We start from the raw sequence: 288,358 nt of genomic DNA on the forward strand, positions 1-288,358 counted from the left end.
CCCAGTCATCACGAGGCAGAGAAAATCCCTGACCCCGCCGGGAATCGAACCCGGGAACCCGGGCGTGGGAAGCGAGAACGCTACCACAATTACTGATATAAAGACAGTGTAATACTATTGAGGTTAAATTTCATTTTGCCATAACAACGAAGTTTAGCATTGTGCATTTGTAATAGTACTTGCTTTTAACGCGTGTGATTGTAAGTGTATATGTTTATGTACTGTGTCTAAGCGTGTGCAGACTTGTTACAACAGCAAAATCAAGTTGTGGCAATGTGGGTTATATTATAGGTGCGAAATTAAACGCAGATTTTGTTCAGCATGATAACGTGCAGGGCATGAGTAGATTTGTTGATGATTGTACAGCCACTGCCCCTACAGGTGAGATGCTGGGGACAGCTGGCAATAGTTGTCAGGTGGAACACCTGAAACCAACAAATATGGTGGATGTAGAGGATGTCAGAACGTTAACAGAAAATGTTTTGACACCGAACAGGCCAGTGGACAGAAATTTTATATCACTTGTGTGCTCTCCACTGCCGGATCGATTTGCGGCTTTACTACGCAAATTGAAAGAACGTGATAGGGAACGTGGTCGGTTACAAGTGGAGAGAGATAGACAATTGTTGGAAAGAGATGAAAAGTTAAAACGAGAATTAGAAGAACGTGATCGATTACAAGCTGAAAGGGATAGGCAACTGTTATCACAGTTAGCTGAGCGATAACAAACTAATGAAAAATGCTATCAGTTTACCTAGAGAAAATTTCCTCAGAGGTAACTGAATTAAAGTATTCCTATCAGGGGCTTCCTGAGCTAGTCAACAACTTAGCTTTGGAGGTAAAGGCTATGCAGGCAGCACAAACGACTTTGAAGGAGGAGGTAGATTCAATCACGACTCGCATGGAGCAACTAGAAGTTTCACAGCGAGAGTGTACTGAAAATAATTTAGCCGATCAGGCTGACAAAATCGAGAAAGAATTCCAGGAATAGCTGTAATCGAAGGAACGAACAATAGTACAACAGGTAGACGAAAAAGTAAACACTGAGCTGCAGCGTGTGACTGGGGCGTTGACCTTGCTAACAATCGAGCAACGGAAACGCTGCAAACAGAAGTCGCATAGCTGAGCGATAAGTTGCGCGCAGAGCTGCCACACTAGCAGCGCGAAGTGACAGAACGTATTGCCAACTTAGAACGCGAGGCGCTCGGCTGTCAAAACATTAGAGAATGTATCACGCCTACTCGTAAAGTGTATGGTAACGCACCGAGTATGGTTACTAATTATGATCAGCCACATGATAATGGCCGGAACAGCCACAGTCCTAGTAGTGTACCGACAATGCTACCTAGCATTCCGGGGGCGGCGGTACTGGCACCGAACCTGATGGTAGAAGAAAGCCTACTTAAACATAGCCAATTCAAAATTTTTGACAACGAAAAAAAAATCGGTTCACCCAGTCGTTTTCATTAAAAGCCTTAGGAATATCTTGCCCAGTATGTTGACAGAAAGGCAAAAAGTTCACTTTATTGTTTGTCATATACAGGGAGATGCTGGACTATGGGCAAATGAGGCAATGGATAGGTGTCACAATACTGAGCAATTTGAGTTCTTGGGCAATTATTGGTCACCGAATATTCAGGAGATATTAATAAATGAAGTATATTTTCCAAAAATGTATAATCCCAGACACGGTAGTCTAAGGAAATATTTGAGAAATACATTAGTAAGACCATGTACTGGGATGAGCCAATGGATTGTAAAGATGTGATCCAGCTGCTAAAGTTGCGGCTGCCCGGACTTATCAAAGATAAGTTAATTAAGGTTGACGAGGAAGATTTCGACAAATACCTGTCAGTATTAGACAAGATTGATTTGACACTAGAGTAGACGAAGGCAGAAAAAAGTGATACGAATCACTCGTCTTCTCCTCAGAAAAACGGCAATAGAAATAACAAACAAGGCCACAATAATAACAATAGTAAAGGCTATGATCAGCCAACCAGTAATGGAAGGCAAGCGAATGGCGATGGTTATACGAAACTGAGCAGAAAGTGGGATGACAGACCCAAAAACGGATACTAAAGCAGTTCGAGTGGTGAAACAACAACAGTAACAACCGAAACCAGTGGCAGAGTAATTTCTCGCCACAGTGGAATCAAAACAGAGGTCCCCCACCGGGACCGAACTGTGAACGAAGAAATGAAGATCTCCGAGGAAACGTAAATCAGCCAGCACAGCAATCCAACGTTAGGATAGTGGAGGTGTCAGACGGCAACCGTCCAGGCCCCTTCCAGACATCGAACTAGTTCCGACGGCAGTAAGCTCCCTATAGTTGGTCGGCGGGCGAAGTGGGGGACAGCAAAACACACTTGAGAAACCTTTGATATGCTGCGATATAGTGATGATATCGCAATGCAGGATGAATTATTAAACAGATACAGGCTGTGATTAAAACGCGCTAGGAGATATTCCAGTCGACGCGTACATTGGTTCTGGCGCGACTAGTAGTGTTCTGAGTTTGGAAGTGTATAAGGCATTATGTAAGACAAATAAAATACCGACTTATCGAGTACAAAACTGTCTGGAGTCAGGAGCTATTGGGGCATAGGCACAAATAGTCAAACTCCAGGAGCAGGTTGACCTGAAATTTAGGGAAGGAGCGATCGAATGCACTTTCCTAGTAGTTAAAGGTTTATCAGTAGCTTGTATCCTGGGTTGTGATTTCCTGAGGAGCAGAAAGGCAAATATTGACCTTTCCGCCGGGGAAATTAGTTTAACGTATGACAGAAGGAGAATTATTCTGCACATGGTCAGAACGAAAGAAGTAGATGGCAAGTATTGCCAGAGTATTCAAACCAAATGCCGCAGTTTAAAGATTTTACAAGTTATCTGTGATTCAAAATGGAAGGAATACTATTATCGTGAAAAGTGAATAGAGAACACTACGGAAATACAGGAAATGGTTTACAGCAAGGTTAAGGGAGCGGATTATTTGAACAGTAGCCAGCACCATGAGCTTACTCGTTTGCTGTCAAACCATTTAAATGTTTTCTCGGAGAAACCTAGACTATTAATGGGTTACGAATACAACCTAGAGGTGTTGACCCATGAAACCTTCTGTCACGACAGATCATCAAACTGTACATAAAATGATTCTTAATGACCATGGAGATATAAGATTTTCTTTCAGTTTTTTATGTATTTTTCATATATATAGTAGTATAGAAATGATTTCCATGATATATTTTTCTGTATTTAGAACATAGAAAGTGTCATCCATGTGAGTGTACTTGACAAAAGAACAATATTACTTGCTTTTCAAAGATGCATAGGAAAGACATTAGTTACTGAGAAGTGTAACGAAGGAACACAAGTTCGTGAAATTGAAGTAGAATAATTAAGATAAAGTCAAAAATCCCCTTAGAAAAATTTATAAATGACAGTGCTGGAAAACCTCGTACATTATTCGATTTTCAAACAGCTGAGCAAAATTCAACGTACTCAAATAGTTTTCTCTTTACTTATTCTGATTATCACTAAACTGACACACAATATTTTTAGTGCAACGCAATCTGACTTTCAATAATCCCTGCAAAAGAATTGCCCTGACTAACAATAACCTGTACCTTTCATGAATCACTCACGTCACAAAAATCTTCGTTACTCGAGCTACTGCAATACAGCGAGCGCCAATACTGCCAGCTAAATAAAAGATTCTAACTACTGAAGGCACTAACTACGTACTGATAGGCATAGTTAGCAAATGAAAGATTTTGATAGAGAACAAACAACTTATTATATATATATATATATATCAATTCATGACATCCATCTTTACTAATTTCCTTTTTCTGACGGACACACATCCAGCTCGTCCGCTCTCAAAATTCTGCCATCTCTCCCCCCACATCCACCACTGCAGGCGGCTCACCTCCAACTGCACTACACAAGCGAATATTCCAACAATGAGTCCAACCAACCACAGACTGCACACAGCACAGTCAGTGATTTTCATACAGAGCGCTACGTGGCGTTACCAACATAAAACCCTAAACAGCCTACTTACAAAGGGGATATCTATTTTTGATGACAGCATTTAATTCCATACTGTAAGGTAAAGTTAGGACTATTATTTCATTGGAAGGTTCAGCTTGTGAAAGATTTAATAGATATGTAAGTTAAATTTTCTTAAATATACAGTACTCATTTATTTGGTAATATTTCAACTACTAGAGTAAGAAGAAAGATGACCATGAGTAAAACCCATGTTAAAGGGAAACACCATGGGTAATCAGCAAAGCAGATTTCGGTGAAACAATTTAAGAATCAATAGAGCAATAGATGCAATAGATGCAATTTTGCCACTTGACTTTGCTAGATTTTTGGATCCATAGCTAAACGAAGATTCGGCTTGAGAAACGCGCATTAGACACAGTGTAACACAGGAACATGCACGGCAGTCCTGAGGATATATAAAAATAGAGGCAATTTGTTGAGTATAATATGGTAAAGCCATTATTATTGTAAAGTCAGGCCAGAGTCTATGTACAAGTCCTGGTGTTCTATTGGTCAGCAAACGTGACATGGGGTGCAGGAACGTAAGCAATGAATTGTGTAATTCACAAATTGTAACACCTGCCTCTAAACAAAAGTCAGATAATGTGAGTGACAGAATCTGTGATTAACTTGTTCTGTGGAGAAAATTTGTGTAGTCACAGAGCCAATAAAAACCGTGACTTACATGGAATTGTGTAATTCGCAATCTGTAGTACGAGAAAGTGATAAGTGAACGACTGCCATACTTTGTACAGACTTTGACGGACGTCCGTAATGAAAAGATGTTGTTAAGTGCACACAGAGCGATGAGTATGGAAAAACCGTATAATTTCATCTCGCGTGAGCTGTGCGAACGATCTATTTGGAATAAACAGCGTTTCACGCGCGACATCACTCAACATTCCGACGCGAAGCGGACACTTGATTGGCGAGTGACGTGCCGTGCTCGGAGTGATGTTTTTAGTACTTGTCATAGGACAGTGAATAGTCATCATTCTGAGACACTGTGAAGTGTAGAGCGTGTGACGACTTTAGGACACTTATAAAGAGCGGAACATTAAGAATATCATAAAAAGTGAAAAAAGCAACCATGTTTCAAGAACTATGTGATGACTGGAATTACGCACCTGCAACGTCCCACGAACATCTGATGGCCGACGACGGCGCCTACCAGCTGGCGACACCGTCGATCAACGGCATCGTCATACAACTCTCAAATTATCTAATCGATCAAATGCAAACTTTGCAAAGCAAGTATGCAATACCTGAGAATATTTGAATTACTGATAACAGATAGAGATGAAGGACAGTCTCTTTCGCTCCGCCCAGGTTTCCCTTAGGGCTATCGTCCGAATGGAGAGCGATAATAAGTAAATAAGAACGCAAAATCCCCAAGATTGGCAAAGTTTTACAGAAGTTCGAAATATGGCACGTACTTCAATGCGAGATGCTTTTAATAATTTCCACAACGAAATTCTGTCTCGAAATATAGCAGAAAACCCAAAGAGATTCTGGTCATACATAAAGCACACCAGTGGCAAGACGCAATCAATACCTTCACTGCGCGATAACAACGGTGAAGTCACTGATGACAGTGCCACTAAAGCAGAGTTATTAAACACGGTTTTCTGAAACTCCTTCACCAAAGAAGACGAAGTAAATATTCCTGAATTCCAATCAAGAACAACTGCCAAGATGAGAAACATAGCAGTAGATATCCTCGGAGTAACGAATCAGCTTAAATCACTTAATAAAGGCAAGGCCTCCGGTCCAGATTGTATACCAGTCAGGTTCCTCTCAGAGTATGCTGATAAAATAGCTCCATATTTTGCAATTCTATACAACCACTCGCTCACAGAAAGATCAATACCTAGAAACTGGAAAATTGCTCAAGTCACACCAATACCAAAAAGGGAAGTAGGAGTAATCCGCTGAATTACAGGCCTATATCACTAATGTCGATTTGCAGTAGGGTTTTGGAACATATACTGTATTCGAACATTATGCAGTACCTCGAAGAAACTGATTTATTGACACATAGCACGGTTTCAGAAAATATCGTTCTTGTGAAACACAACTAGCTCCTTATACTCAAAAAAAGTAATAAGTGCTATCGATAGGGGATATCAAATTTATTCCATATTTTTAGATTTCCAGAAGGCTTTCGACACCGTTCCTCATAAGCGTCTTCTAATCAAACTGCGTGACTACGGAGTATCGCCTCAGTTGTGTGACTGCATTCGTGATTTCCTGTCAGAAAGGTAACAGTTCGTAGTAATAGACGGAAAGTCATCCAGTCAGACAGAAGTAATATCCGGCGTTACCCAAGGAAGTGTTACAGGCCCTCCATTGTTCCTGATCTATATTAACGACATAGGAGACAATCTGAGTGGCCGTCTTAGATTGTTTGCAGATGATGCTGTCATTTACCGTCTCGTAAACTCGTCAGATGATCAAAATGATTTAGATAAGATATCTGTATGGTGCGAAAAGTGGCAATTGACCCTGAATAAAGAAAAGTGTGAAGTTATTGACATGAGTACTAAAAGAAATCAACTAAATTTCGATTACGCGATAAGTCACACAAATCTGAAGGCTGTAAATTCAGCTAAATACTTAGGGATTACAATTACAAATAACCTAAATTGGAACGATCACATAGATAATGTTGTGGGTAGAGCAAACCAAAGACTGCGATTCATTGGCAGAACACTCAGAAGGTGCAACAGGTCTACTAAAAAGACTGCTTACACCACGCTTGTTCACCCTATTCTGGAGTATCGCTGTGCGGTGTGGGATCCGCATCAGGTGGGACTGACGGATGATATCGAAAAAGTGCAAAGAAGGGCAGCTCGTTTTCTATTATCGCGAAATAGGGGAGATAATTTCACAGACATGATACGTGAATTGGAGTGGCAATCCTTAAAACAAAGGCGTTTTTCCATGCGACGGGATCTTCTCATGAAATTTCAGTCACCAGTTTTCACCTCCGATTGCAAAAACATTCTATTGGAACCCACCTACATAGGGAGAAATAATCATCACGATAAAATAAGAGAAATCAGGGCTCTCACAGAAAAATTTAGAGCTCGTTTTTCCCGTGTGTCGTTCGAGAGTGGAACGGCAGAGAGACAGCTTGAAGGTGGTTCATTGAACCCTCTGCCAGGCACTTTATTGTGAATAGCAGAGTAATCACGTAGATGTAGATGTCCTCAGCTTCAGTTAATAATAGACTATCTCTGGTAAAATAAAATATATTGCTAAAATATATGTACCAATGATGTTGAAATTTTGTAACCCTGTTGAACGATGTAAAGTATACTGATGTGAACTCAAAGTATCAGACCATCATAGAAATCTATGACTGGAATTATGTTAAATATTGTAATGCGAAGTGAAAACTTAAGCGAAAGTGTTTCATGGGGCGTAACGTGGAATGCCATGCCCGGACATTAGAACATGTGACCATGGTATTCCAAGGGGCCTTATGAATCCCATGGCCTAGATTAGGTAAACTATAAATTATTAACTATTTTTCCACGATTACTAAGCAATTATATTTGCCATATGTAAAAGAAACTCTACTAAAAGTCAAGGAATAATGCGATTACAAAGAAAAACTATTATCTATAACAGTAGTATTATTATTATCTTTCTTCTTTTTGGTATCGGCATGAAACAACAAACGCCAGACTCTCTCTTGCTTGGTCTTGTTCGGATAGGACCCCATTGTGTGCAACCTACATAATATGTTGTGCACGTGTTTTATTATTTGAGCAGTGAGCACCAATATATGTCAAAGTATTGCTGTTGTTAATTTTAACTATAACCTGCACCACATATCCCGTTTGCTTGTCCCATCATTTTTAAAAGACGCCGCGCCGGCATCAAGCTGAACATCGCTGGACGACGACAATTGGTCACCATTAAGCGGCAATTTCAAATTATCAGAATTATTATCCCGTTCTTTACACGGGCGACGCTGGAGATCGGAGATATTATTTCTTGCATCCATAATCTGTAGGAAACTGACATTTTTAAAGTACTTAACTATATATTCAGACGATTTATGTTACGTGCAATAGGACACAGATTTGGCATGCCCTAAGACGTAATTAAATCACACGTAGGTCCTTCCGTATTGAAAATGGTGAAATACTTTTTTGTGTGTGTATATAGCCTATACTGATTAACTGTTTTTGAGCATGGATTTGTCTAAGTAATTTCAGTGATTATTCAGAATCCCACGCTACATTTTTGTGTCAGTAAAATCTAAGAACGATTCGTACCTTCCCATATCTTTGCAGTGAAACCAAAATCAAATTAAAAAATAAAGATAAAATATAAATTAAATTAAATTAAATAATAAAACATACACATTAATAGTATATATGTAGATTCACTGCATGGCAATATAATTTTTCCCTTAACATACTTTTTTTAAATATAGAAACGTAATCTACTCATCAAGCCGAGGAGTTTGATACCATACATGTCCTACTTCAAATGAAGTGATAGTAATTTTATAGTACAGAGAGCAATCATTCTTAAGTGGCCGACATGAACTGGCTACTAACAAACATTCCCTACTTTTCATGTTAATAGTCACGTAGTATTGCAATCACTTTGAACTGAAGTGGACGCAGGGAGTTCCCACCCGTCGAGAGAAGTAGAACATGGAACGCATTTCGAGAGGGGCCATAAAAAGCCGACCCCTTGCAGTGGGGAGGAAGGCACCATTAGCGCAGCCCGAAGCTGGTCGTTTATGACAGCGCACAGCTAACAATAGGCCCTTAAGCGAGCTTGTCTGACTCACACCTGTGTGGAATGGAAAGAAACATCTTATCATAGCAGGGGCCCGCATTGGCGCTCTTAGAGGACCAATACACGGAATTCAAATTTACGAAAAATTTTGAGTCGCACAAAATAAAGGTAACAGTGGCTCAGAGACAATTGGACAGAACACACGTAGAAAGACCACACCTGATGCCTCCGAAAGCTTCTAGGAAAGAAGTGTTTTCAGAATCACAAGGGAGGGGGGTCTTAGAAAAGCATGAAAAACATTGTCACTAGGTGGAAAGCACCGCTATTTTTGACAAATACGCACATATCACATGATCAAGGCGTGAAGAACACGAGGTTACACGTGGACAGCTCTTGTATGGGCGGAGTCAGAGAGGATAGGAGCGAAACATGAATGCTATAGGCTAGAAGGAAAATAGTTTCCACCCCAAAAATGCTTCTCAAGTCTCACTGGGCCAAGAAACAATGCAACTCGTACCACAATCACCATTGGCCGCTACGACTTGTGGTAGGGGATGAACACAAGGTACAATGGGGGAACCAAAAAGATATACAGGACGGCCTCGTCAGAGAGAAGAGAGGGAGGTCTCTTCAGACTGGAACCGTGGTTAGGAGGGAGAGAGGTCTCTTCAGGCCAGGACCGTGTGTAAACGGAACACTTACTGTTCCGGCGACCTTGAAGAGCCTTTTAGTGAAGACTTGCGACCACATGATTTAAAAATCTCGTAACATCTTCGGAGTTGAGTTATGGATTCCTACTCGCGTTAGTTAAGTTCTGCGGAACAATCAAAGAGGGCAGAGGTGTACACGTAGCTAAGCCAGAGTGAGTGGACGTTGCCAATAGTTTAGCTAGGGAAAAACACAATTTTTCGCCTCACGAAAACTCAGGGCAGTTTCCGACTGCTGATATAGGCCAGAACAGTATTGAAGTTTGCATTTCCGCACAGCGTCGATGTGCCGGTGTCATCATATGAAGCTGTCAACGACGGCAGCCTCCGATAAAGCGTGGTAAATATCGCGATTGCTCAGTAAGGGAGTCGCTAGCTTGAGTGTGCATTTCAGTTCTATTGGAGATTGGAGTTGTGTTACGTATTTTCTTCTCATTCCCTCGTGTCCATACTAGCCACGTATTGCGTCTGTGCTCATAGGGCTTAAAAGTCGAGAAAGGTGTCGGTAAATATACGTTATTGTCCAGCTAAAATAACATAGACAATAGACCATATTGAAGTGTTGTGAGTGTAATATTTTGGCTGGGTAAATTGTTTTGTGTTCATTGTATTGTAAGTTACGCAAGGGGTTCTCCTCTCACATACGAACACTTTTGAGAATATCTTATTTGTTCATGTTTATCACGATTAATTTCAGTTAACTTGTGAATTCAATGCCAGAATCTTCCTAATTATAGAGGGTTTTCCAGCGTCACCTAGTACACACTCGAACCCATTGTGAAAGGTAATTCTGTATAAAAAGATTTAGTACAGGTAACAGTTGTTTGTGGGTTCTAGAGTAGAGGTTACGCCTTCCTCACTGAAATATTTTAGGGCATGTGTGACGGTTGTTATTCTGATGTCTAATCGTGACTTCATCCGGGATCTCCGTACCTTGTATGACCTGGGTTCTCAGGTACTTTGTCAGATATCTCCGCGCATGCCGGGATAGTACGTTAGGGATAGTACGACTCCACAGGAGTAACGTTCAGATCCTCAATTCTACTTTACCGACTTGGTACAGTTGTAACTAATCCTGTGATTTCGTAGACTTTCCCGGCGTAATAACTGCTGATATTCTTCACGGGTTTGCAGCCGGATCATGTCGTCGTCCAGACACAATATTTCGGCGGATCAGCTGGCCGCCATCTTCAGGTGAGTTAATGCTCGTGCACTGCCTCGCCGGGACTGAATTCCAGCCACAACGACGGAAACCTTTATACACCACGGAGAGAGCTCGCGTGACATTTGAAAGAAGAGCTTGATCATTTGAAGATTGTTTTTAAACAGAATGGATATACGGAACAACAAATATGCCGTGCTCTTCAGTTTGGTCCGTCACGCGAGCCAATAGAGGATACTTTTGAAGCTGTTGATTATTTACCTTTGGCGGGAAGTATATCATCCAAAATTTCAAGAATTTTAAGAAAATATGATATTAAAAGTGTTTTTACGCCTGTGGCCAAGACTAGAGCCCTTCTTGGCTCAGTTAAAGATAATTTGTGCTTGAGGAAGCCCGGGGTTTATGAAATTCCGTGTCACTATGGAAAGAAGTATATTGGTAAAACTATTCGAACTATTCAGGACCGGTGTGTGGAACATCATCGGCACACTCGGTTGTTCCACCCTGAGAAGTCGGCAGTGGCGGAACACTGCCTTAAAGAAGGACACAGGATGATGTATGACAAGACACAACTGATCTCTCCTGCTTCTCGCTATTGGGAATGTGTTCTTAAAGAATCCATTGAAATTAGATTAGCAAATAATATTATTTACAGGGATAAAGGTTTTCCTCTAAGTAAGATATGAAATCCGATTTTGTCCGACATTAAACAACAACGGTCTTCTTTTCGATCATTGGATTCTTCTAACTAGTGCTGTTGCGATTTATCGTTTCCGCCGTCTTCTCCCACCGGCGCGCTGCGTGTCTACTTGCCGCCAGGAGGCACTGCCCATCATCTCACGCACGCGCGGTGCTCTGTCCGTGGTGTACAAAAGGTTTCCGTCGTTGTGGCTGGAATTCAGTTCCGGCGATGCAGTGCACAAGAATTAACTCACCTGAAGATGGCGGCCAGCTGGTCCGCCGATATATTGTGTTTGGACGACAGACAACATGATCCGGCTTCAAACCCGTGAAGAATATCATCTGTACCTAATCCTGTTATAACCACGTTTCAATCACCAAAAGCCATTAAGTTAAAAATAAGATACATTTTTTCAGGTAAACTACTACAGTTTGACTTCAGGATTAATTCGTTGAAGAACCAAGAACCGTGAATACATTTTGTATCAAACACCCAAAAAACAGTTTCTGGATGTGGCAGGAGATTTCTATGCACTGGTTTCATAACAGCTGTAAATTGATAGCGGAAGTTTTGCCAGCATGGAGCTTGAGCTTGCTAGCGTCCCAGATATGTTGGATCAAGTTCAGATCAGGTTAACTTGGTGGCCAAAGCAACCGCTCTAGCATGACTCTAGCCTGGTGAGGGAGACAGTTATTCCGCTGAAAGACGCCATCGCCGTCAGGGTAGATATCATGCATGAAGGAATATAGGTGATCTGCAGTACTGCTCACATAGTTCACAGTTGTCATGCTGCCTTCGATTACTACCAAAGATCAGATGGAAGCCCAGGTGGACGAATCCCATAACATAATGCTGCTTCCACCAGCCAAAGTCAGTGGCGCGGTATATATTTCGAGCAGCTGTTCTCGTGGGTATGGACATAACTAAAGTCCACCTGTAACATGCACAGTGATTCATATGAGCAGGTGACACGTTTTCACTGATCCACAATCCTGTCTTTAGAATACTGTGCCCTCTTGAATCGTAAATGATGATGTTGTGAACACGCAGAGGCCGAGTCCGCGCAGGATAAGACGGCTGATACGCACTGACCAATTTCCGTCCAAAGCGCTTGGCAAGTTCATTCGTTTGTGCGGAAGTGGAGGCCAATAGTGTCTGCCACCTTCCGGCCGGCTGGCGATGACAGAATAGAGGTGCACGTCTGCACTCTTTCTCAAGCGATTTTGCAGAAACTACTGTGTAAAAAAATTTCTACTTGTAACTCTATATGTCAGGCTCATGATCATGTGTCCATAATTTCGTTAATGGTTATACACTACTGGCCATTAAAATTGCTACACCAACAAGAAATGCAGATGATAAACGGGTATTCATTGGACAAATATATTTACTAGAACTGACATGTGATTACATTTTCACGCAATCTGGGTGCATAGATCCTGAGAAATCAGTACCCAGAACATACACCTCTGGCCGTAATAACGGCCTTGATAAGCCTGGGCATTGAGTCAAACAGAACTTGGATGGCGTGTACAGGTACAGCTGCCCATGCAGCTTCAACACGATACCACAGTTCATCAAGAGTAGTGACTGGCGTATTGTGACGAGCCAGTTGCTCGGCCACCATTGACCAGATGTTTTCAATTGGTGACAGATGTGGAGAATGTGCTGGCCAGGGCAGCAGTCGAACATTTTCTGTATCCAGAAAGGCCCGTACAGGACCTGCAACATGCGGTCGTGCATTATGCTGCTGAAACGTAGAGTTTCACAGGGATCGAATGAAGGGTAGAGCCACGGGTCGTAACACATTTGAAATATAACGTCCACAGTTCAAAGTGCCGTCAATGCGAACAAGAGGTGACCGAGACGTGTAACCAATGACACCCCATACCATCACGCCGGGTGATACGCCAGTATGGCGATGACGAATACACGCTTCCGATGTGCGTTCACCGCGATGTCGCCAAACACGGATGCAACCATCATGATGCCGTAAACAGAACCTGGATTCATCCGAAAAATGACGTTATGCCATTCGTGCACCCAGGTTCGTCGCTGAGTACACCATCGCAGGCACTCCTGTCTATGATTGAGCGCCACGGGTAACCGCAGTCATGGTCTCCAAGCTGATAGTCCATGCTGCTGCAAACGTCGTCAAACTGTTCGTGCAGATGGTTGTTGTCTTGCAAACGTCCCCATCTGTTGACTCCGGGATCGAGACGTGGCTGCACGATCCGTTACAGCCATGCGGATAAGATGCCTGTCATCTCGACTGCTAGCGATACGAGGCCGTTGGGATCCAGCACGGCGTTCCATATGACCCTCCTGGACCCACCGATTCCATGTTCTGCTACCTGTCATTGGATCTCGACCAGCGCGAGCAGCAATGTCGCGAGACGATAAACCGCAATCGCAATACGCTACAATCCGACCTTTATCAAAGTCGAAAACGTGATGGTATGCATTTCTCCTCCTTACACGAGGCATCACAAGAATGATTCACCAGGCAACGCCGGTCAATTGCTGTTTTTGTATGAGAAATCGGTTGGAAACTTTCCTCGTGTCAGCACGTTGTAGGTGTCGCCACCGGCGTCAAGCTTGTGTGACTGCTCTGAAAAGCTAATCATTTGCATGTCAGAACATCTTCTTCCTGTCGGTTAAATTTCGCGTCTGTAGCACGTCATCTTCGTTGTGTAGGTGTTTCAGTAGCCTGTAGTGTAGTTACCACGATATTTATGTTGAAGTCAGACTCTGTGTCAAATTCGATATAGTTTTCAATGGAAAGTAGGGTTCACTATATATTTCCATTTGGTGCATATTGTGTAATATGTTGGTGCGTATGAAATTTAGCTAACATATGGAGATTTCTTTAGATTTGAGTCTCTACCTGTCAGCAGTCTCGAGAAAATTGGGCTGACGAAGGACACATGTCAACGATCGCTCCGCGTCAGTGATAAAGCCACAGTGAAATGTCTGCAACATTCCTCATATTTCATAAACGGTTCGGGATGTCCGAATGAGATTTTGAAAAATGATAGCACACAAAGAGGTGAGTATTTAGCCATATGGTTATTATCCAGAGCTTCATTATCTACGGTGTTATTCCACTAACTACAGACTTTTTATGAAAGAATATAATTTTTAAAGGTCATCGATAGCCGGTGAAGCGAGAAATGCTATGGTTTTTGGAACACCATATGTGAATACATCACATATTTATTTTGTACCCAGGATGTGCTATTTCATAGGATGCTGACGTTACTTTCCCTCAGTTTCTCGCTTAATAAACTTTATAAACTGCTGTTCCAGAGTTCTCTCGCGATTGCATGTGCACAACTTGCTAGTGAAGAGAGACTGCGTAAACTCCGTTGTGTTTTGGCAGAAGAAGCAAATTTTAACTGGGTGAAAAGAGAAATGTGTAGGTTTTACTCGAAATTCACCACTCATGACACTTCTCAGAAAGTTACTTATGGTTAACAAGGCCGGCGTAAATAAATCACTGCATTTTCAAAAAAAAATGGTTCAAATGGCTCTGAGCACTATGGGACTTAACATCTGAGATCAACAGTCCCCTAGGTTGGTTGGTTGGTTTGGGGAAGGAGACCAGACAGCGTGGTCATTGGTCTCATCGGATGAGGGAAGGAAGTCGGCTGTGCCCTTTCAGAGGAACCATCCCGGCATTTGCCTGGAGTGATTTAGGGAAATCACAGAAAACCTAAATCAGGATGGCCGAACGTGGGATTGAACCGTCGTCCTCCCGAATGCGAGTCCAGTGTCTGACCACTGCGCCACCTCGCTCGGTAGTCCCCTAAACTTAGAACTACTTAAACCTAACTAACCTAAGGTCATCACACACATCCATGCCCGAGGAAGCATTCGAACCTGCGACAGTAGCAGCAGCTCGGTTCCGAAGTGAAGCACCTAGAACCGCTCGGCCACAGCAGCCGGCTTCACAGTACGGACCATGTGGCCTGTATATGCCTTGTCACATTGGCAGGGTACTAACAGAATTCGGATTTCCGTTGTCCGAAGTCGTCCTAGACATTACCAAGTAGGGCCGGTGTTTTAGACAGAGACCACCAACAGTTGAAGAGGGTCGTAATGAGTAATATGCAGACATCTATCCAGACCATCATACAGGAATTCCGAACTGCATCAGGATCCACTGCAAGTTGGTTCAAATGGCTCTGAGCACTATTAGACTTAACTTCTGATGTCATGAGTCCCCTATAGAACTACTTAAACCTAACTAACCTAAGGACATCACACACATCCATGCCCGAGGCAGGATTCGAACCTGCGACCGTAGCGGTCGCGCGGTTCCAGACTGAAGCGCCTAGAACTGCTCAGCGACACCGGCCGGCCACTGCATTTTCGATGAAATTCTTTTTAGATACTAACCAAAGCCGAGGTATCAGATCTTTTTCAATGGTTACCGTGCAAATGTTGGCACAGAGGGGCGCCACCTAATATTTACAAAAAAATGTGAATGCAGGCTTCAGTTTAGAGAGGCATTTCCCCTCCAGCGCTCTGTATTTCCCCTACAGCACCTTCCCAGCACCCCCACCACTATCGCTCTCCCCCCTCGTGCCCTGCCTCTTGCGCATCTACCAGCCGTGATCTGTGCGGAGCCCCAAACCTGTGCCTGCACCAGACTTATGCTCCGCCGTCAGACCTGCTAGAGGATGTTGCTTATTCTGATTTACAGAGATAGCATGCTCGCGACTTCCACGTTCCATGATGAGTCGTGGACGTCCAACATCTTCTACCCTCCTCGTGGTTTCATCGCCCTTCAACCACTTTCGATAGGCGCAACTAAACTCCCGGCCAGCTTCGCCATTTCCAAAATGCTCCTTCCCAGGCGCCATTCCTTAACATTGTCTCCTTTGTCAAAGTCGCTTATGTCAGTGGTTTTCTCCATTTGCGGCCCGTATCGCCGCTAGAATGATTAACCATACGTCTCTAGTCCGCTTACATACTTTCCTAACCGCGTGATGTCACCACGACGACACCAGACGGTATTCATTCTCGCGGTGGGCAATGGTAATTACGTTTTATCTCACCTGTGTATTCTTATCCTTGCTGATTTTACGACAACTTCTTCAGTATCCTGTTTCAGCACGTTCAAGAATTTCATATAGTCCGTGACTCACTGCCATACGACTTCGTGCTCCAGATGAACATTCTCGAAAGTTTCATTCTTAAATTAAACCATACGCCTGATACCAGGTGGTTATAACTAAAGTGCAGCTACTCAGGCCTAGTGTGGGCTGCAATTACCGCATGGCAGCGACGCTTACAAGGGAACCTCCCCATCGCACCCCCCTCAGATGTAGTTATAAGTTGGCACAGCTGATAGGCCTTGAAAAACTGAACACAGATCTATCGAGAAAACGGGAAGAAGTTGTGTGGAACTATGAAAAAAATAAGCAAAATATACGAACTGAGTAGTTCATGCACAACATAGGCAATTTTAAGGAGCAAGTGATCTCACGAGGGCCGTGGTCCCGTGGTTAGCATGAGCAGCTGCGGAATGAGAGGTCTTTGGTTCAAGTCTCCCTCGCGTGAAAATTCTAATTTTTTATTTTCAGACAGTTATTATCTATCCGTCCGATGCGAGGTAACTTCGCCGTAGTATGGGGACGCTACACGTAAACAAACTTCGAAACACACGACGTCAGTCGACTACAACGCACGGAAAAGAGAGTATTCCTCCTAACGAGGCTCCCTGGCTGGCAGTTGACTGTTCGCTACTTTGGATGAGAGTGCATTAAATACGTGAGATGTATTCCGTGGGCAATATGAATCCAGCAAATATAGCGGACGGACGGAGAGACAATAATTGTCAGAAAATAAAAAAATTAAAATTTTCATCCGAGGGAAGACTTGTACCACGGACCTCTTACTGCGCAGCTGCTCACGCTAAGCACGGGACCACGGCGCTCCTGAGCTTGTGTTATCATTGATGTTGCATATGTGCGCATGGACTACTCAGTTTGTATATTTTGCTTATTTTTTTCATAGTTCCACATAACTTCTTCCTGTTTTCTCGATTGATCTGTGTTCAGTTTTTCAAGGCCTATCCACTTTGACAACTTATAACTAAATCTGAGGGGGGTGCGATGGGGAGGTTCCCTTGTTAGTAGCTACGCTAATGTGTTAATGCGGAACCGATTTAGGCTGGAAAACTAATTAGTTCCAATTCTGGTCACTAGGTACAAATCTCGCTCTGTATGCTGCTTGCATGACTGAATGACATCCGTGCTGTCATCTAAGAAGTCAAAACCTCGGAGAACACTATGAATATCGAGAAGGGAGAATGTGCAGTGTTAGTAAAACTTTTTTATGCAAACGGCAATTACAGAGCTGCACTGAGAGAGTATCGCAGACTGAACGGTCTGACGAGAGGCCAATGTCATTAAATAGTTTAAAGAAGGTGATAAATTCTAAAATACGGATGAGCTTGTTGCACCAGGAGGACGAAGGCGTCCTATCCCAGAGGAAGTTACTGACGAGGTTGCTGTGCTGTACCTTACCAAGAAGCATGTGCCCCAGGTAGTGCTAGTTCTCGGGCAGTGTCACGAGAGCTGTCCATGCCATTGCCAACAAAAAGGAACGCTTTGTGGTCTATTTTACACCAGTGCCCATACAAAAGCATGACGATGCAGCAACTAAAACCTAATGATCGGCAACAACCTTCTGAAATTAGTCTTCCATTTCTGGCACGGATGGAATTTGCCATGTTGCTGGGCAGTGTTATAAGGAATGACGAGGACATTTTAAGCTACGGGTTGCAGTGAATACGCTGAACTCCCGAATTTGGGGTACTGTTAAACCGCGTGCTGTGCACGAAGAGCCATTTTACTCGCCGTATGTGACTGGCCTGAAATCACGAGCACCTTTACTCCCATTCCGCTCTCCTTTGGAGAGTCTGTCAGGCGTGCCGTGACGTCTGTACTAAATCGAGACCTCCTTGTACAGCATGCGATTCCTGCTTTTGAATAGCGCAACTGTGTGGGAACCACTGTTTTCATGCAAAATGGGACAACACATCAAGTAGTACGGTTATTGAAAGATCTGCTTAATGCAAACTTCCACGAACGTGTTATGTCCAGATGTTTTCGAGCGCCATAGCCTGCAAGATCACCTGACATAAATCCAGTGAATTTTGGTTCTGAGCAAATCTAAAAGATAGTGCTTACTTTGGACGCGTTCGTTCACTACCTGATGTGAAGACCAGTATACAGGAATACGTCGCCCATACACAACTGGCCATTGAAATTGCTGCACCAAGACGAAATGCAGATGATAAATGGGTATTCATTGGACAAATATGTTATACTAGAACTGATATGTGGTTACCTATTCACCCAATTTGTGTGCATAGATCCTGAGCAATCAGTACCCAGAACAACCACCTCTGGCCGTAATAACGGACTTGATACGCCTGGTCATTCAGTCAAACAGAGCTTGGATGGCGTGTACAGGTACAGCTGCTCATGCAGCTTCAACACGATACCACAGTTCATCTATGGTAGTGATTGGCGTATTGTAACGAGCCAGTTGCTCGGCCACCATTGACCAGATGTTTTCAATTGGTGGGAGATCTGGAGAATGTGCTGGCCAGGGCAGCAGTCGAACATTTTCTGTATCCAGAACCACAGTTCATCTAGAGTAGTGATTGGCGTATTGTAACGAGCCAGTTGCTCGGCCACCATTGACCAGATGTTTTCAATTGGTGGGAGATCTGGAGAATGTGCTGGCCAGGGCAGCAGTCGAACATTTTCTGTATCCAGAAAGGCCCGTACAGGACCTGCAACATGCGGTCGTGCATTATCCTGCTGAAATCTAGCGTTTCACAGGCATCGAATGAAGGGTAGAGCCATGGGTCGTAACACATCTTAAATGTAGTGTCCACTGTTCAAAGTGCCGTCAATGCGAACAAGAGGTGACCGAGACGTGTAACCAATGCCATCCCATACCATCACGCCGGGTGATACGCCAGTATGGCGATGACGAATACACGCTTCCAATGTGCGTTCACCACGATGTCACCAAACACGGATGCGACCATCATGATGCTGTAAACAGAACCTGGATTCATCCGAAAAAATGTCGTTTTGCCATTCGTGCAACCAGGTTCGTCGTTGAGTACACCATCGCATGCGCTCCTGTCTGTGATGCAGCGTCAAGGGTAGCCGCAGCCATGCTGCAAACGTCGTCGAACTGTTCGTACAGATGATTGTTGTCTTGCAAACGTCCCCATCTGTTGACTCAGGGATCGAGACGTGGCTGCACGATCCGTTACAGCCATGGGGATAGTAGGATGCCTGTCATCTCAACTGCTAGTGATACGAGGCCGTTGGGATCCAGCACGGCGTTCCATATTACTCTCCCGAACCCACCGATTCCGTATTCTGCTAGCAGTCATTCGATCTCGACCAACGCGAGCAGCAATGTCACGATACGATAAACCGCAATCGCGATAGGCTGCAATCCGAGCTTTATCAAAGTCGGAAACATGATGCCATGATGGTATGAATTTCTCCTCCTTACACGAGGCATCACAACAACGTTTCACCAGGCAACGCCGGTCAACTGCTGTTTGTGTATGAGAAATCGGTTGGAAACTTTCCTCATGTCAGCACGTTGTAGATGTCGCCACCGGCGCCAACCTTGTGTGAATGCTCTGAAAAGCTAATCATTTGCATATCACAGCATCTTCTTCCTGTCGGTTAAATTTCGCGTCTGTAGCACGTCATCTTCGTGGTGTAGCAATTTTAATGGCCAGTAATGTATTTCACCGGAACTGCTGCTAGCGACAGTTGATCCCGTCGTGTTAGCCGGCCGAAGTGGCCGTGCGGTTAAAGGCGCTGCAGTCTGGAACCGCAAGACTGCTACGGTCGCAGGTTCGAATCCTGCCTCGGGCATGGATGTTTGTGATGTCCTTAGGTTAGTTAGGTTTAACTAGTTCTAAGTTCTAGGGGACTAATGACCTCAGCAGTTGAGTCCCATAGTGCTCAGAGCCATTTGAACCATTTGAGCCGTCGTGTTACCAATGCAGCATCTCGTCACTGTCTCTAGTGCTCATATTAAACAGATGATGTAAGCAGCTGTTAACAATAAAATCAGAATTTTGCCTTTATTTCTTGCTGGATCCTTTCTGCTCACGTCATGTTCATAATACGGAAACAATTCTATACGTCTTTCTTGCATTTACATTGCACCTGGTGGCCAAAATTGGAACTAATTTTCTTCCACTGTTGATCGGTTCTGCATTAACGCATTAGAATATCTACCAAGTTTCACTGCCATGTGGTCATTATACCCCAAACTGGTCGTTACGCCAAGAAAGGAAGAACGGATTGATTGTTGGTGTTAATAACGATCATCCTCCTTTACCTCCTCTGCATTACTGCAGATGACGTGTCACTGAGCACATTTGTTCTGTGCATGCAGTACACGTGAGGCGCCTAGTTGTTTCCACTGCACTGTAAGGAATACGAAGGTTTGTTATAGCTCACTAACCTGCTGTCTTGAAGTTGATGTCCCCAGCGCAGAAAACAGCAAGCAGGTCGTAGGTTCTGTATCTTGAGGCTGAGGTTCTCTTCTAAAATAATGTATCATTTCTTTGGGATGACACTCGCGTAATTTAATGTAGCCACACGAGAAGACTACATGATCTTAATACACACCTTCTGATACAGCAAAGTCCATGATCAAACACTATGTTTACGAAAATGTATCTTTATACTATTTGCGTCACGTGTCGCCGGACGAGATGGCCGAGTGGTTCTAGGCGCTACAGTCTGGAACCGTGCAACCGCTACGATCGCAGGTTCGAATCCTGCCTCGGGCATGGATGTGTTTGATGTCCTTAGGTTAGTTAGGTTTAAGTAGTTCTAAGTTCTACAGGACTGATGACCTCAGATGTTAAGTCCCATAGTGCTCAGAGCCATTTGAACCATTTGTCACATGTCTGTGACTCATGACTACCGGAGTGAATCTTTTAATACTGAATACTGGAAAACACATCCTGCCACAGACAACATGACTGTACATCTCGACTGCCTAATCCAGAGTGACGAACAGGAACTTAAATAAAAATTGGAAACACATCCTACGACAGACAACATGTCTGTTCTTCTCGACTGCCTAATCCAGAGTGACATACAGCCCGAAACACTTTGGGCGCCATACCAGAAAAGGCGTGACCCGAACGCTTCCGAAGCGCTTCGTCTGCAATTTCGTCACTCTTTTGCTTTTGATTTAAATTGTTTTTAATAATTCTAAAATGACTGATTGATAGTCAGCTGTTGAGAGATATTTATATTAAAAAGTGAAGTCATTCCAATGAGTAGTTTAACTAATAATAATAACTATAATTTAATGTTTTGGCGCCCTTGCTCCGAACACAGCAGCCAATCACAGAGCAGTAGCATTATGCAGGTGGTCTTTCTCACAGGAATGGTACCGAACCTAACATCTGTCACAGGTACCTCACACCACATTTCGTCATCTATATACTTCCTGCATCTCCACTGCTCTGAGAACAGCTTGTTGGAGCCTAATATCATGGCTGACTAAGCCAGAAATATTACAACCTCTGTGAGTAGCTTCACTTCAGCAACAACCACCAGAGACTAACAGACTCCTTCTAGAGAAAAACTCTCTCGTTGGATGTGATATTCACTATGCTCTAAAAAAGGAATGAATCTAGCTGATTACATTAATCTACATCTCTGCAGATAACGTCCGTGAAAAGTGCAAGGGCTGTGAACCGTAGTTGCGAAGCGGCTACGACTCACGTCTTCTACATCACAGGCAGGAGTTAACTGGGGAGAAAGGGGACCACTTAAATGACGGAGGTGCTACACGGAAGTGTGACGCCACGGGCGCGCTGTTGTTACAGACGGTCGGCGTGCGCGAGTGTTTGACATGAGAATTCCGCAGCGGCTGCCCTGCCCGGCAGTGGAGTGTTTGCCGACGAGATGCATATGCATGCGGCCCCGGCAGCGCCAGAGACGGGCCGAGCCGGGCCAGCTGTTGGTACAGCAGCAGCCGGAGCGCCGGAGAGTGCAGACGCTGTTTGGTCGCGCAGCCCCGCCGCGCCGCCCGCGACCACCCACCACGGCGGGCGGCGTCACTGTGACACAGTGGAGCTGCGGGGACCACCACTAGCCAGGGCGGGGGTGGCAGCTCAGCGATACAGCTCTGTAGGGCAAGTCTTCGTTCCGTGTACTGCATCTACATTTACATCTACACCTACACAGATACTCCGCAAGCCACCGTACGGTGCATAGCGGAGGGTACCCTATCATTTCCTTCCCTGTTCCACTCGCAAATAGAGATAGGAAAAAACGAATCTCTCTATGTCTCCGTATGAGCCCTAATTTCTCGCTTCTTATCTTTATGGTCCATACGGGCAATGTACACTACTGCCCATTAAAATTGCTACACCACGAAGATGACGTGCTACAGGCACGAAATTTAACCGACAGGAAGAAATTACTGTCATATGCAAATGATTAGCTTTTCAGAGTATTCACACAAGATTGGCGCCGGTGGCGACACCTACAATGTGCTGACATGAGGAAAGTTTACAACCGATTTCTCATGCACAAACAGCAGTTGCTCGACGTTGTCTGGGGAAACGTTGTTGTGATGCCTAGTGTAAGGAGGAGAAATGCGTACCATTACGTTTTGGACTTTGATAAAGGTCGGATTGTAGCCTATCGCGATTGCGGTTTATCGTATCGCGACATTGCTGCTCGCGTTGGTCGAGATACAACGACTGTTAGCAGAATATGGAATCGGTGGGTTAAGGAGGGTAATACGGAACGCCGTGCTGGATCCCAACGGCCTCGTATCACTAGCAGTCGAGATGACAGGCATCTTATCCGCATGGCTGTAACGGATCGTGCAGCAACGTGTCGACCCCTGAGTCAACATATGCGGACGTTTGCAAGACAACAACCATCAGCACGAACAGTTCGACGACGTTTGCAGCAGCATGGACTATCAGCTCGGAGACCATGGCTGCGGTTACCCTTGACGCTGCATCACAGACAGGAGCGCCTGCGATAGTGTACTCAACGACGAACCTGGGTGCACGAATGGCAAAACGTCATTTTATCGGATGAATCCAAGTTCTGTTTACAGCATCCGTGTTTGGCGACATCGCGGTGAACGGACATTGGAAGCGCGTATCCGTCATCGCCATACTGGCGTATCACCCGGGGTGATGGTATGGGGTGGCATTGGTTACACGTCTCGGTCACCTCTTCTTCGCACTGACGGCACTTTGAACAGTGGACGTTACATTTCAGATGTATTACGACCTGTGGATCTACCCTTCATTCGATCCCTGAGAAACTCTACATTTCAGCAGGATAATGCACGACCGCATGTTGTAGGTCCTGTAAGGGCCTTTCCGGATACAGAAAATGTTCGACTGCTGCCCTGGCCAGCACATTCTCCAGATCTCTTATCTATTGACAACGTCTGGTCAATGGTGGCCGAGCAACTGGCTCGTCACAATTCGCCTGTCACTACTCTTGATGAACTGTGGTATCGTGTCGAAGCTGGATGGGCAGCTGTACCTGTACATGCCATCGAAGCTCTGTTTGACTCAATTCCCAGGCGTATCAAGGCCGTTATTACGGCCAGAGGTAGTTATTCTGGGTACTTATTTCTCAGGATCTATGCACCCAAACTGCGTGAAAATGTTATCACATGTCAGTTCTAGTATAATATATTTGTGCAATGTATGCCCGTTTATCATCTGCATTTCTTCCTGGTGTAGCAATTTCAATGGCAAGTAGTATATGTTGGCGGCAGTAGAATCGTTCGACAGTCAGGTTCAAATATCGGTTCTCTAAATGTTTACAATAGTGTTCCTCGAAAAGAACTTCGCCTTCCTTCCAGGGACTCCATTTTGATTTCCCGAAGCGTCTCCCTGCACTTACGTATTGTTCGAACCTACTGGTAACAAATTGAATTGCTCCGATATCTTCCTTCATTCCGACCTGGTACGGATTCCAAGCACGCGAGCGGTAATCAGTACACCAACGTCCTATATGTGGTCTCCTTAACGGATCAACCACTCTTTCCTAAAATTCTCCCAATAAACCGAAGTCGACCATTCGCCTTCACTGTCACACTTCTCACATGCTCGCTCCACTTCATATCGCTTTGCAACGTTATGTCCCGATATTTAAACGACTTGACTGTTTCAAGCAGAACATTAGTAATATTCCTACTCATCCTCATTAACTTACGTTTTTCCACATTTGGGGCTAGTCGCCATTCATTGTACCAATTGGAAATTCTGTCTAAGTGGTTCAAATGGTTCACATGGCTCTGAGCACTACGGGACTTAACATCGGATGTCGTAAGTCCCCTAGAACTTAGAACTACTTAAATCTAACTAATCTAAGGACATCACACACATCCATGATCGAGGCAGGATTCGAACCTGCGACCGTAGCAGTCGCGCGATTCCAGAATGAAGTGAATAGAACCGCTCGGCCACATCGGCCGGCTTCTGTCTAAGTCATCTTGCATCTTCCTGCAATCACTCGACAATGACTGTTAGCAGAATATGGAATAGGTGGGTTAAGGAGGGTAATACGGAACGCCGTGCTGGATCCCAACGGCCTCGTTAATTCATGACATAGATTTTACAACCTGATGATGAGAGCATTGTCTCTTGAAACGCGTTGTTAAAATATGTATAAGAATCGCGGTTGAATGCTAGCAGTGATAATCAGTATAACGACAACTGCTACCTCGACTCCATAATGGATTATATAAAAAAAAAAATCGACACCTTACCGTACACCACGGCATCATCAGCAAACAACCGCCGAATGGTGCCCAGCCTGTCCGCCAAATCATTGATGTACTTGCATATAGAGAACAAAAGTATGTTCAGAGCTCGGACGCTATGCAACAAAACTGGGTGACATACGCGCACAAATACATGGTGAGGCCATAGTCTCTAAGCTGAATAGCCGCCGTCTCCTTCACAGTCACCGTACAGATGGATCGAGAGTGACTCAGCAGTTCAGCAGTAAGTCGTGAAAGGTATCTGCGAACTGCCACCTGCATGAAGCGGGTGAAGGAGATTGTTGGACGTACATTACATTCAGTAAATTAGGGAGCTGTGACAAAAAGAGCCAGTTCTCTTCGGCATCTTACCTTTCTGTTGTGAAGACTGCGTCTCTAAGCTTCTCGCCACTCCGGAACGAACTGCCAACCTCTTTCTTCTTGCTGCTTACTCGCTGCCTCTACAATTTCCGCACTCATCATTCGCAATCCACAAACGGGCCGCCCACGCCAGCCTAACACCAACTGTCCACGCGCCCCACACCCTCCAGTATAGCGACACACTTTTATTCTTTTTCTCTTTTGGTAGATCGTCTCACAAGCATCAGTAAAAACGAGCTCCTACTGGTCAGTCGACTCCCTCCTAAATCGAGGCCACGGTGGGTCCTCCCAGATAAATTTCCCGAAACACTCGTTGACCAGAAGCCACAAAGGAGTTCCTTGTCTTGCGACGAGGCAGGCGCCCTGTTCACTGTAACGTCGCTCCAGTGTGTCACAAACGTACGAGTTTCGTTCCTTGTGATATACTGGCCCTCCACCGTACCACCATGACTTACAAATCCATTGGATGGCACCTGATGACACTAGTCGTGCAATGAAAGATACACTAGCTACAACTGAAGCAGATTTTTAATTATGTTGCGGATTTCGTGAACCTCTGTCAGTCACTTAACTGTGAACTGATGAGAAGTCACGTAGATGTAGGTGTAGAAATGAACACAACACCGGTTTTCGATAGTGTATAACCATCGGTAGACGTCGAAGACACTTGAGCTATCGAGAACGGATTTCAAATTGATCCCGTGTTTCTAGATTTCCAGAAGGCTTTTGGCACCGTACCACACAAGCGGCTTGTAATGAAATTGCGTGCTTATGAAATATCGTCTCAGTTATGCTACTGGATTCGAGATTTTCTGCCAGAGAAAGTCACAGTTCCTAGTAACTGACGGAAAATCATCGAGTAAAGCACAAGTGATTTCTGAAATCCATAAGACAGTGTTATAGGCGCTCTGCTGTTTTTATCTACCTAAACCATTTGGGAGACAATCTGAGCAGCTTTCCTAGGTTGTTTGAAGATGATGCTGTCGTTTATCGCCTAGTGAAGTCATCAGAATATCAAAACCAACTGCAATACCGTTTAAGTAAGGTATCTGCATGGTAAGAAAATTCGCAAAACTTGACCGTAAACAACAAAAAGTGTGAGGTCATCCATAAGCGTGCTAAAGAAATCCGTTAAACTTCGGATACACGATAAATCAGTAAAATCTAGAGGCACTAAATTCAACTAAATACCTAGGAATTACAGCTCCGAATAACATAAATTGGAAAGAAAACGTAGAAAATGTTGCGGGGGAGGCGAACCAAAGACCGCTCTTTACTGCCAGGATACTTAGAAGATGCAACGTATCTGTTAAAGAGACTACCTACACTACGCTTGTCCGTTCTCTTTTGGAGTCCTGATCTGCTGTGTGGTGTGCTTACCACATAGTATTAACGGAATGCACCGAGGAAGTTCAAAGAAGGGAAGGAAGTTTTTTTGGTATCGAGAAACAGGGGGGGGGGGGGGGGGGGGGAGAGTGTCACGGACATGTTACAGAATTTGAGGTGGACGTTATTAAAACAAAGGCGTTTCTTGTTGCGACGGGGTCTTGTCACGAAACTTCAATCACCAATTTTCTCCTCCATATGCGAAAAAAATTTGTGTAGCTTCGACCAACATAGGTAGAAACGATCATCATAATAAAATAACGGAAATCAATGCTTGAAAGGAAGGATAAATGTGTACTTTTTTCAACGCGCCGTTCGAGAATGGAATAATAGAGAATTAGTGCGACGCTTGTTCGATGAACTCTCTGCCAACTACGTATTTAAGTGTGATTTACAGAGTAACCATGTAGATGTGTATGTAGATGTAGACAAGAAACATTCCAGAAGAGGGCTCGAAACATCGAGACACTTAACCTGATAACTGTCGTTTACAGATTTGGAAGGAGATAAAAAGACGGCCTTTGCGGCCGAGCGGTTCTAGGCGCTACAGTCTGGAACCGCGCGACCGCTACGGTCGCAGCTTCGAATCCTGCCTCGGGCATGGATGTGTGTGATGTCCTTTGGTTAGTTAGGTTTAAGTAGTTCTAAGTTCTATTGGACTCAGATGTTAAGTCCCATGGTGTTCAGAGCCATTTGAACCATTTGGGATCTTCTTGAGAATCTTCCGGTGTCCACTATTGCTAGAACACTGTCAGAGACTAGTGTCGCGTTCTCTTCTAAAGGGAAGTTTTCCCACATTTATGCTGGAGAAGTGCGAGTGTACGAGGTGTGGCTAGAAAAAAACCGGACTAGTACTAGTGAAACAATAAAACGAATGCAGTAAGGCTGAAAGTCGTGTGGCCTGTCACGTGGCTCTCGCTCCGCCTACTGCTCGAGTTTCATCTGCCTCCTGCACTCAGTCTGCCCGTGGCGTCTGTTTTAAGTAGTTGACGTTTTGTCTGTGCGTCGGAAAATGTTGAGTGTACAGAAAGAACAGCGTGTTAACATCAAATTTTGTTTCAAACTAGGAAAATCTGCAAGTGAAACGTTTGTAATATTACAACAAGTGTACGGCGATGATTGTTTATCGCGAACACAAGTGTTTGAGTGGTTTAAACGATTTAAAGATGGCCGCGAAGACACCAGTGATGACACTCGCACTGGCAGACCATTTTCAGCAAAAACTGATGCAAACATTGAAAAAATCGGTAAAATTGTTCGACACTTTCCTTGTCAACTCCTGTTAACTCAGACACTGCTCTGATTGTTAAACGGCGATCTTGTCGAACAAGTTTACCGATTTTTTCAATGTTTGCATCAGTTTTTGCTGACAATGGTCTGCCAGTGCGACTGTCATCACTGGTGTCTTCGCGGCCATCTTTAAATCGTTTAAACCACTCAAGCACTTGTGTTCGCGATAAACAATCATCGCCGTACACTTGTTGTAACATTACAAACGTTTCACTTGCAGATTTTCCTAGTTTGAAACAAAATTTGATGTTAACACGCTGTTCTTTCTGTACACTCAACATTTTCCGACGCACAGACAAAACGTCAACTACTTAAAACAGACGCCACGGGCAGACTGAGTGCAGGAGGCAGATGAAACTCGAGCAGTAGGCGGAGCGAGAGTTACGTGACAGGCCATGCGACTTTCAGCCTTATTGCATTCGTTTTATTGTTTCACCAGTACTAGTCCGGTTTTTTTCTAGCCACACCTCGTATGTTGGAGAAGTGGAAGCATTAGTTAAAATTCTTGTGGCAACCATTGGTTGGCCATCGTCATAGGCTAATATTCTTGCACTTATGCAGAAGGGGCGTTATTGGCTACACTCTTGTGGATACTACTGGTGGCCCATCGACAGTGTTCTGGCAGTAGTGGACACCGGAAGATCCTGAAGAAGATCCCAGCAGAGGGGTCGAAACGTCGATTATTTTAGAGGAAATATGACGCTGCCTAACAACCCAGAAGATTTTAACTTCAGTAACAACGGCCACGAAAACCAGCAGACTTACATAAAATCAAAAGTAATACTAAACCTGGTGCCACAGTTCTATTCCTTATATTTTTGTCTTTGAGAAATCATCTTTGTCCCTACATCGAACGTTCCCTGTAACCGCTGTGCTAGGTGGAAAGACCCCTTGCAGCCGTAACACTCGTCATCGGCGGGTATTCCCGAAGCCCTCCTACTGGACTTGTAACAGAATAATTTGGGCTAAGTCATCTTCAATATAATTTATGTCAGCATACATGGGATAAATGAAAAAACATTAAGTTCTAACTAAATGGTGACGAGTTGAAACAAATGACTTTTCTTCGTCCACAAAACCGAGACAGGAGTGTGCGACGAAAATAGACTTTTGAAGATATCGCGAAACGGCTACTTACGTTAATATAAAATTCAATTTAGAATGCTGGAATGAAATTCTGATCAAAATCGTATGCACCGTTCTCAGGTTATGTTTCCTGTCAAACTGGAAAAAATGGTTTCGAGAGAAACTCGTGTAAAGTTTTGGCTTACATTTAATATAGTTGAACATACCTCTAGTCAGCGATCCCTGGACCATTTACCAATCCTTCCAGATCCAAAATGAGGTCCCCTAATCTTTTTCGTGGCCATGGTAATCCTGAGGTACTTTTTCGCAGCTTCTGTCTTCCAGTGTTCTGTTCGCTCGATACGCTTTTCGTCCGCTTTTGTGCAGAAGTTGTAACAGGCTAATCCGATCTCAAGTTCGAGCACTTTCATAATGTTCGTAAGGCCTGTTAGGCCGTCGTTGAAATTACATGCAGCCAAGAATATTTACGCTTTATGAATGATTTTCGGAGATACTTTCCCACAAATTGTCCTGCAACTCGATAACTTTCAGATGAACACTGCAGTAGAGTAGACATCGCAGAGGACATTCTACGCAAAAAATCGACTTTTTTGAAATTTTCAAAGTGTACTACCCTTTACCGCTGGTGTTCATGTTTCTTTTCGTAGATCCTACGTGCGACTCATCACATGTGTAAATCGATTTATGTAGTACTGTCATTGCAAGCGGTGGACATAGGTCTTTCGCACTCTTCAAATATTCGTCCGCCTTCTTGACTTAAACACTGAGTAAATATCGTGTCTTGTGATTACTCTGCTGATTCCCTCTATTACTGTGTTCTGGTTTAGATACTAGGGGTTTTAAGTTTGGGAAATTGGATTCAAGTTTGACAGGAGATATAGAACATACGAAGCTGTTTCAGGTGTTCGGGATTGTGTGAAATGTTTATTAATGGTACAGGAGGTAGACGAATGTGTAAATCCTAGAGAAGTGCTTGCCGTCCAAAGATTTTATGGAGGAGGGAGTTTTGGAAAGAGCAGTAGTCCATTCAACATTTACTGTGGGATGGGACGGATGTGGGTCTTGTGAGGGTGGATGATGGTCGTGCCGTGTTCAGCCAGTCAGCAATTCAGTTAGCAATGTTAGAAACTGTACTCTGCTGTGGGCTTACTTGCTGACATTAGGAGTGAATTCGAAGTTAGAGGTGGGTGGGTTGGTTGTGGACAGGTAGGTAGAAGCCAGAGGGGTGGAAAGCTATTACGGTTTTTCCTATAATTACTGTCTGTGTTTTTGGAAGATATGTGGAGAAATGCTGCTGGTTACACCAATCTCTGAAGCTATTCATGGGAGCTGAAGAGATCGTCGGGAGAATGGAATGGGTGGGTAGGGATATGGTTACCTCACTATGCTGGAGAGGCTTATTTCTACGTCCATACACAACATATTCCGCAAGTCTTTGTACAGCGTAAGGCGAAGGTTCTTTGCACCATAATTTCCCATTTTCTGTACTATTTCATTCACGAAAGGGAAGCAGCAAGGAAGATTAGGGCTTAAGTCCCGTCGACAACAAAATCATTAGAGATGGGGAACAAGCTCGATTTAAGCAAAAATGGACAAAAAGTCTGCTGTTTCCGTTTCAAATAACATGTTTGGCTGTTTGCCTTAAGTGATTCAGGGAAACAGCGGAAAAATGTGAGGGTCACCGGAGGGGTATTTGAACAGCCTCCTCCCGAGTGCGAACGCAGTGTCTGGCCACTGGATGGCCATCTCGTACTGGTAACTACTGCAGTACAATTTAGTGTACTTTTGGTACTCGATGTTGCCACATAGTGTGTGGTAGGAACTGGGCTGTGAGCGATGAATTCTCACCTGACATCCAACAGTGTAGCGAAACATATAACTGGAGGGATACAGTGCAAAGATGGATTCAGTGAAGAGAGTGGTTTTGTTAGAGATGGTAAGTTGCTATCCCGGTGTCGACTAAAACAAGGGAGGCATGTGTTGTACAAACCATAAGCACCAGGGTGTGAGGGAACACAGGCGTTGGTAGGAACTGCTGTTCGCAGAGGGCGCCTTGAGAGGTGGAGGTACATCCAGAACGTCCTCCAGCATTTTCTACTCTCATTCGACTGTCGGGGTATATGTTCTTCCAGCATGTGTACGCACTATTAAGCCTATCCGTTAGGGATATAGTAGGACAACTTGACTGTGTGTTAACTGCATACAGATACAGAAAACTGACAACATTTCTTTATGTTCATTAACTAGATTTCTAGCACTGTCAGGCTTATCTTCAAACGAGGAATTTAGAAGTTGACATATTCATGTTTCCAGCTTGAATCTGTTTCCTGCGGCGGTGAGGGCGAGTTTGATATCAGCGTCCAAATGGCAACCTCCACTAGCAATGCCGAAGAGTTATGCTCTATTCAGTATTCGTTGCTATTACTTTGTAAACACTGAGGGTAAACAGGAACCCGCGAGCATCCACCGTGAATTGTCCAACTGACTTATAATATGGTATAGTGTCTCTTCTTTTAGTAAGGTGGTCATTTTTCTCTGTGTAGGCGGGAGTCAATTATTTTGGCACTCTGTGGAGAACTCGTAATTGAAATTTCATAAAAAGGTCCCACCGCGATTAAAAAAAAAACATTGTTTTAACGACTTTCACCCCAACTCGTTTACCAAACGTGTGACACTGTCCCCTACTTACCGATGATACAAAAATAAATCTAATTTTTCGAATTTTTTCCACGTCCTTCGTCAGTCACATCTGGTAAGGATCCAGAAGAGGATGTACAAGCGTAGTGGCGTAGTGTAGGCATTCTCTCTAGCACATCTGTAGCATGCAGTCTTTAGTTGACCTGCCTCATAATACTTTTTATGTTATAATTCTAGTTTACGTTTGCAAGTAGGCTGTTTAGGTTTTTATGTTGGTAACGCCACGTAGCGCTCTGTATGAAAATCACTGATTGTACTGTGTGGAGTCTGTGGCTGGTTGGACTCATTGTTGGGATATTCGCTATTGTAGTGTTGGGCAGTTGGATGTGAACAGCACGTAGCGTTGCGCAGTTGGAGGTGAGCCGCCAGCAGTGGTGGATGTGGAGAGAGAGATGGCAGAGTTTTGAGAGGTTGCTATAAGCGGACGATTTGGACGTGTGTCCGCCAGAAAAAGGAAATTTATAAAGATGGATGTCATGAATTGATATATATATATACACTCCTGGAAATGGAAAAAAGAACACATTGACACCGGTGTGTCAGACCCACCATACTTGCTCCGGACACTGCGAGAGGGCTGTACAAGCAATGATCACACGCACGGCACAGCGGACACACCAGGAACCGCGGTGTTGGCCGTCGAATGGCGCTAGCTGCGCAGCATTTGTGCACCGCCGCCGTCAGTGTCAGCCAGTTTGCCGTGGCATACGGAGCTCCATCGCAGTCTTTAACACTGGTAGCATGCCGCGACAGCGTGGACGTGAACCGTATGTGCAGTTGACGGACTTTGAGCGAGGGCGTATAGTGGGCATGCGGGAGGCCGGGTGGACGTACCGCCGAATTGCTCAACACGTGGGGCGTGAGGTCTCCACAGTACATCGATGTTGTCGCCAGTGGTCGGCGGAAGGTGCACGTGCCCGTCGACCTGGGACCGGACCGCAGCGACGCACGGATGCACGCCAAGACCGTAGGATCCTACGCAGTGCCGTAGGGGACCGCACCGCCACTTCCCAGCAAATTAGGGACACTGTTGCTCCTGGGGTATCGGCGAGGACCATTCGCAACCGTCTCCATGAAGCTGGGCTACGGTCCCGCACACCGTTAGGCCGTCTTCCGCTCACGCCCCAACATCGTGCAGCCCACCTCCAGTGGTGTCGCGACAGGCGTGAATGGAGGGACGAATGGAGACGTGTCGTCTTCAGCGATGAGAGTCGCTTCTGCCTTGGTGCCAATGATGGTCGTATGCGTGTTTGGCGCCGTGCAGGTGAGCGCCACAATCAGGACTGCATACGACCGAGGCACACAGGGCCAACACCCGGCATCATGGTGTGGGGAGCGATCTCCTACACTGGCCGTACACCACTGGTGATCGTCGAGGGGACACTGAATAGTGCACGGTACATCCAAACCGTCATCGAACCCATCGTTCTACCATTCCTAGACCGGCAAGGGAACTTGCTGTTCCAACAGGACAATGCACGTCCGCATGTATCCCGTGCCACCCAACGTGCTCTAGAAGGTGTAAGTCAACTACCCTGGCCAGCAAGATCTCCGGATCTGTCCCCCATTGAGCATGTTTGGGACTGGATGAAGCGTCGTCTAGCGCGGTCTGCACGTCCAGCACGAACGCTGGTCCAAATGAGGCGCCAGGTGGAAATGGCATGGCAAGCCGTTCCACAGGACTACATCCAGCATCTCTACGATCGTCTCCATGGGAGAATAGCAGCCTGCATTGCTGCGAAAGGTGGATATACACTGTACTAGTGCCGACATTGTGCATGCTCTGTTGCCTGTGTCTATGTGCCTGTGGTTCTGTCAGTGTGATCATGTGATGTATCTGACCCCAGGAATGTGTCAATAAAGTTTCCCCTTCCTGGGACAATGAATTCACGGTGTTCTTATTTCAATTTCCAGGAGTGTATATACATATATATATATATATATATATATATATATATATATATATATATATATATATATATATATACTCCTGGAAATGGAAAAAAGAACACATTGACACCGGTGTGTCAGACCCACCATACTTGCTCCGGATACTGCGAGAGGGCTGTACAAGCAATGATCACACGCACGGCACGGCGGACACACCAGGAACCGCGGTGTTGGCCGTCGAATGGCGCTAGCTGCGCAGCATTTGTGCACCGCCGCCGTCAGTGTCAGCCAGTTTGCCGTGGCATACGGAGCTCCATCCCAGGCTTTAACACTGGTAGCATGCCGCGACAGCGTGGACGTGAACCGTATGTGCAGTTGACGGACTTTGAGCGAGGGCGTATAGTGGGCATGCGGGAGGCCGGGTGGACGTACCGCCGAATTGCTCAACACGTGGGGCGTGAGGTCTCCACAGTACATCGATGTTGTCGCCAGTGGTCGGCGGAAGGTGCACGTGCCCGTCGACCTGGGACCGGACCGCAGCGACGCACGGATGCACGCCAAGACCGTAGGATCCTACGCAGTGCCGTAGGGGACCGCACCGCCACTTCCCAGCAAATTAGGGACACAGTTGCACCTGGGGTATCGGCGAGGACCATTCGCAACCGTCTCCATGAAGCTGGGCTACGGTCCCGCACACCGTTAGGCCGTCTTCCGCTCACGCCCCAACATCGTGCAGCCCGCCTCCAGTGGTGTCGCGACAGGCGTGAATGGAGGGACGAATGGAGACGTGTCGTCTTCAGCGATGAGAGTCGCTTCTGCCTTGGTGCCAATGATGGTCGTATGCGTGTTTGGCGCCGTGCAGGTGAGCGCCACAATCAGGACTGCATACGACCGAGGCACACAGGGCCAACACCCGGCATCATGGTGTGGGGAGCGATCTCCTACACTGGCCGTACACCACTGGTGATCGTCGAGGGGACACTGAATAGTGCACGGTACATCCAAACCGTCATCGAACCCATCGTTCTACCATTCCTAGACCGGCAAGGGAACTTGCTGTTCCAACAGGACAATGCACGTCCGCATGTATCCCGTGCCACCCAACGTGCTCTAGAAGGTGTAAGTCAACTACCCTGGCCAGCAAGATCTCCGGATCTGTCCCCCATTGAGCATGTTTGGGACTGTATGAAGCGTCGTCTCACGCGGTCTGCACGTCCAGCACGAACGCTGGTCCAACTGAGGCGCCAGGTGGAAATGGCATGGCAAGCCGTTCCACAGGACTACATCCAGCATCTCTACGATCGTCTCCATGGGAGAATAGCAGCCTGCATTGCTGCGAAAGGTGGATATACACTGTACTAGTGCCGAAATTGTGCATGCTCTGTTGCCTGTGTCTATGTGCCTGTGGTTCTGTCAGCGTGATCGTGTGATGTATCTGACCCCAGGAATGTGTCAATAAAGTTTCCCCTTCCTGGGACAATGAATTCACGGTGTTCTTATTTCAATTTCCAGGAGTATATATATATATATATATATATATATATATATATATATATATATATATATATATATATAATGACTTTTCAACATTATTAAGGTAAATAAATTGTTTGTTCTCTATCAAAATCTTTCATTTGCTAACTATGCCTATCAGCAGTCAGTGCCTTTAGTTAGAATCTTTTATTTAGCTGGCAGTATTGGCGCTTGCCGTATTGCAGTAGTTCAAGTAACGAAAATTTTTGTGAGGTAAGTGATTCATGAACGGTATAGGTTATTGTTAGTCAGGGCCATTCTTTTGTGGGGATTATTGAAAGTCAGACTACGTTGCGCTAAAAATACTGTGTGTCAGTTTAGTGATGATCAAAATAAGTAGAGAGAACTGTCTGAGTACGTTCAGTTTTACTCAGCTGTCTTTGTATCAAATAACGTAGAAGTTTACTAGCACAATCATTCATAATTTTTCAAAGGTGACGCTACAAGTTGTTCTTAATTGTAATCCCTAGCGATTTAGTTGACTGTACAATCTTTAAATTCGTTTGACTCATCGTGTAACGGAAATACACTCCTGGAAATGGAAAAAAGAACACATTGACACCGGTGTGTCAGACCCACCATACTTGCTCCAGACACTGCGAGAGGGCTGTACAAGCAATGATCACACGCACGGCACAGCGGACACACCAGGAACCGCGGTGTTGGCCGTCGAATGGCGCTAGCTGCGCAGCATTTGTGCACCGCCGCCGTCAGTGTCAGCCAGTTTGCCGTGGCATACGGAGCTCCAACGCAGTCTTTAACACTGGTAGCATGCCGCGACAGCGTGGACGTGAACCGCATGTGCAGTTGACGGACTTTGAGCGAGGGCATATAGTGGGCATGCGGGAGGCCGGGTGGATGTACCGCCGAATTGCTCAACACGTGGGGCGTGAGGTCTCCACAGTACATCGATGTTGTCGCCAGTGGTCGGCGGAAGGTGCACGTGCCCGTCGACCTGGGACCGGACCGCAGCGACGCACGGATGCACGCCAAGACCGTAGGATCCTACGCAGTGCCGTACGGGACCGCACCGCCACTTCCCAGCAAATTAGGGACACTGTTGCTCCTGGGGTATCGGCAAGGACCATTCGCAACCGTCTCCATGAAGCTGGGCTACGGTCCCGCACACCGTTAGGCCGTCTTCCGCTCACGCCCCAACATCGTGCAGCCCGCCTCCAGTGGTGTCGCGACAGGAGTGAATGGAGGGACGAATGGAGACGTGTCGTCTTCAGCGATGAGAGTCGCTTCTGCCTTGGTGCCAATGATGGTCGTATGCGTGTTTGGCGCCGTGCAGGTGAGCGCCAGAATCAGGACTGCATACGACCGAGGCACACAGGGCCAACACCCGGCATCATGGTGTGGGGAGCGATCTCCTACACTGGCCGTACACCACTGGTGATCGTCGAGGGGACACTGAATAGTGCACGGTACATCCAAACCGTCATCGAACCCATCGTTCTACCATTCCTAGACCGGCAAGGGAACGTGCTGTTCCAACAGGACAATGCACGTCCGCATGTATCCCGTGCCACCCAACGTGCTCTAGAAGGTGTAAGTCAACTACCCTGGCCAGCAAGAGCTCCGGATCTGTCCCCCATTGAGCATGTTTGGGACTGGATGAAGCATCGTCTCACGCGGTCTGCACGTCCAGCACGAACGCTGGTCCAACTGAGGCGCCAGGTGGAAATGGCATGGCAAGCCGTTCCACAGGACTACATCCAGCATCTCTACGATCGTCTCCATGGGAGAATAGCAGCCTGCATTGCTGCGAAAGGTGGATATACACTGTACTAGTGCCGACATTGTGCATGCTCTGTTGCCTGTGTCTATGTGCCTGCGGTTCTGTCAGTGTGATCATGTGATGTAATTGACCCCAAGAATGTGTCAATAAAGTTTCCCCTTCCTGGGACAATGAATTCACGGTGTTCTTATTTCAATTTCCAGGAGTGTATAATGGTATTTGTTCAGTACTGATGTGGAGGCCGTCACACATTCTGTCATCAACCGTCACTTTTCGCACCATACAGATAACTGTCTTCCTAAGCGGCTAAAACGGTCCCAAACTCATTTGCAGGTTGCTTATCTAACGACTTGCAGGGGCACGAAAAATTTGATTTTCAGTATCTTACATAATTATTGACTGAATTAAAAAACTTTAAAATGTTGTCATAATCTACTCTTTAACAGGACTAATCTTTGTTAAGCAATTGTGTGCATGTATTGAGACAGTTTCCCTCACTACGTGCAGATCACTCGGACTCTATTAGTAGAGTATTAGAGAATTAGGCCATTTAGCAACAAATTTTACATATAATATCGAACTTTTTCGAAACTTTTCCTCACTGATACCCCCACAAAGTAACGAAAGGAAATACGTTTACCACTGCAGTAAAATTTCAGCATCAGGCAAGGCTTTCTGATGTAGTACTACCATCTCTATTCTCTACACATTTTGTAGTAATACCCAAATATACCACTGAATGTACCCGCAAAATTATACCACTGTACGACATATACCTCAGAAGATATGACGTCATAAACAGTGAAACACTGAGATGCAAGAGAACTAGCTTTTCTTAAAACGGAGTGCAATTTACCCAAATTATACCCTTTCGGTGTTCTATAATGAGAGCAGTTAGCGACTTCAAACATTTTCCACAGTTTTCTCTTTTACAACCCCACAAAATAATGACAGGGAAACTATGCGAAAGCCTAAAATAAACAATCTGACACTATGAATTGTTAGCCAAAAAGTTCTCACATGAGCCAGTTTTGGTGCTGATTGTTGTATTAGTCTGTGGGTGAGTAATCCGAAAGTAATGAAAACCAACATTATTAGGGTTTTGTTTCGTCAGCCACAAAGGTATTACATGTTTAACGTTAACAAACATTAACTCGTCTATAAAGTAATAAAAGTATTAAGGGGTTTCATGCATGGGGGTTCGATTCCCTCCAGAAAAGGGCTTGGGGGAGGTGAGGGAGGGGGTGGGTGGGTGGAATGGAGGGTTACTTGCCTAGTGTAAATGATCTGGCAGTCGGCTTTGATCCTCTGTAGACTTTAACAGACAGTAGACGAGGACATTATCATGCAGATAATCGAAGAGGGCTGCTCAGATTGTCACCTAAATCCTTTGTATAGGTTAGCAACAACAGAGGGCCTATAACAATCCCTTGAGGAGCATCGAGGCTGATTTATTAGTGTAGCAATTGCGAGTGGGGATCCGTCAATAAACGTTTCCGAGTCAAGTGTACTGTGCAAATCGTTGCGTAATTTATGACGCGCTGTGTGCGTGGACTAGCACGCTACCACGGAAGCTAGGACCAAGAAACGGTAGCACCGTTACTCAATATCACTTTTTTTTCCTGATACGACGTTCATTTAAATCCGAATAGCGTTTCTTTCAGAATCACCATGATTATCAAGATTAATGGTAATACAGTCACCTGTGACATTTACTGCAGGCCAACTACTTCGAACCTAGTAATTCGTTGCTCCTCTAGCTACCCGCTGCAGTACACGAAGATGTCTTCAGTACATTGCTCCGCAGACTACGCAGTATCCCTTCGTTACGCGAAGCTCATGACACGAAATTTACGATAATCCAGTTTATAGCGTATTCTAACGGATAGGAGGTTGAAATTTACCGTTCACTAAAAAAGTTACACAAAATTACTCTTAATTCCCAGACCGAAGTGCACCACAAAAGTCTGCTATCCAGTTTTGATTGTCTATGTAGACAATATTTAGCCTACCCATACACGTAACAGCTGCATCCCCACAGGACACAGTTATTCTTTGTTGAGGTTCTCCTTTTCGCAAGACGTGGTTTTATTTAGTTTTATTCTTAGTCTGTGTAACAGGACATTAAAAAGAATACTTGTTTACGTGCTTTACAATACTACGGATACATCATACGTATGCTGGTTCTAAAAACAGAGTAATATAGCATTCAAAATATTTTATTAGCTAGGCTTCTCAGAGCTACAGGGTGTTTCAAAAATGACCGGTATATTTGAAACGGCAATACAAACTAAACGAGCAGCGATAGAAATACACCGTTTGTTGCAATATGCTTGGGACAACAGTACATTTTCAGGCAGACAAACTTTCGAAATTACAGTAGTTACAATTGTCAACAACAGATGGCGCTGCGGTCTGGGAAACTCTATAGTACGATATTTTCCACATATCCACCATGCGTAGCAATAATATGGCGTAGTCTCTGAATGAAATTACCCGAAACCTTTGACAACGTGTCTGGCGGAATGGCTTCACATGCAGATGAGATGTACTGCTTCAGCTGTTCAATTGTTTCTGGATTCTGGCGGTACACCTGGTCTTTCAAGTGTCCCCCAGAAAGAAGTCACAGGGGTTCATGTCTGGCGAATAGGGAGGCCAATCCACGCCGCCTCCTGTATGTTTCGGATAGCCCAAAGCAATCACACGATCATCGAAATATTCATTCAGGAAATTAAAGACGTCGGCCGTGCGATGTGGCCGGGCACCATCTTGCATAAACCACGAGGTGTTCGCAGTGTTGTCTAAGGCAGTTTGTACCGCCACAAATTCACGAAGAATGTCCAGATAGCGTGATGCAGTAATCGTTTCGGATCTGAAAAATGGGCCAAGGATTCCTTTGGAAGAAATGGCGGCCCAGACCAGTACTTTTTGAGGATGCAGGGACGATGGGACTGCAACATGGGGCTTTTCGCTTCCCCATATGCGCCAGTTCTGTTTATTGACGAAGCCGTCCAGGTAAAAATAAGCTTCGTCAGTAAACCAAATGCTGCCCACATGCATATCGCCGTCATCAATCCTGTGCACTATATCGTTAGCGAATGTCTCTCGTGCAGCAATGGTAGCGGCGCTGAGGGGTTGCCGCGTTTGAATTTTGTATGGATAGAGGTGTAAACTCTGGCGCATGAGACGATACGTGGACGTTGGCGTCATTTGGACCGCAGCTGCAACACGGCGAACGGAAACCCGAGGCCGCTGTTGGATCACCTGCTGCACTAGCTGCGCGTTGCCCTCTGTGGTTGCCGTACGCGATCGCCCTACCTTTCCAGCACGTTCATCCGTCACGTTCCCAGTCCGTTGAAATTTTTCAAACAGATCCTTTATTGTATCGCTTTTCGGTCCTTTGGTTACATTAAACCTCCGTTGAAAACTTCGTCTTGTTGCAACAACACTGTGTTCTAGGCGGTGGAATTCCAACACCAGAAAAATCCTCTGTTCTAAGGAATAAACCATGTTGTCCACAGCACACTTGCACGTTGTGAACAGCACACGCTTACAGCAGAAAGACGACGTACAGAATGGCGCACCCACAGACTGCGTTGTCTTCTATATCTTTCACATCACTTGCAGCGCCATCTGTTGTTGAAAATTGTAACTACTGTAATTTCGAAAGTTAGTCCGCCTGAAAATGTACTGTTGTCCCAAGCATATTGCAACAACGGTGTATTTCTATCGCTGCTCGTTTAGTTTTTATTGCCGTTTCAAATATACCTGTCATTTTTGAAACACCCTGTATATTATATTTTGAAGTTTTAATCGTTTTTAACTACGAATGATTTTAGAAAATAAAAATATCATAATGACGATATAACACGTAATAGTACGTAAACTACACGCACTGTGAAACCAACCCCCACCCTCTAGTCATAGCATCAGTTTGGTCTGAGACTCGCGCTAACGCACCTCACACACGTTGCTCCTAATACCGACCCATCAGTACTGTTTACTCTGGCGCCGTACATACTTCTGTGCTGTCTATGGCGTGCTAAGACATTCAAGCTCTGTTATCCGTATCGTCGAAGTTAAGAATTGTTAATGTGGTGTTTTAGGTACTTCGCATAATTCTACACAGAGAGTTCCGGAAACTGTACAGAAAATTGGAATAGAGATCAGCATAAACATAATTTCGACCCTTTTTATTGCTCATGGAAACCATACATTGCGTGTTGTACCACCATACAGCGAGACTTTCAGTGGTGGTGGTCGAGATTGCTGTACACACCGGTACCTTTAATACCCAGTAGCACGTCCTCTTGCATTGATGCATGTCTGTATTCGTCGTGGCATACTACCCACAAGTTCATCAAGGCACTGTTGGTCCAGATTGTCCCACTCCTCAAAGGCAATTCAACGTAGATCCCTCAGAGTAGTTGGTGGGTCACGTCGTCCATAAACAGCCCTTTTCAATCTATCCCAGGAATGTTCGATAGGGTTCGTGTCTGGAGAAAATGCTGGGCACTCTAGTCTAGCGATGTCGACATCTTGAAGGCAGTCATTCACAAGATGTGCAGGAACTGTCATCCATGAAGACGAATGCCTCGCCAATATGCTGCCGACATGGCTGCACTATCGCTCGGAGGATGGCATTCACGTATCGTACAGGCGTTCGGGAGCCTTCCATGACCAGCAGCGGCGTAAGTCGGCCCCACATAATGCCACCTCAAAACATCAGGGAACATCCACCTTACTGCAAAGCTGGACAGTGTGTTTAAGGCGTTCAGCCTGACTGGGCTGCCTCCAGACACATCTTCGACGATTGTCTGGTTGAAGGCATATGCGACACTCATCGGTGAAGAGAACGTGATGCCAATTCTGTGCGGTCCATTCGACATGTTGTTGGGCCCATCTGTATCGCGCTGCAGGCTGTCGCGTTTGCAACGATGGACCTCACCATGGACGTCGGGAGTGAAATTGTGCATCATGCACAGTATTAGTCGTAACACGACCTCCTGTTGCTGCACGAAAAGCATTATTCAACATGGCGACGTTGCTGTCAGGGTTCCTCCGAGCCATAATCCGTAGGTGGCGGTCATCCACTGCAGTAGTAGAAGCCCTTGGGCGGCCTGAGCGAGGCATGTCATCGACAGTTCCTGTCTCTCTGTATCTCCTCCATGTCTGAACAACATCGCTTTGTTTCACTCCGAGACGCCTGGACACTTCCCTTGTTGAGAGCCCTTCCTGGCACAAAGTAACAATGCGGACGCAATCGAACCGCGGTATCGAGCGTCTAGACATGGTTGAAGTACAGATAACACGAGCCGTGTACCTCCTTCCTGGTGGAATGGCTGGGACTGATCAGCTGTTGGACCCCCTCCGTTTAATAGGCGCTGCTCATGCTTCGTTGTTTACATCTTTGGGCGGGTTTAGTGACATATCTGAACAGTTAAAGGAACTGCGTCAGTGATACAATATCCACAGTCAACGTCTATCTTCACGAGTTCTGGGAACCGGGACGATGAAAAACTTTTTTTGATGTGTGTATGGGAATCAGAAATTTGAAAAGATTTATCCGGTTTCCTATCACTTACAGGTGCTGTGTTTTACCAATCATTTAAAACGTGGGCTGTCGCGTTTTGCGTGCTGTCTGCTTTTATCTTGAAGATAAACGATGGGACTTGGTTCGAAGTAAACGTTTCGTCGCTGCGTGACTGTTTAAAGAACCTGTGAGTCTCATTGATGTATGGCGGCTTTTGGTAGTACACATGTATTTTGAAGCCACTGTAATTCTGTAGTGTTCTTAATGTAATTTCTTGTACAGATCACGTGAAGATGCATCTCTACTGATGCCAGACCGGTAGTGACTGTTTAACAAAAGTGTTTTAACAGCTAGTACGGAAGATTTTATTTGCCAAAGGAATACTAGAATATTGAAGAGTACGTCCGGTGTATCAATTACGTAGACGAAAAAGCACAGGATAGAAAAACTGACGACTTAGAAAACTGCTTGAGTTCACAATGTCTGTCTTAAAGAGAAGGTGAGCAACTAGCAACCGTGGGTTGGAGGGCCTGGAGAGGGGGGACTGCAGAAGTTGCAGCCGTTTGCAGCCACCGCCGACTCATTAAGCGAGGCCTCCAGTGCGGCGCCGCATTCCGGACGCCCTCTGCCGTACCCAAGCGTCTAAGAACCGCCAGAGGCCGCTCCCATAACAGGCGAACCAATAAAAATACTTCGGTCGGCGCTGAGGAATCCCGATCTTCCGCGAATAGGCCCGCACTCCGGCAAATTTTTTTTGCCCTCTGATTAAATACTCCGAGAATTCTGCGCTGACCGACAAGTTTTCCCATCACGTGACACTGTCATAACCGTGTCTAGACAGGTTGGGCACACTAAATACACCAAAACCGAATGCTGCAATGTATAAGAAATTGAACCAAGTCGAATATAAGAGGTGCGTTCATTACGTAATGCGACACAATTTTTTCTCGGCCAATATCGGTTGAACAAATGTGGAATTTGTTGTCGGTCATTGTGGAATATTCCCAGTTTAGCCTCTACAGTTTCGTGAAGTTCCGATAGGTGTCGGCGCTATACGGAGTCTTCAAAGTGGCGTCTGTGACGGAGATTCGTTTCAAGCAGAAAGCTGTCATTGAGTCACTCTTTTGCCGCAAAATTAGAGCGTCGCACATATTTAGGCGCTTACAGAATGTCTAGGGAGACGTGGCAGTGAATAAAAGCACGGTGACTCGTTGGCCGAGGCGTCTGTCATCATTGCAAGAAGGTCGTGCAATCCTGTCCGACCTCCTGTGTGTCACCCGGCCACACACAGCGGTGACTTCTGAAATGTTGGAACGTGCGTACACTCTCACTCGAAGTGATCAGCGGATCACAACCAACGACCTCCCTGCTCAGCTGGACGTCTCTGCTGGTAGTACTGACTCACTGGTCCACCAGTTGGGGTACTCAGACGGGTGTTCCCGCTGGGTTCCTCATCGCCTAACAGAAGACCATAAAGATCATTGAAGATTCATATGGTTCAAATGACTCTGAGCACTATGGGACTTAACATCTGTGGTCATCAATCCCCTAGAACTTAGACTACTTAAACCTAACTAACGTAAGGACATAACACACATCCATGCCCGAGGCAAGATTCGAACCTGCGACCGTAGCGGTCACGCGGTTCCAGACTGAAGCGCCTAGAACCGCAAAGCCACACCGGCCGGTAGCAATGAAGGACGAGTGTGAAGAATATCTTACGTGTTACGAGGCTGATCGTGACAATTTTGTGTAGAAAATTGTCAGAGGCGATGAAACATGAGTTCATCACTTAGAACTGGAAACAAAAACGCAGTCCACGGAGTGACGCCACACTACCTCTCGTCTGAGGAAACAGTTCAAAGTCGGGGACTCTGAGAGGTTATTCCCTCTCATGATGAAAAGATCAACTCTGAAGTCTATTGCGTTACCCTCAGCGTGTTCGTCACCACGACAATACAGTCAAACTTCTCGTTCTCCATTACAACGTAAGGCCTCATAAAAGTCTGCTCACACTAGAGAAGCTCACAAAACTTCATTGGACTGTTCTTTCTCATCCAGCCTAGAGCCCGGATCTCGCATTCCATCTGTTTCTCCAAATTAAGGATGCAATCAGCGGGAAACAGTACGTAGATGATGGGAAGGTTATTGTTGTAGCAAGACTTTGACTCCGATATCAACCATCAGAGTGGACATACAGGCCCTCCCAATAAGATGGCATGAGGACGGCGTACTGAGTGGAGGTTGTGGTGATAAATATGGGTTTGCAGCCAAAACATTGGTGGAAAATGTGGTGTATTGGAATCCTCAATAAAAGCAACCCTCTTTAACAAAAAAAGGATGTGTTGCATTACTTACCGAATGGTCCTAATAGTATGATTACAAAACATTGAAGTACACTACTGGCCATTAAAATTGCTACACTAAGAAGAAATGCAGATGATAAACGGGTATTCATTGGAAAAATATATTATATTAGAACTGACATGTGATTACCTTTTCACGCAATTTGGGTGCATAGATTCTGAGAAATCAGCACCCAGAACAACCACCTCTCGCCGTAATACCGCCATTGATACGCCTGGGCATTGAGTCAAACAGAGCTTGCATGACGTGTACAGGTACAGCTGCCCATGCAGCTTCAACACAATATCACAGTTCATCAAGAGTAGTGACTGGCGTATTGTGACGAGCCAGTTGCTCGGCCACCATTGACCAGACGTTTTCAGTTGGTGACAGATATGGAAAATGTGCTGGCCGGGGCAGCAGTCGATCATTTTCTGTATCCAGAAAGGCTCGTACAGGAACTGCAACAAACGGTCGTGCATTATCCTGCTGAAATGTGGGGTTTCGCAGGGATCGAATGAAGGGTAGAGTCAAGGGTCGTAACACATCTGAAAGGTAAAGTCCACTGTTCAAAGTGCCGTCAATGCGAACAAGAGGTGACCGAGACGTGTAACCAATGGCACCCTATACCATCATGGCGGGTGATACGCCAGTATGGCGATGACGAATACGCGCTTCCAATGTGCGTTCATCACGATGTCGCCAAACACGGATGCGACCATCATGATGCTGTAAACAGAACCTGGATTCATCCGAAAAAATGACGTTTTGCCATTCGTGCACCCAGGTTCGTCGTTGTGTACACCATCGCAGGCGCTCCTGTCTGTGATGCAGCGTCAAGGGTAACCGCAGCCGTGGTCTCCGAGCTGAAAGTCCATGCTGCTGCAAACGTCGACGAACTGTTCGTGCAGATGGCTGCTGTCTTGGAAACGTCCGCATCTGTTGACTCAGGGATCGAGACGTGGCTGCACGATCCATTACAGCCATGCGGATAAGATGCCTGTCATCTCGACTGCTAGTGATTCGAGGCCGTTGGGATCCAGCACAGCGTTCCGTATTACCCTCCTGAACCCACCGATTCCATATTCTGCTAACAGTCATTGTATCTCGACCAACGCGAGCAGCAATGTCGCGATACGATAAACCGCAATCGCGATAGGCTACAACCCGACCTTTATCAAAGTCGGAAACGTGATGGTTCTCATTTCTCCTGCTTACACGAGGCATCACAACAACGTTTGACCAGGCAACGCCGTCAACTGCTGTTTGTGTGAGAGAAATCGGTTGGGAACTTTCCTCATGTCAGCACGTTGTAGGTGTCGCCACCGGCGCCAACCTTGTGTGAATGCTCTGAAAAGGTAATCATTTGCATACCACAGCATCTTCTCCCTGTCGGTTAAATTTCGCGTCTGTAGCACGTCATCTTCGTGGTGTAAATATTTTAATGGCCAGAAGTATATAATACAGTGAGCAAAACTTTACCTAGATCTTGTACTGAACTAAAACTACAATTACAAGAATCGAAGATCAAATGGTAGGAAGTATTTGAGAAGGAATGAGTCAGTATTCTAGTCTGTCCCTATGTTATTCAATCTGTACTTAGAACAACCAGTAAAGGAAACCAAAGAGAAAAAAAAAGCTTTGAGGTTGACCGCTGGGATTGTAGTTTACCAGATACGATATAAGGCTTGGAAAACTAGTTTAACGAAATAAATAGTGTGTTGAGAAGATATTGCAAGATGGGTATCGACAAAATTGAAACAATGGTAATGGATTGTAATAGAATTGCTGAAGAAATTAGATTAGGAAATGAAACACTGAAAATTGTACACGTATTTTGGTATTTAGGCAGTAAACTAACTGACGTTGGCAGAAGTGAAGGGAACATAAAATGCAAGCTGGATCTAGTAAAGAAAGCTTTGTTGAAAAACGAGCGAAATGTCAACATATAATATAAATTTAAGTCTGAGGAAGTCTTTTCGGAAAGTAGCTTAATATGGGAGAGATACATGGACGTTAAGTAGTACAGACCAGAGTAGTACTGAAGCTTTCGAAATCTTCTGTTAAAGACGAATGCTGAAGATCTGACGGATTTATTGAAGAACTAATGATAAAGTACTCCGTTAAAAATGAAAGAAAGAAAACTTTGACACAATTTGATTAAAATAGATGATAGGTTGATAGGAGTCATCCTGAGACATCAAGTGACAATTAATTTGGTAATGGACAACAACCACCTCATCACCTTGTGCCCTCGTTCCTCCTAATTGACAATGAGTTGTAACATAAACTATTGCTCCAACACAGACAGACATGTACGTCGAGTAACTATTATCTAAGCGAATAGAAACGGCACAAAAGTCGCACATGACAGCTAAAAAGGTGTTCTCTACTGGGATCTGTGCCTTTAGCCGACAATAGCTATCCAGTTAGTGTACATGTTCCGCAATAATTAATTTTTCCAGTTTTTCACACTTCTGACATCACTCAGATCGTGGTCACATATTGAATGTGTAAACAAAAGTTCAGATTACAGCTCTCCAGTGAAAGAGCTCTTCAGTGATATCGGTAATATTCCTCTCGTGAGAGCACGAATTCGCATTCGCAGCCTGCAGTAATTTACCAGTAAAGTTTCTCCTTTACCTCTCTCTAACAAATGTTGTTATTAGCACACTACTATCACACCTTATCTCTACGATTCTACTCCCTTTCTCATGTCACTGAAATTTACTTTGTCCTGACAAAGGGGCTCATGTCATACTAAAAATGAAATGAAATGATCGTCTGGCGTTCTTGGGTAGGAGACACCGTCCGGGGTCATGCATGTCCTTCTGTTTCACGTCGCTTCAACTACTTGTGCGTATATGTGATGGAGATGATGTGAAGTAATTGCGAGAAAACACACAAACATCCAGTCCTCAATGGAAGTGAAGGAAAACTCCAACCAAGCCAGAAATCGAACATGGGACCACATGATTCAGACGCAGAGACGCTAACTACTACAGATTCCTCTACTTCTCCTGATTCAGTGTAAGTCACCAAATGGTATTTGGTCCAGTTGCCTTTTCTTTTGATAGAAACACATGGGCATACGGTGACAGTAACTCCCACAATTGTCATACTTTGCAGCGCGGGACTAGCCGAGCGGTCAGGGGCGCTGCGGTCATGGACTGTGCGGCTGGTCCCGGCGGAGGTTCGAGTCCTCCCTCGGGCATGAGTGTGTGTGCTTGTCCTTATGATAATTTAGGTTAAGTAGTGTGTAAGCTTAGGGACTGATGACCTTAGCAGGTAAGTCCCATAAGATTTCACACACATTTGAACATTTTTTTGTCATACTTTATATATATATTGGAAAGTGGTCCGAGCCCACAGTGTCTGGCAGGATCTCCCGTATGTCAGAAGACATTAGCTGAGGGGAAGTTAGAACCACATCCACCGACGACTGGGCTTTGCCTGGTCTCAATAGTATAGTGACAGAACTGTCATTGAGGATCACTAACATTTCTTTGTGCATTGTATCAAGCACACGTGTACACACCAGATCTGTTCAACTGCTGCTCTCTGCTGGACAATGCCCATTAAAATCACCCATGATAATAGCTGGGTATGTAATCTTACCCAACAAACAATGGAAGGCAGTATACTCTTACCAGTGTGTTGGAGTCTGTGTTCTACCACAGTAGACTTTTCAATATGTTTTAATCCTGTGTTTATAACACATACCTCGAAAGAATCATTGCCAGCGTCGATTGTTATTGGATGAAAGACTACCACATTTTTAATGAGAGTAGCAAATATCCCTAATCCGTCGTCGCTGTCTCTGTGTATCACATTATATTCTAACATACAGGTGTTCCCTTCTGTCTGTCCACAGCCACGTTTCGGCCAGGCACGTAATATGAATATTATATTCCTTGACGAAATAACAAACTTTCCCTGTTGGAGTGTGCTGACCGAATGTTCCAACATCATTGTGTATGAATGGTTGTGAGAGATTAACGGAATGGGCCTCAAGCAGTTTTGCAATTTGTGATTTCAAGTCCTATGGAAATGCCGCGGACTGAGTCATACTGATTGACATACATAGCCGGCCGGTGTGGCCGTGCGGTTCTAGGCGCTTCAGTCTGGAACCGCATGACCGCTACGGTCACAGGTTCGAATCCTGCCTCGGGCATGGATGTGTGTGACGTCCTTAGGTTTGTTAGGTTTAATTAGTTCTAAGTTCTAGGGGACTGATGACCTCAGAAGTTAAGTCCCATAGTGCTCAGAGCCATTTGAACCATACTTTCAATGTAGATAAGAAATGGACCAGTCATCTAATCTATATTGGGTAAGAGCCGTGTCGATGTCAATAACCTGTCCCACTTTCCTTTTCCACGCTGCTGATATGTTGTCAACTCATGAACACCACTGGGGTGGGGGCACTATCATTTACACTGATTTCAACAGTTTTTTTTCGAGATTAACTGTAAGGCGGCAGTATTTAGCTGCTTTATATGATCAGTTGATGTAAATAATTTAATCGAGTACATTAACATATTTATATCATTTGGGATCGAATATTAGGTAGGGCTATTAATTTATTAATCGCACTGGTTGATAACGGACAGCTTCACACTAACAAGTACATTACTGCATGCTTTACAAAAGTAATTTTTTGCGCTGGCTAGGATAACAAGACAAGCTGAGGGAGCCGTGGACTGCGGTCAGGTCGGGGGCGAGCTGAGAGTCTTTTGCTGAGCGGCCGAAGGGCAGAATTTTTACAGCCCGCTGCAAAACCATCCTGTGGAGTTGCCAAACGAGTGCTGCGTCCTGTTGTCAGGAGCACAGGAGGAAGTTGAAAGGCGGCAATAGAGAGCTGTCTAACAAGAATTGCCTGCAGTTTTTTTTCCTCCGCCCTGTCAGAATGAATCTCCCGTCGCCATACAGGGGCCTGGGAGACAACGGTTAAAAATTCTTCCTACACAGAACGAGTAGCACTTTTCTGCCGCCGATTCCAGGAGGCCCTGTGATTGGGTAAGCACTATATGCGCACGTTGCTTTAAATTGTTTGAGAAGTTTCTAGAACACTTTTGTACAAGCTGCTTGGGTTGGCCAGTGGTTTCACTTCTTGAAAGAGTGGGAGGAAATCAGGCTGTAACGAAAGCCATAATTGGCTGAGTCAAGAGCCCACATTAGTGGACCGAGGTGCAGAAAGTTTTGATGTCCCTCCCTGATGGTTGTCCAGCTGACACACATCACTACAGAGCGTATCATTTGTTTGAGACTTTGCTGGCAAAGTATCCTGTGATCACTCTCAAACTTACTTTGAGAAATTACCGATTGTGCCACTTGAACCAGACTCATTTTGTTTCTCTGCAAACAGAGTTAAAAATCTGTGCTTTTCCGTGGGCTCTAGGCGTTCTAAAGTGCTCGCTTATGACCGCACATTTGAGTCATATGTCTGCTCCTGCAAGTGTGCAAGCAGATTGTCTTGACTCGTGAACGGATTCTCTAGCTGAGTAACATCAAACGTAGGAGTTTGCGGATGCAACTACACGTCCTCTGTAATGTTAAATTCACGTCTGCCCATCATACTCCATACCGACCGCAGCTTTCCGAAAATGGCTGACATGCTCTCCACTCGACTATTTGCGGTAATATCTGCTCCACAGCTTGAGAAACGGAGAACAGTAATAATAAATGTGTTCAGTTCCACCAGATTTTTCTGTGAGATCTCTGTTGCCAGCACCACTGAGGGTGGAGGTTTTTACTAACAAAGGCGCTAGACGATATCAATCATTTAAGTATTTCTGTCCTGAAAATGGGGCAACGCGATTTTTGCATAAAAGATGGGTGTTGCGCCAATCTTAAATTTAGTCTAACCATTAGGATTATTTGAATGTTGTAATTGTACAGATCCTATTCTGCAGTTTTGAAACGGTACAGTAGTTTCCGCTCTTTAAGCAGCACGTTTCGCTGCTCGCTCGCACCGGGAAATAGAAACAGAGGCGGCTCCGCAGCCAATTTTATTACACGACGCGGCCGGCCGCGGGTGCAACAGAACCCATTTGGACGAGTGGAAAGAAATGTGTCAGGCTTCATAATACGTATTTATATGTGTCGTGTATTATGCCTTTCTTGTACGTGAATGTGAATCTGCACATGAACTTTCCTAATGCTCCTCACACCTTTCCGTAAAGCGTGGCCAAATATTTGTTGGGAAGTAGTTCTGTAGTATAGTAGTGCCAACCTTTCTCCTGGGTAGGGGAGCAGAGAGACAGCACAGGCAGGTAAAAGTCTAAGACTTTCCAGTGTCACAAGATATGGGGTGGAGAGGTTGGTCACGGCCAAGTGGTTCGACCACCCCCTCCACCGGGGCCCAGGAAGACCTCCGGGTGCCCGCCATATTCTAGGTAGTAGGAGTGTTACAGAAGACGGGTAAGTGAGCAGACGTGCCCTCAGTGCGTCTGTCTCAATGTTCAAGCATGGCAGAGAGGTGTTTGAATATTTGTACTACTTCTTTTACTTATAGCTTCGGATTGTGTAAGGAAATGAAGGTTCTCGTTTAATTTCGGAAATTTTACCCCCTGTGTTAATGTATCTGGTCCCCAGTTTGCCTGCTATCCTCCTCACGTAGTGGATGTCCTATGTAAAATATTGGGAGGCTTTGGTGGTATACATTTGGCCATCGCAATTCCGTCTTTCCTGTAGAAAAGTGCGTGCCGACTGGTATATAATATACTCGAGCTATAAGTTGTAAAATTGTAATATCTGTAAACTGGAACAATTGCTGCAATCGCTGTAAAGTCGAGTGATAATGTTTAAAATAAATAGGTAATCAACTGTCATCAATCTTTAACATACCTTAAAAAATCACAAAGAAGACAAGTTAAAGGAATTTATTTAAAATAAAAGCTATAGAATGCAGGGACCCACACATCAGCGTGTGAACCCTCCAGCCCCTTACCTAGTATCGCACAGAAAGGGCACGCTCTCTAGGTAGCGCTCTCAAGCTCCCCTCCCCAGTCACCGTTGCGCAGCTTTCATTCAGGGCTTTGCGACATCAACTTTCATCTGACGTCCCTAGGCAAGGAGGTTAGACGGTAAACTTTCAGTTTACTTGGTTTATTGTAATAAACATCCTGATAGCATCCTACTAGTATTCTTGAACTAGTGTTTGCCTGAATGATCCTGAATAGATTATTTAAGAACATCAATCAGTTAGGATCAGTTACACAATTTTTATGTATCGTGTGCTGTGGATCAACCATAGCAGGGCTAGTGAGATGCCAATACTAAGATAACAAAAATCGCGACACACCCAGTGTTACACAAGTAAATTGCTTGAGTATCCCTCATATGTTTATACACATAATTTTGCATACCGTATTATTGTTGATGAATAACCGTTTCCCTATCTTGATTGTTTCTAGTGTTGTTTTTGTAAGTAGGCTGTTTATGTTTTCTTATTGGCAACGTTACGTAGCGCTCTGTATGAAAATCACTGGCTGTTCTGTGTGCAGTCTGTGGCTAGTTCGCATTGTTGTCTGCCATTGTAGTGTTGGGCAGCTGGATGTGAACAGCGCGTAGCGTTGCGCAGTTGGAGGTGAGCCACCAGCAGTGGTGGATGTGGGGTGAGAGATGGCGGAGATTTGAAATTTGTAACACTGGATATCATGAACTGCTATATACATTATGACTTTTGAACACTGTTGAGGTAAATACATGGTTTGTTCTCAATCAAAATCTTTCATTTGCTAACTATGCCTATCAGTTCAAATGGTTCAAATGGCTCTGAGCACTATGGGACTTAACATCTATTGTATCAGTCCCCTAGAACTTAGAACTACTTAAACCTAACTAACCTAAGGACATCACGCAACACCCAGCCATCACGAGGCAGAGAAAATCCCTGACCCCGCCGGGAATCGAACCCGGGAACCCGGGCGTGGGAAGCGAGAACGCTACCGCACGACCACGAGATGCGGGCATGCTTATCAGTAGTTAGTGCCTTCCGTAGTTTGAATCTTTTATTTAGCTGGCAGTAGTGGCGCTCGCTGTATTGCAGTAGTTCAAGTAACGAAGATTTTTGTGAGGTAAGTGATTTGTGAAAGGTATAGGTTAATGTTAGTCAGGGCCATTCTTTTGTAGGGATTATTGAAAGTCAGATTGCGTTACGCTAAAAATATTGTGTGTCAGTTTAAGCACAGTCTTGTATAATTGTTCAAAAGGGGACGTTTCATATGTCGACCCTTAGCCTAGGATACCTCACTGGAATCTTCTGATTTTTTTCTTGTAGTTTGTGTAATTAGTGTAGCTATTGTTCATTGCTAGCGCATAATTATAGAGAGAATTTCCTTTGTAGTTGCAGTCTTTCATTGTTGTACAGTAAAACAGGTGTGGCACGCATGTAGATTTGCACCAAGTATTTCGCAGCTGCAATTAACTAGATATTATTTTCAGTGCTATGTTAATGTGTTCTCTTATTTTTGCTCTTCAAATTGTGCTTTTCTGTGTCGTCGTGTGAAATATTGTGACAATAATGGCGTGTGAAAAACGTAATACTAGGCTCCAAAGTAAACTGAGAAATGACAGTGAAGACGAAAGCAGTGTGTTAGCGCCACCATGTAATGAATTAACTAATATTCAAAGTAGTAATTTGGTAACTGTGCATAGGGAAATGGAGCCGGCGTCAAATAATGGTGTAGACAGTGAAACAGGTAGTGAACAGGGAAGCATTATCGATCGATCGGTCGGCAACAGCTCGCCTCAGGAATCGGGAATGACAGAAAACAATATTGCAAATACTGTAGACTCAGGTTTTGGGTTCTCACCGTTTTCTCAAATGAGTCAAGACACATTTTCCGCTTGTCAAAATGTGAATGTTGCCGGTGCAAATTCACTGCCGAAAAGCACTGAGGAACATGCTTCAGACACCAGTGCATTGTTATTAGAATTAATGCAACAAATGGGACAAAAGCTTCAAAAGTTAGACACAAAGGAACAACACCAGAGACAAACACAGCAACAGTTAGACACAATGGAACAAAATCTTCAAAACTTAGACACAATGGAACAAAATCTTCAAAAGTTAGACACAATGGAACAACACCAGAGACAAACACAGCAACAGTTAGACGCAATGGAACAAAATCTTCAAAAGTTAGACACCACGCTTGAACAAACACGTGAAGATTTAACTACTGAGTTACATAACATTGAATCGAAATGTCAAAAAGTCTGTAATGACGTAAAAACACAAATTTGTGAGCATTTTCAACCTATTTTTTCGCGGCATGAAAATGCATTACAGAATCACGAAGCAGCCATAAAAGAACTGCAAACTATTGTTCATGAAAATCATGAGATTTTGCAAGCTAAAATTGACTCAGCTGCATCTACCGATTCGGTTACGCAACTTGCAAAAACTCAGGTAAACTTAAAGGACACAGTAGATACTCTGAAAATTGGTTCAGAAAGACACAAGGAGGAAATTAGTTCATTATCAGAGAAAGTAGTTGAACTTTCAGATCAGTTCACTAACTTATCTACAAAGGTAGATGATAATCTGAATGACACAAAACCGGTAGTCTTTAATGACACAGAAGAGTGCGAACAAATTAGAAAATTCAAACAAAATCAAAATCAAATCAATACACAGTACAAAAGAGAAATCCAGGAAGTACAAGATCAGCTGACACAGATAATACAAGAATTACGTATTTCAGAGGACACTCGCGCCCCAATACGGGAAGAGGGACATAGAAATACGGAACAGCCACAAAATAATAACACAGGGCATTTCGGAAGTTATGAAAGAAATTGGCAATGTGCACCGAATTTTGAGATGGAACCGCCGACACGACGTAACAATGACCGACATGCGACTCGCCGACATGATGATTTTGACTATAAGCTGTTCATTACTACACGTAAATTCAAAACGTTTAAGAATTCTGGCAACGACATTCATCCACAAGCGTGGCTCCATCAATTCTCTCATTGTTCTCCTCCCAACTGGTCATTAGAGCACAGATTAGAATTTATGTGTGGCTATTTAGAGAATGAACCAGCTGTAAGAATGCGATCGGTCATTCACGATTGTCACAGTGAAGGAGAATTTTATCATTCCTTCCTCTCAGCATATTGGTCTCAAGCTACACAAGACCGAGTAAAACATAGCATCATAATGATGAAACATTTCGAACAATCTGAATTTTCCAGTCTTGTGAAATATTTAGAAGACATGTTGCACAAGAATCAGTACCTGTCAAACCCATACAGCCCTTCAGAACTCATCCGCATTTGCTTAATGAAATTGCCTGAACATTTAAGAAATATTATTTTGGCAGGACGTTGCAAAGACGACAGTGAAGCTTTTCAGGGACTGTTACAAGAACTGGAAATTGACACTGACAATCGCGGAACGCGAAAACAGGAGCACAACAATTACAGATCACATCCGACACAATTCCGCCATGAAAGAAATAATAACTGGACACGACAAGGCTATTCTTACAACGCAAATCGTGAACAAAACAGACACCACCCATATGACAACCACCGGCAGAGTAATAGTTACAGAGAAAGATCGCATTTCCGTAGTAATGAATATGACAGAGACAATCATAGAAACAGACAATTTGGCAACCAGAACTATTATTATCACGGGAGACAGAATAACTTTAGACGCAACGGTCCAGCGTGCAGTTACGATTCATGGAGAAATTCTGCACCTCGTGACCGACAAGAAAGAAACTATGGAATCTACCGACATGACAACAGACGATATGATCGTAACGACAGACCTGAAGTGCATCAGAACTGGCGGGATTCAAACAGAGCAGGGCCCTCTCGACAAGGTGAATTTGTAGAAGTTAGGTCTCCAAATCCCAATAACGACGCACGCCAACAAAGAAACAGACAATGACTTGCACCGCAGGCATCCACCTGCGCCGGCTGGCTCAGGGAAAAATAGCATACACGCTAACCTTGAGAAAAATTCCAGTATTCTTTACCGACGTATACCACATGATAATTGCGTTAAAGTTGAAACTCTGTGTACTAGGAAGAGTAAAGGATTGCACTACACTTCACATGTAAAACCGCTCATTGAGAGATAATCTGCTATTTAACTTTGTCTTTGCCATGAAACTTTTCACTTCACATTTCTAGTTTGCTTTGTCAGACTTAAGAAACTGTTAACATGCAATAATGTTTGAGGTTAAATATCCAGTCAAGAACCAAGAGAACTTGTTTCAACAGAAATTACGAATGCATTGTTATAGTGAACAGACGTCACAGTATTATTGTGTGTGTACATTCTTGCATGTTAGTTGCACGATTACGTAACGACTATAAGGCTTACATACTTAGAACATTTACCAGTACTGCTAATGAGATTTTAATGCAACATTTTGGTTTACTTGAAAATACATTCTGGATTTAAAGTACTTTCTGTGAGATACCAGATGACACAGTGGTTAGTTTATGTGACAGTTACACGATTTTATCACGACGCTACTAATGAGTGACCATTTACAATGATGCTTTTGCGGTGTTTCATTTACAATGTTGCTTTTGCGGTGTTTCTGTTTTATATCTGCACAGTTGTTCTGAATTCTTCTGGAAAGTAAAACATGTTTTAGTAGTAACTTTTGTGGTATAGCTACAATGAGACAGCGTTTTTCGTATCACAACAATACGTTACATTCTAGTACCTTCTTGATCATGGTAAGGTACGTAATAACTACGATATCTATATGCAAAGCATTTCACTTTCGTTTATGATGAGGTAAGTACATTGACTTCAGCAGAACTTTGCTTACAGAGGACGGTAACTACGACACTTCCACAGAATTATCTTACAGCAAGACGCACATTTAGCGCTACAGGACACGCATTTGAGTGATTGATTTTGTACTTAAACAATTTATTTTTCAAGATTTTTGAATTACAAAGAAAGTTTTCCATGATACATTTCATTCCATTGCTGTAACCTGTAACACCTGAGGGTATAATTACATTAATCCTCAGGGGGGTACACGCCTACTTTGTGTACCATGTGTTTGGCAAGCACAAGGAGCCCTAGCTAATATGGTATTACGCTGTTGCGGTATGTTTATGATCAATAATCTGATGCTATATGAGGAATTTGATTATGCTACGTATTTATTATGATGAAATATTGAAGAAGTGTCTACGAATATGTATATGTGTAATAAAGCAAGGAATAATGAGTAGTGGTTAGGGACTCTGGTTTGTGAAAAAGGATGTTGGAAACCGAGAATCGTACTTTAAGAATTACGAGATCTGTGTACATGCGTGAATGTATTACAATGCTGTTGAAAAAATTTTTGGACATTGTTATATTTATAGGATTTTATTTTCTACACATTTGTAACGCAAATTCTCAACCTGTGAAAATATTTTTATATGAGACTGTCACTGCTATCGTAAATATTTCGGTAAGAAAGGTAGGTCACTGTAAGCACCCTGCTGCGCGACAGTCGCCTGGGAAAAAAAGCCATTAGTGTGTGCCTTTTAGAGGCACAGGTGAAAAAAAAGAGGCCATTATCCTCGCTATTGACATTTCTTTGTAGAAAGCATCGCAAATACGACATGCTCAAACTTGAAAACATATGATTATACCGTGGAGCTTTTAATTTATGATATTTACTAAAATGCCTAATGAAATGATGAGAAACATTTTACATCTATTGTCTTTCTAGTTGAGAGTTTGCTCATTTTGTTTAATATCAAGTTTCTAGCTGCAGCAGCATTGGTTAAAATAAAATTTAATAGATGTACTAATATAAATATTTTATGCCTACAGATCCAGTAAACAAGTTTATGATCTATTCAAAAAAATGAAGGAGCACAAAAAGACATTTACCTTCACAGGAACTGCATTCATAATTTTCTTTTCAAGTATTTGGTAGTTTATTTTGTAGAATAAGTTGTGGTGCACCACTTTAATGACATAGATATTAAGATGTGAATAGACATTTCCCTTATTTGCATTGTTGTCTTTACTGTAATATTTTTCTGCTTGAGCTTTGTCATGTTTAGATATAATTTATTGCATTTGCTGCTGCTGTTTGCCAGTCATAGTGCTACTAAATTTCACTTTACATTACTCTGTTAAGCCAGTTTTACTACTGATTTATTTTTCTTGTTTGCTGCTCATTGCGTTATATTAGTTGTAATATTGCTGCTTGCTTGTTCAATTTGAATATTTTGTCATTGCTGTTTGTATTAATTGTTTTATGCTGCTGCATTGCCTCGTCCCTTAGTTTAGCATCTGAGCTCAGTAGATTTAAGTTAGCTTAAGAGGGGGTAGAGTACATAAGAGAATGAGTTGCGATGAATTGGAAGAAATGCATTGAGAAGTTATACAAAAAAAGTAGAGAAAGCAGGTATAGATAGGACTTTTTCGGAATAATGATGAACGAAGGGAGATCTCCAAGAAAAAAAAGGTTTTGTTTGCAAAATACTGCAGTACCAAAAGTTACACTGAAAACAAACCCTGTCCTTTCCCCCTGTGTTATTCTGCTATGTGTTTGTGTACTCTTGCATTTTTGTGTTTTTCCTGTCTTTATGTGTTTGGTTAATAAGATTTATGTTGTAGAATTTTTCTAGTACTAAGCTACTTTACTATGATGAGGAATACTGTTATCCTCAAATATAATTTGCATTAATAATATGTTATTTACTTTGTAAAGATGTTAGACATTATTAATTCTGTTCTGTTTTAATGCTCATGTGTGAAGTTGATGTTTCAATAATTATTCTGATATTTTATGTACTTACTCATGTCATAATTCCTGTAACACTGATGTATATGTTATTTCGATTCTTTTGTAAAGCCTGTACAACAAATGTTATCTGTATTGTTATGTTCTTTAATGATGTATTTTGTACCTTTGTAATTGTATTCTTATGTTATAAAATTGTAATTGACACCAGTTCATCAACTTTTGTAAGTTCCATTTCACTGCACACGTTTCTGTTGGTCATAGTATATGGACAATATGTGAGAAGTAGGGACTGATAGTGTTTGCACGTGTGTGAAAAATTCAGCAAGTGACTGGATAATAGCATTGCTGGTTCTAAGGACAATTCCAAAAACTTTGTGAGTGCACAAGTGGTGGTTATGGACTTGCTATATTGTCTGCAAGACTCTTCGAGGGTGACTGTGCGCCTGCATAGACGCAGCAGATGGCTTCTGGCCATCTCTACAAGGACTACAGTGGGTCTACACCTTTGCTGACTCACCAGTACCATTATTTCTACAAGGACTGCAGTGGTTCTGCACCTCTGGTGACCCACCAATACCACAATCTGTACCAGGACTACAGTGGGTCTGCACCTCTGGTAGCCCACCAATACCATAATCTCTACCAGGACTACAGTGGGTCTGCTCTGTGATGACCTACCTACCAATACTCTTCAAAATTTCGACTGACTCTGCTGTGGGTTTGCTCTGTTGTGGACCAATACATGTCTGCATGTCAAGAGTCAGCACTGTCTTTCCGTTGTAAGGACAACACTACTTCTTCAAGATTGCATGGAAATCCACTACTTCGGTGTGCATTTTCTTTTACTGCTCAGCCTTTGAGAAAAACACTGCAATTTTACTGTGATAAATGATCAGGACTGTCTCTATGGACTGTGAGAAAATTTTAGCTGCTGACCAACATTGTATCAATAAGTGTGTGCATTTGATATTTTTGTTATTGTAATTATGAAAAATTTTATCAAATTATTATTGGCCACTGCCCAAAACAATTTGTAAAATTTTTTTGTGGGGAGCATGGGGGCTATGTAAGTAGGCTGTTTTGTTTTCTTATTGGCAACGTTACGTAGCGCTCTGTATGAAAATCACTGGCTGTGCTGTGTGCAGTCTGTGGCTAGTTCGCATTGTTGTCTGCCATTGTAGTGTTGGGCAGCTGGATTTGAACAGCGCGTAGCGTTGCGCAGTTGGAGGTGAGTCGCCAGCAGTGGTGGATGTGGGGAGAGAGATGGCGGAGTTTTGAAATTTGTAACACTGGATATCATGAACTGCTATATACATTATGACTTTTGAACACTGTTGAGGTAAATACGTGGTTTCTTCTCAATCAAAATCTTTCATTTGCTAACTATGCCTATCAGTAGTTAGTGCCTTCCATGGTTTGAATCTTTTATTTAGCTGGCAGTAGTGGCGCTCGCTGTATTGCAGTAGTTCAAGTAACGAAGATTTTTGTGAGGTAAGTGATTTGTGAAAGGTATAGGTTATTGTTAGCCAGGGCCATTCTTTTGTAGGGATTATTGAAAGTCAGATTGCGTTACGCTAAAAATATTGTGTGTCAGTTTAAGCACAGTCTTGTATAATTGTTCAAAAGGGGACGTTTCATTTTGACGTCAGTATGTGTACACAATGTGTACACAACTTTCTTGGGTCCACTTTCAAGACTACATGTTTCTTCAAAACTGTACATAAACGGTTCACTTCCAATTTTCGGCACCGATATCTTCCAATCCTGTATTCTCCTGCTTAAAATAGCACACATTCGTAGAGTTCCAGATAATGTCACCCATTGTTGGCGACACATTGTCCCATGCAAGTACATTTAGTAACTGTCCTCTGCCGTTAGCTTCCACAAAGAGGGTAGCCGTGAGGGCTAAAACCCCACCCCAGTATCAAAGAGTTCTCCAGTTGCAGAAACGAGGGTTATTCGATACCTACACGCCACAAACACAAACACTTGTAAACAGTCAGAGCGGTGTCTCAGCTACGATGTTGCTGCCATGGCGTTTAAGCACAGACTCTATAGTGACGTAGAAGGAGCTAATTTTCAGGAGGGCAGCGACGGTTGCTGCTCCAAACACACGCCAGCATGTACGTTCACATGGCGAGGATCATACTGAGCAGCATGGCAAGCGGTGACGGTGCAGGTTAAATGCTCCAGTAAGACTCAACTTGTTTGTTTCACCATCACGGGACCCTGCCGGGAGGGGGGGCACGAACACCGAGCATATCGCTCCTCGCTGCTCGCCGTAAATCTCGTTACATTTACGTTGCAACCTTGCTGCTGGCACATTGCTGCTCACTGGTCACACAGAGTTCACTGTTCACGTTTCCGGTCGGAACGTTTACGTCACGGCTGTTTATCGTACATAGCAGATAGAGTGGACTGCTTGCAGTATGCGACGTAAGAACGATATTCTCTGCATCGTCTGATGACAATAACAGTGCTTTGTTCACACCCAAAATTTGGGTATTGACAAGCAGAAAGAAGAAGTTAGAGGGAAGTATCCACTGAATGTAGACCATTCTGACTGGAAATAATTTTACCAGTACTAATAACAGCTCAAAAATTGTCCAGAACACTTTTCAGATAGATACGAATGTCAACATACAGGATGGCGCACATAAAACCGGCCCCTGCTCTGAAAGGAATATGAATGCAGGAAGTCAACGTACATCACCGCTTTCTTACATTTTTATTGTACCGTTTCAGTATTAACCATGTAATTAACAATTTAAGTAACAGATTTACTTTTATTAGTTTAATAAGCATATTTTAGAAAGGTATTTAAAGTCTCTGATCAAAATGTTCTCCGCCAACATCCAAGTAAAGCTGTGCACGTCGAAGCATGTTAAGGAAAACACTTTTCAGTACTCTTTGAGGAACGTTCGAAATTTCTTCACATATGTTGTTTTTTAATGTGTCAAGTGTTCTGGGATTGTTGCGGTAAACTCTCCGACGTATGAGAAGTGGCCCTATCTTGCTGGAAATATGCACAACATTTTTCGTTTGGAGTTGCAAGTAAACATGTGTGTTGACAGTTTCGTTGAAGAAATTCTGTTAGCAGATACAGCACACCACACACAAATATTTAAATCGTGTAACGGGTTTTTCAGTATGCCGTGGGGATTCTCTGTAATCGAGTGTCTTGTGTTTTGTGAATTAATGTAACCCGACAGATGAAACCAAATTTCATCCGTCGAAAAAAGAAGGAGCGGATCAAGAAGTTCCCCAGCGACATTTTCCACCAACCAGTTACAGTAATGTGTACGCTTACCCTTATCCGCTTCTTTTATTTGCTGAACAACACTTACGCGGTATGGTTTCATCGGCAAAGAAATTGACGAGCTATTAATGTTACTCACGCGCGTTCGCATTCCGGTTCGGGCTGGTTTTATGTGCGCCACTCTGTACTTTCCACTTTATTTCCAATATTTTTCGACCAAAAATAGTTAAAGATATGAAAATTATTATTAGTGTAATTTCTGAGGAAATGTGATTTATAGGCCAACTTCCTCTGAGGGAATATAATGGGCAATTAAAAAGTTTCTATGTGGGGCGTTGCTGTAACATACATGGAATGTAGTGCACCTCCAATGCGGATATACAAGCACCGACACATAGGCAAGGGATTAGTGTGGTGTTTATGTCTTTCTGACATGCATGTGGAAAATGCGCAAACGTGATCTATGGCGACGTTAATACTCAATGCTTCCAAACAGGACCAAAGAAATGATATTCTTTCTTGTCTGCCAAAGAACAACCAATAGACATCCACTGGAGAATGAAGAATGCATGGAGCAGTATGTGTGTCGAAAACCTCTGTTGTCGAATGGTGTGCCAAGGGCTGCTGCTTCTTGATGATAACGCAGATCCACATATCTTATGTTGGGATGGGACACTACGAATGTAGTGTGTGGACATACAAGGTGAGAATGTGGGTCTCGCGGGAGGCGTGCGCGAGATAGTCCCTGCAGTCCCACTGTCCTCGGTGCCCTCGGTGGCTCAGATGGATAGAGCGTCTGCCATGTAAGCAGGAGATCCCGGGTTCGAGTCCCAGTCGGGGCACACAATTTCACCTGTCCCCGTTGATATATATCTACGCCCGTCAGAGGCTGCAGGTATTAAATTAATTCTAATTTCGTTCTAGACGGCTGCAGGTTATCACATCCATATCCATACCCATATAAGTAAATATCGTAAAGGTCGTAATGCAGATGTTGCGCCAACTCAAGTGGGAGCCACTTCAGCACCCGCCCTATAGTCCTGAAGTGTCCACATGCGATTATTACGCCTTAGAGTCCTTAAAAAAGGCCTTGACTGGTAGACGATTCCTGCCGAACGAAGATGTGCAGCAGGCAGTTACAGACTTCTCCAGATGAGTAGTTTCAACCTGGTGCGTCGGTGGCATGATTGCCTCAATGGTCACGGCGATTTTGACTAATTTGCTTACCGGTTCTTACCTGTACAGCCTTTGAAGGGAAATGTTTTGATGGCCCCTTATATTTCATCAGCTTATATCCACATCTAGTTCGTGTACTACGTCTGCTAGTTGTAGATTTTCGTGCCGATATTGTACTGGAGCAATAAAAACGACGAATTACTAGAAATAGAGGAACTAATTTGCAGAAATGAAGTGGCTCTGAGTCTCTGAATCTGTTTACCTCTGGTGTCAGAGAGATTTGCGTCAAAAAACGGCTGGAACAGATTGGTTCAAATGGCTCTTAGCACTATGGGACTTCACATCTGAGGTCATCAGTCCCCTAGAAGTTAGAACTACTTAAACCTAAGTAACCTAAGGACATCACACACATCGATGCCCGAGGCAGGATTCGAACCTGCGACCGTAGCTGTCGCGCGGTTCCAGACTAAAGCGCCTACAACCGCTCGGCCACCTCGGACGGCGCTGAAAACAGGTTCCGCTTGGAAATCGTCATTTTTAGTTTTCACTCTTTAAATTATCTCATAAGCTCACAATAAAGGTTATTCTCTGTGTACAGTGGTTTGATTGGTAGAATACTGGAAAAACGCACTCAGTCTACGAAGGGAATTGCTTACACAACACACATGTGATCCATCCTAGATAATTACTCAAGTGTTTGGGTTCCTTACCTAATAGGAGCATCAGCAGATACTGAATCTATAAAAAGATGGGCAGCACCAATATTCACATGTTTGTTTGATACATAGAAGTACATCTCGAAAATACACAAAAACCTGAGCTGGTAAACGGTTTCTCTCAAAAGTTTACCTACAAGGTTTCAAGTATCACTATTGGTGAATCTAGGGACGTACTCGGGCTCTCCTCCTCCCCCCCCCCCCCCCCACCACCCCCGCTCTCCTAACATATTGCTGGTCCAAACAGTGACCGTGAAGAAAATATTAATCAAATTTCCACACAGGTATTTAAGAAGTCGTTTTTCCTGCGCTCCACACTTGGACAGAATCAGAAGAAGCTTTAATATGTGGTATAATCGGAAGTACTCTGCGGTATACCTCACAGTTATTTGCGGAGTATGGATCCAGATTGTGATTTCGAAGTATACAGGTTGGTCCAGTGATAGATACCGGGCCAAATATCTCAAGAAATAAGCGTCAAACGAAAAAACTACAAAGAACGAAACTCGTCTAGCTTGAAGGAGGAAACCAGATGGCGCTATGGTTGGCCTGCTAGATGGCTCTGCCATAGGTCAAACGGATATCAACTGGGTGTTTTAAAAATAGGAACCCTCATTTTTATTACAGATTCATGCAGTACGTAAAGAAATATTAATGTTTTAGTTGGACCACTTTTTTCGCTTTGTGATAGATGGCGCTGTAATAGTCACAAACGTATAAGTACATGGTATCACGCAACATTCCGCCAGTGTGGACGGTATTTGCTTCGTGATACATTACCCGTGTTAAAATGGACCGTTTACCAATTTCTGAAAGGGTCGATATCGTGTTGATGTATGGCTATTGTGATCAAAATGCCCAACGGGCGTGTGTTATGTATGCTGCTCGGTATCCTGGACGACATCATCCAAGTGTCCGGACCGTTCAACGGATAGTTACGTTATTTAAGGAAACATGAAGTGTTCAGCCACATGTGAAACGTCAACCACGACCTGCAACAAATGATGATGCCCCAGTGGGTACTTTAGCTGCTCTCGCGGCTAATCCGCACATCAGTAGCAGACAAATTGCGCGGGAATCCGGAATCTCAAAAACGTCGGTGTTGAGAATGCTACATCAACTTCGCTTGCACCCGTACCATATTTCTATGCACCAGGAATTGCATGGAGACGACTTTCAACGTCGTGTACAGTTCTGCCACTGGGAACAAGAGAAATTACGGGACGATGACAGATTGCTTGCACGCGATCTATTTAGCGGCGAAGCGTCATTCACCAACAGCGGTAACGTAAACCGGCATAATATGCACTATTCGGCAACGGAAAATCCACGATCGCTGCGACGAGTGGAACAACAGCGACCTTGGCTGGTTAATGTATGGTGCGGCATTATGGGAGGAAGGATAATTGGCCCCCATTTTATCGATGGCAGTCTAAATGGTGCAATGTATGCTGATTTCCTACGTAATGTTCTACCGATGTTACTACAAGATATTTCACTGCATGACAGAATGGCGATGTACTTCCAACATGATGGATGTCCGGCACATAGCTCGGATGTGGTTGAAGCGGTATTGAATAGCATATTTCATGACAGGTGGATTGGTCGTCGAAGCACAATACCATGGCCCGCACGTTCACCGGATCTGACGTCCCCGGATTTCTTTCTGTGGGGAAGGTTGAAGGATATTTGCTATCGTGATCCACCGACAACGCCTGACAATATGCGTCAGCGCATTGTCAATGCATGTGCGAACTTTACGGAAGGCGTACTACTCGCTGTTGAGAGGAATGTCGTTACACGTATTGCCAAATGCATTGAGGCTGACGGACATCATTTTGAGCATTTGTTGCATTAATGTGGTATTTACAGGTAATTATTCTGTAACAGCATGCGCTCTCAGAAATGATAAGTTCACAAAGGTACACTCTTTGACATAAAACTCGATCGGCGGCCGGCCGCTTCAGAGGCTAAGTCCGCACCGATCGCGACATGGGACAAAACAACTGGCCAACTCGCTAATTCTCCAAGTCCGGTTATCTGCACCATCTGGCAACACTGTAGACTGCGGTACTGCCTGGAGGAAAACTTGTCCCATGATAGAGAAACCCTAGGCTGCTGACGCCTGTGGTCTAGCGGCTAGCCGGCACGGTAGCTCAGCGTGTTCAGTCAGAGGGATAGCACCCCTCTGTAATAAAAAAACTGAGCTAATCGATCAACAACGAACTTAAACGGATGTCTTACGACGTCCGCCCCGAGCAGATGCAACGAATAAAAAAGCAAACAAAATGAGATTAAAAAAAAGCGGTAGCGTGCGTTGCTTCTGTTCATAATGTCAGTGGATCGAGAGCAGCTGGCATAAAATATTTTTATAGCCTCTTCTGTCTGAATGCTGAAGACGTGAATGTAATGGTAGCGCAGATTCAATCTATTTCGCTTTCTGACTCACAGATATCAAAATTTTATCCAGTAACTATTTTGCGGCAGATTTCCTGCAGACTGTCCTCCTCTGGACGCCGTATGCGGCAAAGCTCCGGGATCCACTGGCTGGCTACCGGCAGTGGCCGTGGCGACAGCAGCGCCGCTGCACTCCCCCGTTCTTTATCGAAAGCGCCTGCTACCGCTCATCGCTTTTGATGATTTAAAACGCTTTATTATTAAATGTTGCTCCACAGAAAATTTCTACAATTTCCATTCACGCTCAAAAGCAACGGAGACAGACGCCCTGATTAGTAGGCGGGTATTATATTACATTAATCGGCAAGAGCTGAGTATGGCCCGAAATTAATTTTATAGACTGGGACGAAATTAAACCACCTCGCTACATTCGATGAATTTATAAATGCTTCATACCTCGTTTCTTCTCCTTTCAAACTCAATTATTTGTGCAACTTTTGGTCAATGTTCGGATGTTTTCGTCAAGCCAGAGTGAGCGTCTGTGGTGTAAAGTGTATTACAGTTCTTGTTTCATTCCTTATGGTAAGTCTATGCGATAAACTGTGTGAATACCTTGCAATGCATGCTCTGTAGCAGTGCAGGAACACTGCACATTTGGAGTTCCATGTATGGGTTCATGAAGTATTTAATGTTGATCGGAAGTGATAGTTAAGGTCATCAGATTTAAACCAGAAAAAATTGTCGTTTTGGAGGTTTCAGAGAACGGAAAGGAATTGCTAACGCCGGTGTTAGAAAACGTCTACAGTTAAATTCTGTTGCAAAAATTTAGAAGAGGGGAACTATATTAATCAACATGTGCACTTCATAAACAACCTCCTGACATGTAACCCTTATGACGAACAAAGCTCGAATTTATATCGTTGACAATCGGTTTGAATCTTTTCAGGATCTGTTTTACAGTGAAGCACCTTGGCATTTGCAAAGCAGACATCCATGATATTAACTTAATTTACTAAGTCGAAAACGGACGAAGATTGATGTTTAAAGGCATTCTTCAGATTTCGTATAAGGAATTTTTACTAGCAGTTTGCAACTCCATTAATTAAAATGGAAAATAAAAGGGTGTAGTCAGCGGCTTCCACCGAGATTGCAACTGCTATGTCATACAGTACGAGCACCGCAACGCACAAGGGAACCTCTTTTTTTCCAATTTTGCTTTTTTTCTTTTACTTTTTTTTTTACGATTACCCCTTTACCAGGGGAAATATGGGAATTCAAGGTTAGGGCTATCCTTACAAACAAAACAAAATCTTCCTTTTCCTGAATTTTATTTTTATTTTCATTTTTTTGTTTATTTTTGTTGTGTAATTGATCAGACGCCTTCTGATCAATGGTAATATGTTGAGTCACGTCTTCTCGAAATTGATATGTTCCGTTCAATAGTTCACAAATGTTCATTGGTTCAAACAGGAAACCTTCTTCACTCTTGGCTTAACACATTCCAGCTGCAAGGCGGGTCGTGGAAAGCACTCCCAAGGAAGTTTGAGAAAAATTGTCTGTATTTTGGGTGACGGACAACGACATAATGACGGTCGTTGAGGTATGTCCAAAAATCGAGTACAGAGCCTACAGTTTGTCCAAATAGGTAGTGAATAGCATGTCCGCGAATCCAATTCACAGCACTGGTCTCTAACCGAGGAAAATCGTCACGTCCCTGAACTAATAATGAAAGGGGAGTATTCCGATTCAGAATGTCCCGCGTTAGTACGACGAATAACCTCTGAGCTAACGACACACTGGCGACAACAGACCGACTATAGCCACTGCCATTTTGCCTGAGCCTCAAAACGCAACCTTAAAACACACAAGCAGGTGTTACTTATGTGAAGAACGCCGTTCTTGGAGTCCAGAAATTAAATGTACTTTCTAAGTGTCTCATCTTACAGTGGATTATATCGTACGAGTCTTCGATGTGGAAAAGGAATGTCAAGTGAATTTAGCGAGGTAATGCCGGCCTACACCCGGAAATAAATGCACTATCAAGAGTGTTGACAAATACTTGTTACGACGCTGCCATTTCTCGGCTCTCTTACGAGGCAGCTCTTCAGCGAAATGCTTGCCGTGATTCTCCGATACGGTTCTTCAGAGTGGAGACGCGCGCACGTTTGGTTTTTATGCGGCGTTCTCCCCTGATGGTTTCTGACGTCGCCTTGTGGGCTATGTATACATTTGAGACATTCAATTATCATTAATCCAGAATGATACAAGTTTCAGCTTCCGGCGTGGAAGAAGGCTGTTGACGCCGACATTTTATCATTTCAATGTATGGAAAGCAAAACGGGTCATTCAATGTTTCTCATTCAACATAAAGCATGTGAGATAATTTTCCGTAACGTTCATAATCATCTAAAAATACAAACGAAGTAAAAATACATCGGAAGCTTATTCGAATTGAAAATAATGTAAGATACCAAACGCTTTGCACCTCGATGTCGAATTTGTCCACGTGAAATCTTTTGCAGCATACACATAGAATGCCATGTTTACCACGAGAATGAAGAAATATGTTGGTAAGGATGGAAGCAAGAAGAGATGCAGTCAACAAATATTCGATTCCTCATGGCACGAAAACGCATGTGAATGAGTTTCTTAGTTCCGAGAACACTTGCGAAAGAAATATAAAAACAACAATGAGAGTTACTGATTTATGATGCTTAGTTTGCAATCAGTTCTGAGTATTATTAGTAACTACGCTCGAGTCCCTAAACCTAGTTACAGAAAGCGAATCAGACGCATTACGTATTCCAGGCCGTAGCAGCCGCGACTTGGAGACACCAGCTATGGTCACTTCTCAGCCCACTGTAGGATCACATCGGTTCGTCTTCTTCCTGCTGGTACTGTAACTGAGATTTGGCAACAAGGCAACGTATGTTTGGCAACTCTGTGATCGACGAGTTAATTCCTGGTGTGCACGGAATTAAGCCTCAAAGTGCACTTGATTTTACCTGTCATTTCCATTGAATAATCTGAGTTATTATCGCTTGAAGTGTAACAAAAGATTGTAAATTTACGGTTTTCAGCCCAGGAAAGTCGTTGCAGGTGGAAATCTCGACCTTTAAATAGCGGTTTACGGGTTCTAGGCACTATTGCCCTCGTAAGAGGAAGCTGAGGCCCATACCTCTTCGCCAGCTCTGTGGTAACGTGCTGACCTGTGAAAAAGCGTCTATTATGGTTCGCAGTTCCAGTCTCACTGATTGCAACTTCTTAATCCCTTCTGTGAAAGAGCTACAAACAGTGGGATCAAACATCAGTAAGGAAATCGCAAGGAAATACTTTCAGCTCATAGTGCAATGTTGAAAAACTTACAATGCTGCACAACTGGTAACACCTCTTTCCGCTGCTGACAAGCGAATTTTGGGTTTCTAGGAATACGTAACTATATTTATGAAGTGCCACATTTGCATACCTCTTGTGTATGACACAGCATACCAATTACACACAGACCCAATCAAAATCTAACTGAGTAGTATTTTACTAATTCGTGTCGATAGAGGCACGCTTGTGCCCAGATGCTCGGTTTTATTAAAACAGACTTTCGTCGTAAGGTTATCGTGGTTAGTTTTATTTCATTTCTTATAATACAGTGCACAATTTTCGTAAGGTTTCCTTTAGTGTTGTTAAAGCAATAGTAAACATGAGAGAGAAATTAATCATCAACGATGTATGCGAATTCTCTGATTTTACCTATGACAGTCTGACAATGCACATGCAGTTTATTGATTACATGCATGTAGAAAACTTGTTCTGAGTTACAGCTGTCAAACAAAGTTTGAAGAAGAATAGCCGGCCGAAGTGGCCGTGCGGTTAAAGGCGCTGCAGTCTGGAACCGCAAGACCGCTACGGTCGCAGGTTCGACTCCTGCCTCGGGCATGGATGTTTGTGATGTCCTTAGGTTAGTTAGGTTTAACTAGTTCTAAGTTCTAGGGGACTAATGACCTCAGCAGTTGAGTCCCATAGTGCTCAGAGCCATTTTTTTGAAGAAGAATAAAATCTCACTACCACACGACAGCTAATGTAGAAAATACTTTTCTGACATATTATGGCATGATGCGCTCTCCCTACATATCTTCGAGATGCATCTGCTGCCTGCTGTCTATTAAACCTGAATAGAACAAAATGTCACAGTAGTTAGCCCTTTTTCCACATGCGACTGCGTTGGGTTGAGAAGTGAAGGGAATTATGTTCAAAGTTCCATTAGATTGATAACTTCAGCAGACAGCAGAATTGCGTTTTAAAAAATGTAGCACTGAATGTATTCGAACTCGCGACATCTTATCTACGCTACTAGCTGACACGTAGCTACAACAGCTCCAGAGCTCGACAACTATTCCTCCTGATCTTTTGGATTCCACAGCACTGTGAGATTATGCATATGGCCAGGTCTTGACTTCTGGGAGACAAACAGCTACAGCTTTTCTTTTGGACTAAACGACGTTTTCTACAAACAGATAGCGCAATAGAATAGCTCAAATGGAAAGGAACACTTCCTATTTAAACTTCTGCATCCTACACTGTTGGCAGTTTTGTGTAGGTGGCAGTTACGTGATTTATTTCGGTGATTACGAAATAGAGTCGAATGTATGCACTGGGTAGCCGAGGCAGCTAGTTCATGGTGATTCAGTCAACCAAGTAAATGAATTTACTGAACATGCTGCAAATTACTACAGGGAGCCCATGTGTCAGAATTCTCATCCAGTGTGGCGCAACGGCGTTACGATAGAAAAATGAGTCGCAGAGAAGAGGATTTCGTGGTCTGTTGGACGGATGGTAGGTTCTTATACCTATGGTCTGGGTTCGATTCGCACTTCTGTCAATGATTTTAGATAGGGAGAGACAGATTCCATTCTCTCCTGGCTACACCAAGTGAAGAAGATATAATGGCAGTGTGGTCTGAAAATTCACATTAAAGATGATATTCCTTCTCTACCAAGTAGACGGTAGGTTGAACCACAATAAAGTCTGGAGTGGCGACATGTAGAAACTCTATCACCAGTAACCTTTCTTATACTACTTATTTATTTCCAGTGACGAAACAAACGCTATGTATGGTCACAGGACACTTATTCCATCTTTTATTTGAGCTTCTGTATGTCGATAAAATTGGTTCTGAACTGGGAATGCAACTCAGACGACCTTACCGCGGAATTTGATCCCTTCGTGACAATACAGCTCGGCTACAATTTGTTGTTTGTTCAAGACTGCAGATTCCTCAACATCTCCACAATGGGATCGAATCCTGGCCCGGCTCTAAAGATTTAATTATGTATTATCAAGCTCTAGCATGAGAACACCTAACTGCTGGTGGATAATACTTTTGATTTTTAATGTATTTTCATTCGTTGTCAACACTAACGATATCTGACGTTTTAACTCCCACGGGCCGTGCGGTTAAAGGCGCTGCAGTCTGGAACCGCAAGACCGCTACGGTCGCAGGTTCGAATCCTGCCTCGGGCATGGATGTTTGTGATGTCCTTAGGTTAGTTAGGTTTAACTAGTTCTAAGTTCTAGGGGACTAATGACCTCAGAAGTTGAGTCCCATAGTGCTCAGAGCCATTTGAACCATTTTTGAACTCCCAGTGAGACACAGAACTATTTTCGAGATGACTGTAAGTTCAAGATGTTATTCTGAGCAGCTGGTGAAGAAACATTCGGTAGCTGACGTCTCTTTGTGTGTAGTCAACAACGATATGTGTGGGGCTCTATTCCCAGTGAGCGCTGAACTCTTCGTCATATTTTTTCTAGTTCAAACATGCTCACATGTCACTGCAGGTGCAACAAACCCATATTTAACGTTAGTTTTCTCTAGAATATAACAGCGATAGGTGCCGGGTTGGTGACTGGGAAGGAAAAGATTAATGTTTCGTCTCGTCATTTCAGTTAAAACATCTAGCAACTGCCGCGAAAATACGATATGTCACATTTGACTGTGCTTCGATAGCAATCCGATTAGGTTCTGGGTTCGAATCCGTGTCCAACACAAAGCTTTACCTCACGGCATTTCAAGTAAGTTACTTGTGAAGAAGCAATATTTAACATCTCTCGTAGTTCGTTAACAGGGACAATAGATGCTGGGTAGGAATTCGCGTCTGTTAAAAATGTTTGCGTTATGCAATTTAAAGTTGATATTTGCTAACTGATACTGTCTAAAATCGAGGTATATCACTCTCTGTATGCCTAATCGGGAATGACTTAGTTTCCGTCAGTCACGAAATCTTTGCTTAGTCTGCATGAGCTGGGTTTGAATCCATATGCGGAGCATGACGGTTCGTCGTGTCATTTGAAGTTCATACATATTCTCAAGTAGCTGCTAGTGAATAACTACAATTTTTAATGTCATTTTGTGTTAAATAATAAGTATGGTATGTTACTTTGAAGAGGAAATCATGAATACGACGAACTTACTACGTGCATTACCAATCTGACGTAATAATGAGAGTGGTAACATTTCAGGTATGTCATTTATTGTAATAAATGTGAGGTTACAAGCCTTAAGGACAGTCTTATCTGTGATAACGTGTTCCCTGATATTTGTAGTATCGTGGTATTACTTTACATCTTGAGTTATTGCGATACAGAGTGGTGTTAAAAATTCGAACCCAGAGTGGTGACTTGTTGGAACCATTTTCCATAGTCAAACGACTGTACCAAGGAGCGATTAGAGGACCTGTTAGACATCTGCGTTATGCCGGTTGCATGCGAATCAGGCGAAATGCAATTGAGGTCGTTCGGATACTTTTGAGCACGACTGTACATCTCGAGGTGAAAACGTACGAAAATGCACAACTGCACTTTTGCGAACTTCTGTTTTATTGTCGTATCAATACTGTTGTGAACCCACCATCTGGTATCAATGCATTACATTATCATCCATTATATATAATCATTTTGATAGTACACTTGATATTATAGATGAGTAGGACACAAGACAGGACATAGATAATGTCCGTTTGACGTCAACAGTGTGTAACATTTTACTTTTTTTGAATAGGACAATGTTCCTCTCCAATTATTTTTAGATTAGTTACAATAACCTTACGCTGCAAGAGAATTCGCTTGTATTTTTCAATATGTGGTCTGTTGTCGGTTTGAAGGCCTTCCATTACATCGGCAACGTAGTGCAACTCCACCGTGGGCTGTCTGGAGTAGGGTGGGGATAGCAATGTGAAAGTTGCGAGCTGTCGAAGACGATCTTCATATTCCTAATGCGATTAGGACATCGTATACTGTTTACGACGTTTAGCACCTGTGTGGTCAGTCACCCAATTTCAGAATTCATGTTTAGTAATCCTGCTAAATTCCCATAATATTGTCTTTTTATATTGATGAGTAATATGGATACTCGTCACGTTCATGTGCCGTCTACAACGCAAATTTAATGTTACTATCCTAGAAACTAACCTGCAATACGTTTTGTATTTCATAATCGGAACTATCTGCATTAACCGTCATCAGAGAAATGTCAGGGAACAGAATGCAGCAGTGCCTTGGTACCTACTTGGGGACCTGCTTGAGTCGCGTTCTAAGGAAAGGGTAGTTGCTGGTTCACATTACATTACACTAGCGAGAAGTACCGACATTTCCTTTTCTCTGCAAACATCCAGAACTAAATTCAGTAACTACAGGGTGTTTCAAAAATGACCGGTACATTTGAAACGGCAATAAAAACTAAACGAGCAGCGATAGAAATACACCGTTTGTTGCAATATGCTTGGGACAACAGTACATTTTCAGGCGGACAAACTTTCGAAATTACAGTAGTTACAATTTTCAACAACAGATCGCGCTGCAAGTGATGTGAAAGACATAGAAGACAACGCCGTCTGTGGGTGCGCCATTCTGTACGTCGTCTTTCTGCTGTAAGCGTGTGCTGTTCACAACGTGCAAGTGTGATGTAGACAACATGGTTTATTCCTTAGAACAGAGGATTTTTCTGGTGTTGGAATTCCACCGCCTAGAACACAGTGTTGTTGCAACAAGACGAAGTTTTCAACGGAGGTTTAATGTAACCAAAGGACCGAAAAGCGATACAATAAAGGATCTGTTTGAAAAATTTCAACGGACTGGGAACGTGACGGATGAACGTGCTGGAAAGGTAGGGCGACCGCGTACGGCAACCACAGAGGGCAACGCGCAGCTAGTGCAGCAGGTGATCCAACAGCGGCCTCGGGTTTCCGTTCGCCGTGTTGCAGCTGCGGTCCAAATGACGCCAACGTCCACGTATCGTCTCATGCGCCACAGTTTACACCTCTATCCATACAAAATTCAAACGCGGCAACCCCTCAGCGCCGCTACCATTGCTGCACGAGAGACATTCGCTAACGATGTAGTGCACAGGATTGATGACGGCGATATGCATGTGGGCAGCATTTGGTTTACTGATGAAGCTTATTTTTACCTGGACGGCTTCGTCAATAAACAGAACTGGCGCATATGGGGAACCGAAAAGCCCCATGTTGCAGTCCCATCGTCCCTGCATCCTCAAAAAGTACTGGTCTGGGCCGCCATTTCTTCCAAAGGAATCATTGAGCCATTTTTCAGATCCGAAACGATTACTGCATCACGCTATCTGGTCATTCTTCGTGAATTTGTGGCGGTACAAACTGCCTTAGACGACACTGCGAACACCTCGTGGTTTATGCAAGATGGTGCCCGGCCACATCGCACGGCCGACGTCTTTAATTTCCTGAATGAATATTTCGATGATCGTGTGATTGCTTTGGGCTATCCGAAACATACAGGAGGCGGCGTGGATTGGCCTCCCTATTCGCCAGACATGAACCCCTGTGACTTCTTTCTGTGGGGACACTTGAAAGACCAGGTGTACCGCCAGAATCCAGAAACAATTGAACAGCTGAAGCAATACATCTCATCTGCATGTGAAGCCATTCCGCCAGACACGTTGTCAAAGGATTCGGGTAATTTCATTCAGAGACTACGCCATATTATTGCTACGCATGGTGGATATGTGGAAAATATCGTACTATAGAGTTTCCCAGACCGCAGCGCCATCTGTTGTTGAAAATTGTAACTACTGTAATTTCGAAAGTTTGTCTGCCTGAAAATGTACTGTTGTCCCAAGCATATTGCAACAAACGGTGCATTTCTATCGCTGCTCGTTTAGTTTTTATCGCCGTTTCAAATATACCGGTCATTTTTGAAACACCCTGTAAATGCTAAGAATATATTTGCATTGTGCCAACTCAAAGATCAATAGATATGGATATAGATATAGATATAGATTTTTATATTTAAAGCCATTCTCGTTCTGCGTTGGAATAAACATCATTCATTATTTGCTTGTTCTTGTTACGATTGTTATTGTCATTCCCTCACTCGTAAGAGTTTTCACATTCCTATTTGGTATCAATGCACATGAAGAGTGGCTATGAAAGAAGGGAATACTGAATGTTACGTCATGCAGAATACACTCATTTACTTCGGCTCCTCGTGATCAACACTACAGGAGAAGTGAGATACATAAAGTTGACAGTGTGAGGACAGACATGCTGGCACAACTCTGCAACTACACAGTGTTACCAGATAAAATGTTGCTGCGGAATCGAAAGTGTAGTACGGATTTTGCCACAGTAGCAGACAGCTGCTAATTTCGGACCATGACCGTGGATTACACATCGATCAGTGCTGGTTAGTGTGTTGCAACTGTAAATGGAAGGCTTTGTTTGATAGTCTTGTGCTGATGCCGTCTGAATAAATTATGCCATTGGATAAAAAGCGGTTTAGTTTTGAGACCTAACCCGCGAGGGGGGGAAGACACAGTGGTCTGCTTCAGGAATTCCAAGCAATAAAACACAAAAAACAACCCAGGAAGGGTTCGAACAGCTACTTTCATGCAGAGACATGCATTTGGAATCTGTTCATCGTTACGGGGTCAAACAAGACGGTAACATTACTGAAACAATGATCAGGCTACTTAGTATATAATAGAGCATACATATTTCAAGGAGGAAACGTATGAAGACGCAGACTTCCTCGTTATCAATATGTGCGGCATGTCTTTCGTGTTAACGAAAGTAATATCCCGCTTTACCTCTTCTTACGTCTCTAATGAAATGAATGCCATGAGGAATCGAATATTTGTTGACTGCATCTCTTCTTGCTTCCATCCTTACCAACATATTTCTTCATTCTCGTGGTAAACATGGCATTCTATGTGTATGCTGCAAAAAGATTGCACGTGGACAAATTCGACATCGAGGTGCAAAGCGTTTGGTATCTTACATTATTTTCAATTCGAATAAGCTTCCGATGTATTTTTACTTCGTTTGTATTTTTAGATGATTATGAACGTTACGGAAAATTATCTCACATGCTTTATGTTGAATGAGAAACATTGAATGACCCGTTTTGCTTTCCATACATTGAAATGATAAAATGTCGGCGTCAACAGCCTTCTTCCACGCCGGAAGCTGAAACTTGTATCATTCTGGATTAATGATAATTGAATGTCTCAAATGTATACATAGCCCACAAGGCGACGTCAGAAACCATCAGGGGAGAACGCCGCATAAAAACCAAACGTGCGCGCGTCTCCACTCTGAAGAACCGTATCGGAGAATCACGGCAAGCATTTCGCTGAAGAGCTGCCTCGTAAGAGAGCCGAGAAATGGCAGCGTCGTAGCAAGTATTTGTCAACACTCTTGATAGAGCATTTACTTGCGGGTGTAGGCCGGCATTACCTCGCTAAATTCACTTGACATTCCTTTTCCACATCGAAGACTCGTACGATATAATCCACTGTAAGATGAGACACTTAGAAAGTACATTTAATTTCTGGACTCCAAGAACGGCGTCCTTCACATAAGTAACACCTGTTTGTGTGTTTTAAGGTTGCGTTTTGAGCCTCAGGCAAAATGGCAGTGACTATAGTCCGTCTGTTGTCGCCAGTGTGTCGTTAGCTCAGGGGTTATTCGTCGTATTGTGGCTTTTCTAACGCGGGACATTCTGAATCGGAATACTCCCCTATCATTATTAGTTCCGGGACGTGACTATTTTCCTCGGTTAGAGACCAGTGCTGTGAATTGGATTCGCGGACATGCCATTCACTACCTATTTGGACAAACTGTAGACTCTGTACTCGCTTTTTGGACATACCTCAACGACCGTCACCATGTCGTTGTCCGTCACCCAAAATACAGACAATTTTTCTCAAACTTCCTTGGGAGTGCCGGCCGAAGTGGCCGTGCGGTTAAAGGTGCTGCAGTCTGGAACCGCAAGACCGCTACGGTCGCAGGTTCGAATCCTGCCTCGGGCATGGATGTTTGTGATGTCCTTAGGTTAGTTAGGTTTAACTAGTTCTAAGTTCTAGGGGACTAATGACCTCAGCAGTTGAGTCCCATAGTGCTCAGAGCCATTTGAACCATTTTTCCTTGGGAGTGCTTTCCACGACCCGCCTTGCAGCTGGAATGTGTTAAGCCAACGCCCGCATCTCGTGGTCGTGCGGTAGCGTTCTCGCTTCCCACGCCCGGGTTCCCGGGTTCGATTCCCGGCGGGGTCAGGGATTTTCTCTGCCTCGTGATGGCTGGGTGTTGTGTGTGATGTCCTTAGGTTAGTTAGGTTTAAGTAGTTCTAAGTTCTAGGGGACTGATGACCATATATGTTAAGTCCCATAGTGCTCAGAGCCATTTGAACCATTTGTTAAGCCAAGAGTGAAGAAGGTTTCCTGTTTGAACCAATGAACATTTGTGAACTATTGAACGGAACACATCAATTTCGAGAAGACGTGACTCAACATATTACCATTGATCAGAAGGCGTCTGATCAATTACACAACAAAAATAAACAAAAAAAATGAAAATAAAAATAAAATTCAGGAAAAGGAAGATTTTGTTTTGTTTGTAAGGATAGCCCTAACCTTGAATTCCCATATTTCCCCTGGTAAAGGGGTAATCGTCAAAAAAAAAAGTAAAAGAAAAAAAAGCAAAATTGAAAAAAAAGAGGTTCCCTTGTGCGTTGCGGTGCTCGTACTGTATGACATAGCAGTTGCAATCTCGGTGGAAGCCGCTGACTACACCCTTTTATTTTCCATTTTAATTAATGGAGTTGCAAACTGCTAGTAAAAATTCCTTATACGAAATCTGAAGAATGCCTTTAAACATCAATCTTCGTCCGTTTTCGACTTAGTAAGTTAAGTTAATATCATGGATGTCTGCTTTGCAAATGCCAAGGTGCTTCACTGTAAAACAGATCCTGAAAAGATTCAAACCGATTGTCAACGATATAAATTTGAGCTTTGTTCGTCATATAGGTCTACATGTCAAGAGGTTGTTTATGAAGTGCACATGTTGATTAATATAGTTCCCTTCTTCAAAATTTTTGCAATAGCATTTAACTGTAGACGTTTTCTAACACCGGCGTTAGCAATTCCTTTCCGTTCTCTGAAACCTCCAAAACGACAATTTTTTCTGGTTTAAATCTGATGACCTTAACTATCACTTCCGATCAACATTAAATACTTCATGAACCCATACATGGAACTCCAAATGTGCAGTGTTCCTGCACTGCTACAGAGCATGCATTGCAAGGTATTCACACAGTTTATCGCATAGACTTACCATAAGGAATGAAACAAGAACTGTAATACACTTTACACCACAGACGCTCACTCTGGCTTGACGAAAACATCCGAACATTGACCAAAAGTTGCACAAATAATTGAGTTTGAAAGGAGAAGAAACGAGGTATGAAGCATTTATAAATTCATCGAATGTAGCGAGGTGGTTTAATTTCGTCCCAGTCTATAAAATTAATTTCGGGCCATACTCAGCTCTTGCCGATTAATGTAATATAATACCCGCCTACTAATCAGGGCGTCTGTCTCCGTTGCTTTTGAGCGTGAATGGAAATTGTAGAAATTTTCTGTGGAGCAACATTTAATAATAAAGCGTTTTAAATCATCAAAAGCGATGAGCGGTAGCAGGCGCTTTCGATAAAGAACGGGGGAGTGCAGCGGCGCTGCTGTCGCCACGGCCACTGCCGGTAGCCAGCCAGTGGATCCCGGAGCTTTGCCGCATACGGCGTCCAGAGCAGGACAGTCTGCAGGAAATCTGCCGCAAAATAGTTACTGGATAAAATTTTGATATCTGTGAGTCAGAAAGCGAAATAGATTGAATCTGCGCTACCATTGCATTCACGTCTTCAGCATTCAGACAGAAGAGGCTATAAAAATATTTTATGCCAGCTGCTCTCGATCCACTGATATTATGAACAGAAACAACGCACGCTACCGCTAGACCACAGGCGTCAGCAGCCTAGGGTTTCTCTATCATGGGACAAGTTTTCCTCCAGGAAGAGCCGCAGTCTACAGTGTTGCCAGATTGTGCAGATAACCGGACTTAGAGAATTAGCGAGTTGGCCAGTTTTTTTGTCCCATGTCGCGATCGGGGCGGACTTAGCCTCTGAAGCGGCCGGCCGCCGGTCGAGTTTTATGTCAAAGAGTGTACATGTATCATATTGGAACAACAGAAATAAAATGTTGAAACGTACCTACGTTCTGTATTTTAATTTAAAAAGCTACCTGTTACCAACTGTTCGTCTAAAATTGTGAGCCATATGTTTGTGACTATTACAACGCCATCTATCACAAAGCGAAAAAAGTGGTCCAACTAAAACATTAATATTTCCTTACGTACTACATGAATATGTAATAAAAATGGGGGTTCCTATTTTTAAAAAACGCAGTTGATATACGTCTGACCTATGGCAGCGCCATATAGCGGGCCAACCATAGCACCTTCTGGTTTTCCCCTTCAAGCTAGACAAGTTTCGTTCTTTGTAGTTTTTTCGTTTGACGCTTATTTCGTGAGATATTTGGCCCGGTCACGATCAATGGACCATTCTGTATATAGGGTGTGTGAGAACCTGTGTTCTTGATGTGCAGTTCTCTAAATAACAGTGCCTTTGAAGTAGCCAGTCACAATTCAATTTCAAGACTGGAGGCGATGTTAGCAGCTTCTTACACGTACCAGCTTCATACCCTCGTGAGGACCATAGCGAACAGCGCGGATAGCAACGATGTTGCCAGTAAGGATGCGTTTATGCTGCTCGTCGCCCGCCAGCATGGCCCGGTGATGGCGAAACAAACCCAATGCGTCTTACTGGCCCACTTTACGTGCACCACCGCTGTTCGTAGTTCTCGCTACGGTTCTGGTCAGGCGATGGTATCAGACAAGATTGTGTTTATATACTGTCCCCGTTGACGTGTGTCAACGCCTGTCAGCAGCTAAGGGTTTTCATTTCATTGTAGGATTGTTTCACGTTCCAACCATCGCTGCACATCTTGGAACTTCTGTACTTCTGTGACGCTGTCTAGTGGCTCAAACATACAAGCGAATATTGCTGCTGCCCTTCTTTTTAAATGTTTAGTATCACCTGATATTTCTGTTTCGTATGAACGCCACATGCTTGATTAGTATTTTAAAATGGCGTTATGTAAGAAATGTGCTTTGTAGACTGACTACATTTTCAAGTTTTTCTACATTCAAAAGGTGGATTCATATCTCCATTCTCCTTTTAATACCGACAATTTTGGTGTAACGAGCCGCTATTACTGTCGTCAGACTATACTGATAATATCGTTTCGATTCACAGATTGGAAATAATCCGCTCAACAAGTAATGTGAACAGATGCCTGCATGACCAGTGAGCAGCGATGTGCCAGCAGAGACGCTGCAGCATAAATAGAACGAGGTTCCTAGCAGGCAGCAAGATTCCAGCAGCATGGCTGCAACATAAATGCAACGTAAGGCAGTGGATTCGGCTTATCAGCTTCTGGCCATGCTGGCGTGCAACGAGGCTGCAGCATAAATACTTCCTAAAAAGTGAATTTCTTTGTTCAGTAATACAACGGGCCGTGTCCACCGGTTGTTGAATGTGGCAGACATTTGTCAAATCCCTTCACAGCACTTGGGTCTTTGTTGGGAAAGAGGATTGTAGCCCATTTAGGAATCGAATGATCGTTTTACACTGTTTTTACTATGTATTAAAAGCGCTTACCAAGTATGAGATACCTTTAAAACCACATCACGAATAAAAGGTTAATGGAAACACTAAAAATGCACATGAGCTGCACGTGCGGCAGGCAGAGGCAGTACGAGAGAGCCTCAGAAAAACTAAAGAACCCCAAGAAAATCCGTCCTCACATAGTCCCTGTGTACCATGTATTTTATACAAATCTAACATCATAGGATACAGTCAGCGAAGAACATGAGAGATAAGCTGCTGAAAATAAAGATGAGTAGACTATCAGGTCCAGTGCTGTGGTTTGATAAATTTTTGGATATGATGTCCATACGTTTGCTTCGAAAAATGTACTCATATAACGTGTCATGGTCCAGTTTCCGTCAAAATCCTACCTATTCTACAATAAGGCTCGGAACTTTTTCCTGTCAAAACAATCGCTGGGAGGTAGATTTCGTCCTAATAATCTAATGTTAATGATGAAAATGCAAACCTGTCATCAACCAAAAGTTAATCTGAACGCTGTAATACTTAAAGAAGCATGGCCCTGTTGGAGATGGTATGCCGTTGCCTCCCTCTGACGTCTGAACTCAGCCATTTAGTTATAGGAGGACCTACGGTTTGACATAGCTTCTGACCTCACCAACGAACATTTGCAGCGGGGGAAGACGTAAAAAGATTCAGATAAAAAACCTAGTACTGACTGGGGACCGAACCCGAAATCTTCCATTCCATAGTCCACTAATTTACCATTTCTTGCTTATACCCGAAATTTTATATCCCTTAAAATGCAATATTCTACTTATTTGGAAACTAGGAATTTTTTCAGAGTCTCCGAGCCAGGGAAGTGAAGAGTATTTTAAGAAATACAATAAAACGATGATCTCATGTACTCTAGATGATCTAAAGTATCTGGATAGTGGAATATAATGTGGGGTGTGTCCACCCTTCTCCTGTATGGCAGCATGGCAAGAACCTGATGAGTCGAACCCACTGTCCAACGGTACATTTATGTTCCAGCCATGCTGTTGGAATCTTGCTGCTCGCCAGGAATCTTGTTCTATTTATGATGCAGCTTCTCTGCTGATACATTGCTGTTCACATTATTTGGTGAGCGGATTACTTGCAGTCTGCGAATCGAAACGATATTATCAGTATAGTCTGACACTTTCAGCGAGGTGTCTGAGTGTCTGTGGAAAAATGGCGGCCCATGTTTCCTCGAGAGCCGATGCCAGAGAAGGTATGTTGGACACTGGGATCGGGAGCGAAGACGACGTTTTAACTCATTCCAAAGGTGTTCCATTGGTTTCAAGTCGGGTCTCTGAGCAGGCTAATCCATTCCACAAACCATTGCCTCAAAGATGCTGTTTAATGATACGTTGCACTGTCATATTATCTGAACATGATCGCACTACACAATGTTATAAAATTTGTTCATGTCTTTCCACATATAGCGTGTTTTCCTGAGCGCAATAAGGAGACCACACTTTAGCCACGAAATCCACTCCAATACTGTAACACCAAGTGGTCCGAGGTTCACTTTCGAAATCACACAGGATGGAAGGTAGCATCTTCCAGACATTCGCCAAACACAAATCATTTCAGAGGACTGCCGCACGGTGTAGCACCATTTATCACTGCAAATCATAGTCCAGAGACATCGTTCGTTTCCCAACCTCAAACGTCACTTGGCATTGACTACAGAAATGTGTGGGTTATGAGCAGCTGGTCGCCCATTGTACCCCATTATGTTTAACTCCCCACGAACAGTCAGTTTGCTAGCTCGACTGCTGGTAGTTCTTTGGAAGTCACGACTGATTCCTCCCACTGATTTCATGCGGTTTTACAACCATCCTCCCCAACTCTCAACAGCCCCTATCCATCAGTACACGAGATCTGACTGGTTTTAGCTGGTCTGTTGTTGTTCCTTCGTGTTTCCCCTTCACAGTCACATCACTAACAGTCGAAGGCAGCTTTATAAGGGTCGAAATGTCCCTAATGGATCTGCTGGTCGGGTAATGTCCAATGACTAGAGCAAGTCCGGAGTCACTATGCTCTGATGCTGCTGCTGCTTCTCTGCTGACAACACTGTAACGGAGCAGGTCTTTGAGAAGCGGTGGTGCTGGCTTGGGAGACGTGCACGCATTTTAAAAAAATAATCATTATTTTGCAAAAGGCCATCAAAACAAAACAGAATTCCTTTACGAATTCCCACTCACAATTACACACAATACATCCGCCCTCTTGTCCAGAGAGTAGCAATTCTATTAATAAGAAAATTTCAAGGCACAAACACAAGTCAGTCTTAGACAACCGCTGACCAAGCTCCAGCCTTAATTAGCATGAAGGTGCCCACCCAGAATTCTCACGTAAATCTCAATCATTAAAAAACAAGAACATTAGCAGATTTAATTCAAAGAAACACGATGCGCCAGCTCCACATGCAGTTTATTCCAAACCGCCACTGAAGGTGCCCACCCAAAACTTCTTACGTAACACTTTTATTTATTTCAAAAAATGAAACATTAGGTTTTATTCAGAACAACGACGGTCAAGCTCCAGCTAAAGATGCCTATCCGAAATTACCATGTAAAATTTCAGTTTTTTAAGAAAAGGACATCTGCAGATATAATTCAAAGCAGAATACTTGTCCACCCCCAGCTTCAATTATCTTCAAACCAGCACTCAAAATCGTTGACTTAAAGAGTCAGTTACCAAGGCAAGCACCAGTTTTTCGAAACACAACAACTTATCAAACTCGTGGATCGTAGGACATCTGTTAGGACATCAGGGAATAACTTCCGTACTACTAGAGAGAGTTGTAGAGGGTGCAATCTGAAGAGGAAAACAGAGGCTGGAATACACCTAGCAAATAACTGAGGGCGTAGTTGAGAGTGATACCCGGAGATGAAGAGGTTGGCCCCGGAGAGGAATTCGTGGTGGGCTGCATCAAACCAGTTACAAGACTGATGACTCAAAAAAAGAAAAGGTAATGATTATCGATGTACAAAATGTTGTCTTCAGATCTAGTCGGTCACCGATTGCTGGACTGCGTTGCGTAATTTGCATCTCTAATTGAGCTGCAAGAACTTTTTGGGTCGAACTGGCAACACTGCAGCGTATGTAGAAAAATAAATTAAGACATAAGAAGAAAATTGTCGCTTTTAAAAATCCTACGCCCCGTTTTGCATTTTTCTGTTTTTTGCAGTTCATTGTCTCGTCAGAAAGGTAGAACAGTTTTTTCGAGATCCGACCCAGCGAAATAACATATTACCTGGTAGTGAGGCAGATAGCGACCCAATTAGAAACTCAGAATTTACACGACAAGCTGCCAAATAAATATTATTTTGAACTGTTCATACTATAAGTAAATTGGGACGCAGACTACAACAATTTGGGCTTGGTTGCTGCGAATATTTTTTCTAAAATTCATTATTATATTTATGAAGCTACGTGAGTACCCGGCTTTGCCGGAAATATGTTTTCTCTAATGACAGTCAGTTAATTCAAGGCACCATGTCCATACCGGCACTGGTAGCGTAACTTCAGTTGCTATGAATCAATCCAAGTTTTTAATCTCAGTACAAAAATTTTTCGGGGTTCAGATCCAGTTACTGTTGCTACAAAGGAATGATTTGGGGCCAACGGCTGCCACACATAAACAGAACATACAGGGTGTTTCAAAAATGACCGGTATATTTGAAACGACAATAAAAACTAAACGAGCAGCGATAGAAATACACCGTTTGTTGCAATATGCTTGGGACAACAGTACATTTTCAGGCAGACAAACTTTCGAAATTACAGTAGTTACAATTTTCAACAACAGATGGCGCTGCGGTCTGGGAAACTCTATAGTACGATATTTTCCACATATCCACCATGCGTGGCAATAATATGGCGTAGTCTCTGAATGAAATTACCCGAAACCTTTGACAACGTGTCTGCAGATGAGATGTCATGCTTCAGCTGTTCAATTGTTTCTGGATTCTGGCGGTACACCTGGTCTTTCAAGTGTCCCCACAGAAAGAAGTCACAGGGGTTCATGTCTGGCGAATAGGGAGGCCAATCCACGCCGCCTCCTGTATGTTTCGGATAGCCCAAAGCAATCACACGAGCATCGAAATATTCATTCAGGAAATTAAAGACGTCGGCCGTGCGATGTGGCCGGGCACCATCTTGCATAAACCACGAGGTGTTCGCAGTGTCGTCTAAGGCAGTTTGTACCGCCACAAATTCACGAAGAATGTCCAGATAGCGGATCTGAAAAATGGGCCAATGATTCCTTTGGAAGAAATGGCGGCCCAGACCAGTACTTTTTGAGGATGCAGGGACGACGGGACTGCGACATGGGGCTTTCGGTTCCCCATATGCGCTAGTTCTGTTTACTGACGAAGCCGTCCAGGTAAAAATAAGCTTCGTCAGTAAACCAAATGCTGCCCACATGCATATCGCCGTCATCAATCCTGTGCACTATATCGTTAGCGAATGTCTCTCGTGCAGCAATGGTAGCGGCGCTGAGGGGTTGCCGCGTTTGAATTTTGTATGGATAGAGGTGTAAACTGTGGCGCATGAGACGATACGTGGACGTTGGCGTCATTTGGACCGCAGCTGCAACACGGCGAACGGAAACCCGAGGCCGCTGTTGGATCACCTGCTGCACTAGCTGCGCGTTGCCCTCTGTGGTTGCCGTACGCGGTCGCCCTACCTTTCCAGCACGTTCATCCGTCACGTTCCCAGTCCGTTGAAATTTTTCAAACAGATCCTTTATTGTATCGCTTTTCGGTCCTTTGGTTACATTAAACCTCCGTTGAAAACTTCGTCTTGTTGCAACAACACTGTGTTCTAGGCGGTGGAATTCCAACACCGGAAAAATCCTCTGTTCTAAGGAGTAAACCATGTTGTCTACAGCACACTTGCACGTTGTGAACAGCACACGCTTACAGCAGAAAGACGACGTACAGAATGGCGCACCCACAGACTGCGTTGTCTTCTATATCTTTCACATCACTTGCAGCGCGATCTGTTGTTGAAAATTGTAACTACTGTAATTTCGAAAGTTTGTCCGCCTGAAAAAGTACTGTTGTCCCAAGCATATTGCAACAAACGGTGTATTTCTATCGCTGCTCGTTTAGTTTTTATTGCCGTTTCAAATATACCGGTCATTTTTGAAACACCCTGTATATTGAGATACGACTACTCACAGCTTACACTGGCCCACTAGCTCAAGCGACCGCTGCACACCGATTTTACTCGACACTCGCTGACTTTCATCCCACAGCCTACGAGTCTTCGTCAGCCAGTCACTGCGTATCACAACAGCAATCTTACTGCTCCTTCTTACAATGGTACTGACCCAAGAGACAAATTCAGGCGGCCGCCAACGCAGCCAATGATACGCGCCTTGTCGCTGCTCCACCAGGTTGCTCTCCGAAGCGATGTTTTTAAGTCGCTGGCCGAACCAGACAACGCTGCTCCAGTCCGCACCACAGCGCCGCCATCACTTACGGCGGCCCAGGCGTTGGTTTCAGTCACCCGCTAGTCAGACACAGAGAGCAGCCAGGGGAATTTCCAACTTGCCGCGCGCCTGGTGACGGGTTGTATCGTCACAAATACACTACTGAACATTAAAATTGCTACACCAAGAAGAAATGCGGATGATAAACGGGTACTCATTGCACAAATATATGATACTAGAACTGACATGTGATTACATTTTCACACAATTTGGGTGCATAGATCTTGAGAAATCAGTACCCAGAACAACCACCACTGGCCGTAATAACGGTCTTGATACGCCTGGGCATAGAGTCGAACAGAGCTTGGATGGCGTGTACAGGTAAGGCTGCCCATGCAGCTTCAACACCATCCCACAGTTCGTCAAGAGTAGTGACTGGCGCATTGCGACGAGCCAGTTGCTCGACCACCATTGACCAGACGTTTTCAATTGGTGAGAGATCTGGAGAATGTGCTGGCCAGGGCAGCAGTCTTACATTTTCTGTGTCCAGAAAGGCCCGTACAGGACTTGCAACATGTGGTCGTGCATTATCCTGCTGAAATGTAGAGTTTCGCATGGATCGAATGAAGGGTAGAGCCACGGGTCGTAACACATCTGTCCAAAGTGCCGACAATGAGAACAAGAGGTGACCAAGAAGTGTAACCATTGGCACCCCATACCATCACGCCGGATGATACGCCAGTATGGCGATGACGAATACACGCTTCCAATGTGCGTTCACCGCGATGTCACCAAACACGGATGAGACCATCATGATACTGTAAACAGCCATTCGTGAACCCAGCCATTCGTGCACCCAGGTTCGTCGTTAAGTACACCATCTCAGGCGCTTCTGTCTGCGATGCAGCGTCAAGGGTAACCGCAGCGCCGCGCGGGATTAGCCGAGCGGTCTCAGGCGCTGCTCTCATGGACTGTGCGGCTGGTCCCGGCGGAGGTTCGAGTCCTCCCTCGGGCATGGGTGTATGTGTTTGTCCTTAGGATAATTTAGGTTAAGTAGTGTGTAAGCTTAGGTACTGATGATCTTAGCAGTTAAGTCCCATAAGATTTCACACACATTTGAACATTTCCACATTTGGTAACCGTAGCCATGGTCTCCGAGCTGATAGTCCATACTAATGCAAACGTCGTCGAACTGTTCGTGCAGATGGTTGTTCTCTTGCAGACGTCCCCATCTGTTGACTCAGGGATCGAGAGGTGGCTGCACAATCCGTTACAGCCATGCGGATAAGATGCCTGTCATCTCGACTGCCGAGGCCGTTGGGATCCAGCACGGCGTTCCGCATTACCCTCCTTAACCCATCGATTCCATATTCTGCTAACAGTCATTGGATCTCGACCAACGTGAGCAGCAATGTCCCGATACGATAAACCGCAATCGCGATAGGCTACAATCCGACCTTTATCAAAGTCGGAAACGTGATGGTACGCATTTCTCCTCCTTACACGAGGCACCACAACAACGTTTCACCAGGCAACGCCGGTCAACTGCTGTTTGTGTATGAGAAATCGGTTGTAAACTTTCCTCATGTCAGCACGTTGTAGGTGTCGCCACCGGCACCAACCTTGTGTGAATGCTCTGAAAAGCGAATCGTTTGCATATCACAGCATCTTCTTCCTGACGACTAAATTTCGTGTCTGTAGCACGTCATCTTCGTGGTGTAGCAATTTTAATGATAAGTAGTGCACAATACTCTACGCCTATTTTTATACCGTTGGGTTCATCTCGTGTGATATTTAGTGGACAATTACAGGTAACATATGGGTGTGTGATAACTTTTGCTTTTTGTGCAGGGTAGGCGAATTAAAACAGGCCCGGAAAATATTTCCTACGCCATAGGATAGGCAACCCAACTTACGAGGACTGTTCAATTTTTCCGAAACATTCGTAATTTCTCGCCAATGGTGTGTTGGAGTGAAATGTGGAAGTTTCACTGCTGTTTGTCGGTTAGTCGTTGTTCAGTACTGGATTGAGTAGAACGGTGTGTCGCTCAGTTTGCGAATTTCGAGATGGCGGAGTTAGAGAAGCAACGCTTGTGCATTAAATTTTGCGTGTAATTCAAATACACCGTTACAGAGACACATCCAATTATACAGGAAGTCTATGATGATCAGTGATTAAGCCGTAATCGGTGTTGTGAATGGTTCACACGGTTCAAAAATGGCCGTACGGAAGTTAAGGTGACCCTCGTTCAGGACGCCCTTCGACGTCTTTCGACGATGGTCGCGTCAAGAACGTCAACGAAATTGTGCGTGCCAATCGAAGACTGTCTGTCTGAGAGATTGCAGAAGAATGTAACACTCCAGCTGAATCATGTCATGAATTCCTGACAGTGCCTTGGAGTGCTTCATGTTACCGCCAAGTTCGTCCCCCGAGATGTTGCTTAAGAGTATCATAACTGATGATTAGACGTGGGTCTATGGTTATGGTGTTGAGTCCAAGGTTCCATCTTCACAGTGAGTCGGGAAAGGTTCTCCAAGACCAAAGAAAGCTCTTCAAGTCAGGTCAAATGTCAAAGCCATGCTGATAGTCTCCTTTGACTTTGAATGATTAGTTCATCATGAATTTCTTGCCACAATGACAAAATTTTAATCGATGGTACTTTCGGGACGTGTTGCGACGCCTGCGAGAAAATGTGAGAAGGAAACAGGCCGAAATGTGGCGAGGCAATTCATGGCTGTTGCATCACGTTAACGCACCCGCATATTCATCCCAGTTGGTGCGTGACTATTGCAGAGAAAAAAAAAATCAGTGTGCTGCCTCATGCTACGTACTCTTCAGATCTGAATCCGGCAGACTTTTATTTTTTTTTTTTTATTTCCAAGTCTGAAAACCCCGTTGAATGGACGAAGATTTGCAACGATAGACGAGATAAAATAAAATTCGTAGATGGCGCTTCGCACGATCCAGCAAGACACGAACCAAGACTGCTTCCGGATGTGGAAACGGCGTTGGGACGGTTGTATCAATTGTGGAGGAGAGTATTTCGAAGGAGACGATGCATGTAAAAGATAAGCACAAAAAATTTTTGGGCGAAATTCCGGAATTTTTTGAGCAGACCTCGTACATAATGCACTTCGGATGTGGATGATGAACGAGGCGCGTTTTTTTAAGTAAGTACCGTTTTGAAATTAAAAAAGACGTGCTAAGATATCTCAATTATTTTATTTTTACATGAAAGCCTGTACCTTAATCTACGCAGTAACGCTATTACAGTCTGATTCTTCCTTGTTTACGTTGTGTACTGAGTGTTTAAAATGCCTCCGATAATCTTGAGTCCCACCGATTGCGAAGTACGGGCTGTTGTAAGATTTCTTAGTGCTAAAGGTCTAAAAGCGATCGATATTCATCGTGAGATCTGTGCAGTTTACGGAGAAAACATTATGAGTGATGGAATGGTAAGAAAGTGGGTGAGAACATTTAAAGATGACCGCACAAATGTACATGTAGAACAACAGAGTGGGCGTCCTTCGGTCATTAATGAAAGTTTGGTGCAGGAACTGGACAATAACGTGAGAGAAAACTGACGCTTTACGATTTCCTCCTTGCGGGATGACTTTCCTAATGTTTCTCGTAGTATTTTGTATGGCATTGTGACCAAGCGCTTGAATTACCGAAAATTGTGCGCATGTGGCGAATCAGACCAAATATCTCATCACATCTTTTCGATGGAAAACTCTATATCATCCTCCGTACAGCTCCGATCTTGCGCCCAGTGACTACCATCTGTTCCTGAACTTGAGCCGCATTCGGGAGGACGACGATTCAATCCAACGTCCGGCCATCCTGATTTAGTGTTTCCGTGATTTCCCTAAATCGCTCCAGGCAAATGCCGGGTTGGTTCCTTTGAAAGGGCACGGCCGACTTCCTTCCCCAATCCGATGAGACCGATGACCTCGCTGCCTGGTCTCCTCCCTCAAAACAAGCAATCCTGCACTTGAAGAAACACCTGGGCGGTCAGCGTCTTCAAGATGATGACGAAGTCAAAACAGTGGTGATGCAGTGGTTAACAAGTCAGGCGGCAGACTTCTATGAGGAGAGTATTCAAAAACTGGTACAACGTTAGGACAAGTGCCTCAATATTGACGGAAATTATATAGATAAGTAAGGTACAGGCTTTTATGTAAAAATAAAATTATTGAGATATCTTAGCAGGTCTTTTTTTAATTTCAAAACGGTACTTACTTAAAAAACACGCCTCGTAAGTTGGGTTGCGTACCTTAAGGTGTATGAATAATTTTTCGGGCCTGTTTTACTTTGCCCACACCGTGCTATTATTTGCAATAAATAAATAAAAGTACACACGTGGGTATTTCTGAAAGTCAGAATACGGATATGGGCAATTTTTTTTAATCAAATGAGCAAATGAAGCTGAGATTCCAACAGTTTGCCTGTTACGCTAAAAATGTTACGATTTCGTCTTCCACGAACACAGCTATTACGAATGACTCTTCTCTGCAGTTGAGGTACACCACGCTTTTTGCGGAACTGGCGTTTCGGAACGACCCGACATGTTAGCAGTAAATCTGGCCGCGCTCGGCCTCTGTCCACTTAGAACAGGTAAGTCTCCGCTGCGCCGGGACAAAAGCGGCCGTGTAGCAGATGAGTAATGCCGCGGATTCATCACGGCGCCGCCTGGCCTCCTGAACGCTGATTTGTTAATACGGCGCTGCGGCCCGTATCACGGGCATTATTCTCGGGCCTTCCCCGATTGTAGGCTTTCCCTCCCTGCCCGCCGGCGCCGTAACTCAGGCGCGGGGCCCCGCCGCACTGAGATATTTGGCTAGCGGGCCCTCCTCTGAAATACGGCGGGAGGCACAGCCGGGTCAAAACGAAATAAAGAGCTGCGTGCGCCGAAGGGCCGGAATATTCATATGCGCCGCACAAAAGACACCTGGTTATCTCCGACGCGGCCGCTGTGTTCGCTGAATGTAGCCGCTATCACAGCGAGGCTAACGGCCGGGGGATGCGTTCTGAGGGAGAGGATGAGCTACTGCCGCCTCTTGACCCCAAACACGGCCCGGGAACGGCGGGCTAAGCTGCTGCAGCGCGGAGAGGAAACTATTAAAACCTCAGCGCGCGACGGCGCAACTCGCCCCGAGGCGCTAATGCGCTTCTTCCTCCAGTCCGAGCCTCCAGACTAACCGCACTCATGTCGAAACACAGCTTGTTCTCTGCCGTAAACTTATAATTTGGTTGGAGTAGCAGCTGACTGAGCAACTCCAGTCGTTTGACTCTACTGGTTGAGATCGTAGTTTGACATTCCATTACATACAATAGTTCAGGTCACTTAATCCACACACACTTTTATCAAATTCGTATCTTCATTCACATTTATGGCCAAAACTTCCTAAAAATCGTCATGGCAAATAGGATAGCTCCATTTCAGTTTCCATAAAATGTTGCTTTTTTTATTGATGGTCTTATTGTAACTAACTTCATTGCATTCTAAATTAACGTCTTTTGGGTTCATGTTGCGTGTCACACGTGGCTTTTGCATATAAGTTAGCGCATGTTCATTTTGTTCCATCACAGTACCAGGATTCTCAAAGTTTTCTGTCAGAAGAAAAGTTTGAGAACCCCTGGTCTAGGGAGAGGTTTTGAAGCCTTTAAATACAAGTAGTTCCCGTGTGTTTACCTACATGCCGCTGAGAATACTGGTTTTGAGAAATACTTTTTAGGTGCGTAGCCCTTTTGGGCTTAAGATGATCATACACTAAATAATTTGCAGTATTATTTGACACCAAGATAGCTTCACTGTTAGTCACATTCTCAGCTTCTGATGCGGATAAATGCCGTTTCATAAATGTACACTAACAAAAAAACACACACACACACACACACATACATAGATTTACGGCTTCTGCCACTTTCACAGAGAAACCAGATTTCTAATGCATGTGGAATACAAGAACGCAGTTTTTATACGAAAAGACAATGAATTGTAAATGTATAGAGAAGCTCATAAATCAATTTGGAAGGATAAGTACCGTGCCGATGTAGCAGCAATTACCAAAGCTAAGCCGGCCGTGATGGCCGAGTGGTTCTAGGTGCTTCAGTCTGGAACCGCGCTACCCCTTGGTCACACGTTAGAATCCTGCCTCGGGCATGGATGTGTGAGATGTCCTTAGGTTAGTTAGGTTTAAGTAGTTCTAAGTTCTAGGGGACTGATGACCTCAGATGCTGACCCATAGTGCTCAGAGCCATTTGAACCAACCAAAGCTAAAGTAGGTATAAATAACATCCTTTTGTAGAACACTTGTATTGGTGCTTAGCAACAGGGAGAGCAGCATATGTCCCTCAATTTCTCTCTCTCCTTATCTCGCTGTCTCTATTTCTTTTTCTCCATTTAGCTCTCTCCACAACCTGTCTCTCCTCCTATCCTCCCCCTTCCATCAGCCCATCCCACCCTCGAACTCTTATATATACAGGGTGAGTCACCTAACGTTACCGCTGGATATATTTCGTAAACCACATCAAATACTGACGAACCGATTCCACAGACCGAACGTGAGGAAAGGGGCTAGTGTAATTGTTTAATACAAACCATACAAAAATGCACGGACGTATGTTTTTTAACACAAACCTACGTTTTTTTAAATGGAACCACGTTAGTTTTGTTAGCACATCTGAACATATAAACAAATACGTAATCAGTGCCGTTTGTTGCATTGTAAAATGTTAATTACATCCGGAGATATTGTAACCTTAAGTTGACGCTTGAAACCTCCGACGTTCAGTTGCGTGTTGTAACAAACACGGGCCACGGTCGGCGAGCAGCATCTGCAGGAACATGTTTACGATGACGACCGTGTTTACGAGTGTGGCTGAAGTGCACTGTTATGGTTTGGTCTAGCTGTCGCAGTGTCCGCATGTAGCGCTTGCTGCTATTGTTGTTCTGCATTCGTCTCGGCACGCAGACCACCTGTAGTACACCGTGTTACCAGACGTCTGTGATAATGTAGTGTTGTAGGAACTGTGACCATGGTGTATGCGAACTCTGAAAAGGCGGAGGTGATACTCACATATGGCGAGTGTCGACGAAATGCAGCTGAAGCCTGCAGGGTGTATGCAGAACGGTACCCGGACAGAGAGCATTCAACGTGCCGCACATTGCAAAACATCTACCGCCAACTGTATGCAACAGGTATGGTCGTAGCACGCAAACGCGTCCGTAAGAGGCCCGTCAGAGGAGAAGCGGGTGCAGTTGGTGTGTTAGCTGCTGTTGCCATGAACCCACAAATGAGTACACGGGACTTGCGAGAGCCGGTGGACTGAGTCAAAGTAGTGTCATGCGCATACTGCATCGTCACCGCTTTCACCCGTTTCATGTGTCGCTACATCAGCAATTACATGGTGATGACTTTAATCATCGAGTGCAATTCTGTCAATGGGCATTAACAGAGAATGCGTTGCAGTTTTACCTGTTTACCGATGAAGCGGGTTTCACAAACCACGGGGCAGTGAATCTACGGAACATGCATTACTGGTCCGTGGACAATCCTCGCTGGCTTAGACAGGTAGAGCGACAGCGACCGTGGACTGTAAATGTATGGTGCGGAATCATTGACAGCCACCTCATTGGTCCTCACTTCATTCCAGGGGCCCAAACAGCTGCAACATACATCGCGTTTCTACAGAATGATCTGCCAACGTTGCTCGAAAATGTCCCACTGGAAACGCGTCGACGTATGTGGTATCAGCATGATGGTGCGCCTGAGTATTGTAACAGGGTCGGTACCATTCCAAAATACCGTTATCCATGATGGCGGCCATGACGTCACCCCCCCCCCCTCCCCCCGCCTACGTATACGCGCTAGAAATGAAATGTTGTCATTATGAAATGTTTTCATAACACCGTCACCATTCCAAAGCATCGTTAGTCGACAAGGACGCACGCAGTGTATCCGGCACGTGTTGACTCTCTAGTCTTTATTACCGTAGCGGGTTGTGACATAGAGAGAGAGAGTTAGCGCCATCTCTCTCTATGTCACAACCCCGCGCTTACATACACGCGCTAGGCAGGACCTATACAAATCAGTGCCCGGCCCACCTCACTCTCACACTGCTCGTATACTTCGTTCGTCCAGTATTTGTCACGTCTTCGTAATTAAACGTACAAAAAATGAAGCGTTCAAGTGTAACTGCACTCACTAAGGATACGATATTACTTATTGCCTAATCCACTTCCTCTTACGTCATCACGTACAATACATTACAATTATTTTACAGAAATACATTTCTTAAACAAAATTTTCAAAACAAAATTATAAAAACAATCATGATGATCTGTTCCTGTGGATAAAATAAACGTTGATTAATTTAGTCATCCCATCACCACATGGTCTCTAACTACTAATTTCCCTATTTCTACTTTCTACAGTTGACGTCAACATGCTACTACTACTACATGCCGTGACCTTTTATAGTAAACTCCTTTCCCTGGCGTCGCTCAGTTGCTGCTATTATCTGAGAACAATTAAAAACATTTGTTGCACGTTATTGTAGGTTACTGTAACTCCGAATTTCTCCGATACCCCTTTGATGTTACGCTTGTTTGACTGGTTATGGCATTGGTCTTCCGCTCCTAGTCTGCTTCTGTCTGTAACGGTAGGCTCAATTCAACGTCATGCTTATCTGTTGAACAAAACAAGAGTTAGTTTTGCACGTTACAGCAAGTAAAAATCAGTGATAGTGGTCAAGGTTCATGGCTGGACTTGAGAGCATCTATCTTTTGTGGTGACCTTCATTATCATCCTTTAAACGGACTGGCGTGTTGTTTTAGCGTCTCTGCTTAACTCAAATAGTTAAGCCCAGACTCGGCTAGCGTCTCTACAACACTCCTACGGCCCAAATCATCAATAAGCTCTGTCGATCACGCTATTGCGTGCGACCAACCACCTGATTTACGTCTTTCTATGAAGGCTCAAAACTCGCCTTTTCACACAACATCCTCATCGCACCCATTACGAATTATCCACGTTTGGTGCGTCCCTATCGCCTAATTTCGATTGACTGGCCACCGGATAGTCGTTTTGATCAACGTACTCACACTATCAACACAACTGAGATAACAGGTGCGTCTCGAACACTACTGCGTCGGACAGACCATCTCATAATTATCACCCGAAACACCCACAATCGCCATACGCCGATAACGCAACGGGTGGGTCCTGAACACTACCGCGTCGGACATCATACCCTGCACTCGTCTCAAGAAACGCAACACATTCGGTGGGACGCAATATCCACCTACCACATCACAACACGCTCAACACACCACAAATCCATCCACCACAGATCCAGATTTTATCCTGAAAGCTCTCCTGTCCAATAGCCTTGCCATAAAATTTTGTATAGGAAGTTATCTACATAAGATAACCCCTTCTATAATTAATCTAATACTTCTAAATATTGTTTGTGCCATAGCTGAAGCAAATTTTCTATACTAAGCGACCCAGTGGCCCCCATACAACAAAATTTAACATCAAACACATAATATACACACAATCCATACCAAAATAAGACAAGCACATGAAAATAGGAAAATAAATACACACAACATAAAACAAATAATCACAAAACAAAAATAAAACACTGCCTATACTAATACAAATAAACATCGCCAACAAATCACAAAAATCTAATCTAATTATACACTACTTTGTTCCCGGCCGCGTTCTTCCGCTGCCGAGTGTGCCGCCCTAGTCATTCTTGTCTGTTTTGCGCAGTTTGCGTACGGCAAGTGTTAGCCGGACGTATTTGGATTATTTGTGTAGGTTCTGGATTGAGGTCTTCACTCGCTCTCCAGTTCTGCACTGGTTGATCCCTTCCATTTTTATTGGCTAGTTTCCAGTTATTATTACCCTGGTTCCACCTACGTTCCTGTGGCGGATAATGTTTGTCCTCTATTATCGCGCCACTGTGGGTTGTTTCCCCTATTGTTACCGTTACCGGCATAGTTATTCCTCATCTGGTTTCTGTTTCTCTCTATATTCGCGTCTTGGCCTTCCTCATGCGGTCCCCTTTGCTTCTTCTTCTCACACACCTGCTGGTCGTTATAGGCAAACTCCAGTTCCCTAAGAATGCCCTTAAATGCTTCTACTTCATTTCCGCATCTGCCAGCTAGCGTCTGCTGATATGTAAGTGGCAACTTCATATAGCATACGCGTATAATCTCCCCAAGGCTGCACGGTTCGTCCAGATACTGATTCTTTTTCAGCATGTTCTATAAAAATTTCACAACACTTCGGAAACCTGAGCTCTCGAAGTCGCGTGTCATGAGAATTTCTTGTTTAATTCTGTTTTGGGTCTCCTTTGACCAATATCTGCTCATAAATGCGTCGCGGAACTCTTGGTATGTTCTGCAACCTTTAGCAACACTACGCATACTTTCCGCTGATGCACCTTCCAAGTGCGCACACACAAAGTCAATTTTGTACATTAACGGCCACTGTGGTGGTAACGTTAGATCAAACTGTCCAATGAACGTTTTTGGATGTAACGTATTATTATCATCCATATAGTGCTGGAACTTGTGTACCGACAGAAAGTGTTTATAATCAAACTGCCTAGTTTCATCTTTATGCTGTGGCGTTTCGATGTTTTCATAAACTACCTCCGTGTGCGCCTCCTGGATATCCTGTGGCTCTTGCAAGTGCGAGGTGGATCGCCTAAACGGGTAGCAATTGCTTGCGCCAGTTGTTCTGCTACTGAACTCCGCCTCCGGCAAATCACTTACTACACGCGGTACCTCCGTACGTGTGCCTCGCGGTTCATAGCTGCCATGACGTTCTAACGGTCTGGTTTCTAGCATGCATGCTTCATTATCACGTCGGTTCACAACTCCTGTGACAGATACTGTGTCCCGTTGACGTACTTCCGAGGTTACCTCTTCCGTGGATACTGTCTGAATATCGGCTCCAGTTTGTCCTGTATTTGTAGAAGTTCTGTCGACTGACAGTGCCTCTACCCTGCTCTCGATTTGTCGTTTAAATTCGGCAAATTCTGCCATCAGTGGTGCCTCTCCGGCTTCCTCCTTCCTGCTCGACACGGTTTCTTCAATCTTTTTCACTCGTGTCTGCAGCATATTTATAACAGTTTTGCCGACCTTGGTCTTGTTCTCTATGTCCTCCTTCGTTTCTATCGATATTCTCTTGGCTCCCCGCGCAATTAATTTCGCCTCATTGGCGGTTCTTTTCGCTTCGGCTATCTCTCGCTCTAACTTCATCCTTCACACCGCATGTTTCACGCTTTATGATGGCAAGCTGTGCCCGGGTTTCCTTTCTACACTCCTGTATGCTGCTGTGTGTTTCTTCTTTCCAGACTAGCTTGCCTCTCCTTTCTACATGTTTAAATTCTTTCCTGCATCACTTTCGTACTAGCGTCTATCTTCTGCACCATACGCTCCAAGAATCCAGCGATGCCTGAACCGTCTACCGCCAAGTCTCCCCTTTCCGCATGACAACTACTGTCATAACTTGCAGGTGATCCCCTGCTCATTCTTCCGTCTCCTGTCGAGTAAGGTCCAAACCCTGCTCGGTACGACAGTGTCGGACTGCAGTCTTCGACATCTCCACAGCAACAAAGTTTTCATTGAAGATGGTGGCACGCTTAAAATTTGGCCTGGCTATACATTTTCTCACGCCATAACGCCCTTCCCATGCGGTTCTAATAACAATATCACGTTCATTTCTTACATTTTGCATAGTTTTCCCGAAAATGGAATTATTCATTAATTTATAAAAGTCTTTTTCAAAATCATTACTCGCGACCGCGCTCTTTTCAGTATTTAGTTCGATATACTCCTTCAACCAGGGGGATTGCTTGAAGGAGATTGCCCGGGTGATTTTAATGAGCTCCATTCCTAATCTGAGGCACTGCTGGAAGTTACGATAGTGAATAATATACCTCTGCTTATCCCCAACAGTGGCCAGCAGTTTAGGGCTGGTGCTTCCTCGTGGAATTTGTTGCTCTGAACATAACGGCAAGTCGCTTGTCTCTCCATGCAAATTATTAGGGTACGCGATGTCTGCCTCAAGCACATACCCTACATCAGAATCGGCCGCAAGACCCATTATCTGTCCACCTAATCCCTTCAATTCGTCTTCAGGCACCCATTGGAATCCGGCAACCGGCAGCGGTTGCTTCATAGCAGGCCCATATAAATTGTTAACATCTAAGTACAAAATGTAACTAGAATCAAGGGATGCGTTGTACTCGACACCCATCCGCGGGTTATTTGCCTTGGCGTGCCTGTGAACACATTGACAAAGTCCGCCGCGGATCCCTCGCTCAAAAATAGAAGCATCGAAGCATCAGTCAAAAGTTCAATGTTGCAATCCGTTTTTTTGAGCATAGCGTCCCAGGACAACCCAGGTGCCGTGTAATAAAAGGCAGGGTCCAGAGAGTACGTGGTCATACATACACTCCGGAACTTTTCGAAAACATCTGCAAGCAAACGAACGTCCGTGTCCATGTATAACCTTGCATATTCTCCCAAATTGGGGATGTTGAATTCCTGCCAGACATTAACGGCATGCTCATAATCTGTGATAGTCATGGTATCGCCTGTGAGAGTATTGATAAAAGAAGTTATTTCGGGAAGCCTTGTTTCATTGAGTTTTGCCATACTATCAAGATACTCGTACGGGAAAACTCCTTTCCTCGTCGCAAGTTGAAACTTTTCCTCATCGGTAAATACAGATCGAGTGATATGCATATCATTCCGAGGTAAAGTCTCAACCAGTTTCTGGAGCGAAGTCTGCATAAATCGTAGAGAGTCAAGGAAGCGGAGCGTAATTTTCGGCGTCATTCGTTTTGAAAAAGAAATGTACTTTTCAACACTTTCAGGCAGGATACTGAGCTGATCATTCTTCATACCGAACTTAGCCAAGTGCTCAACGAGAAAATGAGCGTCATACCCGCTCAGATTATGAAAAAAGACGGGTATGTGTGTAGGTAACTGATACTTCAAGTTGCATGCTTTGTGGGCTGCACCGCGGAACTTACCCGTAAGATACAATGGTCTCTACGAGGAGTCTCCGCTTTTCTATCTAAGGCCAGCCCGCAAATATGACAATTAACAGCCTTTTCATACAAGTCATCATTTTCCTTTGATTTGGTCATGCGAATATTGATGCTGTAGAGCTTGTGAACTTGCCATGAAAGTTTTTCAAGCTCAGTGAGAAGCCAAACTGCCGGATCGTCCCCTACATAAGACTGATAGCTATTAAGTTTACAATCATACGCGCATACAACTTGGAACGCCGCCGCATAAGGTACGTGTTTTTGTGTGAAGGTTGTGTGTGAGGCTAAGGGGTTCCCTTCACAACGAGTAATAGGAGCCAGCAAGCATTCAAAATCGGCGTACACAACAAAAGGACAACACTGCTGGTGGTGAGCATTTTTAAATTTAATGAACTTATTTTCCTCAGCGGGCATAACAACACGTACCGGGTCCTTGCATGCACAATCTAATAGATGTGTCGCTAATAACTCTTGAGATGAAAAATAATTCAAACACCTTATACAAATATGTTGTTTATGTTCATTTTTACTTAACTGGGAGGAAATGAGTCGGGACATGTCTTTGATCCAGACGTAGTGATAATTATCACGTTCGGAGAAGAGCAGCATGTTGACATGCAACTCTCGCTCACCTGCAAATTTTGAGAAATGGAGGGGGCCTACTACTGTATGCTTGTTCTGCTCATCTGACTTGCTTTTCTTCTCCAGGCCATAAACGTGGACCGATATGGCGGTATTCTGAGCCTCAAACTTAGGTATGTCCTAGATTCTTAAAAGGAACTCTATTCCGTCAAAGTTATACTATCTCTTAATATCTTTGATTTTGTAACTGCTGGGACGCTCGGGATGCACTGTCAGTCGACAGAACTTCTACAAATACAGGACAAACTGGAGCCGATATTCAGACAGTATCCACGGAAGAGGTAACCTCGGAAGTACGTCAACGGGACACAGTATCTGTCACAGGAGTTGTGAACCGACGTGATAATGAAGCATGCATGCTAGAAACCAGACCGTTAGAACGTCATGGCAGCTATGAACCGCGAGGCACACGTACGGAGGTACCGCGTGTAGTAAGTGATTTGCCGGAGGCGGAGTTCAGTAGCAGAACAACTAGCGCAAGCAATTGCTACCCGTTTAGGCGATCCACCTCGCACTTGCAAGAGCCACAGGATATCCAGGAGGCGCACACGGAGGTAGTTTATGAAAACATCGAAACGCCACAGCATAAAGATGAAACTAGGCAGTTTGATTATAAACACTTTCTGTCGGTACACAAGTTCCAGCACTATATGGATGATAATAATACGTTACATCCAAAAACGTTCATTGGACAGTTTGATCTAACGTTACCACCACAGTGGCCGTTAATGTACAAAATTGACTTTGTGTGTGCGCACTTGGAAGGTGCATCAGCGGAAAGTATGCGTAGTGTTGCTAAAGGTTGCAGAACATACCAAGAGTTCCGCGACGCATTTATGAGCAGATATTGGTCAAAGGAGACCCAAAACAGAATTAAACAAGAAATTCTCATGACACGCGACTTCGAGAGCTCAGGTTTCCGAAGTGTTGTGAAATTTTTATAGAACATGCTGAAAAAGAATCAGTATCTGGACGAACCGTGCAGCCTTGGGGAGATCATACGCGTATGCTATATGAAGTTGCCACTTACATATCAGCAGACGCTAGCTGGCAGATGCGGAAATGAAGTAGAAGCATTTAAGGGCATTCTTAGGGAACTGGAGTTTGCCTATAACGACCAGCAGGTGTGTGAGAAGAAGAAGCAAAGGGGACCGCATGAGGAAGGCCAAGACGCGAATATAGAGAGAAACAGAAACCAGATGAGGAATAACTATGCCGGTAACGGTAACAATAGGGGAAACAACCCACAGTGGCGCGATAATAGAGGACAAACATTATCCGCCACAGGAACGTAGGTGGAACCAGGGTAATAATAACTGGAAACTAGCCAATAAAAATGGAAGGGATCAACCAGTGCAGAACTGGAGAGCGAGTGAAGACCTCAATCCAGAACCTACACAAATAATCCAAATACGTCCGGCTAACACTTGCCGTACGCAAACTGCGCAAAACAGACAAGAATGACTAGGGCGGCACACTCGGCAGCGGAAGAACGCGGCCGGGAACAAAGTAGTGTATAATTAGATTAGATTTTTGTGATTTGTTGGCGATGTTTATTTGTATTAGTATAGGCAGTGTTTTATTTTTGTTTTGTGATTATTTGTTTTATGTTGTGTGTATTTATTTTCCTATTTTCATGTGCTTGTCTTATTTTGGTATGGATTGTGTGTATATTATGTGTTTGATGTTAAATTTTGTTGTATGGGGGCCACTAGGTCGCTTAGTATAGAAAATTTGCTTCAGCTATGACACAAACAATATTTAGAAGTATTAGATTAATTATAGAAGGGGTTACTTATGTAGATAACTTCCTATACAAAATTTTATGGCAAGGCTATTGGACAGGAGAGCTTTCAGGATAAAATCTGGATCTGTGGTGGATGGATTTGTGGTGTGTTGAGCGTGTTGTGATGTGGTAGGTGGATATTGCGTCCCACCGAATGTGTTGCGTTTCTTGAGACGAGTGCAGGGTATGATGTCCGACGCGGTAGTGTTCAGGACCCACCCGTTGCGTTATCGGCGTATGGCGATTGTGGGTGTTTCGGGTGATAATTATGAGGTGGTCTGTCCGACGCAGTAGTGTTCGAGACGCACCTGTTATCTCAATTGTGTTGATAGTGTGAGTACGGTGATCAAAACGACTATCCGGTGGCCAGTCAATCGAAATTAGGCGATAGGGACGCACCAAACGTGGATAATTCGTAATGGGTGCGATGAGGATGTTGTGTGAAAAGGCGAGTTTTGAGCCTTCATAGAAAGACGTAAATCAGGTGGTTGGTCGCACGCAATAGCGTGATCGACAGAGCTTATTGATGATTTGGGCCGTAGGAGTGTTGTAGAGACGCTAGCCGAGTCTGGGCTTAACTATTTGAGTTAAGCAGAGACGCTAAAACAACACGCCAGTCCGTTTAAAGGATGATAATGAAGGTCACCACAAAAGATAGATGCTCTCAAGTCCAGCCATGAACCTTGACCACTATCACTGATTTTTACTTGCTGTAACGTGCAAAACTAACTCTTGTTTTGTTCAACAGATAAGCATGACGTTGAATTGAGCCTACCGTTACAGACAGAAGCAGACTAGGAGCGGAAGACCAATGCCATAACCAGTCAAACAAGCGTAACATCAAAGGGGTATCGGAGAAATTCGGAGTTACAGTAACCTACAATAATGTGCAACAAATGTTTTTAATTGTTCTCAGATAATAGCAGCAACTGAGCGACGCCAGGGAAAGGAGTTTACTATAAAAGGTCACGGCATGTAGTAGTAGTAGCATGTTGACGTCAACTGTAGAAAGTAGAAATAGAGAAATTAGTAGTTAGGGACCATGTGGTGATGGGATGACTAAATTAATAAACGTTTATTTTATCCACAGGAACAGATCATCATGATTGTTTTTATAATTTTGTTTTGAAAATTTTGTTTAAGAAATGTATTTCTGTAAAATAATTGTAATGTATTGTACGTGATGACGTAAGATGAAGTGGATTAGGCAATAAGTAATATCGTATCCTTAGTGAGTGCAGTTACACTTGAACGCTTTATTTTTTGCACGTTTAATTACGAAGACGTGACAAGTACTGGACGAACGAAGTATACGAGTAGTGTGAGAGTGAGGTGGGCCGGGCACTGATTTGTATAGGTCCTGCCTAGCGCGTGTATGTAAGCGCGGGGTTGTGACATAGAGAGAGATGGCGCTAACTCTCTCTCTCTATGTCACAACCCGCTACGGTAATAAAGACTAGAGAGTCAACACGTGCCGGATACACTGCGTGCGACCTTGTCGACTAACGATGCTTTGGAATGGTGACAGTGTTATGAAAACCTTTCATAATGACAACATTTCATGTCTAGCGCGTATACGTAGGCGGGGGGGGGGGGGGGGGGGGGGGTGACGTCATGGCCGCCATAATGGATAACGGTATTTTGGAATGGTACCGGTCCTGTTCCAATACTCACCTGCACATTCCGCAATTAACACTAGGCTGACCCTTGACAGGATGTTCGACGGGCGTTTCATAGGACGTGGAGGACGCATAAATTGGCCAGCCCGTTCTCCTGATCTTACACCTCTGGACTTCTTTCTGTGGGGTACGTTAAAGGAGAATGTGTACCGTGATGTGCCTACAACCCCAGAGGATATGAAACAACTTATTGTGGCAGCCTGCGGCGACATTACACCAGATGTATTGCGGCGTGTACGACATTCATTACGCCACAGATTGCAATTGTGTGCAGCAAATGATGGCCACCACATTGAACATCTATTGGCCTGACATGTCGGGACACACTCTATTCCACTCCGTAATTGAAAACGGAAACCACATGTGTACGTGTACCTCACCCCTCATGCTAATGTACATGTGCGTCAGTGGAAAAGACCAATAAAAAGGTGTTAGCATGTGGACGTAATGTGCTGTTCCAGTCTCTTCTGTACCTAAGGTCCATCACCGTTCCCTTTGGATCCCTACATAATTCGGTGCTCTCCGATACACACGATCGAACAGCGGACGAGTGGTACTCAAGCGTCAAATTTAGGTTACAATATCTCCGGATGTAATTAACATTTTACAATGCGACAAACAGCACTGATTACGTATTTGTTTATATGTTCAGATGTGCCAACAAAACTAACGGGGTTCCATTTAAAAAAACGTAGGTTTGTGTTAAAAAACATACTTCCGTGCATTTTTTTATGGTTTGTATTAACCAGTTACACTAGCCCCTCTCCTCAAGTTCGGTCTGTGGAATCGATTCGTCAGTATTTGATGTGGTTTACGAAATATATCCATCGGTAATGTTAGGTGCCTCACCCTATATATATATCTATATATATATATATATATATATATATATATATATATATATATATATATATGATTATAATAGAGGGAAACATTCCACATAGGAAAAATATATCTAAAAACAAAGATGATGTAACTTACCAAATGAAAGTGCTGGCAGGTCGACAGGCACACAAACAAACAAAAACATACACACAAAATTCAAGCTTTCGCAACAAACTGTTGCCTCATCAGGAAAGAGGGAAGGAGAGGGAAAGACGAAAGGATGTGGGTTTTAAGGGAGAGGGTAAGGAGTCATTCCAATCCTGGGAGCAGAAAGACTTACCTTAGGGGGAAAAAGGACGGGTATACACTCGCACACACACACATATCCATCCACACATATACAGACACAAGCAGACATATTTAAAGACAAAGAGTTTGGGCAGAGATGTCAGTCGAGGCGGAAGTGCAGAGGCAAAGATGTTGTTGAATGACAGGTGAGGTATGAGTGGCGGCAACTTGAAATTAGCGGAGATTGAGGCCTGGTGGGTAACGGGAAGAGAGGATATATTGAAGAGCAAGTTCCCATCTCCGGAGTTCGGATAGGTTGGTGTTGGTGGGAAGTATCCAGATAACCCGGACGGTGTAACACTGTGCCAAGATGTGCTGGCCGTGCACCAAGGCATGTTTAGCCACAGGGTGATCCTCATTACCAACGAACACTGTCTGCCTGTGTCCATTCATGCGAATGGACAGTTTGTTGCTGGTCATTCCCACATAGAATGCATCACAGTGTAGGCAGGTCAGTTGGTAAATCACGTGGGTGCTTTCACACGTGACTCTGCCTTTGATCGTGTACACCTTCCAGGTTACAGGACTGGAGTAGGTGGTGGTGGGAGGGTGCATGGGACAGGTTTTACACCAGGGGCGGTTACAAGGATAGGAGCCAGAGGGTAGGGAAGGTGGTTTGGGGATTTCATAGGGATGAACTAACAGGTTACGAAGGTTAGGTGGACGGCGGAAAGACACCCTTGGTGGAGTGGGGAGGATTTCATGAAGGATGGATCTCATTTCAGGGCAGGATTTGGGGAAGTCGTATCCCTGCTGGAGAGCCACATTCAGAGTCTGGTCCAGTCCCGGAAAGTATCCTGTCACAAGTGGGGCACTTTTGTGGTTCTTCTGTGGGAGGTTCTGGGTTTGAGGGGATGAGGAAGTGGCTCTGGTTGTTTGCTTCTGTACCAGGTCGGGAGGGTAGTTACGGGATGCAAAATCTGTTGTCAGGTTGTTGGTGTAATGGTTCAGAGATTCCGGACTGGAGCAGATTTGTTTGCCATGAAGACCTAGGCTGTAGGGAAGGGACCGTTTGATTTGGAATGGGTGGCAGCTGTCATAATGCAGGTACTGTTGCTTGTTGGTGGGTTTGATGTGGACGGACGTGTGAAGCTGGCCATTGGACAGATGGAGGTCAACGTCAAGGAAAGTGGCGTGGGATTTGGAGTAGGACCAGGTGAATCTGATGGAACCAAAGGAGTTGAGGTTGGAGAGGAAATTGAGTTTTTCTTCACTGTGAGTCCAGACCATGAAGATTTCATCAATAAATCTGTACCAAACTTTGGGTTGGCAGGCCTGGGTAACCTAGAAGGCTTCCTCTAGGCGACGCATGAATAGGTTGGTGTACGAGGGGGCCATTCTGGTACCCATGGCTGTTCCCTTTAATTGTTGGTATGTCTGGCCTTCAAAAGTGAAGAAGTTGTGGGTCAGGATGAAGCTTGCTAAGGTAATGAGGAAAGAGGTTTTAGGTAGGGTGGTAGGTGATCGGCGTGAAAGGAAGTGCTCCATCGCAGCGAGGCCCTTGACGTGCGGAATATTTGTGTATAAGGAAGTGGCATCAATGGTTTCCATGGTTTGCCATGAAGAAAAATGATCCTAATCCTACTCCTAATGATCCAACTCCCCAAGACACTATCCAAATTGAACTCTGCCTGGAACAGTTCCGTCCTCTGTCACAGCGGGACATACCTCCCTCAAAATCACCCTCTCCAAACCTTCCAGGAATTTCTGACTTCCAGCCTTGCCTCTCAATCCTTCTTAAAAAAACCTTAATCCTACTTCCAACATCACCACTGCTGAAGCCCAAGCTATCCGTGATCTGAAGGCTAACCGATCCATCGTCAGTCTTCCGGCGGACAAGGGTTCCACGACCGTGGTACTTGATCGTCGGGAGTATGTGGCTGAGGGACTGCGTCAGCTTTCAGACAACACCACATACAAAGTTTACCAAGGTAATCCCATTCCTGATGTCCAGGCGGAGCTTCAAGGAATCCTCAGAACCTTAGGCCCCCTACAAAACCTTTCACCTGACTCCATCAACCTCCTGACCCCACAGACACCCCGCACCCCTACCTTCTACCTTCTTCCCAAAATTCATAAACCCAACCATCCCGACCGCCCAATTGCAGCTGGTTACCAAGCCCCCACAGAGCGTATCTCTGCCTACATAGATCAACACCTTCAACCCATTACATGCAGTCTCCAATCCTTCATCAAACACACCAACCACTTTCTCGAACGCCTGGAATCCTTACCCAATCTGTTACCCCCGGAAACCATCCTTGTAACCATTGATGCCACTTCCTTATACACAAATCCACACGTCCAGGGTCTCGCTGCGATGGAGCACTTCCTTTCACGCCGATCACCTGCCACCCTACCGAAAACCTCTTTCCTCATTACCTTAGCCAGATTCATTCTGACCCACAACTTCTTCACTTTTGAAGGCCAGACATACCAACAATTAAAGGGAACAGCCATGGGTACCAGGATGGCCCCCCCCCTCGTACGCCAACCTATTCGTGGGTCGCCTAGAGGAAGCCTTCTTGGTTACCCAGGCCTGCCAACCCAAAGTTTGGTACAGATTTATTGATGAAATCTTCATGATCTGGACTCACAGTGAAGAAAAACTCCAGAATTTCCTCTCCAACCTCAACTCCTTTGGTTCCATCAGATTCACCTGGTCCTACTCCAAATCCCACGCCACTTTCCTTGACGTTGACCTCCATCTGTCCAATGGCCAGCTTCACACGTCCGTCCACATCAAACCCACCAACAAGCAACAGTACCTGCATTATGACAGCTGCCACCCATTCCAAATCAAACGGTCCCTTCCCTACAGCCTAGGTCTTCGTGGCAAACGAATTTGCTCCAGTCCGGAATCCCTGAACCATTACACCAACAACCTGAAAACAGATTTTGCATCCCGTAACTACCCTCCCGACCTGGTACAGAAGCAAACAACCAGAGCCACTTCCTCATCCCCTCAAACCCAGAACCTCCCACAGAAGAACCACAAAAGTGCCCCACTTGTGACAGGATACTTTCCGGGACTGGACCAGACTCTGAATGTGGCTCTCCAGCAGGGATACGACTTCCTCAAATCCTGCCCTGAAATGAGATCCATCCTTCATGAAATCCTCCCCACTCCACCAAGGGTGTCTTTCCGCCGTCCACCTAACCTTCGTAACCTGTTAGTTCATCCCTATGAAATCCCCAAACCACCTTCCCTACCCTCTGGCTCCTATCCTTGTAACCGCCCCTGGTGTAAAACCTGTCCCATGCACCCTCCCACCACCACCTGCTCCAGTCCTGTAACCTGGAAGGTGTACACGATCAAAGGCAGAGTCACGTGTGAAAGCACCCACGTGATTTACCAACTGACCTGCCTACACTGTGATGCATTCTAAGTGGGAATGACCAGCAACAAACTGTCCATTCGCATGAATGGACACAGGCAGACAGTGTTTGTTGGTAATGAGGATCACCCTGTGGCTAAACATGCCTTGGTGCACGGCCAGCACATCTTGGCACAGTGTTACACCGTCCGGGTTATCTGGATACTTCCCACCAACACCAACCTATCCGAACTCCGGAGATGGGAACTTGCTCTTCAATATATCCTCTCTTCCCGTTACCCACCAGGCCTCAATCTCCGCTAATTTCAAGTTGCCGCCACTCATACCTCACCTGTCATTCAACAACATCTTTGCCTCTGCACTTCCGCCTCGACTGACATCTCTGCCCAAACTCTTTGTCTTTAAATATGTCTGCTTGTGTCTGTATATGTGTGGATGGATATGTGTGTGTGTGCGAGTGTATACCCGTCCTTTTTCCCCCTAAGGTAAGTCTTTCTGCTCCCAGGATTGGAATGACTCCTTACCCTCTCCCTTAAAACCCACATCCTTTCGTCTTTCCCTCTCCTTCCCTCTTTCCTGATGAGGCAACAGTTTGTTGCGAAAGCTTGAATTTTGTGTGTACGTTTGTGTTTGTTTGTGTGTCTGTCGACCTGCCAGCACTTTCATTTGGTAAGTCACATCATCTTTGTATATATATATATATATATATATATATATATATATATATATATATATGTGTGTGTGTGTGTGTGTGTGTGTGTGTGTGTGTGTGTGTGTGTGTGTGTTTGTGTGTCTGTACGTGTGTGTTGTTATTCATAATGTTTCCCAACTAATCGTGTACTTCTGCTTTCTCTTCATGTCATTGTATCTTTTCTTCCTCCACTTTTCCTCCACTGTATTTCTTATTTTGGTTCCTTCCCTTATTTATGGAATTTCAGAAACTTTAGTTTTCGAGAAGTGAGAACCAATGACTCTGAGACAGTACATAGAGTTAGAAAAGACAGTTTAGACAAGTACGTAAAAACAATTATGCCATAATTGTTAGAAATACTGCTGTGATCTTAGCAGAAGCATACTAATCACATAAGCGTTGTACTGCAAACAATTTTACTGTTAAACGGCTATTTTAGGAACGAAATACCGCTCTGTTTTCCAAAATATGTCCATCTTAAAACGTTTAGAGATCGTTACCGGCTTCTTGCTGTGGTGCAGGTCGCCGGCGGTTGTTTGTTTTTATCAGCTACCGCGGTCGTTGAGTTCCACCTGCCCGTATCCGTCTCTGGCGGCCATTCAGCGTCCAGCATCAGATGAAGTGACCTTGTATTCCGACTGCTTCACTTGAAGAGGAGTAGGCCATTTGTGGCAACGAAGTGCTGTTCGTCTGTCACTGTGGGGAAAGGGGGGGCCCTACTACCTCCCCTCCACCAGTACGGAGCTTTGGGCCTAACTGATGGAAGCGCACATAGATCGGTACGAACTGCGGAAATTGTTGGGGACCAGAAGATGGATTCCTTTTCAAATATGGATGATTTCGTAATCAGGAAAACTATGGACAATTCCAACACAGTATACGCTTAAATGAGCAGTCTAGTCTTTAAGGATCTACCTTTTGCGGTGACATTGTTCTTCTGGCCGAAAAACCACAAAGTTTACAGCCAATGACTACCAAATTTTTGGAAGCATTTTAGGAAAACAGCTATCTTGTAAGCTACGTACACACATCAAAAAAGTTTTGCATCACCTCGGTTCCGAAAGTTCCGAAATCTGTACAGGAAATTGGAATAGAGATGAACATAAACATCATTACCGCCCTTTTTTATTGCTCTTGAAAACCGCACATTGCATGTTGTACCACCATACAGCGAGACCTTCAGAGGTGGTGGTCCAGATTTATGTACAGAAAACCACACATTGCATGTTGTACCACCATACAGCGAGACCTTCAGAGGCAGTGGTCCAGATTTCTGTACACACCGGTACCTCTCATACCCAGTAGCATGACCTCTTGCACTGATGCATGCCTGTATTCGTCGTGGCATACTATCCACAAGTTCATCAAGGCACTGTTGGTCCAGATTGTCCCACTTCTCAGCGGCGATTCGTCGTAGATCCCTCAGAGTGGTTGGTGGGTCACGTCGTCCATAAACAGTCCTCTTCAATCTATCCCACGCATGTTCGATAGGGTTCATGTCTGGAGAACAGGCTGGTCACTCTAATCGAGTGGTGTCGTTATCCTGAAGGAAGTCATTCACAAGATGTGCAGGATGGGAGGCGCGAACAGTCGTCCATGAAGACGAATGCACCGCCAGTATTCTGCCGATATGGTTGCACTATCGATCGGAGGATGGCATCCACGTATCGTACAGCCGTTACGACTTCGTCCATGACCACCAGCGGCGTACGTCCACACCGCATAATGCCACCTCAAAACATCAGGGAACCTCCACCTTGCTGCACTTGTTGGACAGTGTGTCTAAGGCGTTCAACCTGACCGGGTTGCCTCCAAATACGTCTCCGACGTTTGTCTGGTTGAAGGCATATGCGGTTATCCACTGCAGTAGTAGCCCTTGGGGGCCTGAGTGAGGCATATCGTTGACAATTCCTGTCTCTCTGTATCTCCTCCACACCCGAACAACATCTCTTTGGTTCCCTCCAAGACGCCTGGACACTTCCCTTGTTGAGAGCCCTTCCTGGCACAGAATAACAATGCGGACGCGATCGAACCGCGGTATTGACCGTCTAGGCATGGTTGAACTACGGACAACACGAGCCGTGTACCTCCTTCCTGGTAGAATGACTGGAACTGATCGGTTGTAGGACCCCCCTCCGCCTAATAGGCGCTGCTCATGCATGGTTGTTTGCATCTCTGGGAGGATTTACTGGCATCTCTGAACAGTCAAAGAGACTGTGTCCGTGATACAATATCCAGAGTCAATGTCTGTCCTCAGGAGTTCTGGGAACCGCCGTGATGCAAAAATATTTTTTGATGTGTGTAAAATTAGGGAAAAACAGTCTTGATCACAATGGTTATTGAATTTAAAATGACAGATTTCATCTTAGGCCATCACCAGAGTAGCATCATCAACGGAAGTCAATGTCAAGAATACTCAGCAGACGTCAGTCGCTGAAACTGAAGATGGTGTAATACTAGGCAGAAACCGGTAATTTTACGTAAAATAACCAGTGCGATTTAGATTATCACTAATTCTATAATGACTACCAAACTGGATGGAATGGGCAGTTCTGTGGAGTTTCAAATAAGTAGTGATAAAACAAAAACAATTTCCATAGAAATGAAATATATCTACTCAGATTATTGTGTAACAGAGGACGGTTCAACATGTTGACCGATTTTCATCTCTCGGCAGCCTTATCTGTACAAACGTGAACATAGTTACTGACATCATCAGGAGAACTAAGAAATCTTTTGTAATCTTTTGTAGTCTTCCAAAGAATTTATCCATTTGGCAATTAGATCTTGCAAGTATGTGTACAAAGTGTCGGCTGTACTCCTCTGTCAGCCTACCGGTGGCCGTTTTCTCGTGTGAGACCTGGAAAATATCTGCAAAATTAAAACAAAAGTTCAATGCTTTTCATCAACAATGCTGGAGTGGAATTTTTAAGATCAGTTATGATGATAATGCTTCCAATAATGAACTGCTGAGAGAAAGTGGCCTACACAGCCTATGCAAAATCGTTGCTGAAAGAAGACAGCTTCTTCTGCGCCTGAAGCAGTTTTGGGAGTTAACGGATGGATACAGAGGTGGACAAACACCTTGTAACACTTTTGCAAAGGATCTTCTATGCAAGGACATGAACTGGTAGGAAGCTGGAAACCTGGCAGCTGATCGATTTCACCGGAGAAAACTTGTATCCCAATATGTTATCTAGCTCTGGAAAAACCAAGGTAAGCACATTTCAGATAAACGGTAAGGGAACAAAATGCTAAGTACAGGGCGACCCGATTAGAGGTGAACGTTTTGAGCCACAACAAAGCAAAAATATATAAGTGCATTACCAAGAATCAATATGGAGTAAAACCATCGCTTCAAATGAATTATTAGGAGTATTAAAGTAATTGTGTAGAAGACATACACTCAAGCGCCAAAGAAACTGGTATAGGCATGCGTATTCAAATATAGAGGTATGTAAACAGGCAGAATACGGCGCTAGGCCGGAAAGGCCTATGTAGCACAAAAGTCTGGCGTAGTTGTTAGATCGGTTACTGCTGCTGCAATGGCAGGTTATCACGATTTAATTGAGTTTCAACGTGGTGTTATAGTCAGCGCATGAGCGATTGGACACAGCATTTCCCAATTAGCGATGAAGCGGGGATTTTCCCGTCCTACCATTTCACAACTGTACCGTGAATATCAGGAATCCGGTAAAACATCAAATCTCCGACATCGCTGTGGCCGGAAAAAGATCTTTAAGAACGGGATCAACGACGACTGAAGAGACTCATTCAACGTGACAGAAGTGCAAATTGCTGGAGATATCAATGTTGGGCCATCAACAAGTGTGAGAGTGCGAACCATTCCAACGAAACATCATCGATATGGACTTTCGGAGCCGAAGGCCAACTCGCCTACCCTTGATGACTGCACGACACAAAGCTTTACGCCTCGCCTGGGCCCGTCAACAACGACATTGGACTGTTGATGACTAAAAACGTGTTGCCTGGTCGGGCGAGTCTCGTTTCAAACTGTATCTAACGTATGGACGTGTACTGTTCTTCCTCATCCACTCCATAGCACGGATCTCGCACCTTCTGACTTCCATCTGTTTGGTCCAACGAAGGACGCATTCCGTGAGAATCAGTATGTGGACGACGTGGAGGTTACTGATGCAGCGAGACGTTGGCTCCAACGTCGACCAGAAGAGTGGTACCATTCGGACATGCAGGCTCTGCCAATACGGTGGCGTAAGGTCGTTTCATTGAGCGAAGACTGCGTTTAAAAATATGGTTTTGAAGCCCAAAAAGTGGGGAATAATAACATGTATTGGAATCCTGAATGAAACCAAACTCCTGTCAGAAAAAGATGTTTCGTTACGTACTGAATGCCTCTCATATATAAAGAGACGGCAAATTTGGAGTTACGAGACACCTGAACGATGACCTACTCGAAGTTAACCAACTGACAGTGCAGATCAGTACGACCATCCTTTTCTGATCTAAGAATGTTCTTAGTGAGTTCAAAGAGTTGTCCCAAAATATAGCAAAATATGAGATTACAGTGTGAAAGTAAGCAAAGTAAATAAGCCTTCGCATTTCTGCCTCAGAGACAGAGTAGTGATGACACTGTCATTAGGGTTTTACATAGTGAATGAAAATGCGCCGTGGCTATTCAGTTACATACTCCTTACCCGGCTTTCATTGACTTACACTCAAGACGAGTATAAATTCTGTAGAACAACAACAACAAACTGTCTCGCATTGATTGCTTTATGTAGACTACTGTCGATTCCGAACATGTGAGCAAATAGGTGTATAGTCTCGAACTTGTGTGTGTTTGCACATGTGTGTGTGTGTGTGTGTGTGTTTGCATATGTGTGTGTGTGTGTGTGTAAGGGCGAGAGAGAGAGAGAGAGAGGGGGGGGGGACTAAAATGAAGAGAGACATAGAGGACTTAAATATGCTGCACCAGCAGTTAAGCTTTAGTATTCTTCCATCACGTATCTCTGAATGTCTAGCATACTGCCATATACTGTGTAATCACATGTAACTTGGTCTAAATGACGTCGTAATGGCTATCCTGTATGTCATCAATGCAACAGGATACTAACTGACTAATTAAGCGTATCTCATTTTCTCTGATATAAGGCCAGACATTTTCCAGCAGAGTGTGGTGAACTGCCCCAGCTCTCAGATCAGCGTCATCCACAAGTCTTAGCCTGCAATGTCCTCTACCTTCTCACGCTATATTCGTGTGGTGCACACTTATTTTTCTAACTTTCACTGAAAATAAATCTGGACGAATGAAGGACGAAAATTATTGGGAAGCGCATCTGCGTTGCCTTTAGCACTGCGTAAGCCAATTGGACTCGCAACTCGTTAAGGCCGGTATTAAACTATCAAATTTCTTTGTCAAAAATTTGATCAAAGATGTGATCCAATATTCCGTCCAATATATTTGACAAACATCTTTGACGTAGCGCTACAAGGGGTATTACACTGTCATCAAATTTTTCGTCAAAGTTCAAGATGGCTGACAACAACTTGTTATTAACCGCAGCAGTTCTACGTACTCCAATTGCATTGTGTGCACATGCGGAAAAGAAGTGGGGGGAAAAATGGAACCATACATACGAGGTTGACAGTCTTAAAAGTCCTGGGATTACAACTTGATAATAAATTCAGTTGGGAGGAGCACACCACAGAACTGCAGAAAGGCCTTAACAAATCTGTATTTGCAACTCGAGTGTTAGCAGACATAGGCAACATAAAAATGAAAAAGCTTGCATACTTTCATTCCATAATGTCATATGGGATAATATTTTGGGGTAAATCTTGAAGTCAAACAAAGGTTTTCAAGGTCCAAAAGCGTGTAATACGTATTATTTGTGGAGTAAATTCACGGACCTCCTGCAGAAACCTCTTCAAAGAACTGGGTATACTAACTACTGCCTCTCAGTATATTTACTTCTTAATGAAATTTGTAGTAAATAATATATCTCTTTTTCCAACAAACAACTCAGTTCATACATACAATACCAGGAACAAAAATGATTTGCACAAGGACTTAAAAGCACTTACTTTAGTTCAAAAAGGGGTCCACTACTCAGGAACACTCATCTTCAATAATTTGCCAGGAAACATAAAAAATTTAGTTAGGAATAAAGATCAGTTTAAAAGGAGCCTGAAAGACTTACTACTGGCCAACTCCTTCTACTCCATTGGCGAAATTTTTAATAGAAACAAATGATGTATTGTATTTATTCATACTATTAGTATTGTTATTTCAGCTTAAAAAAATCGACATGTTCCACATCCACGAGGATCTCCTCAGCACGGATCTATGGAACAAAAAACTGATCTAATCTGGGTGAAGCCGTGGGTTTTACGACGACACGATAAAAGCATTCAACAAAACTTGTTACGTGAGCTTACAGTGGAAGACGTCAAGTCGTATATCAATTACTTAAGAATGGATGAGAATACATTTCTGTATGTGCTCAATGAAGTGTATCCTCATATCACAAAGCACAATATTCACTTAAGAACTGCTACATCTTCAGAATACAGGCTCACTATAACACTCCGATTCCTTGCTACAGGAGAGGGTTATGTTATGTTAGGTTAGGTTAGGTTAGGTCAGGTTAGGTTGGGTCTCCAATCTTCTTAATCTATTTTTGTATTGAGGGTGCCTCACGTTGTAAAGCGCCTCATCAGCTTCAGACATCTCTATTAATTTTGTAGTTGTCGGCACACACCAATTGTATTTACCGGCAATGGTTATAAAAACACTACAGACGACAGAACGCTGCAGCGATGCTAGCGCTCCATGTGGTAACATGTCACATTGCAGTGAACAGAAGACAAGCGGTTTCTTTGATCAAATATACAGCGAGGCCCTAGATTTGATCAAATATTGGACGACATTTGACAAAGTCCCTATTACACTATCAAATATCTTTGACAAAGATATTGGACAAAGATATTGAACAAAGAAATTTGATAGTGTAATACCGGCCTAAGTGTTAATCAGTGGCTATTGTGCGTTCTCTTTCGTCAGTGAATTATTCGAGGTCAATTAGGAAAGTAGCTTAGGTCAGTTCATTAAGAAAAGGTGAGACATCTAACAACTTTTTAGAACCTACGATAAAGTTACGTCCTTAAATGATCTCTCTTCGTAATTTCCTGCGTCATTAAGGCACTTACCGCGCACGTGAAGGAGCTCCTATACAGTTTCGCCGTAGAACTCTGCCGTCAGAGACTTAACCATCACTAGAATGAGTCTTAAAGCTTCTCGTTGGTATGATGATACCCAATTTTCCAAATTGAGAAAGAGGCGGCACGGACTGGGAAACAAATCAGTGCTTTATGGTGAAGGTCCCTGAACTTCCAACGCGTAGCACTGTCTGGGCAAGAGCTGTCGTGAGCTTAAAACACTACTAATGTCAATATGCCATGTCGTTTCTTCTGAACAGCTCTTTCTACCTTTCTTAGGTTTCGCTATAGAATATTGTTTGTTGTGCTTCATTTAACGACCTGAACTAGTCTTTCCTGTCTAAAAAGTCAATGACTACAACCTCTTTCGATTAGATTAGATTTGATTAGATTAGTACTTGTTCCATAGATCATGAATACGACACATCATAATGATGTGGAACGTGTCAGGTTAATAAAAGGGTTCTATACAAGATATTACATTACAAAACATACGTTCGACCCTATTTCACATGTTTTAGTGGTCTCGGCTCACCTCATAGATTGCTGGCTTATGTCGGTAAAAGGCCTCATATCTCATCACCTACAACTACTTGATCGGTAAAATAATATCCTTCGCCTGTCTAGGATAAGGGGAATACGAGAGCTGTTTCCATTCATTTAGCGTTGTTTTGTTCAATGAACAGCATAACGCTAAATGAATATACAGGGTAAGTCAGAAGGAAAGGTAAATGTTTTAGGGGTGACAGTAGTGGTGATGCTATACAAAAAGAAACTTCATACGGACATACGCCCTATTCCGAATGGTCTTCGAGATAGACCACATTTAATATCTCTTTTTCTTGAATAGCTCGGAAACGGCACACTCCGGCGAAAACGTATCGCAGTAAAAAGTTTAAGTACATTAAATTTCCTGCAAAAAAAGTCCCCTCTTATTTTGAGCGAAGAGAGCACGGGAACACTGAAAATCTCGCGCGATGCGCATGCGCTGTAGCTTAGGTGTTTTTGGAGGCGATTTGAGGTAGGTTCCCGACTAGATAGACCACAAGTGTCCCGTATCAAAATTTTCGTGTCGACTTTTTTCTACACTAGTGTGGTACGTTGTAAACAATGACGATGTTCGAATAATACAGAAAATAAGTAACAATTATATTAAATCTCGGAAACCGTTCGGAATAGGGCATGTATCTGTATGAAGGTTTTTGCTCAGGATCGCTAATACTATCACCTCTCAAAGTGTATACCTTTCCTCCTGAATCACCTTGAGTTTGGGTGTTCTTGGGAGTTATGACTTGACACGTCGTTGTTATTGGAGAGAAATCGTCGAACGTTACGGTACTCTCCTGAGTACCCCAAGAGAGTCCAATAGGGTCCTTATTGACCACAGCGTAAATAGCTGGTGGAGCACATCAGAAACTCCGGGAGGCTGTTAGTGGATCAAGCTGATGTTTATTAAAAGGTAGTGAAAATCGTAGCAAAATTTGGAATATGTGCAGAGCATCATACCTTGTGCAGTGAATGGCAGTTGACCCATAACTTTAAAAAATGCAACATTGCACACAATTCGGCCTACAGACCCATTACTGTTCCCTTAGACGTATTGTGAAAAGTCGCTGGGAACAGCATCAACCGTAAAAGATCTCTCACATTCGTCTGGAGGTACCTAAAGAATTACGACGTCATAAAACTAGTTGTAGCTAAGGAGGTGCTAGCCGGCCGGTGTGGCCGTGCGGTTCTAGGCGCGTCAGTCTGGAACCGCGAGACCGCTACGGTCGCAGGTTCGAATCCTGCCTCGGGCATGGATGTGTGTGATGTCCTTAGATTAGTTAGGTTTAATTAGTTCTAAGTTCTAGGCGACTGATGACCTCAGAAGTTAAGTCGCATAGTGCTCAGAACCATTTTAAGGAGGTGCTAGGCTAAAACGAATTGGAAGATTCTGAGTAGGTTGCGATTTATTCACAAGAGAAGTGGTTTACAAAATACTCGTTCGACTGATTCCTAAATATTGCTCATAAGTTTGGAGCATTATCATCTAGGATTTGTTCAAATGGTTCAAATGGCTCTAAGCACTATGGGACTTAACGTCTGAGGTCATCAGTCCCCTAGACTTAGAACTACTTAAACCTAACTAAACTAAGGACATAACACACATCCATGCCCGAGGCAGGCTTCAAACCTGCGACGGTAGCAGAAGCGCGGTTCCGGACTGAAGCGCCTAGAACGGCTCGGTCACAGCGGCCGGCTAGGATTTGTAGAAGAAGTTGGTTGGGTGGCTGGTTAGGAGAGAAAGGGACCAAACTGTAGTGTCAACAGTCCCGGAAAAGTAGTAGAAATGTTTGAAATGGAAGCGGTGTGTTTTGTCACGGGCTCGGTTAATACGGACGGGAGCAATATAGAGAGGCTCGTCAGACAGTACGAGAGAGGCGTTGTGCGTTGCTGGGAGGTTTAATGTTGAAACTGCCAGGGCTTACTCATTGTTGTTACAGAGCAGTTAGACAGGAGCCACTGCAAAAGGGTGTACTGCGCTGTATAGGAAGTAGGCTTTCCACTTCATCCTCCTCACCCTCTCATCTCCTCCTCCTATACTATCCATACTAATATTAAGGCTGTCGTCCCTGTCTGTGTGTCTGAAACCGCTTCTCCCAAACTACTACACGAATTTTCATGCGGTTTTCGCAGCCAACTTGAGCATAGCTTGCGGCACTGTATAGGCATTAGGTCATCGCCGGCCGGAGTGGCCGAGCGATTCTAGGCGCTACAGTCTGCAACCGTGCGACCGCTACGGTCGCAGGTTCGAATCCCGCCTCGGGCATGGATGTGTGTTATGTCCTTAGGTTAGTTAGGTTTAAGTAGTTCTAAGTTCTAGGGGGCTGATGACCTTAGCATTTAAGTCCCATAGTGCTCAGAGCCATTTGAACCATTAGGTCATCAAAATCGTATCACGGAAAACAGAAAACGCGATTTAAAATTTTTCTAAAATTTTATTGTCCGTCTGTTTGTGCACGCTAACCTCGAAAAGTAATCGACGAATTTTCATGTTTTGTTTTTTTCTTTTTTTTCTTTTTTTTGTGCAGGTAACTTGATTATAGCTTGGGGCACCGTGTAGACTTTATTTAATCAAAATCGGATCATGAAAAAGAGGTATCGTGATTTAAAATTCTATCTAAAATCGTCGTATCTGTCTCATGGGATTTTCGCAGGTAGCTTGAGAATAGTTTGGGGACTTGTATAGGCTTTACTGAATCAAAATTCGGATCACAGGAAAAAGGATTTTGTAACTGCAAGTTTATACAAGAACTATATTCGCGTTTGCGAATGTAGTGAAACTCTAGCTGCATTATTTTTTTTGTTACAACAACAATTAATGCCGGACCGGGCTCGAACCCGGATTGCCCAGTTTACGCGAACGGTCACCTCAAGCGCTTCGGACATCCGAGCACGTTTCCCAGGCAGACCCTAACTTCCACGTGCCACTCTTCTATCTACATCTTACATTCACAGAGATACAGTGAATCACGTACACGGAGAGACTTATGATAAAATTCGCACTCATGTTTTTAGGTATGACATACTATATTGCAGTATATTGCATGTAATTTGAGGCATTCCGCAATGTCCTTTAGGGGCTGCAGCGATCAGCAGCTGTATGATGCACAAGAATTATACTCGCATTTTCAAACGTCAGACTGGGTATCGAACCCGGTTTTCCCGCCTTACGCGAACGGTCGCCTTAATCACTCCCGCTATTTGAGCAAGCTCCCTAAACAGAGCCAAACCTCCAAATGTAGCTGTTTTGTCTACAGCCTAAACACGCACAGAGAATACTGCGAATCGAATCACAGAAACAAATATAACGTAATTGAAAGCTTTACCTCTACTAATATTATAAATGCGAAATTAACTCTGTCTGTTACGTTTTTACAACTAATCCATTGAACCGATTCCGATGAAGTTTGATATGGAGTTACCTTGAACCCTGAGGTAGAACTAAGGCTACTTTAAAAGTGTGTAGCATAAAATACTTATAGATTAGAAAAAAATATTACGCGAATTGGGAAAAAACTATTTACTCTTTGAAAAAGCTATTTACTCTTTGACTTTTGATCCATACCATATTTTTGAAAATGTTTTTATTGGTTGATGCGTTGAACCACTGGTTTTCGATTCTTCACCTAAGTGCATGATTTGTCCACGAGGGCGTGGTAGACGGGTGTTTGTGTGGTCGAAGAGGGGAGTTGGCAATCGGAACAGAGGAGAATCGGATCGCTCCGTGATGAAGAGAGAGAGAAAATGAGAGAGAGAGAGAGAGAGAGAGAAAGGGGAGCTGCTTGTTTGGTGAGTCTAGTAGTGTAGCTTGTGCCGTTGGTACGTTACGTCACTGAAGGACTGCTGTTATTTCAATAAGATTGCCAAATGTGTAGCCTAAGTCACACGTTCAGGTGACGGTGGTTGCTTCTGTTTCTAGTGTCACATGTTCAGGCCTCCGTGCTAAAAACCGCAATATTCTGAATAGACAGTTAGTTGGACGGTGCGATGGTGGTCCATTAGCTTGTTCACGAGCAGTGACATCAAGTTATTTGTCATACTATTAAATTTTTGTTCGTTATATGCTGCCATTTATACACTCCTGGAAATGGAAAAAAGAACATATTGACACCGGTGTGTCAGACCCACCATACTTGCTCCGGACACTGCGAGAGGGCTGTACAAGCAATGATCACACGCACGGCACAGCGGACACACCAGGAACCGCGGTGTTGGCCGTCGAATGGCGCTAGCTGCGCAGCATTTGTGCACCGCCGCCGTCAGTGTCAGCCAGTTTGCCGTGGCATACGGAGCTCCATCGCAGTCTTTAACACTGGTAGCATGCCGCGACAGCGTGGACGTGAACCGTATGTGCAGTTGAGGGACTTTGAGCGAGGGCGTATAGTGGGCATGCGGGAGGCCGGGTGGACGTACCGCCGAATTGCTCAACACGTGGGGCGTGAGGTCTCCACAGTACATCGATGTTGTCGCCAGTGGTCGGCGGAAGGTGCACGTGCCCGTCGACCTGGTACCGGACCGCAGCGACGCACGGATGCACGCCAAGACCGTAGGATCCTACACAGTGCCGTAGGGGACCGCACAGCCACTTCCCAGCAAATTAGGGACACTGTTGCTCCTGGGGTATCGGCGAGGACCATTCGCAACCGTCTCCATGAAGCTGGGCTACGGTCCCGCACACCGTTAAGCCGTCTTCCGCTCACGCCCCAACATCGTGCAGCCTGCCTCCAGTGGTGTCGCGACAGGCGTGAATGGAGGGACGAATGGAGACGTGTCGTCTTCAGCGATGAGAGTCGCTTCTGCCTTGGTGCCAATGATGGTCGTATGCGTGTTTGGCGCCGTGCAGGTGAGCGCCACAATCAGGACTGCATACGACCGAGGCACACAAGGCCAACACCCGGCATCATGGTGTGGGGAGCGATCTCCTACACTGGCCGTACACCACTGGTGATCGTCGAGGGGACACTGAATAGTGCACGGTACATCCAAACCGTCATCGAACCCATCGTTCTACCATTCCTAGACCGGCAAGGGAACTTGCTGTTCCAACAGGACAATGCACGTCCGCATGTATCCCGTGCCACCCAACGTGCTCTAGAAGGTGTAAGTCAACTACCCTGGCCAGCAAGATCTCCGGATCTGTCCCCCATTGAGCATGTTTGGGACTGTATGAAGCGTCGTCTCACGCGGTCTGCACGTCCAGCACGAACGCTGGTCCAACTGAGGCGCCAGGTGGAAATGGCATGGCAAGCCGTTCCACAGGACTACATCCAGCATCTCTACGATCGTCTCCATGGGAGAATAGCAGCCTGCATTGCTACGAAAGGTGAATATACACTGTACTAGTGCCGACATTGTGCATGCTCTGTCGCCTGTGTCTATGTGCCTGTGGTTCTGTCAGTGTGATCATGTGATGTATCTGACCCCAGGAATGTGTCAATAAAGTTTCCCCTTCCTGGGACAATGAATTCACGGTGTTCTTATTTCAATTTCCAGGAGTGTATGTTATATTTTATGTATTTTTTTCTTAAGTCTTGCTTTAGTCTGTTGCAGGCTACTTTGTGTACCGGGAAGCAGGTGATTTACATTAATCAGGCAAAATGTTATGGCCACCTGCTTAATATCTTGTTTGTCCGTCTTTGGAACGGAATACTGATTCAGCGAATAAGAACGACAATTTGTTTGTAATTTTTTTGATGGTATGTGGCATTAGACGTCTATGAACAGGACGCGTAATCCGCGTAAATAACGGGCCGCTGATTTTCGTACTCGGTGATGGCGCCCGGTAACGATCCATATGGGATCCATAGAATTTACATCAGGCGAATTTGATCGCGGAGACATCAACGTGAGTTCACTATAATGCTTCTCAAACCACTGCAGTACGGTTCTGGGTCTGACACATGGACAATTATACAGCTGAAAGTTGATATCGCCGTCGGGGATCGTATCATGCATGAAGGGATGGGTAATTCGCGTAAATAACGCGCCGCTGATTTGTGAAGGCGGTGATGACGCCTACAGCAACCCATATGGGTACCATAGGATTTGAACATCGTGATAATGCTCCTCAAACTATTGTAGCACGATTATGGCTCCGAAATACGGACAGTCATTCTGCTGAAAGATAACAGCGCCGTCGGGGTAGACAAGTATGAAGGGATGCAGGTAGTTCGCAGCCGTTCACCTCGATGTCGGCGTTTGTGGAGACGACAATCGACCTAGTGTAGCAAAAATGCAGTTCACCCGAAGAGCCGACACGTTTACATTGATCGACGATCGAGTCCCCATGGTTCCATGCCCACTGCAATCGTAACTGACGATGTCGTCGGGTCAACATGTGACACGTAGGGGTGGTCTGCTGCGGAGCTCCACGTTCAACAATGTACAATGAACGGTGTGCTCGGAAATACTTGTGCGTGCACCAGCATTGTTCTCTTTAGGCAGATATACCATAGATTACCATCCATCCCACTTTACTGGGTAGACAAGCCTCCGAAAACCACATTCTGTGAAGAGTCGTCAACGTCCAATCATTAAGCGCCTAGTGGTAGTTTCACTGTCCTTCTTCTACCTCTTTCCGTAGATGCTGACGACAGTAGCACGTGAACATTCGGCCAGCTTCGCCATTTTCGAGATAACTCGTCCACAGGCTCCGGGTAATAATAATCTGCCCTTTGTGAAAGTCGCTTGTCTTAATGAATTTCTCCATTTCCAGTCCATATCTTCGCTAGGGTGATCCCCGTCCGTGTCTGTTCCATTTGCACACTTTTGTTACCCCGTCACGTGGCCGCAATGACACTGTTCGGGATCTAATGTCACATTTGGCAGCGGTCGTAATATTTTATCATTGCACTTGTTAATTTGTTTCTCCTGCTCAGAAGCTTAAAATATTTGACTATGCCCCCCCCCCCCCCCCGCCTTCTTGGTAATGACAGTGAAAGAAAAAAACATTTTAATGTTAGATTATAAGTGAACACTAACCACTCAGGCGAGATAAAATTTTCTCTCATGCGTATTATTATTATTGTATAAAAATCGGTGAATCATTTTCGGGTGTAGAGAATAAAAATATGCACTCGAAACAAGAATGGACCAGATAGCTGAAAAAGGAGCTTATTTTATTCATTGCGAGCAGACGGATATCTTGGCGAGTGCCGATGTATGTAAGCAATACTGTATCTTTAATCAGATTATATATTACTTTCATGTTATTCTCACTTTTAATTTGTAAGAGGTGAGCCCTATCTCGTGTCCGCTTCCTTGAAATAACCTGCAGTTTAAGTAATTTACAGAGCAACAATTGCTGCTGCCGTTGCAGCCAACGACACCATTACGTGGCAATCTTCACTTATAAAATTAGCGGAAGCGAAAAACTCGCCCGCTACAATTATAATAACATTTTTTTGCACAGCCGCCAGACGTTGCAGCAGAGCACAAAGTTTTAAGATTTCTATTTTCAGTTCAATAGCCGAGATCCAGAGCCACGACCCAGACTACAATGCAAACTCTAAAAGTGATAAGAAATAATTCTCTCGCTCGTGTGTGGACAAAATGGAAATAATAATGAAAGATCTCATGCCTGATCAAAAAATCTAATTAGCCGAGGTAGTAATCTGAAAAAGTTTATTTCATTTTTCGACGTATATATCCATGTTCTAAGATCAGTGTGTCTTTCAGTTAGTAAAGTGACAAATAATTTTGCTAAAGATTAACTTTGATTAAACGGACAATTTCCACAAAAGCAATTTAATGTAACTCAAAATCAAAACCAAATTATCAATTATTTTGAGCAAAGCTCACCACGTTACGACAACAATACTCCATCATTATCAATGCATAATTTGTGTAAATAATAATAAATCACGCTGTCACGCGAGAACTATAACAGATTAAGTGTTGCATGCATTCAGTTACTCCAAATTCATAAATCTTGGCATTCGTGTAGTTCTGCAGTAAGCCAGGATAATAATCAAGTACGGTCATTTGAGTGTTTTTAAAGTTTGGTTTTAAATTTATATTTGTATTTTTAAATGACTGCTAATTTGTACTATACTAGGTGAAGTAGGCTCAACTGTGCTATATTTATGTTTTATTCTATTCGCCTTAACGCGGAAGTACGCCTTGTTATTAATTATAATACGGTTCTTTTGTGTTCGTATTGCTTCTCAGGTTTCGGTTTGAATCTGTGCTCGGTGTCAGGGTGGCCGAAAGTGAAACTCTATGATACATTGTCTAGTGGTGTCTTCTTTGTTACATTCGATCCTTGTATACTACCTAACCCGGACTGGTGGTTGCGCATCGCGTGACTAACTTGCTGCATGCATTTCGTATCTTGTTGGCCTTTCGTGGCCGCCGAGCGAAATTTGACTACGACGCGGACGAGTTGTGCCCGCGCTAGAGTTTCCGTGGTCCTGAGTCCAGTGACGGAACAGGGGACTAAGCCACGCCATATCGTCCGGCAGTCCCGGCGTAGGGGTTAAGTTATTTTCAGATGTTTTTAAGACATTTTGGCATCAGCCACTGGAGTCCAAGCACGCCGAGAGACCGCTAGTCCCAATGTATCAAGAGATCAAATAATAACTGGGCCATTAGTTTGCAGATCTTTATTGCGGCTCATTATTTATCTTGTTCTCTCTGTATGTTAAAATTCCTTTTGTGGGAGCTGTATTGACGATTTTATTATCCTGTTCACTTATGGCAGTGCAATATCCACCTACCGCTGAGTGTATACTGGAAATTGTTCCGCCTTGCTGCTTACTCTATAGTAAGTTTAGACCTAGCTTTGTTCTGCGATGGGGTTGAAACCTTAAGAGTTGCTTTTTTTATTATAAAATTCTGTTCTATATTCTTAGCGGGGATTAAATTAATATTATAATTATAGTTAACTAAATGGTTTTTTCTTTCATTGGGATTTCTGCGCCTTCCATGTTAATTGTTTCTTAACCTTGCAAAATCTCTGTTCATCTTCAACCGTTTGGTGACCATTTTGCCAAAGATATTTACTCACTGAGTAAACTGTTAAATTTGATGGTCAGTAAACCTGTGTAATAAGAAATAAGGGAAGGTTGTAAACTCCAGGTTCAGTCCTGTCCAAATTACCTCTAGTCACCGTTCATAAGTGCTGTATGATACGATACAGAGTAATGAAAACAAAGCGTATACAATCTTCAGTGTGTTTAATCGATACTTCCGCAAAATCTGTTGCATAATGTACGAGTTGGGCAATGTATAGCAACCTCAGTAGTATAGCACTCAGGCGGGCGTTCTTCCCCAGGCACGTCTGTACGCACTGCTCGGTGGGCGGCGCTGTGCTGCGCAAGCCAGCCAATCGTGTGTTGGGCGGCTTGAGAGAGAGGAGAACAGGGCGCGCGTCACGAACTATGCTTATCCGATCAGGCAGGTACGTGAGGACAGTTGATGTTACAGCACATTTAGCAGCTTACTTAAACCTTCACTCATAACAACACTACTGATATGCGAGCATAGCCCCTGGTAACAGCTGGTGTTTAATAATCAACAGTCAGTCACATTACGGCAAGTCAGCGTTATGAATCTTGACTCAAGTGTTACCTTCAGTACTTTTGAGATGTGAAGACTACTTATCACATAAACTGACGACTTACCTTGTGCCAAGGATAGCCATATGTTTTTGTAAGTTCTGTATTAAATTAACTTAGTTTGTCCATATAAGTTCACTTTACCTCCTTTTCTTAAGCAGCTCTCAGAATGTGTCATTCGTAATTCCGAATGAGGTCGTATCTGAAACAAGTTTTCAACCCCATACCTCTGGCCGCGCGGGGTTGCCGCGCGGTCTAAGGGCGTCTTGTCACGGTCCTCGAGGTTCCCTCCGTCGGAGGTTCGAGTCCTCCCTCGGGAATGGATGTGCGTGTTGTCCTTAGCGTAAGTTAGTTTTAGTTACATTAAGTAGTGTGTAAGCTTAGGGACTGAAAACCTCAGCAGTTTGGTCCCATAAGATCTTACCACTAATTTCCAAAATATCCCATTCCTTTGAATAACAGCTGTTCTATCACAAGTGTCAATCAAAACGCTTTGTGTGAAACATAAGAATAACAGCTTATTCTTCTCTGTTTATTACACTTGTTCATTGATGACTACAAATTATCGTTCACTGCATGCCCGGCCGACATAAATTCTGTTGAATTCCCACACTATTTTCTCACGGTACAGTAGCTCGTAAATTTTCTCCATAAACTACCAGAATTTTATCCTGACAGTAACGATCAATTTCGACACAGCAGTGCATTTCCGGAGCCAGCCGCTGTGGTCGAGCGGTTCTTGGTGCTTCAGTCCGGAACCACGCTGCTGCTACTGTCGCAGGTTCGACTCCTGCCTTGGGCATGGATGTGTGTGATGTCCTTAAGTTAGTTAGGTTTAAGTAGTTCTAAGTTCTAGGGGACTGATAACCACAGCAGCTGAGTCCCATAGTGCTCAGAGCCATTTGAACCATTCTTTTGATAGTGAAGAAGAATTACGTGATCTGCTGAACGGAATGAACAGTCTAATGAGTACAGAGTATGGATTGAAGGTAAATCAAAGAAAGACGAAGGTAATCAGAAGTAGTAGAAATGAGAACAGCGAGAAACTTAACATCAGGTATAAGTAGTTCTACGTCTAAGGGACTGATGACCTCAGATGTTAAGTTCCATAGAGCTTAGAGCCATTTGAGCACTTACCGGAACTGAGACTAACAGTGCTTTTCTAGAGCGTTGTAGACTGTTGTACCACGCGGGGCAGCCGTGTGGCCTAGGGCGCCTTGCCACGGTTCGCGCGGCTCCCCCCGTCGAAGGTTCGAGTCCTCCCTCGGGCATGGGTGTGTGTGTTGTCCTTAGCGTAAGCTAGTTTAAGTTAGATGACTTCAGCAGTTTGGTCCCATAGGAACTCACCACAAATCTCCCACTGTTGTGCTGTTGCACTATGAGCCAAAAAATGGTTCCAATGGCTCTGAGCACTATGGGACTTAACATCTGAGGTCATCAGTCCCCTAGATCTAGAGCAACTTAAACCTAACCAACCTAAGCACATCACACACATCCATGCCCGAGGCAGGATTCGAACCTGCGACCGTAGCAGTCGCGTGGTTCCGGACTGAAGCGCCTAGAACCGCTCGGCCACCGCGGCCGGCGCACTATGAGCCAACTGCTGCTGTTAGCTGACGCAGTTGACAAAGTGTTAGGGACTGAGCAGTTTCGGCCGACGGGGGGACGACAGTTAGTGACTTTGCCGAGGGGAAGCGTGTACCTTCACGCAGACGAGATTCTAATTAACGGACAGAATGGTTTCAGTCAATTGTATTTAAGCATCTAACACTATGAAGTTATTTGTTGAAATTTACACGTACATCCTGAACACGTGACCACCGCATGCATCGCGCCGTCGCACTCACCCGTGCCGCACTTCCAAAAAACTATCCCTGATATCACTGCATCAGACAGCTCGTGATGTGACCATGGTGAGGGGTGTTACTGTGTACTCCTAATAAAGCGGGCCCCAGGGATCTCTGAGAGAGCCGGCAGAACTTAATTTGCCATTGCAATACATGCACTGAGATTAGCGCTTGTCAATGTGAACAACTACTGTGAGTACATGTCACAATAAATATGCATTTCCGACCATTGTTTCCCTATCTCAATATAATCTCTTACGGACCCACTACCAACTGTTTCAATTTGACCCAAAAAATTTGAGACACCCTATACACCATCTTTGTCGCATCACGTTGACGCAACACCACAAATCGCAATTCGGTCTCACCGTGGGCAGTTGTCACAGCGCCTAGTTCATTAGTGTAGATGGTGTGCTCGAGTGTGTTCCGGTGTCAAATAAAAATTTATGCCATTATTCGATCTTTTCCATGTGGTCTGCTATTACTTCTTGGTTGTTATCTCACCTTGACGAGCAGAACTTAAGAACTGTTCGAACTAGGGTTTAGTGAGTTACTTGCTTCGTAAGTGATTCCCATTTTCTTAAGATTCTTCGGCGAATCTTAGCCCATCACTTGATTTTTCAATTTTGATGTGTCTTTCTACGATAAGTCGCTTTGTATGGTCACTCACAGATATATTAGGGTTGTTACTGTTTCCAAAGACTTATAGCCAATAATGTAATTGGTCTTTCCCCTACATTTTACGGTGACTTTTACGATGGCGTTTCAACTGCCGGTCCAATTACAGGCATCGATCCCGTACAGGTCTTCCTGCATTTCGCTACTGTTTTCCGGCTCTCATGGGTATGTTGTTGTTGTTGTGGTCTTCAGTCCTGAGACTGGTTTGATGCAACTCTCCATGCTACTCTATCCTGTGCAAGCTTCTTCATCTCCCAGTAACTACTGAAACCTACATCCTTCTGAATCTGCTTAGTGTATTGATTTCTTGGTCTCCCTCTATGATTTTTACCCTCCACGGTGCCCGCCAATACTAAATTGGTGATCCCTTGATGCCTCAGAACATGTCCTACCAACCGATCCCTTCTTCTAGTCAAGTTGTGCCACAAAATTCTCTTCTCCCCAATCCTATTCAATACCTCCTCATTATTTATGTGATCTACCCATCTAATCTTCAGCATTCTTCTGTAGCACCACATTTCGAAAGCTTCTATTCTCTTCTTGTCTAAACTATTTATCGTCCATGTTTCACTTCCATACATGGCTACACTCCATACAAATACTTTCAGAAACGAGTTCCTGACACTTAAATCTATACTCGATGTTAACAAATTTCTCTGCCGGCCGCGGTGGTCTTGCGGTTCTAGGCGCGCAGTCCGGAACCGTGCGACTGCTACGGTCGCAGGTTCCAATCCTGCCTCGGGCATGGATGTGTGTGATGTCCTTAGGTTCGTTAGGTTTAAGTAGTTCTAAGTTCTAGGGAACTGATGACCACAGCAGTTGAGTCCCATAGTGCTCAGAGCCATTTTGAACAAATTTCTCTTCTTCAGAAACGCTTTCCTTGCCATTGCCAGTCTACATTTTATGTCCTCTCTACTTCGACCATCATCAGTTATTTTGCTCCCCAAATAGCAAAACTCCTTTAGTACTTTAAGTGTCTCATTTCCTAATCTAATTCCCTCAGCATCACCCAACTTAATTCGACTACATTCCATTATCGTCGTTTTGCTTTTGTTGATGTTCATCTTATATCCTCCTTTCAAGACACTATCCATTCCGTTCAACTGCTCTTCCAAGTCCTTTGCTGTCTCTGACAGAATTACAATGTCATCGGCAAACCTCAAAGTTTTTATTTCTCCTCCATGGATTTTAATACCTACTCCGAATTTTTCTTTTGTTTCTTTCACTGCTTGCTCAATATACCGATTGAATAACATCGGGGAGAGGCTGCAACCCTGTCTCACTCCCTTCCCAACCACTGCTTCCCTTTCGTGTCCCTCGACTCTTATAACTACCATCTGGTTTCTGTACAAATTGTAAATAGCCTTTCGCTCTCTGTATTTTACCCCTGCCACCTTCAGAATTTGAAAGAGAGTATTCCAGTCAACATTGTCAAAAGCTTTCTCTAAGTCTACAAATGCTAGAAACGTAGGTTTGCTTTTCCTTAATCTAGCTTCCAAGATAAGTCGTAGGGTCAGTATTGCCTCACGTGTTCCAATATTTCTACGGAATCCAAACTGATCTTCCCCAAGGTCGGCTTCTACTAGTTTTTCCATTCGTCTGTGAAGAATTCGTGTTAGTATTTTACAGCCGTGACTTATTAAACTGATAGTTCGGTAACTTTCACATCTGTCAACACCTGCTTTCTTTGGGATTGGAATTATTACATTCTTCTTGAAGTCTGAGGGTATTTCGCCTGTCTCATACATCTTGCTCACCAGATGGTAGAGTTTTGTCATGACTGGCTCTCCCAAGGCTGTCAGTAGTTGTAATGGAATGTTGTCTACTCCCGGGGCCTTGATTTGACTCAGGTCTTTCAGTACTCTGTCAAACTCTTCACGCAGTATCTTATCTCCCATTTCATCTTCATCTAAATCCTCTTCCATTTCCATAATATTGTCCTCAAGTACATCGCCCTTGTATAGACCCTCTATATACTCCTTCCATCTTTCTGCTTTCCCATCTTTGCTTAGAACTGGGTTTCCATCTGAGCTCTTGATATTCATACAAGTGGTTCTCTTTTCTCCAAAGGTCTCTTTAATTTTCCTGTAGGCAGTATCTATCTTACCCCTAGTGAGATAAGCCTCTACATCCTTACATTTATCCTCTAGCTATCCCTGCTGAGCCATTTTGTACTTCCTGTCGATCTCATTTTTGAGACGTTTGTATTCCTTTTTGCCTGCTTCATTTACTACATTCTAATATTTTCTCCTTTCATCAATTAAGTTCAATATTTCTTCTGTTACCCAAGGATTTTTAGCAGCCCTCGTCTTTTTTACCTACTTTATCCTCCGCTGCCTTCACTACTTCATCCCTCAAAGCTACCCATTCTTATACTACTGTATTTCTTTCCCCCATTCCTGTCAATTGTTCCCTTATGCTCTCCTTGAAACTCTGTACAACCTCTGGTTCTTTCAGTTTATCCAGGTCCCATCTCCTTAAATTCCCACCTTTTTGCAGTTTCTTCAGTTTTAATCTACAGTTCATAACCAATAGATAGTGGTCAGAGTCCACATCTGCCCCTGGAAATGTCTTACAATTTAAAACCTGGTTCCTAAATCTTTGTCTTGCCATTATATAATCTGATACCTTTCAGTATCTCCAGGGTTCTTCCATGTATACAACCTTCTTTTATGATTCTTGAACCAAGTGTTAGCTATGATTAAGTTGTGCTCTGTGCAAAATTCTGCCAGGCGGCTTCGTGTTTCATTCCTTCCCCCCAATCCATATTCACCTACTACGTTTCCTTCTCTCCCTTTTCCTACTACCGATTTCCAGTCACCCATGACTATTAAATTTTCGTCTCCCTTCACTATCTGCATAATTTCTTTTATTTCATCATACATTTCTTCAATTTTTTCCTCATCTGTAGAGCTAGTTGGCATATAAACTTGTGCTACTGTGGTAGGCGTGGGCTTCGTGTCTATCTTGGCCACAATAAATGAGCTACACAAGACCTGTGTTCGATTTTATTTGCCCAAAAAGATCATAATAAGCTAGATTATATTTTCTTTCGTAATTCTATAGCAGAATCACTCCAGCGATATAGGATACCTGTTACATCTACCAGTCCAGTGATCCTTGTTGGTGAGATTGGTGTGATTTCCACGGATCTGGCAGCGTATTACACAGACTGGCCCGTATAATGTGGTGTCAGCAAAATCGAGAATAGACTAAATGTGGGAAAGCGCAAATGCTATATTCACAGACTAATAGTTTGCAACCTGTTTTTCGTCATATATTCATCTACTGGGAAAGTGCTATCCGATCCTATTGCGCCCGCATCTCGTGGTCGTGCGGTAGCGTTCTCGCTTCCCACGCCCGGGTTCCCGGGTTCGATTCCCGGCGGGGTCAGGGATTTTCTCTGCCTCGTGATGGCTGGGTGTTGTGTGCTGTCCTTAGGTTAGTTAGGTTTAAGTAGTTCTAAGTTCTAGGGGACTTATGACCACAGCAGTTGAGTCCCATAGTGCTCAGAGCCATTTGAACCATCGATCCTATTGCAAGATCATTAAGGAAGCGAAGCGTCTGATGGTGCGGCGAGGCATTATCACCCTGGACGGCTTCACAATTTGGTTGGACTAGTAATGTTTGCAAGAACAGCCACTACCGCCAGAAGTGCGAATGTCTTCTAAAAGTACAGGCGATTCGGGTTTCCTCTTCGTGGAGAGCCATAGAGATTTGAAATGCTGAAGTGCGCGCATTATCAAATTGGGTAAAGTCCTGACCTAATATCTGGGGTCCACTTGTCCAGAATCGTGTATGTGACAAATTTATTTTCCGCTGTGATGGGTCCCAGATTAACATTTGACGAACTCCTAGAGCGGGCTCAGTACCATCTACAACTCTGGAGGTGATACCACCTCCCCACAGCCTACAAATATACAAAACATTCTTCTCTTTACACCTGTAATAGAAAAATTGTTCAATTCTTATTACATACTGATATCTATTACAATGATCCTGTAACGTATTTTCGAGGAAAACAATCTGCGTTTGGAGCTGAAGGTGAAAATATGTATTTTATGACTTTGATAATATCTCGGGCTTTTAGCCGAGTCGTGGAATCCTCTTATCGCAACGTTTCGTCTATTCTGCATGTAAATCTATACACTGGAAACCACAGTGAAGTGCATGGCAGAGGGTACGTCCCATGTTATTAGCGCTTTCTCCGGTTCCATTCACTTACGGAGCATGGGAAGACCGCTTAAACGCATCTGGGCGCGCCGTAAGTAGTCTACATCTATACATAGTGGATGTGGAATTCTGGTTATTACAGTCAATGTTAGAATGTCGGATTGACTACCTATTTAAGCTCAAAAAGCACAAAAATTTACGCGTTTCGAAGGTCAAGCCATCGTCATCATAAAATACTGGCCATTAAAATTGCTACACCATGAAGATGACGTGCTACAGACGCGAAATTTAACAGACAGGAAGAAGATGCTGTGATATGCAAATGATCAGCTTTTCAGAGCATTCACACTAGGTTGGCGCCGGTGGCTACACCTACAACGTGCCGACATGAGGAAAGTTTCCAACCGATTTCTCATACACAAACAGCAGTTGACCGGCGTTGCCTGGTGAAACGTTGTTGTGACGTCTCATGTAAGGAGGAGAAATGCGTACCATCACGTTTCCGACTTTGATAAAGGTGGGATTATAGCCTATCGCGTTGGCAGAATGTGGAATCGGTGGGTTCAGGAGGGTAATACGGAACGCCGTGCTGGATCCCAACGGCCTCGTATCACTAGCAGTCGAGATGACAGGCATCTTATCCGCATGGCTGTAACGGATCGTGCAGCCACGTCTCGATCCCTGAGTCAACAGATGTGAATGTTTGCAAGACAACAACCATCTGCACGAATAGTTCGACGACGTTTGCAGCAGCATGGATTATCAGCTCGGAGACGATGGCAGAGGTTACCCTTGACGCTGCATCTACATCTACATCTACATCTATACTCCGCAAGCCACCTGACGGTGTGTGGCGGAGGGTACCTTGAGTACCTCTATCGGTTCCCCCTTCTATTCCAGTCTCGTATTGTTCGTGGAAAGAATGATTGTCGGTATGCTTCTGTGTGGGCTCTCTCTGATTTTATCCTCATGGTCTCTTCGCGAGATATACGTAGGAGGGAGAAATATACTGCTTGACTCTTCGGTGAAGGTATGTTCTCGAAACTTTAACAAAAGCCCGTACCGCGCTATTGAGCGTCTCTCCTGCAGAGTCTTCCACTGGAGTTTATCTATCATCTCCGTAACGCTTTAGCGATTACTAAATGATCCTGTAACGAAACGCGCTGCTCTCCGTTGGATCTTCTCTATCTCTTCCATCAAACCTATCTGGTACGGATCCCATACTGCTGAACAGTATTCAAGCAGTGGACGAACAAGCGTACTGTAACCTACTTCCTTTGTTTTCGGATTGCATTTCCTTAGGATTCTTCCAATGAATCTCAGTCTGGCATCTGCTTTACCAACGATCAACTTTATATGATCATTCCATTTTAAATCACTCCTAATGCGTACTCCCAGATAATTTATGGAATTAACAGCTTCCAGTTGCTGACCTGCTATTTTGTAGCGAAATGATAAGGGATCTATCTTTCTATGTATTCGCAGCACATTACACTTGTCTACATTGAGATTCAATTGCCATTCCCTGCACCATTCGTCAATTCGCTGCAGATCCTCCTGCATTTCAATACAATTTTCCGTTGTTACAACCTCTCGATACACCACAGCATCATGCGTCAATTCGCTGCAGATCCTCCTGCATTTCAGTACAATTTTCCATTCTTACAACCTCTCGATACACCACAGCATCATCTGCAAAAAGCCTCAGTGAACTTCCGATGTCATCCACTAGGTAATTTATGTATATTGTGAATAGCAACGGTCCTATGACACTCCCTTGCGGCACACCTGAAATCACTCTTACTTCGGAAGACTTCTCTCCATTGAGAATGACATGCTGCGTTCTGACAGACAGGAGCGCCTGCGATGCTGTACTCAACGACGAACCTGAGTGCACGAATGGCAAAACGTCATTTTTTTTATGAATCCAGGATCTGTTTACAGCATCATGATGGTCGCATCCGTGTTTGGCGACATCGCGGTGAACGCACATTGAAAGCGTGTATTCGTCATCGTCATACTGGCGTATCATATGGCGTGCTGGTAGGGGGGGGGGGCATTGGTTACACGTCTCGATCACCTCTTGTTCGCATTTACGGTACTTTGAACAGTGGACGTTACATTTCAGATGTGTTACGACCCGAGGCTCTACCCTTCATTCTATCCCTGCGAAACCCTACGTTTCAGCAGGATAATGCACGACCGCATGTCGCAGGTCTTGTACGGGCCTTTCTGGATACAGAAAATGTTCGACTGCTGCCTTGGCCAGCTCATTCTCCAGATCTCTCACCAATTGAAAACGTCTGGTCAATGGTGGCCGAGCAACTGGCTCGTTACAATACACCAGTCAGTACACTTGATGAACTGTGGTATCGTGTTGAAGCTGCATGGGCAGCTTTACCTGTACACGCCATCCAAGCTCTGTTTGACTCAATGCCCAGGCGTATCAAGGCCATCATTAGGCCAGAGGTGGTTGTTCTGGGTACTGATTTCTCAGAATCTATGCACACAAATTGCTTGAAAAGTAATCACATGTCAGTTCTAGTACAATATATTTGTCCAATGAATACCCGTTTATCATCTGCATTTCTTCTTGGTGTAGCAATTTTAATGGCCAGTATGTATCTGTTATACAATAATCTCCAGAATCGATTAAGATTAAACATGAACAAAAGCAAGAAAACAGTGTTATCACTTCCCTTGCAGCAATATCCTCCTATGCTGTGCATCCCCATAACCGTCAACTGATAAAACGGACGCAAATCAAATGGCATGTTCCGCATGAACGGCGCGTACATAGACATGGAAGTCACACCCGGAAGACGAAAACAGAAGTAAGTGAGCACTTTGCGATAGCAAGCACGAAATCAAAGAGATAACAAAGAACAGGCCTGATGCTGAATTTTGTAGGGAAGCTCGACAGTTCAGATCCCGTCAAGAACAGAACGCTACTGGTAGAATGTAATTAAAATCGCTAAACATAGACGAGTATTAAAAAAAGATCTACAAAAAGTTTGAAGAAGTTCTCTGTGGCGCCCACTAGCTGTTCATTTAATGTGTTAGACTGATGCATAAGTTCGTAGCGTTTCCCACAAGTTTAATAAACACAACAGTTAAACGTAGCAGGGTCTTTAGTCATCAATAACATATTTTCCTTCGCTGTCAACAACAGCCTGCCAACGCTGGTGCAGCTTTTCTATTTCGCGACAGTAGAAATCATGTGTTTTTGAGATGAAGAACTTGTCGAGTTATGTTCTAAACGCATTTTCATCCGGAAAGGAAGTTCCTTGAAAATTGTTCGTTAGGGATTTGAAAACGCGAGAGCCTGAGAGCGCAAGATCAGGTGAACAAAATGAATGAGGAATGGCTTCCCAATGCAACTCCTGTATATTGTTTGTCAGTTTAGCAGAATGCGGGCGGGCGTTATCGTGGAGTATCATCCTGGTCGCTGTCCTTCCATTACGCTTGTAAGACGTCTTAGTTATCAACAACAAATGTCAGCACCGATGGTTACAGCTCGGGGAAGCACTTCGTAGCGCACCACAGCGTCGCTATTCCACCACATGCATAACATCTTTTGTGGATGCGCACAGGACTTTGTACGGGGAGTTGCTGCTTTGTTTGAGCGCGTCTATTCCTTTGTTTTTCTTACGTTAGCGTGAAGACACCATTTCTCGTCATCAGTAACGATACAGGATAAGAATGGTCAGTGTTGTTCACGAGCCAGTTGGTGACGACCAAACAGATTCATGCATGGCTCAAAGCATGCGATACCCATACACCCGAATTTTGAAACCTTTCCATTTCATGCAAACGTCGCACGATGGTGAAATGATCACAGTCTGTTCTCGAGTACACTGGCAAAGATCATAGTGGATTAATGTATCCAAACGATCTCATCAAACCCCGAAGGTCTTCCTCAATATGGAGAGTCACTAAGGTGAAAACGATCGTCCTTAAAACGAGAAAACCATTTTCTAGCGGTGCTCTGTCAAATGGCATTATCCCCATACAAGGTCTCCGCTGCTGTCACCCCTCTATTGAACTCAAAGAGAAGGATGTGTTCCGCATGTTTCCATTTCTCCAAATGACACTCCATTTTCTAGCGTCAACATCTTCACTCACAATCTCCAAATGAAAATAAGTGAACTCAAATAGCAACAATGAACTACAAATAAAAAACGATAGTCGATAAATAATCCCATAGCAACCGGAATACCAACATGCAGAACAAAAACGCTACGAATTTATGAACCAAACTAATATTTTGAAGTTTCGCGCTATGTATAGTAATCCTAAATTGTTCTAGCACATCCAGTTTCTTACATTTATCTCCTATATCCAAAATTGTGAGATCTGTATCAGTTCCCACGTAAGCTGGCCAGTTTCGTGAATACTCGTGGTTGTAGCCGGAAAGTGTCCCTGTGTTTGCTGTACCTCAACATGATGGGACTACCAGACTGGCCGAAGTATTTCGCAATGAATTTTATAGATAGCATCTCTATCGTACTGATCAACATCTAGTTTTAAATTGTTTTTTTAATTTCAATCGTAGTGTATTGTTGGAGTGAAATACGATTTCAACTTTAAAAAGCTTACAAATATTAGCCACTTTCTGAGATAAACTACCGAAGTACGGAACCGTGGCTCCCTCAGCTTTCTTCGTGGCATTCTCGCTTACGATAACGTGCTATTTCTTATGTGTTAATTTATTCACAGCACTTTCGCAGCTAGCCAAAGTTAGCTACTTCAGCTCACTCATACTGTCTTGTTTATTCATCGGGACGTAGAATGATTTCCACTATGTGATCAGTAGTATCCGGACACAAGGCTGAAATGACTTACAAGTTCGGGGCGCCCTCCATCGGTGACGCTGGAATTCAGTGCGGTGTTGGCTCACCCTTAGCCTTGATGACAGCTTCCACTCTCGCAGGCATACGTTCAATCAGGTGCTGGCAGGTTTCTTGGAGAATGACAGCCCATTCTTCACTGAGTGCTGCAGTGAGGAGAGGTATCGATGTCGGTCGGTGAGGCCTGGTACGAATTGGGCGTTCCAAAGCATTCCAGAGGTGTTCTGTATAATTCAGGTCACGAATCCTTGCAGGCCAGTCCATTGCAGGGATGTTGCTGTCGTGCAACCACTACGCCACAGGCCGTGCATTATGAACAGGTGCTCGATCGTGTTGAAAGATGCATTCACCATCCCTGAATTGCTCTTCAACAGTTGGAAGCAAGAAGGTGCTTAAAACATTATTGTTGGCCTGTGCTGTGATAGTACCACGCAAAACAACAAGGAGTGCAAGTCCCCTCCATGAAAAACACGGCCACACCATAACACCACCAGCCTCCGAATTTTACTGTAGGCACTACACACGCTGGCAGATGACGTTCACCGGGCATTCGCCATACCCACACCCTGCCATCGGATCCCCACATTGTGTACCGTGATTCGTCACTCCACACAACGTTTTTCCACTGTTCAATCGTCCAGTGTTTACGCTCCTTACACCAAGCGAGGCGTCGTTTGGCATTTACCGGCGAGTTGTATGGCTTATGAGCAGCTGCTCGACCATGAAATCCAAATTTTCTCACCTCCCGCCTAACTGTCATAGTACTTGCAGTGGATCCTGATGCAGTTTCGAATTCCTGTGTGATGGTCTGGATAAATGTCTGCCTATTACACATTACGTCCCTCTTAAGCTGTCGGCGGTCTCTGTGATTCAACAGACGAGGTCGGCCTGTACGCTTTTGTGCTGTACGTGTCCCTTCACGTTTCCACTTGACTATCACATCGGAGACACTGATCACAGGATCTCCTGCTCACATGACAGACGCTCTATCCGACTGAGCCAACAAGGGCACAGAGGATAGGATGTGAGCAGGAGATTCCGGGTTCGAGTCCCGATCGGGGCACATATTTTCAACTGTCCCCGTAGATATTTATCAACGCCTGTAAGCAGCTAATGGTCTGGATTTCATTGCTATCCTCGCTGAAAAGGAAGAAAAATTATTTGTTGAATTGAAAGAAATGCGAAACGACTACAGAATATGTACTGAGAAGAAACCGAAGAAAGGCGGAAGTAATGAAGAGTAGCATAACTAAGGTTAGCAATAAACCAACCTCAAAATTGGAAACCATGTAGCAGAAAAAAAATGGTTCAAATGGCTCTGAGCGCTATGGGACTTAACATCTATGGTCATCAGTCCCTAGTACTTAGAACTACTTAAACCTAACTAACCTAAGGACAGCACACAACACCCAGCCATCACGAGGCAGAGAAAATCCCTGACCTCGCCGGGAATCGAACCCGGGAACCCGGGCGTGGGAAGCGAGAACGCTACCGCACGACCACGAGATGCGGGCCCATGTAGCAGACAAAACGAGAGAACAGAAGGCATTTGTCTCCAAATTTTTAGTACAATACAGATACAGATACAAAGGGGGTAAGGAATCAAACGAAGTGCAGTTACTCTGTAGCGAGCCACTGCATGCCGCAGCTCCTTTATATCAAAAGTCGCCGAAAGTATCTGCTTAACACTATCGAAATTTAGTCAGCCGAGTTCGGCTTCATCTTGTATATATGCCTACAAGTGCTACTTTGAGCCGGAAGTTGTGGCCGAGGGGTTCTAGGCGCTTCAGTCTGGAACCGCGAGACGGCTACGGTCGCAAGTTCGAATCCTGCCTCGGGCATGGATGTGTGTAATGTCCTTAGGTTACTTAGGTTTGAGATGAAGAGGTTGGCATAGGCATGAAGTCGTGGGGCGCCGCATCAAACCGGTCAGGGGACTTATAATTTAAAAAAAGAAGTCGTAGACTAGCAGTGGAGAGCATGTAAAGCGTGTCAAAGGGGACGCGGAAAACAGTGCAGTCGTTGCTGTAACGTGGAAACGGAGCGATTTATCTAACGTCCAGTAGGGCATGAGTATTGGCTTACTGGCCAAGGGGAGAAGAATTTCCGAAACTGCTAAATTTGTAAGCTATTCGCGTGCTTCCGTGGTTAAAGTACACCATGCATGGGAAAATATCCCTTTCCAAAAGCGGCGCCGGGCAATTGTGGTGCACCACGGGTCGTAAATGACAGAAGTGCACGGCGGCTGCGGAGATGTGTACGGGCGAATAGACGTGCAACTAATTGAGCGAATGTCCGCACAGATGAACCAAGAGGCTACCCAAAGTGTGTCGTCGACGACCATTCAGCGAACGTTGCTGCGTATTGGCCACCACAGCAGGTGCCTGGTTCATGAACCCATGCAAACTGCTGTAGATCGGCTACGAAGGCTGAAATTTGCACGCCAGTACCACAACTGGACGTCCACAGAGGGGTGACTGGTGGCTTTCTCAGATGAATCACTTTTTATACTCCATTGGATAGATAGCCGTTGGGGGTAAGACGTGAAACTTCTGAAAGCAGCCGCGCGGAGTGGCCGCGCGGTTAGAGGCGTCATGTCACGGATCGCGCGGCCCCTCCCGCCGGAGGTTCGAGTCCTCCCTCGGGCATGGGTGTGTGTGTTGTTCTTAGCATTGAGTTAGTTTAAGTAGTGTGTAAGACTAGGGACCGATGACCTCAGCAGTTTGGTCCCTTAGGAATTCACCCACAGTTGAACATTTTCCTTAAAGCAAACACTCTGCATGCATTATGTCATGGTGAATGTTTCCGCGGCATTCTCCAGGATATCTCGTCCTGGAAGGCACATTTTTCGGACTTCGATGGAGGTCAAATCATTGGCATGAGGTCCGTGGGAGCACCATACTGACAGGTCATGCGGGCAATCAGTTGAAGTGCAATGACTGCAGCACGAGTGCTGACGAAGTGGGGGTATGGTGCCAAGGAGAGCAGGGACGGATCCTTACATAAAGCTACACCACGAGAGGATAGCATCGTTGGACCGTTCGAGTGATTGAAGAATAAACAGATTACGATAGACGAAACCCTGGCAGAGCTGACTGACAGACTGTTACCACAAACTGTATCAATAAGATTGCTTGAAGCTGTGTTGCGATATCGAGTTACCATGTGTTGTTTGCAGTTGACACCATACCACATACAACTAAGACTTCCATAGTGTATAGCCAGAGTCAACTGGGGTATTTAGTGTCATTGTCTGATGTCTCATTGCTGTATGTGGTGGTAAGATCGACGCCAACGTGTTTCTATATAATCTTATTGTCGAATAAAATAAAAAACTCACCTAGAGTCTCTTTATACTGTGGCTAGAATGGTAAAGCTCTTTTGTCATACCGTTCGTTATAAGCGTACCGAATGGTAAATCCCAGTACGATAGTGCTAGTCCCAGCACTGCAGTACACACCACAAACGCCTTGCGGACGTATGGATCCTGATTTGTCCGCTGATTTGTCTGTGATTGACACAGAATGTGTGAGACGTGCCTCTAGTCAGCAATTTTCTTGAACTGACGCAACATGTTACTCAGGTATGGAAATGGAGTCTCATGCGTCTTTACAGAGCGTAGCGGTACGATGCGGGAGACCCGCACTGCCGTACTAGGCAAGCTCTTAATGGAGGTGGTTTGCCGTTGCCTTCCTCCGACCGTAAAGGGGATCAATGTTGATAATGAAGACGACACAATACCACTCACTCATCTCGGGGCAGGTGACCCCGCCGGGAATCGAACATGGGACCCCCGCTCGGGAAGAGAGAACGCTACCACGGACCACGAGCTGCGGACTATTCAGGTATAGGAAGAAATTTTTATGAAGACATTCAGAGGCTTCTTGCTTCCGTGTCAAAACAAGTACAAGACTGCACTAACGACCGTGGGTCACATCTCATACTGATCTTGATGATCGTCATCGCTTCGAGGTGGAATGAAAGTTTAATTGTCTAATATTCGTCATATGATGAATGTCTGCTGAGTGTTTGACAAATATCGGACTGGTTCTTCATGATGTAGCACTCTCAGTCAACGCGTTACGACAATTCAAAAATTACAACATACACTGACGAAAAATATCCCAACATTAAAAAATAATCAATGTAGATAATAAAATTTCGGACATACATTTATCTAGACAAAATATTTACGTAATTAACGTTGCAAAATCACAGGTTACTGTAAGCACCAGAAACGCCATTGCAAATGTGCAATTTCGGTAGATTAATAACCGGTGTAACAGCCAAAATATTGAATGCAAGCACGCAAACGTGCACTCGTTGTGTCGCATTGGTGCCGGATGTCACCTTATAGCAGGGAGTCCCATGCCTGTGACCGAGCGAGGTGACGCAGTGGTTAGACACTGGACTCGCATTCGGGAGGACGACGGTTCAATCCCGCATCCGGCCATCCTGATTTAGGTTTTCCGTGATTTCCCTAAATCGCTCCAGGCAAATGCCGGGATGGTTCCTTTGAAAGGGCACGGCCGACTTCCTTCCCCATCCTTCCCTAATCCGATGAGACCGATGACCACGCTGTCTGGTCTCCTTCCACAAAAAAAAAAAAAAAAAAACAACTACCCATGCCTGTTGCACTTAATCAGTCAATACAGTGACGGTTAATGCTGGTTTTTGATGACGCTGGAGTTGTTGTCCCATGATGTACCATACGTGCTCAATTGAAGACAAATCTGCCGATCGAACAGGCGAAGACAACCCGTCGACTCTCTGTAGAGCATGTTGGGATACAACAGTGACATGTGAGCAGCGTTGTCCTGCTGGCAAAAACACCATGGAATGCTGAAACTTCCTGGCAGATTGAAACCGTGTGCCGGACCGAGACTCGAACTTGGGACCTTTGCCTTTCCCACGTAAGTGGTCTACCACTGAGCTATCCAAGCACGACTCACGATCCGTCCTCACAGCTTCAATTCTGCCAGTTATTAGTCTATTACCGTTCGCATAAGAGCTTCTGTGAAAGTACTGGCAGAATTGAAACTGTGAGGATGGGTCGTGAGTCCTGCTTGGGTAACTCAGTGCTATTGCACTTTCCCGCGAAAGGCAAAGGTCCCAAGTTCGAGTATCGGTCCGGCACACGGTTTTAATCTGCCAGCAAGTTTCACATCAGCGAATACTCCGCTGCAGAGTGAAAATCTCATTCTGAAAACATCCCCCAGGCAATGGGTAAGCCATGTCTCCGCAATATCCTTTCTTCCAGGAGTGCTAGTTCTGCAAGGTTCGCAGACGTTGCACATCTCCTTTCTGTATACTGTCTATCTCCACCTAAAAAGTTTCAGTAACATTAGACACGGCAGTAGTCATCATCTACTCACACCACTCCTCCCCTGCAGGAATGGCACTTTTTTAACTGGAAATGATATCGCATAAGGATGAAATTTTAATATACGACGGCGCTCCGTAAAGGACGTTACACAATATGTCCCAAGCTAAGACCATTGCGCAAGAAGAGTGGCCCATCGCCAGAAGGGAATAAAAGTTCCGGTTTCCATGCAGACACGATTCTGTTGCGATACAATTAACAGGAGCATCACCGAGTTCGAATGACTTGGCGCGACATCTGGAACCAAATGAAAGTTGAACCACCGCAAAACCGGGCGACTCTTGTGGGAAGAACGACTAAATTGCACACAGGTTCACCGTCAAATCCTGGCAATACAAGGACCAAATACAGTGTTGAGTGCGGCCATACTGAAATGGTGCCAAGCAATTCGAGCAAGGCTGCGCAGACGTGAGCGGTCCAGGCAGTCGGGGGACTGTTTCGCAGCAAGTGCTGATCTTTCAATGATGAGGAATTTCACACAGAGGATCTCAAATGGCTCCGTGACCAAGGAGCGGGTATCTATGGCCGAGGAACTGAGCCATTGATAGAACGTTCCGACGGTTCTCTACAGAGTCTTGCTGCTGCCAGAATATGGGCTTAAGGAGACTAAACAGCTGAGGCCAACAGTCTTATATTCAAAACAAGGATCCTGTAACACCGAAAATGCAGGATGCATGGCACTTGCTACCGATATATAACTTTTTTTGAATTGCATGTAAATATTTGTAATTTAAATGCTTTCTTTTAATAAGTAAGGACATTGCATCACTGTATGTGTACATTTAGGTAGAAGTCTGTTGACGTTTCACTGTATTTATCTGTGTTTTACTGTGAAACTTACAAGCTCTGAGAAAAAGCGAAAGGAATCGTTATTTGTATCGACTAGCAACAATAATAGCAGTGCTTGTGCGTTGTAAAATCTTTGGGTAGGGGGTTGTTGCGCAGAGCGCGCGGACAGAGAGACGGGTTCCAGCGCTTGTAGTGGCGGAAGTGTGGTGTTAACGCTCTCGCAGTAGAGAGTACCGTTTTCGGCGGCCTCGTGTACGCGCGCCGGCCAGATGTCTAGGGCAGGAGTACGGACAGTGGACGGGCGGAAGAGGCTGTATTAATTACGATTGTCCGTTCCTATAATTAGCCGTGGCTCCACAATATGCTACCGTCTTCAACAACATCAGCAGTTCCAGCAACACAGTTTCGTCGTCGGCTCCGAGTTTCGTCGTATGCACAGCACTGAAATAAGACTGTTCATTGGTAGAAAGCATTACGGCTAACCCAGCAGCACAACTGAATGTGATTTGATTGATAAGATTTATTTAAATAATTATCAGTCAAACTCAGGGCGATTGTGTCCTCATTGCCCCCAGACATTGTTACCAAGCAGGATCCTTGTTTCTTTTTTTCCGTAATATGCTAACTAAGTGTCACAAGAAACAAATTGAATAGTTACAGCCAGTTTATTAATAAATAAATTCTCTTTTAAGAATTTTAACCTCAGTCTACTTTCAATTAACTGTTGTACAACAGACGCTTCAGTATATGACTAAAGTAAAGCAAATTCATGTTTCAAATTTGAGAATCAATCATTGGAAAAAAATCCAAATCTAAAGAAATGCACAAATTAAGAGTGCGGAAGTTGTATTTATTTTACATATAGCTTGGAGCACATGGCCGTTTGTTTTGGTACGTATTCTAGTATTTAATTCTGTTCAAGTCAGTAAAAAAGGCTCAGTTGTTCAGACAATAATATGAAATCCAATTTGCAAAATAAGTATGGCAAAGTAAAAAGTGCTTGCTTTTTTATAAATTTCTTTGATGACGTTATGCTGAGGTCACTGAAAGTCATTGTTCACGTAACGAAGTTGAGTGCTAACATACAGTTTAATTGCATATTTTCAAATCATTACCCGATTGCCTTTTTCAAAATTTAATGTCAAACATAACGTAAGAGTGACTTTTCAGTGTTCTTTATCATTACATACTCACTTAAAATTAGTGTCAGAAAAGGTGACAACCTTCAGTTGCCACGGCAGTGTTTAATAATGCATGTTTTTCTTTCCCATCATCTTGTACAGGATTTTGAACGTAAATTCCCTTAGTGGGCTGGCGACCGTTAATTATTTCCTGTTCGTTCATTAGTGTAACTTTTGGATTCATGGTCAGTGGTATCCCTTTTCTGTCCAGTGTTGTCCGTGAGTGAATGCACAAAATAACTTTCATTTTCCAAATAATAGCCCTGTTCGGTTTAAATAATTTTTATTTTTAGTAGACTTTCCGTCAGAAGGGTCGGTTGTACCCTTTCCTCCTACTTATCGGTATCACTTCTTCGGGAAAGATAGCCTTATACAATTAGAAAAATCCATTAGGCATACACGCGATCCACGGTCATATTTTATATCGCAAGCAGTGAAACGTCCCCTTTCGAAAATTATTAATGACTGTGCTGATAAAACCTCTTACGTTATTTTATTTTCAAACAGCCTAGCAAAACTGAACGTGCTCAGATATTTCTCTCTTTACTTATTCTGATCATCAATAAACTGACACACAATATTTTTAGCGCAACGCAATCTGATTTGCAATAATCCCTACAAAAGAATGGCCCTGACTAACAATAACCTATACCTTTCATGAATCACTTACCTCACAAAAGTTTTATTACTCGAACTACTGCAATACTGCGAGCGCCAATACTGGCAGCTAAATAAAAGATTCTAACTACTGAAGGCACTAACTACTGATAGGCATAGTTAGCAAATGAAAGATTTTGATAGAGAACAAACAATGTATTTACCTTAATGATCTTCATATATCAATTCATGACATCCATCTTTACAAATTTCCTTTTACTGGCGGACCCGCCGCGCGGTGTTAGCCGAGCGGTCTTAGGCGGCTGATCCCGGCGGAGGTTCGAGTCCTCCCTCGGGCATAGATGTGTGTGTTTGTCCTTAGGATGATTTAGCTTAAGTAGTGTGTAATGTTACGGACTGATGACCTTAGCACTTAAATCCCATAAGATTTCACACACATTTGAACTTTTTCTTTTTTGTGGACACACGTCCGCTTACGGTGACCTCTCAAAACTCTGGCAATTCTCTCTCCACGTCCACCACTGCTGGCGGCTCACCTCCAACTGCGCAACGCTACGCGCTGTTCACATCCAACTGCCTAACACTACATTAGCAAGTATTTCAACAATGCAAATCAGCCATAGACTGCACGCAGCACAATCCGTGATTTTCATACAGAGCGGTACGTGGCGTTACCAGCATAAAAACCTAAACAGCCTACTTGCAGCAGGATAGGCCGATTAGTAAGAGGGAGGTTACAACCCCATCTGTCTGCGTCTAGAGTAAAGAAAGTTGGTGACTATATTGAAAAATAGTCTCATGTATTTGTGTCACTCTGAAGTGGGGTGCATCATTAAAGAAAACTTACCTGGCTTGCTAGAATTGTAACTTAGTTTTCTCATTGGTAGCATTCGCTAAAGGTGTTTGTGATGTAGCAGTTTCCGCGAGTGTAGTTGCAAATTTCAAAAGCATTGTCTGGTTTTAAACAAAAAGGTGTTTTCCTCATACCGAAGTTGCGAATTACTGACGCGCGGGACTCTTTTGTCTCGGACGTACCGTACAATGTGTTATCCAGTGTATGCATCCGTGCTCGTGCAGCGGCAGACGGCCGCAACCGATGGTCGTGTCACTATCTGAGGAGCCCGCAGAGAGCGCGGCAAGAGCGTGGGAAGGTCGCGGCTGGCCGATAAGGAGGAATGGCAGGTGTCCGCGCAGGCGCTCCGTCGCTGTAATTGGCTGCAGCCCGCCCGCTGCCCACTGCCTGCTGCGACGCGCCGTCGCTGGAATGCCGCGTCTGCCGCTGCGCCTACGAGCTACGCTAACCGCACATCACTCACATGCCGCACGCCGCTCCAAGTGCACGGCTTGTAATATGGGAACGCACACAGCATGGTACCGATTATTCTCATCTTCTGCACAATTGTATTACGTGCTACTTTAGTACGACGCGTTTCCCAAGCGTTTTCCACCAATAGAGGTTCAAAGTTCTACGAGCCTGTTGAATACCATACGATACGAGACTCAACATTATTTTCTCATCTTCTAGGCCGGAGGGAGGGGTGACAGCACGAGAAAGCATAGCGTTGAACTAGTCTTATTTTACGAATGCAACTGACAATCACATTGACTTTTACAGGGTGTTTCAAAAATGACCGGTATATTTGAAACGGCAATAAAAACTAAACGAGCAGCGATAGAAATACACCGTTTGTTGCAATATGCTTGGGACAACAGTACATTTTCAGGCAGACAAACTTTCGAAATTACAGTAGTTACAATTTTCAACAACAGATGGCGCTGCGGTCTGGGAAACTCTATAGTACGATATTTTCCACATATCCACCATGCGTAGGAATAATATGGCGTAGTCTCTGAATGAAATTACCCGAAACCTTTGACAACGTGTCTGGCGGAATGGCTTCACATGCAGATGAGATGTACTGCTTCAGCTGTTCAATTGTTTCTGGATTCTGGCGGTACACCTGGTCTTTCAAGTGTCCCCACAGAAAGAAGTCACAGGGGTTCATGTCTGGCGACTAGGGAGGCCAATCCACGCCGCCTCCTGTATGTTTCGGATAGCCCAAAGCAATCACACGACCATCGAAATATTCATTCAGGAAATTAAAGACGTCGGCCGTGCGATGTGGCCGGGCACCATCTTGCATAAACCACGAGGTGTTCGCAGTGTCGTCTAAGGCAGTTTGTACCGCCACAAATTCACGAAGAATGTCCAGATAGCGTGATGCAGTAATCGTTTCGGATCTGAAAAATGGGCCAATGATTCCTTTGGAAGAAATGGCGGCCCAGACCAGTACTTTTTGAGGATGCAGGGACGATGGGACTGCAACATGGGGCTTTTCGGTTCCCCATATGCGCCAGTTCTGTTTATTGACGAAGCCGTCCAGGTAAAAATAACCTTCGTCAGTAAACCAAATGCTGCCCACATGCATATCCTGTGCACTATATCGTTAGCGAATGTCTCTCGTGCAGCAATGGTAGCGGCGCTGAGGGGTTGCCGCGTTTGAATTTTGTATGGATAGAGGTGTAAACTCTGGCGCATGAGACGATACGTGGACGTTGGCGTCATTTGGACCGCAGCTGCAACACGGCGAACGGAAATCCGAGGCCGCTGTTGGATCACCTGCTGCACTAGCTGCGCGTTGCCCTCTGTGGTTGCCGTACGCGGTCGCCCTACCTTTCCAGTAAGTTCATCCGTCAAAATTCCCAGTCCGTTGAAATTTTTCAAACAGATACTTTATTGTATCGCTTTTCGGTCCTTTGGTTACATTAAACCTCCGTTGAAAACTTCGTCTTGTTGCAACAACACTGTGTTCTAGGCGGTGGAATTCCAACACCAGAAAAATCCTCTGTTGTAAGGAATAAACCATGTTGTCTACAGCATACTTGCACGTTGTGAACAGCACACGCTTACAGCAGAAAGACGACGTACAGAATGGCGCACCCACAGACTGCGTTGTCTTCTATATCTTTCACATCACTTGCAGCGCCATCTGTTGTTGAAAATTGTAACTACTGTAATTTTGAAAGTTTGTCCGCCTGAAAATGTACTGTTGTCCCAAGCATATTGCAACAAACGGTGTATTTCTATCGCTGCTCGTTTAGTTTTTATTGCCGTTTCAAATATACCGGTCATTTTTGAAACACCCTGTAGCAATGATAGTAAAAATCGTTCACATATCTTTTTGAGCCAAACTTAGAGTATCTCAACATAGAAGCACATACCAGGTCTGTCAATTGATGCTGTACCAGAGTGTGAAGCGTCATGCAGTCTTGTGTGATGATCTTTTCCTCCGGCTCTGCAACAATGTACGAGGGTGAGCCAAATGAAAACCTTAAGTTTGTAATAACAAATCGAAATTTCGCGCCGTTATCCTGTAAGTTGGTAAGCGTGCTACAAACAGCGTGCAGAATGGCCTGTAAGTGGCAGCATAGTGCAAGATGCACACATACCGTCGCAGTATCAGTATAAAGATGGCCGCCCCACTTGCGACTTGCACCAGGGAAGAACAGCGTTCTGTTATTTGGTTTTTTAATAGTGAAGGTGTGAAACCTATTGGAATTCATCGACGACTGAAGGTTCAGTACGGTGATGCGTGTTTGTCACAGCAGAAATTTTACGAATGGAGTAGGACGTTCGCAAATGGTGTGACTTCAGTGGAAGATGCTCCTCGTCCAGGTCAGGTCCAAAGAGTTGTGACTCCACCGAACATTGCAGGAATTGAAGTCATAGTGAAGGAACACCGCCGAGTGACAATGAATGACATTGCAGCTTGTTTACAGATTAGTCATGGGTCAGCACACCACATTGTGCATGATGTGCTCCAGTTTCACAAAGTGTCTACAAGATGGGTGCGACGGCAGTTGACTCCTGAAATGGAAGGACGACGTGTTGATGCTTGTGAAGAACTTCTTCGGCGCTTTGAACGAGAAGGTGATTGCTTCCTTGCAAGAATCGTTACTGGGGACGAAACCTGGGTTCACTTCCACCAACCGTAAACGAAGAGAGCGAGCAAGAAATGGCGCCATTCCTCATCACCAAAACCAAAGAAGTTTTGAACAGAACCATCAGCAGGGAAAGCTATGCTGACTCTCTTTTGGGACGAAAAAGGCGTCAGTTTGGAGCATTACATGCCTTGAGGGACCACTGTCACCAGTGAATCACACACAGATCTCCTAAAAAATCATCTGCGGCCTGCAATCAAATCAAAGCGCCTTGATTGCTGTCAGCAGGTGTCCTTTTGCAACATGACAATGCAAGGCCCCACACTGCCCGTACAACAATTGTAACAATCACAGACCTGCATTTTGAGTGTCTTCCTAATCCACCATACTCACCAGACCTTGCCCAAGTGATTTCCATATGTCTAGACCACTCAAAGACGCAATGGGAGGAAAGAAGTTCCGTTTTGAGGAAGAGGTACGCCACGCGGTGCATGAGTGGTTGCACGGACTACCAAACGAATTTTTTTCTAAAGGAATTTATGCAATTTGTAAGCGCTGGAGAAGTTGCATTGAGCGTGGGGGAGATCATGTTGAAAAGTGATACAGCTACGTACCACTTCTGCACAATAAATAATATTTTTTTAAATAATTTAAGGTTTTCATTTGACTCACCCTCGTAAAACGAATCTCCAATCACTTCAGGAAAATTTTAATTGGCTGTAAAAATAAACATTTCACAATTATACCTTGCCATTATTATTATTATCGTTATTGTTATTATTATTATTGTTGTTGTTTTAATTCCATTCCAAACAAATGTGTTTTGTTGTAGTGACACAACAGCTTGGTGGATGATTAGAAAAAATGACGAGACTGGAACGTTGTTTGGGCACACTTCTAATCGCTACCTTACTGCAGGAAAATTTGTCACATGTATGCACAAACTTAAATCGTGAGGAACACGAGCGAAATCTGTGCGCAGTTGATTGTATTTTTTCCTTGTAAGCTAGTAGCTTATCTTTCCTTTCACAATCCTTCGAATACTATAGAGAAAAAAATTGCTGTGTGTAGAAAACAAGACCAAAAAAGAGATGCGAGGGAGGGCGATTTAAATGTGGAAATAAATGCAGCCGTGTAATAAAATGAGCTGCATTCTCGCCTCATGTCGTGTTTTCATACAGTTCGACAAGAATTCCACCAAAATTGAATCAGTAGGGATAAAAGGCAGCTGAGAGCCTCTATATGGCATGGTTCTAGAACAAACATAGCTAAATCGCTTGCTGTCCTCAGCTCGGTGATGGAGGTCTAGCTACTCCAACAACAGAGACATCACATTCTTACATGTGCATGTACGTGGTGAACCAAAATTTTACCGAAGAAGTTACAAGGGATTAAAGCTGAATGACGCTATAAGCCGTGGTTTAGCGATGTTGACATCTAGAGTTGCCATGTCGCTTAGAACTGACACCATGTAACAGACAACATTACAGACACTCGTGGTGCTGTGGTGCTGTACCACAATCAACTGGAATATTTAGTGCCATTGTTCTGGTGACACTACGAAATGGCGACAAGGAGTTGGACGTCAAAGCTCCATCACAGCCTTGCTCAACACGTAACGTAGGGTAGGCAGCGATCTGCGGCATCTCTGCCGACCGGTACATGCTGGTGCAGGCACAAGTCTTCCAGAGCACACCGTTCGACGCAATTTGTTAAACATCTAGCTCACCAGCAGACATGTTGGCAACGCATCGTCAGTTATGAGCGCAGCTGGCACGAGATCGTCGAGACTGGCCTGTGGATCAGTACAAACATTTCATCTTTTCCGATGAATATCGTTTCTTGTTACACCAAGTCGATAGTCGTGTCCGAATACGTTCTCACCCAAGCGAACCGCCGGTCGAAACATGCAGCACGCCACAGACCCTGGGGCCGTATTACACTATCGGAGACATTCATCTGCCCTTATATAGGACCTGTTGTAACAATTGAATGCACCATGACATTATTACGAACCACCTACGTCCTTTCATGCTTTATGTCTTCTCAGTCGTCAATGACAACTACCAGTACCTGTCCGCATCACAAACCAGAATAGTGATACAGTTTCCCGCCTCCGAAGTTGAGTGGTCATCTTGTGTGGCTGCTAGGCGAACAACCCTGGTTGGACTCCTTATCGGGAGGACTGGGTTTTTCCGTCGTGCGAAGACTGGATCGGGGCAAAGCCTCATGATACCAGCTGACGAGCTACTTGAGAGGGAAGTAGCGGCTCCAAGATCCGAGACAGCAACGTGCTGACGCGTGCCCCTCCATTCCACACCCGAATGACGACATTAGCAGAGGATGATACGAAGGACGTTTGGTACCTAATGACCCGACATTGCCTGCAAAAGGAGCTTTGGCTGTTTAGTGGTTTGAGGACGCTAACAGTGTACTCACGTTGATATCTTGGTCACCTAATTCACCTGTTAACCCGATAGAACACATCAATGATTCTATAGCGCGACAGTTCCATGCTCCAAAACAGCCGTCCCGAAATTTACGTGAATTGTGTGACCTGTTCACAGACATCTAGTGCCTCATAGCTCCCGAAAACTGTTGAGAACTTTTCGAAACTTTCCTACGCAGAATCAGTACTGCATAGGTTTAGAAAGTAGCACCAACACACTACTGAGCAGGCGATTGTAATGTTTTGGTTCATCGCTGTACACCCAAAACGGGTTGGCAAGAAAACACGGCACAGCTAGATGTGTGTCGGTGGAAGACACAACAAACAACCTCTCCAGAGGCGCGCATTTTACTTCACACGTATGTCACAACGAAATATACTGCAACAGCGTAATACTTTTAAAGGAAAGTTCGAGATGACAGGTCGAATGGGGCACTTGCACTGTTTTCGTTGTTGTGCGTTTCATGTACAGTGACTGACTGAACATTGTTTTACATGTATCAGTAAACCACTGATACGCCAAATACGAGTTCTTCATTTACGTTAGTTATCAGGATTTTGGGTGTATCACATGTTCAATAAATTTAAGAACTTACATTAACGTCTCCAGTGTGCTTCCCAGCGAGTTCTTCATTTACGTTAGTTATCAGGATTTTGGGTGCATCACATGTTCAATAAATTTAAGAACTTACATTAACGTCTCCAGTGTGCTTCCCAGTACTACATGGCTTACTGAAACAAATAACAAAAATATCCCTAGTAATAACACAATCACGCCGTAGTTTCGTTAGAATCCATCATCATTACTTTTGTTCCGGATACACTACAAGACAATGAGACAACCAGATACGTCGCTGATCTACTTTTTTTTCGGTCTTCAGTCTTCTGACTGGTTTGATGCGGCCAGCCACGAATTCCACTCCTGCGCTAACCTCTTCATCTCAGAGTAGCACTTGCACCCTACGTCCTGAATTATTTGCTGGATGTATTGCAATCTCTGTCTCCCTCTGCAGTTTTTGCCCTCATGGAAGTCATCCCCTCATGTCTTAACCGATGTACTATCAACCTGTCCCTTCTCTATATCAGTGTTTTCCACATATTGCTTTCCTCTGCGAGCCTGCGCAGAACCTCCTCATTCCTTGCCTTATCAGTCCACCTAATTTTCAACATTCGTCTATAGCACCACATCTCAAATGCTTCGATTCTCTTCTGTTCCGGTTTTCCCACAGTCCATGTATCACTACCATACAATGATGTACTCCAGACGTACATCCTCAGAAATTTCTTCCTCAAATTAAGGCCGGTATTTGATATTAGTAGACTTCTCTTGGCCAGAAATGCCTTTTTTGCCATAGCGAGTCTGCTTTTGATGTCCTCCTTGATCCGTCCGTCATTGGTTATTTTACTGCCTAGGTAACAGAATTCCTTAACTTCATCTACTTCGTGACCATCAATCCTGATGTTAAGTTTCTCGCTGTTCTCATTTCTACTACGTCTCATTACCTTCGTCTTTCTTTGATTTACCCTCAATCCATACTCTGTACTCATTAGACTGTTCATTCCGTTCAGCAGATCATGTAATTCTTCTTCACTTTCACTCAGGATATCAATGTCATCACCGAATCGTATCCTTTCATCCTTTCACCTTGAATTCAAATTCCACTCCTGAACCTTTCTTTCATTTCCATCATTGCTTCCTCTATGTACAGACTGAACAGTAGGGGCGAAAGGCTACATCCTTGTCTTACAGCCTTTTTAACACAAGCGCTTCGTTCTTGGTCGTCCACTCTTACTATTCCCTCTGGTTGCTGTACATATCGTATATGACCCGCCTCTCCCTATAGGTTACCCCTACTTTTCCCAGAATTTCGAACATCTTGCACCATTTTACACTGTCGAACACTTTTTCCACGTCGACAAATCCTATGAACGTGTCTTGATTTTTCTTTAGTCTTGCTTCCATTATTAGCCACAACGTCAGAATTGCCTCTCTCGTGCCTTTACCTTTCATAAAGCCAAACTGTCATCTAACGCATCCTCAATTGTCTTTTCCATTCTTCTGTATATTATTCTTGTCAGCTACTTGGATGCATGAGCTGTCAAGCTGATTGTGTGGTAATTCTCGCACTTGTCAGCTCTTGCCGTCTTCGGAATTGTGTGGATGATGCTTTTCCGAAAGTCAGATGGTATGTCAGTTGAGTCGTACATTCTACACACTGTAACACTATCGACCTTTTTAGAGTCGAGAGACTTTGCACTAATGAAGCAAAGAATGAGATTCGTACAGTATGCAGTGTATAAGACGGTCTGTAGAAGACAATATTCTTTGACTGTGTGAAGTTTAATGTTTATATGTAATTAACAAATGTTTATAATGTTATGTAAGTAACAATAATTATATTTTATTTAACTATGTATAATTGTTTGTAAAGTGAAGTCAACACCAGTTCAGGAGTGAAGTTAAATATTGGTAAAAACCAGTAGCGATTTACCGACGTTCTGGAAGGTCGGGAAAGGTGGAGATTATTTGCTGCTAATGGAAGCAGATAGGAGAGGGGAGAAGTGGAGCGGGTGAGACAGGCGCAAGACACTGTGGAGGCAGGTGACGAAAGCTGATGCGCGCTGTACTCCGCAGTATTGTTTAAACAAAGCTAAAGTTTACCTGCTTAATAGATGTGAGTGAAGGGGCAGTGCTAAGGTACATGTTTGCAACGCTTTGGAGGAGATATAAAATTACGCCTGCAACGAGTGTTGGTTCCTGGATGTGAAATGGTCTAAGGCATCCATTACTTAGACTGATGCAGATCCCCAGGAAAGCCAAACTCATGTTTGCGACGGCATAAGACGCATAATTCGACGCCGTGAAGACAAGAAAAAATCTCCGTCGCTGCAAAACGGTACGAGCCTTCAGAGCACCCAAATCTCCAGCTACTGTGCTCACGACGGCACTACTGGAATTAACCGTGCATAGTTCTGTACACGAGCCGTGTTGACAAGTTTTTGCGTGTTCTGTTCAATAATCATTTAACTGTGTTTTTTAACGCAATACTTCTCATTTGACCTAAAGTGTTCCCAGTAGGGGGTCTTTCCTATACTAAAGATAAGGAAACCGAGGATCCATTGGTGTGACACATTATTGCGCAACTGAGTATTTTCTTTCAAAGTAAATTTAAATTATCACTCAAGTGCAACAGTTAAAGTAAATGAGGAGAATTGTAGATTACATTGAAAATACGTAAAGTAAATAACAATTCTACCTAGTGTGTGAACTTTGTTATTTGGGACCTTCTGTCCAAGAAATTACGTAAAGTAACTATTTCAATAAAACGGAGAAAAACCAAGTATAAAACCTTTTGCAATCATTTCGATGCTAACAAAAGTATCGTAAAAATATTTCTTGTGTATTATACGAAAAGAGGTAGTGTTTCTGATCTTACCTTCACAAACTTAAGTAGCCATTATTGTCGTTCCGTCGTTGTTTTCATGGACCAAAGCTTTCTAATTGTGTGCTTGTGACTAATTCTGAAAGCAGTTATTATTCAGCTATCTACGTGAATTAGCCTGTTCCTTCAGTGATAGAAATTATTAAAAGAGAAAAAGTTTTAATAAGAACCAAAATATAGTAAAGACCAAATTTGGTGAATTTCTTGAATAACGTCAATCGATTTGTCATTTTGGCTGGCGGCCGTGTTTTTCAGTATTATTATCACTCGCAAGTAGTTTGACGAAAAAGAAAAGCTGCAACGAAGACTATACGATAACTTCAGATCTGACCGAGCTTTATCCATTACGCGGCATCCTGATGTCACTAGCGGTTGTTAAGGAGGTAGTTGTGTTTAAGTGCTTCAGTTACCGAAGCTAGAATAACATCTGAAGTACTAAAAGTAATTGCAAGAGTAGAAACCATGAGTGTTGTAAGCAGCCTTTAGTCAGGACTAGAACATTTACTACGTCTACTACTACCGTTATACAGGGTGAGTCACCTAACATTACCGCTGGATATATTTCGTAAACCACATCAAATACTGACGAATCGATTCCATAGACCGAAAGTGAGGAGAGGGGCTAGTGTAATTGGTTAATACAAACAATTCAAAAATGCACGGAAGTATGTTTTTTAACACAAACCTACGTTTTTTTTAATGGAACCCCGTTAGTATTGTTAGCACATCTGAACATATAAACAAACACGTAATCAGTGCCGTTTGTTGCATTGTAAAATGTTAATTACATCCGGAGATATTGTAACCTAAAGTTGACGTTTGAGTACCACTCCTCCGCTGTTCGATCGTGTGTATCGGAAAGCACCGAATTACGTAGGGATCCAAAGGGAACGGTGATGGACCTTAGGTACAGAAGAGACTGGAACAGCACATTACGTCCACATGCTAACACCTTTTTATTGGTCTTTTTCACTGACGCACATTTACATTACAATGAGGGGTGAGGTACACGTATACACGTGGTTTCCGTTTTCAATTACGGAGTGGAATAGAGTGTGTCCCGACATGTCAGGCCAATAGATGTTCAATGTGGTGGCCATCATTTGCTGCACACAATTGCAATCTCTGGCGTAATGAATGTCGTACACGCCGCTGTACATCTGGTGTCATGTCGCCGCAGGCTGCCACAATACGTTGTTTCATATCCTCTGGGGTTGCAGGCACATCACGGTACACATTCTCCTTTAACGTACCCCACAGAAAGAAGTCCAGAGGTGTAAGATCAGGAGAACGGGCTGGCCAATTTATGTGTCCTCCACGTCCTATGAAACGCCTGTCGAACATCCTGTCAAGGGTCAGCCTAGTGTTAATTGCGGAATGTGCAGGTGCACCATCATGCTGATACTACATACGTCGACGCGTTTCCAGCGGGACATTTTCGAGCAACGTTGGCAGATCATTCTGTAGAAACGCGATGTATGTTGCAGCTGTTTGGGCCCCTGCAATGAAGTGAGGACTAATGAGGTGGTCGCCAATGATTCCGCACCATACATTTACAGTCCACGGTCGCTGTCGCTCTACCTGTCTGAGCAAGCGAGGATTGTCCACGGACCAGTAATGCATGTTCCGTAGATTCACTGCCCCGTGGTTTGTGAAACCCGCTTCATCGGTAAACAGGTAGAACTGCAACGCATTCTCTGTTAATGCCCATTGACAGAATTGCACTCGATGATTAAAGTCATCACCATGTAATTGCTGATGTAACGACACATGAAACGGGTGAAAGCGGTGACGATGCAGTATGCGCATGACACTACTTTGACTCAGTCCACCGGCTCTCGCAATGTCCCGTGTACTCATGTGTGGGTTCATAGCAACAACAGCTAACACACCAACTGCACCCGCTTCTCCTGTGACGGGCCTCTTACAGACCCGTTTGCGTGCTACGACCATACCTGTTGCATACAGTTGGCGGTAGATGTTTTGGAATGTGCGGCACGTTGGATGCTCTCTGTCCGGGTACCGTTCTGCATACACCCTGCAGGCTTCAGCTGCATTTCGTCGACACTCGCCACAGATGAGTATCATCTCCGCCTTTTCAGAGTTCGAATACACCATGGTCACAGTTCCTATAACACTACACTGTCACAGACGTCTGGTAACAGAATAACAATAGCAGCAAGCGCTACATGCGGACACTGCGACAGCTAGCCCAAATCACAACAGTGCACTACAGCCACACTCGTAAACACGGTCGTCATCGTAAACACGTCCCTGCAGATGCTGCTCGTCGACCGTGGCCCGTGTTTGTTACAACACGCAACTGAACGTCGGAGGTTTCAATCGTCAACTTTAGGTTACAATATCTCCGGATGTAATTAACATTTTACAATGCAACAAACGGCACTGATTACGTATTTGTTTATATGTTCAGATGTGCTAACAAAACTAACGTGGTTCCATTTAAAAAAACGTAGGTTTGTGTTAAAAAACATACTTCCGTGCATTTTTGTATGGTTTGTATTAAACAATTACACTAGGCCCTCTCCTCAAGTTCGGTCTGTGGAATCGGTTCGTCAGTATTTGATGTGGTTTACGAAATATATCCAGCGGTAACGTTAGGTGACTCACCCTGTATATGTCTTAAGGTGACAGAACAGCACTTACACCGCCATGCTACCGTTATAACACCAACGTGAATAGTCGTTTTGTTGCCACTTCCCCCAATGATTTTAGAAATTCTGATGGAATGTTATTCATCCCTACTGCTTCATTTGATCTTAAGTCCTCCAAAGCTCTGTTAAATTCTGATTCTAGCACTTAATCCCCTATCTCTTCTAAATCGACTCCTGTTTCTTCTTCTATCACATCAGACAAATCTTCCCCCTCATAGAGGCTTTCAATGTATTCTTTCCACCTATCTGCTCTCTCCTCTGCATTTAACAGAGGAATTCCCGTTGCACTCCAAATGTTATCACCCTTGATTTTAATGTCACCGAACGTTGTTTTGACTTTCCTCTATACTGGCTCTTTCCTTCCGACAGTCATTTCTTTTTCGATGTCTTCACATTTTTCCAGCCGCCATTCAACTGTACTGCCTACTGAACTATTCCTTATTGCTATATCTATAGCCTTAGAGAACTTCAACCTTATCTCGTCATTCCTTAGTACTTCCGTATCCCACTTCTTTGCGTATTGATTCTTCCTGACTAATGTCTTAAACTTCAGCCTTCTTTTCATCACTACTATATTGTGATCTGAGTCTATGTCTGCTCCTGGGTACACCTTACAATCCAGTACCTGATTTCGGAATCTCTGTCTGACGATGATATAATCTAACCGAAATCTTCCCGTATCATCCCGCCTTTTCCAAGTATAGCTCCTCCTCTTGTGGTTCTAGAACAGGGTATTCGCTATTACTAGCTGAAAGCTTACAGAACTCAATTAGTCTTTCTCCTCTTTAATTCCTTGTCCCAAGCCCATATTCTCCTGTAACCTTTTCTTCTACTCCTTCCCCTACAACTGCATTCCAGTCGCCCATGACTATTAGATTTTCGTCCCCCTTTACATACTGCATTACCCTTTCAATATCCTCATACACTTTCTCTATCTGTTCATCTTCAGCTTGTGGCGTCGGCATGTATACCTGAACTATCGTTGTCGGTGTTGGTTTGCTGTCGATTGTGATAAGGAAAACCCTATCGCTGAACTGTTCATAGTAACACACTCCCTGCCCTACCTTCCTATTCATAACGAATCCTACTCCCGTTACACCATTTTTTGCTGCTTTTGATATTACCCTATACTCATCTGACCAGATATCCTTGTCTTCTTTCCACTTCACCTCACTGACCCTACTATATCTATAATGAGCCTTTGCATTTCCCTTTTCAGATTTTCTCGATTCCCTACCACGGTCAAGCTTCTGACATTCCACACCCCGATTCGTAGAACTTCATTATTTCGTTGATTATTCAATCTTTTTCTCATGGTAACCTCCCGCTTGGCAGTCCCCTCCCGGAGATGGGGGACTATTCCGGAATCTTTTGCCACTGGAGAGTTCATCATGACACTTCTTCAACTACAGGCCACATGTCCTGTGGATACACATTACGTGTCTTTAATACAGTGGTTTCCATTGCCTTCTGTATCCTCGTGCCGTCGATCATTGCTGATTCTTCAGCCTTTAGGGGCAGTTTCCCACCCCTAGGACAAGAGAGTACCCTTAACCTCTGTCCGGTCTTCCGCCCTCTTTGACAAGGCCGTTGGCACAATGAGGGGTGACTTCTGATGCCGGAAGTCTTCAGCCGCCAATGCTGATTACTAATAAAAATTTAAGCAGCGGCGGGTTTCAACTTGGGACCGAAGCCGTTTTCATTATGACTCAAACACGTTTTGCATTTTGTTCGTTATGGTTCGTTGCATTTGCTCGTAGCGGACGTCACATGATATGCGTTGAAGTTCGTTGTTGATCCTTTCACACAGTTTTTTTTTTATTACGGAGAGCAGCCAGCTCTCTGACCGAACACGCTGAGCTATCTTGCCGGCTTTTATGATGATGAAAATGATGATGGACACACAGGTCTGCTACATTAGTTATCTGATCCATCCATCCAGTCTTTATCATTCTTCTAGTACACCACATTTCAAAATCTATTCCCTTCCCGTATGAACCGTCTATCGTGAACATTTTGCTTTCATACAAGCTACTCTCCTGACAAATATCTTCAGAAAAGACATCATGACATTTCCATCTATATTCGATGTTAAATTTCTCTTCTTCAGAAACGCTTTTCTTGCCATTGCCAGCCTAGATTTTAAATCGTCTATAGTTTGGCCATAATCAGTTATTTCACTGCCCAAATAATAAAATTCATCTGCTACTTTTAGTGATTCATTTCGTAATCTAATTCCCCAGCATCGCCTGACCTAATTCGACTTCATTATATAACCATTGTTTTGAAACTTCCTGGCAGATTAAAACTGTGTGCCCGACCGAGACTCGAACTCGGGACCTTTGCCTTTCGCGGGCAAGTGCTCTACCATCTGAGCTACCGAAGCAAGACTCACGCCCGCTACTCACAGCTTTACTTCTGCCAGCATCTCGTCTCCTACCTTCCAAACTTTACAGAAGCTCTCCTGCGAACCTTGCAGAACTAGCACTCCTGAAAGAAAGGATACTGCGGAGACATGGCTTAGCCACAGCCTGGGGGAGCTTTCCAGAATGAGATTTTCACTCTGCAGGAAGTTTCATATCAGCGCACACTCCGCTGCAGAGTGAAAATCTCATTCTGGAAACCATTGTTTTGCTTTTATTCATGTGCATCTTGCTTTCAAGATATACAGTGTCCATTCCGTTCAACTGCTTTTCGATGTCCTTTGCTGTCTGTGACAGAATTACAGTGTTGTCAGCAAACTTCACACTTTTTATCTTATCTCTGAACTTTAATTCCTTTTAAAATTTTTCGTTGCTTTCGTATACCGCTTGTTCGATGTACAGACTAAATAACACCCAGTATAGGCTACAGACCTGATTCATTTACTTCTCAACCATTGCTTCCCTTTCGTAACCTTCGACTCTTATAACTGCCGTCTGGTTTTTGTACAAGTCGGATATAACCTTTCGCTTTCTGTATTTTATCCCTCTGCCTTTAGGATTCCAAAGAGTGTGACCCAGACAGCATTGTAAGAAGCTTTATCTACGTCTACAAATACTATAGACATTTGTTGTCTTTCTGTAACCTAATCTTCTAAGATAAGTTGACTAGCTCTGACGAATAAATGGAAAAAAAGGCTACAGACAAATTGTCGTCACAGATCGTCAGGAACAGATTACTGGAAGCAGTGTTGAGTTATCGCGCTGCCGTCTGTCGTTTAAAAATGACGCTATATTGCAGACAACAAAGGATTGGATGGTGCCAGTGTTCAACTGTCATGCCGAGTGTCGGTAAGTCTCGCTTTTGTTTGTGGCGGCCAGGTGAACGCCAATGCCTATACACGAACATGTGAAAGGTAAAAGGAACCAGCAATTCTTTAGGCCTATAAGTTTCCTACTTCTACAGTCAAGTTATGGGAAGCTATTGGAAATCACAACAGGACTTACTTGATAATTGTTGAAGTGAGGCTGGATGCTTGCCGGCCGCTGTGACCGAGCGGTTCTAGGCGCTTCGGTCCGGATCCGCGCTGCTGCCACGGCCGCAGGCTCGAATCTTGCCTCGGGCATGGATGTGTGTGATGTCCTTAGGTTAGTTAAGCTTAAGTAGTTCTAATTGTAGGCGACTGATGACCTCAAATGTTAAGTCCCATAGGGCTTAGAGCCATTTGACCATTTGCTGGATGCTTGCCAGTATCTGATAAAAATGGTTTACCCTAATTTGATGCTCTTTATGATCACGCAATCACGTGGCGTATTCTGACAAGATAGTGCAAGGCCTCACACTCCATTTCACACCACATACGCCATGATGGATACACGGATCCTTGATTGGCCTACCCAGGACACTGATGCGTGTCTGGATCTGATGGTAAGATATATACTTTCACACCACTCTACCACTCTGTTTCATACGACCCTATAGCCAGCATTGTTCATGTACTCACACAGCATGTGTTTCAGACAACGCGTAAAATTCCACAATACACCATTCGGAAGATGTCTGCTTTCATGCCGCAGCTAATAAAAGTGTGTACTCTTGCCTGCATGCTCATGCCTCATACCGTTGTCGATGATTGACATTTGTTCCGAACGAAACCACCTGTGATGCAATCTACAACTGCATACAGACTGTTAAACACCGCACTAGCGGTTGATAATATAAGATTTACCACTTCCGTTAGTCTACCTGTCATTTCGATGACTAACGTAGTATTAAGAGTTATAGATAATGAGCGCTAATCCATAAGCAATAAAAAAATGGATGTATGTCTGTGTGTTCTCCTCATAAACTACTCGATCGTTTTCCATCAAACGTGGTAGACATATCACTTATTATTTCGAAAGACCACTGTAGGGATAAGAAACACGTATCTATCAAACGTTTGGGGGTAAAGATGAAAAAGGAACACAGTTCACGAAGCGCAGACAGCCAGATTTTATTCATCCAGTGTTTGAGAATGGGAGCACTTTGAGACTTGCAGCCAACTTTACACTTAATTTCAGACCTTTAGGAAACTTTGTCTTGATAACATCCCGTTCCTCCTCCCCCCCCCCCCCCCTCCCCACAAAATGATAGAAGGAGAAAAGTTTATCACTTACCACATTTTTGCTGTTCATGCAGTTAAACTGACGTATCAGGCATGATCTTCTAATTTATTACTTCTTTACTACTAATTGTATTTGAACACATTTTGCAGGCAGTATTCACACATACCACTGAATCGACTTGCAAAAATGTATCGTTGTACGACACGTGGTTCATAAGATATGACGTCATAAACACTGCACTCAGTGAAAACGAAACGGCTGGGCGAAGTTGCTAAAGATACAGGTGAAATGTGTAAAATGTGTGTGATATATGTGTACACCGGCAAAGCCATGGATAAAAGTCTCCTCCTAAATCACTAGATAGATTTGAACCAAACCTGGTACATGCCTTACTTATCACTTGCAAAGAAATACTGTGTGGCTAAGAACCAGCAATTTCTGGTACAGACTGTATACCAATTAGGTTCCTTTCGCTAGCTTCATACCAAAAATCAAATACAACCGTTCGCTCGACGAAAGATCCGTACCCAAAGACTGGAAAGTTGCACAGGTCACGCCAATATTCAAGAAATAACAAACCTACTAAGGAGACTGCCTACACTACGGTTGTCCGTCCTCTTTTAGAATACTGCTGCGCGGTGTGGGATCCTTACCAGATAGAACAGACGGAGTACATCGAAAAAGTTCAAAGAAAGGCAGCACGTTCTGTATTATCGCGAAATATTGGTGAGAGTGTAACAGAAATGATAGAGGATTTGGGCTGGACGTCATTAAAAGAAAGGCGTTTTTCGTTGCGACGGAATATTCTCACGAAATTCCAACCACCAACTTTCTCCTCCGAATGCGAAAATATTTTGTTGACACCGATCTACATAGGGAAGAACGATCACCACAATAAAATAAGGGAAATCAGAGCTCATACGGAAAGATATAAGTGTTCATTCTTTCCGCGCGCTGTACGAGATTGGAGTAATAGAGAATTGTGAAGGTGGTTCGATGAACCCTCTGCCAGGCACTTAAAAGTGATCTGCAGAGTAGCCATGTAGATGTAGAGCTTCGGGTGATAGCGTGGAGGAAGACCGGGCGAGAAGGTGGACAGACAGAGGGGATAAGGAGGAGATGGACACAGTGTTCTGGCGTAACCACAAGCACCGGAACGAAGATAAAGAACGCAAGAGAAGAGAAGGCGGTGAAACGACGTCGGTCAATGGTGCGCTGATTAGGAGTGCACCACGACAGGAGCGGCCTCTACAAGAGGAGAATGTAAGCGCCGCTCCTGCCAGCCTCGGCAGCTCAGTATCAGGACAGTATACGGACAGGTCTAGCAGAGTACGCTACGATAGCAGTTTTTAGTGATCCATAAACTGTGTGCCAAACTTGCATGAACATTGTACAGGGTGTTTCAAAAATGACCGGTATATTTGAAACGGCAATAAAAACTAAACGACCAGCGATAGAAATACACCGTTTGTTGCAATATGCTTGGGACAACAGTACATTTTCAGGCAGTCAAACTTTCGAAATTACAGTAGTTACAATTTTCAACAACAGATGGCGCTGCGGTCTGGGACACTCTATAGTACGATATTTGCCACATATCCACCATGCGTAGCAATAATATGGCGTAGTCTCTGAATGAAATTACCCGAAACCTTTGACAACGTGTCTGGCGGAATGGCTTCACATGCAGATGAGGTGCACTGCTTCAGCTGGTCAATTGTTTCTGGATTCTGGCGGTACACCTGGTCTTTCAAGTGTCCCCACAGAAAGAAGTCACAGGGGTTCATGTCTGGCGAATAGGGAGGCCAATCCACGCCGCCTCCTGTATGTTTCGGATAGCCCAAAGCAATCACACGATCATCGAAATAGTCATTCAGGAAATTAAAGACGTCGGCCGTGCGATGTGGCCGGGCACCATCTTGCATAAACCACGAGGTGTTCGCAGTGTCGTCTAAGGCAGTTTGTACCGCCACAAATTCACGAAGAATGTCCAGATAGCGTGATGCAGTAATCGTTTCGGATCTGAAAAATGGGCCAATGATTCCTTTGGAAGAAATGGCGGCCCAGACCAGTACTTTTTGAGGATGCAGGGACGATGAGACTGCAACATGGGGCTTTTCGGTTCCCCATATGCGCCAGTTCTGTTTATTGACAAAGCCGTTCAGGTAAAAATAAGCTTCGTCAGTAAACCAAATGCTGCCCACATGCATATCGCCGTCATCAATCCTGTGCACTATATCGTTAGCGAATGTCTCTCGTGCAGCAATGGTAGCGGCGCTGAGGGGTTGCCGCGTTTGAATTTTGTATGGATAGAGGTGTAAACTCTGGCGCATGAGACGATACGTGGACGTTGGCGTCATTTGGACCGCAGCTGCAACACAGCGAACGGAAACCCGAGGCCGCTGTTGGATCACCTGCTGCACTAGCTGCGCGTTGCCCTCTGTGGTTGCCGTACGCGGTCGCCCTACCTTTCCAGCACGTTCATCCGTCACGTTCCCAGTCCGTTGAAATTTTTCAAACAGATCCTTTATTGTATCGCTTTTCGGTCCTTTGGTTACATTAAACCTCCGTTGAAAACTTCGTCTTGTTGCAACAACACTGTGTTCTAGGCGGTGGAATTACAACACCAGAAAAATCCTCTGTTCTAAGGAATAAACCATGTTGTCCACAGCACACTTGCACGTTGTGAACAGCACACGCTTACAGCAGAAAGACGACGTACAGAATGGCGCACCCACAGACTGCGTTGTCTTCTATATCTTTCACATCACTTGCAGCGCCATCTGTTGTTGCAAATTGTAACTACTGTAATTTCGAAAGTTTGTCCGCCTGAAAATGTACTGTTGTCCCAAGCATATTGCAACAAACGGTGTATTTCTATCGCTGCTCGTTTAGTTTTTATTGCCGTTTCAAATATACCGGTCATTTTTGAAACACCCTGTATATAACAAAGTATATGTTGCACGTCGCCCATCGCTTGCGAGAGCGTTGTAAATTGAATATTAAGTATTGTCAATCTTCTTGTTTGTAATAATAACTACTAATGTTATTTGCTTGAATTATTGTATAGCATTCCGAGAACGCAGCATCTTTCAGTCACGCTGTACGAGACGAGTAGGTAGGACCCCACAAAGAGAGGCTGGAAGAGGAGCTGGACAAGAGTAGGAGGATGAGGAGGAGGAGGGAGGGCCAGAGAGGGAAGAGGACGAAATGGGCAGACAAGGGCGATGAGGGGATGGACAGAGAGAAGGGGGAGGAGGAAATGGAGAAAGACTGGGGGTCGACGAGGTGGAGAGAGAGAGAGAGGGGGGGAGGGGAGAACTTGGACAATGAGAGTCGGGGGAGGGGGGACTGGGAAGAGATAGCAGGAAGGAGGAAATGAAAGAATAGAAGATGGAATAAATACATACTCAGGCAACTCAGCTAGTATGGAAATAAAACGTTTCTGTATTCATGTCCGTGTAATGTGCTGTTTGGGGCGAATGTGTCCTCAAACATTTGTCGTACCTCTTTGCTGCTCTCTGTACAGTAGAAAACGGAGGGGGAGACATTCGACTACACGAACAGAGGACTGCGTTTTGCTCATTTGCTGCATTCGTAGTCACCGAAAGGTCGATTCCCGGCCAGTGCGCCCGGTACAGACGTGACTCGACTGAAAACGCAGCCCGCATTAATTAATCAGAAAGACACGGGTAGATGGTATCGACAGTGTCCAGATACGTAACTCCTCCACAGCTGCGCGCCGAACAAGATTCATCGGGTGTGCCGGGCCCTCTGTGGCGCCGATAAGCGGGCGGCGCTGCCGAATAACAAGACAATAAGGCTGCCGGCCTGGCAAGGATGCATACCAGGGATGGCGCCGCGCGGCGGCCCCCTCAGAACAGCCCGTGTCCTCTGGAGGAATGCCCCGCCAGTGTCAGTCAGTGCCGCCACTTCTGGACGCTCTGCCCACTGCCGGATTCCAGAGGTTCGTCCATAGGCCGATCTCAAGATCCCACCAAGATGCTTTCGGATTCCCTCTGTTCGCAGTCTGGATGTGGACACATGTTGTTTCTGTAATCTTCAGTCCATACACTGATTTGATGCGGCTCTCCACGCTCATCATCGAAGTCAACTTCCATCTGAACTTGCTTAGAGTATTCGAGCCTCTCTCTCTCTCTCTCTCTCTCTCTCTCTCCAGTTTTTACCCCCACCCTTCCCCCCATCGCCAAACTGACGGTTTCTCGATGCCTCAGGATGTGTCCTAGCAACTGACTGTTCCTTTCAATAAATTTTCTTCTTCCCTAAATCGTGTCAGTATCTCTTCATACTTATGTGATCTAGATAGCCAGTCGTCAACATTCCACTGTAGCACCACACTGCACTCTCCCTTTCAATAAACCTTCTTTCTCCCTAAATTGTGTCAGTATCTCTTTATTAGTAATCTCATCTAGACATCCAGTCGTCGACATTCCACTGTAGCACCACACTGCAAAAATTTCTAGTCTTTCCTACTCTGAGCTGTCCGTACAGCCCTACACGCCGAGAAAATATCTTCGGAAACTATTTTCAAACCCCTAAGTTCATTAATTTATTTATTAACATCATAGAATGACCAACCGTGGTAACTATGGTGGGTCGTTCGTTATTAAAAGCTAGTAACAAATCCGCTAAGATAACCTCTTTATGTTTCTCTGCAGCTTCTCTCATTGTCATGCTGTTATGTATCCTCTCTTTTACACAGTGTCATTGTTAATTAGAAAAAACATATGATACATTAAATAAATTCTGGAAAAGGAAACCCAATTGTGGGCTTTGGTAAGCACTTCGAGCCTGTCACATCTGAATTAGCATATTCCTCTAAGTAGCTATGACTATATTATTTTTTAATGAAATTACTTTCTCCATTTGCTCGTGCCATAAGCAGAAGAGAAGCCTCGGAAGGGTGAGCTCGAGGCCCGTCTCCCCGAGGAATACTTCTTCTCTTTGTTGTGCATTAGTCTTTGTGCAGTTGTCTTATTACACTGCATATTATTTTCATATACAATATTATAAATGTCACATGGTTTACTGTTTATGTCTTTTACAATTTATATATGACACAATTGCAGATTTGAATACAATGATCAAAAGAACTAATGCTTTACGTTGTATAAACAAGAAAATTGTTTTATTTCTCATTACTATGCAAGATGGCAGGCCCTCGGACCTATTCATGCACTTATTAGGACCTATTTAACAAGCCTTTCATTTCTAAAATCTTAATATGCGTACATGCTAACTAATGTCATTTCGCTACCATGTTACAATGTCATGCAAATTGGGTAATCAGATGCTATGTACTGCATTTACATGACTGGAAGTGGGATGCATGCATATCTTAATTCTGTACACTTCATTTAGGAGATGATTGGGAACTTTTGGGCTGTGAGCAGACCAGTCATTCACAATAGCAGCGAATGGTCAGAATGGCGGTGGGAGCGGGGGGGGGGGGGGGGGACATCCGGTTTCTAGGAATTGTGGACAAAGTCCCGACCAACGGCGGGAGGGTTTCTCTTTTGATGTCGGGTCTCAGGGGCCAGAGCGACGGACGCTCGCTATTTTTACAATGACTAGGAGCACGTATCTCAGCCTCAACCGTTCCCGTATGTTCGGAAAGAGGGAGAAGACCTGATGGCCCTTTTCAAATGTTTCCCATCACCTTGGTTTTACGGGCCGTGAGAGGCAGTCGACGTGTTCAGGCACTAGCTCCGAAGCACATAACAGACTCAAAGAGGGCCGTATGATACATTAAAGCGTCTGTAATAGCAGTACGTAGTGAGCTGAGTTTAGAGTAGCAACTTAGCGCATTAGTCTTGTCATTTTTCAGTTCTAAGTCGCTGAATGTCAATCGTTCGTCGTGGTGTATCCCTAGATATCTTATTACATTTCTCTGTACGTTCGTATTGTTCAGTCCAATGATGGAGTTTTTCTGCAAATACATTGTCTGCAAGATACTAGTTGCCATCACCCAGCACAAACAATGGGCGTTCTCAAAACCTTAGTCCAGCGTGCCCATACCGTCTCTGACGCCGACAGTCTTCAAGTGGAACTGGAACACCTGCAAAAAGTATTTCTGAAGAATGACTTTTCAACTAGGCAAGTGAACAGAGTGATGCAGACCTACAAACGACGGATCAAGGAAGAGGAAGAGGCCTTCAGGTCGACTGATTATCAACCATTTATTGGGAATATTTCTTCACAGATAGGCAGAATACTGAGAAAGTACCAAGTGTAAGTCATCTTTCGCCCTTCTTCCAAAATTTCATCACTGGTGGGATCCGTTGAAGACGTCTTGGGCCTGCGTAAATCAGGTGTTTACAAGATTCCGTGTGAATGCGGGAAATCATATATAGGGCAAACAACACGAACTATGCAGGAACGTATTGTGGAACACCAACGATATACTCGCCTTCACCAACCCACAAAGTCCGCAATCGCCGAACGTTGTATTTCTACAGACCACTCCATGAATTACAACGACACAAAAATTTTGGCTCATACATCAAACTTATGGAGCTCGATTATTAATGAATCTGTGGAAATATACCACTGGCCATTAAAATTGCTACACCACGAAGATGACGTGCTACACACGCGAAATTTAACCGACAAGAAGAAGATGCTGTGTTATGCAAATGATTGGCTTCTCAGAGCATTCACACAAGGTTGCGCCGGTGGCGACACCTACAACGTGCTGACAAGAGGAAACTTTCCAACCGATTTCTCATACACAAACAGCAGTTGACCGGCTTTGCCTGGTGAAACGTTGTTGTGATGCCTCGTGTAAGGAGGAGAAATGAGTACCATCACGTTTCCGACTTCGATAAAGGTCGGATTGTACCCCATCGCGATGGCGGTTTATCGTATCGCGACATTGCTGCTCGCGTTGGTCGAGATCCTATGACTGTTAGCAGAATATGGAATCGGTGGGTTCAGGAGGGTAATACGGAAAGCCGTGCTGGATCCCAACGGCTTCGTATCACTAACAGTCGAGATGACAGGCATCTTATCCGCATGGCTGTAACGGATCATGCAGCTACGTCTCGATTCCTGAGTCAACAGACGGGGACGTTTGCAAGACAACAACCATCTGCAGGAACAGTTCACCGACGTTTGCAGCAGCATGGACTATCAGCTCGGAGACCATGGTTGCGGTTACCCTTGACGCTGCATCACAGACAGGAGCGCCTCCGATGGTGTACTCAACGACGAACCTGGGTGCACGAATGGCAAAACGTCATTTTTTCGGATGAATCCAGGTTTGGCGACATTGCGGTGAACGCACATTTGAAACGTGTATTCGTCATCGTCATACTGGCGTATCACCCGGCGTAACGGTATGGTGTGCCATTGGTTACAAGTCTCAGTCACATCTTGTTCGCACTGACGGCACTTTGAACAGTGAACGTTACATTTCAGATGTGTTACGACCCGTGGCTCTACCCTTCATTCGATCCCTGCGAAATCCTACATTTCAGCAAGATAATGCACGACCGGATGTTGCAGGTCCTCTACGGGCCTTTCTGGATACAGAAAATGTTCGACTGCTGCCCTGGCCTGCACATTCTCCAGATCTCTCACCAATTGAAAACGTCTGGTCAATCGTGGCCGAGCAACTGGCTCGTTACAATACACCAGTCAGTACACTTGATGAACTGTGGTATCGTGTTGAAGCTGCATGGGCAGCTGTACCTGTACACGCCATCCAAGCTCTGTTTGACTTAATGCCCAGGCGTATCAAGGCCATTATTACGGCCAGAGGTGGTTGTTTTGGGTACTGATTTCTCAGGATCTATGCACCCAAACTGCGTGAAAACGTATCACATGTCAGTTCTAGTATAATATATTTTTCCAATGAATACCCGTTTATCATCTGCATTTCTTCTTGGTGTAGCAATTTTAATGGCCAGTAGTGTAAGATTGTCTGAAAACGAGACTCTCATCAATCGAGATAGCGGTTGTCAGCTAAACTCTGCTTCGAATCCTGTTATAGAGAAACTTCTTAGTCGACGTAGTTATCTGCATAAAGATGAAAATCGATGAGGAGGGCGCGAGGCGCAGCGCACGGAGTTGTTACGAACGCGCACGCTGAACAGCGCATGCGCAATGCCACCTCAGTATGGCTTTAAAATGGTTCAAATGGCTCTGAGCACTATGGGACTCAACTGCTGAGGTCATTAGTCCCCTAGAACTTAGAACTAGTTAAACCTAACTAACCTAAGGACATCACAAACATCCATGCCCGAGGCAGGATTCGAACCTGCGACCGTAGCGGTCTTGCGGTTCCAGACTGCAGCGCCTTTAACCGCACGGCCACTTCCGCCGGCCAGTATGGCTTTAAATAGCAGAGCTCGGCGCGTACTCGCCAGTACTGCTACAGTGGTACTCACCTGAAGATGGCCAGAAGAATGTGCGCCGAAATATCGTGGCAGGACGTTACTGACATCCGGCAGTTCTCCCGTGTTTTTATGGAACAATCAGTACGCCGGGAAAGCTTTAAACATCACATTGTCTTGTTTGCCACATCGTGACCTTGCTATGGCTGCAAGAGTCACTTGTTTTTAGAAAGAGTTGTGTGGCCTTTCTTTGAGTTGCGCTCTCGAGTTTTCTGTTATGACTACTAGCAAATCGTCTGCTTAAGGTACCATACCATTAATCCTATCATCTTCGTCTAGATTGCTTAGGGGCGGTTCTATGGTAGCGTCCCAGAAAATAGGCCCGCAGATTGAACCTTGTGCAGTTATTTTCTTGATAATCTTTTCAGTAGCCGAGTAAGCTATTGTATAGTGTTGTTGGTATCTACTGCCCTTAAATACACTCCTGGAAATGGAAAAAAGAACACATTGACACCGGTGTGTCAGACCCACCATACTTGCTCCGGACACTGCGAGAGGGCTGTACAAGCAATGATCACACGCACGGCACAGCGGACACACCAGGAACCGCGGTGTTGGCCGTCGAATGGCGCTAGCTGCGCAGCATTTGTGCACCGCCGCCGTCGGTGTCAGCCAGTTTGCCGTGGCATACGGAGCTCCATCGCAGTCTTTAACACTGGTAGCATGCCGCGACAGCGTGGACGTGAACCGTATGTGCAGTTGACGGACTTTGAGCGAGGGCGTATAGTGGGCATGCGGGAGGCCGGGTGGACGTACCGCCGAATTGCTCAACACGTGGGGCGTGAGGTCTCCACAGTACATCGATGTTGTCGCCAGGGGTCGGCGGAAGGTGCACGTGCCCGTCGACCTGGGACCGGACCGCAGCGACGCACGGATGCACGCCAAGACCGTAGGATCCTACGCAGTGCCGTAGGGGACCGCACCGCCACTTCCCAGCAAATTAGGGACACTGTTGCTCCTGGGGTATCGGCGAGGACCATTCGCAACCGTCTCCATGAAGCTGGGCTACGGTCCCGCACACCGTTAGGCCGTCTTCCGCTCACGCCCCAACATCGTGCAGCCCGCCTCCGGTGGTGTCGCGACAGGCGTGAATGGAGGGACGAATGGAGACGTGTCGTCTTCAGCGATGAGAGTCGCTTCTGCCTTGGTGCCAATGATGGTCGTATGCGTGTTTGGCGCCGTGCAGGTGAGCGCCACAATCAGGACTGCATACGACCGAGGCACACAGGGCCAACACCCGGCATCATGGTGTGGGGAGCGATCTCCTACACTGGCCGTACACCACTGGTGATCGTCGAGGGGACACTGAATAGTGCACGGTACATCCAAACCGTCATCGAACCCATCGTTCTACCATTCCTAGACCGGAAAGGGAACTTGCTGTTCCAACAGGACAATGCACGTCCGCATGTATCCCGTGCCACCCAACGTGCTCTAGAAGGTGTAAGTCGACTACCCTGGCCAGCAAGATCTCCGGATCTGTCCCCCATTGAGCATGTTTGGGACTGGATGAAGCGTCGTCTCACGCGGTCTGCACGTCCAGCACGAACGCTGGTCCAACTGAGGCGCCAGGTGGAAATGGCATGGCAAGCCGTTCCACAGGACTACATCCAGCATCTCTACGATCGTCTCCATGGGAGAATAGCAGCCTGCATTGCTGCGAAAGGTGGATATACACTGTACTAGTGCCGACATTGTGCATGCTCTGTTGCCTGTGTCTATGTGCCTGTGGTTCTGTCAGTGTGATCATGTGATGTATCTGACCCCAGGAATGTGTCAATAAAGTTTCCCCTTCCTGGGACAAATAATTCACGGTGTTCTTATTTCAATTTCCAGGAGTGTATATATGTTAACATTCTGCTTGTTTCAGAAACGGTTTCCTTGATATTTCCACTCTGGATTTCATGTCCTTTCTACTTCGTTTATCGTCAGCTGTTTTGCTGTCCAGACACAAAACTCATTTACTACTCTCAGCGTCTCATTTCTTAATCTAATTCCCTTAGCATCACCTGACTGAATTTGGTTACACACATTTACCACTGTTTTAGTTTTGTTTATGTTAATCACATAAGTATTAAGTTTAACTGATGTTTCAAGTCCTTTGACGTCTCTGTCATGATTACAAAGTCATAGTTTTCATTTCATCTCTGAACTTTATTTCCCTTTTCAAATTTCTCCTTAATTTCCTTTACTACTTGCTCAGTATCCACACTAAAACAGTAACCTCAGAATAATTTTTATACTGACAATACCGAGCCAACTCAGTCTTCTTCTTTTCTTTCCGAGGATCCCTCTCGTACTCTGCGCCAGGCAGCGTTCAGGAGTTGCAGTTCTGTTTTTATCATAGCCGCAGTTGGTAGTTAACGTGGGAAATCTCTTCCGTGGCATCCACTAGACAAGGGCCAGCACAGCGCTTTTATTGTTAACCACAGAACAGTCAAAAACGTATTACCTGTGATCTGCTGTTCACTTGCTTACATCTCAGGTATTGTAAAAAACAGATAGTTGCAATAATTAGAGGAGGAATCGGGCTAAAATAGATCTCAAGTAAAATACAAATTTAGCCCACTCGTTATCAGATCTACTCCTTCATAGCCGGTCCCAAGCCCGGTTGAGAAAGGAGGAGGGGGAGGAGTAACACCTCGTTAAAAAAACCTCGGTTCACCTGGCTCGGGTGATAGTACCTCGTGAGAGCCCCTTGCCAGGGATACGGTGAAGATGAAGACCTCAACGGCAGCGAAGGCGGAGAAGATGGACTTCGGTACGGCGGAGCTGGCGGAAGAGGTACCTTTTCTCTTTGGGTACAAAAAGAGTACAAGTAGCGACTGAACCCCAGAGGGGCGGCTACAGACAGCGTCTGACTCATGGTGAGTGGCTGACTTTAGGCTGGGCATCCTACTGCCTAGGTGGAAAGTAACGGGAAACTACCACATTACATTCCCATGCAGTACATGGTATGTCTCTCCCTGTGAAAGATTCGGGAGTTAAAACTTCCCCTCATTCGGATCTCCGGGAGGGGAAAACATTGACAGTAGACGTATTTGAAAGGAAGAGAGGGACAGGGAAGGGAGGAAAGATAAGGATTGGAACATGGAATGTGAGGACATTACTGCAAACAGGAAAGCTAGAGAATGCAAAACAGGAGATGAAAAGGAACATGTTAGAAGCCCTCGATTTGTGTAAAATTAGATGGGGAGAGAATGGGGATATAGAAAGTGGAGATTATAAGCTATTTTACTCAGGAGAAATCAAGAGTAGTGAAAACGGAGTAGAAATATTGATAGGGCAAAAGTTGAAAAATAAGGTAATGAAGGTACAACATATTGATGGAAGACTGATAATGATACCCCTGAAGGATAGTTCAAAAGATCTGGTGTTAATACAGGTATATATGCCAACCAGCCAACATAGATATGAGAAAGTGGAAGAATATTATGAGAAAATACAAGAACTCATCGAGAAATAAAATAGAAATGCCTGCATTATCATCATGGGGGACTGGAATGCAGTGGTGGTTGAAGGAAGAGATGAAGATGCAGTAGGAAAATTTGGATTAGGAATAATAAATGAGAGAGGTGAACGACTAATTAGTTTCTGTAAAGAAACTTCATTAGCAGTGGGTAACACATTATTTGAACACCAAAAAAGGAGACGTTACACATGGATACCAAATTTGAATAGGGAAAGATATACGTTGGACTATATCCTGATACAAAAAAGGTTTAGGAACTGTTTGAAGAATGCTAAAGCTTATCCAGGAGCGTATATAAATTCAGACCACAACCTAGTAATGGGAGAAATACAAGTGAAGTTGAAAAACGTCTGGAGAGGTAAAGCAAATGAAAGACTAAACATAGAAAGAGTCAAAGAGGTGGGAAAGGCATCAAATTTGGAGAACAGATTTATGGAAAAATGGCCTAGAGGTAGTGTTGATGAAAGTATTAATGACAAATGGATAAAAATGAGGGAAAGACTCATGGATTCTGCCAAAGAAGTACTTGGAATTAGAGTATCCCAAAGCACCAGGAGAAAATGGATAACAGAAAACATGTTGAAAAAGATGAAAGAGCGGAGAAAGTGGCAAAGTGTAGAAATTGAAGAAGGCAAAAAGAGGTACAGGAAACTGAATAATGAATTACGAAGAGAAACTGAAGAAGCAAGGGAAAATGGATGAAACGGAAATGCGACGAAATAGGGAAAATGGAGGAAGAGGGAAAGTATGAAATGATTTATATACTGTCTAGTGAGATAGTTTTTGAACGTAAAAGAAAGAGGAATAACATGGAAATAGAAAGAGAGGATGGTACTATAGCAGAAGAACCACAGGAGGTTTTGAACAGATGGCAAGAATATATTGAATGTCTGCATAAGGGGGATGAAATACAAAGCGAAATTAAGGTTGAAGAGGAGCAATATGTGCCGGAAGATGAAAAAGGATTCACCACCTGGGAAGCAGAAGTAGAAAAGGCGTTGAAGGAGATGAATAGGAAGGCATGTGGAACTGATGATTTGCCAGCAGAACTGTTGAAGAGTCTGGGAAACAAGGCAAGAGAAGACATATTCTACCTCTGTAATGAGATATATGACAAAGGGGAATGGCCTGAGGACTTCCTTGCAACTGTTATGATGCCAATAGAGAAAAAGAGAAACACTAAAAAATGTGAAGAGCACCGGACCATCATTCTAATTTCTCATGCAGCCCAAGTCTTGCTGAGAGTGTTGAATAGAAGGCTATATGGCAAAGCTGGATAGAGGGATTTCAGAGGAGCAGTTCGGATTTAGAAGAGGAAAAGGAACAAGAGATGCTATTGGCCTGTTAAGAAGTATCGGGGAGAGATATATGGAAAAAGGTTGAGAAATCTTTGCTGTTCTTATAGATTTAGAAAAGGCTTTTGACAGAGTTCTGTGGAACAAGCTGATGGATATTTTGAAGAGGAAAGGAGTTGATTGGAAAGAGAGACGACTGATACAGAATCTGTATTTACACCAGAAAGTAAGGATAAGGATTGGAAATGAAATGTCAGAAGGAAGCAGCATTGGAGGAGGTGTTAGACAAGGTTGTTGCCTTTCCCCACTGTTGTTTAACGTATACCTTGAAGAGATTATTGCGAAAGGCTTAGATGGGAAAAGAGGAATATGTATTGGTGGAAAGAGAATAGAATGTATAAGATTTGCTGAAGACGTGGCATTAGTGGCAGAAAGTGAGCGGACAATGAATAACATCCTGAATGATCTGAATGAAGCTTGTGTGGAATATGGGATGCAAATAAACACAGCAAAAATAAAGAGTATGGTCATCAGTACAAGACGCAGACTGTCCAATATCAAAATAGGACAATCTACCATTAGTCAAGTAAGTGCATTTAAATATCTTGGAAGCACAATAACAGAAGACTTGAGATGTCACCAGGAGGTGAAAACTCGAATTGCCATAGCGAAGGAGGCATTCAATAGAAAGAGGAGACTCTTATGTGGCAAATTAGATAAAGGTCTAAGGAAAAGTCTTGGCAAATGTTTTGCCTGGAGTGTGGTACTATATGGGGCAGAAACACGGACGCTGAAACGAGAAGATGAAAAAAGGTTAGAAGCATTTGAGATGTGGATGTGGAGGAGAATGGAGAGAATAAGCTGGATGGAAAGAGTGAGTAATGAAAGAGTATTGGAAAGGGTTGGTGAAAGAAGATGTCTGCTGAAGATTGTAAGAGAAAGGAAAAAGAACTGGTTGGGACATTCATTGAGAAAGGAGTGGTTGCTAGCAGATGCTTTGGAAGGATTGGTCTGTGGGAAAAGACTGAGAGGAAGAAGGAGATACAAGATGATAGACGACATAAAGGGAAGAGGACATTATGCAGATCTGAAAAGGATGGCAGAAGACCGGACAGCCTGGAGAACAGCCATGTGAAAACCTGCCTTTTGACAGAACACTGATGATGATTCTCAGATCTATGAAAATTAATCTTTTGTGGAGCCGTAGTACAACCGCTCTGAATCAATAATGAGATTTTAACGCACCAGTTACCTAAATGTGTGACCTGTTTAATTTAATGGTCCCGGCGGAGGTTCGAGTCCTCCCTCGGGCATGGGTGTGTGTGTTTGTTCTTAGGATCGTTTAGGTTAGGTAGTGGAAGGTTAGGGACTTTTAATTTTTTTTTTTTTTTTGTGTGTGGGATCTAAAATTTAAAAACCTCTCTCACACCGGCCTGATTTAGCTTCACTGATCAGGATAGTAAAAACATGCGTACATTGAGGGAATTTTCATTGACAAAGCAGGCTTATCACATTCACACAGTTCAATACTGTTCTATCCTGATTAAATCGAGCTTAACTTAAATTCCATAAGGCAGTGAAGCAATTTCGAAGTCTCGGTGCGACGAAAATTGTCAGTCGATCTCCTGGAAACATTTGTAATAATTATTAACTTTCGGTGATCACGTGGGGAAGACCGGAGATCTGCTGGTAAGACCGTGTTAACCTATTTATTTGAAGTAACAGGATATCTTGAGCATACAAAACGGCAGGTTCGTCCAGTGTAAATCAGACGTTCCCCACTGATCCCGTGCAACACAGTGTAGTAAGCAGACACTGTCAATAATAATCAGTTAAATAATACGCGAACACACTTACTTAGTTTAGTTCATGTATTAAATTCCTTCTCATACACAATCTCATCAAGATGGCGACTAGCTCAACAATACATACATATAAATCCTCCTTTCACGACTAATCGGCAAGAAGTCCTCCTTCTTTTCATAAGAGAAAACATAGATAGCAGAGAAGCTACCTAACTCGTTAGAATTTGTGGAACATACGTTCCTATAAATTTTAAGAAGTTAGTAAGTTTTTTTTATTACAAGAATTGAAAGAGCTTTGGTATCTTCGTTACCTAGATACCTAGTTGTTGCTTTCACGTGTACTGGGGCATACTCGCATCCCACGTACACTACCAGGGAAGATGGACTTATATAGTTGTTAATCAGGTCTACCTATTCAGGAACTGGCCTTCACAGGGAGACCCCGGAAAACCTGGAGGCTTAGACCCCAACTAGGTATCACAGATGATAGGAAAGACAGAATAATTTAGAAATTTGAGAGTTATCTAGAATTCATAGGAAAGATAAAATCTGCCTCATAGCCAAAAAAAAAAAAAAACTTTACACATGCTAATTTTTTTACAATCTTCTGAAAAATTTTCTTCATCGATGTCTTGCTGAACTGCGGTGAAACTTATCGAACAGGAACATGGGACACGGCACGGAGGACAGGCGTCGCATTGGCGTACCGGACAGGAGACGTAACGGATTTGAGAGACCAGAAGGAACCTCAGGAACGGGTACTCAGGATTGTGGCATGAAACAATCGAAATTCGTCTAAGGAAGGGTCAACTATTAAAGATTCCTGGAAGAGAAGGGTTAGTCGAATTTCTCCAGATTCATTTTGAACTCAAATATGGACCTGATCCATCCAATCTTCCATCTGAGGAATGGGAAAACCCATTCGTCTTATACTTTCCACACCTAGGTGTCTTAATCGATACTGTAGTTGCACAATATCACAATTCCAGATCGGAAAACAATTTTTGAAAACATGGATAATTTCATTCATCTTCTTGAGTAAGCCGAAAGGTTCTAATCCTGGTTTTAATTTTTTTTTTTTTTCTTTTCCAGGTGGAAGTAGATCTGAATCTTTCCTAATTTGGTTTCAAGTACGAATGTGGATAGCATGTCAGAATATTAAAAACTTTATTATTTGAGACAATTTCCAAAAAAAAATTATATCTTACTCATACATGATTAAAATGAAATTTTGCTGGAAGAGAACGTTTAATTTAGTCTTGCTGCATGACCTCTCCAGCTGAAATTAATCTTAATTAGTATTTATTGACGATCAAATTTTTCTCTTTTATTCTCCAAATGCCGCATTTTCTCATGAACATATATGAATGCAATATAACAATAAACAAATCCAACTGGAAAATGACACATTATTACAAATTCAATGAAGAACTTTCTTATTAACTCTAATTTTATAAACACACACTAAGCTGGTTAATTAAATTCTCTTGAATAGAATTTAGCTCGCTTCAAAAAAAAACCAGCGAGTCTTTATATCTGTGGACAGTAGCAATCGATTCTAATTTCCTAACGCGGTTCATTTGTTCTCCTGTGAACTGTCAGTTTACAAACACTAACTTCACACGCAAGCGCCGTATTCGATCATATAGTTTCAGTAAACTTATTCTCACTGGAGATTAACACTCCCTGAATGTATATTATTTCACACGCACAAGCTTCTTTGGTCATCATCGTGTAGACCGATAATCCGTAAGTCTTCACAGCAGCAATAGCTACAGTTCCACTTACTTTTCTAAATATTTCTATACTATCACAGAAGCAATCGCTTACTGTTCATTAAACTATCACAGATGCTTGGCATGCTGTCATTTAACCTATCACAGTAGGTGAGGCATACTGTCCTTCGCACTTCATTTTTAACACCCAAATACTTCATACAGACTTTTCATTTAATTTGAAACACTTTCCTTAAAAGTACCTCTTTAGGTCTACATGGGGAAATAATCCTTTTATTCTTCCAGAATCCGGATATGCTAATAAATACGCACCAGGATTCGGTATATCAACTATTATATATGGACCTGTATAAATTAGATTCCATTTCCTGATGGTCTTCTTCAACCTTGATGACTTGATGTGTCTTCTTAAAAGAATTTTTTGTCCGATATTGAAAGTCTGAATCCGTTTGATGTTTCTGAATCTGCCCCTCGCAGCTCTGTTATTGAAATTTCCATTTCCGTTGCAATTGTTTCCGTTGAATCGCTGACTATTCCTAGTATAATAATTATTAAATCCGTTTCTGTTCCGGTTTGCGATTGGCGCCTCAATCGCTCTCCTCTGCATAACCGGTTGTCTTGGACGATGTTCATCTTCCTCGATCATATCTATAGTGTCAAGCGTAGTCATGAAAGAGTCAAGGTCATGCTCATTAATATACAGCATTCTATTTCTGATGCTGGCCGGAAGTCGAGATTTTAATATGCCAATCACGTCTTGTAGAGGCATAGGCTTATCCCAGTACCGCGATTTGTTTATATATTTCTCAAAGTATTTCTTTAAAGACCCACGTGAAGAGGAAAAAGGTTCCGGGTATAATACCTCCTGCCTTAAACGTTCTTGTACTCCTTCAGACCAGTATTTGGATAAAAATGCTCGTTCAAAATCTTCATATGTGTCCCAAATGGTTCAAATGGCTCTGAGCACTATGGGACTTAACATCTATGGTCATCAGTCCCCTAGAACTTAGAACTACTTAAACCTAACTAACCTAAGGACACCACACAACACCCAGTCATCACGAGGCAGAGAAAATCCCTGACCCCGCCGGGAATCGAACCCGGGAACCCGGGCGCGGGAAGCGAGAACGCTACCGCACGACCACGAGCTGCGGACATATATGTGTCCCAAGTTGATATCATATCAGATGCCCATATAGCTCCTGACCCCTGAATATAACCGGTCACGAAACTAACCTTTTGCCATTCACTCCAATTTTTTGGCAATACTCCCCTAAAACTTCTTATAAACACTACGGGATGAACATTTTTCTTGTCTGGGTTGTAGATCTGGAATTGACGTTGTTTCAACATTTTCTCCATTACGACTACCCTCATGGTGTTGTGATTGATGATTGCAAAAACGAACGTGTGCATTAATGTCCCTGTCTGTACTTGGCTGGGGTTGTTCTTTGGCTTCTCGAAAATAACATCATAGTGTTGTGATTGATGTTGATTGCAAAAACGAGCGTGTGCATTAATGTCCCTGTGTGTACTTGGCTGGGGTTGTTCTTTGGCTTCTCGAAAATAGATTGCATACCTGCTCTGACCGCATGTTCAATATTGTCTGAAGAAATGCTTTGCCTACCCTCATAGTGTTGTGATTGATGATTCTTATAAACACTACGGGATGAGCATTTTCCTTGTCTGGGTTGTAGATCTGGAATTGACGTTGTTTCAACATTTTCTCCATTACGACTACCCTCATAGTGTTGTGATTGATGATTGCAAAAACGAACGTGTGCATTAATGTCCCTGTCTGTACTTGGCTGGGGTTGTTCTTTGGCTTCTCGAAAATACCCTCATAGTGTTGTGATTGATGTTGATTGCAAAAACGAGCGTGTGCATTAATGTCCCTGTCTATACTTGGCTGGGGTTTTGACGTTGTTTCAACATTTTCTCCATTACGACTACCCTCATAGTGTTGTGATTGATGATTGCAAAAACGAACGTGTGCATTAATGTCCCTGTCTGTACTTGGCTGGGGTTGTTCTTTGGCTTCTCGAAAATACCCTCATAGTGTTGTGATTGATGTTGATTGCAAAAACGAGCGTGTGCATTAATGTCCCTGTCTGTACTTGGCTGGGGTTGTTCTTTGGCTTCTCGAATATTGTCTGAAGAACTGCTTTGCCTTTCTAAACTTAACTGCGAGAATTTTCCCGCGAGAATGTTTACCTTATGATCAACCTCGTCTTGTCCCTCCTTTATGTTAATTATGGATTTATCCAAATTTTGGATGTCCTTCGGGATCTTGTCTTGTGATTGTCTCAAATCCTGCATATCTGCTGACATCTCATTTACTTGTTGCTTTAATTCATCTTGAACTTCAACTACACTCCTGGAAATTGAAATAAGAACACCGTGAATTCATTGCCCCAGGAAGGGGAAACTTTATTGACACATTCCTGGGGTCAGATACATCACATGATCACACTGACAGAACCACAGGCACATAGACACAGGCAACAGAGCATGCACAATGTCGGCACTAGTACAGTGTATATCCACCTTTCGCAGCAATGCAGGCTGCTATTCTCCCATGGAGACGATCGTAGAGATGCTGGATGTAGTCCTGTGGAACGGCTTGCCATGCCATTTCCACCTGGCGCCTCAGTTGGACCAGCGTTCGTGCTGGACGTGCAGACCGCGTGAGACGACGCTTCATCCAGTCCCAAACATGCTCAATGGGGGACAGATCCGGAGATCTTGCTGGCCAGGGTAGTCGACTTACACCTTCTAGAGCACGTTGGGTGGCACGGGATACATGCGAACGTGCATTGTCCTGTTGGAACAGCAAGTTCCCTTTCCGGTCTAGGAATGGTAGAACGATGGGTTCGATGACGGTTTGGATGTACCGTGCACTATTCAGTGTCCCCTCGACGATCACCAGTGGTGTACGGCCAGTGTAAGAGATCGCTCCCCACACCATGATGCCGGGTGTTGGCCCTGTGTGCCTCGGTCGTATGCAGTCCTGATTGTGGCGCTCAACTGCACGGCGCCAAACACACTTACGACCATCATTGGCATCAAGGCAGAAGCGACTCTCATCGCTGAAGACGACACGTCTCCATTCGTCCCTCCATTCACGCCTGTCGCGACACTACTGGAGGCGGGCTGCACGATGTTGGGGCGTGAGCGGAAGACGGCCTAACGGTGTGCGGGACCGTAGCCCAGCTTCATGGAGACGGTTGCGAATGGTCCTCGCCGATACCCCAGGAGCAACAGTGTCCCTAATTTGCTGGGAAGTGGCGGTGCGGTCCCCTACGGCACTGCGCAGGATCCTACGCTCTTGGCGTGCATCCGTGCGTCGCTGCGGTCCGGTCCCAGGTTGACGGGCATGTGCACCTTCCGCCGACCACTGGCGACAACATCGATGTACTGTGGAGACCTCACGCCCCACGTGTTGAGCAATTCGGCGGTACGTCCACCCGGCCTCCCGCATGCCCACTATACGCCCTCGCTCAAAGTCCGTCAACTGCACATACGGTTCACGTCCACGCTGTCGCGGCATGCTACCAGTGTTAAAGACTGCGATGGAGCTCCGCATGCCACGGCAAACTGGCTGACACTGACGGTGGCGGTGCACAAATGCTGCGCAGCTAGCGCCATTCGACGGCCAACACCGCGGTTCCTGGTGTGTCCGCTGTGCCGTGCGTGTGATCATTGCTTGTACAGCCCTCTCGCAGTGTCCGGAGCAAGTATGGTGGGTCTGACACACCGGTGTCAATGTGTTCTTTTTTCCATTTCCAGGAGTGTAATACCGGAATTACCGCCATAGAACATTGCATCTGTTCTTGTGCTTGAACTATCTGTGGGACTGACTCGACCTGCTCTTTGATAGTATCAAGCTTAGTAGCAACATACTCAGTTAGCTCTAGGCGTAACTTCTTCGCATTTTCATTACACTGCTGAGTGACTTGCTCAATTTGAGCAGCTAATTTTAATTCTGTCTTTTCATTCTGAGTTTTCAATTCTTCCGCAGTTTTATTTAATTTATCATCAAGTTTCTGAAAACTCTCTACTAATTTATTATTTAATTCCGCTTGATTAGCTTCCAATTGCTCCTGGACTTTCACTTGATTGGCTGCTAATTGTTCATTCATTTCCCTTTTAATCTCCATTTGCGCTTTAGTTAATTCCCTTTTAGTCTCTATTTGCGCTTTAGTTAAGTCTGTTACATTTTTGGCTAACAGTGTTAACTGCTGCATGATTACAGTCAATGGGTTTATTTCGTCCTGCTCAGATGACATCGAAACACTTAAGCTTTGTTGTGGGGCCTGACTAATGCTGCCGCTAGGCACTACTTCAGTTAAGCTAGCGTCTAATGTTTCACTAACCTCAGAAACAACTGAGGGCTGTTGTGATTCTCTCTGCTGTTGCATTGCCATTTTATAAGCCGCCCTAGTAAGAACCATTAATACACAGAACAACAAATATATAAAGTCACTCGCATCTGAGTTAATAATGTCACTGACCTAAACTTTGCATAATACTCACTTATAATAAACACTTCCTGTCTAAAGTTCAACCCAACATTCACTTAATCAATCTAATTCAAACCGATAGACATTTAAATAGTTATTCTAAATTTCTAACTACAAAATTTTAATTGTTTATTGTCTGGCCTGAACGACGTTCTCGTAGGTTGTGGCGAAATTGTGACTTCTGGAACAGGCCTCGTCTTCTTTTCTCTCGTGCACATGCAACATAAAATTCACACAATGTTTAAGTAATGCCCAAAAATGAGTCCTGTCACAGTGAAGCCAAATTTAATATTTTTTTTTGTGTGTGTGATCAAAAATTTAAAAACCTCTCTCACACCGGCCTGATTTAGCTTCACTGATCAGGATAGTAAAAACATGCGTACATTGAGGGAATTTTCATTGACAAAGCAGGCTTATCACATTCACACAGTTCAATACTGTTCTATCCTGATTAAATCGAGCTTAACTTAAATTCCATAAGGCAGTGAAGCAATTTCGAAGTCTCGGTGCGACGAAAATTGTCAGTCGATCTCCTGGAAACATTTGTAATAATTATTAACTTTCGGTGATCACGTGGGGAAGACCGGAGATCTGCTGGTAAGACCGTGTTAACCTATTTATTTGAAGTAACTGGATATCTTGAGCATACAAAACGGCAGGTTCGTCCAGTGTAAATCAGACGTTCCCCACTGATCCCGTGCAACACAGTGTAGTAAGCAGACACTGTCAATAATAATCAGTTAAATAATACTCGAACACACTTACTTTAGTTTAGTTCATGTATTAAATTCCTTCTCATACACAATCTCATCAAGATGGCGACTAGCCCAACAATACATACATATACATCCTCCTTTCACGACTAATCGGCAAGAAGTCCTCCTTCTTTTCATAAGAGAAAACATAGATAGCAGAGAAGCTATTCCATGGAGTAAATGGACGCTGCAAGGAATAATTGGGCTTGAAACTACTTTGCATTGATAATCGGTAAGATAAGAAGAGATATTTCGAGATATGTACTGAGTTATATAATTTATAAAATTTCTGAAAATATCGCGGAGAGACCGCTGCAAGAGACATTACAGACTGATGACCTTTGCAGTTAAGTCCCATAAGATTTCACACACATTTGAACATTTGATTTGTTTAATTTAACAACAACACAAATTCCCGTTGTCAAGTATTATTCGATTAGGCATGCTGTAGACGATACAGGCACTAGACACGCGTTGTTAGACAGATAAGACTCTCCATTACCTATCGTAGTACAATGTTAGTAATTACTGGTGGCCCTTAACCTTCTCACCTGTTCGTTGACTAATAAAATTTGCATTTCAGTTGTTCATTCCTTATGTTAATCAGTTGCCACCCAGCTTCATCAAGTCCTCAGGTTAAGCAATAAATTCAAATACTACATGTTGGCAGATATTTTACAATCAACTGAGGAACTACATCACCGTTAGGTTTTTCATGAAGCACAAAATTCATTTAAGCTCTCAAGTCACTCGCTAAGAAGTCCTACATACAACTCATTTCTATTAAAAAAACAATGTTAATAGTCTCTGTAAGTCCATCTTTTTAGACATGGTCACGGGACTCGGCTGTTCGAAACATGATGTCAAATGAAACACCTTTTCAGCCGCCTAGTTTCCAAACTTATTTTATCTCGTTACCAGTTTCAGCGTCTTACTACGCCATCCTCAGGCCCCTGATCGACGTGTTAGAAGTTCTTCCTCGGTTGTGATCGAAACAGGGGCCAGCATTACTGGTATTAGTAGATTTTTTCTATAGCGATCGCTTCAACCATCATCTGCCGACTATCAGATAAGCCATTTAGAAATTCGAAAGTTACCTTGCTCACACCGTAAAGCTTAATAGGTGGCAATCTGCTATGATCTGACGACCGGGTACAATGCAGGTGCTGGCGCAGGTATTTCGGAGCACGCGATTAGTGGACACTGTTGAACTTGAGGCTCCACAGCAGACGACCCCTACGTGAGACGACGAGAACGTCATTTACGACTGCAGTGGGCACGGGAGCATCGAGACTGGACCGTGCATGAATGGAAACTTGTCGCCTGGGCGGATGAATCATGTTTCTTGCTACATCAGTACGAGAGTCGTGTCCAGACAGGCCATTATTCGGGAGAACGGATGCTTGAAACATGCTCCGTTCTGTTGACGTAGGCTGGTGGGGTAGTATTTTGCTGTGGGGGACTTGCACCTGGCTTCCGTGGGATCTGTGCTAGCGATAGGCAGAGCACCCGTAACGGTGGTGGCATCTTCCAGCAGGATAAGGGTCGATGTTACAACGTGAAAATCGTGTCACAGTGGTTGGAGGAATCTCTTACGTTGACGTCTCGGCTATCGAATTCCGGTAATCTAAGCCCACTGCAACATTTCTGGAACGCTACTGGGCGCCAGTTCTGCGCCCGCAAACCACCAGCTCGTAATTACAGGAACTGCGTGACCCGTGCGAGGACTTTTCGTGCCATATGTCTCCGAAATCTTTCGCCGATTCGTCAGATCGATGCCATGCGGTCCAGATATGCTATAAAGCTCATCAGTTTACATTCGAAGACAATCCAAGAGCGTGGAGTCACTCTCCAGTTGCAGAGCGTGTGCGACGTACCTTCTGTGTCAGCTTGAGAATTACTGCTATTCAGATCTTTCAATTTTGAGGTACGGCCACGGAGTTTGTCGTTTTACATGCAGCGACAACAGGTAGATGACCACTTACATTGTCTACAGAACATTATCTTCTACGATTTGTACAGAGAATTCAACTCCTGAATTGCAATTTTCTTTGCAAATGGTGTTGCAGATAAAAGACACTTATTTACTTGTTCTGTTTCAAGCTATTTCCGTGTAACGAACTTGCATAATACCTCAAACAGCTGATGGATATTTTGTGGTTGTATGTGTAGTGTATCAGACAAATTGTAGCTAAATTTATTTTGAGAACAATGCCGTAGCGTGCGAAAAAGAATCGTGCTTGAACGTGTGGAATACTCTAGTACCACAGGGGCTAGCTGTGTGACCTGTGACATACGTTAAATACCGTAAACTGTAAGAGTTTTGTCTAATTTTGTGTAACTTGTAATTTCGACAAGAAGTTACACCGCATAGCTAGATAGCCTACTCTCCTAGTTTGACGAAGAAAGACGGCCACCTCGGCGAGATCGTCTGGAAGATACCAACGAGCCCACGACGCAGGTAAGATTAGAGAGAATATTTTCGGCAGTATTTTAATTGCGCATAATTGAACAATACTAATAACATCATAGAGGAAGACTGAAAATCTCTAGGATGACCCTTCCCAAGTGGATGACTCTACATGTATGTTGAAAATGCCGACACACTATAAGCTTCAAAACCAGCTAACAAGAGTAAATGTTCCCGGGCAAGACTGCATCCCAGCGCACAGAAATTTTCAGTTCTGTATCCATTGTTTCAGTAGCTCTAAAATTTACGAAAGAAGTAAAACATTCAGAAAAATACCTTATGAAATTAAGTCAGAATTGTATTTCCCTGACAGTATCAGAAGAACAGCGATCTCCATATCAATGTACACTAAAGCGACATGGAAATTGGTATAGCATGCGTATTCAAATATGGAGATACGTAAACAGGCAGAATACGGCGCTGCGGTCGGCAACGCCTATGTAACTAGTGTGTCTGGCGTAGTTGTTAGATCGGTTACTACCGCTTCAATGGTAGGTTATCAAGATTTAACCGAGTTTGAACGTTATTTTTTGAGTGTTATAGCGACATGAAATGGAAGTGAAATAAGGGGATACAGACAAGTAAAAGTTAATAAAGGAAAGTAAGAAGCGCTATACATTCAAAGCATATGACATAGTGGGTAATACATAAGGGCATTGCAGTCATGTTGATGAGTAGCGATTGTATATAGTGTACTAAAATCTTTGTATTTGCAGGTAACACTAGTAAAATAAAATGTATCTTTATTAACATAAAAGGAAGAGTTAACAACAGATATAGGTACTAGCAGCAGCTCCGGAAAAAGGACAGCGACAGAGAAGGTATGAGTAAAAGCATGAAGGAAGGTACGTGACAGTATGATTACAGAAAGTATCAGTAACTTGTACTAAACTTGCTATGTAGTTTATGACTACCACAGGAAGCAAGCCAAAGCATGAAATGAAGAAGAAACCTGCCTAATCATTCATTTGTATATGTTTGTGCAGACATGCACTTTATTGTTCACAGATGGTCACAACGACATCCACGACTAAACCAAGAGCCATCAGATTGCACGATCTTGTGATTACCAATGACAGTGTAGTACTTCCAAAAAGGTTGTAGTTAGTCTAGTATAAACATCCTCCTGGCCAGTAGTTTAACAAGCAGTATTTGCAATTATTAACATTGGGATCTGGTGATGATTATGATTCTACTGTTATATCGATAACTAATGAACATGTATTTTTCATAGATATACAGGTGCTGGCAGATATTTAATAATTAAATTACATAGGTTGAGGAATATGTTCTTTTATAATTAACATTAACTTGGTACATGAAATTTTGATCAGAATAATAAGAGTAAATAAGTGAGCACCTTGACTTATTGCACAACTAGAACAATAAATGTAAATATAAATGATCTGACTGATGAATGCATCTTAAAAAAATTAAAAAAAGAAAAATATATATATTTCCTAACAGAAACATGCCAATGATTTTGTGTCATTTATTGTATAGTATTTGGTATTTGTATAAATTAGGAACTAATTGTATGTATTAGTGGGTGCAGGATTCACAAAAAAGTACTTTTGCGAGACACACTGAAGGCAACAATATGATGTGCGGATGGAATGGGAGGCTAACAGCACAGCTGCAGAGAAAAGCGGAAGAAAGGGACCTGTCATTAAGGTTGGTTGGTTGATTGGTTGGTTTAGGGATGAAAGGGACCAAACTGCAGAGGTCATCGGTCCCACCTGTCATTAAGCCAAAGCCATGTCGCGGACATGGGCAAACTGCAGGCCTATTCAAATGCGGCTACCTTAAGACCTACGATTGAGCAGGTAGTAACCAGAATCCGCAACAGCCTTGCTGGATCGGGTGAATATGGGTGTTTAAACGGCCACAGTCAGTTAATCCTACAGCACAACTGCTAATAGCTGTGTGGAACTGTGAACTCTATTTGCTTTTCCTTCTGCTGTTCTCAACCAGACAGACTGATAAACATCATAATATGTAGCAATCACTCACCTGGCACTGACTTCTGAGAAATCTGAGTCACACACAATTACTCAAGTTCCATGTATAATGTCACCAAACAGATAACCCACCTGTCCACAATTACTGATATCCTTATCCAAAATACAATATTTATATCAAGAGAAAGAAGCAGCACGACGAACAGAAGAGTAGGAACACAAACATACTAAGAAGAAGAAGAAACACAAAGAAGCGAAGACTACATACCATTACACTTCTCCTAGTCGATGCAGAAGAATTTTAGGTGACCTATAAAGATACTGCCTGACTGTACCTGCCTCATAATGTGTACAAATTCGACGAAAACATGGCTGTTTCAAAACATACACCCCCTTACCTTGCTGTATGTTCTGAGGATCCTTCCACATCATCAACTCTGCAAGATACTTGTAACCTCGTGGGATCAAGAATGGACTGAAGGTCCAAAGACTGACTTCCAAAGCCACCATTACTGATCTCAAACAAGTTGTTGAACAAATCTTCGCTTCCTAAACTTCACAAAAATTGTAGCTTCCATCCCTGTACAACAATGAAGTTGAAAGTGTATTGTGAAATCCGCATCAGTGTGTGACTCTTGATAAAAAGAGCGTATAATTTGATGAATTCTGAACAGTTACACCCACAGACTAAAAGTATGCAATATATTTATCAATTTGTAAACATCTTGCACATATTTTTCAGGGTAGTCTTAACAAAATATTTGTGTATATATTCATGTAAAATTAGTGTTTGTCATTCTCTTTGATAATAATGCATGTGCTTCACTTCTTTTAAATATTTGCATATTTATTTATGTATAATTATTCTTTGTCATTTTTGATATGGTGTTATGGGTTTTAAAGTTTTAATGTATTACATTTTTTTACACTGTGAACAAGAACTTTAGTTAAAATTGGAGGTCGATCCGAACTCTTATCACAAATATTAGTTGTCACAGTAAATGTAAATGCATTCTGTCAAAGAATACTTTAGAACATAAAATTTGTGGAATGTTTAAAGAGTATACACATTAGGGAAACACTAGACTTGGACAATCAGTTTATGAAATGATTTTTTTAAAATGCAAGCCAAGAGCATAAATACGACCACGTAAAATTTATTCAGGATGTTTCACAGAATTTTGTATAATTGTATAATGACCAACAGATAATCTCTAGAATAACTGACATAACTACTTGTTTTGCAAATTAATAGCTAAATGAAGCAAATTAATTTATTGGACGACCACCTTGAAAAGATTAGGATACTTTAGCATTTCTTGCCTCAACCTATGTCTTAGGGATGGATGAATGACAGAGAGCATGGGCCTTGTCTAAAGAAAGATGGTAACTGCCATTTCTGAAAGAGCATAAAAAATATTTGTTATATTAGTTAAATTTCTTTTGATAACATGGACTTTTTGCAGGTTATTGTATATTATTCCAGTTGTCATGTCTCGAAAAATTGTTCCAAACATAAGGAGCAGGCAGATTAAATAATAAACATATAGTAAATAAATGTATGGCAGTAAACCTGTGAATGCATGAAGAATGGTTGTAGAAGAACATATCATGATTCATTGCTCCTCTGCCTTTGTATTATTATTAGTTCGCTTATACAAACAGTTGATGGTTATATTATTTTGTACTGGATGTGATAATACTATAAGAATTACCCCATCCTAGTACAAAATAGTTCATTAGGTGGGGGTATTGTAGGGTGTCAATAATTTTGCACCTTACAAGCACTCATCTACATACTTTGCTGTGATTTACAATCAGAATTAGGTATCATTTGACATGTTGTACATCGTATATATGAATATTTAAAGAAGAATGACATTGTCACGTACACCTCGTAAATAGTTGTTAACGCTTATTTCATGAAAGGTGACGGAGTTTCTTTATTGTCAGAATGGCGTAATGAATGATTGCCTATACTAGTAGAGGTTGGAACGCCAGTGGAAATGAAACGGCAGGTGTAACTCAGGTCCTGGGTGGAAAAACCTGTACAGGTGTATTGGTCCAGATTAACACAGAAAAACCCCAAGACGGACGGTCGGGGAACCTGAGCGCTGAAGCACAATATAGCGGTGGCCAGCCAGTATTGTAGCGGGGCTGGAAGGATAATTCGATAATACTACGGAAACTGAAAATCTTGGACGCCACAGAGAGGAACGAGGAGGCGTTACCTCGGAAATCACGCAGGCTTAGTTATTTCCAAGGTTTTTTACTCTGAGAAGCATACCATTGTATGTATTCCTAATTAATAGGGATAGGTATTCCCTCGCAAACTTTCCACGCTGGACGATAAAATACTAAAATATTTTTGGTCGGTGTTCGGAAGAATTTGTAGAGAGGGAGAATATTCCGTGGTTTCGATAATATGATTCGCTTTCTGCAGTTACGAGGGAGCGGAGCCGAGCTTTGCTGGGAAGCCAGCGGTGGAGAGAAAGTGGTCTTCCGTTTTGAGTGCCCGTGTCTGACGATCGCTCAGTTTCAGCTTTGTTGCTACAGACGGACTTGCTGTCTTTGCTCTCAGGAGATTTTATAGTTAGAACGGTTAGGCACTGTACTGTTGCGAACTTGTACGATTCTGGACTTCGCGTCTGGATAGGGAATCGTCGTTGAGTACATAGCGTTCAGTGATTGAGAGCACTTCTTCTGCCTTTACTCACGTTGAGAAGTTATCTGAACTTCGTCCTTATGGCTGGGAGATCGTATGTCTTGTCTGTAGAACACAGAGAAGAGAAGACAGATTATACTAGTCAGAGGACTGCAGTCCTAGTGTTTCAATTAGGTTTTTTTTTATCTTGTAGCTGGAGTTCTTCCGTCGTCTCAGACGTGTACGAGGACTAAAATTAAATTTTAAAACAGTCTTGATCGCAATCTTGTTAAAATATTTTTTTATTGGAGTGAGTGACCGGTTTAAACTCTATGAAAGAGTCATCTTTATGAGCAGTTACACGAGCGTCGAGGGTCGACAGAACTCATCTAGCAGTGTCCATCCACCGCTCTGGAATCTGAAGATGACTCTTTCATAGAGTTTAAACCGGTCACTCACTCCAATAAAAAAATATTTTAACAAGATTGCGGTCAAGATTGTTTTAAATTTTAATTTTAACTACTTTTAAGATCGCTGACTTTGTTTTCAAAAATCATGTATACGAGGACCATCACTCTGACTCACTGGACGCAGTACATTCGGTAATATTCTAATTGCTTAGGCTTATTAGGGCTATAAAGCTAAACATCTGTGATTACGTAAATTTTATTTACACTGAGGTTGCACACCACTGTAGATCATCTTTGAAAGTAGTGTCTTCTAGTGTTTGGTACGTAGAAGATGTCAGTTATGTTGAGTTATTTATATTAGATTGCGTAGCCATAAAAAGGGACAGATTTGGGCAAATGATCAATCATATTAGTCAGAAAATTCATTTGTATCTCTTTATGTTCATTGGACATTGATATAATATATACATTTGTAATATGTAAAGGGGGTTTTAATCTATAATAAATGTATAAGCAGAAACAGCATTTATCATTTTGTAGTTACTAGTTCCCTTAATCATTCATTTAGGTTTATGTTGTAGTTTATATGTTAAAGAGCAAGAAGGAGGAGGTAACATCACCATTAAGAGATCCTAAGATCTGCTTCAGGGGGTAGTCAGACAGAGCCAACACCGTGTTCCTAGAGGAGGCCGAAATGCACGCTTTTTAGCTCACGCAGGCTGGCGTGAGGAGGGAAGAACTATACTGACGTGAGGTCTGGAACATGACAAGGAATTAGAATTCAGAAAGCGGACGTAATTAGTTTCATACTTAACTTTAATCCATTAACGAAGAACGTCGCTCTTGACGGTACATGATTCACAATATTATCTGTTCAGAAGACATAGTAACTGAATATGGCGCCTTGCTAGGTCGTAGCAAATGACGTAGCTGAAGGCTATGCTAAACTGTCGTCTCGGCAAATGAGAGCGTATGTAGACAGTGAACCATCGCTAGCAAAGTCGGCTGTACAACTGGGACAGTGCTAGGGAGTCTCTCTAGACTAGACCTGCCGTGTGGTTGCGCTCTGTCTGCACGCGGGTCCGACATATACTAACGGACCGCGGCCGATTTAAAGGCTACCACCTAGCAAGTGTGGTGTCTGGCGGTGACATCACCCCATGCATTATTCCATTGTCTGCTGTAACAGTTTTCAGTGGAACTGAACGAAGAGTATGGAGACCTCATATTTTACTGCAAAGTACGTATGTTAAGTCAAGAGGCATGCCTGGAACAATTTTTAGATTTAAAACTCATTACTACTGAATTTTGAAAGAAAAAGGAGTGCAGGAACGAAAATTAAAACATCCGGAATTGAGTGCAGACTTCGCATGTTAACTGGATTCGACTGCATACTGCCCACGGTAAGACATTGTAAGGTAGCTCCTTTTTCATTTGATGGGGATATATTTAAAAGGAAAATCACGTTGTAGAATGAACATATTCTGACGAAGACAGCCCAGGTCCCTAAGCCGACTGGCGTTAAAGAAAATGCTAGGTTCGAAGAATTCATTATGGCCTACAAAGAATTACATTGATAGATGTATAAAGATTTTGAGGACACTGCCAATCTTACATCTGTTTCGGAGCTGTTTTCGAGACCTTTTACCGTTTCAGTTGAAAGCGCCCCTGTGCATGTGCACATGTAACTGATTGACCTGTAGCGCAGTTCCAGTAATAATGAAAATTCTTTTTTACGCTAAAACTGCCCAGGACGTCTACTTTGCTTTCCTCAGGTTGACTTTCCACGTCTCCATAATGAGGTTACAAAAGTGCTGCAATATTTCGGTCGACATATTTGTGTAAAATACTGTTTTTGGATTTTGGAACTAAATAATTCACATTTGTGTGGCAACTTGAGTGCAAAACTCAATTGTCTGTGTCTATCCGTATGCCGGCAGTTTGTGCCAGACAAAAATTGTATTATATCCTAGGCGTCCATAAAAGTAATTAAATAATACTTAAAATTTGTTTTGAGAAATGTGAAATATAAAACCAAGTCGTATGCAGTGCGACTGCACGGACATTTAAATGCGGTGCGTCCACACTTTTCCCCTCTTCCCCCTCCTTGCGGTCTGGTAGTGTTGCTTGGCGGTGGGGGAAATGTGAAGCAAGGCTGAACGCTTTGGCATTCGCGCACGGTCGCGACCCGCGAGCAAAAAAGTTGGCCGCCCCTGCATAACGGGATACCACCTCATTTTAAACGTCTGACATAAACTTTCAACGAGCGATGGATTGTCGAGGATGTCCAGTAGTACGCCGCCCTCCCCTTTCTGTCTGGCTTAAATTCCTTAGAATTTTGTTAGTAGCATCTTTTAAATGCATTGATATATTCCACACCCAGCGACAACTTACACATGTTACATGAGCTTTTGTGCTTGCGTTTTACCACTAGTTCGTGATTCTTTGAGAAGGAGGACTGAAGGAACGCACCCTATAGTGTCAACAAACAGATGGCTATCATAGGACACAATGGCCCTTATCTCAACAGGTACTTGCTTCTGAACAAATCTTCACAGAACTTTATTTCTAATTAGACCACTACCATTTCTTGCTAGAATTTGGGGCAAAAAATGTTCAGATATGTGTGAAATCTTATGGGACTTAACTACAAAGGTCATCAGTCCCTAAGCTTACACACTACTTAACCTAAATTATCCTAAGGACAAACACACACACCCATGCCCGAGGGAGGACTCGAACCTCCGCCGGGACCAGCCGCACAGTCCAGGACTGCAGCGCCATCAGACCGCTCGGCTAATCCTGCGCGGCAGAATTTGGGGCACTCAGATACAGTATACAGTGCACAAAACGAGTTCAGATGATCCGAAATCGCTCTGTCCTAAAGGACAAGTGGCGATAAAAAAAATGCTATTCAGTATTCCTGGAGTTCAGCGCTACCAACATCTTCATTACGTAACATTTTCTTCACAATTATGATTCTTTCTTAAGCACTCATTCGTGCACGTGTCACTGGAAGTTGGAGAGATTATACCTTTAAGAACGCTCAGTGCCCCTTCTTACGTAGGCCTTCATTGTTAAGTAATAAAAACTGCACCAGTGATTGTCTTGATTGAAATATGCACCTACAGCGTCCAACAGTATTTGTGTCCAGCTCACTAGAAGCAGCTGTACAATAAATTTCCAATGAAAAACACACGCAACCACTATGATAAAAGACTGTTATCTTCTGACAATAAATCTAGATAATATGACATGTCATAAGAACTTTAGTGCTCCAAGATGTGCTTGGGTTTACTCACAACTTCGCAAATGAATTAGTGCTGAGCATACTGTAAAGCCTTAAAATGTGACTACGAGCAGAATGAAAGTCGATTAGTGTTCAGTACAATCTTTACGGCGTGTCTGACATAAATAGCTGCACCGTACATTTCTGAGGTCTGGATGAGGTTTTTACCAGCACAAGCTACAAACGTCAGTATTTCCTGCATTGCCAAGACGGATTTCCTTGTATATGAAGCATACGAGGCTGAACTATCGAACTGTGATATTTTCTACAAACTTACGGTGTAATCTAGTAGTATATCTATGGGAATTCCAGGTCAAAAAGTGTTAATATGTTTACACCACATGACACGGGTCATTGACCTACTTATGCTGTGACAAACCACAGCAAGATTCTTATCCCTCAACTAACAGGGGGCCTTCTGGATGTTAATTAGAGGTGTTCAGTCAAGCCACATACACGTGAAGAATTATTAAGATACTGGAATGACTGGGTGCATTATTTTGTATCCTGGAATGGGTAGGGGTGAGTACTTTGCCTTTGTTCTATCGATCCAAAATTGTTATTGCTTTCCTTATTAATTACATCTGCATCTGCATCTACATCTACATCTAAATTTACATGGATTCTCTGCTAATCACACTTAAGTGCCTTCACAATAATTCTCCAGTATTCTGTTCACGAACAGCGCACGGACGAAGCGAACACGTATATCTTGCCGTTTGGGCTATAATTTCTCTTATTTTATTACAATCATCGTTTCTCCCTATTTACGTCGGCGTCAACAAAAAATTTTTGCATTCGGATGAGAAAGTTGGTTATTGAAATTTCGTGAGAAGATACCAACGCGATGAGAAACGGCCTATTTCTCGATAATACAAAACGTGCTGTCCGTCTTTGAAATTTCTCGATGTACTCCGTTAAACCTATCTGGTATGGATCCCACACCCCACAGCAGTGCTCCAAAAGAGGATTGACAAGGGTAGTGTAGGAAGTCCGTTTAGTAAATCTGTTGCATCTTCTAAGTGTTCTACCAATAAAACGCAGTCTTTGGTTCGCTTCACCACATCACTTTCTATGTGTTGTTTCCAGTTTAAGTCGTTTGTAATTGTAATGCCTAGGTACCTAATTGAATTTAGTGCCCCTACTTTTTACTGATTTATCGCGTAACCGAATTTTAACGGATTCCTTTTAGCACTCCTGTGAATGACGTAACACTTTCCATTATTTACGGTCAACTGCTAATTTTCGCACCCTACAGATATCTTATCTAAAGCATTTTGCAGTCGGGTTTGATATTCTGATGACTTTACTGGACGATAATCAACAGCATCATCTGCAAACAACCTAGGAAGGCGACTTGAGGTCAAAAGGCTTCTGGAAATCTAGAAATACGGAATCAATCTGAAATCCCTTGTCGACAGCACTCACACTTCGTGTGAGTAAAGAGCTTCTTGTGTTTCACATGAACGATGTTTTCGAAATCTGTGTTGACTGTGTTTCAATAGACAGTTCAAAAAATGGTTCAAAAGGCTCTGAGCCCTATGGGACTTGAAACATCTGAGGTCATCAGTCCCCTAGAACTTAGAACTACTTAAACCTAACTAACCTAAGGACAGCACACACATCCATGCCCGAGGTAGGATTTGAACCTGCGGCCGTAGCGGTCGAGCGGTTCAAGACTGAAGCGCCTAGAACCGCTCGGCCACTCTGGCCGGCAATAGACAGTTCTCTTCGTGAGAATTCATAGCGTTCGAACACAATATATGTTCCAAAATCCTGCTGCATATAGACGTTAATGATAAGGCCCGTAATTTAGTGTCTTATTCCTATTGTCTTTCTTGATTATTAGTGTGACGTGTGCAGTTTTCCAATCGGGAACGGATCTTTCGTCGAGCGAGTGGTTGTACATGACTGTTAAGTACAGAGCTATTGCATCAGCATACTCTGAAAGGAACGTAATTGGTGTAAGGTCTGGGTCGGAAGACATGCTTTTATTAAGTGGTTTAAATTGTTTCACTACTCCGAGAATATCTACTTCTAAGTTACTCATGTTGGCAGCTGTTCTTTATTCGAATTCTGGAATATTTACTTCGTCTTCCTTGGTGAAGGAATTTCGGAAGCCTCTGTTTAGTAACTATGATTTAGCAGCAGTTTCATTTATAGTATTTGCATCGAAATCTCGTAGAAAAGGTATTGACTGTGTCTTGTCGCTTGCATACTTAACATACGTTTAAACTCTCTTTGGATTTTCCGCCAGTTTTCTAGATCGTTGCGTTGTGGAGACTTTTATAACCATCTCGCACTGAAGTCCGCGCCAAATTTTGAGCTTCTGTAAAAGATCTCTAATCTTTGGGATTTGCGTCCGTTTAAATTTGGCATGCTTTTATCCTTGTTTCAGCAACAGTGTTCTGACCAGTTTTGTGTACCAAGGAGGAAAAGCTCCCTCTTTTGTTAATTTATTTGGTATAAAGCCTTTCAATTGCAATCGATACTATTTGTATGAATGCAAGTCACATCTGGTCTAGACCTGCACTGTTAATTTGGAAAGAATGGAAATTGTCTATAAAGAACGCGTCAAGCGAAATTTTTTGAATAGATATTTTTGTCGTTTATTTTTGGAGTATTTGGGAGTTACGTTATCAGTCTCATTACGATAATCTTGTGTTCACTGATCCCTTTATCCGTTCTGATGCGCGTTGTTTTCTCAGGATTATTTGTAGCTAAGAGGTCAAGTGTGTTTTCACAACCGTTTACTATGCGACTGGTTTCATGAACTACTTGATCGAAATAATTTTCAGATAATGCGTTTAGCACAATTTCGGATGAAGTTGTATGCTTACCTCCGGATTTAAACATGTATTTTCGCCAACATATTGAGGGTAAATTGAAGACACCACCCAATTGTAATTGTATGAGTCGGGTTCATGTTTGAAATTAGACTCAAGTTTTCCTTGAAACTTTCAGAAATTGTAATATCTGAATTGGGAGGTCGGTAAAACGATCCAATTATTGTTTTATTCCGGTTGCCATGAATGACCTCTGCCCACACTAACTCATAGGAACTATCTACTTCAATTTCACTACAAGATAAACTGCTTCTAACACAACAACTACGCCACCACCAACTGTATTTAGCATAGCCTGTCTGAACACCGTTACATCCTTCGCAAAAATTTTGGCTGAACTTATCTCCAGCTTTAGCCAGCTTAAGGTGACTATAACGATTTGAACGCCACTGCCTTCTATCAGCGTTTGAAGCTCTGGTACTATCCCACTTCAGCTCACATAATTTACGACTGTTATACCGATGGTTCCTAGACCTATGTTCTTCCTGTGTTCGACCTACACTCTTTGAAAATGAACCATTTTTTTGCGTTTCCTTGAGACCCCAAACCTAACAAACTTAACAAACCGTGCAGGACGGCCGCGGTGGTCGAGCGGTTCTAGGCGCTTCAGTCCGCAACAACGCTTCTGCTACAGTCGCAGGTTCGAATCCTGCCTCGGGAATGGATGTATTGATGTCCTTAGGTTGGTTAGGTTTAAGTAGTTCTAAGTTCTAGACGACTGATGACCTCAGATGTTAAGCCCCATAGTGCTCAGAGCCATTTGAACGAAACCGTGCAGTCCACGCCATACAGCCCATGCTTCTCGTGTAGCCGCCACCTGCGTGTAATGGACTCCTATTTAACAAAACCCCAAACCCCGGCACCCTATTGCGCAAGTCGAGGACTCTGCAGGCTACATGGTCACAGAACCGTCTGAGCCTCTGATTCAGACACTCCACTCGGCTCTGTACCATAGGTCCGCAACCGTTCCTTTCGACTATGTTGCAAATGGTGAGCTCTGCTTTCATCTTGCAAGCAAGACTGGCAACCTTTATGACATCTGATAGCTGCTCGAAATCAAAGAGAACCTTTTCCGAACCAAAGCGACACACATCATTGGTACCGACTTGCCCCACCACCTGCAGTTGGCAGTACCCTGTGCTCTTCATGGAATCCAGAAGGACCCGTTCCACATCTGGAATGACTCCATCCGGCATGCACACAAAGTGCACACTGGCTTTCTTCCCCTTGTTGGCCGCCATATTCCTAAGAGATTCCATAAAGCGCCTTACATTAATAATGTTAGACAGTGCGCGGGAGTGAAATATTTAAGTAAGAAGGTGTAAAACGTGACTAGTTAAGGCGGCAGGAAGGTAAGCGAATAATAGTTGGTTTTGTCTATTTATTACCGCACAATGGGTGACGGTGCAGACGACTATAATGTGCCGACCATGACTGTACTTTTACAGGGTAAGCGCTCGTGGTCGGGATCATTTATGTTGGCACACTGTCAGAGTACCGAATTGTGTATTCTATGCTCATTAGTGTAGTCTGGCTGATCGAGCACAGGTGGTGTCAGCGTGTTTGCATGATCTGTATGTGGCCGTTTCTTTTACTGCCTTTCCATTTTTGATTTGTTTTCAGAGGAGCGGAGTGTACTTCAGGGAGTTTGTAATCCCATGAATATGAATGTGAAATGAGGACACATCGTATCCCCTGTCTCCGTTCAGAAACAGAGGACCTACGAGAGCATGTTGTCTGTTAAAGAGAGTAGATAAGTCTAGTTTCGTAACAGCCAGGCCGGCATTGTAGGCACTTTGTGTGACTACTCACGATCAAAGAAAAATCGTTTGATTCCCGCGATGATTGATAAGTTAATGTAGGTAATTGTGGTCAAAGAACTTGAAATAGGCGTCCATATTGATTGCCACCCAGTGTCATGTAGCAAATCCCGACATTTTGTCCCGGCGTGTCCACCTTTTTTGAACATTTACATGACAAGACTACTACTGCAGAACATTCCGTTCGTGTTGTGTAACAGGGACGTGGACAGTTAAGAGAAAGACACATCGAGTAAATCACTGTACTTTACCTTCACGGAATATCATTCAATATCTACATCTACATGGATACTCTGCAAATCACATTTAAGTGCCTGGAAGAGGGTTCATCCAACAATTCTCTATTATTCTAATCTCATATAGCGCGCGGAAAGAATGAGCATCTATATATCTTTCCGTACGACCTCTGATTTCCCTTATTTTATTGTGGTGATAGTTCCTCCCTATGTAGGTCGGTGTCAACAAAATATTTTCGCATTCGGAGGAGAAAATTGGTGATTGGAATTTCGTGAGAAGATTCCGACGCAACGAAAAACGCCTTTCTTTTAATGATTTCCAGCCCAAATCCTGTATCATTTCTGTGACACTCTCTCCCATATTTCACGATAATACAAAACGTGCTGCCTTTCTTTGAACTTTTTCGATGTACTCCGTCAGTCCTATCTGGTAAGGATCCCACACCGCGCAGCAGTATTCTAAAAGAGGACGGACAACCGTAGTGTAGGCAGTCTCCTTAGTAGGTCTGTTAGATTTTGTAAGTGTCCTGCCAATAAAAAGCAGTTTTTGGTTAGCCTTCCCCACAACATTTTCTAAGTGTTCCTTCCAATGTAAGTTGTTCGTAGTTGTAATACCTAGGTATTCAGTTGAATTTACGGCTTTTTGATTAGACTTATTTATCGTGTGAACGAAGTTCAACGAGTTCCTTTTAGCACTCATATGGATGACCTCACACTTTTAGTTATTTAGGGTCAACTGCCACTTTTCGCAACATTTCGATATTTCTTCTAAATCGTTTTTCAGTTTGTTTTTATCTTCTGATGACTTTATTAGTTGATAAACGACAGCGTCGTCTGCAAACAACCGAGAGCGGGTGCTCAGATTGTCTCCCAAACCGTTTATGTAGACAAGGAACAGCTAATAACACGACCCTGGGGAACGCCAGAAAACACTTACGTTTTACTCGATGACTTTCGGTCAATTACTAAAGAATCATAAAAGAAGGTTGTATACTTGGAAGAATCCTGGAGATACTAAAAGGTATCAGATAGATTATATAATGGTAAGACAGAGATTTAGGAACCAGATTTTAAATTGTAAGACATTTCCAGGGGCAGATGTGGACTCTGACCACAATCTATTGGTTATGAACTGCAGATTGAAACTGAAGAAACTGCAAAAAGGTGGGAATTTAAGGAGATGGGACCTGGATAAACTGAAAGAACCAGAGGTTGTAGAAAGTTTCAAGGAGAGCATAAGGGAAGAATTGACAGGAATGGAGGAAAGAAATACAGTAGAAGAAGAATGGGTGGCTCTAAGGGATGAAGTAGTGAAGGCAGCAGACGATCAAGTAGGTAAAAAGACGAAGGCTAATAGAAATCCTTGGGTAACAGAAGAAATATTGAATTTAATTGATGAAAGGAGAAAATATAAAAATGCAGTAAATGTAGCAGGCAAAAAGGAATACAAACGTGTCAAAAATGAGATCGACAGGAAGTGCAAAATGGCTAAGCAGGCATGGCTAGAGGACAAATGTAAGGATGTAGAGGCTTGTCTCACTAGGGGTAAGATAGATACTGCCTACAGGAAAATTAAAGAGACCTTTGCAGAGAAGAGAACCACATGTATGAATATCAAGAGCTCAGATGGCAACCCAGTTCTAAGCAAAGAAGGGAAGGCAGAAAGGTGGAAGGAGTATATAGAGGGTTTATACAAGGGCGATGTGCTTGAGGACAATATTATGGAAATGGAAGAGGATGTTGGTGAAGACGAAATGGGAGATAAGATACTGCGTGAAGAGTTTGACAGAGCACTGAAAGACCTGAGTCGAAACAAGGCCCCGGGAGTAGACAACATACCATTAGAACTACTGATGGCCTTGGGAGAGCCAGTCATGACAAAACTCTACCATCTGGTGAGCAAGATGTATGAGACAGGCGAAATACCCTCAGACTTCAAGAAGAATATAATAATTCCAATCCCAAAGAAAGCAGGTGTTGACATATGTGAAAATTACCGAACTATCAGTTTAATAAGTCACAGCTGCAAAATACTAACCCGAATTCTTTACAGACGAATGGAAAAACTGGTAGAAGCGGACCTCGGGGAAGATCAGTTTGGCTTCCGTAGAAATGTTGGAACACGTGAGGCAATACTAACCTTACGACTTATCTTAGAAGAAAGATTAAGGAAAGGCAAACCTACGTTTCTAGCATTTGTAGACTTAGAGAAAGCTTTTGACAATGTGAACTGGAATACTCTCTTTCAAATTCTGAAGGTGGCAGGGGTAAAATACAGGGAGCGAAAGGCTATTTACAATTTGTACAGAAACCAGATGGCACTTATAAGAGTCGAGCGGCATGAAAGGGAAGCAGTGGTTGGGAAAGGAGTGAGACAGGGTTGTAGCCTGTCCCCGATGTTATTCAATCTGTATATTGAGCAAGCAGTAAAGGAAACAAAAGAAAAACGGAGTAGGTATTAAAATTCATGGAGAAGAAGTAAAAACTTTGAGGTTCGCCGATGACATTGTAATTCTGTCACAGACAGCAAAGGACTTGGAAGAGCAGTTGAACGGAATGGACAGTGTCTTGAAAGAAGGATATAAGATGAACATCAACAAAAGCAAAACGAGAATAATGGAATGTAGTCGAATTAAGTTGGGTGATGCTGAGGGAATTAGATTAGGAAATGAGACACTTAAAGTACTAAAGGAGTTTTGCTATTTAGGGAGTAAAATAACTGATGATGGTCGGAGAGGATATAAAATGTAGACTGGCAATGGCAAGGAAATTGTTTCTGAAGGAGAGAAATTTGTTAACGTCGAGTATAGATTTAAGTGTCAGGAAGTCGTTTCTGAAAGTATTTGTATGGAGTGTAGCCATGTATGGAAGTGAAACATGGACGATAACTAGTTTGGACAAGAAGAGAATAGAAGCTTTCGAAATGTGGTGCTACAGAAGAATGCTGAAGATAAGGTGGGTAGATCACGTAACTAATGAGGAGGTATTGAATAGGATTGGGGAGAAGAGAAGTTTGTGGCACAACTTGACTAGAAGAAGGGATCGGTTGGTAGGACATGTTTTGAGGCATCAAGGGATCACAAATTTAGCATTGGAGGGCAGCGTGGAGGGTAAAAATCGTAGAGGAAGACCAAGAGATGAATACACTAAGCAGATTCAGAAGGATGTAGGTTGCAGTAGGTACTGGGAGATGAAGAAGCTTGCACAGGATAGAGTAGCATGGAGAGTTGCATCAAACCAGTCTCAGGACTGAAGACCACAACAACAACAAACTATGAACTGTGACCTCTCTGACAGGAAATCACAAATCGAGTCACGTAACTGAGACGATATTCCATAAGCACGCAATTTCACTACGAGCCGCTTATATGGTACCTTGTCAAAAGCCTTCCGGAAATCTAGAAATACGGAATCGATCTGAAATCCCCTGTCAATAGCACTTAACACTTCATGTGAATAAAGAGCCAGTTGTGTTTCACAGGAACGATGTTCTCTAAACCCATGTTGAATGTGTGTCAATAGACGTTTTTCTTCGAGGTAATTCATAATGTTCGAGCACCCTATATGTTCTAAAATCCTGCTGCATATCGACGTCAACGTTATGGGCCTGTTATTTAGAGGATTACTCCTACTACCTGCCTTGCATATTGGTGTGACCTGTGCAACTTTCCAGTCTTTGGTTACGGATCTTTCGTGGAGCGAACGGTTGTATATGATTGTTAAGTATGGAGTTAATGCATCAGCATACTCCGAAAGGAACCTAATTGGTATACAGTCTGGACCAGAAGACTTGCTTTTATTAAGTGATTTAAGTTGCTTCACTACTCCGAGGATATTTACCTCTACGTTACTCATGTTGGCAGCTGTTCTCGATTCGAGTTCTGGAATATTTAATAGCTGCGTTATCCGTTGTGCAGTATAACAACTGGCAAGCAGAAGAAAGCGGAACCGTCGTAAGTTTGGGCCGGTATGTAAAAATGTTTATCAGACCTCGTGAAAGATGCGCAACGTGAGTGGACCTCAATAAACGAGGAGCACCTTGATCCTACGTGAAAGTACATCATACTTGACCACGTCTCCAACCTAAAGTGTCGACTTCTAGAAGCATTAAGTATATGTGGCAGATTAATACAGGTAGAGAGACTAGGCAAAATAAAACACCACACTGCCCTACAAAATAAAACATCTTTCATTATGGTAATTAAACTGGAGTTCAATGGAAAATTTTCTACCCTGTCTCGACTACTGATGTCTTTTAAAAAAACATCGGCCGATGATTTAAACCTCTTTTCTTGCCCTATTGGCAGACGTGAAAGAAAATCCACACGCAAGTGTTGCGCTGTGAAAAATGTGTGTGAAATCTTACGGGACTTAATTGCTAAGGTCATCAGTCCCTAAGCTTACACATTACTTAACCTAAATTATCCTAAGGACAAACACATACACCCATGCCCGAGGGAGGACTCGAACCTCCGCCGGGACCAGCCGCACAGTCCATGACTGCAGCGCCATGGACCGCTCGGCTAATTCCGCGCGGCGTTGTGCTGTGAACCTGAATATAATTTCATAGTCGCAAATCGGCAGAAATAGCGCAAATCACTGCAAATGTCGAGCTGTCCGTGTAGAACAGTACTGTTGAATCTAAAGATAGCCACTGAAGCTTTATGGTCTGTGACGAGGATAAATTTACGTCCATAAATGTAAGCAAGAAATTTATTGACCGCCACTATAATCATGAGAGCATCTTTCTTGATGTGACTGTAATTTCTCTGTGCCACTGTCAGAGTATCTGAAGCGAACGCAATTGTTCGTTCAGAACCATGATGTCGTTGCGACGTAACGGAGGCTATGTCATAGCGTAAAGCATCCGCAGCAGTTGTGAGCATTTTGCTCGGATCATGTTGTTGTTGTTGTTGTTGTCTTCAGTCCGAAGAGCGGTTTGATGTAGCTCCCCATGCTACTCTATCCGTGCAAACCTCTCCATCTCCGAAAAGCTACTGCAACTTACATCTTTCTGCATCTGCTTCCTGTATTCATCTCCTGATCTCCCTCTACAATTTTTACCTCCCTCCCCCCCCCCCCACTTTCTTCCAGTGCTAAATTGGTAAGCCCTTGATGTCTCAGAATGTGTCATATCAACCTATTCCTTCTTTTATTCAAGTCGTGCCACAAATTTCTTGTCTTCCCAATTCTATTCAGTTCCTCCTAATCAGTTACGTGATCTACCCATCTAATTTCCTGCATTCATGTGTAACACCACATTTCAAAAGCTTCTATTCTCTTCTTGTCTACACTGTTTATCATCCATGTTTCACTTCCATACATTGCTACACTCCAGACAAATAGCTTCAGAAAAAGACTTCCTGACACTTAAGTCTATGTTCGATGTCAACAAATTTCGTTTCTACAGAAATGCTTTTCTTGCCATTGCCAGTCTACATTTTATATTCTCTCCACTTCGGCCATCATCCTTTATTTCTTTGCCGAAATAGCAAAACTCATCTACTATTTAAGTGCCTCGTTTCCTAATCTAATTCCTGCAGCGTCGCTTTATTTAATTCGACTTCGTTCCATTATTCTTGTTTTGATTTTGTTGATGATCATATTAAATCCTCTTCTCAAGACACTGTACATTCTGTTCAATTGCTCTTCCAAGTACTTTGCTACCTCTGCCAGAATTAAAAGGTCATCGGCAAACCTCAAAAAAAATTTTTTTTTTAATTCCTTCTCCCTGAACTTTAATTCCTACTTCAAATTTTTCTTTGGTTTATTTATTGCTTGCTCAATGTACGAATTGAATGACATCAGGGATAGACTACAACCCCGTCTCACTCCCTCCTCAACCACTCCTTCCGTTTCTTGCCCCTCGACTCTTATAACTGAAATCGGATAATATGTCATGCAATAATTGACGTCAAGCAAACGCTGTTTTAATTAATTAAATGCGTGTTGGATTTCGCAGTACTATTTCCATTTGGTGCCTTTCGCAAGAAATTGCCCAGCTGTTAACTGATGGGAGGTACATGAGGGAAAACTTCTGATAATAATTTGTGTGTCCCAATACAGCATGTAACTGCTTGGAGTTCTTAGGAGCCGGAAAGATTTTAATGGCTTCAGTATGTTCTCGCATCGGCTTGGTGCTGTGTGCATACAATGTGTATCCTAAGTAGTACATTTGGCATTGAAAGAAGATGCACTTGTCTTTGTTGCATTTCAAATTTACCGTCTGCGAATTTTGAAAACAGATTCCAAATTCTTTAAGAGTTCTTTTGTTCCACCTGGGACAGTAACATCATAAATGTAGTTCACACTTTCAGAGCTATCCGAATTAATTATTTTAAATGTTTCTGGAAAAAAACTTTGTACGCTTGCTATTCCGCAAGCTAAACTTTTGTAGCGCTCTAGACCAATATGTATTGATCACCAAACCTTTCTGTGTGTCTTCGTCCAAAGGGATCTGCAGACATGCGTCTCTGAGACACAGTTTCACAAAGTACACAGCACCAGCTAGTTTTGGCATCGATTCATCCAGCTTGGAAATAGGACAGGAATCAATAATACAATGAGCATCAACTGCTGGTTTTAAATTTCCGCATATGTGCAGTGAGCCGTTCGGTTTGTGTACAACTACGAAACTGCTTTCTTACCTAACAACAAGAAAGTAACGGTAAGACTTTCTGGAAAGACTTTCAATATATCCATAGAGCAGGCCACTAAGGATGCTTCGCAGACAAAAGGAACCGAAACGCGTGTGGCATAAGAACAGCCTTTTATTTAGTTGCATAGAAGGACCACATATCGAAGAAGAGATTGATATTAATATTACAGAAGTAAAAGTTCATTGAATTTGGTCAGCAGATGTGGATTCTATGAATACCTCTATTGACTCAGGTGTCCGTCGCACCAAGCGGGTCCGGGAGGACGAGGAATGGAGGCAATTGAATTATTACGGCTGCCACTCCCCTTCCCATCCCACCTTCTACAGTGAGCCTTGAGCTTTGACACCGCGGCGGGGGAGGGCTACATTTGTGTAGCGAGCTGGGGTGGAATGGGGCCACCGCTGTGTGTGTGTGTGTGTGTGTGTGCGTGCACCCCGCTGCGCAGCCGCCCCCGCACAGTGGACGCCAGGCAGATACCATCGTGGCGTCGGCCGCTGGCCAGAAATATCGGGGCGTCCCCGTGTCCCTGCTGCCTCTGAAACGAAACATAACCGCCCAACAGGAACAACACGACGACGCGCCGGTCGGCCGGATTCACGCAGTGAGAGTTCGACAGCGTTTTATTCCGCGCAGATAATCTCACACACCCCCAACTATACCTCTTCATGAAGCATTGCTGCTCGCCAGACTTTTCTCCTAAAGTCAATATTTTATTCGGAAATAGTTGCTTGTACAGCAGCTTTCGCAGCATTTCTTTTCGTGTACTGCAACTGCTCTTCGTGTTCACCCTAAGAGTGATTCAACATGCAGCTGTCGCAGACAAAACGCCGCTAAACGTGTTCTATGAAGCTGTTTAAGCACAATCGCTCCTCAGGAGCAATTAATCGCTACTTTCGTGCAACAACGAGGTTTCTGCAACTCCTCACAACAGTTTAATGTGCTTTTTTCGACATGCTTACAGGCGTTACCTTCCGTTAGGGGCATGAGTTTTCTAAATACAAGTGGTTGTCTTGGTGGTGTTTACGTGAGGTACACCACAAAATAAAATGCCACATTATTTAACACATTGAAGGAACGGTACAGAAAAGGTAACACAAACAGCTTAAAAGATAGACACCTAGAGAGAAGGAGAAAATAAACAATGTTCAAATTTAGCGTCAAACTGAAACGGGAACAAGTGAACATCATCTGGAACGGGACACACAACAACAACATTAACACTGTGTTTTGTAACGAGGAAAATTGTTATTTACGAGAATAATTCCAGTATATATATATATATATATATATATATATATATATATATATATATATATATATATATATATATATATTTCTGTGTGCATATCAGCAACACGTGAGACTGCAGCCCAGAATGGATTTTCGAAACCTAACAGTAAGTAATGGCAGAATATGATCGCGGAATATTTTAACAACACCAAAGTGATTCATTAACTCAACTCGCCAACAAAACTGATAGTAACATGTGTGGGGCGGCAGGTGGAATTATAGAATAAATGTTTTGTATTTATGCTGTTGTTTGCCGTTCTCAACACTGGCTCTGTAACTACAATATTGGCAACCAGAAAGTGATTAGCAAAACGTGAAGCCTGTAATTAGAATTCCTAGTGCCCACTTCATCTGAGAAATACATTTATAGCTACAGCTTATAGCTCTGAGGAATTAGGAGATTGTCTGGGATTCATAATCAAAAACCATTCTCTCTAAAATGTTCACTATATTCTGAAAGTCACAGACCAAAAGGATCCACACAATCCAACTACCAGAGCAGTTCAGAGTCTAATGCGCTGATGCCACTATAACTGTTCAAATTAAATGTTTAAGTGAATGCTCGCCATAATTTGACGATAATGTCCATCAAACGCCACGCTAATAATGGTAGAATGTCTGTCCCGCGGCGGCACGTGAAAATACGACATACGCAAACTAAAGATAGATCATTAACGTCATCCCAAAATTAACACTTCACTCGAAAACGATTTCATGGTTACGCGTATCCCGAGTAACTTATTACTGCATCCGAGGATGTTTATATCAACGATACCGACGCGACGCGACTCCCGGCACAGGTGGTGCGCTAATCAGCGTCTGGAGAGAACTAGGGGCCTTCTTCTTCTCGCGCAACGTTCTTACATATAAAGCCGCGGTGCGGACGGCTAAGGGAACGCCTGATCAAATCTGCTCTCCCGACTAGCCGCTGGGCTAGTAATTACCACTTTAAGTTATCGAATAAATCATTGCTTCCTTTACTGATGGCCGATGAAGCTTTCAATTTAATTGTGCAATCAGCACACAAGTAAGTAATCATAATAAAAGTCTGACGTGGCGAAGTCAAATATTTTGGGCTAGAGAATTAATTTAATTACACTACACGAAGTAGACGAGCTCTGAACTTGCTCTTTGGAGATACGCTATAGCTATAGTTTTATAGTTATTCTGTTGAAACTTCTCACATTTTTATGATTATAGCGGATCTCCCTTCTACTTAAATTTAAAAATCCTAGGTTATTTATTCGCCTACTTAATCTATCTTGCTTCCTTAATTTCTAAGACAAAAACCAGAAAATCATGAATTTCAACTAAAATTTTAATTTGTGAGATTCAGAATACTGTTTCTACTAAATTATTATGCAAAAGGAATCTAAATATAAATTTTTAAGTTTCTAGCTCTTTTCTGTTGCGCCAATGATTTTTACAGAAAAACATCCAAATTTCGAAAATGGTTAAAGTTATTGAACTGATATTCAACACATATTGATTTAGTATTACTCCTGACATGCTAGAAACGTTTCCAGTTATTTACTTGATTTTTAAAGTATTGCGCAACATTTATGACGTCAGAGCTAGTTACAGCGGACTGGCTGTGAATTTTATAAGGCGTTAGTAGGCTGCTTCCCTACACATGGTCTAATTGCAGATGACAAGCTACTGACAACCATTACCGTACAGCGGATCCTCCACAGTTCAATAATGCAAAGATTAAAAACTAACGTAATGTCAGAAACACATGAACAGTTCTAGGACTAATTTTCGTTAGAATAATTATGGCTTAAAACATGTTTCCATTCTGCAGACTTGAGTAAAGAACAACCACTGACGGTAGTATAAAGCGCTGAAACATCTTAGCGTTTATATGAAAAACCAGTCGTTTGCATAACAGGCGGACCTTGTATCCTGTAATTTTGTCTAAAAAGACGGCTACCGAGAGCTACAAAATCAGATTACGTTTTCACATAAAATTCTACATCTACATCTATATCCCGTGCCATTTGGGAATGGTTTGTGGGAATAACGATTGTCAATAAATCTCATATGTGCTCTAGTTTCTTTGATTCTCTCATCGTGCTCATTTCTCGACACATTTACGGCAGGAAGTAGTACTGTTGGCGACTCTTCTGGGCCGTACATTCCCACCTAGCGTCGGCCATTGGGAGTTTGAGCAGCTCTCCAACACTTTCACACCCACTAAACGATTCCATGACGTAACGCATAGCTCTCTGTTGAATTTTCTCTATCTATTGCATAAATTCAACTATGCCACACTGATCACCCACAATCGAGAATCGGTTCAATGATTTTTTTTGTGTAAGCTACTTTTTTGTGACTGAATTACCTTTTCTTAAGATTCTCCAATGAATCTCACCCTTGGTATGACTTTCACTACATGCGGTTGCCTTTTTAGCACGTTCCGGAAATTTACTCACAGGTGCATTACGGCCACCATCGTTTCCAGTGATTCATCGCCAGCAGTGTAACCGAATAGTGGTGAATCTCTTCGCCTATTTATGCGCATTAAGTAATTCTAGCACTTAGTTTACCAGACCCTGAACCAATAATTGTTCCTCCACAGGGTTACTCCATTTCGCTACAGTCTTCTGGCTTTGCTACCTCCCTAAGGACAACTGTAACGTGTTAAGAGGTACATGGAACTTCGGACATCGTACATTAGATCACTTGCATATAACTGTAACCAGTAACGGCCCTAGATACTCACTCGGTGTGTTCCAAATTGCCGGCCGCGGTGGTCCCGCGGTTCTAGGCGCGCAGTCAGGAACCGTGCGACTGCTATGGTCGCAGGTTCGAATCCTGCCTCGGGCATGGATGTGTGTGATGTCCTTAGGTTAGTTAGGTTTAAGTAGTTCTAAGTTCTAGGAGACTGATGACCACAGCAGTTGAGTCCCACAGTGCTCAGAGCCATTTGAACCATTTTTTTGGTTCCAAATTGCCTTTAAATGCGTCCGTTACTTCCCGTTGTGAATAACTGACGTTAATCCATTAGGCTGTGATGTTATCACGTTTACTATTACCACTGTAGTACGACAACATTCCATAACGACAGTACATTGTGTTGATCTTAAATGTACATCCTTCACTTCTTTCCACATCCCTCAGAAGTCTTGGAACTTGGATTTCGCGGAATATCATAGGAAAGTTCCACAGATGAAACCAATACTGAAGAGATAAAATAGGAGTAATCCAAAGAATTACAGGCCCATATCACTGACGTCGATTTGCAGCAGGATTTTCGGACATGTACTGTGTTCGAACATTACGAATTACCTCGAAGGTAACAGCCTATTGCCACATAGTCAGCACGGATTCAGAAAATATCGTTCTGGTGAAACACAATTATCTCTTTATTCGCAAGGAGTAATGGGTGCTATCGACAGCGGATATCAATAAGATTCCATGTAACTAGATTCTCAGAAGGCTTTTGAAACCCTTCCTCACAAGACACCTATAATCAAATCGCTTGCCTATGAACTATCGTCTCATTTATGCAACTTGATTCGTGCTTTCCTGTCAGAAAAGTCACAGTTCGTAGTAATCGACGGAAAGCCATCGATTAAATGAAGAGAGGTATGAAGCGTTCCCCAAGGAAGAGTTGTTGTTGTTGTTGTGGTCTTCAGTCCTGAGACTGGTTTGATGCAGCTCTCCATGCTACTCTATCCTGTGCAAGCTTCTTCATCTCCCAGTACCTACTGCAACCTACATCCTTCTGAATCTGCTTAGTGCATTCATCTCTTGGTCTCCCTCTACGATTTTTACCCTCCACGCTGTCCTCCAATGCTAAATATGTGCTCCCTTGATGCCTCAAAACATGTCCTACCAACCGATCCCTTCCTCTAGTCAAGTTGTGCCACAAACTTCTCTTCTCCCCAATCCTATTCAATACCTCCTCATTAGTTACGTGATCTACCCACCTTATCTTCAGCATTCTTCTGTAGCACCACATTTCGAAAGCTTCTATTCTCTTCTTGTCCAAACTAGTTATCGTCCATGCTTCACATCCATACATGGCTACACTCCATACAAATACTTTCAGAAACGACTTCCTGACACTTAAATCTATACTCGATGTTAACAAATTTCTCTTCTTCAGAAACGATTTCCTTGCCATTGCCAGTCTACCTTTTATATCCTCTCTACTTCGACCATCATCAGTTATTTTGCTCTCTAAATAGCAAAACTCCTTTACTACTTTAAGTGTCTCATTTCCTAATCTAATTCCCTCAGCATCACCCGATTTAATTTGACTACATTCCATTATCCTCGTTTTGCTTTTGTTGATGTTCATCTTATATCCTCCTTTCAAGACACTGTCCATTCCGTTCAACTGCTCTTCCAAGTCTTTTGCTGTCTCTGACAGAATTAAAATGTCATCGGCGAACCTCAAAGTTTTTACTTCTTCTCCATGAATTTTAATACCTACTCCGAATTTTTCTTTTGTTTCCTTTACTGCTTGCTCAATATACAGATTGAATAACATCAGGGAGAGGCTACAACCCTGTCTCACTCATTTCCCAACCACTGCTTCCCTTTCATGCCCCTCGTCTCTTATAACTGCCATCTGGTTTCTGTACAAATTGTAAATAGCCTTTCGCTCCCTGTATTTTACCCCTGCCACCTTGAGAATTTGAAAGAGAGTATTCCAGTTAACGTTGTCAAAAGCTTTCTCTAAGTCTACAAATGCTAGAAACGTAGGTTTGCCTTTTCTTAATCTTTCTTCTAAGATAAGTCGTAAGGTTAGTATTGCCTCACGTGTTCCAACATTTCTACGGAATCCAAACTGATCTTCCCCGAGGTCCGCTTCTACCAGTTTTTCCATTCGTCTGTAAAGAATTCGCGTTAGTATTTTGCAGCTGTGACTTATTAAACTGATAGTTCGGCAATTTTCACATCTGTCATCACCTGCTTTCTTTGGGATTGGAATTATTATATTCTTCTTGAAGTCTGAGGGTATTTCGCCTGTCTCATACATCTTGCTCACCAGATGGTAGAGTTTTGTCATGACTGGCTCTCCCAAGGCCATCAGTAGTTCTAATGGAATGTTGTCTACTCCCGGGGACTTGTTTCGACTCAGGTCTTTCAGTGCTCTGTCAAACTCTTCACGCAGTATCTTATCTCCCATTTCATCTTAATTTACATCCTCTTCCATTTCCATAATATTGTCCTCAAGTACATCGCCCTTGTATAAACCCTCTATATACTCCTTCCACCTTTCTGCCTTCCCTTCTTTGCTTAGAACTGGGTTGCCATCTGAGCTCTTGATATTCATACATGTGGTTCTCTTCTCTGCAAAGGTCTCTTTAATTTTCCTGTAGGCAGTATCTATCTTACCCCTAGTGAGACAAGCCTCTACATCCTTACATTTGTCCTCTAGCCATGCCTGCTTAGCCATTTTGCACTTCCTGTCGATCTCATTTTTGACACGTTTGTATTCCTTTTTGCCTGCTTCATTTACTGCATTTTTATATTTTCTCCTTTCATCAATTAAATTCAATATTTCTTCTGTTACCCAAGGATTTCTATTAGCCCTCGTCTTTTTACCTACTTGATCGTCTGCTGCCTTCACTACTTCATCCCTCAGAGCTACCCATTCTTCTTCTACTGTATTTCTTTCCCCCATTCCTGTCAATTGTTCCCTTATGCTCTCCCTGAAACTCTCTAGAACCTCTGGTTCTTTCAGTTTATCCAGGTCCCATCTCCTTAAATTCTTCAGTTTCAATCTGCAGTTCATAACCAATAGATTGTGGTCAGAATCCACATCTGCACCTGGAAATGTCTTACAATTTAAAACCTGGTTCCTAAATCTCTGTCTTACCATTATATAATCTATCTGATACCTTTTAGTATCTCCAGGATTCTTCCAGGTATACAACCTTATTTTATGATTCTTGAACCAAGTGTTAGCTATGATTAAGTTATGCTCTGTGCAAAATTCTACAAGGCGGCTTCCTCTTTCATTTCTTCCCCCCAATCCATATTCACCTACTATGTTCCCTTCTCTCCCTTTTCCTACTGACGAATTCCAGTCACCCATGACTATTAAATTTTCGTCTCCCTTCACTACCTGAATAATTTTTTTTATCTCATCATACATTCATCAATTTCTTCATCATCTGCAGAGCTAGTTGGCATATAAACTTGTACTACTGTAGTAGGCATGGGCGTTGTGTCTATCTTAGCCACAATAATGCGTTCACTATGCTGTTTGTAGTAGCTAACCCGCACTCCTATTTGTTTATTCATTATTAAACCTACTCCTGCATTACCCCTATTTGATTTTGTATTTATAACCCTGTAATCACCTGACCAAAAGTCTTGTTCCTCCTGCCACCGAACTTCACTAATTCCCACTATATCTAACTTTAACCTATACATTTCCCTTTTTAAATTTTCTAACCTACCTGCCCGATTAAGGGATCTGACATTCCACGCTCCGATCCGTAGAATGCCAGTTTTCTTTCTCCTGATAACGACGTCCTCTTGATTAGTCCCCGCCCGGAGATCCGAATGGGGGACTATTTTACCTCCGGAATATTTTACCCAAGAGGACGCCATCATCATTTAATCATACAGTAAAGCTGAGTTAAAGGCCCTATACTGTTGCCAAGAGACAATCTGACCAGTCCTCTTAAATTTTTTGCAGATTATGCTGTTATTTATCGTCTAGTAAAGCCATTAGAAGATCAAAATCAATTGCAAAAAGATTTAGACGTATCTATATACAACGAAAAGTGCCAATTGACTCTAAATAAGGGAAAGTGTGAGGTCATCCACTTGAGTACTAAAAGATATCCGTTAAATTTAGGTTATACGATAAATCGTATAAATATTAAGACTGTCAATTCAGCTAAATATCTATAGATTACAATCACTACCAATTTAAATTATAACGATCACATGGATGATATTGTGGGGAAGATAAACCAAAGACTGCGTTTTACTGGCAAAATACTTAGAAGATGGCCGGCCGGAGTGGTCGTGCGGTTCTAGGCGCTACAGTCTGGAACCGAGCGACCGCTACGGTCGCAGGTTCGAATCCTGCCTCGGGCATGGATGTGTGGGATGTCCTTAGGTTACTTAGGTTTAATTGGTTCTAAGTTCTAGGCGACTGATGACATCAGAAGTTAAGTCGCATACTGCTCAGTGCCATTTGAACCATTTTTGAACTTAGAAGATGCAACATGTCTACTAAAATGACTACCTACCCCACTCTTGTGCGACCTCTGCTAGAGGATAGCTGTGAGTTATGGGATTCTTACCAGACAGTATTGGTGGAGAACACCGAAAAAGACCGAAGAAGATGAATACGTTTTGCATTATCGTGAAATGGAGCACTGACTGTCACAGATATCAGCGACTTCTGGTGGTAACCATTGAAAGAAAGGCACTTTTCGTTGTGGCAAGGTCTGTTCACTAAAGTTCAATAGCTAACACTCTCCTCTGAATGCGAAAATATTTTATTGACGCCAGCATACGTAGAAATAAATGATCATCATAATAAAACAGGAGAAATCAGAGCTCGTACGGTAAGACTGAAGTGCTCATTTTTCCCACACGCTGTTCGAGAATGGAAGGGCAGAGAAATAGTCTGAAGCTGGTTCGATTAACCCTCTGCCAGGCACTTAACTGTCAAGTGCAGAGTAGTCACGCAGCCATAGATGGAATCTACTGTAATAGCATACCTCTTATACCTTAAGTGCTGCTTTTTGATGGCAATCCACTTTTTGTAAGACGGTGAGCGTGATGCATTATAATTGGTTTGTTCTGGACGAAGCACATGTATTATCTATGTACCAATCGCAACGATCATTAGAGAACTTTCTGGTGCGGATATGAACTGCTCCATAACTAAAAATACATATTTGCTCAAATTTGTCGTATTTTGACATTTTCTGGGGCTGCTCGCACGTTCTATTACATGTCTGAGCGTAAAAACACTGAAGTCCAACACATATCGGCTTCCTCACACTTACAGACTTGTCAGTACAATGTTACGGAATTATGTAGAAACTGAACGGCAATGTGGAGTCCGGTATTCAGACAAAACGTATTGCACAGAATTGCAGGCAGAAGAAGACGCTGGTGAGGTCTATTTAAAAAGTCATGGAGCACAAGAGATAGGAAATGATACGTAGTGACAGGGATCGCAATACCTGGTTCGCTGTGTTGATGTCGTGGGCAACTGCAGCTGAACGGAAACACAAACAAAGTGACCAACATAGGCTATGAAGAAGAGGAGCGCAGCATCAAAAGTGTCGAAGAATTGGCGGCCATGAGTACGAGAGAGTCTATCATTGGGATGCAACCCTAATGTCTTTCTATAGCAGCTACGCTGAACTTTTTCCCAAGTGCGGTATGCCGGCGCGTACAGCAAATTACTGGTGTCGGTAGCGCTACAGCTATGTGAGTCTCTTTCGCTGTAACTGCAGGCAATTTCTCTGCTTCCGCTGGTCACTGCATTGCTGACGTCTCGTGAGTACGCCTGTCACAGCGACATCAACTGTATGCACTATACTATACTGGGCACCCAAACAGGCTCACTTCAGGCGGACATGTGGGACTTCATCCATAAAAAATCAGTGTGTGCCAGCTTCTCGATCGCTCCTCCTGAAGTTTCAACTAAGTCGCCGTGTTATTATTACCAAATATATTAATATTTTTCACGTAAAAGTTTTCAAAGTTTGGTGACCACAACACAGAGAATGTTTTTTCAAATATTTGTGATACCACAAATAACCTTATAGATCGGGTACCAACAGATAAAGGACTTGTACATAATGCGAAGAAAAATTAAACAATTTCAAAACAGATATGATAAAATGGTCTTTAAACTGAGTGAAATCCGCAATAGCTGTTTATTGTGTTTTCACTGTATGAAAACACAAGACATAGTGAAAACACAATAAACAGCTACTGCGGTTTTGGGCTGTCACTCGGTTTTATTTAATTATTTTGGGCTGTCACTCAGTTTTTTTATTTATTTAAGAGTGGCAATGGCCTTATCGTCCATACGCCTGCTCTACAAGCCTCTTCCATTTCCTTCTGATAAGTGCACTGTTTGTCCATTCAGTATTCGTATTCATCCTAGTTGTGTCCTCCCAGATGTTATCTCTCCACTTACCTCTGAGTCTTCCTCTCGTTCCATCTATCGTCCTTCCGAGTGCTATTTTAGATAGTCTGTTTTCTGTCATTCTTGCTATATGACCTGCCCAGTTCAACCTTCTCATCTTAGCACATCTACGATGATACGGTATTTGTACAGCTCTCTTAGTTCTTAATTTTTTCATATTCTCCATTCCATGTTATCTTTATCATATGCTGTGCCAAAACATTTTCTTCGCATTTTCTGTCAAATATTAACAGTTTTCTTCATCTTTCTTACTAAATATTAATTCTTCACATCCGTATAATGTTACTGGTACAATTGTTGACTGATACAAGAAAATGTTGAAGTTAGCACTAATTGATGTTTTCTGTAAGATTTGATAAAACTAAAGAGGTTTTGTTCGCCGTTGCTAGACGTGCATCTACTTCTATAGCCATTCCATTATTGTTACGAAACAGACTCCCTAAGTACTTGAAGCGGTCAACTGTTTAGAAAGTGGATCCATCTACAGCCAAAGGTCCATCGCTTTGCTTTTTCTTACTTATGACCAGATATTCTGTCTTTACTTCATTAACATGTAATCCTGCTTTCTCGGCAATTTTCTAATAATTCTGCATCATTTTGATTAATTTTGATTTGGAACTACTTATTAACGCTACATCATCTGCATAGGCAAGTCCATTAATGCTCAGCTCCTGCATTTGGATCCCTTGTGGATTAGTTTTACTAAATTCTCTATCGTTCTTCTCTAAGACGAGGTTAAATAAAATACGTGAAATGGCGTCTCCTTGTCTCAGTCCAGTGAACACCTTAAAATTTTCTGTTTCTCCTACAGGGTCGCTCAGTTTAATATAGACCATTTTATCACCTCTGATTTTAAATTGTTTGATTCTCCTTCACATTACATATATTGTTGATATCACCCAGAAAGGACCCTCATATAGTTATTACATGAAGGATATAATGAGTGTAGGGTGTCAGGGAGAGGGGCAACGGAAGGGAATGGGAGACAAGAGTTTGGCCTCCGGCAATTTGACTCGGCGCATGGAGTCGTCGCTTTCTCACGCACGCCCACAGCCGACTCATTACGTCATCGACCTTGACCCGTACTGCACGGCAATAAGCATGCATTACTCGTCCACAGAACGACGCGCATCACTTATTCCCAGCCGCCCTGATAGTTCACTCATGAATGTTTAAAACTGTAGTTTCGTAATGTATTCCTTCTTCAGTATATGCTCTTTTTATTACACACTTTAGAACCTGTGACTATTTCAAAAGCAATTTATAGTAAGAGAATTACTATGGAAAACACATCAGAAGCGATAAGAAAAGGAAGACTAGTATTTTATGGACATTCACATCGAAATGAAGAAAAAATGAGAAAAAAATACTGGTAATTTTTGGATATTCGTATCAAAAACAAGATAGTAGATTAACCAAAAAGATCAAATAATTGTGGAATAAAATGTCAGCAAGAAGTTAAATGCGTGAAGTCAAAAAGCATTTGCAAAAAGTAATATAACTGCTGAATAAACCATAGACAGAGAAATGTTTAGGAAAAAATTATTAAATATGGAAGCGAAAAAGATTTTTAAAAAATGATACAAAACCTGAAGAAACAACGTGCAGAGAACTGTTTGGAAAAAAATTATTGAATGTAGAAGGATTTCATGATAAGAGAAAATGGTCTGAAGTGAATGGAAGAAAAAATATAGTGAACAGATTAGAGAAAGGAGGAAGGAAGGTCACGGTGTATATATATATTTCGTATGGCTTGAAGATACAGTGTGTTAGTGTCCTTAACCATTCCACAGCTTCCTCACTGGCCTGATGGATCTCCTCCGTTGAACCACTGATCCTTCGAAGTGGGCAATCCGTAACGATGTGGCCGATGGTCTGAGGCACGTCTGCACAGTCTCAGAAAGGACTGTCAACAATCTTCCACTTGTGCTTCCAAAACTGATGTCTGCCATGTTGAATTCTTATCCGGTTAAGTGATGTCCAGATTTTCCTGGGTTGGTTGAAACCAGGCGGTTGCTTGGTTGGGTCCGCGATCAGTCCACATATGTCTGGGTCTGAAGACAGCCAGTCGCTGCGCCAAGCTTTACTTACTGTTAGCAGATCTTGGTCCAGCTTCTTTCCTAGAATCCAAGATGCGTTCCGAGATTTCAGCCTGAGATCTTCATGCAGACAATCTTCATGTACTGATAAGACAAGGTTGTCACAGCAGGTATGCCAGTCTTTCTTCAATGGTAATGCTCTTCGGAGATGAGGAGGTGGAATGTTAGAAAGTACCGTTAGGAGCAGACTAGACGGAGTAAAATCCCGTCGAAATCGATGTCAACATAGACGAAGCAAACTGACTATGCCATTGACAACCTACACCAAGGGATTTCCGTAAAACGAAGTATTGGGTTGCGGTATTATTGCAATTTAACACAGCAAATCAGTCATTCTTATCAAGGTGCTACTAGGATGAATTACAACGGGATCCTACATTTTGTTTAACCTCAAAAGATATACCGAGCGAGGTGGCGCAGTGGTTAGCACACTGGACTAGCATTCGGGAGGACGACGGTTCAATCCCGTCTCCAGCCATCCTGATTTAGGTTTTCCGTGATTTCCGTAAATCGTTTCAGGCAAATGCCGGGATGGTTCCTTTGAAAGGGCACGGCCGATTTCCTTCCCAATCCTTCCCTAAACCGAGCTTGCGCTCCGTCTCTAATGACCTCGTTGTCGACGGGACGTTAAACACTAACCACCACCACCACCACCTCAAAAGACATGTAAAATGCAAAAATTGCGCAAATGAGAAATACACAATATCGAATTGACCCTACATGTACTTTCGAGTTTTGCAGAACATATGTTTGACTTTACACCGCGTCCTCTCGTAATTAAATAAGCACGGAATAGGCCGATAGCAAGTAGCGGTGAGAAACAGAAGACCTACACCTCGACCGGTACTTTCACAATAAAGTTCAGTGGACAAGGAAATGGAACTCAGCACATTTACTGTGATTGTTTCCATTGAAGTGTGGACAGCAGTTGTCCTGCACCAGTGATCTGCTCGTTGGGGCTTTGGTTGCTGTGCAGATGATGTACGTGGCGTACTCGTTGTTCTCTACCTACTCGGTGGAATCCGTAGGCCGTCCGCCTACTCTTAGTGCTGAAAGTACCTCAGTACAACTAAGAACACGAGTCAAGACATCTATCTCAAGCATTCTCCCAGACAAAAAACACTTCAATGTTTGTCAGACTTTACAAAGACCTGAAGGATCGTTATTCCAGTAAACAGAACAACAACCCTGTCTCACAGAAACAACTCAAGTATCCTTGGTGCCGAATGCAACACTTCTTAACATTTTACTGCCATCTCCTTCACTATGGCGAAGTCTCTTCTAGCGATCTTCAGAGTAAGCGCTCTCGACCGCTACCGGCAGTGAAGTCCTCTTTCCGCCGCCATACGCGGCTCCCAGCAGGACAAGCGGCAACTGTGCGCTCCGGTCGGCAAATACCAGCGGCTGTTACAAAAACATTACCTCCCATTATATAGGTCATGAATCTACCAGCCAGTCACCTGAAGCTCACACTCCTTTCAGTCGAATTTCCCCTCCTTAACGCTTCTCTGCTTCTTTCGGCTGGAGATGCGATCTGGCGCTGCCCGTGAGAATATTCCACAGAGCATTGTCTGTGATCTTGAGCATTTCTTCCTACTGAAAGGATGTCCTTCCGCATTCTTCCGCCGCCGATGCCCTTTCTCCAGGTACACTGCTCTGAAATTTGTTTCTTCTCGCCGGAGTGCACCTCTGCCCTGTCTGTGCTAAGGGGGATCTGCGGCCTCTAGAATCGTAAACCACCGCCGCCACTGCCGTTCTCTTTCAGGGCAATAACTGTCCGCCCCTGCAGAGTACGACAAGATGCTTCCCAGCCCCTGCTTGGTCGACTGCGGCTTCGGAGGAACGCGGGGCCAATTGGCCCTTTCTGTCAGTGGCCAGCCCAGCTAACTCACAGACTTGCAGTATCACAGTAATTGTTAATGAGTGGTGCTAGCCCGTAACAGCCAATAAAATGATTAATACGACTTTGCATCGTAAATATGATCTAATGTAATCATGAATCCATAAGAATATTAAACGTAAGGTGGCAAATTCTTGCACCTTACAAAATTATATTTAATTTATTAAAAATTAAAGGATAAAGAAGTACCTTCTTAGTCAAAATCGAAGGAAACAAATCACATTTAATTCCTTTAAAAAGATAAAATTTTGTAATACGAGGGCCGTTCAGAAAGTAACCTCCGGTTGATTTAAAAAAAATACACCAAGTTAAATAAAAATATTTTAATATATACATCTTACAACTACATCTTTGCACTATTTTTCTACATAGTCTCCATAGCGATTGAGGCACTTATCGGATCTCTTCACAAGCTTTGAAATTCCTTCTGCATAAAAATCACCCGCTTGTGCCTGGAGCCAGCCTGTGACCGCATCTTTGAGCTCTTCGTCGTCATCAAACCGCTGTGACCCGAGCCATTTCTTCAAATGCATGAAGAGGTGATAATCACTTGGCGCCAGGTCTGGGCTGTAAGGTGGATGGTTGATAACGTCCCACTTGAAGGACTCGAGAAGGGCCGTTGTTCTGCGAGCAGAGTGAGGACGGGCGTTATCGTGCAAAAAAACGATACCGGAAGTCAGCATACCACGGCGTTTGTTCTGTATAGCCCGTCGTAACTTTTTTATTGTTTCACAGTACACGTCTTGATTAATGGTCGTACCACGTTCCATGAATTCAACCAACAACACCCCTTTGGCATCCCAAAACACCCTTGCCATCAGTTTTCTGGCAGAAAAATCTTGCGAGGCTTTTCTTGGTTTGGTAGGCGAATTTGAATGTGCCCACATCTTTGATTGTTCTTTTGTCTCAGGGTTCACGTACTTAATCCAGGTTTCGTCACCGGTCACGATTCTGTTTAACAATGGTTCTGCTTCGTCCTCATAACGTGACAGAAAGTCTAATGCAGAGGCCATTCTTTGAGTTTTGTGGTGGTCGGTAAGAATTTTGGGCACCCATCGCGCACAGAACTTACGGTAACCCAATCTTGCTGTCACTATCTCGTACAAGAGAGTCTTAGAAATCTGTGGAAAACCAGTAGACAACTCCGACATTGAGAAACGTCGATTTTCACGAACTTTTGCATCAACTGTCTGAACGAGTTCGTCAGTCACCAATGATGGTCTACCACTCCTCTCTTTTCATCATGAACGTTTTCTCGTCCACTTTTAAATAAACGTACCCATTCACGGACAACTCCTTCACTCATAACTCTTGGTCCGTACACGGCACAAAGCTCACGATGAATAGCTGCTGCAGAATATCCTTTGGCTGTAAAAAACCTTATGACAGCACGCACTTCACATTTGGCGGGGTTTTCTATTGCAGCACACATTTCAAACTGTCACAAAAACCAAACTAGCGCAGGTACAACGTTCACTCGACCACGGCTTGATGCCGACTGACCTGTTGAGTGCGTGAACGCACAGATGGCGTCGCTACTCCCCCCACAACCCGCACTGTGACCAATCGGAGGTTACTTTCTGAACCGCCCTCGTATGTCTAACATCGGAATCCCCTAACTTCTTACCATAAAATGTAAATGTTTGTGTCACACCATTCAGTTTGTGACGGCTGAGCAGTGTGCCTTGGCGCACCAATGGCGAAACACATGACACGTGACACATGATGTCATCAATGACCATGATCACATGACGCCATAGAGATTGCGGCTGGCGGGAAATTTTAAAACTTAAAGATGGCACATGGCAATGAACTTAAAGAAACTTAAGTGACGTATGACTGGAAATTTCAAAACAGCAAGATGAGGATGGTGGTAAATTTAAAAAACGCAAGATCCTGGTGGTGGGAAATATTTTTCAGCCGATCACAGCGCAGCATATTATTTTTTCCAAAGCCCACTATGTTCAAAGGCATCCACAGCATTTACCATAGCACTATTTGCGCGCAAGCACACACACACACACACACACACACACACACACACACACACACACACACACGCACACGCACATGTAATATGTACCAAAGTACGTAAGCATCTAAATTTCAGCCTCATTAGCGTGCTACATCATCATTACACACTTCAAAAAAGTTTTGCTTCACCTTGTTTCCAAGAGTTCCGGAGCCTGTACAGAAAATTGGAATAGAGATCAACATAAACACCATATCCGCTCTTTTTATTGCTCATGAAAACCACACATTGCATGTTGTACCACCATACACCCGGACCTTCAGAGGTTTCTGTACACACCGGTACCTCTAATACCCAGTAGCACGTACTCTTCCATTGATGCATGCCTGTATTCGTCGTGGCATACTATCCACAAGTTCATCAATGCACTTTTGGTCCAGATTGTCACACTCCTCAACGGCGATTCGGCGTAGATCAGAGTGGTTGGTGGGTCACGTCGTCCATAAACAACACTTTTCAATCTATCCCAGGCATGTTCGATAGGGTTCATGTCTAAAACATGCTGGCCATTCTAGTATAGTCCTGAAGGAAGTCATTCACAAGATGTGCACGATGGGGGTGCGAATTATCATCCATGAAGACGAATGCCTAGCCCATATGCTGCCGATATGGTTACACCATCGATCGGAGGATAGCATTCACGTATCGTACAGCCGCTACGGCGACTTCCATGACAACCAGCGGCGTACGTCGGCCCCACATAATCCCACCCCAAAACAGTAGGGAACCTCCACCTTGCTGCACTCGTTGGACAGTGTGTCTATGGCGTTCAGCCTCACCAGGTTGCCTCCAAACACGTCTCCGACGATTGTCTGATTGAAGGCATACACGACACTCATCGGTGAAGACAACGTGATGCCAGTCCTGAGAGTTCCATTCGGCATGTTTTTGGGCCCATGTGTACCTCGCTGCATGGTCTCGTGGTTGCAAAGTTGGACCTCGGCATCAAATGGTTGAAATGGCTCTGAGCACTATGGTCATCAGTCCCCTAGAACTTAGAACTACTTAAACCTAACTAACCTACGGACAGCACACAACACCCAGTCATCACGAGGCAGTGAAAATCCCTGACCCCGCCGGGAATCGAATCCGGGAACCTGGGCGCGGGACGGTCCTCGGCATGGACGCCGGGAGTGAATTTGCACATCATGCAGCCTATTGCGCACAGTTAAAGTCGTAACACGACGTCCTGTGGCTGCACGAAAAGCATTATTCAACATGGTGGCGTTGCTGTCAGGGTTCCTCCGAGCCATAATCCGTAGGTAGCGGTCATCGACTGCAGTAGTAGCTCTCGGGCGGCCTGAGCGAGGTATGTCACCGACAGTTCCTGTCTCTCTGTATTTCCTCCATGTCCGAACAACATCGCTTTGATTCACTCCGAGACACATGGACACTTCCCTTATTACTTATGAAAGGTCTCTGTTGGATTCCTTTCATGTTTAATTTCTCAAATGTGTTGTCTTTTATGGAATAAATTCCTCTTCTAAATTTACTGTGGCGTTTCTGACTATCTGGGAGGAGACTGAGTAGTGGAACGTGTTACTTTTACACACAAACAAGAACGATCTGTCACACTACTACACTTTAAAACAAAGTTTATATGTAATTCTTATATGTAATTCATGTCACACAGTCTCATACGGAACCTACATCCGCTTTCTTTTATATACTGTGTATGATAAGATACTGTCATCCCCCTTCCCTTCTGTGTGAGAGGATGAATGATCAAATGTGTTTGTAGTTGCATGCTTGAGGGTAGCAGACAAGGCTGTCTGCTAGAGAACAGTAGGACCAACGTCGGAACAGGTAGCTACGGTTCCTAAAAGCAGAGAGGTTTCTATTCTTAGTATGGTCCGGTCCGTCCCTTGTCATGTTGGTATAGGAAGCTGCCCCTCTGGCCCCTTCCGTTTGTCTTTGTGAGCGACTCTCAGGAGCACGCTGGGTAGTGGCAGTTGCAGTCTGGCGGTAGGCAGTGGCAGCGGGACCGTGGCGAGCGCCTGAAGTGGTAAGATCTCCGGCTAAGCGCGTGTCTGCTAAGTCCGTAGGACAATGGATTTGTTAAGTTCAGCCTAACTGAGAATTTAATCACTTTTATTTCGGGTTTAGCTTTAAAATATCTAAGGTTATCTTAAATTGCAGCGTAGTGTAATTCTCGTGTGAAGTTCATATTATTTTCCGGTAGTTGCTTTGTCACTACTTTATGAGTAAAGTGGAACCATATGTTGGTCAGTAACTCTAACTAAGATCAATCTTAAATGCGAATGCTTGTGTGATTATAATGTCTCGTCTTGAGAATATTTTTCAATATAGCAATTTTTCTTTATGCTTTTCTTTATGTTCAACCCACGTGGGGTGTACTTTGCGAGACCAGTACCACGTGCTTATATAACTGTTTGACCCGTCAGGTTAACAGTAAGACGTTAGTAACCAGTTCGAGGTTTTTCTTTTGTAATTTGCTTTTCGATCTAATTTATTTTTATTATCTAAATTATTGTGGAGTTATACGCTTTCTGTAAACCAAGTTGACCACGTGAAGCATGTGGTGTAATCATCAAAGTAGCCCTCAGCTATTCTTCTTGGGAAGATTTGACAAAGAGTTAATATGAATTTAGTATACCAGTGTGTGGTAATTACATGACGGACAGGATTGTGCTACGAACGTAATTTCTTTGGGTGAAAATTTGAATCTGTTGGTTGTGGTTAACTTTCTCTTGCATGTGTTTCAATGTTCTTTGTGTGTTGTTTTATGAATGCAGTGTTGTATCCAGTCTCCCAATCTTGGCTCCATATTTTATGTGTTCCGTAAGATTCCAATCTCACATTTTCACAATCGCAAATAAGGCACCAGCTCAGTTATAACTCACGTATAATATGCTGAAATTTCGATGATCAATCTTAAAAATAAATTTCCAAATATAAACTGATTTATTTCGTTTTATTTAAATTCTCCTTATATATATATATATTACCGGTTGTTGTATGACTGTAAAAGATTATAATCAATGTTAGTCTGATTGGTAATGTGGTAAACCTAGACTAGTTACCCAGTCGTGAAACAGTTGCTTAGTAATGCAAGATTAACTTCCCCAGACAGCTCACGGCTATTAACCCGCTTTTATTCTACTATTAGCACCCAATTTCAGCATAGCAAAATTCCTGTAGAAATATTACACTGGCACAAAGTAACAATGCGGACGCGATCGAACCGCGGTATTGACCGTCTAGGCATGGTTGAACTACAGGCAACACGAGCCGTGTACTTCCTTCCTGGTGGAATGACTGGAACTGATCGGCTGTCTGACGCCCTCCGTCTACTAGGCGCTCCTCATGCATGGTTGTTTACATGTTTGGGCGGGTTTAGTGACATCTCTGAACTGTCAAAGGGCCTGTGTCTGTAATATAATACCCACAGCAACGTCTGTCTTCAGGAGTTCTGGGAACCGGAGTGATGCAAATCTTTTTTTGATGTGTGTAGTAATAGCAACAGAACAAGTTTGTAAAACGGTGTTACGAGGATATCAGGTGGTTTGATACTTGATGTTATACCAGATATATCATTTCACTTGCATATAAAAAGAAAATTGGATTAATGAAAAACGAGACTATTGCAGAATCTATCTGTCTATGAGCTAAAAGAGTCTGCATTCGAGACTGAATCAGGACGCAAAATGCGCAGAATGGAGGGTGTGAAAGGGTTTTCTGTTGAAGATTTAAGGAGTTAACTGGCAATGCATGTTTAATTCCAATTTCTCGCCAGCTATTTATATTTTAGACTAATGAACTGTCTGTAGCAGCCCTCTTAGTCACCAAGAGAGTGTTCCCACGTTTCATAAATGTTTGGAATAGGACATATTTCCAGAATGAATTTTTCATTCTGCAGTGGGGTGTGTGCTGTGTCCCGGCCCGGGACACGAACCCAGGATCCTTGCCTTTTGCGAGCAAGTGCAGTAGAGCAGTTCCCCACAAAAGTCAACGGTCCTACGTTCGAGGCCCGGACCGGCACACAGTTTTAATCTGCCAGGAAGATTCATATCAGTTCACGCTCCACTGCACAGTGAAAAATTCATTCTGTAAATATCCCCCAGGCTGTGACTAAGCCATATCCCTACAATATCCTTTCTTCCAGGAGTGCTAGTACCACAAGTTTCTCAGGAGAACGACGGTGAAGTTTGAAAGGTAGGAAATGAGGTGTTGGCGGAAGTTAAGCTGAGAGTACTGGTAATGAGTCGTGCTTGGGTAGCGCAGTCGGTAGAGCATTTGCCCGCGGAAGACAACGGTTCAGGGTTGGAATCCTTGTCTGGCACACAATTTTGACCTACTAGGAAGTATTACGACAAAAAGTTGCTAATATTGATATGAAGTTTCCTCTGCTATGCATTGTACATAGCTTGCGGATTATGCATCTGGCTAGTATGTGACCACACATCATCTGAGCTGTAGCTGTCTAGGCAGCTTATTTTTGAAAAAAGGCACCAACGGCGGTACACGTACCATGCGGTCTTGAGCCAGACGCGGCTCTTAACCATGTTTTCACAGTTATTTCACAACCAGCTTGTTTACAGACGCATGTTAACAGGACACGTTATGTGCTTTTACTGTCATAAACTTTCATTTGTGTCAGTTTTTTCGCTGTAATACAGAATTTTTTAGCAAATTCTTCCTCGTTAACTTTTACGAGAGCTACAAATGACATCACGCTTCGCAAACAGTCTCAAAGAAGGGAAAAAATGCAAGGCACTGAATCCTGATTCGCGAAAACCGACAGAGTTACAGACTTGTACAGTGCCCCGAATAGTTTAATACTACATAACACACAAGTTCTGCCATTTTCTCTCCTAAAAAAGTATCTTTCGAGAACTTGTTCCACCTATTTACGAAACGAATTCTAGGAAAATCCACAGCACCAACTTACTTGTATCGCCTTTGGAGCACCAACAGTGAAAAATTTTTCTCGGGATAAGACCATTGAATCTAAATTCATGTACATGGAGGTTAAAACGTTCACGAATAATACGGATTTGATGACAAGGTCCAACGTATTAATCATTTCTTCAGAGTTTCACTTTCGCTACATGAGTGACGTACTAGGAAATAGAATGTTAAATATTTTTTACATAAATAATCCACATTGCCGTGCTGGGATATAAATGTCGATTATTTTGAAAAGAATTTTGTCATATACTGTCATCGAATGACGACGGAATAACGTTAGTAAGATCGGTAGAGCGCCACGAAATACAAGGGTGACGCAATTAATAAGTTACAAACTAGGATAGACACATCACAGCCGCGTACACAAGTCTGAATTTCATTTATCTTTTCAGCATTCTCCCCTTGTAAACCTAAACACTTATCCCATCGCTCGACAAAGCGTTAAAGGCCTGCAACATAGAATTCTTGTGGCAGCGTTCTATATGACGAGTGGCACAAGTTTATTTGGTTCCTTAAATTGCTGCAACCCACAAGACCGATGTGTTCTGGAGGTAGCGACATTCCGTGTTCTGGGGTTTGCGTCTTACTTATTGACTCACCCTGTTATTAGACACTGTGAAGACGAGAGAGAAAGAGAGAGAGAGAGAGAGAGAGAGAGAGAGAGTGGAGGAGAGTGAGAGAGAGTGGGGGACGGAGAGTGAGAGGGAGGGAGGGGGAGAGAGAGAGAGAGAGAGAGAGAGAGAGAGAGAGAGAGAATGAGAGAGAGAGAGAGAGAATAGCTGACACTGGGATACTCATTGGTTGTTAAGCTTCGTGTCAGAAGTGATAATTTTTAAATGAGAAGTTGCTAACCGTATGTAATCAGCTCAAAGAAGACAACAACTGTTATTTGAAGCTTATGTGGCTATATGTCACTGCATTACTATGGCGACAGATACCTGACAGAATACCAAAATGATATTTTAAAATGTTCACAGCAAATTCAAGTACACTGTGACAGTTTGAGTTAACAAAACTCGGTCGTTGTTTGTATAAATGAAAATGAAATGTTGCCTATGTTGTCGACGTATTAGCAAGCCCACAATTTAAATGATGAAACTTCTGACCTGAGAAGATTCAGATTATCAGCGACATAGAACAAGTCAGATTAACTTATTAGGAGCGTAAACAGAATGTACATATCGTTCACTAGATTATCGAATGTTTAACTTCAGTGTGTGAGTGTCACGTTGATACTTATTCCAACGGGCTACGAGTAGGTAGTTACTCACAATTCGTAAGGTATTTCTCAATCCGTTGCGTTGGTGTTTGCCGCAGTAAGTTTCGCATAGCAGCAGAGACTTTCTTAACACGGCTTCATTACTTTAAAATCCGTTAATGTAGATTTGTAGTACAGTTTCGTGAGCCGCCGGGAGAAAGCCACAGGATTGTTTAAGAAACTGAACTGGGGGACACTCGGAGACAACCTACTTACACTGAGGTGACAAGTCACTGGATACCTCCTAATGCCGTGTCAGACCTCCTTCTGCTCAGCGTAATGCAACATGTTGATGCTGGCCGGAGTGGCCGAGCGGTTCTAGGCGCTACAGTCTGGAACCGCGCGACCGCTACGGACGCAGTTTCAAATCCTGCCTCGGGATTGGATGTGTGTGATGTCCTTAGGTTAGTTATGTTTAGGTAGTTCTAAGTTCTAGGGGACTGATGACCTCAGAAGTTAAATCCCATAGTGCACAGAGCCATTTGAACCATTTTTTGAACAACTTGATGTGGCATGGACTCAACAAGTCGTTGAATGTTGAACCATGCTGCCTTTATAGCTGTCCGTTTTACGGGTGCAGAACTGAACCTCTCGATTATGTCCCATAAATGTTCGATGGGATTGATGCCGGACCATCTGGGTGGCCAAATCATTCGCTCAAATTGTCCAGAAAGTTCTTCAAACCAAACGTGAACAACTGTTGCCTGGTGACATGACATCGTTGTTTGGGAACATTAAGCCCATGAATGGCTGCAAATGGTTTCCAGGTAGCCGAAAACAACTATTTCCAGTCAATGATTGGTTCAGCTGGACCAGAGGACCCAGCCCATACTATGTAAACCCAGCCCACACCATTATGGAGCCTACACAGAGCCTTGTTGACAATTGGGTCCATGGCTTCATGGGGTCTGCGCCATATTCGGACCTAAACAACAGCCCTTGTCAACTGAAGTCGGCACTCATCTGAACAGGCCACGTTTGTCCAGTCATCTGGGGTCCAACCGACATGGTCATGAGACCAGGGGAGGCGCTGCACGCGGTGTTGTACTGTTAGCAAAAGCACTCATGTCGGTCTTCTGCTGCCATACCCCAGTAACCCGAAATTTCACCCCACTGTCCTAACGGATAAGTTCATCATACGTCCCACATTATTTCTACGATTATTTCACGCGGTGTTGCTTGTCTGTTGGCAGTGACAACTCTACACAAACGCCGCTGTTCTCGGTCGTTAAGTGAAGGCCGTCTACCACTGCATTGTTCGTGAGAGGTAATGCCTCTAATCTGGTATCTTCGGCACATACTTGAAGATATGGATCTTGGAATACTTAATTCCCTTACGATTTCCGAAATGAAATGTCCCATACCTCTAGCCCCAGCTACCAATCCGCATTCAGAATCCTGTCGTGCTGCCATAATCACGTCGAGATCCTTTTCACACTACACCTCCATGGACGCACTGCAAGCGATGCTGCTGCCATCTATATAAGTGCATGTCGCTATCCCATAACTTTTTTCACCTCGGTGTAGACTAATTTCACTACACACAGAGACTTTTAAACATCCATTGCTCCCGTTGTCCATATGTGAATGGTAAGAGGAAAAGCCCTAATAACTGGTAAATTGGAAAGTTCCCTCTACCAGGCACTTCACAATGGTTTGCAGATTACGGATGAACATTTAGAGGTAGATGACTACCCCCGTGCAGCAACCTAGATCACCACTAGGTCTTGCCCGGGACTGCGACGTGCAGAGGTTCAAATGGTTCAAATGGCTCTGAGCACTATGGGACTCAACTGCTGAGGTTATTAGTCCCCTAGAACGTAGAACTAGTTAAACCTAACTAACCTAAGGACATCACAAACATCCATGCTCGAGGCAGGATTCGAACCTGCGACCGTAGCGGTCTTGAGACGTGCAGAGGCCTCAGCCTCCTCACGCAATGCCCTCCCAGTGGGCACAGCTAGCTCGAATCTAAACAGAAGAAGGTCGCCGGTGTTCGCGCCGATCGCCCGGAGTGCCCGCCACCATACAATACCCAGCTAACCGGCAGTTTCTAGATCGGCCGTGCCGCGGCGCGCCGTGCTTTTGTTGGGTCTGGGCTGGGCTGGGAGCCTTCTGGGAAGGCAGTAATTGTCAGCCCATTGCGCATAACTCAGCGCGCAGGCCCGAGCATATAACTGTCCCCTCCGTGCTATTCTGGTTGCGGGGCGCGCAGTGAGCAGCAAGCAGTATTTACGACATAATCAGATTACGCAAGGGCGGGACGGAGACTGCGCAGCGCATGCAAACAGCAGCAGGAGGAAGCAGCGTAGCGAGTGGTGGGGGGCCGGGGGGAGGGGACATACGGGGCACAATGGGCGCCTCGTAAAGATCACGGAGCAAGCACTGCGGCGTGGGTTTCGCCGTAGACAAAAGCTGCACCAGACACAAGAAATTAAGGAGCTGCCCCCGACTGAAGGCCCCGGATAAACCAGCCGACTCAGGCACCTTTTCAGATGCTCCTATGACTCCTTCTCATCACTGTCTAATTTACACAAAAGAATTGTCAGAAAATGGTATTATACAGGAGCCACAAAAAGACTGCTAGGGAAATTCGCGACATTAGTGACCTTCATTGTTAAACTTCTGTGCAGTGGGCATCTGCACTATGTGTGGACTACAACGGAAAACTTTGGCTCGCTGTTCGTCTCACAGCCGATCACACACAAGCTTGAAGTATTAATACCTGTATGGGTTGAGAACATATAAGTCCTTTCATGTAAAAGATGTGCTATAATATTTTCACTGACAAAATTTTATGATTGCATCATGTTTATTGAATTCCTAATAGCCTTAAGCTGTAACGGCATGAATCCGTCTAATAATGAAAGAAACTCTAATAAATTGTTCATACTGAAGAAACACTACTAAATGTTCATCATAATTTAAAGAAATCTGCCGTTGGGATATTCTAGGTTCCAAACTAGCGGCCTTATCATAACTCACACCACAGTGCATTTGTTATTCATCGTGGCACAACTGTATCTAAATTGCTCTCTTGCAGTCCACTTTAAGCGTCCTGTGTGGATGCATCACAGATGGGATATTTGTACAATGATATTCATCTTTAAAACAGCTTCAAAACGGTGTATTTCCTTTCTAAATCCAACAATTTCCCCTTACTAATATTAACATTCACGTATATATGCCTCTGGGAGGCGGTAGGGCTCAGGGTCTCAGCTGCGTTCATACGCAATGTGTGTTGCCTAACATCTAGTCATCTGCTCTACATGACATATCTCAATCGCTACCATCTTCAAAATTTGTAGTTACGTATTAATGAAAATTGAATAACTGAATATGAAGTAAAGTAATTTCGAAAACTGAAGTATTCAGTGAATTAGCAGTGGGACCACATTATTTTATAACCACACAGGTGAATTTAAAGCTGTCTTTTCCAGCTTTAAACACTTATTACAATTTTGTATCGTCGAAATACTGAAATTAAAATTACAACAGCGAAAATTAATTGTAATACTATAAATTCATTTCGGAAACAGTTAAGTAACTTCTGGAAGAATAAAGTTAAATTGCGACCATAAATCTTCGTATAGTTATTAAGATTATACCAGCCTACAATCCGTCCGATACTATGATGAGGATAAAGCTACAAGATAGGCAGTGCAGTGTTAATTCAATGTAATATCCTTTGTTGTGTGCCGAAATTATTGGAAATCGAGCCTCTCTAACCTCACAAAGCTTTGAAGGGAGGTACAAGAGAAAAATAGTGACAATATACATTTAGGTTACACATGGTCAATTCAGTAATTTAATGACGATAGAATCAGAAAAATAGCAACACTTACATAGTGCAGACTGAAGTCCAATGCTCATCTGAGCGTACATAAGGCTTTCGTTTTCTAGGAAGAGAGAGAGAGTGGCCAGGAAGACAGTTTATTGTGTGTGGGCAGCAGCTACGTCGTGCGCTACCCGGCCGTAAAACAGGACGATACAGCGGCCTGTTTCTCCGTAGCTCCGTAAGCGTCGGAAAAGTTCTTTCCAGTAACTTAAAACATCATTCTGTACCATATTAAACATCACAGCAAACACAGTTATTACAATAGCTAAAATTTGCTAGTTTCGTAGTTAAAAAGAAATACTTTTTCTGCTACGAAAACATTAAAAACTTTGATTGCACACGGTTTCTGAACTTTAATATTAAAAGATGAATCGGTCATACGTGAAATCGGCGGATTCGTTTACAACGTTCCGCCTACGGTTCGTCAGCGTACAAAGTCACGTTTGCTGCTCAAAGGGTGGTCTAGTGGCAGGCGTCGGCTGCTGTAGCTTCCATGCTCTGTAGCGTTGTTGGATGATGTTTCCTACCCTCAATTTGTTTCTCAAGACATCCTCTACAAGCTCTCAAAGTTTGTCGGTATCTTTCGTAACATCCTTTGTACACTCCTGGAAATTGAAATAAGAACACCGTGAATTCATTGTCCCAGGAAGGGGAAACTTTATTGACACATTCCTGGGGTCAGATACATCACATGATCACACTGACAGAACCACAGGCACATAGACACAGGCAACAGAGCATGCACAATGTCGGCACTAGTACAGTGTATATCCACCTTTCGCAGCAATGCAGGCTGCTATTCTCCCATGGAGACGATCGTAGAGATGCTGGATGTAGTCCTGTGGAACGGCTTGCCATGCCATTTCCACCTGGCGCCTCAGCTGGACCAGCGTTCGTGCTGGACGTGCAGACCGCGTGAGACGACGCTTCATCCAGTCCCAAACTTGCTCAATGGGGGACAGATCTGGAGATCTTGCTGGCCAGGGTAGTTGACTTACACCTTCTAGAGCACGTTGGGTGGCACGGGATACATGCGGACGTGCATTGTCCTGTTGGAACAGCAAGTTCCCTTGCCGGTCTAGGAATGGTAGAACGATGGGTTCGATGACGGTTTGGATGTACCGTGCACTATTCAGTGTCCCCTCGACGATCACCAGTGGTGTACGGCCAGTGTAGGAGATCGCTCCCCACACCATGATGCCGGGTGTTGGCCCTGTGTGCCTCGGTCGTATGCAGTCCTGATTGTGGCGCTCACCTGCACGGCGCCAAACACGCATACGACCATCATTGGCACCAAGGCAGAAGCGACTCTCATCGCTGAAGACGACACGTTTCCATTCGTCCCTCCATTCACGCCTGTCGCGACACCACTGGAGGCGGGCCGCACGATGTTGGGGCGTGAGCGGAAGACGGCCTAACGGTGTGCGGGACCGTAGCCCAGCTTCATGGAGACGGTTGCGAATGGTCCTCGCCGATACCCCAGGAGCAACAGTGTCCCTAATTTGCTGGGAAGTGGCGGTGCGGTCCCCTACGGCACTGCGTAGGATCCTACGGTCTTGGCGTGCATCCGTGCGTCGCTGCGGTCCGGTCCCAGGTCGACGGGCACGTGCAGCTTCCGCCGACCACTGCCGACAACATCGATGTACTGTGGAGACCTCACGCCCCACGTGTTGAGCAATTCGGCGGTACGTCCACCCGGCCTCCCGCATGCCCACTATACGCCCTCGCTCAAAGTCCGTCAACTGCACATACGGTTCACGTCCACGCTGTCGCGGCATGCTACCAGTGTTAAAGACTGCGATGGAGCTCCGTATGCCACGGCAAACTGGCTGACACTGACGGCGGCGGTGCACAAATGCTGCGCAGCTAGCGCCATTCGACGGCCAACACCGCGGGTCCTGGTGTGTCCGCTGTGCCGTGCGTGTGATCATTGCTTGTACAGCCCTCTCGCAGTGTCCGGAGCAAGTATGGTGGGTCTGACATACCGGTGTCAATGTGTTCTGTTTTCCATTTCCAGGAGTGTATATACGAGGTGGTCAGAAACAACCTGAAAAGCTTGTAAGAGTGTTGCACTGTAGGTTGTGCTGAGAAATAATCGTTAAGAAAAAATTCGATACGTTGCGCTGTTTCCAAGTTAATTAGCGTGAAAGTTCGCTAATCAAGCAGTTACACGCGCAAATTCAAGCAGCCAGGCGTGTCCCCCGTATGGTCTCCTAACCCGAACAAGAGAGCGAAATAAGGATCAAAACCAAGCCAAAGGCTGAGCAGTCTCGTACACTATCATCTACGCAATGAGAACAACTGTCATTAATTGGTACTGTGTTTTTCAGATAGTACACGGAACAGCAGCACAACCCAGCACGTGTTGGAACAGCAGTTTGTCATGAACAACATAGATATAAACTTAAAACGTTCTGGAAAAAAATTGGCTCACACTAACATACACTTTCTCCAACACAAGCAAGCTAAGGGTCATTATCTGATATCAATTACTGAGGGAGGAACCAAGTAATTCGGACGTGAGAAGCTTTTATCATTTAACTATTGAAAAAAAACTGCTATGGCCAATAACCACTTATTATAAGCACTGTTTTATTCAGTTACTCTTAATATTGAATAAGGACTTAAATTAACATCGAGTACAGACTTATGTGTCAGGAAAGCGTTTCTGAAAGTATTGGTATGGAGTGTAGCCATATATGGAAGTGAAACGTGGACGATAAATAGTTTGGGCAAGAAGAGAATAGAAGCTTTCGAAATGTGGTGCTACAGAAGAATGCTGAAGATTAGATGGGTAGATCACATAAGTAACGAGGAGGTATTGAATAGAATTGGAGAGAAGAGTAATTTGTGGCACAACTTGACTAGAAGAAGGGATAGGTTGGTAGGGCATATTCTGAGGCATCAAGGGATCACAATTTAGTATTGGAGGGCAGCGTGGAGGGTAAAAATCGTAGAGGGAGACCAGGAGATGAATACCATACCCTAAACAGATTCAGAAGGATGTAGGTTGCAGTAGGTACTGGGAGATAAAGAAGCTTGCACAGGATAGGGTAGCATGGAGAACTGCATCAAACCAGTCTCTGGACTGAAGTCCACAACAACAACAGGGGTTTTAATAAGAAAAGTGCATCTATACTTTTGCAAAACTTTAACTATTCACTTATGAAAATTTACGTGAAGCATTTCAGAAACAAACTAACTGAACATTTATGAGATTTACTACCAAAAATTAATGAGTACTATTAAAGCAGTACAATAAAATTGGGATTGATATGCTGCATCAACAGAAAATAATCCTGTCTCGGTAAAATGTCAATGGAGTAACTCACGGCTTTCAACACGATGTTGAAAATAAAGTATTTATTATTCGCATCTGAATCAAATAACTGGTCCATGCAAACAACTGCAATACTAAACTTTTACTTAAGAGGCAAGTGGTGGTAGTGGAGATCCTCTGTGGCTAAACTAAAGGCGGCAAAATTACTCAAGTCTCTGGATGTAAAAAGTATCTGAATCATGTTCTTGGTGCTGGATTTTTGTGATTCAAAACCAATCAACAAATGTCATGAATAATTAGTCAGTGATCTTCCACATCAGAGGCGTTACTACTCAATTTCGTTGCATTCCTTGGTCCTTCTAACATACAAGATGTGGACAGTTTGCACGTTAGCCACCGACTGACTGTGTCACAAAGGCTTCTTTACGTCCTACCGCATATCCACCTTGTCATTCCCTCCATATCCGCGTTCGCTACTCATGAATCAGTTCCACAAATACTATTTCAACATTTCAGTATTTTTAAAGAACTCAGTTTTTAAAATTACTTGCATACACCAACTACAGTGATATAAATGAGGAGGAAATACGATCAGACATTTACATAGAGGCTGAATCAAAGAACATGGTTACACAGACGCCACCTTAAGCGTAAGGAGACAAAGAAGTTGTATTAAATAATCGATACTGAATATAAGTGTTACTACATGGCCCAGTTGTTGCTCTTGGAACACAATAGGATCACAGTTAAAGTTACAAAGATTACTGCTGCACGGACAGAGCGAGATAGAGAGTGTAACAGCCGAACAGGCAAGGAAAGTCAGAAACATTGCGAATTAACAAGAAATTAGATGAAAGCAGAGCTGTAACCCTTATGACAGATGGAACGGTTTAGTTATCATCTGTCAAGGTTATTACGTTAATGAAGAACACGGTTTCCTTTTTGCCTTTCGTATTGAAAAGTTAAATAACGATTTGTCACAGATTTCATGCCTTGATTAGGAGAGCAGTGTAGCGTACAGACTCTATATGGACATAATAGTGTGATAGTGCGAGCCTGAACGATGTGGTACAGCAGCTCGCTGGCGCCAGGCGACGCCAGCAGGAAACCAGTTGGTATTAACAGTTACAGATTATTCTCCGTGCTACGTGGAGATGGTTGCTATGCCGAACCGGCAGGAAGTGACAGTCGCACGAGCATTGATTAACAATTGCATGTTGAAGTTCGGAGGGCCCGGTACGATAATTACAGACCAGGGTGCGAACTTCATTTCAGACTTATTGAAGGAGCTGCGTCGGTTACTGCACGTGACAAAGTTATGAAATAGTCCTCTTCATCCTCATCCCAACGCTATAACGGAATGGGAACATAGAACAATTGAGAAAATGTTAAGTTACTATGCGAACGCACATCACAGCGACTGGGATACAAGTCTAAGGTATGTCGTATCAGCATATACGTAGTTCTAAAGTACACACGAATACTGGGTTGTTCCCTATGAGGTGGTGTCGAAAAATGTAATCGCCATTTGATTTGATAAAGGCAAAGAAAAATAAAGGTGCGAGCTGGGTCACGATTTGGTGAAAACTGTACGAGAAGTAAGGGAAACGAGTATAGAAGGAGAATAGGAAGGAGAACAGAAAGGCGTTAGAAAAGAAGGAGCAATTGGTGAAACGTACGGCAAGTTCACTGCAGTATAAAGTGTGACAATGAGTGATTTTATCCAGTTCTTACTCACCGAAAGGGCACACGAAGGAGTACATCGTATGGTGGTGAAAACTACTTCGCCAGTTATCGTGAAGCTTCAGTTGCCAAAGAGGACGACGATAATACACGTTGGACGTCTATAACTCTCCGAGACAGTCCGGAGTCGATTCCAGGAGTTTCAAGTATGGAACCAGAGGAAAACGAAGAAAAGGAATCGGAGGAAGAGACAAGAAGATGTGGTTGTGTCTGTGCCCGAATTTCCATTTTCCTTACCATCAAGATGAGGGGTGTTTGTCAATGATATATGTTTGCGTATGTACAGAACTGTAGTGAATAAGTTAGTTTTCTAATTTTTTTCATTTTTTTTATTTTTGTTTTGTTTGCGAATGGGCTTGCTAGTGGCAGCAGCCTTCTGAGGGAGGGAGGGTAAGCTATGTTTCTTTCCTCAGTTTGCGACACGGAGAGAGCAAGAATGGATGGAACGCGAGTCGTAGTAGTACTGCATTTTGTCACCTGAGCGGCGCGGAGAGAGCTACCGCCTGTGTTAAGCCTGGTTATGGAACCCAGCAAACAGAACCTAACCTTTTATTACCACAGAGCATAAGTAGAAGTGAAAATTGAGTAAGCATGACTGTATATTCTAATTAAATTCCTCGTAACAGGAACACATGTGCAGTTTAAGTGTTACTCCATTCACACGTACCCAGTGAAGTGGGGAGTTCTTGAAAAGTTCGTGCATGTGAGGATCCACGGGAATTACTAATTTCTGAGGACGTTAGGAGACATTCAGTAACTGCAGAGGAGAAGTATTTACAACATTGTCGAAGGGAGAAGGTCACGTTGTGTCCGACTATGGTATTACAAACCAGTCTGAGAGTATATGCGGTACAGTTGTTTTTAGCCAGACAGAAGGGATTAGATTGTCAAAGGGGTATCGTGCAACACAGACAACTTTTCCAGCAAGAAGGGTTTCAATGGCTTTACTCCATTTACGATGACTTGGTAGTAGTAACTAGAAGTTACGAACAATGGAAGCTCAAGGAGGCCATACGAATTAAGGGAATTGGATTATTAATCAATGGTTTTATATGCGACATAATAGGACTAACGTTCCATCTACCAACGAAGATTACGGGAATCACTTAACTGAGCGTCTCTCAGCCACAGTTCCACTGGCCAGATGTACCTTTGGAATGATTTTCAGCACCGAATATAACATCCCTAAATGAAACTTCAGAACATAACCTAATCCATTCCTTGGATCGATTCGATGCTGAGGAATAAGGGTGCGATTCCAGCTGCGCAGCAAATGCGGCACGTAAAGCAGTTTACCGAAGACAACGACGCGTGACAGTGATTTTAAATGCTGCAATATCAATTGGCGCAGTAGCTCTAACTGTGCTATGCGTAGCTTTTATTCACCTGACGTGAAGAACTGACCATTAGCCTAAATCGCCAGCAGTCCAAATACCATTAGACTGGATCTTTACGGCATAACGAAGAGAGAGAGAGTAAAAAACAAGTGTGATGTACAGTCGTGGACAAAACGAGCGAGACCCCTCGCCTTTTCGTTATGCTGATCCGCACGGCTTTAAAGTCTGCTACACAGCATAACAGGCAAGGCGACGAAGTGCTACCAACATACTATGCGCAGGCGTGAAATTGACAAACTATCTGAACTTTTTTAGACTGTATTCCACAATTTCTAAGACTATATTAATGCTGATTAGTGTGTTAAATACAACACGTAAACATAGGACAGAACTGAAAGAAGAAACGCTAATTTGTATGAAACGGACGAATAAAAATGAATTTCAGCTTATCCAGATAACAGACAAAGAACCCCAGACCGTTACGAATTAGCAAAATATTATCCGCATTCGCCCGCGAAACGGTCTGTGTCAACGTTCAGACCAGTCATACTGGATTACCATTGCTGACCTACCATGAAAGTGTGCAAATTTAGCAATGCGTGAAGATTCATAACGAAATTCACTTAAACATCATTCAGTGCCACACTTAAGTCAATTCCATTATTGACAGAAGCGGAAAAAGTAGGCAGTAACATGTATGAAATTCTACAAGAGTGTCATATTGACATGCACAGGGCGCCAGTACAGAATAAAGGTAGCGATAAAACGTATTGGGTGCGCGAGAATTTCTTAAAATTGCTTTACTGATATTCTACCTGCCTCCATAGAGATTAGAACCGAAAACAAACCAGACCTTCCTTTCACTATGCTAGCAGACAACCTAGGCAAACAGCCCTCTATTATTACCCCAGACATGAACAAGCCGGCAATTTCGCAATAAAAATCTGCAGTTTCTGTTGCATAGAGCTTTCTGGACTCAAAAACATGAATTTTCTTCCTTTATGTCACCACTTATGCGACAATCATTCGGGATGATTATCGAAATAACAAATTACTGTTATTAGAGAGTAAATTTTGTAGGATAATTCTGCACCACCCCAGGAAATAAACGGCTACATAGCTGCCAAACGTATTCTGCATTGTTTCGAATTCTCCACTAGACTCGCCACAGCCAGAAAACGTTCATTAGCAGAAGTGTTTCTTAAGCTAGCTAGCAATGAGAATGTTCGTACTTCTAAAACGCGGTGGCATTAATACTGGGATGTGAATTACCACGTGTATAGGCAAATACATTCTATTTGCATTCCTGTAAACGTGATTTGGATCGAAAACGTAGCTACGACTAATATGCTTATGTATCGACAGCAACTAGAACATTTCGAATAAAGAGTAGCGGGTGTTATTTATGCGGCCCTCATCTTCAGTGTTTTCGTTGTTAGGATTTCGTCACCTAAACCGGTAAAAACGGAACCCTACTAGTCTCACTTTCTTGACCGTCTATCGGTCTACCCAACCCTTAAAACCCGTTTACCTCCAGAACGGGTGGACATAATAAGCGGAAATGTATCGCACTTCTTGCTGTAACCGGTCCCTTGCTGGTGTAAAAAAGTGAGCTTCTATGTCAACGCAATCAAAAGATACGACGGTTTATGTAAAGAAAATTTACGCGAAAGGTCAAAAAATGGCTTCAAGAACTATGCGACCTAACTGCTTAGGTCATCAGCCCCTAGACCTAGAACTACTTAAACCTAGCTAGCCTAAGGGCATCACAGACATCTATGCCCGAGGTAGAATTCCAACCTGCGACTGAAGCAGCCGTGCGGTTCGTCACTGAAGCGCCTGGAACCGCTCGGCCACCGCAACGCGGCGAAACCCTACTCACCTCATGTATAATGATAATATATACTGTCTAGTGAGGATAAACTGTATTCTCCAGCAACTCAGATCGTTTGATCACGGAACTTTTACGAAGCTACATTCAAACTTTGTCGAAGTCGTCTGCAATATCCATTACAAACACCCTAGGAACTTCGTATGCGATATCCACTTCTGAATACGCTGGCAGATAATGCAGTACTATAACAAGTAGGTGGGAACTTATTGTTATTGGTCCATGCATGACACTTTATTTCAATATCACTTTAACGCGCCTAGGTGTTCGTATATGGCTGAAATTAATGAACAAAAAGTAAATAAACAGTAAACAACTTCGATGTTCAGATCAAGTGAAAGTCACATGTCGTAATTACAACATAATTTCGTTGTTACATCTACATGACTACATCAACAGGATTTCTTTGCAATCCGGACTTACGTGCCTGGCAGAAGGTTCGGATTATTTCTCTACCGTCCCACTCATTAACAGTGTGCGGGAAAAGGGACTACTTAAATCTTTTCTTGCGAGCCTTGAATTACATTATTACTATGGTTTCTTCTTGTGTAAGTACCCTAGGAAATAATGTTTTGGCATTCAGAACATATGGTGGTGATTGAAATTTCGTGAAAAGATCTCGTGGCAACGAAAAACGCATATGTTTTCATGAATGTTACCCCAACTCGATTATCAAATCTGGGATCCTCTCTCCCCTATTTCGTGACATTACAAAGCGTGCTACCGTTCCTTGGACGTTTTTGCGTGCACAGTCAATCACGTCTGTCAAGGATATTATAGCAGTGGACGGACAAACGTAGTGTAGGCAGTGTTTTCAGTTGGCCTGTTGCGTATTCTTAGTGTGCGGCCAATAAAACGCAGTCATTCGTTTGCCTTCCCCACAAAAGTATGTTTTCGATCTTTCCAGTTTAAGTTTTACTGGGTACTGAGATGAACTGACAGTGCTTCGACTTGTGTTTTGTCATGTAACCGAAAGTTAATTATTGTTATTGGACGCAGCTTTCGTGTTTAATGTATTCCTCAGTCAACAACAGTAGACTCCTCGTACACCACACATAACTGTTTCAAAGTATTAAATTGTTACTGATCTTACCATGTTGCAGTGGTCATCTTAACTTGCCGTTTTGAAAAAAAGGAAAATATTTTAGCGAAATGTAGCAACTAAGAAGCGGAGTATCCAAACAAACAAACGTTTCCGGTTTAAGTAGTTGCAGTAGGTCTACTACACAGTAACGTAAATTAGGAGCAAAGTCCATAAGTAGATCCTCATCAGGAAAACCAGCCCTCATAATGCAAAGTGCAACTACAACAAAGAAAGTTTCCAAACATGTCAATGAGTAGTCGAGGAAAGTGGACGCATTCTGTCTACTGAATCCCAACGCACGCAATTTACGAGGGGGCACGCCAAGTGTCAGACCCCGATCTTGCTTTTAACTACGCTCATTGAAAGAGGGGACAAAATAAGCTTAAACTCTACCGCTTCTGAGAAAACGACGGTCAAAGTGTTCAATGCGTTGTTGCTATAGTGTAGATACCGCTTAGCGGTTAAGGATTCAACTGAAGCGGTGGCTCTGCGGCTACCATAGCGACTTCGGAACTTTGCGCTGCGAGTTCGAAACCCGGTTTTTCCTTTTTTCCCCCCTCACTCTCTGAATTATCTACGAATGTTTATTCCAATTTATGATGAAACACTGTTGTCGTTATTCGTCAGTTAATTTACTGTGTAAAGAAATAAGTTAAAAAGGGAACACACAGTGCGTAGTGGGGCGATCACTCTGTTGTAGAAATAATTCAGAAGCCAAGATCGCTTAAATACTGTCTACTGGATAACCGGTTTCAACACACTAAAGGTGCCATTATCGGATCTAAATGTAGATTAACATTGATAAACCATTTGGATATAACGATACATGAGGCAGACGAGATGATTTTATATCAGCTTGTCTCATTCGTTTATTATTTTTTTAATTCATTAATTACACATAAAGTTAATTGTCGAGTAATGACAACATTATTTCAACATAAATTAGAAAAAAAACATTCGAAGATAATTCTGATAGAGAGGCAGGAAAATAAAATAATTAAAAAACCCAATATGGTCTCGAACACGGGAATCAATGCTAAGAAGGAACGACGGTAGCCACTGAGCCACCGCTTCAATTGCGTTCTCGGCTGCAGAAGGTATCTACACTAGAGCAACAACGCGTTGATAACTTTGGCCGTCGTTTTCTCGGAAACGGTCGAGTGTCTGCAGATAAGCCGAAACACAAGTTCGCTTATTTTGTCCTCTCCTTCACTGACAAGGGGAGGCCGCCAATTGTGAAATTCAGATTCGATTCATACTGCGCATAATAAAAGCTCATGGCCAGAGGTGTAATGTGGCAAAGCACCAAGATGCACTTCTCAGCCGTTGTCGAGAAAATCGACAGTTAGAAGAAACCGCTGCGGTGAAATACTCTCTACGATTCATAATTTTCTACAGCGTCGTGGCGCAGCGGTAAGCGCTCGAGTTCGTAATCCGAAGGTCGGCGGATCGAATCTCGCTCCATGCAACTTTTTTTTTTTTAGTATTTGTTTTTTGTAATTCAAATGTGTGTATAAACACACACACACACACACACACACACACACATATATATATATATATATATATATATATATATATATATATATATATATATATATAATTCCCGGCAACAGGTTGCAACAATTATGCATATAATAAGTTGTTGAAAGTCGTTTGTCGTGGAAAAACTGGCGACTTCGAACATCATTATGTTTTCCGCAAACAAATTTGTATTTCACAAATGTTATTAATTGTCTTCATAATGTTAACCACGTATAGTTAGCGGAAGACGTAGAAACGATATTCCGAAACGAATACGTATAGCGTAAGTCAAACGTTCGAATTAGAATAGAAACCCCACGAACACAAATTTGCTGTGGCAGGTATGAAATATAAACTCCGTTAATCGCTCGTTACACTTGAAGGACAGATGTTGAATGGGCCGAAACGAGCCGCCGCATAACAGCGTAGTTGCCTGCTAACTTCGAAAGAAGGTAGATGCGGTCCCTAGCACAACTTATAACACCGTCGAAAATCAGTGCGGACGTGAGAGCTTTGGTACACCCTGTTAAACAAACGGTAAAATGGAGGCGGTACAATTGGAGAGCGATCCGCCTTCACCAACATGCATAAGCAATTCATTAATAGTTTATATATATATATATATATATATATATATATATATATATATAAACTATTAATGAATATATATATATATATATATATATATATATATATATATATATATATATTTGAATTACAAAAAAATAATAATAATAAAAAAAATGTTGCATGGCGTGAGATTCGATCCGGCGACCTTCGGATTACGAACTCGAGCGCTTACCGCTGCGCCACGACGCTGTAGAAAATTATTAGTCGTAGAGAGTATTTCACCGCAACGGTTTCTTCTAACTGTCGATTTTCTCGACAACAGCTGAGAAGTGCATCTTGGTGCTTTGCCACATTACACCTCTGGCCATGAGCTTTTATTATGCGCAGTATGAATCGAATCTGAATTTCACATTTGGCGGCCTCCCCTTGTGAGCAAAGTTTCGGGACAATCAGCCTATGACACTTGGCGAGTTCCCCTCGCTCGTCGAGTCGCTTCTTACGCCCGGCGAGAATTATGTATGCCTCCGAGTAAACTGCGCCACCTGGAAACACGGCGAGCGGGGATAAACACGTTTTCCTTCTTATAAGGCAACCCTCTACAGATAAAATTCATGAAGTGTTCTTCAGGTTGCCTCAGATATTTCAGAAATGTTTCTTGCGTCAGGCCTGCCGCATATGCAAAACGTAAACATTTCATTTCATGTAATATTTATCAGGATAAGACATGACAAGAGTGGACCAGTCCCTTCTGAGAAAAATTAGAGATTTTAAGTTGCTCCACTATGTAATGACACGGGTATGGGCTTGCGATCTCTCTTTTATGCCATCGATTTCCGTGTTACACATACTTGGCCACTGCGTTGTGGCTGCCATCGTGGAGGAGGCAGTCTGTTTCCTGCCAGCGCTGTTTCCGCAGCCAATATTAACCGCGACGAATCATTCAGTCAACGCTAAATGGCCCATCTGGCTGAGGCAGACAAGGGCGCTATAACAGAACTCCATGCAGAGGGATCTTCAAATGCCGACATAGCAAGAACTATGGGTCTTCACAAGTCGACGGTAGCCAGGTGGATCAGACGAAAGGAAGAGAGTGGTAACTTGAATGGGAGGCCTCATGGCCGTCGCCGCAAAACAACAGCAGCTCAGGATCAGCAGATACGCCGTTTCAGTGAGAACCACCCATTTGTCAACGCACGACAAATTCAGCAAACTTTGGGTCTCAATGTTAGCAGTAAGACCGTCACTCCTCGTGTAAGGGAAGGTGGACTGAGAGCAAGAAGCGCTGCTGTGAAAGAGACATTGACTGTTTCCCAAAGAGAAGCTTGCCTTGCTTTTGCTACTGAAAATGGCGACAAACCTCTCCAGTTTTGGAGGCGAGTGATTTTCACGCACCAAAAAGTTTTCTCTACGGCATCATCCGGAAAAGTACTAGTTTACCGGCCTAAATGTGCTAGGTATAATCGAAAATATATTTACAGTTGCCGAAGGAGTGGCAGGTTGTCGGTGCCGGCCGGTGTGGCCATGCGGTTCGAGGCGCTTCAGTCTGGAACCGCGTGACCGCTACGGTCGCAGGTTCGAATCCTGCCTCGCGCATGGATGTGTGTGATGTCCTTAGGTTAGTTAGGTTTAAGTAGTTCTACGTTCTAGGGGACTGATGACCACAGATGTTAAGTCCCACAGTGCTCAGAGCCATTTGTAGTCGGTAACGGTATGGGCGTGGATATCGGACGAAGGGTGTGGGCTCCTGTGGGAAGTGGAAGGAAGATTCGATGCGCGCAATTACATATCAATTCTGGAGAACGTGATGTTGCCTGCTGTGGCAGCAAGATTTGGCGATGATCAGATCATGTTCCAACAAGATCGCTCGTCTATTCATATGGCACGTGTGGTTAAGAGGCGGGTCGACGACCATAGTAATATTACTGTAACGGAATGGCCACCTAAAGGAGCTGACACGAATCCAATTGAGAATATCTGGGCAGAAATGGTCAGAGTAATACGAGAAAAGGGCAGTCACCGTCGACTCGCCGACAGCTTTCTGATGTGATTCATGACGCTTGGAATGAGTTACTTGAATCTCCTAGTTATGTGGCTCGAGTTGTGGGCTCAATGCCCAACAGACTTCGAGCTGTTGTGGAAGCCAAAGGAGGCTTCACCAATCAGCTGTTTCAAGCTTTGTTTCTTTCTTCTTCGTCTTTTTTTTTTTTTTTACTTACAGACGTATATTTTATATAATTTCAAGGAAACGCAGTAAATGGAATGTGGACTGATTTTTGAGGCTTCATTTTGTGACGGCTAAACAGTGCTGCATCATGGGACCCGCTATTTGTCCACATGTGGCTGAACATCAGAGGTGTAAAAAATTTTGAGGTGCCGAAGTTCTCTGGAAGAATAACGTCTTTTAGACAAGGAGATGATTTTTAGTTCATTTCATTTTAACCATTCACACTATGATTTGACATTCTAATCTTTGATTTCATTTTATTATTATGTATCTTTTCTCCAGTGAAAGTCAACGGTAGTAAGTTTCAAGATATGAAGAATAACTGGAAGTTTCTAATTTGTGGAAAGCGTATTTAACAGTTAATATTTTCGACAAATCTGTAGTTATAGGACATATTAAGAAGCGAGTCAAAAATGGCATTGTGGAATGATCAGGTTGGTCTCTAAAGGGTAACGACGATAAAATAGCAAATATGAAACTATGGGTAACAACTATTGTTGATGGTGAGGAGCCATAATCGATATGTCACTTTTCCGTAATTGTATTTCTGAAGTTTATCGTCAATCCTAGGACTGACACCGATACTCTGTTTTACGTAAAGAATACAACCTTCAAAATTTATTTAGCAGCGCAGAATATTAAATCACAGTTTATAGATCAGGAACCTAATCCAACTGCCTTTAATTTTATTTTCACGGATGACATTGAGACAGTAAATAACAAGAGAAATAAGAAAACTCTCAGAATCAATATAGAGAATTCAAGTATCATGTGAATTCAAAAGTTTGCTATAATAGCGATTAATTGCTTTTTACAGACCCCTTCATGCCTACGTTTTCCGTCAGACAGACAATGTTTGAAACTAGGACTAACGAGGTAAACAATTTTTCCACAAATTGTCAAATTGGAAGTCGGAGAGCCAGTTACATAAATTACGATGACAACAAACGTTTTTCAAGTAAACTGATCACAGGAGGCATCCAACGCATTTATTGTGAGTTACATGCACAGTATGTAAACTGGCAACGCCACCAACACACAATACCACTAACAAGGGAACATCCCCATCGCACCGCCCTCAGATTTAGTTATAAGTTGATACAGGGGATAGGCCTTGAAAAACTGAACACAGATCAATCGAGAAAACAGGAAGAAGTTGTGTGGAAGTATGAAAAAAATAAGCAAAATATACAAACTGAGTAGTCCATGCGCAAGATAGGCAACATCAAGGATAGGGTGAGCTCAGGAGCGCCGTGATCCCGTGGTTAGCGCACGCAGCTGCGGAACGAGAGGTCCTTCCGTCAAATTTTCCCAGGAGTGAAAAGTTTAATTTTTATTTTCAGACAATTATTATCTGTCCGTCCGTCCGTCCGATGCGAGGTAACCGCGCCGTAGTATGATGACGCTACACCTAAAAAACATCGAAAGACATGACGTCAGTCGACTATAGCGCACGGAAGAGAGAGTATTCCTGCTAATGAGGCTCCCTGGCTGGCAGTTAACTGTTCGCTACTTTGGACGAGAGTGCATTAAATACGTGCGATGCATTGCGTGGGCAATATGAATCCAGCAAATATAGCTCGTGACTCCAATAACAATGTCAATGAATATTTTCCGAACTGTAAGGCATCGGAAAGTTCCTTAAGGGATCGAACGATTGTCGAACATTTGTATGATTATTTCCTACATTTGTTGACTAACAGTACGTGTGGTGATGATTGTCTGAAAATAAAAAAAATCAAACAACTAACCCGAGGGAAGACTTAAACCAACGACCTCTCGTTCTGCAGCTCCTCACGCTAACCACGCGACCACTGCGCTCCCGTGCTCAAGCTATCCTTGATGTTGCTTATCATGCACACGGACTACTCAGTTTGTTTGGTTTGAATATTTTTTTCATAGGTCCACACAACTTCTTCCTGTTTTTCGAATGATCTGTGTTCAGTTTTCAAGGCCTATCCACTGTGTCAACTTATAACTAAATCTGAGGAGGGTGCGATGGGAAGGTTCCCTTGTTAGCTATGAAACAACTGTAGCAAAACGGAGCATCCTCGTTATCCATGTGATGGATAAGACGACTAATTCGCAACATAAATGTCAATGTAAGCATCAGTTTCTGTTGGAACGTGCTTCCCGGACCAAATAACATACATTTCCTACGTCTTCAATGCGAATCATGTAGCAAATGTAATTTAAAGGACATAAAAATATCGAGTGAATTTACTAAAATAATTATGAACCACTTGAATTTGCATTCAACAGGCAATGTTCAGAAGTCTGGTGTAGGAGTACTGCATGCTCTAATTCGAAACAACAAAAATCAACAGAGTAACTATTATTGAACGTCATCAGGTCACTCATCGAGCATTCCTATGCAGTACTGTTACTGGTGACGTGTTATGATGCCTTTATCGTTAACTTCCTAAGAAGAAATGAAAGGCTGAGCCCCACCAAAAGACGTAAACTCGAGGAGAGAGTTGCGTGAACATATTATTTTACATCTGATAAATCCAAAAGTGTGATTTGGGCTACGAATTCTGCCCCCAGGGTGTGTGCAACACAGCTGGAATTTGTTGCCAACAACTGAGTCACCTTTCGGTCACAGTGTAAGAAAATCGAGCAACAAAACTACATCACCTGTGCTACTGCATGATAACGCACTATGTTGATTTGAGAAACAAAACTATCCAGGAGATTGATAGGAAAGTCGTCTCTCAGGCACATTTGTATTGATAGGGAAGTCCTCTCTCAAGCACTTGTCCCTCTCGTCATATATTTGTAAAATTTTACCTTTCCCACTCTAGATCGATCAACCGTCAAGGCAATTCATTTCTAGACGAAAATACTTTTAAAACTACTCTGGTTTATTGACATCGTTAGAACAAGTAGGTTTCTACAGGCGTAGAATTTGTAAACAACTTTACCATTGTCATATCGTTTTAGATATCGTCAAAGAAAATTCTGCTGCTAATTAATTTCTCTTTGATAATTACTGTTGCGTTTAGTAAACTAATGGAAAATGCAATTAAAATATTCACTGTACTAATACAAACTAAAGTCAGCTTAATACAGAAACATCACGACGGCAGTCTATCTTAATAAAGCATTAAGTTTCTGTGAGACAATTGGGCTTATTTTAACACGAATTAGTAGGATATTACAGACTTTACACTTAGAAAAGATCTGTATTTATTTCATTTCCTGTACCATTCGTAAGTGTTATGAAAATGGGGCTTTTCATAGATAAAATTATGTATTCACAACAACAAAAAAATGTCGGCAGAAAACAAAAGTGGCATTATGAATCTGGCAGTACCGTAAGGTTTTCACTCTGACACTAAGAGTTACTGAAAGTAGCAAGAAGAATTTTGCTCGAGCGTTGTCTTACGATTCCCTTATTAAGTTTTTATCTGCCTGCTTGTAGCTGTGCTACAAAAGAATTAAAAATCTGGCTTTCAGCAAGTCTCGAAAGGCGAACAAAAGCAGCTTGCACCTGGTTACTAAGCATGTTACCTGGGGACTGGTTTTTTCTTAAAGCGGGAAGACATCCTTTTGTGGTTCAATTGGCAAATGTCAGTCAGACGTGTGACGTTAGTCTAAGCGTTTCGGTGTGTTGAATTTGTACCAATGATTTTTCTACACGTTTTTTCTGTCCCAAATAGAGTTGAAGTCTCCCATTAGTATTTTCACGTCATCTTGGTGAATTTTGCTCATGGTATTTTCGAGTGTGTTCCAGAATTTTTCAACATTGTCGATGTTTTTCTTATTTTCGATGTTGGTGGGTTCAAATGGTTCAAATGGCTCTGAGCACTATGGGACTTAACTGCTGTGGTCATCAGTCCCCTGGAACTTAGAACTAGTTAAACCTAACTAACCTAAGGACATCGCACACATCCATGCCCGAGGCAGGATGCGAACCTGCGACCGTAGCGGTCGCGCGGTTCCAGACTGTAGCGCCTAGAACCTCTCGAACACTCCGGCCGTCGATGTTGGTGGGGACACGTGCATTGATGAGTGTATATGTTTTACTGGGGCTCTGAATGACCATAGTCATAAGTCGCTTGTTGACGGGCCAGCCGCGGTGGCCGAGCGGTTCTTGGCTCTTCAGTCCGGAACCGCGCGACTGCTACGGTCGCAGGTTCGAATCCAGCCTTGGGCATGAATTTGTGTGATGTCCTTAGATTAGCTAGGTATAAGTAGTTCTAAGTTCTAGGAGACTGATGACCTCCACTGTTAAGTTCCATAGTGCTCAGAGCCATTGGAACCTTTTGATTGTCGATCGGTGTGATTTCTTTGACAGAGTTGATAGATCGGTGTTCGAGAAATGCAATGCCGAAGATTGGTACGCCTTTCGTTACCTTTTGTTGTATTCTGCTCTTGAAGATGCAATGGTTTCCCTAATGCACGGTTTCATTGTCAGTTAGTCGTGGTTCTTGAAGTGCAAGGATGAGAATTTTTTGTCGGTCCATTTCTTTTGTGAGATTATTTAGTTTTCGTGTTTGGATCAAGGTATCGATGTTTACTTTTAAATGCATGTTTTTTGCTTGTAGGGAAATTTACCAGAGATCTTCGATATTCTCTGTCGTGCTAACCTGGACTCCCCAGAATCCGAAAATCCAACTGCCGCCTGTCGACAGCCGCGTTGTGTACCACCTGGGATAAAGTTGACTTTGCTTGCATAGTTTACGTTTGCTTGTGTTTTATTGGTTGTGCTTGGGTGATACCAGGACCGGACAGGACCAGAGGGTGTTGAAGCCTTTGAAAGCAAATATTTTCAGCCAAGCTCATTGAGCTAACACGGTGACCAGAGTAACGGTGATTTTCACTCAGACGTGTCTGGATTTTGCGTTCAACGGATTGAGTAGCCGTTCAGGATTGTGTTAGTATTTGGTTCACCCCTAGTATTTGATTTCCTCGGTACCACCCATATGGGGGAGGGTTTCCACTATCCGCCACACGCGATTATTATTATTATTATTATTATTATTATTATTGTCATTATGTCTCAGCAAATCCCATATGGTGTATCTTCCCACCACTGAAATAGATGTGTATTGTTCGATTCAGTATTTCCATCACATAAATGTGGTTTATAATTACGTTACATTGCTACTAGTAGACATATTTCTCACTTTTTCTTAGACAGTTGCTACCTGTTACTCCATCATAGGAATTTATGTGAGAAGCATTGTTGAAATACAGACGTTCAAATTATCCGATTTCTGTAATTTCATTTCGATACCAGATCGTTCTAATCGGATTCAGCCAGGTAGTCTTAATGTGGATATCCGACCACGACTGTCATCATATGATAGACTGTGTAAACCACATTCTTTATCGGACTGTTGAATATAGATCACTTATCTATGACAGGACCTGAATTCTTAAACACTGTGGAAAATAATAATCCGATGTGCTTATTACAAATACGTTATTCCAATATAAATATGTGAACTAACGAGATAACAGTTTATTTACAGGAGCAGAACTAATGTTCAAATGTTCAAATGTGTGTGAAATCGTATGGGACTTAACTGCTAAGGTCATCAGTACCTAAGCTTACACACTACTTAACCTAAATCATCCTAAGGACAAACACACACACCCATGCCCGAGGGAGGACTCGAACCTCCGCCGGGATCAGCCACGCAGCTCATGACTGCAGCGCCCCTGACCGCTCGGCTAATCCCGCGCGGCTACTAAAAGTATACTCGTCCACAAAACCCATGTGGACATTTATCTGATAATCGGTCAAGCTTTGCTTTGTCGCAGCTCTTTAGGATACAAGTCCATTTACTTTCAGGCTGCTCCTTACATTTCTTGCAATGCAAGGTAATTGAAAAAACTCATCCACTCGACGCCAACTGAGGAACTGACTGGTGCATGTGTTGTTCAACACACAGTAGTTGTCACCCTCACTGGAATCAATGAGTGTGTGCGTGTGTGTGTGTGTGTGTGTGTGTGTGTGTGTGTGTGTGTGTGAGTGAGTTTTCGTGTTAATGCACAATCTGAATCAATACTATTAACATCAGACAGACAACCGGGCATCAAATATGACTGTAAAGTATGTTAATGCGATGGGAAGTTACAAACTGAATTTTCACCTAACCCACGTCCTGCATATTACGTTAAGTAAGATGTATTAACTCCATAGTATCGTTAGCAGAGAGTGCGCTCTTGTTGTCGAGGCCTGCGACAAGCGCAGCGATCAGCACTGCCCAATGCCGCCGCGATTTGTTTATGTTGGCTGAGCGTGGACACTGCAGCAGACGCTTCGCCATAAACAGAAAGAAATCACCTTGGCTCTGACTGCAGTGAGCGGATATCACTGCCTGCGTGTTCTTATAGTAACCAACGTGAGACTCTACTCACAGGTGCCATGGAGCAATTGCAACGGGTATCATGTCATTAGTCATGAGAATATTAACCAGTGATGAAATGTCCACTCTATTTGAATCCTAAGAAAATAGGAACGTTCTCACAAAGGAATGTGAGGTGATATCAAAATTTATCCAACATACAAAAATTAACTGCAGGGCTTTCATGTATGCAGTAGTAGCACACAAGGAAATAATATGTCTTGGAAGCGTATATTTCATTTCCTCTTCTCATATTAACGTCCTTGTTTTAGAATGAAGTGAGAAAATTAACGCGAAAAACTTAAGTTCCTGAGAAGCATATAAGTCATTTCCTCGTCTCATATCATAGCTTTTGTTTTAGTATGAGGTGAAAAAATAAACAGTTTACGGCTCTGAAACATAATATGACACCAGATTCTTATCGTAGGCGCTATCGGAAACGCAAAAAGCAGGGAGCTGTCCATTCTTTTGTCCTAAAGAGCTGCGACAAAGCAAAGCTTGACCGATTATCAGATAATTGTCCACATGGGTTTTGTGGACGAGTATACTTTTAGTAGCCGCGCGGGATTAGCCGAGCGGTCAGGGGTGCTGCAGTCATGAGCTGCGTGGCTGATCCCGGCGGAGGTTCGAGTCCTCCCTCGGGCATGGGTGTGTGTGTTTGTCCTTAGGATGATTTAGGTTAAGTAGTGTGTAAGCTTAGGTACTGATGACCTTAGCAGTTAAGTCCCATACGATTTCACACACATTTGAACATTTGAACATTAGTTCTGCTCCTGTAAATAAACTGTTATCTCGTTAGTTCACATATTTATATTGGAATAACGTATTTGTAATAAGCACATCGGATTATTATTTTCCACAGTGTTTAAGAATTCAGGTCCTGTCATAGATAAGTGATCTATATTCAACAGTCCGATAAAGAATGTGGTTTACACAGTCTATCATATGATGACAGTCGTGGTCGGATATCCACATTAAGACTACCTGGCTGAATCCGATTAGAACGATCTGGTATCGAAATGAAATTACAGAAATCGGATAATTTGAACGTCTGTATTTCAACAATGCTTCGCACATAAATTCCTATGATGGAGTAACAGGTAGCAACTGTCTAAGAAAAAGTGAGAAATATGTCTACTAGTAGCAATGTAACGTAATTATAAACCACATTTATGTGATGGAAATACTGAATCGAACAATACACATCTATTTCAGTGGTGGGAAGATACACCATATGGGATTTGCTGAGACATAATGACAATAATAATAATAATAATAATAATAATAATAATAATAATCGCGTGTGGCGGATAGTGGAAACCCTCCCCCATATGGGTGGTACCGAGGAAATCAAATACTAGGGGTGAACCAAATACTAACACAATCCTGAACGGCTACTCAATCCGTTGAACGCAAAATCCAGACACGTCTGAGTGAAAATCACCGTTACTCTGGTCACCGTGTTAGCTCAATGAGCTTGGCTGAAAATATTTGCTTTCAAAGGCTTCAACACCCTCTGGTCCTGTCCGGTCCTGGTATCACCCAAGCACAACCAATGAAACACAAGCAAACGTAAACTATGCAAGCAAAGTCAACTTTATCCCAGGTGGTACACAACGCGGCTGTCGACAGGCGGCAGTTGGATTTTCGGATTCTGGGGAGTCCAGGTTAGCACGACAGAGAATATCGAAGATCTCTGGTAAATTTCTCTACAAGCAAAAAACATGCATTTAAAAGTAAACATCGATACCTTGATCCAAACACGAAAACTAAATAATCTCACAAAAGAAATGGACCGACAAAAAATTCTCATCCTTGCACTTCAAGAACCACGACTAACTGACAATGAAACCGTGCATTAGGGAAACCATTGCATCTTCAAGAGCAGAATACAACAAAAGGTAACGAAAGGCGTACCAATCTTCGGCATTGCATTTCTCGAACACCGATCTATCAACTCTGTCAAAGAAATCATACCGATCGACAATCAAAAGGTTCCAATGGCTCTGAGCACTATGGAACTTAACAGTGGAGGTCATCAGTCTCCTAGAACTTAGAACTACTTATACCTAGCTAATCTAAGGACATCACACAAATTCATGCCCAAGGCTGGATTCGAACCTGCGACCGTAGCAGTCGCGCGGTTCCGGACTGAAGAGCCAAGAACCGCTCGGCCACCGCGGCTGGCCCGTCAACAAGCGACTTATGACTATGGTCATTCAGAGCCCCAGTAAAACATATACACTCATCAATGCACGTGTCCCCACCAACATCGACGGCCGGAGTGTTCGAGAGGTTCTAGGCACTACAGTCTGGAACCGCGCGACCGCTACGGTCGCAGGTTCGCATCCTGCCTCGGGCATGGATGTGTGCGATGTCCTTAGGTTAGTTAGGTTTAACTAGTTCTAAGTTCCAGGGGACTGATGACCACAGCAGTTAAGTCCCATAGTGCTCAGAGCCATTTGAACCATTTGAACCCACCAACATCGAAAATAAGAAAAACATCGACAATGTTGAAAAATTCTGGAACACACTCGAAAATACCATGAGCAAAATTCACCAAGATGACGTGAAAATACTAATGGGAGACTTCAACTCTATTTGGGACAGAAAAAACGTGTAGAAAAATCATTGGTACAAATTCAACACACCGAAACGCTTAGACTAACGTCACACGTCTGACTGACATTTGCCAATTGAACCACAAAAGGATGTCTTCCCGCTTTAAGAAAAAACCAGTCCCCAGGTAACATGCTTAGTAACCAGGTGCAAGCTGCTTTTGTTCGCCTTTCGAGACTTGCTGAAAGCCAGATTTTTAATTCTTTTGTAGCACAGCTACAAGCAGGCAGATAAAAACTTAATAAGGGAATCGTAAGACAACGCTCGAGCAAAATTCTTCTTGCTACTTTCAGTAACTCTTAGTGTCAGAGTGAAAACCTTACGGTACTGCCAGATTCATAATGCCACTTTTGTTTTCTGCCGACATTTTTTTGTTGTTGTGAATACATAATTTTATCTATGAAAAGCCCCATTTTCATAACACTTACGAATGGTACAGGAAATGAAATAAATACAGATCTTTTCTAAGTGTAAAGTCTGTAATATCCTACTAATTCGTGTTAAAATAAGCCCAATTGTCTCACAGAAACTTAATGCTTTATTAAGATAGACTGCCGTCGTGATGTTTCTGTATTAAGCTGACTTTAGTTTGTATTAGTACAGTGAATATTTTAATTGCATTTTCCATTAGTTTACTAAACGCAACAGTAATTATCAAAGAGAAATTAATTAGCAGCAGAATTTTCTTTGACGATATCTAAAACGATATGACAATGGTAAAGTTGTTTACAAATTCTACGCCTGTAGAAACCTACTTGTTCTAACGATGTCAATAAACCAGAGTAGTTTTAAAAGTATTTTCGTCTAGAAATGAATTGCCTTGACGGTTGATCGATCTAGAGTGGGAAAGGTAAAATTTTACAAATATATGACGAGAGGGACAAGTGCTTGAGAGAGGACTTCCCTATCAATACAAATGTGCCTGAGAGACGACTTTCCTATCAATCTCCTGGATAGTTTTGTTTCTCAAATCAACATAGTGCGTTATCATGCAGTAGCACAGGTGATGTAGTTTTGTTGCTCGATTTTCTTACACTGTGACCGAAAGGTGACTCAGTTGTTGGCAACAAATTCCAGCTGTGTTGCACACACCCTGGGGGCAGAATTCGTAGCCCAAATCACACTTTTGGATTTATCAGATGTAAAATAATATGTTCACGCAACTCTCTCCTCGAGTTTACGTCTTTTGGTGGGGCTCAGCCTTTCATTTCTTCTTAGGAAGTTAACGATAAAGGCATCATAACACGTCACCAGTAACAGTACTGCATAGGAATGCTCGATGAGTGACCTGATGACGTTCAATAATAGTTACTCTGTTGATTTTTGTTGTTTCGAATTAGAGCATGCAGTACTCCTACACCAGACTTCTGAACATTGCCTGTTGAATGCAAATTCAAGTGGTTCATAATTATTTTAGTAAATTCACTCGATATTTTTATGTCCTTTAAATTACATTTGCTACATGATTCGCATTGAAGACGTAGGAAATGTATGTTATTTGGTCCGGGAAGCACGTTCCAACAGAAACTGATGCTTACATTGACATTTATGTTGCGAATTAGTCGTCTTATCCATCACATGGATAACGAGGATGCTCCGTTTTGCTACAGTTGTTTCATAGCTAACAAGGGAACCTTCCCATCGCACCCTCCTCAGATTTAGTTATAAGTTGACACAGTGGATAGGCCTTGAAAACTGAACACAGATCATTCGAAAAACAGGAAGAAGTTGTGTGGACCTATGAAAAAAATATTCAAACCAAACAAACTGAGTAGTCCGTGTGCATGATAAGCAACATCAAGGATAGCTTGAGCACGGGAGCGCAGTGGTCGCGTGGTTAGCGTGAGGAGCTGCAGAACGAGAGGTCGTTGGTTTAAGTCTTCCCTCGGGTTAGTTGTTTGATTTTTTTTATTTTCAGACAATCATCACCACACGTACTGTTAGTCAACAAATGTAGGAAATAATCATACAAATGTTCGACAATCGTTCGATCCCTTAAGGAACTTTCCGATGCCTTACAGTTCGGAAAATATTCATTGACATTGTTATTGGAGTCACGAGCTATATTTGCTGGATTCATATTGCCCACGCAATGCATCGCACGTATTTAATGCACTCTCGTCCAAAGTAGCGAACAGTTAACTGCCAGCCAGGGAGCCTCATTAGCAGGAATACTCTCTCTTCCGTGCGCTATAGTCGACTGACGTCATGTCTTTCGATGTTTTTTAGGTGTAGCGTCATCATACTACGGCGCGGTTACCTCGCATCGGACGGACGGACGGACAGATAATAATTGTCTGAAAATAAAAATTAAACTTTTCACTCCTGGGAAAATTTGACGGAAGGACCTCTCGTTCCGCAGCTGCGTGCGCTAACCACGGGATCACGGCGCTCCTGAGCTCACCCTATCCTTGATGTTGCCTATCTTGCGCATGGACTACTCAGTTTGTATATTTTGCTTATTTTTTTCATACTTCCACACAACTTCTTCCTGTTTTCTCGATTGATCTGTGTTCAGTTTTTCAAGGCCTATCCCCTGTATCAACTTATAACTAAATCTGAGGGCGGTGCGATGGGGATGTTCCCTTGTTAGTGGTATTGTGTGTTGGTGGCGTTGCCAGTTTACATACTGTGCATGTAACTCACAATAAATGCGTTGGATGCCTCCTGTGATCAGTTTACTTGAAAAACGTTTGTTGTCATCGTAATTTATGTAACTGGCTCTCCGACTTCCAATTTGACAATTTGTGGAAAAATTGTTTACCTCGTTAGTCCTAGTTTCAAACATTGTCTGTCTGACGGAAAACGTAGGCATGAAGGGGTCTGTAAAAAGCAATTAATCGCTATTATAGCAAACTTTTGAATTCACATGATACTTGAATTCTCTATATTGATTCTGAGAGTTTTCTTATTTCTCTTGTTATTTACTGTCTCAATGTCATCCGTGAAAATAAAATTAAAGGCAGTTGGATTAGGTTCCTGATCTATAAACTGTGATTTAATATTCTGCGCTGCTAAATAAATTTTGAAGGTTGTATTCTTTACGTAAAACAGAGTATCGGTGTCAGTCCTAGGATTGACGATAAACTTCAGAAATACAATTACGGAAAAGTGACATATCGATTACGGCTACTCACCATCAACAATAGTTGTTACCCATTGTTTAGTATTTGCTATTTTACCGTCGTTACCCTTTAGAGGCCAACCTGATCTTTCCACAGTGCCATTTTTACTTGCTTCTTAATATGTCCTATAACTACAGATTTGTTGAAAATATGAACTGTTAAATACGCTATTCCACAAATTAAAAACTTCCAGTTATTCTTCATATCTTGAAACTTACTACCGTTGACTTTCACTGGAGAAAAGATACGTAATAATAAAATGAAATCAAAGATTAGAATGTCGAAGCATAGTGTGAATGGTTAAAATGAAATGAACTAAAAATCATCTTCTTGTCTAAAACACTTTACTCTTCCAGAGAACTTCGGTACCTCTCAAAATTTTTTCAGCTCTGATGTTTAGCCACATGTGGAAAAATAGCGGGTCTCATGATGCAGCACTGTTTAGCCGTCACAAAATAAAGCCTCAAAAATCAGTAAATAAAACTATTCTTGTACAGTTGCTCCGAATCGCATATACCAACCGCCCTTTGCTGCGACAACTACTCAAAGTCTATTGGGTATTTGATTTTGTTCTGCTTTTTCGGGCCTCCTTACCTCTCCTTCTAGCCCAACCTTTGTTCTGCAATTACGTCTTCATCGGGGAGCTTCTCCTCAACATTTTTATTTTGTGCTGAACTGTTTTGTACCCTTCTTGCATACACACGTGTGTCACGTATTTTATAGAGACTGAATGAATATATAAGGTGAGTATTTCTTCTCTTATCAAATTAAATATTACATATCTTGCTGTGAATTAATTTGTTTGTCCCCATTCCACTTATTGCGTTTCCTTGAAATTATATAAAACATAAGTCTGTAAAAAAAATCGCGTATAGCCTCCTTTGGCTTCCACAACAGCTGGAAGTCTGTTGGGCATTGAGCCCACAACTCGAGCCACAGAACTAGGAGATTCAAGTAACTCATTCCAAGCTTCATGAATTTGCTGATTTGTCGTGCGTTGACAAATGGGTGGTTCTCACTGAAACGGCGTATCTGCTGATCCTGAGCTTGCGTTGTTTTGCGGCGACGGCCATGAGGCCTCCCATTCAAGTTACCACTCTCTTCCTTTCGTCTGATCCACCTGGCTACCGTCGACTTGTGAAGACCCATAGTTCTCGCTATGTCGGCATTTGAAGATCCCTCTGCATGGAGTATTATAGCGCCCTTGTCTGCCTCAGCCAGATGGGCCATTTAGCGTTGACTGAATGATTCGTCGCGGTTAATATTGGCTGCGGAAACAGCGCTGACAGGAAACAGACTGCCTCCTCCAAGATGGCAGCCGCAACGCAGTGGCCAAGTATGTGTAACACGGAAATCGATGGCATAAAAGACAGATCGCAAGCCCGTGCCCGTGTCATTACATAGTGGAGCAACTTAGAATCTCTAATTTTTCTCAGAAGGGACTGGTCCACTCTTGTCATGTCTTATCCTGATAAATATTACATGAAATGAAATGTTTACGTTTTGCATATGCGGCAGGCCTGAGGCAAGAAACATTTCTGAAATATCTGAGGCAACCTGAAGAACACTTCGTGAATATTATCTGTAGAAGGTTGCCTTATAAGAAGGAAAACGTGTTTATCCCCGCTCGCCGTGTTTCCAGGTGGCGCAGTTTACTCGGAGGCATACATAATTCTCGCCGGGCGTAAGAAGCGACTCGACGAGCGAGGGGAACTCGCCAAATGTCATAGGCTGATTGTCCCGAAACTTTGCTCAGTGAAGGAGAGGACAAAATAAGCGAACATGTGTTTCGGCTTATCTGCAAACACTCGACCGTTTCCGAGAAAACGACGGTCAAAGTTATCAACGCGCTGTTGCTCTAGTGTGGATACCTTCTGCAGCCGAGAACGCAATTGAAGCGGTGGCTACCGTCGTTCCTTCTTAACACTGATTCCCGTGTTCGATACCATATTGGGTTTTTTAATTATTTTATTTTCCTGCCTCTCTATCAGAATTATCTACGAATGTTTTTTTCTAAGTTATGTTGAAATAATGTTGTCATTATTCGCCAATTAACTTTATGTGTAATTAATGAATTAAAAAGTAATAAACGAATGAGACAAGCTGATCTAACATCATCTGGGCTGCCTCATGTATCGTTATAACCAAATATTTTATAAATGTTAATCTACATTCAGATCCGATGATGGCACCTTTAGTGTGTTGAAACCGGTTATCCAGTAAACAATATTTAAGCGATCTTGGCTTCTGAATTATTTCTACAACAGAGTGATCGCCCCACTACGCACTGTGTGTTCCCTTTTTAACTTATTTCTTTACACAGTAAATTAACTGACGAATAACGACAACAGTGTTTCAACATAAATTGGAATAAACATTCGTAGATAATTCAGAGAGTGAGGGGAAAAAAAAGGAAAAACCGGGTTTCGAACTCGCAGCGCAAAGTTCAGAAATCGCTATGGTAGCCGCAGAGCCACCGCTCCAGTTGAATGCTTACCCGCTAAGAGGTGTCTACACTATAGTAACAGCGCATTGAAAACTTTTACCGTCGTTTTCTCAGAAGCGGTAGAGTGTAAGCAGATAAGCCGAGACACGTGTTCGCTTATTTTGTCCCCGCTTTCACTGAGCGAAGTTTCAGCAAGATCGGGGTATTTCCTCGGGAACACAGGAAGAAACCATAGTAATAATGTAATTCAAGGCTCGCAAGAAAAGATTTAAGTGGTCCTTTTTCCCGCACACTGTTAATGAGTGGGACGGTAGAGAAATAACCCTAACCTTCTGCCAGGCACGTAAGTCCGGATTGCCAAGAAATCCTGTTGATGTAGTCATGTAGATGTAACGACGAAATTATGTTTTAATTACGACATGTGACTTTCATTTGATTTAAACATCGAAGTTGTTTGCTGTTTCAAAATGGTTCAAATGCCTCTGAGCACTATGGGACTCAACTGCTGTGGTCATAAGTCCCCTAGAACTTAGAACTAGTTAAACCTAACTAACCTAAGGACATCACACACATCCATGCCCCAGGCAGGATTCGAACCAGCGACCGTAGCAGTCGCACGGTTCCGGACTGCGCGCCTAGAACCGCGAGACCACCGCGGCCGGCTCGTTTGTTGTTTATTTACTTTTTGTTCAATAGTTGCAGGCATATACAAACACCTAGGCGCGTTAAATTGATATTGAAATAAAGTGTCATGCGTGGACCAATAACAATAAATTCCCACCTACTTGTTATAGTACTGCAGTATCTGCCAGCGTCTTCAGGAGTGGATATCGCATACGAAGTTCCTAGGGTGTTTGTAATGGATATTGCAGACGACTTCGACAAAGTTTGAATGTAGCTTCGTAAAAGTTCCGTGAGCAAACGATCTGAGTTGCTGGCGAATACAGTTTATCCTCACTAGACAGTATATATTATCATTATACATGAGGTGAGTAGGGTTTCGCCGCGTTGCGGTGGCCGAGCGGTTCCAGGCGCTTCAGTGACGAACCGCACGGCTGCTTCAGTCGCAGGTTGGAATTCTACCTCGGGCATAGATGTCTGTGATGTCCTTAGGCTAGCTAGGTTTAAGTAGTTCTAGGTCTAGGGGCTGATGACCTAAGCAGTTAGGTCGCATAGTTCTTGAAGCCATTTTTTGACCTTTCGCGTAAATTTTCTTTACATAAACCGTCGTATCTTTTGATTGCGTTGACATAGAAGCTCACTTTTTTACACCAGCATGGGACCGGTTACAGCAAGAAGTGCGATACATTTCCGCTTATTATGTCCACCCGTTCTGGAGGTAAACGGGTTTTAAGGGTTGGGTAGACCGATAGACGGTCAAGAAAGTGAGACTAGTAGGGTTCCGTTTTTACCGGTTTAGGTGACGAAATCCTAACAACGAAAACACTGAAGATGAGGGCCGCATAAATAACACCCGCTACTCTTTATTCGAAATGTTCTAGTTGCTGTCGATACATAAGCATATTAGTCGTAGCTACGTTTTCGATCCAAATCACGTTTACAGGAATTCAAATAGAATGTATTTGCCTATACACGTGGTAATTCACATCCCAGTATTAATGCCACCGCGTTTTAGAAGTACGAACATTCTCATTGCTAGCTAGCTTAAGAAACACTTCTGCTAATGAACGTTTTCTGGCTGTGGCGAGTCTAGTGGAGAATTCGAAACAATGCAGAATACGTTTGGCAGCTATGTAGCCGTTTATTTCCTGGGGTGGTGCAGAATTATCCTACAAAATTTACTCTCTAATAACAGTAATTTGTTATTTCGATAAACATCCCGAATGATTGTCACATAAGCGGTGACATAAAGGAAGAAAATTCATGTTTTTGAGTCCAGAAAGCTCTATGCAACAGAAACTGCAGATTTTCATTTCGAAATTGCCTGCTTGTTCATGTCTGGGGTAATAATAGAGGGCTGTTTGCCTAGGTTGTCTGCTAGCATAGTGAAAGGAAGGTCTGGTTTGTTTTCGGTTCTAATCTCTATGGAGGCAGGTAGAATATCAGTAAAGCAATTTTAAGAAATTCTCGCGCACCCAATACGTTTTATCGCTACCTTTATTCTGTACTGGCGCCCTGTGCATGTCAATATGACACTCTTGTAGAATTTCATACATGTTACTGCCTACTTTTTCCGCTTCTGTCAATAATGGAATTGACTTAAGCGTGGCACTGAATGATTTTTAACTGAATTTCGTTATGAATCTTCACGCATTGCTAAATTTGCACACTTTCATGGTAGGTCAGCAACGGTAATCCAGTATGACTGGTCTGAACGTTGACACAGACCGTTTCGCGGCCGAATGCGGATAATATTTTGCTACTTCGTAACGATCTGGGGTTCTTTGTCTTACTGAAACAGTTATGTCATCTCGATAAGTTGAAATTCATTTTTATTTGTCCAGTTCATACCAATTAGCGTTTGTTCTTTCAGTTCTGTCTTATATTTACGTGTTGTATTTAACACACTAATCAGCATTAATATAGTCTTACAAATTATGGAATACAGTCTAAAAAAGTTCAGATAGTTTGTCAATTTCACGCCTGCGCATAGTATGTTGGTAGCACTTCGTCGCCTTGCCTGTTATGCTGTGTAGCAGACTTTAAAGCCGTGCGGATCAGCATAACGAAAAGGCGAGGGGTCTCGCTCGTTTTGTCCACGACTGTACAGACTCATAGGTAACGTAGCAATAAGCAGTAAGACTGGATGGAGTATTTAACCCATATGGGCAAGCAGCCAGTTTTTTTGGTTTTAAGTTTTCTTTGTATTTTGTAAGAGCATGTAATGTAATAGGAAACTGGTTTTAAGATCGATCCGAGGGACCGTGTCGCATTGGGGGGGAAGGAAAATGTAGTGTACTGACCATATATGAACATAATAGTGTCAGTCGTGCTCTAGTCTGCATGTTTTCTGCAATCTGAGTCTTGTTTCTAAGGAGATACTTTTCCGTAACCAATCACGTTTTGTTTCGATATTGAATCAACTCTGTGGAGTCACCGGACTGCTGATGATTCTTCCTGTTACATCCCTCATTTACTGATCAGTAGTGTGCTCTGTTCAGATTCACACTCTTCTTTTTCATATTATTACAAAATTGTACAACATCGGTTGAAAATGTATTTCGTGTTCATTACCCGTCTGGGCACTATCTTAACCAAAACTGTCGAGCATCATGCTGGTGGCGACCCTAACGACAACTCATTTTTCTGATCTTTGATTTATCTTACTTATGTGAAGTTCATTCTCAGGTTGTTTGTAATCTCAACACTGATGTCTTTTAAGTAATTGCATATTGTTTCAATAAATCTTATGTTCATCAGGTCAACCTGTGCTATTCAGCAATCATTAAAGTAATTCATGCAACTGAAATGCCCAGTCCTCCAACCATAAGCAATAGGTGAGTCCCCTGACGAGTTCAGTGTTTTACCAAATTACATTTCCATTGTGCACGGCAGTTGATTTCTCACTTTGCTTTTTAACTTTGAGGGAGTCATCTATCATTTTACTTGATCTGACTTGAGTTAGCATCAGCCCGTTCTGCATACCTATGGAGCACCTGATGCGTATGTGGTCGTATTGACAGCATACCCGGCTTCTGGCGTGCTACATGCAATTTCAAGGTAAAATACTGACTTTGTGCTGTGAGCAATGAAGTATTCATAGTGTTGGAAGAAATGTCGTCACATAAGAGCATGCGCAGGCGAACAGACAGCTGCGTCCTTTTTCTGAATTCATCATAGCGCAGCATTCGACAACGTCTTCTAGTTATCTCCGGGAGAGCGCTACAAAATAGGTTTTCGTCCGTTTTATTGGCATACCAGTGTACATTCGAAGGGAAAAGGCGCAATTTTAGTGCAATTTCTTGCTCACATTCGAAGAGAAATGGCATAATATTAGAGCAATATTTACAGTGTGCTGTACCACTTTAGCATATGATAACCGTCCTCCACTGCATTTAGAAAAATTCCGCTCACTTTCAACTCAATAACACTACAGTTCTGATCCATATATTCCGTCCTAGGTTAGGAGGGGGGCGGGGGTACCGGTATAGCGACAGGGAAGGCATCCGACGGTCTCTTAATTCAAATATGCCAAACCATTAAAAGCATTATCCACCAAGCTCCGATATGGCATAACGCCACATCAAAAAGAAGATAAAAGAATAACAGAGAATCGCTCTGTGGAGTATGTCAGTGTCGAAAATAATCAGCTATCAGTATTAGTTTAAAGAGAATTAAAATGCATGCTGTTTGTATGTCGAATAAAAGAAACACAAATGAAGTAGTGACATTTTCATACCATGTGCAGTCTTTCATACCATGTGCAGTCGACAATTACCGGAAGGGTGTCATATTTCAGCAATAATTACAAGTATGGTCAACTAACTTGGATCATTGATTCGATTACTGGTTATGTTTTTGATTTAAACGTAAGTTCGTTACTTGGCACTTCGAGCAAATGTATTTTTTTATTTTTTCTTGTCTTGTCTTTTAGTTTAATTTATAATGTTTAGTTTCAGTAGAACTGTTGGCACTACTTGCGAACGTATCTGTTACACCATACAGTTTCGATGTAAGAGTATGTAATCTTTTAAATTAAAGGTTGTACAGGAGTCGAGAATGAGCTGTAGCCAGTGGTCAGTCTGGGTCGGGTTCGTGAGGGTATTGTGCGGCTGCTAGTGGTTTCGTGTGTCGTGACGCTGTTAAAATGTCCAAAGCAAAGAGTGGACTTGGTTATTAGGGACGGGGGGAGGACAGTGGTTAACGGTAAATAAGCTGTGAGCTGTGGCGTTCAACTGCCTGCACCAAAGATAGTTTCGCGAGTACTTCGGCCTGCAGTAGGTAGTCGCAGTTGAAACAATGACTGGACGTCATTAGCAAATCACGATTAAAGTAAGAAACGCACGGAATTAATTGTAAATTAAGTTATAGAACTAAATAGAAAGAAACATTTTCGTCAGTGCTATTGAGTGGGAGAATATATGTGCAGTTATCGCTCGTAATTAAATGATGTGCCATGTATTCAAAATATGTACATCCTGGTACCTTCAACATCTAAATTTCGATGCTAAAACCAAGATAACAATAGCGATTAAAATTCTTCTGGGTATTATGCCGCATCATTGCTAAAAACTAACAACAATAATAAACTAAAACCGTCGTTTCGGCCGAATTGCAACGGCCTTCTTCAGGGCACTACTGGTTTTGCATGGGGATAGGTGCTTCTATTTATTACAGACTATCGACGTCTGACGTCACTGTTGTAAAACTTTTAACTGGCCCTCTAATATGATTGGCTAGTCATGACGTAAGGGAAGATGGAGAGAAAGAGGCTATTCGTGGATGTCCATGCCATCAACGATTGGTAGCTGTCCGCCAATCAGCGTTCGGCTTCTGGTCGGCAAGTTTTCCTCCTGGTGTGCGCGGAAGTGGACTGACAGTTGCTCTACAGCTGTTTGTACAGATACGCCCGTATCCCGTGTAGCTTCTGCCCCGCAACCGCTCGCGGCCCGTTGGACGGGGATGGCCGGCAGCCAGGACGCCGGGAGTTTGTAGCCATCTTCTCTGTTGATGTTGTCAGTCTGTTTCATAATTTCGATCGCCTTCTCGCATCCACGATTCTTTCACTAGTACTCGGGCCTCCTGGAACCTAATAGGTAGTCCACAGTCACGGTGCTGTTCCGCTAACACCGATTTGTTATGTTGTTGTAATCGTACATAGCGTTCGTGTTCTGCTACTCGTAAGCTGACAGTTCTCCCTGTTTCTCCAATGTAGGCGGCTCCGCACTCACACCGTAGTTCGTAAACACCTGCAGTGTTAAGAATGTTGACTACATCCTTGATGGAACTTATCATTTCGTGGATCCTGTCATGACTATATTCCGAAATATAACTTCCTTATTCTTCTCTCATCTTCGAATGTACTTGTTGTACATCTAGTTTTCTTTATGACAAATGAAATAAAACCTACTGCAACTAGCCTCTGCTTGTAAAAAGAAATGAATCGAACACAACAGTATATTAGCGACTGTCAAAAATGCCTTTGCCCCATACTAAATAGATTTTCTACCAAAATTCGGGATTCACCTCTTGTCTGTCAGAGGTAAGCGTAACTGGTACACTGACGAACATCCGCGCGCTCTCTCAAGCATGCTACGCAATAAGATATTCACATAACATGCCACAGTTTTAAAATGAAGGACTGACACAGATTAGTGAAGTAAACTCTGTGATGTTCGCATGAATAAACTTTAAGAAGTATGTAGCCAAAATAGCCCTCCAGGCAGTACTGCCAACATCTGTGTTATACGAGGTGAACAACCAAATCATATACAGCACTCCACGTGCGAGTAAATGTGATTTGGTTGTGCAGTGACTCGTGTTAATAGACGACTGCGAAAGTAATTCCGCATGACATTCAATATCTGCTACTTCAGACCTATTTATCATTAACCGATTTCGATTCTACACTCCTGGAAATTGAAATAAGAACACCGTGAATTCATTGTCCCAGGAAGGGGAAACTTTATTGACACATTCCTGGGGTCAGATACATCACATGATCACACTGACAGAACCACAGGCACATAGACACAGACAACAGAACATGCACAATGTCGGCACTAGTACAGTGTATATCCACCTTTCGCAGCAATGCAGGCTGCTATTCTCCCATGCAGACGATCGTAGAGATGCTGGATGTAGTCCTGTGGAACGGCTTGCCATGCCATTTCCACCTGGCGCCTCAGTTGGACCAGCGTTCGTGCTGGACGTGCAGACCGCGTGAGACGGCGCTTCATCCAGTCCCAAACATGCTCAATGGGGGACAGATCCGGAGATCTTGCTGGCCAGGGTAGTTGACTTACACCTTCTAGAGCACGTTGGGTGGCACGGGAAACATGCGGACGTGCATTGTCCTGTTGGAACAGCAAGTTCCCTTGACGGTCTAGGAATGGTAGAACGATGGGTTCGATGACGGTTTGGATGTACCGTGCACTATTCAGTGTCCCCTCGACGATCACCAGTGGTGTACGGCCAGTGTAGGAGATCGCTCCCCACACCATGATGCCGGGTGTTGGCCCTGTGTGCCTCGGTCGTATGCAGTCCTGATTGTGGCGCTCACCTGCACGGCGCCAAACACGCATACGACCATCATTGGCACCAAGGCAGAAGCGACTCTCATCGCTGAAGACGACACGTCTCCATTCGTCCCTCCATTCACGCCTGTCGCGACACCACTGGAGGCGGGCTGCACGATGTTGGGGCGTGAGCGGAAGACGGCCTAACGGTGTGCGGGACCGTAGCCCAGCTTCATGGAGACGGTTGCGAATGGTCCTCGCCGATACCCCAGGAGCAACAGTGTCCCTAATTTGCTGGGAAGTGGCGGTGCGGTCCCCTACGGCACTGCGTAGGATCCTACGGTCTTGGCGTGCATCCGTGCGTCGCTGCGGTCCGGTCCCAGGTCGACGGGCACGTGCACCTTCCGCTGACCACTGGCGACAACATCGATGTACTGTGGAGACCTCACGCCCCACGTGTTGAGCAATTCGGCGGTACGTCCACCCGGCCTCCCGCATGCCCACTATACGCCCTCGCTCAAAGTCCGTCAACTGCACATACGGTTCACGTCCACGCTGTCGCGGCATGCTACCAGTGTTAAAGACTGCGATGGAGCTCCGTATGCCACGGCAAACTGGCTGACACTGACGGCGGCGGTGCACAAATGCTGCGCAGCTAGCGCCATTCGACGGCCAACACCGCGGTTCCTGGTGTGTCCGCTGTGCCGTGCGTGTGATCATTGCTTGTACAGCCCTCTCGCAGTGTCCGGAGCAAGTATGGTGGGTCTGACACACCGGTGTCAATGTGTTCTTTTTTCCATTTCCAGGAGTGTATTTTGGCTGAAACAAATCATACTGCAATGGTATTAAGCCTGAATCGTTTGTCGAATCCTGTTCCCAAGCTGTAAATTAAATACTTCGTGCGCCTCAAAAGCTGATAACTGCATTTACATCATGTACAAAGCTCTAAATTGCTGCACCGTCTTCTCTTGTCATCGCTGAGTTTCGTCCAAGACGAAAGAGATGTCAGAGATGACGTACCTTGGGATGACGTAACCTCGCTGACGCTGCAATAAAAATCTGTTACTGCTGCTGCATCAAGACCAAATAAATGATCCTGGTAATGGCGTTCTTCCAATATTTATTTTCAGTAAACATTGGACTGAAATTCAGAAAGATGAAACTCTGTGATGGGGAGTCCACCGTTCGACAATTTGCACCACACTCAAAATCCCAATTACGGATTGATGCTGGGATAGGGATTTAATGTCCAATTAGAGCAAATTATTTAATTTCCCATAGTACTCGCCCGTACCAAGTTTATTTGATGGCGGTGTGCACATTTATTTTAGTCAACATACACAGAACACATAAAATTCGTGAATGGTCCATGCAATCGAAAATCAGCATCTTCCGCCTGTTTAAACTGTTCTTTTTTTATGCACACCAAACTGAGTGTTTAAAATTTTTGTATCTCCTTCATACGATCCTGAAGAACAAGTCACAGCTCAGCATCTAATTAACACAGTTCGCACTTCTTATCGGGAATTCTCGCCTTCCACGAAGTTCAAATTCGCTATAGCAGTCTTGCAATAATCTTCGGGTTTAACACTGCAGCCATCAGGAGGATTTCCGGTACACGCAGCGGTTTACCGATAGCAGGAGTGCTGAAACAGGGGTGCCTTCAAACGACGCCCAGAGACATTGCTGTGACGTTGGCCGAGCATTTCGCGCAAACTACTGCCAATGCAAGCCAGGATCCCGCGTTTCGTCGCTACCGTGCAACTGTAGAGAGGGAAAAGTTGGACTTCAGGTCCAACGGTTCTGAGGCCTACAACTTCCCTTTCTCTATGTGGGACCTCGAATCGGCACTGGCTGAGACTGCTGACACTGCACCCGGTCACGACCGTATCCGGTATTGCATGCTTCGACTTTTGCCAGAGGCGTCCTAGGAAATCCTCCTCGACTGTTTTACGAGGGCAGTTCAATAAGTAATGCAACACTTTTTTTTCTCGGCCAATTTTGGTTGAAAAAACCGGAAATTTCTTGTGGAATATTTTCAAATATTCCCGCTTCGTCTCGTATAGTTTCATTGACTTCCGACAGGTGGCAGCGCTGTACGGAGCTGTTAAAATGGCGTCTGTACCGGATGTGCGTTGCAAACAACGGGCAGTGATCGAGTTTCTTTTGGCGGAAAACCAGGGCATCTCAGATATTCATAGGCGCTTGCAGAATGTCTACGGTGATCTGGCAGTGGACAAAAGCACGGTGAGTCGTTGGGCAAAGCGTGTGTCATCATCGCCGCAAGGTCAAGCAAGACTGTCTGATCTCCCGCGTGCGGGCCGGCCGTGCACAGCTGTGACTCCTGCAATGGCGGAGCGTGCGAACACACTCGTTCGAGATGATCGACGGATCACCATCAAACAACTCAGTGCTCAACTTGACATCTCTGTTGGTAGTGCTGTCACAATTGTTCACCAGTTGGGATATTCAAAGGTTTGTTCCCGCTGGGTCCCTCGTTGTCTAACCGAACACCATAAAGAGCAAAGGAGAACCATCTGTGCGGAATTGCTTGCTCGTCATGTGGCTGAGGTTGACAATTTCTTGTCAAAGATTGTTACAGGCGATGAAACATGGGTTCATCACTTCGAACCTGAAACAAAACGGCAATCAATGGAGTGGCGCCACACCCACTCCCCTACCAAGAAAAAGTTTAAAGCCATACCCTCAGCCGGTAAAGTCATGGTTACAGTCTTCTGGGACGCTGAAGGGGTTATTCTGTTCGATGTCCTTCCCCATGGTCAAACGATCAACTCTGAAGTGTATTGTGCTACTCTTCAGAAATTGAAGAAACGACTTCAGCGTGTTCGTAGGCACAAAAATCTGAACGAACTTCTCCTTCTTCATGACAACGCAAGACCTCACACAAGTCTTCGCACCCGAGAGGAGCTCACAAAACTTCAGTGGACTGTTCTTCCTCATGCACCCTACAGCCCCGATCTCGCACCGTCGGATTTCCATATGTTTGGCCCAATGAAGGACGCAATCCGTGGGAGGCACTACGCGGATGATGAAGAAGTTATTGATGCAGTACGACGTTGGCTCCGACATCGACCAGTGGAATGGTACCGTGCAGGCATACAGGCCCTCATTTCAAGGTGGCGTAAGGCCGTAGCATTGAATGGAGATTACGTTGAAAAATAGTGTTGTGTAGCTAAAAGATTGGGGAATAACCTGGTGTATTTCAATGCTGAATAAAACAACCCCTGTTTCAGAAAAAAAATGTGTTGCATTACTTATTGAACTGCCCTCGTAATCTAATATGACAGACAGGCAACTTCCCCAACTCGTGGAGGGAGGCAATTCTGATCCCTCTGCTCAAACCAGGAAAGGACCGCCCGTATCCAAGTACTTATCGGAGCATCGCCCTAACGAGCTATATAGGAAAGACCATGGAGCGAATGGTTAACCGTCGTCCGGTCTGGCTTTTGGAGACCAGGCAACTCCTTAGCAGCTCTCAGTGTGGATTCCGCCTATATCGGTCCGCTGTAGACAACCTGACCTTCCTTGAGGCGGCTATACAGCAGGCTTTCCTCCCTAAGCATCACTGTACTGGCATTTTCTTCGATATAATTAAGGCATATGATACTACCTGGAGACACTGTATACTCGCGCAACAGCATGAGTGGGGCTTTCGTGGACGCCTCCCCATTTCCATTCTGTCTTTCTTATCTCACAAGGGGAGGCCGCCAATTGTGAAATTCAGATTCGATTCATACTGTGCATAATAAAAGCTCATGGCCAGAGGTGTAATGTGGCAAAGCACCAAGATGCACTTCTCAGCCGTTGTCGAGAAAATCGACAGTTAAAAGAAACCGTTGCGGTGAAATACTCTCTACGATTAATGATTTTCAACAGCGTCGTGGCGCAGCGGTAAGCGCTGGAGTTCGTAATCCGAAGGTCGCCGGATCGAATCTCGCGCAATGCAATTTATTTATTATTATTTTTTTGTAATTCAAATATATATATATATATATATATATATATATATATATATATATATATATATACCACCTCCATTTTTCCGTTTGTTTAACAGGGTGTACCAAAGCTCTCCCGTCCGTACTGATTTTCGACGATGTTATAAGTTGCGCTAGGGACCACCGCATCTACCTTCTTTCGAAGTTAGCACGCAACTACGCTGTTATGCGGCGGCTCGTTTCGGCCCATTCAACATCTGTCCTTCAAGTGTAACGAGCGAGTAACGGAGTTTATATTTCATACCTGCCACAGCAAGTTTGTGTTCGTGGGGTCTCTATTCTAATTCGAACGTTTGACTTACGCTATACGTATTCGTTTCGGAATATCGTTTCTACGTCTTCCGTTAACTATACGTGGTTAACATTACGAAGACAATTAATAACATTTGTGAAATACAACTTTGTTTGCGGAAAACGTAATGATGTTCGAAGTCGCCAGTTTTTCCACGACAAACGACTTTCAACAACTTATTATAGGCATAATTGTTGCAACTGATTGCCGGGAATTTTGTATATATATATATATATATATATATATATATATATATATATATATATATATATATATATTTGAAATACAAAAAACAAATACTAAAAAAAAAGTTGAATGGCGCGAGATTCGATCCGGCGACCTTCGGATTACGAACCCGAGCGCTTACCGCTGCACCACGACGCTGTAGAAAGTTACCAATCGCAGAGAGTATTTCACCGCAACGGTTTCTTTTAACTGTCGATTTTCTCGACAACGGCTGAGAAGTGCATCTTGGTGCTTTGCCACGTTACACCTCTGGCCATGAGCTTTTATTTTGCGCAGTATGAATCGAATCTGAATTTCACAATTGGCGGCCTCCCCTTGTCAACTGTTTTTTCGGACCCGAGTTGGTGCCACACTCTCTGATCAATTGGAGCAGGAGAATGGTGTCACTCAGGGCAGCGTTTTAAGCGTTACCCTCTTTGCCATAGCCATCAACAGCATTACATCTACGCTACAGTGCTCCTTATTTGTGGACGATTATGCTGTTTTCTGCTCCTCCTCCAGTGTTGCAACGGCGAGTCGTCAGCTGCAGCTTACAGTGCGGCGGCTAGAGGAGTGGGCTGCAAAGACGGGTTTTCGGTTTTCTGCTTATAAGTGTATGTGTTTTCATTTTAATCGTTCTCGTCGTCTTTTTAATTTGCCTGCCTTGAAGATGGGGAACACCATCCTACATTTTAGAGACACAGAGCGGTTTCTGGGCCTCATTTTTGACTCCAGATTATCGTGGTTGCCACACCTGCGAGACTTAAAAGCCCGAACCCTGAAGCCGCTGAACATCCTCGAGTGCCTTAGCCACAGTTTTTGGGGAGCGGACAGGGCGCGTCTCCTCCAGTTTTATCGGGCTTTTGTGCGCTCGCGGCTGGAGTACGGGTGCACGGCTCTGAGCACTATGGGACTTAACATCTATGGTCATCAGTCCCCTAGAACTTAGAACTACTTAAACCTAACTAACCTAAGGACAGCACACAACACCCAGCCATCACGAGGCAGAGAAAATCCCTGACCCCGCCGGGAATCGAACCCGGGAACCCGGGCGTGGGAAGCGAGAACGCTACCGCACGACCACGAGATGCGGGCACGGGTGCACGGTCTATGGGTCAGCGAGGCCCTCTTCTTTGCAGATCATTGATGCTGTCCACCATGAGGGAATTCGGCTGACCACGGGCGCTTATCGGACCAGTCCCATACTCAGCCTCTGTGCTGAGGCGGGGAGACCGCCACTTACCATCCGGCGCCAGCTGCTCATGGTGAGCCAAGCATGTAAGTTCCTCGCAACTCCAACTTTACCCGCACACCATACTGTTGTTCGTCCACATCTGGAGGGCCTTTTTTCCAACCGTCCACTAGTCACGATACCATTTGGGATCCGTGTGCAGCATGTGCTGGAGCCACTCAATGTGGCGCCAGTGCGACCCCAAGTCCAGGCTTTTAACCCTCTGCCACCCTGGTTACTGTAGCGGCCCAGAGTGATTTTAGATTTGGTGCGGTACAGGAGAGATAGCACTCCTGCTCCCGTTTTTAATGTGGTCTTTTACGCCGTTTTATCTTAGCATCACGGCCACGTAGCTGTTTTTACGAGATGGGTCTAAGCAGGGTGACTCCGTTGGTTGCTCTGTTGTCTTCCCGGATCGTGTCCTCAAGGTAGACTGCCTCCCGAATTTACCATCTTTGACGCAGAATTATATGCAATCTTTCGGGCACTGGAGCAGATGAGACATTCCCCCAGTGTTAGATTTCTCGTCTGCTCAGATTCTTTGAGCGCCCTTTATTCACTCCAGCGTTTGTACCCAGCAGATAAAGTAACTCAGACTCTCCAGGACGCCGGCCGCGGTGGTCTCGCGGTTCTAGGCGCGCAGTCCGGAACCGTGCGACTGATACGGTCGCAGGTTCGAATCCTGCCTCGGGCATGGATGTGTGTGATGTCCTTAGGTTAGTTAGGTTTATTGGACTAATGACCACAGCAGTTGAGTCCCATAGTGCTCAGAGCCATTTGAACCAACTCTCCAGGACGCCCTCCTCCAACTACAGCAACTGGGGAAGGAGGTGTCTTTCTGCTGGGTACCAGGGCACATGGAAATTATGTGGAATGAAAGGGCTGATCGAGCAGCCAAGGAGGCGTGTCCTGACTGTCAAGTCTTTCAGTGTGCTATCCCCCTGCATGCCCTCACCTCGCTGTTGTGTTATAAAGTCCTGTGTCGCTGGGAACACGAGTGGCTAGAAGTGACCGACAACAAGCTCCGTGTCGTCAAGTCCACAACTCGGCCGTGGCGTACTTCCTTCTAGCCGCGTCGACGGGACGAGGTGCTCCTTAATCGTCTTCGCATCGGCCACAACCCTATGACGCATGGATTTTTACTCCGGCGAGGGGATCCTCCGATGTGTGGTGCTTGTGGCGTACAGATCACGGTGCACCACATTTTGTTGGACTGCATTTTATTTGCTGACAGCGGACTGCAGCGGATTTGCCGGTGGATCTGCAGTCTATTTTATGCAATGATCAAAAGAATGTCGTTCTCGTTTTAAAGTGTTGTGAATTGGACCACGTTTTTAACAAGATTTTGGGGAGATGTTTTTAATGTGTCACCTGGGTGATTGACTCACCCAAGGTTTTTGTAAGTGGTCAGAGAGTCACATTTCCCTGTGCTGTTATTTTAGCTCTTATGTGTTTTGTTTTCCCTCTGTTTTAGTTTCTTGTTTAGCTGTTTTGCCTCCTCATTGGTTTTAGTGCATGTGAGAGTGCCTGTGCGATAGAGTAATTGTGTGGTCATTTCGTGTGCATGCGTGTACGACAGCTTTAGTTCTTATCCACATTCATTTATTTTAATCATTGATAGAGCGATGGTAATCTCGCCGTTGGGCGCCCATAAGATCCCCAAACCACACACACATACACACACACACACACACACACACACACACACACACACACACACACACACACACTGCAGTAGCCTCCTTTTCCATAACAACGCGGCGTACAAAATTGCTATTGCATAGCCTTCACGTTGTCTTAATTTAGTCAAATATAATCGAAATTTCCCTGCAGAACCACTTCCGAGACTGCTCACACTCCAAACTCAAATCCGATTCGAAGATGACTCTTAATCAGATAAAAATAACCATTCGCGCGCGTCCTCATACCGACACCGCAAATCACATTTTCTTGTTCCAGCAACAATATCGTCTCAAACTTGATAATATTTTACACACAAAAATACATCCCTAAAGCGGGGTTTACATGGGCACGTATCGTCGGCATACGTTGACTCACACACGTAAAAATGCTTGTGTAAACACATAAAATCTCACGGCATCGCAACTGGCGCACGTAAAAATGGAAGTTGAAGCCGGGTCTACTTACTTGCAGTTTTTGTCTGCCATCGTGCAAATTTTATTTTGTTTCAGAGGTCTGAAATATTATGGCAATGCCAAAAAAGTAGCCTTTGCAGTACACCGTGCAATTTCTGGAACTCTACGAAGAAAATTCGTGTTTGTGGATCATTTATCTTGGTACTTATAAAGACATAAATATGAAGGAATAAGCAATATGAACATTGCAAACGGTTCGAGGGAAAATATACCACATATTGATGAAAATGGAGTACAAGCCAAAATCCGAAGTTTACGAAATGCATACATGATAGAGAACAACATGACTGAGAATAAATTACCCTCAGATGCACTGTTAATGCCTCACATATTGCATCCATGACTCCGGCCATAAACGTGGAAATTGTAGACTTAGGGATGCGATAATCATATTGCAGTGAAGCAGATGAATCGTTCGACGCAATATATGTTATGGCAACTTGCAACTTTAGACGAGTAGGAATAGCATCCCGCATTAGAAAATATCTTCTCTGAACAGAAATGACTACGAGTCTCAATAAATGTTCAAAACTATATCTGTTCATTCGAAAATGGATTTCGAAGGAAGCTCCGTCCCCATTTTCCAACTCCCTAACCAGCGTTCTAGACTCTCCCAACTCATTTCTCCTCGCAATACACTTTCGAACCCCACATCTGCGTCTTCTCTTTTCTCTGTTCAAGCGTCTTGTAACGTTCTGAATTACAGTTAAAGCCACGACTCGAATGCTCGTACGTACTAATTCAGTTGGCGCCATGTTGAAAGGCTAAACTGCACTTACTTGGACTGAAAATTTTCACGCCGTCTGAACCGTCATTCGCACACGTTGAAGTCAGTTGGCGCACTTAACCGAGCCCGTGTTCACCCCACTTAATGGGGCCACTCCAGCCAATGTCGAGATTTATGTGGCAGCCTGTTAAGGAAAGCTATAACTATATCGGTGTTCTGCTACTTTAGTTTCCTTCCTTAATATTGGTTTCCACTGCATAACTTTACTTCGGTGGCAGAATTACATTCACAACGCACAAATAAGCTTAATACTCATACCCAACTCTGGACACCCGTGAACTTTTAAAATCCGATAGTTCTGCTAACTAAAATTGTAATACTACATGCCTTTAAATAGTTTATTACTGGTTCCAAATATCGTATCTCTAACTACAAAGTATTGTGCAAATTATGAAATATGACCGTTTCTTTCTAAACACCTATGATCCTGCACAAACAAATAAATACATCAACTATGCAATTTTTTTTTTGTTCTTGCCATGAGCGTGTGATACTATTTACTTTGTTGGCTTTTGCTGTCAGTGATCTTCAGTGCTAAAGATATACGCAAAAAAGTCTCTCCTACGTGATGGCGGATGGTACTGCAATCTCACTTTCAATGATTTTGTAAGACGACGCGGCTCGTTCCGTGATTTTACACATTATATTTTCAAGAGACAAAGGAATTAAAGACGTTAGCTGCCATTGGGCAGTGATTTATATCAATGGAGCGAGTTGAAAATTTGTGCCAGTCCAGGATCGAACGCGGGTCTTCTGCTTACCAGACAGATGCGCTGACAGTTCCGTCATCCAGACACAGTAATAGCCACAGCCGCACAGACTAGTCTAGGACGTATCCCGTTAGACTAAAATTCTCAACGTATACCACAAACCGCTGACGCAGTGCCCCTGCTCATTATCCTCATTACTTGCGGCATCTCCAATTCCTGTAAGAGTTCGAGCTTGGTGTGCATCTGCAATGAAGGGATCACTGGATGTCATCACCTTAATTATATATATGGGTGTCTGTTCTTCTGGACAGTGTGCACGTTTATTGTAGGCTCATTTTGATCTTGCAGCCACTATGAATCGAGACACAATGGAATTAAAGACATTAGCTACCAGTCAGCATTGGTTTATATCAATGAGGTTAGTGGAAAACTTGTGCCACAGCGAGATTCGAACCCAGGTCTCCGGCTTACTAGAGAGATATGCTGACCACTAAGCCATCCAGACAGAGTTATCACCACAACTGCACAGACTACCCGAGCATGCTTCCCATCAGACCGAAAGTTCTCCACTTATACCACACATTACTGATGTAGTACCCCTGCTCATTAGTCTCAATGTCCAATGGCAGCTAATTTCTTTAATTCCTTTTTGTCTTCATTCAAAGTGGCTGCAAGATATAAATGATGTCCTTCCCACATGTCTGAAAGAACAGACACCGCATATATGCATATCTTCTGACATATTTAACAGCAAGCAGGCAGCCCTAATGGGCCAATCGGGACTGGCCAAGTGCTGGCTCATCCTCTACCAAAGCCGTCATTGGCAGGAGCAAGTGGTTAGCTCACTGGTCTCCTGGACGTCGTTGGCCTTCTTGACCGCCGAATGATGTTTGTGTTGATCTCTATTCCAATTTTCTGTACATGTTCCGGAACTCTCGAAATCGAAGTGATGCAAAACTTTTTTTGATGTGTGTATTATCGAGGTATTCCTTTTGAGTATTGAATATTGCATTACAACGTTACACGTATGTAGGCGAGTTAACCGGCCGCCTAGAGGTGGTACGAGGTGAGGTGAATCTGCGTGTGAAGCTGTATACGGCCCCAGGCTGAGGCAGCGCCGCGACCGGTCCAGCTATGCGACCACTTCCGAGCACCTAATTACAAAGACCATCAACGTGGCCGGAAATGGGGAAAATCCCAGAGAAGGACTTGGACTGTAGTTGCTCACTTAGCAGAATGCGGAATGCACCAGCAATGGTGGACTTTGAGATAATGTGAAAGATGCTAACAAGGGAACCTCTCCATCGCACCCCCCTCAGATTTAGATATAAGTTGGCACAGTGGATAGGCCTTGAAAAACTGAACACAGATCAATCGACAAAACAGGAAGAAGTTCTGTGGAACCGTGAAAAAAATTAGTAAAATATTCAAACTGAATAGTCCATATGTAAGATAGGTAACATCAAGGAGAGTGCGAACCCAGCAGCGCCGTGGTCCCGTGGTTAGCGTGAGTAGCTGCAGAAGGAGGGGTCCTTGGTTCAAGTCATCCCTGGACTGAAAATTTTACTTTCTTTATTTTCACAAAGTTATGATCTGTTCGTTCGTTCATTGACGTTTCTGTTCACTGCAATAAATTTAGTGTCTCTGTTTTGCTACCGCAACCGCAAAACCGTGCGATTAGTAGACGAAAGGACGTGCCTCTCCACTGGGAACCGAAAACATGTGATCGCAAGGTCATAGGTCAACCGATTCCTCCACGGGAAAACACGTCTGATATATTCTATACGACACTGGTGACGGCATGTGCGTCACATGACAGGAATATGTTGTCGACCCACCTAACTTGTACACTAAGCGAATGGGTAAAAAGATTCTTCTACCTTGCCCGATTTATATTTTCTTGTAGGTGTGATAATCACTCCCAAAATAGTGATGAAAACATAAGAGTTTGTCACATAAACTGAAAATAAAAAGTTAAATTTTCACTCGAAGGAAGACTTGAACCTAGAACCTCTCATTCCATAGCTGCTCTCGCTAACCACGGGACCACGGCGCACCTAGACTCCCTCTGTCCTTGATGTTGCCTATCTTCGCATGGACTACTAAGTTTGTATATTTTACTAATTTTTTTCATAGTTCCACACAACTTCTTCCTGTTTTCTCGATTGATCTGTGTTCAGTTTTTCAAGGTCTATCCAATGTGCCAACTTATAACTAAATCTGAGGGGGGTGCGATGGGGAGGTTCCCTTGTAAGTTACAGTTCTTACAATTTCGATTATAAATCACAGTCAAATTACAAAGCATATCTGAATACATCTGTCTATTCTATCGCTTGAGCCTTGTATCGCAGTTACGCAGGGTCAGCCATGGTTAATCGGATTTTCCATGTTAATGGATGGCCGGATGCCCTTCCTGCCGCCACCCCGTACCCCCCGGGACGAAATTAGTGTACCCCAAATCTCTGCGTCGAGTGTAATCCATGGAATAGTGCGAATGTGTTCCCATGTCTGCACGCCGTGTAACTGAGGCGGAACATGGTGACCAGCCCGGTATTCACCTAGCCTAAAAACCACATCCAGGCTGGCCGGCACATCGGCCGTCGTCGTTAATCCGCCGGGCGGATTCTATCCGGGACCGGCGCGCCTACCCGAATCCAGGAAGCAGTGCGTTAGCGCTGTCGGCTACCCTGGCGGTATCTGAATACATCTGTGACCTCGGAGAAATGAAGTGTATTCAATAACACAAACGTATTTTCAATGTCTTTAAAACTGCAGAAGATAATGTTTTACAGTGATAAACGTTTTCACAATGAACCTCTGAATTAACACCTTTTAAACGATATCTCAGATGACAGAATTGCGTGGTAGGTATCATCCCTAAAAATTGCATATCAGTACCTATTTTATTTCTTGGTTTACAATTTTTTATATCTTTTCATTATGCAAAATTCTATCAGAACATCATATTCTCCACAGTAACAAAGTAGATGAATGCAACATGAATACCTGGAAGCTTGCCTTACTTGTGTATTTAATTAATGAATATGTTACTGTTTTTGCCAGGTATACAAACCATGATAATTTCAGAGATGGTCTAATATGTTAGCTGACACCACACTTAAAAACTGGGCCAAAAGACGCTTTTGTCAAGCAGACCTAAAAAAATTGTTAATTTAACGAAAGTCCATTGTCATTTAAAGTAAGTGCAAGAATAATGGCTTATTATTTATTGAGTTCATGCTCAATAAATAATGTTTATAACATTTCCTCATTTAAAAATTGTTATAATATATTATTTTAGTGTGGGAATTGGTCAAGTTGAGTCACGTCACGTTTGTATAACTTACAAACGATGTATTTTTTGATGGGGATGCTCTTCAGCCAATGGAAAATCAGGCAGTGGCGGAACATTACTGGAGCCAAACGGGGCAGACTTTTTTTCCGAGTAGTGTACTCAAAGGAGCGATTCTAGACGCTTTTCGTTTAGGTCTTGGAGGATACATTTTTACGTTCATTCTTGAAGAAGGCAGACCTACCGGTGATATAGTGCGTTTCTCGGTCGAGTGGGTGATGGATTCCGGGCGGCGAACGGCCGCTACGATAGTTTGAAGACTCTTTATGGCCGGCCGGTGTGGCCGAGCGGTTCTAAGCGCTTCAGTCTGGAACGGCGCGACCGCTACGATCGCAGGTTTGAATCCTGCCTCGGGCATGGATGTGTGTGATGTCCTTAGGTTAGTTAGATTTAAGTAGTTCTAAGTTCTAGGGGACTGATGACCTAAAAAAAAAATGTCGTGTGGCTAGGGCCTCCCGTCAGGCAAACCGTTCGCCGGGTGCAAGTCTTTCAATTTGACGCCACTTCGGCGACTTGCACGTCGGTGGGGATGAAATGATGATCAGGACAACACAACAGCCAGTCCCTGAGCGGAGAAAATCTCCGACCCAGCCGAGAATCGAACCCGGGCCCTTAGGATTGACAATCTCTCGCGCTGACCACTAAGCTACCGGGGGGACACTGATGACCTCATTTTTGAATACTGCTTTGATACAGTCTGACGTCAATTAGGAGAATTCAGTATTCTGCACAGCTGGTGGAATTACGTGTATACACTTGCAAAATTGGTGTTTGTCAATTGCAAATTACGAAACAAATAATTTCAAAGCCAAACATAGTGCTCAGAGCCATTTGAACCATATTTTTTTGACTCTTTTTGGAATCCTGCTACCATTATCGTAACGCTCTCAACGCAACTTTACTGAATTTAATAAGATTATTTCTGTCTGTACTACACTTAGTTATTGTAGGACCACTTCCCGTTAATTTGAGTTTTACTTTATTGACTAAACATTATTCAACATAATTCTCTGATGTCTGCATCAATTTCAGACGTTATAATGGAAACCTTTGTTTAATACGTATGTTCATTTTATTAATTCGCAATTCCAGCCAATGTATAGGCAATTTCACTATAGAATCACAGCTACAAATTACTATTTGCAGCGAGTTAGCTACTGGGCATGAGAGAAAACGTCTGCGACTCGACCGTACGACATTATCGAGCTATTCTCCTTAACAGAGTCGTGCATAGCCCAGTTACGTAAAGTACGAGCAACATCAGGTAAAGTCGTAATTGGTATGCTTGTATGGACTGCTGGTTAAAAAGCAACTACGCAGGAGAAAACTGCTTGGTGACGTCATAGCATCGACACCAAATACTGTATGGAATCCTTATCCGCGTCCAGAAATTGGCGCAGTGCAATTTGAGTCCAGAAAATTTCACGTTACAGATTTTCAGTGTCAAGTGTATAAACCATCTGAAATTTGCAGATAGCAAGTGGGCTAAGGATCATCCGAATGTAGTGACAGTTACCCCAAGATGTAGCCTCGCAACGGAGCTAAGTTGTCGACTACTGAGTAAATCGAAAGTGGCGACCTCGCGTTTAGTGCCCTCGCGAGAACACGGCAGTCGGTGGCTGGCTCTAATAATACGCGGCCCCCGTGTGACGTGTCGTGGGACGGAGCGGGCAGTGAGCGGCGAGCGGTGAGTACGCAGGCCGGCTCGCCCCGCACGCGGTGAGATGCTATCTGGCGGGCACGGCGCGGCACAATAGCGCCAAATTACAGCGCCGCGACACCCGCGCCGCGATTTATGGCGCTAATTGCCCACTCGCGGCCGCGTAAATCCGTCCCGGGCGCCCTGCTTACGACAGACACTCCCACTGCTCGCGGTCGCAGGCTGCGCCGGTCTTCTGCCGCCGTCCGGTTCCCAGTGCCGGCCGACCTTGCAGGCTCTCCGATCCAAATCCGTCGGCTCCGCCACACACGGTGTGTTCTCTGAACCGGCAAACATCTCCCAATCACTAACGTATTCAGCTCTCAAGCGGCCCACAGAGAGTCAATATTACTGCGCAATATTTCCGGAAGCGGAACTGAGCTGTGAATTTACTTTCAAAATATTTTCCTAAGAATTTACTTTATTTACTAGCTATTCATCAAGAACGTTAACACATTTCATCACACTACGTGAGCGTGGAAGTGGTTGCCAGTGGGTAACTGATGAAAACAAATTAAATATCTTTCAACAAACGGAAATTATATTCCTAAAAGACCTTTAAAAAAATTTTTAAATTATAGTCAGAAAGCACCCTCAAAATATCAAGTTACAATTTTATTCAGAGGCAGAAAGAACAAATATTGACAGTATCAGATTTCGGGCTGAGAGCCTTACCGCTGCCTTTTGACACGGCCGTAGTCACGACCGCTCACAACAACCTCTGAAAGACTACACTGGTGCAAATTTGCAACACACCAGATTACTTTAAACTAAAAAATATTAACAACTTACACAAGCGCATAAACTATGCACCCCGTAGGAGGGATGGAAATGGTACAAAACACTAACATTAAAAAAAATTAATTTGCCACCGAAGGTGCAACTTGATTAAAAAAAAATCTCTTACGGTGGAAGGGTGGCAACTTTATATACTAAAATGGCCATTTAAATAAAAACCCATGAAATGAAGTCTTACATAAAATATACAAACATGCTCTACATTACACATATACCGCCTCTCAAGATGATAGGCAAGATAAACACATCTTTCAGGAATTCGGCCGTTACACTTCAAGCAATAAATTCGTTAACACCGAATCCGACAAACATGACAAAGGCAGCTATAAACGTATGGCAGATCGACGGGGAGATTACTGAACAACCCGAACCGCAGGTTGCTCTAACCCGCCCCTACTCCACAAGGGAAAAACGAAACACCCAATTCATAAATAACCACCTTCCCGCGGGTGGGCAAACGGAGTAGAATGGTGGGACGACCCCAAAACAAAGCGGCTGGTCACCTCACCAAGAAAACAAGTAGAATTTAACAAGGAAATGAAACGACATATCTCCCATCACTTCTAATAAACTACGATTTCTGGCGCAGCACCCCCAACGCTCTCCCGAACCGTCCGCTGCCAGCAGCTTCAACGGACGCAGGAAGGCGCGCCGATCTCCCGTCTCATGGCGTCGCGGCTCGCACCGGCCAGCCCGATGTCTTGGGTTGACTCCTGTTGCTCTCGTGTCGACCGCGAAGCCACTACCCCTCGCTATAAGGCTCGGCCCACTGGACTCACGTGGCGACCTCACATGCGCCGACGCTCAAGGCGGACAAGTCACATTGTGTCTCAGTGCGCGACCGACCAACCGATCGATACAACCGCCAATGACCGTTGCCCGAGCAGCTCGAGCAGACTGGCGGCCTAACGGGCAGACTCAGATTCAGGAACTCAGCCCCGACCGGGCTATAAGGCTCGGCCCACTGGACTCACGTGGCGACCTCACATGCGCCGACGCTCAAGGCGGACAAGTCACCTTGTGTCTCAGTGCGCGACCGACCAACCGATCGATACAACCGCCAATGACCGTTGCCCGAGCAGCTCGAGCAGACTGGCGGCCTAACGGGCAGACTCAGATTCAGGAACTCAGCCCCGACCGGGCGACCACTAGCTGAGTTCTGTTACTGGCGGAGTGGCAAGACTCTCATTTGGCGGCTTTAAGTTTGATCCAAACGACAGACTTACTAGCACTCCGACGACAGACAGACACTAATTGCCGCACAAATGCGAACGAGAGACAGACCAGCAACTGGTGACGCGAGACTCACCCAGACTCACTCCGACTGACCAACCGCCACTGGCGATCTCCTCGCGCCCCTTAAATGCAGGTGAACAGGCAACCTTTCCTCTTTTCCATCAGAGGGAGACGCCAAAGCTGCGATTGCCACAGCGGCGCCACCGCCAGAAACGGGGGCGACTGCTTCACACTACGCGCTGCGGCGCGATCTTCAAAACAGCAATTTTTACCACGGCTCAGGAACAATATCGATCATGCAAGTGTGAGGTTGACAGGTTGTGTACCAGGAGGCCTATTGAGCCCATCAGAAATATACTGTCCAATCCCATTAACGTGACCTTAGCCTTTGGTCGAAGTCTTCTGCTCACAGACGGCAGGGGGCAGCGCTATTATTGGAGAGGTATATAAAGCTATCGGAAACGCAGAATTCTCAATGTCGAATTGAGTAAACGGAGTGATTTATCTGACGTCCAAAAGAACATGATCATTAGCTTTCTGGCCAAGGGTGGAAGCATTTCCGAAAGGGCTAAATTAGTAAACTGTCCGCGAGCCGCCATGGTTGAAGTATATGGTGCATGAAAAAATGGCGCTATTCAAAACCGGCACCGAGGCAACTGTGGTGCAAAAAATGTTGCAAATGGCTCTAAGCACTATGAGACTTAACATCTGAGGTCATCAGTCCCCTAGAACTTAGAACTACTTGAACCTAACTAATCTAAGGACATCACACACATCCATGCCCGAGGCAGGATTCGAACCTGCGACCGTAGCAGTAGCGCGGTTCCGAACTGAAGCGCCTAGAACCGCTCGGCCACAATGGCCGGGTATTTCCGATTTATATTCAGCCACTGTGACACTTTGACTACTCACACTTCACTGTTTGTTTTTATTCACTCACTGCACTACTTTTTCGGTTCCTCCTTTGGGGGGGGGGGGGCTTATGGGCGCTCAACATCGAGGTCATCAGCGTCCTCCTTTCATCACTGATAAGAAATAAGAAACTGACATTGGAACCCTCGACGTGTCTTTACCAAAGGGTAGACGAATTCCAGAACATACCAAAAATGTTCCAGAATATTCCACAACATTCGGGAGTGTTCTGGAATGTTCCAGAATGATCTGGCGATCGTACCGGGACTCATTTCTGAGTTTTAGTAGCACACACATTGTACACTTATTTTTATAATATGTATTATACGGTTCCTGTGCACCAACGCTTGCAACTTTCACTAACTCAGAATTAAAGAACCTCAGAACACAGTTAAAGTTCACAAAACATGAACGAGCAGGGTAGGTATGAGCGAGCAAATTTGATGGTGGAAGGTTAAAACCGAAAAGTTTGAAAATCCTCGCAAAGTCATTGCCACAGCAGTTGAAGCCGATAGAGCAATCCAGTAGAGAGCCCCAAGGTTCCGGTAGTACATCACTCAGAACAAGTTGTGGCACTACCCCCTATCGGCCAACGAGCAACTTCACAAAAGCGAAAGTACTCGTAAGTTCTGACAGCTGATAGGGCGTGGTTGTTCGGCACGTGCTGCGCATAGCCCAGACCTCGGTCATCAGAAGCGAAGAGGTAACTCACTGTTTGGCCTGCAGAAGAAAGTATTCGTCACGTGCCAATCCAAAGCGTTTTGCTGTCTGATGGCTCCGTAGAGGAAGGAGGGCAGGAGGTGGCCGAGTTTGACCGGAGTCAAGCATCTGCTGCGAATTATGAAAGTATATGGTCACCTAATGGACATTTCAAAATTGGTCAAAATAGAAAATACAGTAGTTGTGAAAAAGCTAAGCATATCAAATCAAAGGTCTCGGTGAGGCTAAACAGATTAGCCTTCATTAATACTCGTAGCACAAGCAGTTTAGAAGCTACAGAGCCACCAAGATGTACATCTACATATATACTCCGCAGTCCACCATATGGTGCGTGGCGGAGGATACCTCGTACCACAACTAGTATCTTCTCTCCCTGTTCCACTCCCAAACAGAACGAGGGAAAAATGATTGCCTATATGCCTCAGTACAAGCCCTAATCTCTCTTATCTCATCATTGTGGTCTTTCCGCGAAATGTAAGTTGGCGGCTGTAAAATTGTACTGCAGTCAGCCTCAAATGCTGGTTCTCTAAATTTCCTCAGTAGCGATTCACGAAAAGAACGCCTCCTTTCCTCTAGAGACTCCCACCCGAGTTTCTGAAGCATTTCCGTAACACTCGCGTGATGATCACACCTACCAGTAACAAATATAGCAGCCCGCCTCTGAATTGCTTCTATGTCCTCCCTCAATCCGACCTGATAGGGATCCCAAGCGCTCGAGCAGTACTCAAGAATAGGTCGTATTAGTGTTTCATAAGCAGTCTCCTTTACAGATGAACCACATCTTCCCAAAATTCTACCAATGAACCTAAGACGACAATCCGCCTTCTCCACAACTGCCATTACATGCTTGTCCCACTTCATATCGCTCTGCAATGTTACGCCCAAATATTTAATCGACGTGACTGTGTCAAGCGCTAC

This window comes from Schistocerca nitens, chromosome 5 (genome assembly GCF_023898315.1).
Source record: "Schistocerca nitens isolate TAMUIC-IGC-003100 chromosome 5, iqSchNite1.1, whole genome shotgun sequence".
In the NCBI taxonomy this organism is placed as follows: Eukaryota; Metazoa; Arthropoda; class Insecta; order Orthoptera; family Acrididae; genus Schistocerca; species Schistocerca nitens.